Source organism: Bos indicus, chromosome 14 (genome assembly GCF_029378745.1).
Source record: "Bos indicus isolate NIAB-ARS_2022 breed Sahiwal x Tharparkar chromosome 14, NIAB-ARS_B.indTharparkar_mat_pri_1.0, whole genome shotgun sequence".
Lineage (NCBI taxonomy): Eukaryota > Metazoa > Chordata > Mammalia > Artiodactyla > Bovidae > Bos > Bos indicus.
Window position 1 is genome coordinate 37,795,370 of NC_091773.1, and position 288,358 is coordinate 38,083,727.

General features: G+C 41.6%; 2 protein-coding genes across 15 annotated transcripts; one reads left to right on the forward strand and one right to left on the reverse strand.

Moving 5' to 3' along the window:
* Positions 1–60,153: 60,153 nt before the first annotated feature.
* Positions 60,154–152,048, reverse strand: JPH1 (junctophilin 1). Of its 8 annotated transcripts, none has more exons than XM_070802717.1 (6): positions 151,434–152,023; positions 145,021–145,780; positions 80,032–80,150; positions 69,204–69,841; positions 62,599–62,694; positions 60,154–62,154 (listed from the first exon to the last, which is right to left on the reverse strand). In XM_070802717.1, exons 1-5 carry the CDS (start codon positions 151,810–151,812, stop codon positions 62,614–62,616), a joined length of 1,977 nt encoding a protein of 658 aa, XP_070658818.1. In that variant the 5' UTR covers positions 151,813–152,023; the 3' UTR covers positions 60,154–62,154; positions 62,599–62,613. The 8 variants fall into 8 exon arrangements, 6 of the variants coding, with proteins under 6 accessions (XP_070658818.1, XP_070658816.1, XP_070658817.1 ...); XM_070802715.1 differs by having other exon boundaries at positions 60,154–62,423; XM_070802716.1 differs by having other exon boundaries at positions 60,154–62,151; positions 151,434–152,022.
* A 63-nt stretch (positions 152,049–152,111) lies between these two features.
* GDAP1 (ganglioside induced differentiation associated protein 1) lies at positions 152,112–202,293 on the forward strand. 7 transcript variants are annotated; one of them, XM_070802723.1, is made up of 8 exons: positions 152,112–152,127; positions 152,853–153,070; positions 183,286–183,467; positions 184,142–184,334; positions 193,129–193,302; positions 194,520–194,614; positions 197,372–197,486; positions 199,114–202,293. In XM_070802723.1, exons 3-8 carry the CDS (start codon positions 183,351–183,353, stop codon positions 199,494–199,496), a joined length of 1,077 nt encoding a protein of 358 aa, XP_070658824.1. In that variant the 5' UTR covers positions 152,112–152,127; positions 152,853–153,070; positions 183,286–183,350; the 3' UTR covers positions 199,497–202,293. The 7 variants fall into 7 exon arrangements, with proteins under 7 accessions (XP_070658824.1, XP_070658825.1, XP_070658822.1 ...); XM_070802724.1 differs by lacking the exon at positions 152,112–152,127 and adding an exon at positions 152,258–152,507 and having other exon boundaries at positions 199,117–202,293; XM_070802721.1 differs by lacking the exon at positions 152,112–152,127 and adding an exon at positions 152,262–152,507.
* Positions 202,294–288,358: the final 86,065 nt, after the last annotated feature.

Genomic DNA, 288,358 nt, shown 5'->3' on the forward strand with positions numbered 1-288,358 from the left:
AGATAAAGGGAATTCAGAGAAAGTCTTTCCCAGCATTTGCTGGTTTTCAAGTGGTTTAGCTGGTTAAATCGCCTGTCAGGCTTCCCTCATCACTCAGGGGTAAAGAATCCACCTGGAGTGCAGGAGACTTGGGTTTGATCCCTGGGTCGGGAAGATCTCCTGGAGGAGTAAATGGCAACCCAGTCCAGTATTCTTGCCTGGAGTATTCCATGGACAGAAGAGCCTGGAGGGCTACAGTCCATGGTGTTGCAGAGTCAGAAATGACTGAGTGACTAAACAACAGTAATGATTGATTGAAAATCACTTAGTTGTGGCCGACTCTTTGCGACCCCATGAACTATACAGTCCACAGAATTCTCCAGGCCAGAATACTATAGAGGGTAACCTTTCCCTTCTCCAGGGGATCTTCTCAACCCAGCGATCGAACCCAGGTCTCCCGCATTGCAGATGGATTCTTTACCAACTGAGCCACAGGGAAGCTCAAACAACAGTAATAGCGCAAAATAATTCACATACAAAAGCGTGTGTGGGGGTGGCATGTGCTGAACTCCTACAGTCACTTTGGATGGCATTTTCTGCTGCCCTTCAGGTGCATCCCATCAGCATTGATGCCAGGCCAGCAGGCACAGCACAGAGGGGCTCCTCTCGTATCTGAGTGGGATGCATGCCTCAAAAGCAGAGGGCACCAGTGTTGCCTGAGCAGGGGATGGTGGGGGGCGGTGATGACTGTGAGCTGTTCTCCATCACTCCAAGACACAGAAGTTGTTACAGGGGAGAGGAAATTTGCAGGGAGCTGGAGTTTCCAAAATGCAGAGTGGGGTTAAGAGGGTCACATCTATAGGTAACAGTGATTGACAGTGGAGTTACCTGCACATAGGAAGAGAACAGATACTTACATATACATCTGTGCTTATAATTTATCAGGAGAAAAGGAAAGAGGATAAGATAGACAAACAGTTTCTGCAAGGAGAAGTCCTAGAGATTTATCACCCATAGAGGTTCCGGTAGGCAAGCAAGAAGTACAGTGACAATTAGTAGAAATTCAACACCCAAAACAGTATCTATGGTTATAGGAACTGCTCCTAGCTGAATCCATGGGCAACGTGTCAGTGAGGCTTGCTTTCTTTAGGCAGGAAATCCATAAACAAACCTCTTTTTCACCTGGCTTTGTGCATTTGGCTTGGTAAACATTAGCAACCAAAACAAAGCAACAAATTGAGAATTCATATCTTCTCTCTCGCTCGCTTTCTTTCTTTCTTTCTTTTTTTTTTTTTTAAACATTTTAGCTGCACTGTGCAGCATGTGAGATCTAGTTCCTAGACCAGGGATCAAATCTGTGCCTTCCTGCAGTGGAAGTGTGCAATCTTAACTACTGGGCTATCAGGAAAGCCACTCTTAACTGCTGTAGAGATACTGGCTGGCTCCTGGAGTTCTAAGCCTGGCGTTTCTATTGGCCCACAAAAAATAGGGTTGATCTGTGGTAAAGAAAGAAAGATCAAAAAGTACTGAAGACTAATAAACACCATCACATAGTATCTGAAAAATCTGGGAAGAATAACATGAGGCCAATGAAGAGGGAGAAGGCTCTCATCTACTTGGTGTGGGGAGTGAAAAACCCATATTTTTCAAGTAGCTTGGAAATCTGAGGGGAGGAATAGACACCTGGAGATGATGAAAACGCTCTTCCTAATTACATTTTCTTTGGAAACACTGGGAAAAGATGGTAGATGCTTTTAAAATAAAGCTTGAGCAGGGATAAATGGACTAAGAAGGAAGCCCTGGTTTCACACTGTTAATTGAAAAAATGCACAACTTAAAAGTTGAGAATTATGTTTTATTCCAAGGAGTACTGAGACCTGAGGAGTTAAGTTCTCCTAAGTACTGAGAACTTAAGCCTGGGAGATGGTCTCTCAGTTAGCTGTGTGGGACTGTTCCAAGTGGTGAGGGAGGAGCCAGGATATTCAGGATATTTTGCAACTTTCTTGGCTCACAGCGCTTTCCTGAAAACACATGGGAATTGTCTATTCAGTTGTCCATTCGGAATTCTCACAGCACTTGTTTTGCATCTCTCTTTTATGACATCGACCACATTTTAGCTTGTTTTATAATTTATCAGATGTGTTTTTTTTTATCTCCTCCTCTAGACAGTGTACTGTGTCTGTATACCTGTCTGTCATCTTTGTATACACCTCATTGATGTCTTGGCAGTGTAGCCTCTGAACAAATATTTTAAATGGATTAATTCTGCTGAGTTCAGCTGGGACTATTAGTCCACACTATAAAGAGGCAAAAAGATAGGAAACTGAAAGATGAAATCCTCAGGTTGGTAGGTGCCCAATGTGCTACTGGAGAACAGTGGAGAAATAACTCCAGAAATAATGAAGAGATGGAGCCAAAGTGAAAACAATACCCAGTTGTGGATGTGACTGGTGATGGAAGTAAAGTTTGATGCTATAAGGAACAATATTGCACAGGAACTTGGAATGTTAGGTCCATGAATTAAGGTAAATTGGAAGTGGTCAAACAGGAGATGGCAAGAGTGAACATCAACATTTTAGGAATCAGTGAACTAAAATGGACTGGAATGGGTGAATTTAACTCAGATGACCATTGTATCTACTACTGTGAGCAAGAATCCCTTAGAAGAAATGGAGTAACCCTCATAGTCAACAAAAGAGTCTGAAATGCAGTACTTGGATGCAATCTCAAAAACGACAGAATGATCTCTGTTCATTTCCAAGACAAACCATTCAATATTATGGTAATCCAAGTCTATGCCCCAATCAGTAATGCTAAAGAAGCTGAAATTGAATGGTTCTATGAAGGCCTACAGGGCCTTATGGGACTAACACCCCCAAAAATGTCCTTTTCATCACAGGGGACTGGAATGCGAAAGTAGGAAGTCAAGAGATACCTGGAGTAACAGACAAATTTGGCCCTGGAGTACCAAATGAAGCAGGGCAAAGTCTAATAGAGTTTTTCCAAGAGAATGTACTGGTCATAGCAAACAGCCTCTTCCAACAACATAAGAGAAGACTCTACACAGGGACATCACCAGATGGTCAATACTGAAATCAAGTTGATTATATTCTTTGCAGCCAAAGATGGAGAAGCTCTATACAGTCAGCAAAAACAAGACCAGGAGCTGACTGTGGCTCAGGTCATGAACTTGTTGTTGCAAAATTCAGATTTAAATTGGAGAAAGTAGGGAAAACCACTAGACCATTCAGGTATGACCTAAATCAAATCCCTTATGATTATACAATGGAAGTGACAGATTCAAGGGATTAGATCTGATAGAGTGTCTGAAGAACTATGGATGGGGGTTAGTATCATTATACAGGAGGCAGTGATCAAGACCACCCCCAAGAAAAAGAAATGCAAAAAGGCAAGACGGTTGTCTGAGGAGGCCTTACAAATAGCTGAGAAAAGAAGAGAAGCTAAAGGCAAGGAAAAAAGGAAAGATATACCCATTTGAATACAGAGTTCCAAATAGCAAGGAGAGATAAGAAAGCCTTCCTCAGTGATCAGTGTAAAGAAATAGAGGAAAACAATAGAATGGGAAAGACGAGAGATCTCAAGAAAATTAGAGATACCAAGGGAACATTTCATGCAAAGATGGGCACAATGAAGGACAGAAATGGTATGGACCTTATAGAAGAAGATATTAAGAAGAGGTGGCAAGAATACACAGAAGAACTGTACAAAAAAGATCTTCATGACCCAGATAACCACGATGGTGTGATCACTCACCTAGAGCCAGACATCCTGGAATGCAAAGTCCAGTGGGCCTTAGGAATCATCACTATGAACAAAGTTAGTGAAGGTGATGGAATTCCAGTTGAGCTATTTTAAATCCTAAAAGATGATGCTGTGAAAGTGCTGCACTCAATATGCCAGCAAACTTGGAAATCTCAGCAGTGGCCACAGGATGGGGAAAGGTCAGTTTTCATTTCAGTCACAAAGAAGGGCAACGCTAAAGAATGTTCAAACTACCGCACAATTGCACTCATTTCACATGCTAGCAAAGTAATACTCAAAATTCTCCAAGGAAGCCTTCAACAATATGTGAACTAAGAACTCTAGATGTTCAAATTGGATTTAGAAAAAGGCAGAGGAATCAGAGATTAAATTGCCAACATCTGTTGGATCATCGAAAAAGCAAGAGAGTTTAGAAGAACATCAATTTCTGCTTTATTGACTATGCTAAATTCTTTGACCGTGTGGATCACAACAAACTGTGGAAAATTCTTAAAAAGATGGGAATACCAGACCACCTTACCTGCCTCCTGAGCAATCTGTATGCAGGTCAAGAAGCAACAGTTAGAACTGGACATGGAACAACGGACTGGTTCCAAATTGGGAAAGGAGTACATGAAGGCTGTATATTGTCACCCTGCTTATTTAACTTTTATGCAGAGTACATCATGTGAAATGCTGGGTTGGATGAAGCACAAGCTAGAATCAAGATTGCCATGAGAAATATCAATAACCTCAGATATGCAGATGATACCACCCTTATGGCAGAAAGTGAAGAATTAAAAAGCTTCTTGATGAAAGTGAAAGAGGAGAGTGAAAAAGTTGGCTTAAAACTTGACATTCAAAAAGCGAAGATCATGGTATCTGGTCCCATCACTTCATGGCAAATAGATGGAGAAACAATGGAAACAGTGAGAGACTTTATTTTTTGGGGCTCCAAAATCACTGCAGATGGTGATTGCAGCCATGAAATTAAAAGACGCTTACTCCTTGGAAGAAAAGCTATGACCAACCTAGACAGCATATTAAAAAGCAGAGACATTACTTTGCCAACAAAGGTCCGTCTAATCAAAGCTATAGTTTTTCCAGTAGTCATGTATAGATGTGAGAGCTCAACCATAAAGAAAGCTGAGCACCAAAGAATTGATGCTGTTGAGCTGTGGTGTTGGAGAAGACTCTTGAGAGTCCCTTGGACTGCAAGGAGATCCAACCAGTCAATCCTAAAGGAAATCAGTCCTGAATATTTATTGGAAGGACTGATGCTGAAGCTGAAACTCCAATCCTTTGGCCACCTGATGCGAAGAACTGACTCAATGGAAAAGACCCTGATGCTGGGGAAGATTGAAGGCAGGAGAAGGGGACGACAGAGGATGAGATGGTTGGATGGCATCACCGACTCGATGGACGTGAGTTTGAGTAAATTCCAAAAGTTGGTGATGGACACGGAAGCCTGGTGTGCTGCAGTCTGTGGGGTTGCAAAGGGTTGGACAGGACTGAGCGACTGAACTGAACTGAGATTCACTGGTCTATCTGTGTATTGGAATTAAATCTAGGGTTGGTCTCAAACATAATTTGTTCTTCAGATCTTTTCTAAATCAGGCCAAATACAGGACCAGCCTTTTACCTTTTAAAACATTAGCCATTTTGCCCCTAATTCCAACGTGGTGATAAGGGGTAGGGAGGGTTCCCCATACATCTAAGCAAGCCTTTCATACCAGCTTGGGATCCTACAAGTCAACTCAATCCTGAAACTATATACTTGGAGACAGCATCAGATTCCACATGTTAAGAGCTCAGTCCTGAAATAGACCCCTCCCAACACCAGCTCCTTCAGAAAAAAATCATACGTCCAGTTTGTTACCTGTGCTTCTGACCTACTTGCTGCAGATTGGAGGTTTCTATGACCTCCTCCTTGGGTTCAGTTAATTTCCTAGAGCAAGTCACAGAAGTAAGAGAAACATCTTACTAGATTACTGGTCTATTACAAAGAAATGTAACTTAGGAACAGCAAGATGGAAGAGATGCACTGGGCAGGGCATGGGGAGAGGGTGTGGAGCTTCCATGCCCTCTCTGAGCCCACCTCTCTCCAGATCTTCACATGTTCACCAGGCCAGAAGAACCCCATCCTTTCAGATTTTTATGGCATGGTTGATTACATCACTGGCCATTAAGCCCAGTCTCTATCCTCTTTCCTCTCCCTGGAGGTCAGTGGGACGGGACTGGAAGTTCCAATCCTTGAATCATATGATTGGCTCACTGTCAATGCCCCCAGTCTTATGGGCTTTCTAAAAGTCACCTCGTTGACATCTCAAAAGACCATTTCCAAGGATTTCAGGAGTTCTGTGCCAGAAATGGGGATGAAGACCATGTTTATATTTCTTATTATGAACCACAATATCACAGACATCCTTGAAGGACTGGGATGAGGTTTTTCTTGTCCAAGCTCCAGTTAAGAAAGGAGCATCAGTGACTGGGGGGCTGTAGGTGGTGCCCCTTGGGACCTGGCCTGCCTTTTCTGAGTATTACGCCCATTGTGTGTGTGACAATCATATGTGTGTATTTCCTTTTTTTAAATAGGTAACATTAAAATTTTTTAATTTATTTATTTTTGACTATACTCAGTTGTCTTTGCTGCCTTCAGGCTTTCTCTAGTTGTCCCAAGTGGGGGCTACTCTAGTTGCAGTTTGTGGACTTCTCATTGCAGTGGTTTCTCTTATTGTGGAGCATGGGCCCAGTAGTTACAGCATGTTGTGTATTTCCTTTAGGTGACTTTTCCACCCTGTTAGTCTGGGAGTGAGGCAGAAGAGGCAGGAGGAAGGGTGAGCAGAACAAACAGTGGAGTGGCCAATCAGATATCTCAGATGAAATTAGATGGGGTGGGAGACGAAGCCCAAACAGCAAAGACCGAATCATTCTCTTCAAGTGAGGAGCAAGGGTCGCCCTCATTGGGGTGGCTGATGGCTTGTGACTGATGTGCTGGAAACCTCTGGGTGCTCTGCTCATGGCTTTGCTTACTTCTCCCATTGCTTGGCATCTCCTCCACATTTACAGGTTCTGCAAGTTCAATCAATGATTGATGTTTATTGAGCACACACTTAATTCAAGGTACTGGATCAGATATTTTATTTTTTATTAAAATTTTTTATTTTATATTGGAGTGTAGCTGATTAACAGGGAATCCCGGTGGCTCAGTGTTAAAGAATCTGCCTGCAATGCAGGAGAAATGGGTTCAATCCATGGGTCAGAAAGATCCCCTGGAGAAAGGGAATGGCAACCCACTCCAGAATTCTTGCCTGGAAAATTCCATGGACAGAAGAGTCTGGGAAGTTATAGTACATGGGGTGGCAAGGAGTCAGACATGACTGAACAGTGAACACACATACACACATAACTGATTAACAGTGTTGTGGTTGTTTCAGATGAACAGTGAAGGGACTCAGACATATATATTTATATATCCCTTCTCCCCCAAACTCCCCTCCCATCGAGGCTGCCATATGACATTGAGCAGAATTCCATGTGCTATACAGTAGGTATTTGTTGGTTAATCCATTTTCAATATAGCAGTGTGTACATTGAACCAGATATTTTAGAGAGATAAAAAGTTTAAGTTATAGGCTCTGCCTTTAGGAGTTTGTAATCTAACTGGGAGAGGAGGTGTGTTTCAGGTGGGTCTGGGAAATGCCAATAATATGAAATAATATCAAGCCCATAACATAATCACAAGGGGAACCTAGCTATAAAATATTGGTGGTTCAGAAGATTAAATTCACACACATGAAGAAACACTATAAACACCGATTTAAGCCACTTCTCTTCAAGACAAGATCTGATCCTCAGAAGTTTTTAAGTTTCTTCCACAGCATGATAACCAGCAAATCCTGCTGCTGCTAAGTCGCTTTAGTCATGTCTGACTGTGCTACCCCACAGACGGCAGCCCACCAGGCTCCTGTCCCTGGGATTCTCAAGGCAAGAACACTGGAGTGGGTTGCCATTTCCTTCTCCAATGCATGAAAGTGAAAAGTGAAAGTGAAGTTGCTCAGTCGTGTCCGACTCTAGCGACCCCACAGACTGCAGCCTACCAGGCTCCTCCGCCCATGGGATTTTCCAGGCAAGAGTACTGGAGTGGGTTGCCATTGCCTTCTCCAACCAGCAAATCCTATTGCAAGTCAAAACATACTTGATGTTAACTCATACTCTGATATCAATCTGTAGCCATCTGCCTTATTTAGGGCCTCTTCTCCAGATTCAAGAAAATTGTAATGAAACCTAAAGGCTAAGAAGGAGGGGGTCCCTGGAGTTACTCAAAATTGTCTTATTTGGGTGAAAATGCCAGAAATAAAATACAGAAAATACTTTCATTTCCAGATGAACAAGCACCCATCTCTGAGTATTGCGAATTAAACCTGAAATATTTACCTGCTTCTGTCCAGAGAAAGATCTACAAACAACTATTAATAGATGTCATAGTCTGATGTGAAGGCCATCCACTCATACTAATGCTCCAGCAAGAATGTCCAAGTCATCCAGTTGATGGCCGGAATTAGAAACCTTCTTTGAATTTAAAATGACTGGTACTTACAGAGGAGTCATAAAATCTATAAAAAGTGATCATTCATGTGTCTTCATCAGCAAACCAGGAACTAGCAGCCATGGCTTCAGTTCTAAACTTGGAAGCCCCAGGGGTTTGCAGTGTGACCTGGCCAGGCTGCCTTCTCAGTATCTCGCATCCCTCCCTCTCTTTGAAATAAGTGCATTCATATTATCCACCTCATAGAAACATCTAGAACCAAGAGATGAGACAAAGGAAAGGTTCTCATTATTAATGAACCAAATTCTGGTATATCTAAAGTGAAAGCGTTAGTTGCTCAGTTGTGTCCGACTCTTTGCAACCCCATGGATTGTAGCCCGACAGGCTCGTCTGTCCATGGGACTCTTTAGGCAAGAATACTGGACGGGTTGCCATGCTCTCCTCCAGGGGATCTTCCTGACCCAGGGATTAAATCCGGGCCTCCTGAATCACAGGTGGATTCTTTATCACAGTGCCACCTGACTAGCAGTATTCTCAAGGTATTCAGAGTTTTGTTTTTATGTTTTTTTTGTTTTTTATTTTTGCTTGAAATCAATTGATAAACTGGTAATGAGAAGTATGATGCAGATAACAGATCCTTAGATGGGAAAAACTGAAGCTGGGGGTAGGGCAGTGAAAATTCCATTTGTATTAGTCATGGGATTCTGACAACCCCTGGATCTGAAGTGGCAAATACTCTGAATTATTGTCCATTGTCACCTGTAATGAAGCACTCACTGAAGGCAATATTTGGGGAACTCCATTACTGTAGACACAGAACATTATGAAGTCATGAGAACTCGAGTAGTGGGAAGAATGCTTTTTTCTAACAGCACTAAAAAACCTAGAGAAAGATAATGAATAATAAGCCTCAGTATCCAAACCCTCAGCTGAAGATTGCACCCCCTTTACTTGATAGAACTTCAACTAAAAGTCTTAACCACCTGAAGCTAGATGGTTGAGGTCACCCAAAACAAAATTCATAGTTGGTGTAAGTTGCTGAATTACTTTAGTTGAAGCTACAGCTTTATCACATCTTTTGCACAAGTGGCTTTCTAATGTTTTTGGCCATAGCCCTTATAAGAAATATACTGTATATCATGATCCAACATACACACAGACACACACACACACCCACCCACCAACACCCACCCACACACCCATACCCACTCCTCTCAAAATGACTGAAACAAAGATATCACGAAGCAATATTTACTTTTATTATATGCAAAGTGTCTGCTGTTTTTGTTCTATTTAAAAAGTTCTGCTTGCCACCAACCAAATTGAACAACAGAGCGTTACAGGAAGAATTAGAAGGAAGAAGTGGAGGAGGACTGAAGGTCTGAGAGGGTAGCTGGAACCCAGGTATGCACTGAGCCTCCCTTGCCAGTCAAAGCAGCCCAGCACGTGTGCCGTGGGGGAAGGTGTCGTGGTCCATGCACAGGTTGGAAAAGAACGTCCAGACATGAGGTCAAATGAGGGGATTATAAAATTTATTAGAGTGGGATACGCTGTTAGAAGTAGCGGGGCAGCTCAAGGGAGAGCTGAACTCTTTCCCAGGCTAGTAGCCAATTTTCATAGCTACTAGACAGAGAAAATCGCTACTGGAAGGCTGGCATTAGGTGACTGGGTAGGATGCCACAGGGTGGGCAATAGGGTGTCTTCTTGTTGTTCAGCCGCTAAGTCCTGTCCGACTCTTTGCAACCCCATGAACTGCAGCACACCAGGCTTCCCTGTCCTTCACTATCTCCTTGAGTTTCCTCAAACTCATGTCTATTGAGTCAGTGAGACCATCCATCCATCTCATCCTCTGTCACCCCCTTCTCTTCCTGCCCTCAGTCTTTCCCAACATCATGTTTTTCTGGAATTCCCTTGCTTTCTCTATGATCAAATGGCTGTTGGCAATTTGTTAGCTTGATTAGTTGACCAAAAAAAAGCTGTTTTCAATAGCAGCTCCCATCAAATGAAACTGATCAGCTAAAAATCTTTTGTAAGCAGGTAGAGGAAAGAATTTAAAGAGCTAGGAAGCCTGGAGTGAATTTACCCTGTGTAATCTGCCAACCACTGGCTCATTAAGCTGTGTCTTCCCTCTCAGGGGGGCGCAGAGAGCCTTTCTTTTTGTGGTACCTGGAGAAAAAAACAGCTGATGTGGGGAGTGCTGAAGAATTGATGCTTTTGAACTGTGGTGTTGGAGAAGACTCTTGAAAGTCCTTTGGACTGCAAGGAGATCCAACCAGTCCATTCTAAAGGAGACCAGCCCTGGAATTTCTTTGGAAGGAATGATGCTGAAGCTGAAACTCCAGTACTTTGGCCACCTCATGCGAAGAGTTGACTCATTGGAAAAGACTGATGCTGGGAGGGATTAGGGGCAAGAGGAGAAGGGGACGACAGAGGATGAGATGGCTGGATGGCCTCACTGACTTGATGGACATGAGTTTGAGTGAACTCTGGGAGTTGGTGATGGACAGGGAGGCCTGGCATGCTGCAATTCATGGGGTCACAAAGAGTCGGACATGACTGAGCAACTGATCTGATCTGTGGGGAGCCTGGATCTTTGAAAACTTCTTTAGTGACTGTTCTCTAGAGATGTCATTGTAATGATATCACTGATTTCAGCAGCAAGATGAGGGGATTGAAGAGTCCCATCCATATGCAAACTGAGCATTTGGAGTTGCTATTAGCAACCCCATGGACTGTAGCCCTAGGGGTTCCTCTGTCCAAGGGATTTCTGAGGCAAGAAGACTGGAGTAGGTTTCCATTAAAATTTCTCCAGAGCATTTGGAGTTTATCTGCTAAGTGGATGGGGCAAGGAAGCAGAGTCCCTCCATAATGAAAGGTAAGCTGGTACCTTTGCACTCCATCATTAAACAGAGACAACAGCTGATATTAACTGAATATTTAGTGTGCCAATCATTGAATCCTCATAACACTATGAGGTAGGTACTCTTGTGTTCTCCATTATACAGGTGAGTGGAGGGAACTGCAGAGGTTAAAAACTTTGCCCAAGATCTTACAGCTATTAAGCTGTGAAGCTAGGATGCTCTCCTAGGGCAGTGTGGCTCCAGACTGTGGGAGTGTTTGATTATGGAGGCAACCCTTGCCTAGAGGTGGATTTGCTATAAAGCTATTGAAGCGTAAGCTTCAAGGACCCACTTCTGCTCCTCTGAGATCCTGGGAGGGCCCTAGGGGATGTACTTATGTGGTCATATGTTGTAAAATTTGCAAAAAATAAGGTATTTTAAGTGCAATTCATAATGATACTGTTTTTTTACTCTGGGTCTAAAGTCCCCCACAGTCATGTGACTTTGGAGGGGTTGTGTGCAGTATTGGGATCTGGCTAAGGGGAAGTTGAATTAGAGATTCGTGTTGATGAGTTTAGTTGATAGTATTTGTGTGGTTAATAGCTGCTCGGCTGACTTATCTATGTCAATTTTTATAGATCAGAGGTGGGGGAAAGTAAGGAAACAAAGTAAGAAGGCCACTAAACTTACAAATATTACCTAGAATGGCAAGCCTCAGGCATGGGGATGTGTTCGTTTCTGCCTTCCTGCCGTCTACAGGTGGACACGGTTCTGAACAAGGGCACCTTAGCTTACTGGGCAGAAGGGCAGGATTCTCTGAGGCAGGCCATTCTGCATGATTGATTATAATCACACAGGCAAGGGAAAGCGAGTCAAAGAAGCCATTCCACCGTGGAGTAAGGATTGGCTTTTCCTGCAACAAAGCGCTTCAGGGTTAGGTGTGAGGCAGATGTTTGAATAAGTTCTTTCAGGAGACCCAACTGAGGCAGAGAAATCCAGACAGAAAGCAAGCAATACACAACAACCGTGCCCTCAGTTAACTCATAGCAACAGAGGGAAGAAATAAGTGGACTCACGAGGTGTGATATGGACGCAAGGTGTCCCACACACCCACCTACAAACTTCAAAGATTATATAATACAGATCATTCCTGCAAAAGGAAATTGAAAGTCTGCCAAATCTCACCATGCAAATAAGAAACTTGATAAAGATTTTCCTAAATTTAACCACAGTCCTGAAAATGAAACCAAAATCTTTCCCCATAAATTATCATTAAAAAACTTTTGATCAACTATGCAAAAGAATGGTAATAAATTATTTCCATTCTTTTGCATAGAAAATATTAGTCACAGGAGAATGTGTAATCAAAACCTTGTGAAGAATGTTATTAGAGATGGGTTAGGCATTAATGAAAATATATCATTTTTTTGAATTTTCTGATATTTGTGGTATTTATTAGTTTTCTAAGAATTGCAACTTGCTTACTCTTTTTTTTTTGGAGATTATATCTTTATTTTAATCAATATAGAGAATTAATATCTTGGCTGTAATACATCATCTGGATTCAGTTATGCTCTGTTTTCTTTTTAGATGAAATACCTAATTTTCCTACAGTTCGTTATGTATGATATAATTTCTTCTCTTTTTAATTAAATTTGAATATATGTCAATTATAATTTTTCACATTAAGTACTATTCTTGACTCTAGTCAAGGTGTATAACCTTATCTTCTCATAATCATGTCAGTGCATGATAGCAGTACAATTTTTCATACTTCTAAAAATCCTTTTTTTTTCTTGGTAACAAGTCCTTTTTTTTATTTTTTTAAATTTATTTTAATTGGAGGCTAATTACAATATTGTGGTGGTTTTTGCCATACATTCATGTGAATCAGCCATGGGTGTACATGTGTTCCCCATCCTGACCCTTCCTCCCTCCTCCGTCCCCATCTTATCCCTCAGGGTCATCCCAGTGCACCAGCCCTGAGCACCCTGTCTCATGCATCAAACCTGGACTGGCGATCTGTTTCACATATGATAATATACATGTTTCAGTGGTATTCTCTCAAATCATCCCACCCTCGCCCTCTCCCACAGAGTCTAAAAGTCTGTTCTTTACATCTGTGTCTCTTTTGCTGTCTCGTATATAGTGTTATCGTTATCATCTTTCTAAATTTCATATATATGTGTTAATATACTGTATTGGTATTTTTCTTTCTGATTTACTTCACTCTGTATAATAGGCTTCAGTTTCATCCACCTCATTAGAACTGATTCAAATGCATTCTTTTTAATAGCTGAGTGATATTCCATTGTGTATATGTAGCACAGCTTCCTTATCCATTCGTCTGCCGATGGACATCTAGGTTGCTCCCATGTCCTGGCTATTATAAACAGTGCTGCGATTATCATTGGGATACACGTGTCTCTTTCATTTCTGGTTTCCTCGGTGTGTATGCCCAGCAGTGGGATTGCTGGGTCATAAGGCAGTTCTATTTCCAATTTTTTAAGGAATCTCCACACTGTTCTCCATAGTGGCTGTACTAGGTTGCATTCCTACCAGGACTGTACGAGGGTTCCCTTTTCTCCACACCCTCTCCAGCATTTATTTTTTGTAGACTTTTGAATAGCAGCCATTCTGACCATTGTGAGTGGTACCTCATTGTGGTTTTGATTTGCATTTCTCTGATAATGAGCGATGCAGCTTGCTTACTCTTGCTGAATGTTGTGGCCTGAGAGGCCCCTTCTAGGGCCTAAGAGTTCGCTCTTGTCTAACACTTGGAAATGAATTGTCTGAGGAGACACGTGTGCTGACAAAGCAAGAGGCTTTATTGGGAAAGGGCACCTAGGTGGAGAGGTGTAGGGCCAGGGAACCAAGGAGAACTGCTCTGCCTTGTGGCTTGCAGTCTCGGGTTTTATGGTGATGGGATTAGTTTCTGAGTTTTCTCTGGCCAGTCATTCTGACTCTGAATCCTTCCTGATGGTGCACACGCTGCTCAGGCCAAGATGCATGCCAGGGAGAAGGATTCTGGAGGTGGTAATGCGTGGCGTCTCCTTTTGACCTTTCCCAACTTTCCTGATTGGTGATGGCTTAGTAGTTCCATGTTCCTTACCAGGACCTCCTGTTATAAAATAACTCATGTAAATGGTTACTATGGTGCCTGGCCAGGGTGGGCGGTTTCAGTCAGTGTGCTTCCCCTAACATTCATGTTGTTCAGTCACTCAGTCATGTTGGACTCTTTACCATCCTATGGACTGCAGTGTGCCACCCTTCCCGGTCCTTCACCATCTCCCTGAGTTTGCTCAAACTTATGTCCATTGAGTCATTGATGCCATCCAACCATCTCGTCCTCAGTTGCCCCCTTCTCTTCTCGCTTTCACTCTGTCCCAGCATCAGGGTCTTTTCCAATGAGTCGGCTCTTTGCATCAGGAGGGCAAAGTATTAGAGCTTCAGCATCAGTCCTTCCAATGAATATCCAGGGTTGATTTACTTTAGGATTGACTGGTTTGATCTCTTTGCTGTCCAAGGGACTCTCAAGTGTCTTCTTCAGCAACACAGTTCGAAAGCATCAATTCTTCGGCACTTAGCCTTCTTAGTCCAACTCTCACATCCATACATGACTACTGGAAAAACATTCACACCAAATATTCATAATTTTTTTACTATTTTTCATAAAGAGGCTTCTTCCAAGGTTTCTAAGTGTAGGCGCCACAAAAGAAAAAAAAAAAACCCCAAACCAAAGACACATTTAGATTAAAATTTTAAATCTCAACTCCAAAGTCAAAATGTTTAACTGTTGAAAACTTTTGGACCTTAGGTTGATTAAAAATTAAAAAAAATTTTTTTAATTGAAGGATAATTGCTTTATAGAATTTTGTGGTTTTCTGTCATACATCAACAAGAATCAGGCATAGATACACCCATGTCCCCTCACTCCCCAACCTCCCTTCCCATCCCACCCTTCAGCCTGTCATAGAGCCTCTGTTTGGACCTTAGGTTGCTTTTTATTTGTGTTTTTGTTTCTCCATCAAGATTTTTGGGCAACATACTGATTTTGATATGTTATCACAACCTCTTCTGTCATCGATGTGTGTGATTTTTTAAAAAAATGTATGTTATATATTGATACTCATTTTATAGGATATGAAAGACTGTACTTTAGTTGCTTTCAAGCTCTTTGCTCTTAGGACTTTTTTAAATTCTTATAAATTATTGAGGACCCCAAGGAGCTTTTTGTTCATATATGGATATTTACTATATTACAAATTAAATCCAGGAAAATGTAAACATTTTATTATTTCATTAATTTTTCAAATTAAATTAAATTTCAAATTAAATTTTCATTAAAATTTCAAATATTTCAAATCATTTATTAATTCATTTAAAAATAAGAATAATAAACCCATTATCAGTTCAGTTCAGTCGCTCAGTCTGTCTGACTCTTAGTGACCCCGTGAATTGCAGCACTCCAGGCCTCCCTGTCCATCACCAACTCCCGGAGTTTACTCACACTCACGTCCATTGAGTTGGTGATGCCATCCAGTCATCTCATCCTCTGTCGTCCCCTTCTCCTCCTGCCCCCAATCCTTCCCAGCATCAGGGGCTTTTCCAGTGAGTCAACTCTTCGCATGAGGGGCCAAAGTATTGGAGTTTCAGCTTTAGCATCAGTCCTTCCAATGAACACCCAGGACTGATCTCCTTTAGAATGGACTGGTTGGATCTTCTTGCAATCCAAGTGATTCTCAAGAGTCTTTGCCAACACCACAGCTCAAAAGCATCAATTTTTCGGCACTCAGCTTTCTTCACAGTCCAACTCTGACATTTATACATGGCCACTGGAAAAACCATAGCCTTGACTAGACAGATCTTTGTTGGCAAAGTAATATCTCTGCTTTTCAATATCCTGTCTAGGTTTGTCATAACTTTCCTTCCAAGGAGTAAGCGTCTTATAATTTCATGGCTGCAATCACCATCTGCAGTGATTTTGGAGCCCCCCAAAATAGTCTGACACTGTTTCCACTGTTTCCCATTATTTGCCATGAAGTGATGGGACCAGATGCCATGATCTTGGTTTTCTGAATGTTGAGCTTTAAGCCAACTTTTTCACTCTCCTCTTTCACTTTCATCAAGAGGCTTTTGAGTTCCTCTTTACTTTCTGCCAGAAGGATGGTGTCAACTGCATATATGAGGTTATTGATATTTCTCCCAGCAATCTTGATTCCAGCTTGTGCTTCTTCCAGCTCAGCATTTCTCATGATGTACTCTGCATAGAAGTTAAATAAGCAGGATGACAATATACAGCCTTAACGTACTCCTTTTCCTATTTGGAACCAGTCTGTTATTTCATGTCCAGTTCTAACTGTTGCTTCCTGACCTGCATATAGGTTTCTCAAGAGGCAGGTCAGGTGGTCTGGTATTCCCATCTCTTTCAGAATTTTCCACAGTTTATTGTGATCCACACAGTCAAAGGCTTTGGCATAGTCAATAAAGCAGAAATAGATGTTTTTCTGGAACTCTCTTGCTTTTTCGAAGATCCAGTGGATATTGGCAATTTGATCTCTGGTTCCTCTGCCTTTTCTAAAACCAGCTTGAACATCTGGAGGTTTCTGGTTCACGTATTGCTGAAGCCTGGCTTGGAGAATTTGGGGCATTACTTTACTAGCGTGTGAGATGAGTGCAAGTATGAAGTAGTTTGAGCATTCTTTGCCTTTCTTTGGGATTGGAATGAAAACTGACCTTTTCCAGTTCTGTGGCCACTGCTGAGTTTTCCAAATTTGCTGGCATATTGAGTGCAGCACTTTCACAGCATCATCTTTCAGGATTTGAAATAGCTCAACTGGAATTCCATCACCTCCACTAGCTTTGTTCGTAGTGATGCTTTCTAAGGCCCACTGGACTTCACATTCCAGGATGTCTGGCTCTAGGTGAGGTATCACACCATTGTGATTATCTGGGTCGTGAAGATCTTTTTTGTACAGTTCTTCTGTGTATTCTTGCCACCTCTTCTTAATATCTTCTGCTTCTGTTAGGTCTATACCATTTCTGTCCTTTATCGAGCCCATCTTTGCATGAAATGTTGCCTTGGTATCTCTAATTTTCTTGAAGAGATCTCTTGTCTTTCCTATTCTGTTGTTTTCCTCTATTTATTTGCATTGATTGCTGAGGAAAGCTTTCTTATCCCTCCTTGATATTCTTTAGAATTCTGCATTCAAATGGGAATATCTTTCCTTTTCTCCTTTGCTTTTTGCTTCTTTTCTTTTCACAGCTATTTGTAAGGCCTCCTCAGACAGCCATTTTGCTTTTTGCATTTCTTTTCCATTGGGATGGTCTTGATCCCTGTCTCCTGTACAGTGTCACAAACCTCCATCCATATTTCATCAGGCACTCTGTCTATCAGATCTAGTCCCTTAAATCTATTTCTCATTTCCACTGTATAATCATAAGGGATTTGATTTAGGTCATACCTGAATGGTCTAGTGGTTTTCCCTACTTTCTTCAATTTAAGTCTGAATTTGGCAATGAGGAATTCATCATCTGAGCCACAGTCAGCTCCTGGTCTTGTTTTTGCTGACTGTATAGAGCTTCTCCATCTTTGCCTACAAAGAATATAATCAATCTGATATTGGTGTTGACCATCTGGTGAAGTCCATGTGTAGAGTCTTCTCTTGTGTTGTTAGAAGAGGGTGTTTGCTATGACCAGTGCATTCTCTTGGCAAAACTCTATTAGTCTTTGCCCTGCTTCATTCCATATTCCAAGGCCAAATTTGCTCGTTACCCCAGGTGTTTCTCGACTTCCTACTTTTGCATTCCAGTCCCCTATAATAAAAAAGACATCTTTTTTGGGTGTTAGTTCTAAAAGGTCTTGTTAGTTCTAAAAACCTATTATATATTAACATAAATAACATAATTTTAATGAAAATAAGTATATTTTTCAAAGCAAAACTAAAATTCAATGAGGAGTGGCATTGCTCCATGTTTACATATCCCCTAGATGTCTGGCTTGATAGAAGCCAGCTGGATTCTCATATCTGGACATAATCTGTTGAGATGTCACACATCGTATGGCATCTGGAAAACTTCATTGTGTACCTGTGAAAGGGTGAGAGTAAAAAAGGCAAATAATAACATTATTACAAAAATCAGGCTTCCTTGAGGGCTCAGATGGTAAAGAATCTGCCTGCAGTGCAGGAGACCCAGGTTCGATCCCTGGGTTGGGTAGATTCCCCTGGAGAAGGAATGGCAACCCACTCCAATATTTTGCCTGGGAAATCCCATGGACAGTGGAGCTTGGTGGGTTACAGTCTATGGGGTCACAGAGAGTCAGTAGTGACTGAGCAAATAACACTTTGATTTCACTTTCACTATCACTTTATTATAAAAATAGTTTTGACCTCATGAACCCCCTCAAAAGGTCAGAGGTACCTGCAGGGGTCCCCAGATCACAGTTTGAGAGCCTTTCCCTTATCATTGTTCAGTTGCTCAGTCAAGTCCAACTCTTTGTGGCCCCATGGACTGCAGCACACCACCCTTCCCTGTCCTTCACCATCTCCCTGAGTTTGCTCAAACTCATGTCCATTGAGTCAGTGATGCCATCCAACCATCTCATCCTCTATTGTCCTCTTCTCCTACCTTCAATCTTTCCCAGCCTCAGGGTCTTCTCCAGTGAGTCTGCTCTTATCATATTCCAGCCTCATCAGGCCATTGTGCTTGGGCAAGTCATTTCAGGTTTTTGGCTTGAATTTCCTCATCTTTAAAGTGGAGGGAATACCAGTAATTATCTCCCTGTGTTGCTGTGATGATCCAATTCATGTGATGTATTTAGAGCCAGGCCTGTATAGAGAAAACTTGAGAGTCACTAATAAGATTTTTATTTTATTTATTTTTAGAAATATTTATTCATTTGGCTGTGCTGGGTCTTAGTTGCATCATGTAGGATCTTTAGTTGTAGAATGAGGGATCTTTAGATTCAGCATGAGAACTCTAAGTTGCAGCATTTGGGACCTAGTCCCCTGACCCAGGGTTGAACCCTGGCCCCTTGCATCAGGAGTACAGTCTCTCAGCCTCTGGACCACAAGGGAAGTCCCAGCATGGTTTTTAAATACAGAAGTTGATTACAACTATTTTCGATCTGTGATATTCATATATAGCATTTAAGTTTATGTCACTTCCTCGGTCAGGAATGCACCTCCTACTTAAAATCTTGTTATGAAAAAATAAGACACTGGGTGAAAAGTATTAAACACACATACACGTCTGTTTTCTTTTTTTGAAAAAAAATTTCTCTTTTACTGTATTTTAAGTTCCATTATCTATATTTTCACATTGATAATCTCTTTGTGATCAGGACTGAGAAAACCATGTCTTCCCACTTCCCAAGATGAAGCATACTTGTATATGACAGTTCCCCAAGTATAGGTCTCATTTGCTGTTTGCTCTCATCATTGAACTGAATTCCTAAGAAGTCCAAGAAGAAAATTGCCTTCAACCACTGTAATAATTTCTAAGGGACCGTTGGACCTTCAATGCTGCTTTCATTTACATCCATTTTGCATGTTGATCTAAGTGTCATAAAAGTAGTGTAAATTAAAACTTCCAGTCAAGAACACGGAATGCTGACTTTTTTCTGTGTTCAAATTGCAATGATTCTCTCTTAATTCAGGATGTATGGCCTTCCTTTTCTGTTGTTGTATTTCCCCCATTCGGGTTAAAATAAAAAAGCTTCCAGTCACTTCAGCAACAGATGTACTATAAGTTGAGCAGTCCTGTAATAACTCTTAAATGCAAAAGAACTTCAAAGGACAGTAGTACTATGCTAATCCAAGAAGCATTAACAGTCTCCTCCTCACCCACCCTGAAAAGGGAAGCCTTTATGCAACTAATTAGTTTACCATAGTAAATAATCCACTGACATTTAAAAGAAGCATTCCTATTGGAGCCTGGAGTCAATATTATGTTGCATGTTAAACTATAAATAGGGTGAATAATGGTGCCAGGCCCAGTTTTAAAATGCTATGGAAAATAAGCGAGCTCCATCTGGGTAGAATGGGTGTTACCAGCCTTCTATACACAAGTGTCCGGTTGCCTGGCTCAGGTTCCCTATAGCTGCCGTGGAAACTTGATGATTCATCTCACTTTCCAGCATGACTCTACCAGGTAGCTAAAAAAGTGAGTGAATGTTTCTCTTGGGGGAGAAAAAAATGTAGACGACGAAAGGAAACAAAATTTGTAACTGACTCAGGTAGATTCTATGTCATTTTGAGTGAGTAGAAAAACCAGGGCTTTCTATATAAGAAAATTTTGCAGCCACTTAGAACTTAAATGATTTGAAGAGTTTTGATAAAATCATATCAGGCTCCAGATCACTGTATTACGGACGATCTTGGCCTTGGAGGTCTGTGCACTTAATGATGTTCTTCCAAACTGCACATCACGTGTAGCAAGCCTGAAGCCCAGAATAGAAAAGTGAATGATGACACAGAATCTCTATGTGGAGAAAACGTCTCAAGCCCACGGATTGGGGTAAGGCAGAAACCAGGGGCTCAATTTAAGGCCTCATTAAAGAGGGAGTGAGGAGAGGGATAGAAAAAGAGAACCAGTATTTTTAGGGCTCACCTAGGCGGAGCCAAAGAAGCAGCTGCCTTTCCAGAATATATGAGGGGCCCAGAGCTTCTCACTTGCCTCATTCCTGAAATTCCAAACTTAAGAACCACGTATTCAAATTAAGTCTCTCTATGGCTGGACCCCATTCCTGTGTGTGACACATATTCTTCCATTCAGTGCATTGATTCAATATCTCCATTTTTTAAAAATTTTTTAAAGTTTATTTATTTCTAATTGAAGGATAATTGCTTTACAGTATAGTTGGTTTCTGCCATGCATCCATATGAATCAGCCAGAGGTATACTTATTCCTCTCCCTCTTGAACTTCCCTCCCACCCCATCCGACCCCTCTAGGTTATCACAGAGCCCTGTTTGAGCTCCTTGAGTTATATGGCAAATTCCCCCTGGTCATCTGTTTTGCATATGGTAATATATGTTTCCATGCTGCTCTTTCTATTTGTCCCGCCTTCTCCTTCCTCCCCGCTCCCCCGTGTATCCACAAGTCTCTGCTCTGTTTCTGCATCTCCATTCTTACCCTGCAAATAGGTTCATCAGTACCATCTTTCTAGATCCCATAAATGTGCATTAGTATACGATATTTGTTTTTCTCTTTATAATTTCACTGTATAAATAGGCTCTAGGTTCATCCACCTCATTAGAACTGACTCAAAAACGTTCCTTTTTATGGCTGAGTAGTATTCCACAGACATGAGTTTGAGCAAACTCCAGGAGACAGTGAAGGACAGGGGAACCTGGCATGCTGCATGCAGTCCCTGGGGTTGCAAAGAGTGGGACAAAATTTAACGACCGAACAACAACAACAACATGCCCCTGGGCCGAGGCTGCCCCCAAGTCTGTTGTTTCCCTCACGTGAGACCTCCTGGTGTGTGAGAAGGCTGAGTGTGGTCGGCTTCAGGGCCTGGTGGCAGGATGCCCTTGGTCATCCCTGCACTGGGCAGAGCGTGTCTGCTGCACAGTGTGGTTACCCCCTTGCGTTAGGAGCTTTTGGGGGCAGGGATGGAGTTCACACACCCAGAGAACCCTCTGATCAGAGGATCAGGCTTTAATTCTCTGAAGGTATCTTGGGACGTAGCATCTCTCTGAGGTTGTTCATGGTGGTGGCTATTTAAGTAGTTCTATTTCTGTTTTGGTTCTTGTGGTCTAATTACATCTGCTTGGGAAAGGATTCTGGGTGACTGGGGTGGGGTGCTTCCCAAGTGATGCTCGTGGTAAAGAACCCATCTGTCAAGGCAGGAGACACGAGACTTGGGTTTGATCCCTGGGCTGGAAAGACCCCCTGGAGGAGGGCATGGCAACCCACTCCAGTATTCTTGCCTGGAGAATCCCATGCACAGAGGAGCCTGGTGGGCTACAGTCCATGGGGTCGCAAAGAGACGGACATGACTGAAGTGATTTAGCACGCATGCACAGGACAGAGTTCTGAGTGGCCAGGATGGGCTGAGATACAGACTTCCCCAGGGTTATTCTGCACGTGCTGGTTTGATGAATGCTGTACTCTACCAAGGCCAGTGGCCCTGATGATTGAGGCTGGGAAGGCCTCTTAGCATCCCACTCTGAATTTCCCTGGTCCTCCAGCCATTTTGCTCATCACGAGTGTGCTTCCAATCCAGGCCCTCTCCTGGCCACTCCAGTCAGGAAAGAGGTGAGGATGGGAGTGCCATTTTCTTGGGAACCCTGACCCAGTAACCCTTCCCTTAGGGATGGATGATGAAGGATAGCCCCTCTTGCTCCAGAGGGTTCCCAGCTCAGAATAAAGCCCAGATCTCTTGCTATGGTCTCCAGAGTCCTATGCACTGCGGCCCCTGTGAGTCTCACCTCTTTCACTTCCGTTGCTTACTCCAGGGCAGCCCAGCTGGCTCCTTTGTCAGCCGTGGATCCTGGATGGATATAGGAGTCATCCCGCCTTGAGGCATTTGTGTTTGCTGTTCCTTCTGCCTTGGGTCGTTGACAGGCCTTACTAATTCAAGGTCTTTATTCAACTATCTGCTCCAAGGTCTTATCAGAGGCCACCTTACCTGACAGACTACCTCCCTTCTCCGTGCCTTGCCTCTTACTCGGTACCCCTTCCTGACTATTTCCTCTCCTAGCTCTTCTTACTGTCTGACATGTGTTTTTGTTGTTTGTTTTTTCGCTGTGCTGGATCTTATTGTGGCATGCAGGCTCCTAGTTGCGGCATGTGGGATCTGGTTCCCTGGCCAGGGATGAGTCTGGGTCCCATGCATTGGGAGCGCAGAGTTTCAGCCAGTGGACCACAGGGAAATCCCTGTGTCGAGCATTTAATATAATAGCTAAGTGTCTCTCTCCCCTGATCACCCAAATACAAACTCCTTGAAAACAGTTACTTGGTATTCCCAGAGTCTAGAAGAGTATGTGGCACATTAGAAGGACTGTCGAATAATTTTGGAATGTTTGTCGAATGGTTGAGGGCAGTTTTCTCAAAAAAGAACTGTTGCTTCACTGTCTCTGTCTGTCTAACCCTGTTCACATCAGCTCACCACAGTGAAGCCACACCCTTGGCTGGATGATGACTTCTCACATTTATCCAGCTCTTTTCAGCCCTGTTTGACTTTTTGAAGCAGTTTGTACTATGAAAAGAGTATTATGGACTTTGGGGCCAGAGAGGTTTGGCATTGATTCCAATGCACCGCTTGGTAGCTATGTAATCCTGGGCAGGTCCTTTCACTTCTCTGGGCCACAATTTCCATCCTAGTTAAGCTAGGATACTAATACCTCACTTGTGGGATTTTTCCAGGAGGATTAAGTGAGAGAACATATGTGAGATTCCTGGTCCTGGCTGGGGACTCACCAGCGCTCCGTACATGTTGGCTCCATTGCTCTCTTCCCGTCCCTGTCACACTCTGTGACTCCACTCTCTTCCTCATCTGCTCATCTCCAGTCAAATCTTTGTGTCCCTTGCACGCTTATCTTCATCCTTCTCTCCACTCCTAGAACTGCTGTTGCTCCTCAAGGGTGTCCGCAGCCTTGTTCTCTTTTTCTGCTACTGTGTGTCCCCTGGATTATTTCGTCCACACATCTGATCCCAGCTGCCACCTGTATATTGACTTATTTATTTATTTAGCTGTGCCAGGTCTTAGTTTTGGCACTCAGGATCTTCATATGCATCTAAGAGTTGTGTCATGCGGGATTTAGCTCCCTGACCAGGGATTGAACCCAGGCCCCCAACACTTGGAGTGTAGAGTCTTAGCCACTGGACCACCAGGGAAGTCCCTATCAATGATTTAAAACCCTCAGGCCCTTCCCAGTCCTCCTTCCTGGGCTCCAAACTCCTTGTTTCCTGCTGCCTTCTGACCACTCCACTCAGATGGCCAGCTGGTATCTCCAGCTCAACATATTTTAGCCAAGCTAATGAACTTCTCTACTCCCCCAACAGCTCGTCCTCTGCCTTATAGAATAGTATTTTCTGCTAAGCTGCTCATTGGAAATTTGAGTCACTTTTCTCTCTCCTGTGTTCCAGATCATTAAGATGAATAATTGCTTTTTCTTCTTTGTTTATGTTTGATTGAAGTCCAGTCGATTTACAATGTTGTGTTAGTTTCTAATGTACAGCAAAGTGATTCAGTTATACATAGATATACATGTTTTTTTTTCATATTCTTTTCCATTCTGGTTTATTACAAGATACTGAGTATATTTCCCTGTGCTATACAGTAAGCCCTTATTTATCTCTTTTATATATAGTAGCATGGACCTACTAATCCCAAATTCCTAATTTTATCCCTCCCCCCAACTTGTTTCTCTTTTGTTAACCATAAGTTTGTTTTTGTGAGTCTGTTTTGGAAATAAGTTCATGTCTATCATTTATTATTTAGATTCCACATATAAGCAATATTATACATGTTGTCTTTCTTTGTCTGACTTACTTCACTTAGTATGATAATCTCTAGGTCCATTCATGTGACTGCAAATGGCATTATTTCATTCTTTTTTATGGCTGAGTAGTATTCCGTTGTATGAAAAACAGATATGTATACCACATCATCCTTATCCATTTATCTGTCGATGGACATTTAGGTTGCTTCCATGTCTTGGCTATTAAGAATAGTGGTGTTGTGAACTTTGGGGTACACATATATCTTCAAATTAAAGTTTTCTCCAGATATATGCCCAGGAGTAGGGTTGTTGGATCTGTAATTTCTAATTTCTAAATACCCCTTAAACATTTTTACTCTCCCTGATGCTCCCTTAATTCCAACTCTAATCATTTCTCACCTGCTTTTGTTTTCACCTGGCCTCCCTCTTCAGAGTACTCTTTTCTAAACAATCCTCCAGTGTGAACTTTCTAAAATGGGAATGCAATCATGTTACATCCAGTTTAAAGCAAAATCCTTGGACCATTACCTGTTATCTTCAGGTCAAAGTGCAAAACTCTTTGGCGCAATAGATGAATCTTCATGAATCAGCCATTCTCAGCTACACTTGCAGTTGTCCCAACCCACTGTGTTACGACAAGCCCGCCTGCCTTTGCCCAAACTCTTCCCTTTGCCTGGAACACTCTCATCTTCCCCTCGTCAATTTGACAAACTCCAATTAGCCTTGCAGTACCAGGTATGATAGTTACCTCCTCTTTGACGCTTTGTTGACCTTAGTCCTTCCCCTACCTGAGAATACCCTTCTTGTAAGACTTATCCATTCTCCACTATAACCCACTGATTTTTCTCATGCCTTCTTATATTCAGGAATGTTGCTGAGGTTTTCACCTCTGATTCCCCAGCATTTAGCAAATTGCCTGACCCTCAATAAATAATGATTGACTCTGTTCAATCCACCTGCAATGCAGGAGACCTGAGTTTGATCCCTGAGTTGGGAAGATCCCCTGGAAGAGAGCATGGCAACCCACTCCAGTATTCTTGCCTGGAGAATTCTGTGGACAGAGACTCTGCCTGGCAGACCTACAGTTCATGGGGTTGCAAAGAGTCAGACACAACTGAAGTGACTGAGCACATATGCTGTTATATGGCAGCCTGGATGGGAGGGGAGTTTGGAGGAGAATGGATGCATGTATATATATGGCTGAGTCCCTTTGCTGTCCACCTGAAACTATTACAACATTGTTGATTGGTTATATGCTAATACAAAATAAAAAGTTAAAAAATAAAGGTTGGGTTAGTGCAATACATTGGCCCATCCTTTATCTAAATATCTATCCACTTATCTATCTAAATTTATTTAGTTTTAAAATTGAAATATAGTCATTCTACAATGTTATGTTAGTTTCAGGTATGCTACATAAAGTTTTTTTTTTTTTTTTTGTACATAAAGGTTTGACATTTGCACACATTCACTTGTTCTTTAGGGTGCTGAAGTGGCTGATAAATTTGACTCTGCCTTTTTCCACCCCTGTCTCCCTACTATCTATTTTGTGTGAATTGACTCTAGACTTGCTTTGTGAAGTGAAGTGAAAGTCACTCAGTTGTGTCTGACTCTTTGCGATCCCATGGACTGTAGCTCACCAGGCTCCTCTGTCCATGAGATTCTCCAGGCAAGAATACTGAAGTGGGTTGCCATTCCCTTCTCCAGGGCATCTTCCCATCTCAGAGATCAAACCTGGATCTCCTCCATTGCAGGAGGATTCGTTACCATCTGAGCCAGCAGGTAGCTTCAGTTATTGCTTTCTTAAGAACTAGCTCAGTTTTTCTCCTGAATCACACTGGAGGGGTGTGTATTAGACTAGTTCATCTGTAAGTTCCTCTTGGATTCTGGTGTTACAATCATACAGCAGGAGCAGAAACTGGGAGCCCCAGAGTCTTGCCCCAACTCTGCCACCAGGCAGCTCGCATAAGTCACGTAGCCTTGAGCTTCAATCTTGTGTGAAATGAAGAATATCCTTCTACATATTTGTGAAGATTCACCACGTACTGAAAACTTCAAATGCAAGGCAGTTTCTTTAGGGTTGTTACACTGCATATTTCTGCATTTTATACCATCTTAAAATAACGATGGACACTTGTCGCATGGCTGCCTGGTCTTGCTATTTTGAATCCGGAGAGGCTGTATCAAAAATTGCGAGTGAAGTCGTGAGAAAATAATGCAGTGTCCTGAAATAACCCAGAGCGTTCAGAACATTCCAGAAGACTCTCTGAGAGGAGTGGTCTAAGAATCCCTCTTTTGAAACCTGGACAAGCTGAGATGGAATTTTCTGGGGTGGAGCCATAAAGACTGGGCTGCACTGGGTCTTCATGAACTCTGTGCTGGAACATTCTGCTAATGTCCTCTTCTGAGACCACTGACAGTCACAGATGAGGATGTCTCTGCTGAGATTTCAAAATCTTGGAAGCCCCCAAAGTATGCTCCAAACATAGGCTTCTAGGTGGCTCAGCGGTAAAGAATCCACCTGCCAATGCAGGAGACACAAGAGATGTGGGTTCGCTCCCTGGGTTAGGAAGATCCCCTGGAGGAGGGCATGGCAACCTACTCCATGCCATGGACATGAGAAATCCCATGGACCGAGGACCTAGTGGGCTGTAGTCTATGGGGTCACAGAGTCAGATATGACTAAAGCACGTAGAGCAGGCCCTGGAATCTGTCTGGTGTAACAGCCACAGGAATGAATGGGGTGGGGCAGGAGACCAGAGCAGGGATGGAGCCTGTCGGGATAAACCAGTCAGTTGGAAAAGACTTTGTGAGCAACTGCTATGTGTCAGGCCCTCTGTCGAGTTCTTGGGATGCAAAGATGACTAAGAAATGCTTGTGCTTGCAGTGGAAGAGGTACAGAAAGGGGTTTAGCATCAGCATGGTCTGTAGAAGAGGAGTGCCCCCAAGGAACTGTGGTCCTGTCCTTCGTGGCTGAACACCACTGAGCGCTGCAGGGGTCAGGGACAGAGGCTGCCTGGGTTTGCGTGTGCGAGGAAGCCTGGCCTGGTCCCCACTCCACTCGGTGAGTGTTAGTCGCTCAGTTGTGTCCAACTCTTTGCAACACCATGGACTGTAGCACACCAGGCTCCTCTGTCCATGGAATTCTCCAGGCAAGAATACTGGAGTGGTAGCCATTTCCTTCTCCAGAAGATCTTCCCGCCCCAGGGATCAAACCTAGGTCTTCTGCATTGCAAGCAGATTCTTTACCATCTGAGCCACTAGGGAAGCCTCTACTCCATGCAGCTCCTTCCCAATAGCTGCATGAGTGACAGGGCTTCTTCTCTCTTATTTCTACACGGTGGTGGCCTGACTGCTTCCCAGAGGCCGAGAAGCAGAACCACGGGTGGTTTGCAAGCCACCCAAGAAAATGGTGCTCACACATGTGGTTCTCTTTGATTGATGCCAAAGCCTCTCTCACTTCAAATAACTTCCCCAGAAGTTTAAAATCAGATACCTTAAGGGTCTTCTATCCCACCATCCTGCCCAATGCCATACATACGTTCCCTGATAGGTACCAACCCTCTCTCTACTTGTACATTCTCATTCATAGGAACTCACTGCTCCTCAGACCACTGTTCCTTTGTGAATGTTGTGAGGAAATAATGCAGAGTCCTTAAATAACCCAGAGCACTCAGAACATTCCAGAAGACCCTCTCAGAGGAGTGGTCTAAGAATTCCTCTGTTGAAACCTATTTATTGTGGCTGAATTAGTGAATGGAAATTTGCAGCTCTGTAACTTCTATTTCTACCCCTTGGAGTTAGATGGGATTTCTCTGTTCCTGAACCTGTCTCCCCATCATTTCATACCAAGTCCCCTCACTCTATGGGCTCTTGACCCACTAACTTTCTTTGAGGCAGTCACAAACATTCGGATTCAGGTGGCAAACCTGTCTGCTGCCACAGGTCGTTTGCTCTTGCCGTGTCCTCTGCCTGGAAGACTTCCACCTTTCTTCTAATCCATGTTGCTAAGTTTGACTCTTCCTTCTCTTTCAGCTCCGTCATTTTCTTAGGAAAGCCCTCCCTAGCCCCTCTGACTTGGTCAAATCTCCTAGTTACAGACTTTCAGAATATTGTTATCTTAGATGAGGTTCTCTAAAAGCAGAGCCTGAGGCAGGGATGTGTGGGGACTTGTGATTTATTGCGGGAAGGAAGGAGGCAAGACAGAGATGAAGAAGTTGTTGCACAGGAAGGTGGCATTGTGTTCTGGCTTCAGCCTGATCTAGAGAGGGGCTCTGAAGGGCGGACTGAACTGCAGAGTCTGTCCTGTCTGTTGGAAGATGTGGAAGGGGGCTCCTGTATTCCCTACTCCTGTACAACAATGATTGGTTGTGGGCTTCAGCGTGGGTGAACGTCCAAGCATTTCCTTCCAGAGATATCGATAGACAATACTCTTGAGAAGGTTGCATGCTGAGGCTTTAGGTGAAGACTTTAGGGATGGGCTCACCTAGCCCAACAAGTAAAGGCATCCCAGAGGTCTTGGTGGGGTACTAATCCTCCTCTTCATAGACCTTGCCCAAATAAACTTATACATGTGATTGTGTGATCACAACCTGTCTCTTCCATTGGAGCATAATCTCTTTTTAGGAAGGACCTGCATCTTTGTTTGCTTATAAGGTTTCTGTGTGCCAAGCACAGGGCTTGTAGATGGTCAGTATTCAGCGGGTACTAGTTGAGTAAATAAATTGATCAATGAAGAATGGATGAAGCCTACTTCCTCTTTTAGATTATAACTGTCTCTTTCACTTCCTTTTCTATTTATCAACCTTTGGACGCTTTCCATTCTGTCCTATGACATCTTTTCCTTTTTGGCTTCCTTGAATTCCATTGTCCATCCTAAGAATCCTACATCCTGGTGGTTAACAAGCCAGGGTTTATAGAGACATTCCTCAAGTGCTTGTTCTCAAGAGTGGGGACCAGCCTGCCTTTGTAACAATGTGTAATTGTCAAGAGCCTCAAGGAAAGAGAAAAACACAGCAGATGGAATTTAGAGCAAGGCTCCCTTAGTGTTGCTTTCTGGGTATCAGGGGAAACACCGGTGACATAAGTCTGTTTTTAAATTCTCTTAGAAAGTTCCCTGGCCAACTTCCCATTGACTTTTTGCTATATCTCAGTACCTTATACTACTTAGATGAACGAAGATTTTTAAAAATTCTTGTTTATTTAATTAACCGAATCCCACTTGTTGCTATGTAGATTGTTGAGGGCTCAGGGCCCAGAAGCGATGTGATGAGAGAAGGCTAACACTGGTGCAGAGAAAGTGTTTGGAGCCTAAGAGCTTTTAGAAAGTTGAAGGCACTGAGGTCTGGGCAGAGGATCTTTATCAAATGATAGGAAGTTCAAAGGCACAAGGAGTCTGTCTTAAATCTAGGGCTGACTCTCTATTGGACAAGGAAGTAGAGTTCAAATGAGAGCTCTGCTTTGTGGAAGGGGATCTTCCTTCTTGATCCAGGAAGGGGACCTTCCTGATCCATGAATCAAACGCAAGTCTCCTGCATTGCAGGCAGATTCTTTACTGTCTGAGCCAACAGGGAAGCCAAAATTATTGGCTGGGATCTACTAACTTTGAAACAGTCTTCTAGGCCCTTTGAATATAGCAGTGGATGACATGGTAAAGTTCCCCCTTAAGGAGCATGTCCGGGTGTATCTGTGTGTGTGTGCGTGCACACATGTCTGTGCACATATCCAACCCTGATATTTCAGCTCTCTAAATCTGCACCTGAAACATGCATTCTCGTCTGGATTTCTGCAACCTTACCTTCCATATGTGAGAACAGCATGGTGTTTGGGACAAGCACGAGGCCAGGCATGAGAAGAGCTGGTATCCATCCTGTGCTCTGTATGGCCCAGCTGGGTTACCTTGGGAACTATACTTCACCTCTCTGAGCCCCAGCTTCCTCTTTTATGAAACAGAAGGGTTGGAACAATGGCCTACAGCTGTAGAATTCTATGGATACATTTACTGTGGATCTGACTATGTGCAGATCTTCCCTGTAGCTCAGATGGTAAAGAATCTGCCTGCAATGCAGGAGACCTGGGTTCGATCCCTGGGTCAGGAAGATCCTCTGAAGAAGGGAATGGCAATCCATTCTCGTATTCTTGCCTGGAGAATCCCCATGGACAGAGGGCTACAGTTCGTGGGGTCTCGAAGAGTGGGACACGACAGAGCGACTAACACTGCTACTGCTGCTGACTATGTGCTGGGTGCCTTCGTGGTGTCTCATTGGAGTTCATTTTCTCGTTTATTTCTCTGCGACTCTGATGTCCTTGATTTATAGATGAGGAAACTGAAGCCAGAGAAGTGGAGTTACTTGCTTAAAGTCACTTAGCAAATTAGTGTCAGGGTCAGGATTAGACTGGACTCCACATTCAGTGCTCTTTGTCATCAGCACAGCTGACCCTGCTCCATCTTGCGGCCCTCGCCCCATCGTTAAATCTGTTTCTCATCCACCCCTGTGCCTGCAGTCATCAGTGACCGCAAGGTGGGTGGCACTGGAGGGAGCCAGAAGGTAGAAGTGGAGGGAAATCCCATCAGGATCAGCTACAAGACTCTTAGAGCCATCCTGTTTTCAATGCCTGTCCCTGAAGCTTATTCCATGCTTACCAGTGAGTCAGTGTCAAGGGGGAAGGAGAGCCCAGGTCGGAACTCTGAGCAAGTGGAAACAGGATTTCATGTAAGTGAATCTGACACTCAGTGACAGGCATAATAATTTGAACTGTGGTGCTGGTAACGACTCTTTTTTTTCCTTTCTTTTTTTAAATTTAATTTTTTAATTTTACAATATTGTATTGGTTTTGCCAAACATCAACATGAATCCACCACGGGTGTATGGTAAAGACTCTTGAGAGTCCCATGCACTGCAAAGAGATCAAACCAGTCAATCCCAAAGGAAATCAACCCTGAATATTCACTGGAAGGACTGAAGCTGAAGCACCAGTACTTTGGCCACTTGATGTGAAGAACTGACTCATTGGAAAAGACCTTGATGCTGGGAAAGATTGAAGGCAAAAGGAGAAGGGGCAACAGAGGATGAGATGGACATGAGTTTTGAGGAACTCCAGGAGAGAGTGAAAGACAGGGAAGCTGACGTGCTGCAGTCCATGGGGTCGCAAAGAATCAGACAAACTTGGTGACTGAACAACAACAACATAGCAATGAAGAACAAATAGTCAATTGTTACATAAGTATGATTCAGATTGGATTTTAAAGTTCAAGCTAAGCACTGGTCTTTTTAGACAAAGACTTGGCCACAATAGGGAATTTTTTTACACTCAGCTTCCTCTCTTAAGTTACTCTCATGCTAGCTCTCACCTTTCCTGACTGTGTGTTCTTGGGCAGTGATTCCTTCAGCCCACTGTCCTGCAGTTTCATTACCTCTAAAATGGGCACCATAAACAACTTCCTGGGGTTTTGGTCAAGATTAGATATTATTTATGTAAACACTTTGTAAACAAAAAAGTGCCAGACAAATGTTTGTTACCTTGATGGACATTATGCCATCCTAGTTGCGGGGAATATAAGAAAGAAGACTCATGCCTGGCCTGTAAATTGCTATTTTCTTGATGCCCTTGTGGTTGTGGCTGGGTGGATGACTTGAGTGTTTTAGGATCAGGGTCCCCAACCTTCAGGATCTAATGCCTGATGATCTGAAGTGCAGCTGATGTAATAATAATAGAAATAAAGTGAACAATACATGTAATATGCTTGAATCATCCTGAAACCATCCCCCCCCGCCCCAGTCCATGGAAAAATTGTCTTCCACAAATTGAATGCTAATGCCAAAGAAGGTTGGGGACCACCGTCTAGGTGCTGCAGGTCACCTGGTTTCCTGTTTCTCACCTCCCTTGTTTAATGTTACACAAAGAGCACACTGAGTTGACTTAAGGGACCATTCAAAACTCCAGCCTCCTAGTGAAGATTTTCCTAACAGCAGATTTGTCAGTAACTGAGGGCTCAGTAGAGAAGCACAACCTGAGTGGATGCTGGTGTGGGCTGCTGACTGGGAGATGCCCCCGGGGTGGCCTGGCTTGGGGCAGAATAGGAGCAGGGAACCTTAACTACCTCCACCCAGGCATAACGGGTGAGTGGGGCAGAGACGGGCCATTGGCCACTCATAGCAACCTCACTTCTTCCATTATTCTGAGAGTGCTTGGTCTGAGCTGAGCACATGACCGTCAAGCTCTTTTACACTTAGGTGACAGCTGTGCAGATGAGTTCTGTGATGTGAGCAAAGTGACGCTGGGTGCAGCTTTGGGGTTGTGCCCTTAAAGGGACAAGGTCTTTACTTAGTCTCCTCCCCTTTCTGTAGGCTGGAAGGTTGACGTCATAGCTGGAGTAACAGTGGGAACTTGGACTGTAAGACGGAAACGGCCTGCGGAGAATGGCAGAAGGTCAAAAGAGCCAGTGTTCCCAACACCATAGGGCCAATGTGACTAGTAATGAAGTACTTATCCAAACCCTGTCACATGAGGGAGAAATGTGTCCTAATTTATTTAAGCCTCTGTTATTTTAGCATTTGCTATAGTAGCTGTCTCTTAATCCAGTGAGAAAGGTTATTCTGTGCCCTGGTAAAGACAGACACCTCCATACACCATGGGAACCACTTGATGAGGTTGTTGTAATTTCATGGAATAAGCTCAGATGCTGACATTGAAAGGCGACTTTGGCATTGCCATGTGATAATTTTTCAGGATGTTGTAAGCCTCTGTACCTGTTTCATCAGTAAAAATAATAATAGACATAATGGTATCGGTTTCTCATGTTTTAAATTGAGCCCATAGCTTGGTTCAGGTGCTACACATTGTCTGGATTACATAAAGCTGAGAGGTCATAAGTAAACATAATACAGATTATACATCTATAAGCATTATTATTTGATTTTTCCTGCTCTAATTTCTTGTTTACTTTAGCTACTTATGGGCCTTGACCCTCCCTGAGGCTTTAAATCCCCCCAAACAGCAGTTCCCAACCTTTTTGGCACCACGAACTGGCTTTGTGGAAGATGATTTTTCCACGGACCAGGGTAGGGTGGGAGGTGGTTTTCAGATCAGATCAGTCGCTCAGTCGTGTCCGACTCTTTGTGACACCATGAATCGCAGCACGCCAGGCCTCCCTGTCCATCACCAACTCCCGGAGTTCACCCAGATTCACGTCCATCGAGTCAGTGATGCCATCCAGCCATCTCATCCTCTGTCGTTCCCTTCTCCTCCTGCCCCCAATCCCTCCCAGCATCAGAGTCTTTTCCAATGAGTCAACTCTTCGCATGAGGTGGCCAAAGTACTGGAGTTTCAGCTTTAGCATCATTCCTTCCAAAGAAATCCCAGGGCTGATCTCCTTCAGAATGGACTGGTTGGATCTCCTTGCAGTCCAAGGGACTCTCAAGAGTCTTCTCCAACATTGGGATGATTCAAATGCTTTAAATTTAGTGTGCACTTTACTTCTATTATTATTACCTTAGCTTCACCTCAAATTATTAGGCATTATATCCCGGAGGTTGGGGACCTAGTTCAAAACTGAGCACATAATAGGTACTTATGAATGTGTTGAAGACATAGCTTATCTTTAAGTGGGAATACTTTTATCCACAGAGTGACATTTTATCTTGATTTAAAGTTTTTTTACTGTTAATATACATGACAAAATTGACCATTTTTAAAAAGTCATTTTAAGTGTACAGTTCAGTGGCTTTAAATCCATTCATGCTGTGTAACCATCACCACTATCCATTTCCAGAATTTCTCCACCATTCCAAATAGAAACGAAATGCCCAGTAAACAATCACCCCTCATTTCTCCCCTCCTCCAAGCCCCTGGGGAACTACTCTGCTGTCTGTCTCTATGATGTTGCCTATTCTCGGTGCCCCATGGAGGAGGGGTCATGCAGCATTTGTCCTTTTGTGTCTGGTTTATTTCACTCAGCGTAGTTATCTCAAAGTTCATCAGTGATGTAGCACATATCAGAACCTCATTCCTTTTTAAAGCTGAGCAATATTCTATTGCATGTAGATGCTGCACTGTGTTTCTCCACTGATGTATGCTTTGGTTGCTTCCACACAAGTGGACCAGTTTGGCTGTTGTGAATAATACTGCTGTGAACATGGGTGTGCAAGTCTTAATTTGATTTTTTTTTCCCCCCGGCTGTGCTGGGTGTTCGTTGCTGCTTGTGGGCTTTAGTCATGGAAAGCAGGCTTCTCATTGTGCTGGCTCCTCTTGTTGGGGAGCTCAGGCTCTAGGTACGAGGGCGTCAGTGGCTGGTGCTGTGCAGGCATATGGCATCTTCCCAGCCCAGGGATTGAACTTGTGTCCCCTGTATTGGCACATGGATTCTTAACCACTGGACCACCAGGGAAGTCCCTTAATTTGATGTTAAAGCAACAACTTGGACTTCACATCTGGAGTGGACACCCATGTTTCTCTGGGGTGGGACAGCACTGGGACCGGCTCCAGTGTTTTTGTTGGAGGCTTGCTTAGGATATTGACAGAGTCTTGTGAATGCCTAGACACAACATCTCATCCCTGGTACAGCTGCGAGAATGTTCACAGTGTGTGGCCATCTCCTCACTTTGTATGGAGGGACTCTGAGGAATAGAGAAACCACAGGGAGGGTGACATTAGCGTGGATGGGCACAAAACGTGTTGGTCTAAGTGAATCTCTCCCTGTCCCTTCCAGGGTATGACATGTCCAAACTGATCTTGGTGGACTGGATGAAACGGGCAGGGGGCTCGATTTACTGAAGAGTCAGAGGTTGGTGTCCGAGCTTGAGGTCGGCCTTCCGTATCCTGGAACAGTGAGTGCTGCATGTGTTTGGTTGATAATCCTTTGGTGGTTGGCTCGCTGGTGCAGAAGCAGAAACTGATGACCCTGAAGCCGTGTGACAGCAGAAGAATGCCTGGGGAAGGCGGCCATTACTCTGGTTCCTGAGAAATGCCATCAGGAGGATTCTCACTTAGGTCACAGAGCTCCAAAGACACAGCTCCCCAGGCCTGCAGGTTTCATACCAGCTGCCAGTGAATTCTCTAATCCGTGTCAACAGAGAAAGCACTGCACAGCCCTGGAGTCTCTCGTGTTGATCCTGGTGTCTGTGAGATCAGATTCCGGGATGATGGGATTTTAAACGTCTCTGAGTCTTAGACAGAGTCAGCTAAGGACAGAACAAGCAGGTGTTCTTATATGACCTTGGTTTTGAGATCTGTCTCTTTGGGTTTCAGTCATTCAGTAAAAATTCAGATCCTTTTATGTGTCGTGGTTGTAAACTGTGTTTATTGCTTGTTAGACTGTGTAAAAGGCCTAATAAGATACACTAAAAAAATAAGGCTGTTGGCCTATTAGGAAAAAAAAAGGACTCAATTTTCATTTTTTTGGTTAACTGTAGAAATACAAGAGTTTATGGAACATTATAGCTCCAAACCCAGGGCCTGGGCTGCAGTTTTGTTTTGCTTGCTGGGTTTCTAAAAAATTAATTAGCTCTTTTTCTTTTTAAAATTATAGTTTATGTACAGTATTATGTAAGTTAACAGGAGTACAATATGTGATTCACAATTTTTAAAGGTTATACTCCATTTATAGTTATTATAAAATATTGGTTATATTCTCCATGTTGTACATATGTCCTTGTAGCTTATTTTGTACCTAATGGTTTGTACGCCTTAATCCCTTACTCCTACATTGCCCCCCCAATTGCCTGTCTCATATTTCTCTCTTTTTTAAAAAAATTATTTGGCCTTACTTGCAGCATGGGCTTCTCTCTAGTTGTGGCTGCAGGCTTAGTTGCCTTGTGGCGTATGGGATCTTAGTTCCCCAACCAGGGTTCAAACCCACATCCCCTGCATTGGAAAACAGATTCTTAAACACTGGACCACAAGGGAAGTCCCCACCCCACCCCACACCTCTTTTTTAGTTGCAAAAGAAATACGTGCATATTGCCTTAGCCTAGGAAACAAGAGCTTAAAGAAAAGTTTAAGTGCCTCTGGTTCGTTGGGAGGTACAATGCCAAGGTGGCCGGAATGAGGGAGTCGGATTGTGGAGCCTGGGAGGAATGGGGAGCAGATATAAGGCGGTCTGTTATGACTGATAGACACAGAAGGTGGCTACTGCTTCACAGACGAGTCTAGCCAGTTTCTCTGCCCCAAGTGGTAGCTCTGGATGAGATGTGCAGAAACATCACACCCTGGAGCAGTTCCTTGGGGGATGAATGAGGAATAAATGTATTTGTTGACTCTTTCCCTTTTCCTGTCCTTCCACAGGGTGAAGTTCACCTTCAGGACATTATTTCTCCTCATTCCCAGGTTGCTTCCCTCTGACCCCTTAGCAGTTGCAGAGAAGTGAGACCCCAGGGTGTGGTACTTCATCTGAAGTGGTGGGAGGAGCCAGCGATGCTGGCCCTTTACTTCACCTGGGGAACCAGTGTGTCACAAGGGCAGCAGGTGAGTGGGGCAAGCACCAGAGATCTGGGAGAGAGATGAAGCTGAAGGATTCCAGGCAGGCCCTACCGTGTGTCAGTACAGTACACGGTAAACGCCAAAGCGATACTAAAGAGGGGGCGAGAAATAAGTTTCCCTTCCATTGCAGACCTTCAAGTCACTATCTGTAGTTTGCCACAACATCCTGTGTATACAACCTTCATCTGTGTTGATGAGATTGTATCAGAATAAGATTTTGCTGCTTATAGCAAACCTTCCAAATACAGGGCTTAAGGGAGGTACAGGTTTATTGTTCTTTGTCTTATAAACTTCAGAGGAAGCTGAGAAGGTAGGAGGAAGGCAGACGAGCAGTGGCTTCCTAGTGAGCACTCTGTCCCATTGTGTTTAGCATGGCTTCTGTCCTCAGAGTTGCTTTACATTTTCAAAATAGTTACTGGAGCTCCAGCCGTTTCCAGGCCACAAGGAAAACAGAAAGAACAAAAAGATGTGCTTTCCTAGCAGAGTGAACCTCATTTAAGCAGTTTTCTCAGAGGCCCTGCCTTACAGTGCCCACTTATCTCATTGGCCATCCTTAGCTGCAGTGGAGGCTGAGAAATAAGGCCTTTTGGCGGGAACCCTGCAGCCCGGAATAAAATCCTATTTCATTTAGTAAGAATGAAGGAAAGAGTGAGTACTGGGTAGACATCTGGCAGCTTCATTTTACACAAATTCAACACCTTGCATGTAAAAATTTAATGCATCTTGTAAGCTTACTTCATTGATTTGAATACCTGTATTGTATTCTATTGTGCGGAAATACTAAAATTTATGTAACATGTCCTCCGTGGCTAGATATTTAAGTTACTTCCCATATTTTAGCTATTATAAACAGTGCTGCAGTTAACATTTGCATGTATACATATGTATTTACTCATTATTTGAATCTATGTCCCCAGGATAGATTTACAAATGAGCAATGGCTGAGTTAAAAGGGTAACTGTATTTTACATTTTACCATATATTGTCACATAGCTTTCTAAAGTGTTGGCATTAATTTACCTTCTACCCAACAGTGTGTGAGTGCCTATTGCCTTCAGATAAGCACTGTGAAAATAATACAGATAACACTGTGTATCATTAACCTTTATGATTTCCTCCAATTTGATGTAAAAATGGTATCAATTTAAATTTTATTCATTGTGACATTAACTTTTTAAGTGATAGTGTAAATGGTCATTTCTACCTACTTCCTGTCCTAAAGCAGTTTATATCATAAATACCATGAATGGGTATTTGTGTAACTCTTAAGATTCAGAAAGGAAGATTTACATTTTCAATTTGCAATCCATTCTAGTGGATTAAAAATTTTTTCATGTTAAAAAAAGAACAGCTTTATTGATATATAATTCATATACAACAAAATTCACTCCTTTAAAGTGTACAATTCAGTGGATTTTAGTATAGTCACAGAATTGTGCAACTACCTCTGATCTAATACCAGATTTTCTCCATCCCCAAAAGAAACCCTGGACCCTTATGGATACTAAGGGAGAAAGGGGACGTGGGATAAATTGGGAAATTGGGATTGGCATATACACACTATTGATACTATGTATAAAATAAATAACTCATGAGAACCTACTGTCTAGCACAAGGAACTCAGTGCTCTGTGGTGACCTAAATGGGAAGGAAATTCAAAAACGAGAGGATATGTATATACCTATAGCTGATTCACCTTGCTGTTCAGCAGAAACTAACACAACATTGTGAAGCAACTATACTCCAACAAAAACTAAAATAAAAAAAGGAACCCTGGACCCCTTAACAGTCACTCCTCACCACCCACAGTCATTCATCTATTTTCTGTTTCTGTAGATTGGTCTATTTGTCTATTCTGGGCACTTGGTATAAGTTGAATAATACAGTATGCGGGCTTTTGTGACTTGACTTTCACCAGGCATAAATGTTTTCAAAGTTCACCCATGATGGAGTATGCTTCATGCTTTATTTTTTGTAAAATATACATAATACTTATCATTTTCATCATTTGTACATGTACAGTTGTGGTATTAAATACACTCATAGCATATTTAGTGCGTTCACTACTATCTATACCCTAAACTTTTTCATCATCCCCAGTGTCAGTTCTGTAGCCAGTAAACAGTAACTCCTATTTTTTTTTTTTTTTACCTCTCCCAGCAGCTGGTAACCTCCGTTCTACTTTCTGTCTCTGTGAATTGCTTATTTTAGGTACCCCATATAAATAGAATCGTACTGTAGTTGACCTTTTCTGTCTGTTTCACTAGGCATGATTTTTCAAAGTTCATCCTTCTTTTTAAAATTTATTTTTAATTAAAAGTTAATTGCTTTACAGTATTGTGTTGGTTTCTGCCATACATCAATATGAATCAGCCATAGGTACACATATGTCCCCTCCTTCTTGCACCTCCCTCCCACCCTCCAAGTTCATCCTCGTGTGTATATAACACAGTTTGTTTGTCCATGAATCTGTTGTTCAACACTGAGATTGTTTGACCTTTTGGCTATTGTGAATAGTGCTGTTATGAACATTGGTTTAAGATGTCTGTCTGAGTTCCTGCTGTCGATCCTTTCAGATATATCCCTAGGAGTGGAGTTATAAGGTAGTCCTATGCCTTACTTTCTTAGACACCACAAACTGTTTTCCACAGTGGCCACACCATTTTATATTCCCATAAGCAGTTCACAAAGGTTTTAACCTCCTCACATTCTCACCAACGTTTGTTATTTTCCATTAAAAAATTACAGCCATTCTAGTAAGCAGAGGTGTGAATTGAGGTGTGTATTTTCCTAATGACTTAATGATTTGAGTATCTTTTCATGTGCTTACTGGTCACTTGTGTGTCTTCTTTGAAGAAGTGTTCAGATGTGTTGCCCATTTTTAAATTGGGTTATTTGTTTTTTAGCTGTTGAGTTGTAACTGTTCTTTACCTTTGTAGATAGAAGTCATTGGCAAGCTGTATGATTTGCAAATAGTTTCTTCCATTCTGTTTTTTTCTAACTTTCTCAATTGGTGTCCTTGAAGAATTAAAGTTTTAAATTTTGATGAAGGCCAAGTTATTTTTTCTTTTGTTGCTTGTGCTATCATATTTAAGAAACCATTGATTGCTTCATCTAAGATCATTAAAATTTATTATGTTTTATTCCAAAAATTTATAGTTTTTGGTCTTATATTAAGTCTGTAATTCATTTTGAGTAAATTTTTATATATGATGTGAGATTGGGGTAAAACATTAAAAAAACATTTTTATAAAACAAGAAATTTTTCATTACATGTAAATGGTATATATCCTCTTAGTTTTAGCTCATCTTCCTTCAATAGAGAGTTCTTTATTCACATTTTCAAGTAACATTTATTGAGCAACTGCTTTGTGTCAGGCTCCAGTATAGAAGAATGCAAAGAGGAATAAGGACTAGTCTCTATTTCCAATGAAGTAACAGTGGAGAAGGAACACAGACGAGGCAACCAACAGTTAGTGGATGCGATGGCAACAGAAGGGGCACTTACTTCATCTTGAGAAGGTTCAGGGGATGTTTCTTGAAGAAATAATGATTGACTTGAGCATTGAAGAATGAGGTCAAGTTTGTCAGGTGGACAACTGGTGAGGGAGAGAGATGACATTCCAGGTGGAATCAAAGCACATGCAAAGTAAGTCATGGTGCCCATGAGGAACTGTGGGATGTGTGTAGGCATGAACATGAGGTTGTTATTATGTGAAATACTATATTAGGGGTCTGTGTTACAATTCTGGCAGCAAAAAACCGAAGGTGAGTAGACCTTATTCCTGGAGACCTTTGCTATTATACGGTTATGAGCGGCTCAACTAAATCAGAGACAATGGATATGAAGCAAGAGGTAGATTCAAGGAATATGTCAGAATGTTAAATTAATGAGAGTTGATGGTGGATGAGGTTTGGCCAATCAATGAAAAGGAAAGAGAGGTCCAGGATTATAGCTTTGGGAAACCTGGGGGATGTACAGGGTGTAGTTAATTCACTGAAATGATGAATTTAGTTAGGGACCTAAATATGGTTTATAAACATCTACATTTTTGAGCTTCCCCGGAGGTGCTAGTGGTGAAGAATCTGCCTGCCAATGCAGGAGACCTATGAGATGTGGGTTCGGAAAGATCCCCTGGAGAAGGGAATGGCAACCCACTCCAATATTCTTGTTTGGAGAATCCAGTGGATAGAGGAGCCTAGCAGGCTACATTCCATAGGGCTGCAAAGAGTTGGACATGACTACAGCTACTTAACATGCATGTACTACATTTTGAAGTAAACTTGGATCAGGTTCAAAACTTTCAGAAGTCTTCAAAGAAGCTTATTGTTCAACTCTTCCTACAAAGCCCTATTCAATTTCTTCCATTTGAGCTCTTGAATAAGGAGTTTCTTATACTATTTCTTATGCTAACACGTTGCTGGATCACACTTGTGTGTGTTCTTTCCTTTCTTCCCTCCCTCCGTCTTTCCCTAATTCCCTTCAGTTTGTTGTTGTTCAGTCGCTAAGTCCTGTCTGACTCTTTACAACCCCATGGATTGCAACACACCAAGCTTCCCTGTTCTTCACTATCTTCTGGAGTTTGCTCAAACCCATGTCCATTGAGTCGATAATGCCATCCAACCATCTCATCTTCTGTTGTCCCCTTTTCCACCTGCCCTCAGTCTTTTCCAGCATCAGGGTCTTTTCCAGTTTGTCAGCTCTTTGCATTAGGTGGCCGAAGTGTTGGAGCTTCAGCATCAGTCCTTCCAATGAATATTCAGGGTTAATTTCCTTTAGGGTTGACTGGTTTGATCTCCTTGCAGTCCAAGGGACTCCCAAGAGTCTTCTCCAGCACCACACTTCGAAAGCATCAAATGTGTACTATTGCAATGGGGAAGGAAAGAAAAAAGGCAGAACTTCCCAGCACTGCTTTTTTGCTCCCTGAGTTGTGGTTCCTCTGTTTGTTGGCTAGCTCACCAGATCCCAGTGGATACAAAGGAATTTGCTTTCCTGCTGGTTCCCTTGGTTAGAGTGCCGCATGGAACAAGCAGATGCCTCATAAGGAGGAAAAGCTGTTGTTCGAATAGGAAATGTGGATAATTGGCATGCTTCCTTCATCTGCCAACGCTGCCCTGAAAACAAGCCTTCACAGAGCGCAGCTCTTCCGCAGTGCAGCTGTGGCTCCCAGCACGCAGAGTCTGTTCTTTGGGAACTAGAAACACATTGATCAGAGCTGTAAGAGCTAATGGCTAAAAACAGTCTAATTGCATATGTCATCTGACAATTCACTCAGTGGGGCTATCATGGTGATGATCGAGGTTTTTGCTGCTGTTTTTGCTTTCTGTGACCCCAGTTTTCAAAGGCAAGATTACAGGCCCCTGGGCTTCATCCTCAGCCCCAAGAAACCCAGGGGAGCAGGAGTCCGTGCATGTCAGTCTCATGCAAGCTGTTTGAGGCCAGGGGAGGGGAATTTAATTTTGTATTTTCCACAGCACTTAAGCAACATTCTGTCAGAAGAGGTAGTTCATGCCATTCACCCAAGTGTCTTCTGGGAGAGTAACTGACCCCCTCTTTTCCGGCTCCCCCTCAGGTGAGCTTGCAGGGCTTGGAACAGGCCGTTGGGTGACCACTTTCCCAGGAACTCTAGAGAGAATGGACACGGGCTGCCTTCTCCTTGGTGTCTAGGGAGGACCGAGGGACCAGCTGATGGGGGGAGAGCCTGCCTTACCTTTGGGCCTGGGACAAACACTGACATTGTAGAGTTGCCCAGGAGCCTGAGGGGCTTCCTAGGAGGCTCAGTGTAAAGAATCCGCCTGCCAGTGCAGGAGAGGCAGGTTCATCCCTGGGTTGGGACTATCCCCTGGAGGAGGAAATGGCAACCCACTCCAGATTCTTGCCTGGGAAATGCCATGGATGGAGGAGCCTGGTGGGCTACAGTTCATGAGGTTGCAAAGAGACACGACTAAGCAATAGAGCACGGCCTCTCGGTATAGGTCTGTTGCTTGAGCAAACAACCCCGGAGAGGCTTGGGTATTACAGAGCCAGGCTGCAGATAATGTCGTTGAGGCTGAAAGTAGCTTATCTAAACTAAGCCAGGCAGAATTCCAGCCTGGATTTGAGCCCAGAGCCCATATTGGTCACCTGGAACAGCTCTGCTCCATAGAGAGAAAGGCCAATGCAGCGGGTTTGTATAACCCAGCCTGTGTCGCTGCCTTCAAGGAGTTTACCATCTGGCTGCTTTAGCACGGGAAGTCGGCCTTTGGAGCACAAGCTGCCTCAGGGCTGTGGTGCTAGTAGGCCGGGGAGGAGCCAACCCTGAGGGAGGCTGTGGTGATGGGGGGCTTCTTAAAGGAAGCTGACCTCACTGTGGACTTGGCTGAAGAGAGGGAATTCCAGGGTGGTGGGTGCTGTGAGGTGATGCCTGGAACCCTTTTTAGGAATGAGGGACTTACTCTCTCAGTTGTCGGGTGTGCTATATGAAGATGGCCCTCAGTTGACGCCAGCTAGCGATTACCTCAGCTGAAGAGGACTGTATCACTCACCAACTCATGGGCCCATCTCCTTCCAGGGGAAGTCCAGGCCCAGTGATTGACCATGGCTGAGTGATAGGCCTGGTCGTTTTCCCCAACTTGGGACAACTCAGAAGGTTAGTTTAGCCCTCAAGTTCTCTGTAGGGTCGGCTGAGCTCCTTCTTGGGGCTACAGCAGAGCTCCGTCTTTCCCTCTCCTTCTCCCCTTCTCCTCGTTCTTCCCCAAGTGATTTGTCTCCATTGGTTTCTTAGAGAACCTCACCTGTGACATCTGGTTTCAGGTGATAACTCATATCTCTGACTGCAGCTGAGTCTACATGATTCTAGACCATTCCCTGGATGTTGTATGGTGAGAGGGCAGGGATCAGTGTGGAATGGGGATGGATTAGTTAGTAGCCCCTGGTGGTACTAGTAGTAAAGAACCTGTATGCTAATGTAAGAAATGTAAGAGACACAGGTTTGATCCCTGGGGTGGGAAGATTCCCTGGAGGAGAGCATGGCAACCCACCCCAATATTCCTGTCTGGAGAATCCCATGGACAGAGGAGCCTGATGGTTTACAGTCCATAGGGTTGCAAAGAGTTGGAAATGACTGAAGTGACTAAGCACACAGACAAAAGTCCACCAGTGTATGCTCCTACAGGACTTGGGTCTGTCCCCTGCCACTACCTCGTAACTACCCCCTTAAAATTCTTGTCTGGGAGGAACATGCTCTTTAATGCAGGTTGGGTCAGAGCTGAGTGTTTATGTGTACTTGTATGGGGGTGTGGTGGGGCAGTGGCTGGCAGTGGTGCCCCGAGGGGTGGAGGAAGCACCATCTTCTAAATGCCTTTGTGGCTGCCTGGAGAGAGGAGCAGAGCGTGGAGAGGCAAGTTGGGAGGGACTAGCTGAGAATGAGGTCCACCATTGAGTGGGAAGGGGAATTAAGTCTGGGAGGGACACTTAAGTAGTCTCAGTGTTTCTAACCTGCGCCCACTTTTGATGGATGTAGAGATACCTTGTTCAAAAGGATCACTTGTGTGTGTGTGCAGGACACAGGAGCCCAAAGCCTGCAAATCTCCAAGCAGGCGAGTTCCATTAGGATTGAGTTTCTGTAGTTAGGGTGATGAAAGCAGCTTTGTGCATACAAAATTATAATTTGTAAAGCTGAGACTCCCCACTGGAAGTGCTGTCTTAGCATTGAGCACAGTAGCCTGAGGCTGTGTCGATGCAAACCTAGAACATCTATTTGGCAGCTCCCATCATGCACACCAGTGACAGGAGGCTGCACACCTGACAAAATCTCTGGGCTACCTCATTTGCCTGTGACTGTATACACACACACGTACAGACACTGGCTTGTCTATAGCCGTACCCACACCCAGACACACACAGTCAGTCTCCAGTGAGTTTTCTGGGGGCTCTTCTAATTGAGTTCTCATGGAATTGTCCAGTTGGAAGATCAAGACCCAGAAGGGAACTGGCTCCCACCAGAGGGGCTGTACCCTCCTCTGACAATGCTTCTGACCCGAGAACCTTGAATCTGAAAGGGTCTGACCTGGCCCCATGAACGCACGAAGGCCTATTTCCCTGTTTCTTCTAGTCTTTAAGGCAGCAAAGGAGCTGGTGTACATTCTTCAAGGAGGTCACAGGCTCAGAGCTAAGTCTGAGAAAGCGTTGGCTTCGTGTCTCCGGCAAGTCCTAGCGGGGGCAATAGACAGGGCAGGCTGTGGGCAGAGACCGGTTTGGATACTCTGTGATCCATCTGACCAACCAGTGGTCACGAGGAGCCGAGCTGGTGGCTGTGGGACTGGGAAAGAGGGGATCATCTGAGACACACGGGAGGCAGGGTGTGTGGGCGGCAGTAGTGGGGCCAGCAGACAGAAGTCCGGGGTCAGCCCTGGAGGAAGGATGGCTGATAAAGCCACGAAAAGGAACTAGGAAATCAGTTCTCACAAACCTATGAGACAGGCTTCAAAAATAGATGTGGTTTCAAATTCTAGCTCTGTTGCTATAATACTAGCCGTGTGGGAGCCACTGCATAGACAAGTCACCTCGTGGAGACTGATTAGTTTTTTAGTAAAGGAATGGTTTCTTTCAAAAACATGTATTCACTTATTTAGCTAGCTAGCTAACTGTGCCAGGTCTTAGCACAGGTCTTAGCACATGGGATCTTTGATCTTCATTGTAGCATACTGGATCTTTAACTATGACATGTGGGATCTAGTTCTCTGACTGGGAATGGAACCTGGGCCCCTTGCATTGGGAGCTTGGAGTCCTGGCCACTGGACCACCAGGGAAGTCCCTGTTGTTGTTTTTTAATTGTAAAATCTAGGATAACAACAATAACTTCACAGAGTTGTTTTTTTTTTTGCAAAGAATACATTAAGTGAGAAAATATTAGGAAGCATTTATAGTAAGTCAGCACACATCACACTTGGATGGGACTGACTGGATACGGTCTGATTAGCACAATTGATGATGTTGTAGTGGGGAGACATCTTTCAGAGGACAGTTTTAGTTGAGCTGCTCAGGGAAGGGATGACTCAGGGAGGACTCAAGGGTTTACATTGGGGTTTCTTCAGGCCTTTGATGTTTACAAAGTTCAACTTTCCCAAGCACAGAGATGAACTGATTTAGGAAAGTCTTTTATTTTGAAGAGTCGATACAAATTACAAGCATGAATACTGTTGATAATCTCTTGCATACTTAGATGCATACTTAAATAGTTCAGTTCAATCACTCAGTTGTGTCCAACTCTTTGCGACCCCATGAACACACCAGGCCTCCTGGTCCATCACCAACTCCTGGAGTCCACCCAAACCCATGTCCATTGAGTTGGTGATGTCATCCAACCATCTCATCCTCTGTTGTCCCCTTCTCCTCTTGCTCTCAATCCTTCCCAGCATCAGGGTCTTTTCAAATGAGTCAGCTCTTTGTATCAGGTGGCCAAAGTATTGGAGTTTCAGCTTCAACATCAGTCCTACCAGTGAACACCCAGGATTGATTTCCTTTAGGATGGACTGGTTGGATCTTCTTGCAGTCCAAGGGACTCTCAAGAGTCTTCTCCAACACCACAGTTCAAAAGCATCAATGCTTCGGCACTCAGCTTTCTTTATAGTCCAACTCTCACATCCATACGTGACCACTGGAAAAACCATAGCCTTGACTAGACGGACCTTTGTTGACAAAGTAATGTCTCTGCTTTTTAATATGCTATCTAGGTTGGTCATAACTTTCCTTACTTACATAAGGTTGCAATTATTTTATTACCATTATAAGAACAGCTGAGATTTTCATTCAGCTATTTATTGAGGTATCATTGACACATAACGTTAGTTTCAGGTGTACAGTGTCATGATTTGATATTTATCTGAACTGTGGGATCGTCACCACAATGTGTCTAGTTAGCATTCATCACCGTTCACAGTTACCATCCTTTTTCCTTTTGAGAACTTTTAAGATTTACTCCTTACAACTTTCAAATATATGAAACAGTATTCTTAACTGTGTTCACCATGCTGTACATAATAGTCCCTGTGACTTACTTACTTTATAACTGGAAATTTGTGCTTTTTGACCCTCTTCACTCATTCTGCCCACTCTTCCCTCTGCCCCGCACATCTGGCAACCACCTATCTGATCTATTTCTATGAGGTTTTTGTTTTCGTCTTTAAGATTCCACATATTAAGTGAGAGCATTTGGTATTTGTCTTACTTCACTGAGCATAATGCCCTTAAGGTCTATCCATGTGGTTGCAAATAGTGAGATTTCATTCTTTTCTATGGATGAATAATATTCCACTGTGTGTATCTGTATAAAGATACCACATTTCTTTATCCATTCATCCACTGGTAGACACTTAATTTCCATATTTGGCTATTGTAAACAATGCGGCACTTAAGGATACATATATCTTCTTGAATTAGTGTTTTTGTTTTCTTTGAATGAATACCTAGAAGTGGATCATATGGTGGTTAAGATTTACTCCTCGCAACTTTCAAATATAGGAGACAGGATTTTTAACTATAGTCACCATGTTGTACATAATAGTCCCCATGACTTATTTACTTCATAACTAGAAATTTGTGCTTTTTGACCCCCTCCCCTCATTTTGCCCACTCTTCACTCCTCTGTTCTTTGGAAAAGTTTGAGAAAGATTGATATTCCTTGTGAAGCTGTCTGTTCCTAGACTTTTGTTTGTTGAAAAGTTTTCCATTACAGATTCAATCTCGTTACTAATAATCAGTGTAATCAAATTTTTGAACTGTACGTGATTCAGTCTTGGTAGGTTGTATTTTCCAGGAATTTATCCATTTCTTCTACAGTGTCAAATTTGTTGGTGTGTGATTTTCATAGTTGGCACATACATTTTATCCTTTGTATTTCTGTGGTATCAGTCAATCTCTTATTTCTGACTTTAAGTCCTCTTTCTTGGTGAGTCTAGCTAAAGCTTTGTCAAATTTATCTTCTCATGTATGTCAGGTTGAAATTATTTTTTGTTACCATTTAATACTGAGATTTTTTAATGGGAATTAAATGATAATGAAAACTTAATTGTTTACTTAACTAGAAAGTTCAACAATATTATTAAGGATCCAAGAAATTGTTGGGTTTTCTTGAATTTGTTGCTTCATGTTTATAATATGGTTGCCATTGCATAAAGCATCACATCTACTTTCAAGACTGAACAAAAGGGCAGGTTGCAGCACCACTGAGTTCTGTGCTTTGTATTTTTTTTTTTTTTAAATCAGGGAAGCAAGGATTTTCCAGAAAATTTGGAGTTTCATTGGCCAGAATTAGATCACATGGTCACCTCCAGGGATTAAAAAAGACCAAAAAAGCAAAAATTTGGTGAAGAGGAGCAAGGTTACCTGATAATCACTCCCTACACTAGTGGGGAGATTTTTAAGCAGCTGAGATTTTGGAATAAGATTTTTGGCAACTAAAAATTCTGGTTTATCCAGTGAGTTATCATTTAACTGTAGATCGGTAGATAGTCTCATGGTTAAGTAGGTAGTCCCCCTGTTTTCTAGGGCATAATAGAAATCAAAGATATTTTTTGCCTTTTTGGTTTCCTAGGGCCTACAGAAGCTTAAATTCCTTTTCTTTGCATTTTTTTTTTATTGCAATAAATAGTAGATCTGTCTCGGTAATGACTAAAAATGACTGGTGGACTTCAATGTTAGACTTTGTTGTTGCATTTTAAATTTATCTGAGTGCAACAGTGGGCTCAGTTGCATAGGAAGCTGGAACAACAGGAAAGAGGACAAAGAAGCCAATTCCACCTCGTGCAGGAAGGGGCTTGTGCGGTAGTGATTAGCAGCTGCCCCTTTACTGCCTTCGGGCCTGATGGCAAAGCCTAGGCTCCTCCTTGTAAAGAAAACCTTTCTTGATCCTTCATGGAAGACAAGAATTCAGAGATAGTTACAGTAGTTTTTCAAGTTCCTTGTTATAAAATGAATTTAAAAATTGTGCATTTGATGTGATATCCAGGGACCTCAGACTCAGTGATAAAACAAGTTATTAGAGTAATTTCAAACACCTCTGTATTTAAAAAAAAAAAAACACCAATTGGTGAAATGAATGACAAAATAGCGATTTTTTTGAAGAAAGGAAAATTTCACATATCTCAAAAAATCTTCTGAAGATGGATAGAGGGAATAGATGTACAGTGTGAATGTACTTAATGCAACTAAATTGTATACTTAAAATGGCTAAAATGGTACATTAATATACATATTTTGCTGCAATAAAAAAATCTCAATGTAGTTTTGTTAAGGGACCTGCTGTTATGAATAGGTAGAATAATTTGTAAGTGAGTGTATTAGTTACTCAGTCGTGTGCAACTCCTTGCGACCCCACGGACTGTAAGCCGCCAGGCTCTTCTGTCCATGAAATTTTCCAGGCAAGAATACTGGAGTGGGTAGCCATTCCCTTCTCCAGGGGATCTTCCTGACCCAGGAATCAAACCTGCATCTCTTGCATAGTGGGCAGATTGTTTACCGTCTGAGCCACCAGGGAAGCCCTGAATAATCTGTAAAGAGAAGAGCAAATAGTTGCATATCGGTGGGTGTCTTCTCTTTACACTCAGTGTGTAACTTGATTACAAAGTGTTCTCTTGCACTTTGGACCTGTATATCCAATGCCATCCTCTCCATTGGGCCTATCTTACCAACACCTCAGGTCTCAAACCGAATTCAGTGTCTTCAGTTCACCTGTGTACATCTGTTCCTCTTCCCACTTTCTCTGTTCTGGTTAAGGCCCCTAACAAGTACCCAGTTGCTCTATCTTGAAACCTGGGTGTCATTCTTGTTGTTTTTTTTTGTAGAAATTTGCTAAGGGAATATTTATTAAGAACATAATTCCACTTTTGTCCATTTCTATTCTATACCACTATTTTTTCTCAGTTTATCATTTTAATGTTTTTTAATTCACATATTTAAGGTACATTTGATGAGTTTGGACATTGGTGTATACTGGGGTTATTCCTGAATCCAACTTTTCCCTTACCCTCCACACCCAATCAAACACCACTTCCAGTTAATGCTGTCTCCTTGGTGTTGCTCTGATCTGTCCAGTTCTCTTCACCTCCACGGTTGCCACTCTAAGGTATATAAGCAATCAGGAACTCTTCTCTTCTAAGGAGCTCCTAGCATTCATTCTGCCATCACTTATTCTAAATGTCTGAAAAACATTCAATGTGTTAAGATACAAATTGTTTTGTTGTGGTAAGACCACTTAAGATCTTCCCTCTTAATAGACTTTAAGTGTAAAATAGAGTATTGTCATCTCCAGGCAAAATGTTGTACAGCAGGTTGTCTAGAACATCTTGTTTGTGTGTGTGATAGTATTGTATTTTTTAAAATAATAATTTATTTTTAATTTAAGGATAATTGCTTTACAATATTGTCTTGGTTTCTGCCATACATCAGCACACATCAGCCATAGGTACCCGCCCTCTCGAACCTGCCTCCCACCTCCCACTCTACTCCACCCCTCTAGATTGTCACAGAGTCGTGGTTTGGGTTTGCTGAGTCATCCAGCAAATTCCCACTGGCTATCCACTTTACATACGGGAGTGTGTGTGTTTCCACGCTACTCTCTCCATTTGTCCTACCCTCTGCTTCCTCTCCTGCATCCATTCGGACGCAGTCTATTCTCCACTGCTGCCCTGCCAATAGATTCATCGGTACCTAGGAGGTCTTGTTTTACTGAAACTTCATGCCTGTTGATTAGAAATCATTTTCTTAACCAAGATAGATGATCTATTGGCTTTCTTGGATCCATCATCAAATTGCTTGGCAATTTTTACAAAGGCATTCAGCTCTAATTTTTGGCAAATGAAAATGACTGTTATCTAAGCTTCTAAAACTATTGAAGACTTCTTACTCTTCCTCAAAATATTCACACCTCTACTTTAGCATAGTAATATTAACACTTACCAAAAAAAGTAAGACAAAAGAAATTGGGAGAGGTCATATCCTCATGGCGAGTTGTGGAAGATGGCTGCTGCTGCTGCTGCTGCTAAGTCGCTTCAGTCGTGTCTGACTCTGTGCGACCCCATAGATGGCAGCCCACCAGGCTCCCCCGTCCCTGGGATTCTCCAGGGAAGAACACTGGAGTGGGTTGCCATTTCCTTCTCCAATGCATGAAAGTGAAAAGTGAAAGTGAAGTAGCTCAGTCGTGTCCAACTCTTAGCGACGCCATGGACTGCAGCTTACCAAGCTCCTCTGTCCATGGGATTTTCTAGGCAAGAGTACTGGAGTGGGGTGCCATTGCCTTCTATGGCTACCTTATATTAATAACTAATTTGCCCAAGTGGGCAAGGTTATTTCAGTTTTATTAATTCACTCATTAATCTTACTGAACATATGTGTATACCAGGCTTTATTGGGGTAGAGACGTGGGACAAATACCCCACCAATGAGGAGCACACAGCCTTGTATTGGAGACAGATTTGAAAATCAGATGATTTAGGCAGTGAAGTGCTAAGAATCAAGCAAGGTGGTCTGGAGACATTGAGAAGGGACATTCTGGTAGAGTCTGGGAAGGCTTCCCAGAGCTGGAACGTAAAGAAGATCTGGATTTGAGATCCAGAGCTGCCTGCAAATCAAGCCCTTTTTCCATTTCAGCTAAGAATGTAATCAGTGTGGCAGGCACTGGATTTTCAAAAATCTCCTTACTTTAATTTGCATTTCCCTGGTTGTCAGTCAGGTTGAGCACCTTTTTACATTTATTGACGATGTATATTTTCTACTGTGTTATCTGTTTTTACCATTTGTGAGAAGTCTTAATGTTGAAAATAAACTCTGTGACAGATAGGGGACTTGTCTGATGCTGATTGTAGGATGGATTTTGTAAGTCCTACACTCATCTTCTGACAAAAATTAGGATCAGGATGTTTTCCTAACCATCCCCCTTGCCGCTTCCTGCCAGTATCTGCCTTCTCTCTGATAACTAGGTTTCCTCTTCTAGCCTGGTGGCTGCTGAAGAAGGTCAGCTGGACCTGATGGAATCTGTGTGCAGACACTGTCGTCTTTAACTGCACAGTTTCTGCTTCTGTCAAAATGAGGGGAGAAAGTCTACACAGATGGGCAGAGGGAGTTATGTGCAGGCTTGCAAATGTGAGCGCTGTCTGATAAAATCCAAGTTTTTGAGTGTGCAAGTCTTAGAAAATGAGGTCCAATTTTATTTCTGGTTTGTGAGAAATATCTGTAGATAAAATACTGTATGGATTTTTAGAATGCTGTCATTCATGTATTAGAAAGTGCACTGCCTTCAACCTCAGAAGTCAGTGATTCGTCCCAGTTAAGCCTGAGGACTCAGCCATCCTGTGGTCTTCTTGCCTGATGACAGCCAGAAGGACTGTGTCCAGTGCTCCCACCTCTTGATGGCCGGAGGGCAAAGCCGCTGACATGTAGGGGAAGGAATGTCCAGGACTTGGAGAGAGAGGCACTTGGGTGGGAGTCTTGGCTCTGCTCTTTATCAGCTGTGTTTTGTTAAACAATTCTCTCCAACCATCTGGACCTTGGTTTTCTTATGTGTAAAATGTGGAGAGTACGTTGTAGGTTGTAGAGGTAGTTTAAGGATCAAATAACATGATTGCTGGGGCTTCCCAGGTGGCTTAGTGGTAAAGAATCCACATGCCAGTGTAGGAGATGTGGGTTCAACCCCTGGATCAGGAAGATCCCCTGGAGAAGGGGATGGCAACCCACTCCAGTATTCTTGCCTGGAGAATCCCATGGACAGAGGAGCCATAGGGTCTCAAAGAGTCGGAAATGACTGAGTGAGTGAGCATGAGAAACATGATTGCATTACACGTTAAGTATGCAAGTGTTCTTTTTCACTCTTCTTTCCTCTCTTGAGGACACCATACACACAGCCAAGCGAAGGGCTTTGGCGGTGCTTGGTGCTTGATACTTGTGTACTGCTTGATTCCATACAGCAGTTGTTCTCAGAGTACAGTCCCCTGGCCAGCAACATCCTGCACTTGTTAGACATGCAAAACCCGGACCTACTCCATCAGAGACTGTTGTGGGCTCAGCAGTGTTTGACTAATGCTCGTTAAAATTTGAGAACCACTGAAAGTCTCCTGCCTGCCGTGGTCATTATAGTATGAGATTTGGGAAAAGGGAAAAAATAGTGTGTGTGTGTTAATAATATAAAAGCTATTTAAAGTCCCAGAAGGTGACTTTCATCCAGTGTCAGACTGTCTTTAAAATAGTGAATAAAATGTTACAAGCAGGAGCGCTGTTTCCTGTTACCCTTTGGAGGAAAGCACCCAGGTTTAGCTTAATGCAGGATTTGAGATAAGCTCTCTGGACTTGGATGATCACTTAACTGGAACAGATAACTTCTTGCCCTCTTTTCTGTTCTTTTTCTTATAAATATTAATGACAGAACTTGTAAACTAATGGTTGCTACACTAACTACTCAGCTCTGGGAGATGCAACCTGGTATTTTGCCATGCTATTATTTCTGATTAAATATATTTTAATTTAAAGGCACAGCCATTTGCCTGTGTTCATAACCACAATGATTAAACATAATAGGCACATTAACATACTTCTGGGCATCAGTGAAAATCTTGACACTCTACATGCAGCAGGAAGCTTGGTCCTACAACCAACAGTGTAATCATCGTGGCCAGCCTTTTTCAAGCTTGTTTCTCATACATCTTAATTGTACCTTTTCATTATACAATAGCAGACATTAATGAATAATTGTACCTACTGTATATAATGAGTGTTTCGTGTTATTAAATATTCCTAAGCTTCTTATGAGAAATGAGTCAGTACTCATCACTGTACCATCTGATGGTCATTAGGAGCTTTGATTTTTGAGTACCCTTTGCTTTTGGGAAGGAACTCATTTAATTGTGTAAAGTACAACTGATTCTATATGCCAAATATATTCCTTAGGTCAGGACCTGATACTTAAGGATCAAAGAATTTCAACACAGTTAAACATCAATGATCATTAAGAATAAAACAATCTAAGGGATAGAAACAAACTTCATTTTACACTTGACGAAGTAGATAGTTTCCTTTTCAGAGAACTGCAAAATGGGACAGAAGGCAGGAATCTTTTGTCAGATAAAGAACCAGGAACAGAAAAATAGAAAATAGCTAATTGGCTGGGGCCACAGAGTCACCCTTGTTTGGGGTGAGAAGACCCAGGTTGGCTTGATGGTTGGTGGACTGAGTGTGTATATTTATTTTTAATTTATTATCTTTTGCTGTGCTGGGTCTTTGCTGCTGTGCAGGCTTTTCTCTAGTTGCAGGGAGTGGAGGCTACTCTCTAGTTGCGATGTGCAGGCTTCTCATTGCAGAATGGGCTTCAGTCGTTGTGGCACAAGGGTAGTGTGGCTCCTGGGCTCTAGAGCACAGGCTCAATGGTTGTGGCACATGGGCTTCGTTGCTCTGCGGCATGTGGAATCTTCCCAAACTAGGGACCAAAGCTGTGTCCCCTGCATTGGCAGGCAGATTCTTATCCACTGAGCCAACCAAGGAAGTCCTGGGATGAGTATATATTGCATTTCTTGTCAAATGGAGCATTTGCAGGGACCAGAAGGTATCTGGTTTTGGTTTCCTGACTTGGTATTCCTGGCAGGAGGGGCTCCATCTTGGGCCAAGAAGTTTATCAATGGAGTAAGTGCAAATTGCTAACAAAGGTGAGACTATTAATATTACCTACCATACACTGAATCTAGTAGGTGCTAGGGAGCTGACCGAAATCACCTACTTTGATTTGTAGAAAAACACTATGAGGCAGATTTTATTGTTCCCATTTTACAGACACCAAAACTATCCTTGAGGGTCCCAAATGGACATATGATGTTTGGTGCTGGCATAGCCAAAGAATATAAGGATGAGTCAAAAGGAAGAGTGTGGCTGGTTTCATAAAACCACATCTGAGAAAGTGGTGGGCCTGATGTAAAGCCTTCATAAGTTTCTTCTGACTTCACATCCTCAGTTAGGCTGAGCTGTTTGTTACACCGCACTGGTGCACTGTGTGTGTCTAAGCTTGGCCCTGGTGTGGGGAGACGGATAGGAAACTCTGCTGCCATGAGGTAAAAAGGAGAGCTGGGATTTCCCAGTACACTGGGCAGTGTACTGAACGCACAGGCAGCAGGAAAACTCCTGAGAGCTTGGAGTAGAAGAGCAAATATTAATAGTTTTGAGTGCTTCCTTTATAATTTACTGAGGTAGTCTTTGGAAGTCAACACAAATATGTATAGATTAATAGTTTGAGTGAAGCAATGAAGACTTTAAAGTACCATCTTCTAGGATCTTTTCTGGTTAGTGCTACCCCTTTTGTGAAGGAAAAAAATAGACATGATTATTAGGGGAAAAAATGGTAAGATCTTAGAAATATTCAAAGCCATGGTGGCTGAGATGGTAAAGAATCTGCCTGCAATGCAGGAGACCTGGGTTCGATCCCTGGGTCAGGAAGATTCCCTGGAGAAGGGAATGGCTACCTACTCCAGTAGTATTCTTGCCTGGAGAACCCCATGAACAGAAGAGCTTGGTGGAATGTGGTCCACGGGGTCACAGAGTTGGACATGACTGAATGACTAACACTTTCACTTTCAATGGAAGAAAGTCAAACTGTACAAGTAAGGAAATATTAGGCTTCTATTTGCAATTTCTGGGTTAATCCTAGAGATCAGGTTCAAATAAACGCCCACACAAACTTCATTTACAATGTACCTCTTACTCCAAAATACCAAGCAACTTTGTATTTAAGAGCTAAACGTTTATTATTCAGTATTTTTTAAGATTCAGAAATAAATATGTAAATACCTCACTAAAAGTTATGAAACTTTTACATACATTTAACATTTAGGATTTTAAGTACATTTTCCAGAACTTTTTAAAACGTTGGGAGTATAGTTGCTTTACAATGTTGTATTAGTTTCTGCTGTACAGTGAAGGGAATCAGCTATATAGATACATGAATCCCCTCCCTCTTAAGATCTCTCTCCTAACCCCCATCCTCAGCCCTCTGGATCATCACACAGCACTGAACTGAGCTCCCTGAGCTAGCTATGTTTTACACAGGGTAGTCAATCCCAGTCTCCCAATTTGTCCCATCCTCCCCTTGCCCCATCTGTGTCCACAAGTCCATTCTCTGTATCTGCGTCTCTATTCCTGCCCTGGAAAAAGGTGCACCATTTTCTAGATTCCACATATATGCATTAATGTCTCTTTCTGACTTTTGTATGACAGACTCTAGGTCTATCCACATCTCTATAAATGACATTATTTCATTCCTTTTTATGGTTGAGTAATATTTCATCGCACACACATGCACACACACACACACACTCTCTCTCTCTCACACACACACACCCCACATCTTCTTTATCAATTCACCTGTTGTTGAACATTTATGTTGTTCCCACATCCTGGCTGCTTTAAGTAGTGCTACAAATGAACATTGAGGTCTATGTGTCCTTTTAAATTATGGTTTTCTCAGGGTATATATGGGATTTCTGGGTTATGTCGTAGTTCTATTTTTAGTTTTTTTAAGGAACTCCCATACTGTTTTCCCGGAGAAGGCCATGGCACCCCACTCCAGTACTCCTGCCTGAAAAATCCCATGGATGGAGGAGCCTGGAAGGCTGCAGTCCATGGGGTCGCTGAGAGTCGGACACGACTGTGCGACTTCACATTCACTTTTCACTTTCATGCACTGGAGAAGGAAATGGCAACCCACTCCAGTGTTCTTGCCTGGAGAATCCCAGGGACAGGGGAGCCTGGTGGGCTGCTGTCTATGGGGTCACACAGAGTCAGACACGACTAAAGTGACTTAGCATAGCATAGCATACTGTTTTCCACAGTGACTATATCAATTTACATTCCCACCAACAGTGCATAAGGGTTCCCTTTTCTCCACACCCTCTCCAGCATTTGTTTGTACATTTTTTGATGATCGTCATTCTGACTGGTAAGAGGTGACACCTCGTAGTTTTGATTTGCAATTTTCTAATAATTAGGGATGTTGAGCATCTTTTCATGTGCCTCTTGGCCATTTGTATGTCTTCTCTCGAGAGATATCTATTTAGGTCTTCTACCTGTTATTTCTTGAGTGGGTTGTTTTTTTGATATTGACCTGCATGAGCTGTTTATATATTTTGGAGGTTAATCCTTTGTCCATTGCTTTGTTTGCAAATATTTTCTCCTATTCTGAAGGTTGTCTTTTCATCTTATTTATGGTTTTCTTTGCTGTGGAAAAATCTTTTAATTAGATCCCACTTATGTTTTTATTCTCATCACCCTAGGAGGTGAGTTGAAAAAGATCTTGCTGTGGTTTATGTCAGTGTTTTTCCTATGTTTTCCTCTAAGAGTTTTATAGTGTCCAGTCTTACATTTAGGTCTTTAATCCATTTTGAGTGTATTTTGCATATACTGTGAGGTAGTGTTCTAATTTCATCCTTTTACATGTAGCTCTCCAGTTTCCCCAGCATCACTTATTGAAGAGGCTGTCTTTTCTCCGTTGTATATTCTTGCCTCCTTTGTCATAGGTGCGTGGGCTTATCTCTGGGCTTTCCATCCTGTACCATTGATCTATATTTGTTTTTGTGCCAGTTACACTATCTTGATTACTGTAGCTTTGTAGTATAGTTTGAAGTTGGGGTGCCCGATTTCCTCCAGTTCAGTTTTTCTTTCTCAAGATCCTTTTGGCTATTTGGCGTTTTTTGTGTTTCCATACAAATGGTAAAATTTTTTGTTCTAATTCTTATGAAGGATGCCATTGGTAATTTGATAGGAATTGCATTCAATCTGTAGACTGCTTTGGGTAGTGGAGTCTTTTCACAATATTGATTCTCCCAATTCAAGAATATGGTATAAATAAATAATATTTAGTATTTTTAAGGCTCAAAAATAAATATATGTAACTTTTAAATACATTTAACATTTAGGATTTTAAGTGCATTATTCAGAACTTGTGATAGGCTTCTGTAATTACATAAACTGAGTAGAACTCAGGAACTTATGGAAATGGGCTCATGGAACCCACACTGTTACCTTGAATTTCATCATATTGTCTGCCTTTTCATGGCTGGAAAGTACGACAGTGTGGAATAATGCTAGTCAATATACTGAAATGAAAAAGCATAGTCATACCTGGGACTCTGTTACAAATATTTACAACTTTTTGGCTACATAACCTTAGGCAAGTCTACCTGCAGGAAATCTTTCATAGGGACCTTAAAAGACTAATGAGATAAGGAAATTCTTTGTAAAGCAAATGTCACATTCTCTACCAAAAATCACATTTCAGTGTAGAGAAGGAGGTCTGTAAGTATGGTCTTTGATTTTCAGAGACAGGGAGACTCACAGATCACCACTGAAGAACAACCTCTGACCTACGGCATGATTAACCTTTATAAAGAGGCCTTTAGTGGGATCTTACTGTATTTTAAAAATTTGAGACACACGAATTAAATTCTTTCCCAGTTCCTCCCATTAGTAAAAGCTAACGTGGCCAAAGCAGTTTCTCTGCACTAGATTGTATCCTAAGCACTTAATGTAAATAAGTTCATTTCCTCCTCAGATCCACCCTGTGAGGTCAGTGCTATGGTTCTGCCCATTTTACAGGGAGCACGAATTAGTGAAGAATCCACAATCAATCACAATCACAGCCAAAATTTCATTCATACTACTGTTAATCAGTATTCACTGCATTCTATACATTTTGATATTTTCTCTTACTCCCATATATCAGACCCCTATCGAGAGAATGTTAGTACCTACTCCCATATATCAGACTCCTATGAGAGACTCCTAAGTACTTCTCCAGTATTTGGGGAAAGAAGGAAATGCTGGACACAGATAATTCGTAAACCTGGGATAATCAAACATAGCCTGATGAATTGTTACACTCTCCTGGCGGATATGCATGTCCACAGTGCTTGTGATATTGAAGACATGAGTCTACACGTTTTTCCAAAGTCTGGGGTGGCTGGGTAGGGGCTGTGCGTGTGAGCAGAAGCCCAGTGAGCTGCTCACGACTCTTGAAATAGTTATTGCATGAAAAGGGCAAATCGAATATTTTCCAGATTTCCCAACCACACAGTCTTCACCCTAGCTTTTGGCTTCAGCCACTGAAATCTGTGGTTTGGACATGAATCTGGAGTCGGTAATTGTTCTAGCACCCTGTGCTTCTCCTGACTGCTTCACAGTAGTTTGTTCTCTGTTCTGTTCCTGGAGGATTTGCTAGGAGAGGAATCATCTGAGTTGATAAATCTGTTAATACCTAGAGCCAATAACTCTGCGCGTTATGTTTGTGGGGATCTTTGATACCTTAGCTCGCAACAGGAGTGACCAATTTGGGATTTAAAGGTGCTGTGGCAGCTTCCTGGGAAGCTGTTCTAGAGAAGCCCTTTTTATTATTCCTCATAGGCTGCAAGTTCTATTTGCAGCAGGTTTGTTGAAGTATAAATTTATTCATGCTGCTTGTACCTAAGCAGCAGGGGCTAGAGTAACATATCGATTTCTCTGGCCCACAATAGACAAAAAACTAACTGCAAAGTGCCCGTGCAGGAGATTTACTTCAACTTGATGTTTTCCTTGAAAACAGGAATGGACTTAAAACCTAGGATAAGGCACTAATACAGTTAATGACTCTGGCTGGTGGCTCAGCTGATAGAATCCGCCTGCCAGTGCAGGAGATGCAAGAGACATGGGTTCGATCCCTGAGTTGGGAAGATCCCCTGGAGAAGGAAATGGCAACCCATTCCAGTATTCCTGCCTGGGAAATCCCATGGACAGAGGAGCCTGGCGGGCTACAGTCCATAGGGTTGCAAAGAGTTGGACACGACTGAGCACATACACAATGGAGGCAACGAGCAGAGCCAAGAATCTTATTTTGCAAAATTACTTGAAAGGCCCAAGGTGAAAGAAACATAGAAAAAAAAATGGTGCAGCACTGTGACTTTCTGCCAGGTGGATTCTTTGAGCACTTTGCTGTGCCCACCCCCCCATTTCTATTATTAATTTTTCAGCAGATCTTTCTTTCAACACCATCACCATCAAAAAATTCCACATAACTCAAGACAGTAATTTACTCTTAAAGGAAACACACCTGCAACTTTATTAATAACCAACTTTTTTTTTTTATTAGAGCAGATACAGTTGTGAAAACTGTACATTATACATTTTGGTTTCAAGGATTATAAATAACGGAACTCGCAGGTAGGGAGTTCTTTTTCACAGCAAGAAACTTTAAATAAACAAAGTCATGTTTTATTAAGTACATTGGCAGACTTCATGTGCTGTCCAAAATGTAGAGTACAGTATAACAACCCATTAGAAAGAGCCTTTCATGTAAAATACAGCTGTGCACATTTTAGAAAAATACCAACAATTTGAGCTTTGTTTTAAAAAAGCTTATAAATCATACATATATTTATAAATGGAACCAACATGCTCACTTTATAAACATATCCTTTATTATCTGTTACCCATTACTTCCAAAGCATTACACATTTGAAATAAACACTTAAGATTAAATATTTTATTTCGTTTTTTTTTAAAAAAAATCAGCTTTCCCAGCATCAAGAGCTATGGGGTTAGGAAGGAGCAGTGAGAGTATGGAGACCGACACAGGAACTGAAACGTTTCTTGGGTAAAAACGTACTTCCTAGATTTAAAAGTCAAAGGAAAATGTAAAAAATAAATATACAAGTTATAATTTTCATTTGCTCTCTTTCTGCTTTCTTCTTTATTCCATATTGGTCACACCCAGGAGTTTCAACATACTGAACTTCTGCAAAAAACACCACTGGGTCACTAGCCTGCAGGTGACATTCACTCCCATCTGTGCTAACATATGACTTCTCTCTTCTGTATTGAAACGGTAGCAAATAAGGTAAGAAGAATCTGATTAAACCATGCAGATCGTGAAAATACTTAGGAATAGCTCCCTCTCCTCAATGTTTTACCAAGATTGAATGGATAACTTTCCTCCCCTGATTTTCTTTTTAAATAATTATATAAAGCCCACAGTTTCTCTAAATAAGCATGCTTCTGAGTAATAAAGAATAAATTATAAAACAGCAAAAAAAATCAGTTTATGTCAGACTAACAAAGGACTGCAAAAGACAGATACTTGAAAATTGTCTACGCCTTTAAAGTGTGAAATAAAATTACAAAAGGACTTTGAAAAACACGAAAGGCATAAAATTGAGAAGCACTGATTGAACAAAGCTTTATGCTCTACCTGAATGTATTCAACAAAAATTTGTAAGTTGGGGAAAAAAAAAAAGAGAAGAGCAGTTATTAATAGCATCTTGCTTAACTTTCATGGGAATTAACATAGCCACTGACAAGATTTTATTTGGTTGGTAAAGTACGTCAGCAATGAAACTGAATCCTTTAAACACTGATTACTGCAACCCATGCAACATTTTGACTATACTTCTTAGAATTCTGTTGTCTTTCAGCTTTTAAAATTTAGCACCTCTGAAGTGCATAAATAAATTCATCTCAGTAGCTTTAAAAATGTTTAAGTGATTTCTTAGGTATAATGCCTTCAAATCGCTAAATTTTAAACAGCCTTTTACAGGTTTAGGAAGACTAAAAATGACATGAATGATGTATTGCTATCAAAATAAACACATTTTCTCTAGAATTCTGTTGTTTTCTTTTCCTCGAGATGTGACACGTGTGCTTCCTCCGGCCAGGACCGCACGCTGTAGGTGACCACACATCAGATTTAAGTAAACAGCAGAAATGAACAGAACCGTGCACAAGCCGACAAAACCTTCTCTCCCGGGACGTTCCAGGAGATGAGAAAGCAGCAGGTCGTGGCATAAGACTGGTGAGTGATGCTGCTGCCTACTTCCTCTACTGAGACAGGAGTGAATGTTGGAACCATGGCCGCAGCAACACAGTCCTCCGACCGCATTCCTAGGGCGGTCGTTTGTTTCCCCAGCTCCCTACTAGCAACGTCAGATGGTAAAATAGTAAGGCAGCTGTTGACTTCCATCAAAAAAAAAAAAAAAAAAGCAGCTCCATACATCTCCAGTTTAGTCACACTCTGCTAGGACAGATGGAGTAGCCAATGCCAAGAACTTCGCCGGATGGGGCTGCTTCAGCAGATGTTAAGAAAGAATGATTATTAAGTTTTGCTCTCCAACATGGTTGCCTGCTTCAGCTCCCAGAGGACCCCATAGCCACAACGCCTTCCCAGGGGGACTGGACAGGTCCTCCGGTTGAATTTTCCATCTTTCTCTCTCTCGTGAGCCCATCCTAATTCCAAGCCTCCTTCCCTGTGTCTGAGTCTGCCTGGAGTGTGCCATTTAAAGGGCTGATGACACCACTGCAGAGGACCGTGGGCTCACACCACTAGTTGTCATGACTTCACCGAAGGGTCAAAACAGTGATATCATTAAGTAACTATGTTGAATCATATTCAGGCGCAGCCAAAATTAAATTGAAGGACAATGCACGGTTGTTTAAAAAAATGTAAATCTGAATAGGGGAAAAGAATGTGACAGATTGTGATTTTATATAGAAATTAAGGCTATTCTTACCTTTCCTAATTCCAATCAAGTTAGAAAGTGAACAAAAAGAATGGCCAACCCGATATTCAACAGCATGACGAGGATGATCATGATTGAATTAGGGCCCTGGAAATCAAACAGAACAAAACAGAAAATTCTAAGTGTCACCTTCCCAAGTTAATAGCAATAGTTAAATTAGCTCACAAAACCAATTACCAAAAATACTTGAAAAGACACAACACAGTTGCAGGTCCATATGGTCAAAGCTACGGTTTTCCTAGTAGTCATGTACAGGTGTGAGTTGGACCATAAAGAAGGCTGAGTGCCTAAGAATTGATGCTTTCAAACTGTGGTGCTGGAGAAGACTCTTGAGAGTCCCTTGGACAGCAAGGAGATCAAACCAGTCAATCCTAAAGGAAATCAGCCCTGAATATTCATTGGAAGGACTGATGTTGAAGTTTCAATACTTTGGCCACCTGATGTGAAGAGCTGACTCATTAGAAAAGGCCCTCATGTTGGCAAAGATTGAGGGCAGGAGGAAAAGAGGCTGGGAGAGGATGAGATGGTTAGATAGCAGCACTAAATCAATGGACATGAGTCTGAGCAAACTCCAATGGACAGTGAAGGACAAGGAAGCCTGGCATGCTGTCATCCAAAGGGGTTGCAAAGAATTGGACATAGCTTAGTGTGTGAATAACAACAACACAGTTGCAGTAAATAAAGCATGAATAATGACAACAGTTCTAAAAGGTATAAACTAAAAATAGCTATGCTGTATTTAGATGGAGTCATCTCTGAACTTTCATACAAAAATGAATCTAATACTGATTAAACAGTATTTTAAAATACCTTAAAACACTAGGCAACAGTCTGGGTGAGACACAGCTCACCATAATGGGTTTAAAACTGATGGGAATTAGAGATGTATTTTTGTTAGGTAGGGTGTAATTTGGACTAGGAAGAAATCATTTCCTCATCAAGGCAGCTGGGAACAGGAGAGTGAAATCTGAAGGATGGTGAGGCTGCTCCGGGAAAGTTCAGGAAAAACTCAGGAGGAGGTTCTTTGACTCTTCTTTTTCCTGGTCTTCTTTTTGGATACCATCCTTTCCTTAAGGTAAAAACTACAAGTGGGAAATTGAACCCTTTCGTAAATTACTGTGCAAGATCTAATTTTTAATTTCTCTGCTTACAGCCACAGCATTTCAGAAACCAAGTTATATTTTAACAAATCACAGAATCGTATTTTGTAAGTACCACTATAATAAATACCACACAGTCTAAAGTGCCCCAAATTTACTTGCTTTTTTTAAAATACAAAACAAAACCGCTGTATGACCCATCTGTTTAGATCTGGTTGTGTTTTGCTATCTTTACTATAAAGAGGCATTCTTGGTGTTAACTATTAAAATAGTGTCTAATTCTTAAATAGCATTAAAAGTGCTCTAAAACTTGCCTTATAAGGGAGATGGGGTAGGTAGTTTTATTCTCATTTTACGGACGAGGAAACAGTTGTACTATAGTTGATTATCCTACGGTGAGACTGTGTCAGTCTTCAGATGCTGTAATGATGTGATTTGTTGGGGGGTGGTGAGTGATTAAGTGAGGCTGGAACTGCCATTGGTTAGTGCTCATCTCACGGGGTCCAGGGCTTTAGTCCCGTGTCCTTCGTGGAGGCCTCCTTTCTGGATAAGGCCACATCCTCCCTGGTAGAGGTCAGAGTGCCTCCTCTTTCTGTGTCCTAACACTTCACACTACTGTCCTTTCTTGTTAACTGCCATCTTTTCCCCTAGACTGAGTCCCACAGGGGTCCTCCTTGTTCACCACTGTGTACCCACACATAAGGGCTGTCCAGTTCATCCAGACAACCAGTCTTTAATGAGAACCCACCTTCCACTTTTCCAAGTCCTATACATGTGGTGGCTGAACAGATATATTCACTGTATTAAATGAAGAACAGGGTGATTCATAAAATCAGGGTGACAGGAGGAATAAAAATGGGTGTTATGGAGGGATTCTTAGAAGAAAAAGCCTAGTTCCTAAACTCCAAGTAAAGGGGAGGAAAATAATTCTTCACAGTGTAATCCAAAAAAGTAAGTATCTTGCCCAAGGTTACTCAGCCAGTTTGAATAAATTAGAACTGAGATTAAACAACTTTGGTTTGTTCACTTCAGAACTACATGTTCTTCATCTCTATTAAAGTCACAGGCCTTAGTTTAAAAATAATTTACCATCAACTTCTTTAAAATGGCATTTTCATCGGTATCCTATAGTATCAGAAAAACATCAGATAATGACCAATGCGTCTTTTAGAATAGTTGTGTTCTAAATTAACAGGAGAGTACTAACCTATGTAACTCCTCAATTATGGCTAACTTAGAACACATAAATAATGTAGGGAAACTCTTAGAACTCAGAAAATAATTGATGATCTTTCAACGTTATTAGTCAGGCCGGAGATTACGGAAATGCTATTAATATACATACTGAACAGACTTTGCTCACTGAATGTGTTTAGATTTTCTTAGGAATGTGTTAAGAATTCTGGGATTCTTTCAACTCTTTTGGATTAGTGGATTTCATTTCATAATTCCTCAAGACAGTGAGTGATAATGAAAGAAGACAAGGGAAAGTAACGTCAAACCAATATGATGCAAAGTCCAGTGACTTACAGGGGACCCTGAGAAAGCAGAATGATAGAGAAAGTACCTTCAGTAAAGGTGTTCCTGGACCTTTCACTCCCACTCTATGAGTCCTTAAAAGGTTCCATGAATTTATCTAACTTTTTGAATTGGTTAGTATTTTGGGTTTGTGTATATTTATACAGACATAATTTTTACTGAGTAAGTATTTCTCCCATATATATTCTAATATACACATACATTTATCCTACCAGTATAGATCTACTTATAAAGCTATTTTTAAAGATGACTCAGAGATAAGAGTAAACTGGCAATAGAAGGCTCAAACAGCCAGGTAAAAAAAATAAATTCTGGGACGTTATGTCTAACAGGTGGATATCAACACATGACCTCTGTGCTCATCAGACACCTGGGCTGGGTACAGAGTGGAAAGCTTTAAGGTGAAGTCTCATAAACATGACTGCAGTGGCCAGTTGTAGCTTAAAATAGCAAAAAGAAAAAGTCAGTCTTGCTTTTGAAGACTGACTGAGACAGGTGTAATACAAGAAGCTCTTGGGGCAGGGCAGAGTACAAGTCTTGATTAGAAGAAACTTTCAGGCAGTTAGAAACTAAAGTGCAGGAAGTCAAACTATGGAAAGAAATTCTAACTCAAGAATTTTTTTCTTCCAGAGACTATCACTCATTTAAAATTATGAAGAATTTTCTGAAGAGTTAGTACAATTTGCTAAACTTCAAGCTTTTCCAAAAACATGAAAAGAGCAAAAGTTAATTATATGTGTTTACTCGTGTGTGTGTGTGTGTATGATTCAGACCTGATTTGACATGGCTGCCTTAGGTTTTATAACAATTCAGAAGAAAGGTTGGGTAAATCTTAAACTTGGAAGCTGATCAGTGTAACTGCTAAGAGAAAAGTGTGGGTTCTCAGGAGTTGAGTCTCCTAACTAGAAGACCCCTCACTAGTCTCTTTGATCATAAGGTTCTCAAGATATCTCCTTACTGCCTTCTACCCAAGTTGCCATATTGCAAAAATCCTACAAAAATCTTGGCATCACATAGAATGTACTTTCCTGGGACATGAGTCCACATGCAACCACTGCCCACAGGAGTCACAGACTGGAGGAAGGTTGTTAAGTAATCCTTGCTGTGGCTTCCCTTCTCCCAAGTGTTAGCCTGTGTCCCTGAAGATTCTATTTCTAGGAATCAATACCCAGGGTGATCCTGAGGATGGATCAAAATCTACTGGAAAATATTTATGAACTGTTTATGCTCCAACTAGTATTGAGGTGAACTTAATAATAGTCAGTGCTTTCTGAATACCTACCCTATGCGAGGAACTAAGACCTTTACAAGTATCAACTCACAACCACTGATATTAATCTTCACAATGTTTGATATAGGTACAGATGAAGAAACTAAGTCACAGAGCAGGTTAAGAAACTTGCCTAAAAGTCAAAGAGCTGGTAAGTAACACAGCTGGGATTTGAACCTATGGTCTGGCATAAGAGGCCACACCCTTAGCTAGTAGCCTACACTCTCAGTAAGTTGGCTGACTACAATTCTGCAAATTGTTTGGTGATTCTGACTCAAAGTGGACCTCTCACACTGTTTCACAAAGAGGAACTCAGTCTGGTTTCCCCTCTAATGTCTGCTTTAGTGTGAATGTTTCTATGAGTTTCCAAGTTGTTATTTGTAAACTTCTAACTTAAAACACTGTCTTAATTTCAAAATTGTTATGTAGAGCTCTTTTGTTTTAAAGGTCATTCACTGACTACCTTTAGGATGATTCTGTCACTATCCTAACTCCTTGTGAAGAAAATAGTTATCAGCGGTGTGAAAGGCAGCTTTCTGTTATCAAGGAAGGGAAGGTTAATTGTTAAATCTCTTGTTAAATTGTTAAAACTCTTCAGAAAGCGAAAGTGAAAGTGAAGTCGTGTCCGACTCTTTGCGACCCATGGACTGTAGCCCACCAAGCTCCTCCGTCCATGGGATGCTCCAAGCAAGAATACTGGAGTGGGCTGCCATTTCCTTCTCCATACACAAGCAGGCGCCAATTCAGCCCTGACTTCCAGCTCCTAACAGAGGTACAGAGCTGCTGGCTGCCTCCTATCCTGGGGTGTCCAAGGGAACCCTAGAGACCAGCCTGCAGAGCTGCAAGATGCTTGGCTGACTCCTAGACTCCGAATGTTCTGCATATCCATGAAACAGATGCTGTTTCTAAACAAGAAGGCGCCAATTCACCAAACATACCAATCAGTTTATTACAGGTAAGAACTAGGTAACTCACCTAAGGGACACTGGGGCATGTACTTTCCCTTAGGGAGTTCTGAAAATCAACTGAACCCCACTAACGGGTACCCAAAAGGTATAAACGATATAGCCTTGTATTGTCTGAATTTTCCTCTTGTAAATCAAGCAAACTAATACCAATTTATATGGGAAGCTTGACTAACCCTATGGATAAATGCTGAAAGCCAAAAGAGAAGTTATCACATTTAACAAATTCAGTAGTGATAACATTAACACATATTTAGTATCAGGATACTGATATATCAATGTTAAAAAAATGCTTACTAAACAGTGAGTCTCAAAGTTACTGTTTTGAAAACCACGTATCTATATAAAAGCTTGACTCTTGGAAAGTTAATCATGTTAATTTGATTAATTTATATTTAGATAATTAAAAAGGTGAGAATTTAAAGAAGGTGGGAACCCATGTTAATAGATATTAGCAAAATAAACCCAAGAAATTTCAAATGTAAAAGTTAGTTGAAAAATGAATTTCAATGTTAACCCTATGAGCAGACTGACAGACAAAAGTAAACTGATGGTTATATTCCTATTGGCCAAAATATTAATCTACGCCTTTATGCAAATATGTCTCAGAAATTACTAGTCAATACTGGGTCAACTGTGGCTTTTTCCCTAAATTACAATCTTTTCCAAAGCCATATGACCAGGTGAACAATTTAACAGACTTTTAAATCTTACTGAATATCAATGAGAGCTTTCTGGTTGAATAATAAAAATGGTAAAGACTCATAATAAAACCAGCATCTACGAGAAAACTGAAATTTTAGGAAGATTTATACTCTGAGGAATTAGAAAACCAAAGTAACTTTCTTAACCAATTGAAAATTTTCACTTCTTATACGGGAAAGCAGTAGTTCTGAAAAGCCTGGCTATTAAATAAAATCCAAACTAAACATTTATGAGAATAATTCACAATAGTAGCCAGAAAAGATGTTTTGTCGAAAGATGCTGACTGTTGTGGGGGTGGAGTCTAAAGGCAAGTTAAGAACGTAGCAAACAGCAGTGGAACTCTCCTGGTTAGAGCACGACAGCCGGCCTCTGGGCCAAGGCCCGTGATTCCTTCCCAGCCCCAGCAGTCAGCTGTTGTTACAGGCTGCCCGTTTGTGTCCCCTGCCCCCAAATTCACACAATGAAGCCCTAAGCCCTGGAGGATGGACCTTTGGGAGGTGATCAGGTCATGAGGTTGGAGCCCTTTGACGGTATTAGTTTCCTCTTTCTTAGCCCTGTGAGGACTCAGGGAGAAGGTGGCCCGTGGTCCATGGACCAGGCAGTGGGTTCTCACCAGACCTCAGATCTGCTGGTGCCTTGATCTTGGGACCACTCAGCCTCCAGAACTGTGAGAAATAATCGTTTCCTTTTTAAACCACCCAGTTCAAGGTATAGTTTTTTGTTACCACAGCTGGAGCTAGTAAGACAGCTCCCATGAAGCTTACCACCACGTGCTGGTAAAGGCTTGTGAAAGTGGAGCTGGGACAAGGTGGTCACGTGAACCCACCTGTAGGAAGCCTGAGGAAGGTCGCGAATGCTGCCTGGAGAGCCCCTGGTGGCTAGGCTACTGGTGCTAATAAACGCTACCCTTCACAGCCCTGGGCTCCTTATTGTCATCAAGGCATCAATCTCCCCTGATGTCACCCAGAAGAACCCAGAGGAGCAGAGGGACAGGGAACCACATCTCGTACAACTTACTGAATTGGCTTCTTTTTCCAAAGCAGGGCGCGCATCGCTGCTCGCTGGGTTCTTTGGTATAGCAAGTTCAGACTTCTTAGCTTTTGGCTCAGCTTTGCTTTCTTTGGCAACTGGTTTTGTCACAGATTTAGGGGGACTCCACTTGTTGGGTGACGGCTTGTGCACCAGTGCCGAGGAAGACTGGCTCGACCCCTCCTCCTCTGTGTCCTCCGGAGGGTGCTGGGGGGCGTTCAGTTTCACGTAGTAGCCGTGGTACTGAGAGTGCAGCTCCCCGTTACTGGGGTTGGGGATGTGGTGGCGGCCAGAGTACTTGGAGGAGGGCACGACCGCCCCCACCTCCTTGGGGGGGGCCTTGGAGGTCAAGGGCTTGTTGACGGCGGCTGTCACCTTCTCCTCAGCCGCGCTGCGTCTGTCCTGGTTGAGTCTCGCCCCTGAACTGGGGTTCTGCTTCCTTGCGGGCTTTGGGGAGGGAGAGCGGCCTTGTCTGGGACTTGGCTCAGGAGACTCTGGGGGTGTGGTGCCTTTGCGGTAGAAGTGAGGCGATTCCTTTGGTGTGGGGGGCTTTTCCGGGACCTTGTCTTCGGGATTTTCTTTAGCATCTACACCTTCCTGAAATCTCTGTTTGATGTAATCTGGGCCTGGGGAGAAAGTGGACAACAGAAGGGGAGGTGATAAAAATAAGGCCTAAAGGCTTATTCCTCTCATGGCTACAAACATATAAATATTTGCTAAATCAACTTAGCCTTTCCTCTTTTTCTCTAAAATATATTTATAAGGCTTTGACTAAGCACAAGGATGTTTCATGCCCTGGGAGAAAGATTAAGGTGATTATGTACTTGCCTGGAGAATCCCATGGACAGAGGAGCCTGGCAGGCTATGGTCCAAAGGGCCGCACAGATTCGGACACTACTTAGCACGCACACGCACGTATGTACCATTAATTTACACTATTTTGATAGCCATAAAAGTGAAACAGTCCTGATTTCCCTTCCTCCTGCTGGCAGAACAGGGAGGCAGAATTCATATGGATGGAGCACTGCTGATAGCACCATAATTAATCTGCATGTTCAAATTACATGGTATAACTAAAATACAAAGTATATGCTCATATACAAAAATAAACTGACTTGTATGCTTAATATTTAATATATTAGAACACTTAAATATATTAAAAAGAATGTTTTAAAAAATCATCTACATTGGAGGAGAAGAACATGCAAATAACCTATTTTTTAATGACCCTTCATTAAAGGAGCATTTAAACCGCCCAGTTAGAAACAAACACTGCAGTGTAGGTTACACTTCACAGGATAACTTACTCAGAGGCCCTTCAGAGTCTGGCTTTGCATTGGCCGCGTTTCTGCAGGCATCAGAGTTAAGACAAGCCAGCTGTCCTTGGCTCTGCAGTCTCAAGACTTTTTTTCTGAGTACTTTAGAATTGTTTAACAATCACATGTTATTTTTATAAAAAAGAATCATGTTTTTAAAAAGGGACCCTGGTGCATTGTTATTTTATGGGCAGGTTTGGGGGAGAGTAGGGAGAACTTGTACTACAAGACTGTCCCACCAGCTCTGAGCACTTCAGGAGGCCAGCATCCAGAGAAGGAAGTCTCTGCAGACCTCAGATGTGCTCCAAGGCCCAGGCACTCTGCCCTTCCCCAGTAGCCTCCCCTGTACAGCCTTTGGCCACCACTTCACCCAGCCACCATTTCTCATCAAAGGAAATCAAATCAAGGTCACCCAGTCCAACTGGCCCTCTTCTCTGCAAATGGGAGGTAAATAACTGTATCATCTCTGGAGTATCCAAAGGAGAACTCACCCATCAACTTGCTTATAGGAACTGACTAGCTCTTGTCAATCCCAGAGCATTGCCTCTATCACTTTCCTTCCTGCCTCCATGCCCAGCCCTCACCCCAGGCGGGGCTGAAAGACAATTATCTGTGATTGCTAAAAATGCATACTACTTCCATCAACAGATGAATGGATAAAGAAGAGGTTTAGACACCCAAAACTGACAGACTAATGAAATTTTGCCATTTATGGCCACATGGATGGACTTGGAGGGCATGATGCTAAGTGGAATAAGTCAGAGAAAGACAAATACCATATGTTATCCCTTATATGTGGGAATAAAATAATTTGACATATAAGGGATAGCGTTTGTCTTTCTCTGACTTATTTCGCTTAGCATCATGAATATGTGAAACTAGCAGACTCACAGGTATAGAGAACAATCTTGTGGTTACCAGTGGGGAGGGAGGGACAGGCAGTGTATGGGTGGGGGAGTGGGAGATACAAGCTATATAAGTGGTAAGACAGGCTCAAGGATGTACTGTACAAGGAGAACACAGCTAATATCTTGGAATAACTGTAAATGGGAAATAACCTTTAAAATTGTATAAAAATAAAAAATTACCAACTAGTCACTGCTCTTCCTGGGACAATCTAATTATTTATTGTGAGATGGCCATTTATTATACAAGGTGTTTTCCAAAGTGTTAAGCCTTACCAAAATCCTAGCAAGTGGGCATTATCCTGATTTTACTGATACGGAAACAGCTGCAGTAGCTGAAAAACCCAAAGTCACACAGCTCCTGTGGATCCTTAAGATAAAATATCATGCAACATGTAATATATTAAGCCCAGAAGTGAGAATTCCCAAGGGCCCACATTTATAGGTTGCACTAAGGGACAAAAGCATAAGAGTTCTATCTCACAGTCCATCCTGCAGAAGATAAAGCCACCACTCAGAGGTCAAACTTCCCAAACAGGTCAAGATCATATGCCAACAATCGAGATTTCCTTTCTAAACTTAAGGTTAAACACCCTCTTTACAAGAATTGGCAATATTCTTTTAAATCCACTAAATATGGCAGCATGAATTCTTGGCACAGAGAAAGTTATCTTGCTTGGCTATCCTATCCCCTCTCCAGGTGACTCTTCCCGACCCAGGAATTGAACCAGGGTCTTCTGCACTGCAGACGGATTCTCTACCAGCTGAGCTATCAGAGAAGCCTGAAGAAAAAGAGGCAACTGCAATTATTCAAAAGGTGCCGTTTTTCTTTCCAGCTCCTTCCTTGGGGCTCTGACTAGACCATTACCACCAAGAGAAAGCAGCATTAGCAGCAGCCCTGGAAGGACAGGTTTTTCAACAGGTTCGCCCTGACTTTCAAAAACCCATGAAGAGAATTTATCCTGGTTTTTCACAGAGAAGTCCCTCATCTACTGCAGACTCATTTTTACACAACACCCCCTCCGCAGTATGCTGATGGCATATTTCCTCCCACCCTTCAATGCCACATTTCATCAGACTTTGGTTTCACCTGTGCTTCACTTCCATCCAATTTTAGAGCATGACTGAAATACCCACCTAGGCATGGTAGTAAGTGTTCCGTGCAAAGGCAATTAATAGGCAAGACTCTTAAAGCCAATGGATTTTCCCCTTAAAGTCACCTAACTCTGAAACACAAACTACAAAGTACTTTCAATGTCTTCAATCCAAGGGGTAAGTGCAAAAGTTATTTTTGCAGACCTTTCTATCTTAAGATTGAGGCATATGAAAAGCTAATGTCTGACTTAAATACACACACCAAAAAGAACAGGAACAAAATAGATTCTGGCAGACGTGGCTAGTTATACATTCTTAAAGTTGGAAGGAGAGAGTCACTGAACCACAGGAAATAAAGATGTCATAAAGCCCGCGTGCTTCAATTTGAAAATGTGAGACTGGAACTGCGATGCTTAAGAGTTTAGGGTTTATCTGGGTAACCACTGGTCTTACCTGTGTCTACTGCGGAAAGCAGATGAGAAGCTGAAATGGGAACTGCTTTGACAGGTCCCAGCAATGTGACAGCTGCCAGCAAAGGATGAGACTGCTGAAATGCTAACAGCGGCAAGAGGTGGTTTATTTGAGAGGAAACTCAGTCAATTCAGTGATAGTGGGTCCCAGAAAAAGAATTTTTTTAAAAAAAGTGATATGCTTTAGTTATCTGGAAAAAGAACAAAGACCTATAATACCTGAATACAAAGCCTAGTTTCAAATGCTCTTTGTAAAGAGTAAATAGATCTCCCCCTACCTCTTAATTTATGCCATTGTGAATAGGCCAAGCTGAGACTGATCTGGCCCCTGGAGGATTCTGTATTAATGGCCTTACAAAGCTATATTCTGGATTCCACTGAACATATTTACTATGTTTATTAACTCTTAAATACCAGTGTAGCCAACTCCTTTAGATCTGTAGGCCTCTCGTGCATTGCTTCTAATCTTAAATGTTTTCAGAAAGGCATTTTTCACTTGTGCCCATCTTCTCAGACATGGTTTTCAGGCGTATTCAGTTTTATCTACAGGGCTTCTGATGATACTCAGAATCTGTTGAGCTCAGAGAATTTACTAGCACCATCTTTCAGATTAAACACACACACACACACACACACACACACACACACACACAACCTCCCAGCTTTATTACCCATTAAAAATTGGCTGAATGAGGGAATAAACGTACTTCAAAGCAGTGTTCCCCATGAGCTGCCTAGCAGAGGCATGTGGGGTGCGATTCCCAGAGAATTTAGTAAGTATTAATTGAAGCCTAGAAATCTTGAGGTTTAATAAATGTTCCAGGTAACTCTAATGTATTCAGAGCTGGCATTTAAAAGCATGGCAAGTTTGGGATGGACATGTACACACTGCTATATTTAAAATAGATAACCAACAAGGAATTCCTGTAGAGCACAGGGAACTCTGCTCAATATTCTGTAATAACCTCCATGGAAAAAGAATCTGAAAAAGAATGCTGCTGCTGCTGCTAAGTCTCTTCAGTCGTGTCCAACTCTGTGCGACCCCATAGACGGCAGCCCACCAGGCTCCCCCATCCCTGGGATTCTCAAGGCAAGAACACTGGAGTGGGTTGCCATTTCCTTCTCCAATGCATGAAAGAGTGAAAGTGAAGTCGCTCAGTCGTGTCCGACTCTCAGCGACCCCATGGACTGCAGCCTACCAGGCTCCTGCGTCCATGGGATTTTCCAGGCAAGAGTACTAGACATATGTATATGTCTAACTGAATCACTTAGGTGTGCACTTGAAACTAATACATTGTTAATCAACTATAATATAAAATTAAAAATAAACGAGAAAAAAAGACACCAGGGTGAGAGACCTTGAAATAAAAGACTGATTTCACACACAAAAAAATAAATTTGAACAGTATGGCAAGAAGTATGCTGACCAGAGCCAACCTAACTCCAGCCTTCCTCACCTGCATCCAGCTGGAAATGGTTCCAACATGGCATAGTCAACTGGGGCGGGCCAGCTCAATGAGGATGTAGACTTAGATTTTCCAGAGTAAGATTAAGTGCTTTTAAAACAAAATATCTAACATACTGTGGAGGGCAGAAGTTTTTCCTGGACAGTTTTCTTGGGGGGCGCATGGTGTGCCTGTGCTTGTTCTGTGTGGTAACGTGCCCATGCCGCGATGCCAGCACCACAGAGCTGATCAGATGCAGCGGCTCACTACAAAGATGGGTCAGAATATCGCCAGGGAGGAAATGATGACAAGTGCTGAGAGTTGCCGCAGTCAGCATTTTGGTCTGTTTTTACAGACAGTATTTCTGAGTCCTTAAGGGATGTTTCTGGGAAGAAGTCAGGTCACCTGCTAACTGACGTGCCACACAACACAAAACAACAACACGTTGTTGAGCACATGTCAGGCCCCCACGCGGAGAGGTTATGAGTTACAGTTGGCATGAAGCCTCTGAACAGATACTGCAGATGGAAAACAGCGGGGCGTTCAGCTAGTTCTTCATAGGTGAGCCTCGGTGAAATGGTGGGGGGCACCACGAAGACCCCCCAGGGCAGTGCACACGCTTTGTAGCAACATCAGAAGTCATTACATGGAATTTTGGCATTTTTGATGGGGACTGTCAGTCACTAAAAGAAGACCAGATTGAAAGGTTTTAAAAAAATTATACAACTGATGGCAGATCACTATGTGGAAAGAATGACACTTTCCAAAGGACTTTAGGGTCCCATCCAGTACTGTCCTGCAACTTCTGAGAACAGAACCGCAGCACTCCGGTCTGCAAGTCGTAGGACACTCAGCCAGGGTTGTGCACATGGCAGGCTCTCAGTACACATGTGTGTCAAATGGGATACAGTGGGATACACAGGTGGTAATAATCTGAAGTCCCATGAATTACTAATTTCTCATCAACTAGTAGATTATTCCATTTCCCTTTCTCTATGAAAAAAAGTTATTCCAAAATTTGGGTCTGTAAAGTGAGTTTAGAAGTTATCTATTCCAGGAAACTTTTTTTTTTTTCTTAACAAAAAGTACTTATTAATAATGTGTGTTAGTGTGTCTGACTCTTTGTGACCCCATGGATCGTAGCCTGCTAGGCTCCTCTGTCCGTGGGATTCCACAGGCAAAAGAATATGGAATGGGTTACCATTTCCTATTCCAAAGCATAGACAATTCTTGGGACTTCTAATTCATACCAGAAGTGTGAGCTTAGTTGACACTGTCTCAAAATAACCTATACCAAAAGACTTCACTTGAAGTAATCAACACATTCTATGCACATGTGTATAACATACATGCTCTTGTACCTTGAACGCTTGTGTCTCCTTGCCCTCACAAATTCAGATGTTGAGGCCCTAACCCCCAGTGTGATGTTACTTGGTGGTGGGGCCTTGGGGAGATAGTTTAGCTTATGAGGGGAAACTCTCATGAGTCTCATGGGCTTAATGTTCTTATAAAAACTGGAAGAGACACCAGAGTTCTCATCCTCCAGGTTCATGGACTGTGGAAAGGCTGTCTGCCAGCTGGGAAGAATCACCTGAACCCAATCGTGTTAGCATCCAATCTTGCAATTACAGCTTCCAGAACTAAGAAAAATAAATGTCTGTTGTGTAAGCCACCATGTCCATGGTATTTTGTTGTAGCAGCCCAAGTCAACTAATAGACATGCTTAAACCCAGGAAGACGAAGCTTGTGAGGCTGTTGCTTGGGTCACCTCCCAAGAGGGCTCTACATAATATAGTCACCTATACTATGTATATATAATATACGCTATATAAGTATAGTCTACATAATGTAGTCACATTCGCTTTTTCCATCCATGACCAGTCACCCCCACAACTGATAAACATCACTTGAAATAAAAAACAAAATAAGGCATCTTGATGGAAAGGAAACTGAAACAGTGGGAGGAAAAGAGCCATACACAGAGTTTCCCAATTACCGTTCGCCATGTCCAGCTCCCCACCACCTCCTCCGTTGACCATCCCAAGTCCTGTCTCGGCTTTCCTGGCTCAGAAAGCCCATTTCATCAGCCCTTTGAAGCCGCGCCACCCCTCAGGGCCGACTCCCATCGCCGAAGCTCACAAGACTGACATGTGACACCAGAAGAGCGATTCATCAGTTCACAATGAGCGAGGTAAATGTCACAAAGGCTGGGACCAGCACTGATGCCACCAGGGCACGCTCTCCCCACTGGCAGACCTCCACGAGAAGCTTCACCAAAATTAGAAGGTTACTGGTGACGGCGGAATCGAGACAGAGGCATGAGATGAATCAAGTATCCAATGGCATCAGGCTGAGCGCGCCTGTTGCATCCATTTCCTCACTCGGATGATCTTGCCAATAAAGCCATACACGCTGGCTACCTCTCCCTGCGTCCTTCCCCATAACAAAACGTCCCTGCCAGTGCAACTACAATACTCCAAGGTTCTGGCTGCAGCTTCGCTCTCCTCTGGATAGTGTTCGAATGGACACTGCCTATTTTTGCCTCTGTGCCTCTTTTTTTTAATACTACTTTGGGTGACCAAGTCTTAGTAAGTTCTAATACACTAAATCAGGTCACAAGGAAATCTTGCTGAACTACAGACATACTACCTATCACGTATGATCATTTTATACATTCCTGTGCTGTCTCTTGGTCTTATTTTAACACTCAGTTGCTAAGTCGAGTCCGACTCTTTGCTACCCCATCGACAGCAGCACGCCAGGCCTCCCTGTCCCTCAACCACCTCCTGGAGTTCGCCCAAGTTCATGTCCATTTAATTCTCAGAGGGCAATCTTACTTCTAAGTTCTGGGGGTATGACTCACTGCGTCACTCTTACTCATGGCAATTTAGGTTTCTGTGTGTGAATGCAATTATCTACATACATGAATTCAACTACACACACGAATGCAATTACCTACATACACGGTCAGATACATCTATTCGAATGCCTTGTACTGTTCTAACCCTGCCCTTTGAATGATTAAGCTATCCCACATGGCCACCGTTTTTACTGTGCATTTATTTGCCTGTGCCTGGTCTTAGTTGCAGGATGTGGGATCTAGTTCCTTGACCAGGATTGAACCCAGGCCCCCTGCATTGGGAGCACAGAGTCTTAACCACTGGACCACCAGGGAAGTCCCTTTTCCGTCGTTTTTAATTGAACTGTAGAATAATACAGATTTGAGCTAAAAAGTATAAGATTGAATTAAGACTGGAAACTTCTGAAAATACTGCCGACTCCTGAAAAGAGGTAACTCATCATAAAAGTTCAAAATATTAGCTATGACAGATACCCTTTTTTCCAAGGGTTAACGACTTCTATGCACGACACATTCATTCCCAACAAAGGAAACATTTGTATCTGGGATATGTAAATGAAACGCGCAGTCTGACTCAGAAAAAGTACTTGAAAGCCCTTTCAGAAATGTCTATCTGATTTGATCACCCTGCGAAGAATACACAGTGGAAAGCATGAGTTATGCTCCCTTGAGAAGATCAATAATACTCAGTACAGAAAAGGCTTTCTATACAGTTGCTGAAGGTAGTGCTGGCTGTGGGTCAAAGGGGATCGCTGCCGTCCCCCCTTAGCTCCTGTCTCAAATAGACCCCTTGTCATCTCATGCTACTCTGATGTATTTATTACTGAGGGACAACTGGCTTGTGTGATGATGTTTTAGCTACGAAAGGGTGGAATGGCATTTTCCCACATTTTCCCCCCTCCTCAAATGCTTTCCCATCACAAAAGGCTTTAAAAAACCTTTTAGTCTGAAAAATTGAGATGACCTCCCCTATCATTTACCTCCTGTTAACACCAACTGGCAATCTCAGGGACCCCATCCCCAGCGGAGTGAACAACAGAACTGAGCAATTACCATCTGCAGACAATAGTGAGTTTGTTTGCTTCCACAGCAGCTCAAGGCTAGGGCTGCGTCATGAAGCTGCTTTGTCTCCCGACTGCCCAGCTGCTCCCAACAGCATCACTACTGCAAAGGGACAAGAGGGTCCCTCCTGGGTGGCTGAACCCCCTCTTCAGCTCTCACACCCTACAACAAGTAGTTCCCAAGGTCCTTAGGCCCAGGGATGTGGGAACTTCCAGAGAAGTGTTTATTCCTACCCCCAAAATGGAAAATTTCCCTTTCCTAATAAAACAAGTATGCATTAAAAGATTTCAGTTGACCCAGAGATGGGACACAAATAAAATAAAACACAACACAAAGGACGCATATGAAAGAAACATCCATTGCCACTGGTTTTCTCCCTTGAGCTATACAGAACTAGTCACTCTATAGTAACTCAATCACTCTGCACCCGAACCCAGCCCTGTCCCAAAGCGCTCTCATAAAAACTGAGTCTTGCTAACATGGCCTTTTATTGTCTTCACCCTTCACAGAAAAGAAAAATCCTGTCCTTTCTTTCTCATTCTCCCATGCCATGTTACAGTCAATTTTCTAGCTTTTACATGGAAGCTTGCTCTTCTGTACACCGTGACTTACCTTGTTCACGTAGTCACACGGATGCCCTGTGGGTTCCAGTATTTTATCACCCTCACTGGAACCAAACAGGTATTGGACACACGTGTTGTGCAGGGTGCTAGTTATCCAGCTTGATTAACAGAAACCAAAGGGGAAAAACTCTTCACCAAGAAAACATAAATTTCGATACTTAGAAATTAAGAACATTTCTTTTAGTCTCTTTGCCTGGAAACCTGTTGATCCCTTCAATCAACAGGAAGTTGTTTCTACAACAATGCAGAATCAATAAAATGGCAATTGCCACCTTTTCCTATAACACATATTAAACATAATCCTATAACATCCTGTATTAAAGAAAGGGATGGAAACAGTTTACTAGGAAAGCTCTAAGGAGTGAGTTAAATATTTAAACCTGCTGTAAATATCTGCTTACTGCTACGGTACAACGTTTGAGAGGCAGATGACCTGGGTTGATTTTGTGTGTGCGTGGTTGTCCCTTTCATTTTTCTATCATGACACACATTCTCCTCTTAGTCTGTGCAGAGGCAACTGTCTTTAAGTGGTGCGTTTCTTTACATCCCAACATTCCTTAGGTGTATTAAAAATGAGCCCAGGACTTCTAGTTTTCCTTTGCTAATGTGATTGTTACAGGTGCCTGATTTTGAGGCATTTGTTTTAGCACCTGTGATGGACCCCGACACATAACACCATTTCTTGGATGCTCCTTTTAGATTCTCATCTTGCTTATGCTATCAGTTGGAAGTTTGCTGCTCTGGGTGGGAGAGCAGAAGGCGAGGGAGACGCACTCGGGAAGAACAAGCCAGAACTCCAGCACGAACACTCCAGACTTCAGACATGTGTTACTCTAAGCTCCCAATTTTACTGTAGTCCTGCTGAAATTCAGGGGGCACAGATCTTCAGATTATAAAGGAGGCGAAAGGAAACCAGAGGCCACGTTCCTAGCCCCCCACCCCCTCCTATCTCAGCAGGTCCTACCTGCTCCTACTTGCCTCCCACCCATTGCAGGTCCTACCTGCTCCCATCCCCCGACCAACAGCATCGCAGGTCCCACCTGGCTGGTAGAAGTCCGGCGACAGCTCTCGGGCCACAGCTCTCGCGATGTCACACTCCTGGCGGGCGGCCAGCGCGGCCTGGTCTGCTGCGTCGGCTTTGGCTCTCGCGTGGGCGGTCCTGCGGAAGCACAGAGGGTTGGTCAGCAAGTGTGCTGCTGCTGCCGCCAAGTCGCTTCAGTCGTGTCCGACTCTCTGCGACCCCACAGACGGCAGCCCACCAGGCTCCCCTGTCCCTGGGATTCTCCAGGCAAGAACACTGGAGTGGGCTGCCATTTCCTTCTCCAAGGCATAAAAGTGAAAAGTGAAAGTGAAGTCGCTCAGTCGTGTCCGACTCTTAGCGACCCCATGGACTGCGGCCCACCAGGGTCCTCCATCCATGGGATTTTCCAGGCAAGAGTACTGGAGTGGGGTGCCATTGCCTTCTCCACAGCAAGGGTGGCGCCCTGGTAATTATACAGGACCTGCAAAAATGGTCTATGGGGCAGGCGGGGAGGGGAAGAAATGCTCAAAGTGACCCTGGCCCCACACCTGCCACAGGAAGTTCTGCACTCATTTCGCTGTGAGACGTCAATGATAAAAAAGGCGGATGAACACCTGTGAGTTGCCTTGATCTTTCTTGCAAGGTTGACGAATGTACATGGAAGTTATGCGCAGCTTAAAGCAAAGCTTACTGTTCAAAACGTACAGGATCAAATCCCCTATTGACTTTGGCTGGGGGTGCGGTTCTTCTTTTCTGTCCCCCAACCATGGAGAACAGAACTGGATCATGCAAATTAGTATAGAGCCCATATATTTCATTTCTCTGGTAGAGTCAATATAAGGATTTGAGTAAGAAAGATCTGCCCAGTGGTGTGCTAGTAAAGAAGCTCTCTGGGGAACAAAAAAAATAGTAAAACTCTGATCTGTAGCATCGACTGACTGCTTTAGAAATATTTTTTTGTTTTTTGGCCATGCTACACACCATGTGGGATCTTAGCTCCTAGACCTGAGATTAAACTTGAGCCCCCTGCACTGGAAGTGAGGAGTCTTAACCACAGGGAAGTGCCAGCACTGGCTGATTTCTGTCGTGTATTGAAGACATGCTCCCAGCACGGCCAGGTCATGCTACCAGTGTGATTTGCTGAATGTGTAGTTGGGAGCATACCAACACCGTGGGCTCCCCTCTGGGTCTGCTGGGAGAATGTGCCCAGGATGGTTCCAAGAAGTCCATTTAGTTGCTCTTTAAGCACGTTTCTTGTGTGAAACAAAAGAGGAGGAGAGAAGTGGAGCTGCAGAGGAGGAAAGGGGTCTCTTTCAGTCTACCACCTTCTCCCTGGCCCAATTCCTTACCCACTGAAACCTCTGCTCTTTCTAGAGGACTAGGGCTGGGAGGAAGGAAGCAGGAGTGAGAATGGGCCTCCCTATGGCAAGACTCACGGAGACTGACATCTGCCTGCCCAAGAAGAGGGGCTTGGAGGCTGAGACTGGGTCATCCACTTCCGAAGGAGAAAATCTTGTCCAATTGGTATTTAGATGACGACCCTGTGCACCTACTTCTTATAATTTTATAAACTTCCTATTTTCTTCTATTAGTGCTAGGCAGGGCTATGGTAACTAGTAGTAAAAGCTTAGGAAGAGTTTAAAACAGGTGACAGCACTTATTTCAGAGAGAGCAGGAGACGAGTGTTGGGAAATGGCACTGTGTCCTAGCCAGGGAGGACAGGGTTTGACCTGAGGATCTGGGGCTAAATGCCGGAGGCCCCATTCTCCAATGACCTTCTCTAACTCCCTGCTTGCACCCTGTGTTCTCAGGCAGGGGCCCCCTTCACTCCTACTTAGGACCTAGCTGAGCTTGGAGGCTTGCTGTACTATAATGTTAAGTGTCATGGAGATTTTTATTTTAGGGATTTTTTTTCTTAATTTTGGTCCTCTACTATATTCCCACCCCTTCATGGATCACAGCCTTGTCATGGGGAAGGGGCTTGCATAACTCAATGAAGCTATGAGCCATGCTGTGCAGAGCCACCCAAGATGGATGGGTCATAGTGAAGAGTTCTGACACCATGTGGTCTACTGGAGGAGGGAATGACAACCTACTCTAGTATTCTTGCCTGGAGAATGCCACGGACAGGAGGAAAATGCAAGAAGATAAGACACCAGATGATAAGCCTGCAGGTTGGAAAGTGTCCAATATGTTACAGGGGAAGAGTGGAGGGCAATTACTAATAGCTTCAGTAAGAATGAATCGGCTGGGCCAAAATGGAAATGACATTCAGCTGAGGATGTGTCTGGTGGTGAAAGTCAAGTCTGATGCTGTGAAGAGCAATATCGCATAGGAACCTGGAATGGTAGGTAGGTCCATGAATCAAGGAAAATTGGACATGGTCAAGCAGTAGATGGCAAAGATTGAACACTGACATCTTAGGAATCAGTGAACTAAAATGGACAGGAATGGGTGAATTTAGTTCAGATGACCATTATATCTACTTCTGTGATCAAGAATTCCTTAGAAGAAATGGCTTCGAGCTAGGCTTCAGCAGTGTTTGAACAGAGAACTTCCAAATTGTACAACCTGGTTTTCAAAGAGGCAGAGGAACCACAAAATCACACTGCCAACTTTCAGTGGATCATGGAGAAAGCAAAGGAGTTTCAGAAAAAATCTATTTCTGCTTCATTGACTACACTAAAGGCTTTGACTGTGTGGACCATAACAAACTGCAGAAAATTCTTTAAGAGATGTGAGTACATGACTTTATCTGTCTCCTGAGAAACTTGTAAGCAGGTCAAAAAGCAACAGTAAGAACCAGACATGGAACAATGGACTAGTTCAAAATTGGGAAAGGAGTATGACAAGGCTGTATACCATCATGTCACCCTCTTTATTTAACTTATATGCAGAGTATATCATACAAAATGCCAAGCTGGATGAATCACAAGCTGGAATCCAGACTGCCAGGAGAAATATCAACAACCTCAGATATGCAGATGATACCACTCTAATGGCAGAAAGTGAAGAGGAATTAAGAACCTCTTGATAAGGGTGAAAAAGGAAAGTGAAAAAGCTGGCCTGAAACTCACCATTAAAAGACCAAGATCCTGACATCAGGTCCCATCACTTCATGGCAAACAGGAGAAAAAGTGGAAGCAGTGACAGATTTTCTTTTCTTGGGCTCCAAAACCACTGTGGACTGTGACTGCAGCCATGGAATTAAAAGATGGTTGCTCCTTGGAAGGAAAGCTATGACAAACCTAGACAGTGTATTATAAGGCAGAGATATCACTTTGCTGACAGAGGTCTGTATAGTCAAAGCTATGGTTTTTCAGTAGTCGTGCACAGATGTGAGAGTTGGACCATAAAGAAAGTTGAGTGTCAAATTGATGCTTTAAACTGTGGTGCTGGAGAAGACTCTTAAGAGTCCTGTGGACTGTAAGGAGATCACACCAGTCAACCCTGAATATTCACTGGAAACATTATTGCTGAGGCTGAAGCACCAATATTTTGGCCAACTGATGGGAAGAGCCGGCTCATTGGAAAAGACCCTGATGCTGGGAAAGACTGAGGGCAAGAGAAGGGGGCAGCAGAGGATGAAGATGGTTGGGTAGCATCACCAATTCAATGGACATGAGTTTGAACAAACTCCAGGAGACAGTGGAGGACAGAGAGTCAGGCAGGACTTAAGGACTAAATAACAGCAACACTATATTCCCAAGGCACAGAACACTGCTTGACACATAGTATTTATTGAAGGATCATTTCATAAATAAAAGAATGAAGGATGTTAGGAACAGCTGGGCAGTCACTTAAAAATGAATGGACTGACCAAACTACAGATCAGCAGTTTCCAAGGGTTCACAGTGAAAGCAGGTAAGGGATGAACAAGTGGATCACAAGGAATATTTAGGGGCTGAAACTATTCTGGATAATCCACTAATGGGGGAGGGGGCACGACATCATGCTCTTGTCATAACCCACTGAACTGTACAAAGAGTGAACCATATAGTACGGACTTTTAGTTAATACTAACATATCCACATGGGTTCCTCAATTGTATCAAATGTACCCATTACTGCAAGATGTTAATAACAAGGGGAATTGGGTGTGGATGTGGGCAGAGGAGGTATACAGAAACTCTGTACTTCCTGCTCAATTTTTTCTGTATACTTAAAACTGCTCTAAAAAATAAAGTGTATGAATTAAAATCGAATAAATCAAATTCATCAGAATTATTATTTATGAATTACAGAGGGTATTATATATGATCCCTGTTGACAGGGTATGGAGACAAGATCAAGAGGGTTAGAACATATTCCTAAAACCCCCCGAGGAAGCCACCACTGATGAGGCTTTAGTTCCATGTGTTGGGCCTGAGACTCAGTGGATGCCCTCTCTTATGCTCTCTCAGTTTCTCAGAATCTCAACTCTTTTTTGTCCCCAGAATTATTTTCCATTTTATCTGCTATACTTAGCTCGAGCCTAATTATGTCTAGGTACCATAATTAATGAAGCCACAAGAGTATAGTTATCCTGCCCTATAATAAAATCTGCTAGCCTTTCAAAGATAAACTTGCAAAATTCAAGTACTATCTATTCTGACTCAATCACAACCCACCACCATAGAGTGAAATAAATGGCGCAAGTATTTCCACCACTTCTGACAGCAAGCTAAACTGGAAAACAGACAAACACAGCTTAACCCTTCTTCAAATATATTTTGGAAGCACTGCATCAGCGAAGCCTTAACCCTTTACTACTTGTTCTTTCCTGTAAGATCAGACAAAGGTGGCGGGGGCACTTTTCCACTGAGTGCCTCCCTGTGTCAGTGCTTCTGCATGACTGCCATGATGGTCAAAACCATAGTCAAGCCTGAAACCAGGTGTGTGCCCAGGAGCTTCTGGTAATCCTGGACCTGGTAACAAGAAATAGAAGAGAGGGACTTCCCTGGTGGTCCAGTGGTTAAGAATCCACCTGCCAATGCAGGGGACACAGATACAATCCCTGGTCTGGGAAGATCCTACACGCCGCGAGCAACTAAGCCCATGCATGACAACTGCTGTGTGCCTGGAGCCCGTGCTCTGCAACAGGAGAAGCCACCGCACACTGCACCGTAATGAAGAACAGCCCCCACCCCCACTGCAACTAGAGAAAGCCCACACACAGCAACAAATACCCAGCTTAGCCAAAAATAAATAAATAATTTTTAAAAAGTAGGAGAGAACAGGAAGCCATCTGAGTTTGCTGTCATCAAAAGTGCTGTGGGGTCGGGCCACTGATACATCTTGATTTTGTCCAGGGGAAAAATCTGGGCTTGACCCCAGTTCACGTGACTCATGTGTTCCAATCCCAGGCTCAGTTCTCGAGCAACGCACAATCCCTTTAGTCAGTAAGAGATGCCCAAATGCCATCGTTCGTGGGTCAGTGGTGGGGGTTTGGTGGTGGGAGAGAAGACAGGTGGAAACTACTCAAAGTGGATGCCCGGCTGCTTCCAGATGGCTGTTCACGTGAAACACATACAAAGAAGGAGCGCTCACACGTGCCCAAGAAGATTTTGTTTACTCCAAAGACTGCTGACACCCATCAATCTTCAGACCCTCAAAAATCTCCTAATACCATCATCATCACCTATACTTTCTCATATCAAATGCAGCAAAAAGTAAGGGGAAAACACCATCTCTCAGGCATCAGTGGCTGACTTTCTTTCAGGGTCCTACTTTTACCAATAAACCAGTTTTAACATGTAGAGAGTTACTATTTTGGGGTAAATAGCTACGGAGAGTTCTGGGTCACTGGCTAAGCTGGTATAGCAGGTTAAGTGACCCTCACCCAGACATAAGCCCTGCAAAGGTCACTTGCGAACAGCCCAAACAGCAACAGTGGAAGTTTTGAATGTCAGGCATCACTGCACTCAAACCTTCATTACAACTTGTTGCTTTCCAATCAGTAGTAATGTTAGTCGCTCAGTCATGTCCGACTCTTAGTGACCCCACGGATTACAGTCAACCACGCTCATGGAATTCTCCAGGCAATACTGGAGTGGGTTGCCATTTCCTTTTCCAGGGGATCTTTCAGGGATCGAACCTGAGTCTCCTGCACTCGCAGGTGGATTCTTTACCATCTCAGCCACGAGGGAATTTGATGAGAATTTTTTTTTTTCTTTAGAGACTAAAATACATGTTTCATGAACTCTCAGAAACACCTTACTCAGAACAAAACAATCTGGCTTTCTCAGTTTTTCTTAAACATTATGTTTTTACAAAAAAAGAAAAGCACATAATACATGGAACACGCTCAGCACATACCTACTACTAAGGTACACGCAGGTCCCTCAGACAACTGTTCCAACTTGTTTCCATATTTTATGCACCTATTCACTGACGTAGCAGATAAAGATTTTAATCTAGAATGAACCAGAATTTGACTAAAGGTAAAACTGTATACAATGTTTATAATTTTCTATTTCTACTGTTTATATTTTCTTCCCAACAAAAAACTGCTTTGAGAAAAACATGCTGATTTTGATGTGTCTTCAAATTTGTTATGTTCAAAGTGAAGGTGCCTGATCTGACTCTGAAAATTTGATGGCAGAGGCTGTCATTGATTGGTTCAGGAGCTACACATGTAATCTGCTTTGATTTCCATATACTTACAGGAAATTATTATCAACATTTAAAAACCACAGTAATCAAGGGACTTCTCTGGTGGCCCAGTGGTTAGGAGACACTGCCAGTGCAGGAGACAGGGGTTCAATCCCTGGTCTGGGAACTAAGATCCACATGCCATGGGGCAACTAAGTCTGTGCACTGCAACTTCTGAGCCCACACACCCTAGAGTTCAAGCTCTGTGACAAGAGGAGCCGCTGCAATGGGAAGCCTGCATGCCGCTACTAGAGAGCTGCCACTGCTCTCCACATCTAGAGAAAACCTCCAGCAATGAAGACTCTGTGCAGCTCAACAAAGACCCAGTACAGCCAAAAAATTTTTTTTATGTAAAAAAAAAAAAAAAAAAAAGCAATGGTGCATAAGACTCCAGCCCTTAGATAATGGCAACTCTATTTTCCAGCTGCTCAGGCCCAGACCCTGTCAATCATCCCTGTTGCCTCCCTTTCTCTCACAGGCCACATCCACGGTCAGCAAAGGCGGCTGGGAGGACCTTCAACACACGCCTGACCCCAGCACATCTCCTTCTGTCACTGCTCCTGACCGGGTCGCACCTCACTGGTTCCCGCAAAGGCAGAATTGATCGCCCTGCGTCTGTCCATGCAGTCCGCCACTGCACTTCCCTTCTGGCTCCCCTGAAACTGCCTGACAATAACCACCAGTCTTGCCTGGATTATGGTATCACGTTCAAGAAAATGCCAACAAATGACCTGTTAGCCTTCCTTTTGGGCTGTGACATTATTCACTTATGAAAGCTAGCCTTGCAAAATCCAGTTACTCTGTGTATACAATGGTAGTTCTAAAGAAATTAGTGTGTTAAGCAAGGAATACTTTTAACATGAACAAGAAATTGGTGTTTCTACAGCTCTCAGCTAAAAAGCAAACGCGTGATGTCTAAGTTCCTGTATCTGAAAGAAACTGCTTTCTCAGTATCGATGTGCTTCTCCACTCAGACCAACTCGATGGGATGCAGCATATACGCCTGGTAAGGCACAGGTGGGGCCCTGAGCTGCCCCTCCTGACTTCTAACTTCCAGTCTTTCACACACAGACCTATTCACTGGCATAGCTGCTGATGATTTTCATCTGTAACAGGCAGAGAGTCAGCAAAAGCGCCTCAGTAAATTTGGTTTGGAAAAACTACTTCTGACGAGTCCCATCTTTACACTCATTAGTTCCTCAATGTTAATGTTTTCTTCCGAAGTTGCTTTTTTCTTTTGTAAAAGGCAGGACCAGGAATAGTCACTTCAAAACTGTGTTCTTAGGTCCTGGTTTAGAACAAGTGACAGCATCAGCAAATAGCTGTCTCTTTTGCCAGGGTGGTTCATTGCTTCCTTTTCTAAAGGCATTATCAAGTTATACAGATATAAAATGTAGCTTAAGGGGTGTGCTATCCCCATTGAAATGTGGCTTTGATGTTTCAAGGGCCCAAAGTCTTGCAGAGGTATGATGACATGGGCTTTGAAAGCGTGGGTAGCCAGAGACCAGGCTGAGGCCAATCTAGTCACAGATGGTTCCTGTCCATGAGATCAGAAGTTTTAAACCACATTACATTAGTGGCCTTAGAGATGCCTCCACAGAAGCATAATTCATATCAAGCCTTGGCCTTTTATCCAGCGGAGATAGGAGGATGAACAAGAGAGTCTATGAACCAAGATTCATACGAAGAATGTGAAATGTTGTCCATTATGTGTATTTCTGTCACGTTCATAAACATCTAGGCAATATATTTCCTCTTAAATTTAGTGCCAGGAAAAATCTGGTCTGATGACATGCTGGTGTGCTTCCTTGCATCATACAATGAGAACCACATTATTTATTGTTTCTCTTTTTGTTACAGCTACTGGGAAACCTGGAATAAAATTATTGTCAATCTATGTGTATGGTTATCTCCTCTAACAACATGGCTTAACATTCCCTGGTGTCAGGAATGCTCTTATGTATGTGACTTATAGTGCCCTGCAAATCCTTTTTGGAGACTAGCCAGATATTGAAGAAAGATTACAGGATCAATAAGCTCTTATTATACTAAGTTTTCTGAACTCCAGTTCCTGACAGTGTGTGAATGCTTAAGGACATATGTGATTTACTTGGGGACAGAATAGCCAGCCATGCAGTTTACTTTATATATATATTTTTTATATCCAGAACATTTTCAAGCTTGGAAAATGAGTCTTCATTCTTAAGTACATTACAGGCTCTATTCCCTAACATTTTATCAAACTTAATAAGCTTAAAGGTTATATTCTCTGGACAGGCCAGGCCAAAAGCACATTTCTAATCCTCAGCTGGAATAAGCTAAATAATTGGCTATCTTCTACTTTATTCTGGGTTTTATAAAATTTATCTAAAATTTACCTTGCTGTGTAATTTACACATTAAGACAAATCTGGTATAAAAACAAATTTAAGGGATATTTTATTCTTGAAATAATGTTTAGAGAAAAGTCCTTTTAATGAGTGTTATTCTACAGTTCAAACACATTACACTAAATAAGACTAAAACTTCATTTTATGGGAGAAAATATTTGCTGATCATTTATCTGATACTTGGATAGTATCCAGGATATATAAAGAACTCTTACCACTTATATAATAAGAACAACAATTAAAAAATGGGCAAAGGACCTGAAGAGACATTTCTGCAAAGATACACAAATGGCCAGTAAGCACATGAACAGGTGTTCAACAACACTAATTATAAGGGAGATATAAATCAAAACCACAATGAGATACTACCTCATACCCACTAGGATGGCTACTATTGAAAAAAAACCACTCAAGGTAACAAGTATTGGCAGGGACGTAGAGAACTTATAAAGCTGGCGCACTGCTGGTGGGGATGCAAGATGGTGCAACTGCTGCAGAAACAGTATGGTGGGTCCCCCCCACAATGAAAAATGCAACTGCCATGTGATCCCCAATTCAACTTCTTGGTATATACCACCCCAGATTGAAAGCAAGGTCTCAGAGAGATATCTGTACACCCATATTCACAGGGGCATTATTCACAACAGCCAAAAGGTAGAAACCACCCAAGGGTGCCTCTATGAAAGAAGGGATAATTGAAACACAGCCCGATTGCACATGCAACGTAATGTGTGTGGGCTCAGTCACGTCCAGCTCTTTGTGAGCCCTGGACTGCAACCTGCCAGGATCCTCTGTCGATGGAATTTTCCAGCCAAGATCATTGGAGTGGGTTGCCACTTCCTACTCCAGGGCATCTTCCTAACCCAGGGATCAAACCCAAGTCTCCTGCACTGGTAGGTGGATTCTTTACCACTGAGCCACCTGCGAAGTTCACATGGAATGTTGCTTGTGTGTGTGAGTGTGTGTTGCCTATGTGTGTTAGTCACTCAGTCATGTCTGACTCTTTGCGACCTCATGGATTGTAGCCTGCCAGGCTCCTCTGTCCATGGGATACTCCTGGCAAGAATACTGGAGTGGGTTGTTAGAATGTCAACTTTAAAAAGGAAGGAATTTCTGATGTATGCTATATCATGGATGAACCTTCCATGGAACTTAATGCTAAATGAAATAAGCTAGTCAAAAGAGGACAAACTTTGTATGAGTCCATTCCCAGGAGGAACCTAGAACAGTCAACCTCCTAGAGTCACAAAGTAGAAGGGTGGTTGCCAGAGGCTGGAGGAGGGAGAACGGGGAGTTGTTATTTAATGGGTAGAGTTTAGTTCTGGAAAACCAAAAAGTTCTGGAGATTGGCTGCATAGCAATGTGAATGCACTTAACACAGCTGAACTGTACATGCAAAAATGGTTAAGATGATAAATTTTATGCTATGTGTATTTTACAATGAAAAAAAAATCTAAAAAAATCACCCATGAATAAGTATTTCCAGAACATTCTATGTATCCAGAGGAAGTGAGAAGAAAAGACCAAAGGTTGGGTCATCAGGCAAGATATTGCTTCACTAATACTGGCCAGGGCAAGCTGGGGAAGCTATGTCAAGTGAGGGGAATGGTGCTAAGAAAAGGAAGAGCCAAAGGATCTTTAAGGGAAGAAGTGTCAGAACTTTGAAACATGCAAGCAGCCTCCATATTGTTTTGCTAGCTCTTACCATAAAGCCTGGCACACCAGCTATCCTCAAATATTGGTGGAATAAATAAATAGGTAAAGGGACTTCCCTGGTGGTCTAGTGGATAAGAATCTATCTTGCAATGCAGACCGCAGGGGACTCGGGTTTGATCCCTGGGCTTCACTGGTGGCTCAGATGGTAAAGAATGTGCCTGCAATGTGGGAGACCTGGGTTTGATCCCTAGCTGGGAAGATCCCCTGGAGAAGGAAATGGCAACCCACTCTAGTATTTTTGCCTAGAGAATCCTATGGACATTCATGTCAATGTATGGTAAAACCACTACAATATTGTAAAGTAATTAGCCTCCAATTAAATTAAAAAAAAAAAAAAAGAATCCTATGGACAGAGGAGCCTAGAGGGCTACAGTCCGTAGTGTCACGAAGAGTCGGACACACTTACGACTAACACTTTCACTTTCACAGGGAACTAAGGTCCGACATGCCACAGAGCAACTAAGTCCACACACCAGAACTAGAGAGTCCATGGGCTGCAATGACAGATCCCACATGTTGCAACTAAGACCTGAGACAGCTAAATAAATACATAAATACTTTAAAAAATAAATAAAATAGGTAAGAAAGAGAGAAACCTAAAAGATAACCCCAAGGTTTCCAACTTGGTATGCAGATGAACAGCTTTGCTACACCGAGACGTTGTATAGGTGGGAAGGATGGACAGTTTGAAAGGGGATACATTCAAGCAGGATTTTACACGACCTAAGCATTTCAAGCTGGAAATGAAGGCTGCAATGCAAACTTAAGGGTCAAGGTGAGCAATGTGGGTCATGTGATCACAGATGGTGGAGGAGTCCATCAAATGAGTATGTCAAAAAAGCAAAGAACCAAAGATGGAGACAAAATGTCCCAGGGACCTAATGGAGGAAATGAAGTGAGAGGCAGTGGCGTACAGGTAGAAGGTGAACTTCCAATGGAACCTTTCAAATTTCCTGTTCTTGGGTAAGACCTGTGCTCCTCTTAGGAATGAAGTGGGCCACATCTGAATTTGTCTGAGGCAGCTGCACTGGCTGGCTGATTTGGAGGCAGCTGAAATGAGCCAGCATGGTTTAGAGTCTGAGAAAGGGGTCGTCTGTCAACCTTGCTCTGTGCTGGAGAAAGGTGACGGTAGGTTTGTTGAGAACCTCTGAGACGGCAGTTCCAACAGGAAGGTCAGGGGACATCCTGGGTGCCCCAGCAGTTAAGACTCTGAGCTTCCACTCCAAGTGGTGTAGGTTTGACCCTGGTCGGGGAACCAAGATCCCACCATGTGGTCAGAAAAAAAGTTTTAACAAGAAGACCACTGCAGAAACCAGTCCAAAGAGGGTCGGTGAGGAAGGAAGAGAGGGAGTAGAGGAAGCAGGTGTGAGCCACATGCTGGTGACTTCTGACCCAGAAAGGAAGAGGAAATTTGGATAGTAACCAGGGGGATTAGCTGGGCTAAAGGAAAAGGCACTTTACTTGTATCCATGACAGCAGATCCTGTTGGAAGGCGGGAAAGAAGATTCTCAGAGAACAGGAGAAAATGAAGAGGCTTTGAGAAGGTGACAACTGTTTAAGTCGGGTCTTAGATGAAGAAAAATAAAGAAACAGGAAAAAAAAAATGATGGGTTGATTCAATGTTTTAAAATTATTGAAAGGATCCTAAGCTTGCAACCTGATCCAGTATTCCTGCCTAGAAAACTCCATGGACAGAGGAGCCTGGCAGGGGAGTGTATGGAGTGGCAAAGAGTTGGACATGACTGAGCACAGCACACAGCACAGCAAATCTGAAAGGGACAGAGAGTGTGGACTCTGGAAACCAGACAGACCTGGGCTTAAACCCACTGATCACATCCTAGCTGCGTCACTTGTGCCTCACTTTTCTTACCTGTATAATGGCAATGATATTACCTTGTACAGTTGCTAGGGTCAGAACTGAGTTCTATGAAGTACTGAGGACTAATGCAGACAGGGTATTTAGTTGATAAATGGCCACTATTAGTCTCTGGCTGAAATGTAGGGCTGGTAGGGAAAATCTGGGTGCTTAAAGATTTGGAATCAGTGTTGTACTAAAGTTCTAAGCAAGGAAAACGAATTGCGACACAGGACTGGGAAGACCTGATTTTAGGCTGACATGGCTTTGCATCTCTCTGGCAGGGGTCTCTTTTCTAGGAGAAGCAGAGAAGGAAGAAGGGGGCCCTTGATGCAAAGCAGAGACCTGAGCAAGGAGGATGGAGATGAACCCACCTCAAAGCTCTGGGAAGAGGGGAATGGCGCACTGCCAGTGGGAGACTCTGAAATACAGAGGGTTAAGTTAGGAACCACTGACCAATGTGAAGGCAATCAGAAAACTGTAAAGTCATATAAATGCAGACTATTATGAAAGTTTTAGGTGCTTTTTAGTTGCTTAAAGTAAGGCTTCTTTCCTATGGCCAATTTCATAGAAATGGCCCTATTTTGATTAAATCTCACTAAAGTTATCAGGCCTTTAGTCACAAAAGGTGGGTCAAACTATTTCAAAATGGACGCATATTCAGTAAAATGAAATCAGATATAATTATGACCACATTTCTTTTTACTGTTGTAATAGAGACATCTGGGCGTGCCTAAAAAGAACTTCACAACCTTCAGGATCTGAGCAGACCCTGTGGGTAGTGATGAGAACTGTCAGGTCAAGGCTGTTTGTATTTCCACGTCAGTGCTGTTATGCTTTTTGTCCTTTACCAATGGTCACTGTGGTGACAGATTAAAAGTATGACTAAGAATCAGAGCAATGTAAGACTATCTAGTGGTCGAAACACATGCTGGCAGCTAGCAGTGTTCAGCCGAGTGACTAATGGAGCCCACTGCAGGGTCACGGGCAGACCTAATTTCCTCTTCACGGGGCAGACGCCCACTGGGTGTGCACTTGCTGGTGCTAACATGATCCCACTTCATAAAGACTTAATCACCAAAAAAAAAAAAAGCGAACATTATTCATGCCTTTAAAATGACACAAACTAGAACTCTTAGTTGAAACACAGTCTCTTAAGTAGTAAGATATTCATTTTGTAAATTACCTAAAATGGCTCTCTAAAGATCCCAAATCAACCAGTTACACTTTGATCTGTCTAGACCTTCAAAGATAGTGACCAGTAAAGGCATCGGCTCCTCTGTTGGGCATGGGACGCTGAATATGAACTTGCTTGGGACTGGCTCCGCAAGCCATTCTGCACCTGAAGTTCTATCATATTCAAAATATGGGTTTGGAAGTTGTTGGGTTTAGGACACCACTGCTTTTCAAGGAATGACAAATAGGAGTATAGTTATTCTCTCAGTAAACCATTTAACAAATATTCCTAGTAGGAATATTTCTTTTTTTAATTTTATTTTTAAACTTTACAATATTGTATTAGTTTTGCCAAATATCGAAATGAATCTGCCACAGGTATACCTGCGTTCCCCATCCTGAACCCTCCTCCCTCCTCCCTCCCCTACCCTCCCTCTGGGTCGTCCCAGTGCACCAGCCCCAAGCATCCAGTACCGTGCATCGAACCTGGACTGGCGACTCGTTTCATACATGATATTATACATGTTTCAATGCTATTCTCCCAAATCTCCCCACCCTCTCCCTCTTCCACAGAGTCCTTAAGACTGATCTATACATCGGTGTCTCTTTTGCTGTCTCGTACACAGGGTTATTGTTACCATCTTTCTAAATTCCATATATATGTGTTAGTATACTGTATTGGTGTTTTTCTTTCTGGCTTACTTCACTCTGTATAATAGGTCCCAGTTTTATCCATCTCATTAGAACTGATTCAAATGTATTCTTTTTAATGGCTGAGTAATACTCCATTGTGTATATGTACCACAGCTTTCTTATCCATTCATCTGCTGATGGGCATCTAGGTTGCTTCCATGTCCTGGCTATTATAAACAGTGCTGCGATGAACATTGGGGTACACGTGTCTCTTTCCCTTCTGGTTTCCTCAGTGTGTATGCCCAGCAGTGGGATTGCTGGATCATAAGGCAGTTCTATTTCGAGTTTTTTAAGAATTCTCCACACTGTTCTCCATAGTGGCTGTACTAGTTTGCATTCCCACCAACAGTGTAAGAGAGTTCCCTTTTCTCCACACCCTCTCCAGCATTTATTGCTTGTAGACTTTTGGATCGCAGCCATTCTGACTGGTGTGAAATGGTACCTCATAGTGGTTTTGATTTGCATTTCTCTGATAATGAGTGATGTTGAGCATCTTTTCATGTGTTTGTTAGCCATCCTTGTAGGAACGTTTGTAGGAACTGTAATTCAGTGACTCCACTGATTTCACACCTAATCTGTGACAAGGACACATTCCATAGTTCCATTTTTAAAAAGATACAAATGAATTATCTACAAAACAGAAACAGAGTTACAGATGTTGACAACAAGCGGAGGGTTAACCCAGTAAGGTGGGGAGAGGGGTAAACTGGAAGCTAGGATGCATATACACTACAGTGTACAGAACAGTAACCAATAAGCACTTGCTGTATGTAACAAATGTGTCTCAATCACTGCTGTGTCTCACTCTTTGTGACCCCATGCACTGTAGCTTGCCAGACTCCTCTGTTGGAGAAGGTTTCCATTTTCTCCTCTAGGGATCTTCCCAAACCAGGGACCAAACCCATGTCTCCTGCCTTGGCAGGTGGATTCTTTACCACTGAGCCACCCAGGAAGCCATGGGGAACTCTATATGATACCCTGTAATGGCCAATATGGGAAAAGAATCTCAAAAAGAGTGGGTATATGTGTAACTGATTCACTGTGCTGCACACACGAAACTAACACATTATAAATCAACTCTACTTCAATAAAAATTTTTTTAAAAAGAGAAACAAAGTCCTTGACTGCTTCCACTTCAAATTTTCAGTCTTTTGTTGCAACAGATATTGGGGACACTAATGTAATGAGCACAAAGGATTTACTTGACTTACATTAACCTTCTAGTTTTGAGGAGAGGACTCTTGACAGTTCTGCTTTGCCAGACAGATTAAAAACCACAATTAGAACTGGAAGGGCCTCGGAGAGCCCACGAAGTCTTTCCCCTGTGGTCAGATAATGACTCTCCCTTCTGTAGGAATTTAAAACTCAGAGAGACCAAGCAACAAACTCAAAGTCACACAGCAATCCAGTGGGATGACCAGGCAGATGCCAGGTCTCCAAATATTTAGGGCAAAGCTGGTAGCTATGCTGTGAAGAGAGACTTCTGTACTGCTGTCTACAGATCTTATTGTAGCAAATGTCCATGATCTATTTCGTCTTCAAGTTATAAACATCCCTTTCTGCTATAAATATTCCTTCATACCCACAGTTCTTATAGTCATGCTTTCTCTTTATTGAGTATACTGCCCTCATTTCTTTATTATCTTCAATATTAATAGATTTTTGACTTGTACTAAAAAATGCAGATGAGGTGCTTTCTTCTCTTACATATTTTTTAAACCAGTTTTGGCTGACTTTCAAGTAAAATGCAGCTTAGAAAACATCTTACTAAAGACTAGGGGAAAAAACTGGTTTTCATCAAGGTTATTCTTCAGCAGGAACATTTTAAGTGGTGTTAAAAATACTGCAGATTCATCTAACTCATAGTTGCCTTCCCCAAACCACCAAATTAGTAATTAACGCCTCCAAGTTTAAAAGGAAATATCAGAAGATCATCTAGCTCCTCCTGAATTCTTGAAAAGTTTTCTTTTTCTTTTTTTCCCCTCGTGGGAATCTTAAAAAAAAAATGTGATTTTACCTGTTTTTAAGTATTTGGCTGTGTTAAACCAAGAACAGGAAACTTTCATCCCAAACTCAATGGATAAGATAACAGCTTACTTACCCTAGGACACTGAGAAAAATGGTGGCTGGAACAAATATATAAACCAGGATGGTTGCTTTTTTGCTCAGTACCTTTAAATAACACTTGGTATAATTTGGACTGGGTTGGGGTGGGGTGGGGCAAAGGCGGTTTTGAAGAACACATGTATGTTGAGACAAAAAGAACTGTGTGCTTCTCCTTCATTAGAGATGGTGGTGGAAATGCAAGGCAGAATTCAAACAAATTAAGTAAAAGGCTCATGTTAAATTCTGGCTCAAATAATAGGAATCTTTTCCTTCATTCTTAATAGACTGTCAGTGAGCTGCCTCAATAAAATATCCTTGTGGGACTTATAATACTTGGATTATTCTTGACCAAGAGCTGCTGTTGGCTTGAGTTTCTGCTCTAGACACTTTCTGATGAACTCTTAACCTTTACTTTTCTTTATAATGGGATTAACGGACTGCGGGGCCTGGGAGGCAATGCCATGTAGGTTGGTGGGATGGATGAACCGCTGTCACTGGGGAATGTGGGGCTGCCTTCCTGGATCCATTCCTTAGTGACAGATGCACTGATCCCAACGGAAATACCCCTCATCAGTCCGAAATTCAGACTGAGTCTCCAGAATTCCAAGCACAGTGGGCACATTGCACATGCTAAGAATGAGGCAGAACATTTAGGCTCTGAGCTCTGTTTGGGGCTTCTCTGGTGGCTCAGATGGTAAAGAATCTGCCTGCAATGTGGGGGATCCAGGTTCGATCCCTGGGTTTAGGAAGATCTCCTGGAGAAGGGAAGGGCTACCTGCTCCAGTTATTCTTGCCTGGAGAATTCCATGGACAGAGGAGCCTGGTGGGCTACAGTTCATGGGGTCACAAAGAGTCAGATAAGACTGAGCAACTTTCACTTCACTTGGCACTTAGGAAGGGGTTTTCTCTGAGGCCCAAGAATTCAGTCTACTGGCACCATGTAAAGGAGAAAGCAGACTGAACTCGGGAGGGATAGGAAGAATTACCCACCAAACCCTGAAGTCTGCCTGCCCCCTGGCTGAGAGTGGCCCAGTGTCAGCATGAAGGTCCTGGGCCTTCCCTGCTGCTTCTCAGCTCTGACAGTTGCTGAAAGGCTCCAGGTTTACCTTCCAGAATGGGCTACACTTTCCAGGTCAGACTTCCTGAATGTGCTAAGTGTCAGGCAGTAGGAGGAGGACTGCAGACGGTTCTTTTTTTCCGGTATCAGTAGTTTTAGTAGAATCACAGAATTTACTTAGAATGACAACAGATTTGATGACCGAAGGATGTGCCCTTGTCTTACTGGTGCTAGGGAGTAGAAGCATGAGAAATCCACTTTTACTTGAGGCCGAGAACCTTGGAGCCTTGAGAGACTCTGGAGGACTCTGGTGGAAACCTGTAAAGTACGTTTATAATTCTGGACCCCAATGGACTGTAACGGACACAGTGGTGGAGGAGACTTCCCATTTTTCACTCTGCTCTGACATGAATGAGATGGGGCAGGAAATAGAAAAAGCCCTCTTTATAGCTTCATATGCAATCCCTTTGGGCTGACCAGTTACCCTGAAAATGTACAGGACATCAAGGAAAGGGGAGGCTAATTAGAGTCGGTCATCAAGTCTGGAGCAAGCCCATCCCGAAGAAGTCGCCATCCTTAGAAGGACATGGGGATGCCTCTGCACTCCAGTCTCTCCCAACGAAGAACGGGAATGTCTGCAAAGTGTCATCTGTTCCAGAGTAAGGAGGAGAGGTAAGGATTAGCCTCTTTCCATGCAAGACAAGGAAGCTTGAAGATGGTGAGTGACTTGCTGCTCCACGACTCTGTTTCTGGGAGCTTTTACTGACAACACTCATGTCCTGCTGTCCCATGTCTTTCTACTGACATGTCTCTGGGTTTCAGATCACATGTGAATTTGTGCTTTCTAAAATAACCGCTCTTGGCCCGTCTCCTTTCAAGACTGTCCACATTCTCATTTCATGATCAGCTCCTAATGTCTGCTAAGGCAAACAAAACCTCAGTGTACTCAATGATCTACAAATGTCCAGAAATGCCTTCAAATTATTTGCTATTCCAGGCAACACCCCCAAGTCTACTTAACTCTAAATTCATTTTTCTTCTCCTACTGATTATATTGTCCATGTCACCATCCTGCTCTGACCCTTCTGTAACTCCGGTGGTGAAATGAAAGCTTTTTTTCCCCCTTCAATTTCTCTCTGGCTGGTGATCACTGTTGGCAACAGTTAATTGTAAATAGGAAACTTCTCTGCAATGTTTTTCTTAGACATCACAACAGCAGCAGCATAAATGGGTGAGCCTGTACAGCCAGACAAAATAAAAAAGGTTCTCATGCTCAGAGAACAGACTCTGTATGATTTCAATACGTTTAGACCATCAAATTTTGGCAACTGGTCTTATGTCCCTGGATATGTTCCAGGGTCTCCTAGTTTATAGTCTAGGAGAACTTGAGTAGAATTTGTATTTTGCTCTTGTGTGAAATTGTATAAATCTTAATTATGCTGAGTTGGTTCACTGTGCTTTTCAGGTTTCTACTTCTACTTGTCTGTGTGTTCATTCTATTAGTTTTTGAGAGTTTGATATTGAAACTCCAAGTAAAAATCTTAATTTATCTACCTTAAAAAACTGTAATATTCTAAAGGAGATCAGCCCTGGGATTTCTTTGGAAGGAATGATGGTAAAGCTGAAACTCCAGTACTTTGGCTACCTCAGGTGAAGAGCTGACTCATTGGAAAAGACTCTAATGCTGGAAGGGATTGGGGGCAAGAGGAGAAGGGGACGACAGAAGATGAGATGGCTGGATGGCATCACTGACTTGATGGACGTGAGTCTCAGTGAACTCCGGGAGTTGGTGATGGACAGGGAGGCCTGGCATGCTGTGATTCATGGGGTTGCAAAGAGTCGGACACGACTGAGCGACTGATCTGATCTGATATATAGTTGAGCTATATATAACCTTGTTCTATATTTTCCAAGTCTCAGGTAAATGTGTTATCGTATTTTCATAATTAAAATAATAATAAATTTTTAAAAAGGTTCACATGCTCATCTGAGAGAGAAAGGTTTCTGTTACCCCCTGAACTCTGAGACACTACAGTAAGTCACCGCAGTCACACATTTTAATATGATAAAATAACTTCTTGCTGTTTAATTTTTAAAATATCTCTTCCATAGTGCTGGCATAATTTCAGAAACCAGCTTATCAACCATGGTTCTCAAGGTCTGAAATTTAGATGCTATCAGATGACGAATTCCTCATATCACTAAAAAAGTAGTATTAAACATCTGCTGGATAGGTTTAACGTGGCAGTTAATTTTGGGGGAAGAATAAAAAAATATATGCAAATATATAATATACATACATTTTAGTTATGTGTATCCTGATTGCTGCTGCTGCTGCTGCTGCTGCTAAGTCACTTCAGTCGTGTCCGACTCTGTTCGACCCTATAGACGGCAGCCCACCAGGCTCCCCTGTCCTTGGGATTCTTCAGGCAAGAACACTGGAGTGGGTTGCCATTTCCTTCTCCAATGCATGAAAGTGAAAAGTGAAAGTGAAGTCGCTCAGTCGTGTCCGACTCTAGCAACCCCATGAACTGTAGCCCACCAGGCTCCTCCGTCCATGGGATTTTCCAGGCAAAAGTACTGGAGTGGGGTGCCATTGCCTTCTCCGATACTGATTGCATGGGCTATCAAATGTCTATCTGCACCAGCAAACATTAACCACTGCTGAGCATCTTTTTTGGCTTGTTCTCAAAGCAAGTATCTATCTAACCGTACTTACTCTCCTACAATGAAATGTGTCTTTGGTGTTGTTCAATCTCAGGGTACATGACAGGTGGAATCAAGAAAGACTAAAAATCAACCAACCAAACAAAAAATTTCAGGAATGAATAACTGAACTGAAATATTTGCTGAAACTCTTGTACTGACCACTGTCACTGTTCTGATAAACCAGTAAAGGCAGGGCTGTTCATCATATTTTCAAGTTCTAATTTCATTATGTGCAGCACCAGGCTCAAATAAGACTTTATTATACAATTATTACGTAATTCAATTCATGGGCTAAAAACATCTACGCCTGGAAAACCTAGCTGCAATGGTATTGTCCTTGACTTTCGGTAAGATGTCACTATAGGGGGATTCAGGGACCAGATTTTAATTCTGAAATAATCACAGAGCACATTTGGAACAGCCTTCTGGGCTGCTGAGTGTCTTCATCGGCCCTTTCTTTTGGACTCTGCACATTTACGTTGACCTGAAATTGAAGTTTTGAAGTAGGATCCCAGGGTGTCCCGTCTGCTGTTGTTATCTGAGCCCTCACAATCCATCTCAAAAGCCCATTTTCCCGTCCCTTAGCCATCTCCTGGCAGAGAGCCCCGCGCCCTGCCATTTGCCACTTGTTCTGGTCTATTTTAATTCTGGACAAGCTGTGGTAGTAGGCTATATTTAAATTGGCCTGCTCTGTGCAGAAACATGGCAAATTCACGTGGCACCTTTTCCCTTCTCGACATAATCCAATTGTGCTTTGGCTCCGAACTAGCTGCCTGAGTCTGTGTCCTACACACTGGCCTCACGCCCGCGCCCAGCGTCCCAGGTATTTACCACCAGAAAGGTGCAGGTGAGCGGGGAACTTCTGCAGGAAGGGAGGAGAGTTGGCCACAGCCCAAGGAGCAGTCACCCAAAACTCTTAATTGAGACACACGAACAATAACGAAAGAAAAAGAAAAGAGGTCTCCAGCTCCTGCCTGCATGCTCCTGGAATATTTGCAGAATGACTTCTCAAAGGCCAAGCTTCCAATAGGAATTTTTATAAAACAAAATGGATCTACTCAAAGAGTCTTAAGAGAAACTGCGTGCCCATAAAAAGCCAGCTTTCTCAGGTTTCTGAGCTTTTAGGGAAGCCCAGTGGACATTCTAAGAAACACTTGGTTCTAACCTGTCCCTCCTGACTGGCCCCATTCCCATCCTCTGTCAACAGTCTATGCACTTCTGCGCTAGACAGAAGGCGTATGTCCTTACTGGAGCCAAGCTCTTGCTTCAGAGAAGAACAAGCCAGAAAAGCCCCTTAAAAACATTGAAAATTAAATAAAATGTAAAACCTTTCTAGAGAACTGCTCTTGAGGTTCTGTAAACTTTCACAGCTCAAAACTACCTGAAAGCCAGAATCTACTATGAAGACTCTGAAGACAGTTAACTTTTAAGGGAGTATTTTACAAGTCTACGGCGTCTGCCTTGAGACCTTAATGTACCAATGCTGTACGAACATACTCATTTTGCTGACAGTGGAATTAAAATCCAGATCAGTTAAAAGAGCCTCTTCATCTAGATAGTCTAGGGAGCTCAAGTACAGAAGCAGAATTTCTGCCTATTTACTTTTGAGATGTTTACTTTAACCACTTGGGCCATTAGACTTCACCTGTGGTCAGCTGAGATTCTACTTGATTTTTTGCTGAACAAACTTGACTATCCAAGCAGGTAGTAAATAACAGACTTGGCCTCTCTTTTCTGGAATAAGCAAGAAAAGCGTCTTAGAAATGTCATGTTAAAAAAGCATTCACCCACACAGACTTGTGAATTAATAGGAAACCATTTTTAAACCTCCCTAACAAAGGAGGGGCCCTCTGGTAGACTATTTGGTTACATATAGTCAGGGCTACAAGCTTTCAAATTTATCTACACAGTAAAACAGAGAAGAAGAAAATGGATCAAAACAAGAAATGCTTGTTTTTACTAGAAGGCACACAAGTGTTACTGAATACCATCATGCTCTTAATATCATGGAAACACAACTCAAAATAAATCCCATATTACCCTGAGTGCTCTAAGCTTCTGGAGAACTAGTTCCCAATTACAATAGACAAAATGCCATTTTCTTTCTCCAATGAATTCCCCCAGGCTCCCTGGTATTCTTTCAGGTAATAAAATAACCTAATATCTTCTTACTTTTTCTCTTTTCCTAAAATACTGTTCAAACTCAGTCTTAAAGGCAATACAACAATGAAAAAAAAATGTGAGGGACTCTTCACCACAACTACTCAGAATAAATCATGCATTTATGAGTCAGGATCAAGGACCTGGCATGGAAACGCTGCCAAGGGGAGTATAATTTTGGCTATATCACAAAAGATAATGGGAGCATTATGTCCCTAAAGGACCCTCAAAGCCTTTAATGTGATGGCTCTTACAGTCATTAGGACTTTCTTCACATAACCAGCTCTCCCTGCTCTGAGAACAGAGGGAAGCAAAAAAGCTCTTGATGAGATACCTTCTTAGGTCAGAATCGAGGCAGGAGAGACCAATCTGGCATTAAAGAAATAGTGTAAATGATTATTAGCACTTCTGAAGACCTCTTTTTAATAACTTTCTAAATATCAATTAGTTATTTTAATAACTTTTATTATATTGTGTGCTTCTCTGTGATTATTACCAACTAACACACACACATATTTATCTCATATACTCCAAGATCACAACAGTGGTGGTGGTTTAGTTGCTCAGTTGTGTCTGATTCTTTTGGGATCCCATGGACTATAGCCCTCCAGGCTCCTCTGTTCATGCTTCCCTGGTTGGCTCAGCAGTAAAGAATATGCCTATGATGCAGGAGGCCTGGTTCGATCTCTGGGCTGGGAAGATTAGAATATGGATACATTATTTCTAGGAATGAGAGAGTAAAGGGCAAGTTGAGGGGAATTCTACCACATTTCTTAAGGAGCCTGCGAAAGGAATGAACATCAGCAGACAGAACCACAGGTTTGTTAGCTGAAAAAAAGTGGGGGGCGCACAGGCCAATGTCTGGGTTTGGAGGAGAAGAAGCGGGTGAATGAATGGGACACGTCCCAGAAGCGTACACCAGCGATGGGCATGCTTCACACTGCCTGGGTGACGGGCTAAAACACTGAGGCCGGGAAGGTGTGAACAGGGTGGTGACCTGTGAACTCTGCCCTCTGTGGCCTGGAAGCCAGCCCCTGCCTTGGGTCATTACACAATTTGATAGGACAACAGACAAAGTGTAGGCTCCTCTTAGTTGATCCAATGACTCATAAGCTACACAATATGACCACTGGGAAAATATAACCATCTGGGAGATGTATACTGTATTAAGTTAGGCCAGCCTAACTTATAGGTTTCCCTGGTGGCTCAGATGGTAAAGAATTCACCCGCAGTGCAGGAGGCCTGGGTTCAATCTCCAGGTTGGGAAGATACTCTGGAGGAGGGCATGGCAACCCACTCCAGTATTCTTGCCTGGAGAATCCCATGGACAGAGGAGCCTGGTGGGCTACATGCAGTCTCAAAGAGTCAGACACGACTGAGCAACTTATGCTATGCTATGCTAAGTCACTTCAGTCGTGTCCGACTCTGTGCGACCCCATAGACGGCAGCCCACCAGGCTTCCCCGTCCCTGGGATTCTCCAGGCAAGAACACTGGAGTGGGTTGCCATTTCCTTCTCCAATGCATGAAAGTGAAAAGTGAAAGTGAAGTCGCTCAGTCGTGTCCAACCCTCAGCGACCCCATGGACTGCAGCCTTCCAGGCTCCTCCATCCATGGGATTTTCCAGGCAAGAGTACTGGAGTGGGGTGCCACTGCCTTCTCCGACTGAGCGACTTAGCCTACTAGCAAGTTACAAGTATCAATACGATGAGGGTGATGAGTACTGTTGACATTTACTGAGGGATTTTTTATACTTTAGGTTCAACCTGCATTATCTGTTCCAAGAACTTCCTGTGCAATAGCTCCTGCAACCCCCTGGGGATTACTAGCGAGTTAGTGTTGGGAAGCAATTTGCATCGAAGGCAAGAACTGTACACCCCCCTACCCCATCCCATCTTAATTAAGCTGTAGACTTTTCCTATGATGGTCTTTCTTTTCATTCTCTCTCTGAACACCAGGTTTTTTCTCATCATCTGAATTACTAAAAGATGAACGTTCTCTCTCAATTATGATTAAATTAATATACACATTTCTCATTTGCATGAGTGGATTCGTGTATATAATAACCTTTTAGTGATAAACAGCTCTTGGTTTAAATAAATGTAGAATTGACACTGTTAAGACACAAGTGATTATTAGCTGCACTAGCTTTCCCTGTGATTTTGCTCCAAGATAAGGGATTTTGTTTTCCAACAACATCTCCCTGGTAAGATGCTGAGGTGTTGCTGTCTTTCCCTGGGATTTCAGTGGGTAACACACCCCAACCCCTCAAAGTGGGCACCTCACCCCCACACTGGTGGCATATGAAGCTCTGTGCCTGCTGGGCCACCACAAGGCCACCTTGTCATCCATCCTGATCTCTGCTGTCTCCCTCCCCACCTACCACCCTCGACGCACCCTCAGGTATCTCAGTATTTGTGACAATCTGTTGGCACTTAAAGCCCGAGACCTCCATTGACAGCATACTGTTACAACCACAGCATAAACGTAATCCTTGGATTAAATAGCATAATGGAAACTGCACGGTCTCCCTGGACTTGCTCTATAAATGTAGATGTATTATTTAGGATTCACAGACTTCAAAAGTGCCAAACTAAAAATATCTCTTACATCACACTGGAACACCCTCAAAGTTGAGTTTCTTGCTGTTTGTCTAAGCCCTTCCTATAGTGGTTACAAGCCTGAGCTCTCCAATCAGACTGCCTGGATATGTATCAGCTGTCACTGCTTGCCAGCCTGGAATCCAGGGCAAGTTCCCTACACCCTTGGGACATCTTTGTTTCTTCTTACGTAAACCCAGAAGAGGGGTAGAACCAACCTTGCAGAGTTATTATGAGGACTACAGATGATACAGGTAAAGTGCTAAAAACAGAAGATGCAAATAAAGCTGGGCATAGAATATTCAACACCATTATAGATAATATCTATGCATTTAGTTAACTCAATAATTTAAAGAGATATTAAGTTTCCAAATAAGCAACATATTCAAATGGATCAATAAAATCTAATAAAACTAGGGAAGTCTCCCTCTTCTCTTGTTCCTTACTCACCCTGATATTAATCCAGCAGAGCTAACCAGTGTTAGTGTTTTTTAAAAAGATATTTCTGCAGTTATTTTTAAAGATATACAAGAAAATAGGAATACAAGTTTCTGTTTTCTCCTTTTCTATAAAACAGGAAGCAATATATATGACACTTTCACCTTCATGAAATGTAACCAGAAAGCTGTGACCAAAGCATTAGGTTTCATATTGTGCCAAATTACTGCATCTGTGACCTTCGTGAGGGTTGACAGCGACTGTAGCTACCCAGGTGAAGCAGCGGGGCTGGGGGTCCTGGTCCCACCTGTGCAATGCTGGGCAGCTTACTTAAAAGTCCTGGAGAAACGAAGTGGTTGTCAATGTTTGTTATGGGGCTATAATGAGGTATGAAAACTTAAGGACACACACACAGCATTATTTCCAGTTCGAAGCTACCAGAGCCCATAAAGCCACTCTTTCTACCCTGGAAACACCCGCAGGTGAATGTGCAGAGTATACATCCCTATTCCTGGTCCAGTATCGGCCGGCCCGATGACGTTTCTTGTCAAGGGTCACACAGGTCTACTTTTCCTTGAGGAATCAAGAGCTGGCATGGCCTGTGCTCTGTGTCATAGGTCTGCCTAGTCCAACTTTCCCAACATGGATTGGGTTTCTGGAGTTGCTCTAAACTGTCAACAACAGTTTCTAAGTTGTGTCCGACTCTTTTCGACACCATGGACTGTAACCCGCCAGGAATTCTCTGTCCATGGAATTCTCCAGACAAGAATACTGGGGTGGATTGCCATTTCCTTCTCTAGGGAATCTTCCCTATCCAGGGACTGAGCCCACGTCTCCTGTGTCTCCTGCATTGGCAGGCGGATTCTTTACCTTCTGAGCCACCAGTCCTCTCAGAGCAAGGCCAATGGTTTATAAATATGATCATAAAGCCCAAACATCTTCTAATTAAGCCTGGAATTATTAATCATGATATCAATATATTTCACAAAATCTGTCCCTTCTGTGCTCCTGACATGGTGGGCTGGAGCTTTGTTTTTTCATCTATAAAACAAAGGAGTTAGAATGAGAATTCTAATTCATTCTTGTATCAAAATTTGGCATACTTTTCCCCAACCATATGAAATCAGACAAAAGTGCCTATGTTCTGGCTTGCAAGGACCTATCTCCATCTCCTCAGCTTTTCCCTGCCTCCTACTGACAGCCCTTCCATAAAAGCCTGAGAACTCCCAGGTCTGAAACTATAAGCTGAAGACCCCTGGGAAAGTAGAGAGTTCTAAAGTTCCCTTCTACCTGAATATTCAGTAACTGTGGAAGCTATACTTTTGTTTCTAGAGAAATTCCCTTATTATATTTAAGTAAAATCTAGGCCTCTCTTTATTGCTTTTTAATTTTTCCTAAGAGTGATAACAGTCCTGCTACTAAACCTGCTGCTAAATTTTCTTTGGTAAAGAAAGTTAGAGGTATCAGATTTAAGTAAGACAGGTGAGTATACCTTCTAACTAAAACTTCCCTATAACTTGAACATAAATAAAAGCACCTTACGTAATGGCCTGTACACAGCAGTCAAATCATCTGTGCACAGTGACAAATGAAGTTCTATGTCTTTTACAATCACACAGATCAAAAAGCCTAACAAGAGAGGTTTATAAACATGATCATAAAGCCCAATCATCCTCCAGGATTGATGGCTGATTATTTTTGTAAGTGAATCTCTAACGCTAGACACAGTCTTCAAACATTCTGTAATCTAATTAATCTGGAATTATTAATCATGAGATCAACATATGTCACAAAATCTGGAAACTAAGAAAGAGCTCAGAGATCATCCAGTTCTAACCAAATGATCTGTGCCAATCAGAAAGCTTAGGCCTAGAGGAGTTAAGGTGACAAGACACTCACATGCGTGCACACACATGCACACACACACACCCCGAGATGTATACATTATATGATCCCAGCCTTCCCAGCACCAGCACCCATGGGTGCATGGCAGGGGCCATGAGAAAAAGAGCTACACAGGATGCAAAATACTAACATTCCTAAGTGGTTGGGGAAAAAATACCACTCCACCGGCCATTAGGTGGTGAAATCTGGGGGCCATGCCATTCTCCTAGGACTAAGAATGCATTGTGTGCTGGAGTGGCTATTTGAAATTTGATTGCCAAGAACTGGGCTATTCTTCAGTAGAATATTAGATGCTGCCTAAGTATTCGTTTTTAGTTAACTATACTCCTACTGCATTCATTTTCCTTGCATGCATACATGCTGTTGCTTCAGAATCATGTCTGGTTCTTTGTGACCCACTATAGGCCCTCAGGCTCCTCTGTCCATGGGATTCTCCAGGCAAGAATACTGCAGTGGATTGCCATGCCCTCCTCCAGGGGATCTTCCCAACCCAGGGATCGAACCCTCATCTCTTATGTCTCCTGCATTGGCAGGCGGGTTCTTTACCACTAACACCACCTGGGAAACCCATTCACTTTCCTTATTAATGATGAAATGGATGGGAGGAAGGGAGGAACGACAGCAACTGCCCAGAGAAAGGTAGATGGACAGGGAACGTGAGGAGGAAAGGGAAAGAATGGTGCTGGTGCCCTGGCTACTGTGGGTTCAACAAAGCAGAGGCTGACGAAGCAGGGAATATTCCAGAGCTATGCTTAGCACTGACAAACTAACCTAAGTGCCTAAGAGACATGTGAAAATTTTTAATATTTATAGATTACTATAATGTATGCATTGATGCACACACACACACACAAATGATAATAAATGTACACTGCTACCCTGAAACTACCAAACATCCATATTCTAGGAACTCTGTGAAACACTTTATGAACAAAATTACTAGAGTCTCCCTACAACCCTTCAAGGTTATTATTCTATTATGTACAAGGAGTCATGCTCTGAAAGGTGGTGGTCTGTCCAAGTAGACAGAACACAGCAGAATCAGAACTGGGTAAGTTTCATGAAAGAGCCTGTACTCTTTCTTCCACATCATGAAGGAAAATGTGTGTGTGGGGAATCTGCCAACTTGTGATAACTGTTTATTTATTATACTGGTTTTTGTATTTAAGTCACACATAACCCTGACAGAGTGAACTTTCACTAAGTTGACCATTCAGATAAAAAGATTGTCAGCAATTCTGCAACCTACGAACAAAAACCAGGGAATTAAACGGCATCTCCAACCCAATTCTGCTGCCACTGTCCTCCCAAGATCAGAACGTGACCAGCGGTCACTTGGGCATGTCAGGCTTGCCTTAATATAGTAGGAACAAAACCCCTTCCGAGCCGCCAGTGAGCCCATCTGGTGAAGAGAGCCGAAAATACTGAGTGGACACATGTGTTTACCCAATTATTTCAGGCAAACAGACCCAATCCAAGGGCCCAACACACTGAAATAGCCCCATTCTTCTCTGGAAGCAAGTGTTTGCGGACACGTTTCTCACTTAAGTTTGATAAGAACATTCTGTTTTCATGAGACTTTATCAAAGCTGTTCAGTGTTCTCTTGATCACCAGAATCCTAGTGCTCAGGCCCTGCTCCCCACGCCAGATCGGCTCCTGTCTATCCTGTGTGGCCAGTGGGATAGACCCCAAGGCTGACTTCACCCAGTCCACAATTATCCCCTCACATTCCTCCTTCGATGATCTTATGTTGTGGGATAAATCTCCTTAAATACAGCTGGACTCCCCCTCCTACACCCTGTCCTTTTCTCATAAGCCCTGGTGCTGCCCACTGCCAGCCTCCGCCCTCCCAGGGGTGCCCTGCAACTGCCATCCTTGATTTCAGGATGGGCTGGAAGACAGGGAGAGGTGACACAGAAATGACCACGCTGGCTCTCAGAAACCCTCAGAAACACACCTGGGTTGCTGTCTAACCCAGGTGGAGGTGAGGACACTTTCCTGATATTCCGGAGTTCCCACTTAACAGAACGCCCAAGACACGTCAGGTGTTACACAAATTCCATCTGTTAGCTCATTCAATCCTTCTGATGTTCCTCTGGGAGGGCTCCATAATTACTCCTATTTTTACTGATGATGAAAACAAGGCTGAGAGAGGTTAAATAACTTGCCCAAGGTGGAGTCAAGACTGCCTGACTCTAAAGCACGTGTTCTTCCCACCTGGCAGGACCTTCAATTACAGAGTGTGAGTAAGTTGTCTCTCTGGCCCATCTACCACCTTCCTTCAAGTTTTGCCTGCCAAAGTCCCAAACTATGATCAGGGAAAACATGTGAATATCTTATTCTCAAACAGAAAACCCAGTGGCTATCTGCCCAGCGCAGAACGCATTCCAATCAGAAAGTTTTGATTTCATCTGGGTCTTTATTAGGATAGAGATGTCAAAAAATACTCATGCTGTGGCAGTGCTCTAAACTGTAGAGAGACATTTTAAATGAAGAACTTTAGAAGGGATATGTCTGAATTTAAACAGGTACCACAAAATTTTACGAAAGGGATTTTACTGAACTGCATCTTGGCTTTTTAAAAGCTAGTTCAATGATAACACTGCTGTGATATGGGGTGTTTGAGGCAAGCTCAATGTCCATCACTAAGTAAGTCAACTGGTGAGTACACTGGGGTGCAGGCAGAGACTGGTATACCATGAAAGTCAAAGTGTTAGTTGCTCAGTCATGTCCGACTGTTTGTGACCCCACGGACTGTAGCTGCCAGGCTCCTCTGTCCCTGGGACTCTCCAGGCAAGAATACTGAGTGCGTTGCCATGCCCACATCCAGGGGATCTTCTCAACCAAGGGATTGAGCCTGGGTCTCCTGCATTGCAGGTAAACTCTTCACTCTCTGAGCCATCAGGGAAGCCCTGGAATACCATGCAACCCTGAAAACCAATAGCCCAGGGGTACATATGGCCAGTGGATAAATCTTAACACAGTATTCTCAAGGGGCAAAAATATAAACAAAACTAAAAGAGTTATATAGGAATGTTACTAATCTATTAAGCATAACTACAAATAAAATCCACCACCACCTACTTGGGCTTCCCTGGTGGCTCAGTTGGTAAAGAGTCCGCCTGCAACGCAGGAGACCCGGGTTTGATCCCTGAGTTGGGAAGATACCCTGGAGAAGGAAATGGCAACCCATTCTAGTATTCTTGCCTGGGAAATGCCATGGACAGAGGAGCCTGGTGGACTACAGTCCATGGGTTACAAACAGTCGGACACGACCAAGTGACTAAACCACCACAACAAACTGTGACTTGGTGCCATTCATATAAACTAAAAAAAAAAAAAAAAATTGAAGACGACAGTTTTCCCATTATACAGAATCAAGAGCATGTGATGAAAACATCTATTACTGAGAATTTCTGGAGGGGAAGGGATGGGCCTGGGTAAACAGACAAAGGGGAAGAGGGGAGAGAAGGGGGGCCCTGCATTCAGAAAGTCAGGACCTGAGAAGCGTGATTCCTTCAACCCTCTACACTAAGGGGTTCAGCAAAGAAGAGAGGAGGAGAGGGAGGGATGGGCAGAGGGGAAGGGGCAGGGCAGGAGGGACGACACAGAAGGACAGTCAGAGGGCGCTGACCCCAGCTCACAGCTTTGCCTCCACTCCATCACTGTAGTCTTGAAGTTCTATTTCCTGGTGGTGTAATAGCCCGTCAGTAGTTTGGGGACCCTCCAATGTGCTCACGTGTACAGAGTCACCCCTCAACTCTGTACAAGCAAGCCTGGATTAGACCCGGTTTGCAGGCTTGAATACTAACAGGAACTGAAAATGCCATTTGCTGGCGTTAGAAGTGGACCCTTGGACTGATTCCTATAAAAAATGCTCTGTTTTCTTTTCATAAATACACAGACTGGTAGAGTATAAACACTGCAGAACACAGAGACCAAAGAAATGAAAAGAAAGGTGAGCCCAAGATCAGATGTGATTGAAAAGTCCCTCCTTTCCCCTCCCCTTGCACCCACTGATTCCATGGGTGGCCGTGATGGTACCTCTCCTTTCCTGGAACCCCAGCCTTGAAGAGCCTGCCAGCCTCTCAACCTCAGGCCGGGTGGGGAGGCACTGGGGTGGTGGGGAAAAAGCTGCAGGGAGCCAGGGATAGTGAATGAACTCCTAAACAAACTCTCCACTGACACATCACTAAAAATAAGTATGCTTACATGCATAACACATTTTTGGAACAGTATCCTGAACTCTCTCTTTTCTCCTCTCCAGGGACTTAACATCTCATACTCAAGCTTTATAGGAAATCAAATGCAGGTACAACAACACTGGGCATGGCAGGTAGGAGCTTCTGATGTCTGGGATCGATGCTCATCTGCCAAGAAGCTAAGGAATTGCAGAGCATGGCCGGGCACCATGTATCAGCTGCTAGCCCGTATCCCGGTCAGACGCTGATAAGGCTCGCTGGGGCATTGCCTTATTTAGTCAGACTTCTGGGCCCAAACACCGGTGCACGGTGACAACTGCGCATGCTATTCTCAGTGCTCCTCCTCTCGGTCATTGGTGCTGACACACCAATTACAAAAAGTGTCGCCATTATTTAAACAGCCCCTTGCCTTTTCGGGCAGCAGCTTTCTACCCAGAACAATGGTAACGATATCACCGAGAAACCTGAACCTCTTCACTGGGCAAAGAATTCCCATAAGGAACACCGACAATTAAAATTCTAATTCTTAAGGCCTTCCACCACCATTGATCCCAATATTGAACCAATTATACATGAACACTCTTATTGGCTAAACTGTTTATTTGTTGTAGCAAGGCATATTATGATTCTACTTGGCTAAACTGCCTTTTCCCCCATAAACTAGTATTATTACTAGTTTTTACTAGTTATTACTAGTATTTCTAACTAGATAATTTTTTTAAAAGCAGCTTAAGTGTAGAGACTCATACTTAGAAGTCAATAATTTGATCTGGACCTTACTGTGCTTGGGCTTCCCTGATGGCTCAGTTGGTAAAGAATCTGTCTACAGCACGGGAAACCTGGGTTCGATCCCTGGGTTAGGAAGATCCCCTGGAGAAGGGAATAGCTACCCACTCCAGTATTCTGGCCTGGAGAATTCCATGGACTGTATAGTCCATGGGGTCGCAAAGAGTCGGACATGAGTGAGCAACTTTCACTTCACTTCACTTACTATACTCTTAATTGTACCAATAAATATGAATCTTGTTTCAGTAGCTCAGGTGTGTCTGACTCTTTGCAACCGACCCCATGGACTGTAGCATGCCAGGCTTCCTTGTTCATCAGCAACACTTGTTTATCTATATACAAACATGTGTATGTGCATAAATCACTATATGTGTTTAAACTGCTTTCTGCAAGAAATCTAGCACATGAGCAGTTTTAATTGTTTAGATGATGAGGAAGCTCTTTCTGTACTGAGAATTCCAATACATACTGTTAATTAAAAAAAACACAGGGTAGGGAATAGTGGGGATTCCAGTTATAATCCTATATCAGCTATTCCAAGACCTAAAAACCTCTAAAAATCATAATTTTGTAAGCTTAGTGTTCAAACATATCTGACAGTAACACCTGAATGCAACTGACATGAGGCTATTTATGGTTCTTATTTATCCCACTTTGGTGTGAATATTCAGTTTCCCTGGAGAATTAATTTATCGCTTAGTGCTGCACAGATCCCCTGGGGGTGTTATGTCATTTATACTCTATGGACCATATTGCTTTTCTAAAATCCAGTAAATTTTGAATTCTACAACCCATCTGCACCCAAAAGGTTTTGGAACGCAGTTATGGACTTGTGGTATGTAACCATCTGTGTCAAAGGGAATAAAATGTATATCTGTATGTATAAATTATCAAAAGCTTATGAAGTACTAATAACACTGGTTATCTTCAGGGAGGAGAAGTGCTTAGTGGGAGTTGAGTGTGTGAGGGAGTTTATCACTCAGTCTGTTCCATTTTGTAACTTGAAACATTTGAACTGTGAACATGTATCACATATTGAAAAAATAAATTAAAAAAATTTTAAATCACCCATTCTATGCATACTACAAGAACCTGATCTTTTTAAAATACATCCTATTAACAAGTCTGGTCGGCAATGTTTCACACCCACTGTCAGTGGGTCTCTTCGACCAAACTTCCTTAGTCACTGTGAACTCGAGTTTCTTTTTACTCTCGTCCTGAACATACTTCCCACTCTTCCTCAAAATACTGTTTGCAGTTTGTTTCTTAAATGAAGGCTTTGTCTCCCTAACCCAGCTGTGGTTACTTCGCTTATCTCTGTACATCTCTAAAATTCATGTAGCTGGCCAGATATGTTTGCTTATTTGTCCTTTTTTTTTCCTATTGTACTGGAATCTCATGAAAGTAGGGATAAAATATGTTGCTTTAAAAACTTTACTTGGCAGTTTTTCTTAAATGAATGGTTAATTATACTGTGTGTATATATAGGGTCTTCCTAATGAACCTTCAAGGGCCTGCCCAAATACTAATAAATATTAGCGAAACGGAATTAAGCCTAGAAAACAAAAATTACTTCACAAGAAAGCTTTATAATGAAAAGAAAACAGAAAACACAATCAAGGCCAGTTTCCGAAGGCTCAAATACCACCTGTAATGACAATTAGAGGTAGAGTTCTGGGATGACAGAGAACTACTCTGAATTTACAGTTTCCAAGAGCAGACACATGCCCGGATGGTAAAGAAAACCCAGTTACATTTTGGTGCTCTTGCGTGCAGAAGCAGGGACCTAATAATAAGTGCTCTGAGCTGGGACTTCCCTGGTGGTCCAATGGCTAAGACTCCCTGCTCCCAATGCTGGGGGCCTGAGTTCAACCCCTGGTCAGGGACCTAGATCCCACATGCCACAACGAAGAGTTTGAATGCTGCAATGAAGACGTGACACAGCCAAATAAATAAATATATTTTTAAAAAAGCTCTCAGTTAAAGAAACAAGTTATCTACTGATCATGGTAAGTCCTGAGGACCTAAACTAAGAGTCAAAACCTTTAAAAACCATAGGCTGCTAAATATAGAAATAACCCAAATCCTTATCTTACAATCCTTGAAATCACTTCAAAAGGATTTCTGAAAAGGTCACTAAACTGCATTCGTACACATACTCATTTTACCAATTAGTCCAGTTTAAGATGGAAAGCAGAGACTTTTGAAGAAGAGTAAATTCCATCCAGTGAAGCTAAATTTCCCCTTATGCATTCATCCAAGTCCATTGTTTTGCATTGGTAACAAACTGTTGCATTTGAAACCATTAAAAAAAAAAAACATCTTGAATAAAAACTATATACTCTCTCCTTTTTATCCTTGGAAATTAATCCTACTATAGAAATTCACTTTCTCTTTTCAGGACAATTTTTTAAAATTTATTTATTTTTAATGGGAGGATAATTGCTTCACAATACTGTGTTGGTTTCTGCCATACAGCAACATGAATCAGCCACAGGCATATATATGTGCCCTCCCTTTTTAACACAGTTTTCTTTTTTTGGCTGAGCTGTGCAGCTTGTAGGATCTTAGTTCCCTAACCAGGGACGGAACCCAGGCCCATGGCAGTGAAAGTGCTAAGTCCTGACCACTGGATTGTCAGGGAAGTCCCAAGAAATTTACTTTTAAGCCATATTTATGTAGTCACAAAATAAAGACAGAATGGCTAAATAGTTTTCAATACAAATATGTACTTGTTGTAACTGATAGCCACTGAATTTTTTTAAGCCAGAAAAACCTTGGTAAGAATTCTAAGTCACCATTTTCACCTTACAGTTGAAAAAAAAACAAGTCCAGAGAAATCAGTTTATTGGATGTGTTCGATCTGCCATGCACTGTCAGGTATGCAATTATTAAGAGCTAAAAAAGACACAAGTACACACCTAGGGCTTTCCAGGTGGCGCTGGTGGCAGAGAATCCACCTGCCAAAGGAGGAGACGTGAGAGACATGTGTTATGAGGAGCCTGGCAGGCCACAGCCCATGGGGTCCCAGAAGAGACGACTGAGTGACTGAGCATGCACACACACACAAACTTAGAGCCTACTAAGTATTGAAACAAGAGGTCTGCACCTAATGTCAAGGGTGGAGAGAGGAAGACTGAGGAAGCTAGAAAAGGCAGCCGGGAAGCAGGGAGAGGGAGAGAGACCAGGGCTTTGGCAGGGACAGGTTTCGCTGTTGTCCCCACCCCCGAGCCTCCTGTCACCCTCCTCGGCAGGATTTCAGCTGCACCTGCACTGGCTCCTGTAACCAGCTGTTTACTAGTCTGGTCACCCAAAGGCCAGGGCTGCCTCTGAAAACCCCTTTTGTGGCCATGTGTAAGGTTGGCGTGGAGCAGGCTCTTGGTCAGCATCCGTCAACTGGACTGGATGGACACACATAACTTTATGGTAAAAACAGGCCAATCTAGAAGGAGGGTGGATGCTGTCTCTGAGAGGAAAAGTAGGAGAAATGGGAAACAGGAGAAGGCAGATGTGAGCAGAAGGCAAGAAAAAGCAAGAGGCAGAAGGCAAGAGATAATTAAGGAACACACACGTGTTCAAGGAAATGCTTTATGAAGATGAAACAAAAAGAAAGTTAAGTTTGTGGACAATTCTCAACAGAGGTGAATGGGCGTGTTATTCTTAACCCACCCTAAATAAACAGATCAGGAAACGAGACACTCCTTAGTTATTCGAATAATCTTTTGTCCCTACATTTCCGGCAATGCCTAGTAAATATTATAACTGTGTAGAGCTGACTTGGCCTTAAAAAATGACTTTCAAACCAGGCACTTCTTTTGTGCATGGAGTAGGAATGCTCCCTAAGAGTCTGTTGTGTGGCCAACACGGAGTTGTTCAGCAAAGGGAGTGGATGAGATACCGGAAAGGAGGCTGCTGTGTAAATTATGAAAGACACCCACCAACCAACCCAAAGAAATCCATTTACTCTAAAACCACAGAACTATTAAACCAAGCGACCTTCAAGAAGGAGGAAATAGATTTTCTATAGAAATCTTATTTGAGAAGATGGTGCATTTGTTCAGTTAGATCTGATAGTCATTTCTTTCTGGGATTGAAAGGACAAAAAGGATCACCAGGGCCTCACATAACCTCAGTCACAGCCATAGGCATCTGTATCCATCACAGGCATGCCACCACCCACAGCATGGTCCTCTTCAGAGAAAGATACTAACACCCATCTGCTTAGCAAGAACAGTAAGATGGTATAGCAGATTTATAATGGTAACCAGAGCTTTGAGTTTTAAAGGTGATACCTCCAAAAGTACTTCATTGAAAGGTGCACAAGAGGGACTTTCCTGGTGGTCCAGTGGTTGAGAATCCACCTAGCGATGCAGGGGACAAGGGTTCAGGCCCTGGTTGGGGAAGATCCCGCATGCCACAGGACCACTAAGCCACAACTACTGAGGCCGCACACTCTAGAGCCCATGCTCCACAACAAGAGAAGCCCGAATGACACAGCCAAGACCCAGCACAGCGCCGCTCCTCCAAAAACAGTGCAAAACAATCCCCAGCCTTCAGCGGCATTCCAGGAAGCAGGTACGTTTTAAGATGCTCCCCACTGCCCTGCTGGTGCTCTCACACCTGCTTCCGCGCTCTGTTCTCACACACTTTGCTCTGCTTAGAACGCATCCCCCCATTTCTGCTGCCCAAATTGTTCTAGTGGTTCAAGAACCAATTCTAACCCTCTCCCCGTAAAGCCTTTCCTGACACTCCCCAAAGGATAATTCACTTTGCTCTTTAAAACGTTACGCAGAACTGGAAAGATTCAGAAAAACAACTGCTTATATCCAGGCACAGACTCCCCACCTTGGATCACGGTGACCTGTCACATTCTACCATGGGAGTGGAAGCAGCTGGAGATGCGGGGCTATCCCGGGCTTCCTTGTGAACTCCTGGCAGTACACGCTCATGGAAGCACTGACGGTGTTCACTGTGATAAATGTGTGGGGGGCGGGCGGGGGCAAGCTGGATCTTCCATGAATTTTCACAGTACACATGACACATGGGTCTGTACTGACTTCTCCCAATTTTTTATTTTTCTGATGTCATTTTCCAAATGACAAATGTACCCAACTTTATATGGATAGGAGAGACTGGTTTCAGTTGTCCCTCTAAAGCCTAAGCAGAAACACTCAGAGGAGGCTATAATGAAGAGGTTTTAATAACAGACGCTGCACACTTGTTTTTCTTTGATTAAACAGAGAAGTAGTACACAAAGAATTTTTCTATCTAACTTTAATGTTATTTTCTCATACTTTCGAGTCTGGCTGCTTTCTCCTAAAGCAATATGAGGCCGGAATGCAGAGATGCAAGGCAAGTAGGTGGGCAACTGTGCTGGAAAGAGAAGTTCAATCAAATCCTGTTTAGCAAGGCGAGACCGGGACAAAGACACAGGTGTTCTGCTCAAAGCTGTTTCAACTTCCCTGGCAGACAAAACACAAAGGAGAGTCAGGCTGGTCTCAAAACAGAAAACCTGCGTGACAAAAAACCTGTCTTTGTGGCTTCACAAAGTGGCTTCACACCGTCCATACACACCCTGGGGTGGCGGCCTTCAGGCACCTCACCCAGAGGCCTGGTCACATCCACCACAGGCTGGGGGCTTTCTTCACGTCTGTATGTGATGAATTAGGAGAAAATCCTTCATCCTCTTCTAGAACTGGGTGAACCTCTTTCTCAGAGACCTATGACTGCAATACCTTTCCACTAAACCCAATAACTGAACATGTCTATTACTTGATCAGATCAGATCAGATCAGTCGCTCAGTTGTGTCCGACTCTTTGCGACCCCATGAATCACAGCACGCTAGGCCTCCCGGTCCATCGCCAACTCCCGGAGTTCACTCAGACTCACGTCCATTGAGTCAGTGATGCCATCCAGCCATCTCATCCTCTGTTGTCCCCTTCTCCTCCTACCTCCAATCCCTCCCAGCATCAGAGTCTTTTCCAATGAGTCATGCGAAGGCATGAGGCGGCCAAAGTACTGGAGTTTCAGCTTTAGCATCATTACTTCCAAAGAAATCCCAAGGCTGATCTCCTTCAGAATGGACTGGTTGGATCTACTGCCTTATGCATACTAAGTTGCTTCAGTTGTGTCTGACTCTTTGCGACCCTCTGGACTGCAGCCTGCCAGGCTCCTCTGTCCATGGGATTCTCCAGGCAAGAATATTGGAGAGGGTTGCCGTGCCCTCCTCCAGGGGATCGTCCTGATCCAGGGATCGAACCTGCGTCTCCTACACTGCAGGCGGATTCTTTACCAATGAGCCACTGGGGAAGCCTGGCTAGTGTCTCAAAAGGCATCATATCCTCAGATACGCCCGACAAGGCAGCAAGAGAACAACTTTACCGAAAACCTTGTGCCCTGTGGTAAGAACAAAAGCACACACCTGCTTAGATTTGCTGGCACCAGGCACCCTTCCAAACACCACATTCCAACACATGGGAGTCCTCTCTCCAGCCCTGTGAGGAGGCACTATTAATCATCACACCCAGTCCACAGATGAGAAAACTGAGGCTAGGAGAGGTACAGTTGTTTGCCTGAGACCACTCGGCTGAAAAGTGACAGCCAAGACTTATTGTTGCTCCTACTATATAGGGTGCTGTACTACCATGCCATGTTACAGAAAGACCGCAGAAAAATTCTCTGGGTGAAAATCAGGCTGTCATGTTAAAAGACTCATGTGAATTGCTTCCCTCTTTCCTCCCTTCTGAAATTCTCCACAAGGCAACCAGCTCACCTTCACCTCTTGCTTCATCTTCCAGCAATGATACCTGAATTACAGTTGCCATGTGAACCTTCTATTCCCAGGCCCAGACTGACCCAAAGGAGGCAATGGCATTTTCACAGAGCTCAAACTGCAGTTCAGAGCCAGGCATACAACACAGCCCTTGCCTGAGATAATGCTGTCAGAAACAGGACAAAAGGGACCCAACTGTTGGAAGATACTGGTGGGGAGGGAGCAGCAGACACTCATTCCCTGTCACCCCACAAGTGACTGGCAGTCCCTGGAGAAACAGGGACTCTACAGAAGGCTGGTCCCCACTGCAGGCAGGGGTTGCACTTAACCTCTGCTCTCACATACCTGGTTTCCCAGGCCTGTCTGGTCTACCCTGGGGGAGCCATGGAGGCAGCAACCTGCCAATCTTTTTTTTTTGCCACACTGAGTGGCAGGTGGGATCTTAGTTCCCCAACCAGGGATCAAACTCGCGCCCCCTACAGTGGGAGGGCAGGCTCTTAACCACTGGGGAAGTCATGAAACCTGCAAATTTGAAAAAACTCCTCTGACCACGGGAGAAGGCTCAGTCACTGGAACTGACAGCAACAAAGCAGGTGGAGCCAAGTGGCTGGGAGGGAAATCCAGCAATAGGCTTGAGAGTCTCACCAGAAGCTGACTTGTCACCACCAGAGAGGAAGGCTCCAGCCCTGGCTCTCTCTGTGCCTCTCTCAGGCCGACCACAGATACCTACCTGACAGCTTCAGTTCCACCGGAAGCAGCTGAAGGCCATCAAGGTGGATGGGAGAGGAGCCGAGATGAAGTCGACCACAGGGAATGAAACGAGGCCAAGAGCAGCCTGGACGGACGCCCTAATTGCCACACCACTGAGCCACAGTGAGCCAAAGCGGGCAGCCAACGGAGACTCTTCAGCAATCTCTTCTTCCCAAGAATCCCTCATTTTTCGCGGAAAACCCTGCTGTCGGGGGATGCTCCCACACTCTGCTGCCACCTCCACGGAGCTCTTATTTCATTTCCAGCTGCATGGCTAGTTGCCAACATGTCCACCTCTGTCCCTGGTGATGAATGTCCGGGAAGATGGGGCCCTGTCATTCTCATTTGGATCTCTCCCAGGGCACCAAATCTCCCTTGCTCTACAGAGAGCGTGTCTTCGAGAGATAGTCAAAATGAAAACAGAACTGACACTAACATGAAACCGTTATCATCCACTTTCCATTTAAACTGATGATCCTCGTTCAACCCTGGAGACAATCTTGGGAGAAGCCATCACACGCCCATGTGCAGCTGGAGGGGCGTGAGGCCTGGAAAGGTCCAGTGGCTTGCCCACGACACACCATTGGCAGCGCCAGGACATGAACCTGGACTGCAGTTGCAGTGTCTGTTCTCGACCACTAATACCTTGAAAGTGAAAGCGTTACTCGCTCAGTCATGTCTGACTCTATGTGACCCCAAAGACTGCAGCCTGCCACACTCCTCTGTCCATGGGATTCTCTAGGCAAGAATATTGGAGTGGGTTGCCATGCCCTCCTCCAGGGGATCTTCCTGACCCAGGGATCCAACCCAGGTTTCCTTCATTGCAGGTGGACTCTTTACCGTCTAAGCCACCAGGGAGGCCCACTAATACCTCGGACTGCCTCTCTGTGCCCTGGAACCAGGCGAACATAAATGACAATAACATTTGAGCCGAGGAAACAAGAGAGACCGCTCCATCCGCCAGTCTTCACCCTGACCTTTGCCCTGTGGTTTCCTCGGCTCAAAAAGCCCATCATCCCCTTTCTGTTCCTGGAAAGGCCAACATGTCCTCTCCAATTTGCCCCTTGGTTCCCTGGGCTGTTAAGGACCCTCTGTTGGGCTCTTACACATTCTGTCCTTTGCTATATCACACCGAGTAATATCTGCTGGTTTTCTCTTCAACCTCCTGCCCTAGCATATGAGGCTTCTGAGAGCAAAGGCTGCCTTTTCACAAAATTTCACGTGGAAGTATTCAACAACTGTTGGCTTGGCTGTATTCGTTTTTCTAGCTGAGGCCTAGGAAAGCAGGGTCATGAACCATAAAGACCTTTTAGTAAATGAATGATCATTTCCATTAAACTGAACAATTTTTATACAGTTATCTTAGTATAGAGATTTTAAAAATACATGTATAAAGTATTGTGGAGAAGGTAATGGCAATTCACTCTAGTATTCTCATCTGCAAAATCCCATGCACAGAGGAGCCTGGCAGGCTACAGTCCATTGGGGTTACAAAGAGCTGGACATGACTGGCTACTGCTGCTGCTGCTAAGTTGCTTCAGTCGTGTCCGACTCTGTGCAACCCCATAGACGGCAGCCCACCAGGCTCCCCCGTCCCTGGGATTCTCCAGGCAAGAACACTCAAGTGGGTTGCCATTTCCTTCTCCAATGCATGAAAGTGAAAAGTGAAAGTGAAGTCGCTCAGTCGTGTCCGACTCTAGTGGACCCCATGGACTGCAGCCCACCAGGTTCCTCCGTCCATGGGATTTTCTAGGCAAAAGTACTGGAGTGGGGTGCATGACTGAGCACTCACACACAATACAGGAACTGTTAGATTGGATCTTAGTCTTGTACTGAGAATTCTAAGTCTCTAAGGAAGAATACCAACCTAAAGATGACAGAACAATCAAAACCAAGTATTTAGAGTGCCGACGTCTTGACACCTGTGCCAGGTTCCATACAAGATTTAAACACTGTATGGTTTTTATTAGCTAGATAGTATATATTGTGCTAAGTCGCTTCAGTTGTGTCTGACTCTGTATGACCCCATGGACTGTCACCCACCAGGCTTCCCTGTTCATGGGATTCTCCAGGCAAGAATACTGGAGTGGGTTGCCATCTCCTCCTCTGGGGAAATATTCCCGACCCAGGGATCAAACCCATGTCTCCTGTGTCTCCTGCACTGCAGGCTGATTCTTTACCAGCTGAGCCATGGGGGAAGCCCACTGTATATATTAATAAGCATCAAATAGTCCTCTAAAGTCTAAAAGGGACCTGCTCATGAAGATCATTTTCTTTCCACGTGTGTAGGATAAGTAAACATTTCATTCCAGGTACAACCCTCAGAGTTCTTACTGAAAATGGTTCTAGCTTGCTTTAGATTTGTGCTTAACTATGAGGAAAAGTAAGACTTTTACAGCTCATTGGTTCAGTGTTTATTGATTCAGACTTCTAAAGATTATTTAGAATTTAAATGAGAAGAATTCACACTAATCAGAGATGCAACATATGGGAGAAAGGAGGAACAGAAAAATTGGGAGGAAAAAACTCCTGAAAATGTCATGAGAAAATCTAGTTTTGCACAGACTACCTTAAATTCCTAAAGGTCCTTATACCTATTTAGTGCAGAAACCGTACACATCTCAATTTGCCTAAAATTTTCATTTTTTTTCCTACAAAGATATCCCTCCTTAATTCCTATGACTTGAAAAGTTTAAACTTTCACATCTCTGGCTAATTCAGAGTCCTCATAGAGACAAAAATTATAAAGCGTGATTCAATGTAACCCGTAATGTTGAAAGAATAAATTATCTTTGAAGAGTTTATGATATAAATAATCATTTTGTTTATAATTATATAAAAAATTATATAAAAAAACAATTTATATTTTGATTCACTTAAGAAATGATCATAGTTTAATTAAGAATATTTTTCTTTTCATATCATCCTGTTTTATGAGCATTAAGAAAAACCGCTGACACACTAGAAGCAGTAACTAGTTTCTTCTCAACGGAAAAACCAGACTGCTCCACAGTGACCCTTGCACCTCAGTAAGCACCTCCACACCTGCCTGCTTTCTAGCAGGAGCTGTGATTTCTCAGCTGGTGGGTCAGATTCAGCTGAAGAGAAGGCCCTTTCAAGCAGGGACTTGCTAAGGCTATGCAGGAAGCTTGGACTGGACCCCTGGACACCTCAGCTCTTGAAGACCAGGTGGATTTTCTATTACAAGTTAAGAGAGGCGATCAAACAAAACAAATCCACAATGAGTTAAGAGTGGGGGCCAGAGAAAGAAAAGATGTAGCTGTTATCACCGTGTGCTGTGCACATGCTTAGCTGTTTGCAACTCTTCTGCAACCCCATGGACTGAACACTGGAGTGGGCTGCCATTTCTTCCTCCAGGGGATCTTCCTGACCCAGGTATTGAACCCATGTCTCTTTTGTTACCTGAACTGGCAGGCATATTCTTTACCACTAGAGACAGCTGCGAAGCCCGAGGTGGTATCATGGAACACGATTAACACAAAACGAGCCTCTAGCACTCTCTGGGTTTGGATCCTCAGCTGAGCGAGAGTGCTCTGCTCGGGATTCCTCACTCACTCTCCGTTCTCTGTACTCCCTACTGCACACGGGGAACATGCCTACTGATGTCCTTCTACAGGTAAACCCTGGACGGTAAGGCTGGGGCCTGAAATTATACACTGCAGAGTTTCCACATTTTTAATTATTAAGACATGTATCTTCATGTAGGTCATGTGCTCCTTTTCCTTATTTTGTATACTTATTTTTTGTAACGCAGGTCACATTTTAAACTCAAAATGGATTAAAGATCTAAACGTAAGACCAGAAACTATAAAACTCCTAGAGGAGAACATAGGCAAAACACTCTCCGACATACATCACAGCAGGATCCTCTATGACCCACATCCCAGAATATTGGAAATAAAAGCAAAAATAAACAAATGGGACCTAATTAAACTTAAAAGCTTCTGCACAACAAAGGAAACTATAAGCAAGGTGAAAAGACAGCCTTCAGAATGGGAGAAAATAATAGCAAATGAAGCAACTGACAAACAACTAATCTCAAAAATATACAAGCAACTCCTACAGCTCAACTCCAGAAAAATAAATGACCCAATCAAAAAATGGGCCAAAGAACTAAATAGACATTTCTCCAAAGAAGACATACAGATGGCTAACAAACACATGAAAAGATGCTCATCATCACTCATTATCAGAGAAATGCAAATCAAAACCACTATGAGGTACCATTTCATGCCAGTCAGAATGGCTGTGATCCAAAAGTCTACAAGCAATAAATGCTGGAGAGGGTGTGGAGAAAAGGGAACCCTCTTACACTGTTGGTGGGAATGCAAACTAGTACAGCCACTATGGAGAACAGTGTGGAGATTCCTTAAAAAACTGGAAATAGAACTGCCTTATGATCTAGCAATCCCACTGCTGGGCATACACACTGAGGAAACCAGAAGGGAAAGAGACACGTGTACCCCAATGTTCATCGCAGCACTGTTTATAATAGCCAGGACATGGAAGCAACCTAGATGTCCATCAGCAGACGAATGGATAAGAAAGCTGTGGTACATATACACAATGGAGTATTACTCAGCCATTAAAAAGAATACATTTGAATCAGTTCTAATGAGGTGGATGAAACTGGAGCCTATTATACAGAGTGAAGTAAGCCAGAAAGAAAAACACCAATACAGTATACTAACTCATATATATGGAATTTAGAAAGATGGTAACAATAACCCTGTGTACGAGACAGCAAAAGAGACACTGATGTATAGAACAGTCTTTTGGACTCTGTGGGAGAGGGAGAGGGTGGGATGATTTGGGAGAATGGCATTGAAATATGTATAATATCATGTATGAAACGAGTCGCCAGTCCAGGTTCGATGCACGATACTGGATGCTTGGGGCTGGTGCACTGGGACGACCCAGAGGGATGGTATGGGGAGGGAGGAGGGAGGAGGGTTCAGGATGGGGAACACATGTATACCTGTGGCAGATTCATTTTGATATATGGCAAAACCAATACAATATTGTAAAGTTTAAAAAAAAAAACAAAAAAACTTCCAAATATAACCATAAATTTAATCAGGAAAAATACCTGAAACATGTATGTTAATTAGTTATTAGTGTGAGAAGGCAATGGCAACCCACTCCAGTACTCTTGCCTGGAAAATCCCATGGACGGAGGAGCCTGGTAGGCTGCAGTCCATGGGGTCGCTAAGAGTCGGACATGACTGAGTGACTTCACTTTCACTTTTCACTTTAATGCACTGGAGCAGGAAATAGCAACACACTCCAATGTTCTTTCCTGGAGAATCCCAGGGATGGGGGAGCCTGGTGGGCTGCCGTCTCTGGGGTCACACTGAAGCGACTTAGCAGCAGCAGTGTGAGTGCTCAGTCATGTCCAACTCTTTGCAATCCCACGGACTGTAGCCGACCAGGCTCCTCTGTCCATGGGATTTCCCAGGCAAGAATATTGGAGTGGCCTGCCATTTCCTTTTCCAGGGGATCTATCTGACAGGATTGAATCTGTGTCTCCCGCATTGGCAGGTGGATTCTTTACCACTGAGCCACCTGGGAAGCCTATAATTAGCCACCAGTACATTATTTAAAAGAACTTTTTCTTGAATCCTTGGTTTACTTCACTGGATTTATAAAGGTATAAGCAGAAGAGTGGCAAGAATACACAGAAGAACTGTACAAAAAAGATCTTCATGACCCAGATAATCATGATGGTGTGATCACTCACCTAGAGCCAGACATCCTGGAATGTGAAGTCAAGTGGGCCTTAGAAAGCATCACTATGAACAAAGCTAGTGGAGGTGATGGAACTCCAGTTGAGCTATTTCAAATCCTGAAAGATGATGCTGTGAAAGTGCTGCACTCAATATGCCAACAAATTTGGAAAACTTAGCAATGGCCACAGGACTGGAAAAGGTCCGTTTTCATTCCAATCCCAAAGAAAGGCAATGCCAAAGAACACTCAAACTACTGCATGATCGCACTCATCTCACACGCTAGTGAAGTAATGCTCAAAATTCTCCAAGCCAGGCTTCAGCAATACGTGAACTGTGAACTTCCTGATGTTCAAGCTGGTTTTAGAAAAGGCAGAGGAACCAGAGATCAAATTGCCAACATCCGCTGGGTCATTGAAAAAGCAAGAGAGTTCCAGAAAAACAACTATTACTGCTTTATTAACTATGCCAAAGCCTTTGACTGTGTGGATCACAATAAACTGTGGAGAATTCTGAAAGAGATGGGAATACCAGACCACCTGACCTGCCTCTTGAGAAACCTATATGCAGGTCAGGAAGCAACAGTTAGAACTGGACATGGAACAACAGACTGGTTCCAAATAGGAAAAGGAGTATGTCAAGGCCGTATATTGTCACCCTGCTTATTTAACTTCTATGCAGAGTACATCATGAGAAACGCTGGGCTGGAAGAAGCACAAGCTGGAATCAAGATTGCCTGGAGAAATATCAATAACCTCAGATATGCGGATGATACCACCCTTATGGCAGAAAGTGAAAAGGAGCTAAACAGCCTCTTGATGAAAGTCAAAGAGGAGAGTGAAAAAGTTGGCTTAAAGCTCAACATTCAGAAAACGAAGATCATGGCATCTGGTTCCATCACTTCATAGGAAGTAGATGGGGAAACAGTGGAAACAGTGTCAGACTTTATTTTTTGGGGGCTCCATAATCACTGCAGATGGTGATTGCAGCCATGAAGTTAAAAGACAGTTACTCTTTGGAAGGAAAGTTATGACCAACCTAGATAGCATATTCAAAAGCAGAGACATTACTTTGCCAACAAAGGTCTATCTAGTCAAGGCTATGGTTTTTCCAGTGGTCATGTATGGATTTGAGAGTTGGACTGTGAAGAAAGCTGAGTGCTGAAGAATTGATGCTCTTGAACTGTGGTGTTGGAGAAGACTTGAGAGTCCCCTGGACTGCAAGGAGATCCAACCAGTCCATTCTAAAGGAGATCAGTCCTGGGTGTTCTTTGGAAGGACTGATGCTGAAGCTGAAACTCCAATACTTTGGCCACCTCATGTGAAGAGTTGACTCATTGGAAAAGACCCTGATGCTGAGAGGAACTGGGGGCAGGAGGAGAAGGGGACAACAGAGGATGAGATGGCTGGATGGCATCACTGATTCAACGGACATGAGTTTGAGTGAACTCCGGGAGTTGGTGATGGACATGGAGGCCTGGCGTGCTGCGATTCATGGGGTTGCAAAGAGTCGGACACGACTGAGTAACTGAACTGAACTGAAGCAGATTTATTTTTCTGTTTGAGTATTTCATACTAAATGTAGTTTTCCCAGCTGATAATTATAAATAAATCCATAGACAAAAGTCATGTTTCAAATAGAGAAAAAATGAAAGATGCCTTTTTCTAAGCATCTGGCAAAGAAAATCACGGGTATTAATTTCATTCTGTGGACTTAAAGACACCAGGCAGCATGTAAAGTTAATGAGCTAATGAGATCTATGACTAGGGTATAGCTAATCATCTAGATATTTTGATGACTAGCCTCTTAATAGAATAAAAATATGAGTGAAGTCAGTCAGAGGAGAAATATCATACGAAATATCATATATGTAGAATCTAAGAAGAAATGATACAACTGAATGTATCTACAAAACAGAAAGAGAGTTACAGACAGAAAAATGAACTTATGGTTGCCAGGGGGAAGGTGTCGTTAGGGACCTTGGGAAGGTCATGTACACACTGCTATATTTAAAATGGATAACCAACAAAGACCTATTGTCTAGCACATGGAACTCTGCTCAATGCTACATGCCATCCCTGGATGGGAGAGGGGTTTGGGGGAGAATGGATACATGTCTATGTATGGCTGAGTCACTTCACTGTTCACCTGAAACTACCACAACATTGTTAACTGGCTATACCCCAGTACAAAATGTTTTTGGTGTTAAAGAAAATAAAAATTAAAATAAAAAACAAAACAGATTTGCTAATGTGATTTCTGACAGTGGAATTATGCAAATAGAGATGTTAGCTATAACCATAACCAAATCTTGTTCACTATCTTATCTTAGTAAAAAATAATTCCTTGCTTCCCAAACATGGGTCACTATTTCCGACACTTCCTAATAAATTTCTCAACCTCCGCTCTATTCATTTTCCTAATGACTTTGTTACAAATGACAACACAAATCTTTGATTCTCACGCTGTCGTTTCCTTGGAAGCTCTTAAATGCACAAGGCTTCAAAGTGCCATTCTTAAGAGAAATCATCTGTCTGTTTCGTTCCTCCTTGAATGTCCATAAATTGAAAGCTCCTCCCCAAAGTGTCTCCATCATCGTTTATGTTCTTCTTGTGCTCGCTGCTAACTCTGCTCAGATCCTCAGAGCCTGAACTCCCTTCTACACAACCACTTGTATACATGATGAGTTCTGCTCTATAAATTTCAAGGACCCCGTCCTTTATGCCTGAACTGACTTATTCACGTCCTGATGTTCCCGTCCCAACTTCTGCGGCTTGCAGTCCACGCTGTGCATGGCAGCTAAAATCACTCTCCTCACATGTTGTCTTGCTCATGTTACTAACTTCCTCAGAACTCTGAAACACTTTCCACTTGTGTGTTGCATAACACCTGATTAGTGCTTTCAGGCTCCTTTAACAGGCAGCACTCCCCCTTATCTAATTGCTTTCCTTTCTCTCCCACCATGACTCAGCTGTGCTCTACACCACTGCAAAGCAAAACACTTAGATCAAATATGTCACGGGGTAGTGCGAGATACAGAAGGGGCTTGAGTGCATTTTTTTGTACAAACATTTGTAAGATTTCTCAAAAGGAAATGAAGCTCTGGAGTCTGAATCTGATAGCAGGGACCTATCCAGCAGTTCCAGCCTCCTACTTTCCTAGTGTTTTTATTTTTTTCTACAAATCGGCAGCGTTAATTTTTGAGGAATTTCAGGGCAACTCCATGACTGCCCTCCCCAAATTTACTAACTTTCTGGATCATTGCTTCTCGTGGTAGGATGAGGGTGAAAGTGATGAGTCTGCCCATGAAAGAGCCTTGTTTCAGGTTTTATTGACAATGGAACTCATTAGGGGACATGAACACAGATCATTAGATGATTAAAAAAGCCATGAAAGATCACTCCAGCAAGCCACAGGGCAGAACTGCACACAGATAATGAACACTGGTGATTCTCACTGCCTTTAAGCAGTTCTTCTTTCTCTTCAGGCTGTGAATCATCAGATACGCTTTTCTTTCTCCAACTGGCAAAAATCTCTGTTTGCCTCTGAGACAAATCATGCCTTTGTGTCCGTTTAAAATGTTGCTCAGGGCTTCTCTGTGGTTCAGCGGTGAAGAATCTGCCTGCAGTGGAGGAGATGCGGGTTTGATCCCTGGGTCTGGAAGATCCCTGGAGAAAGGAATGGCAACCCACTCCAGTATTCTTGCCTGGAGAATCCCATGGACAGAGGAGACTGGTGGGCTACAGTCCATGGGGTCGCAGAAGAGTCGGATGTGACAGTGACTAAAGAGCAACAATGATATGTTGCTCAAGGCTCAAATCCCTTACAAATCACGCCAGACCAGTTCCATCTGGCACGAGGCATACCAGTTACACCAAGAATCCCTACCTCTTTATTCAAGCTGCCTAATTTCTCCCCCTTTTCTCCTTACTGGGCCTTCCTTTAGGGCCAGCATTCCTATACATATATGTTTACATAGACACTCTATGGGCTATATCTAAGACTTGTTTTCTTTATTTTGTTGGCTGATGCCTATACTTCCCTGGAAATACCTTTAAAGTCTTATTACTGGGCACTGAATACAGCAGCGGCCCTGTACGATTACAAATATAGCAACTTTAATTTAAAGAAAACTTCTAAACAATAAAGTTTAGTGACTGAACTTCCATGCCACAAAGTGAATGCATTACTGAAGATTCCAAAGCAAAAGAAAGGGAAAACCTTTAAACAAGCTCTTCTTCCCCTTGTTTTCATTTATAGAGCTAAACATTACTGACTGCTCACTTTAAAACCGCATTTTAATAATTCCAACAATGAGTTGAAGGTTATTCTAATTTGGTGAGGAGTAAGAAGAATGGCTTCCCTGGTGGCTCTGGTAGTAAAGAATCTACCTGCAATGAGGGCGCCCCGGGTTTGACCCTTGGGTCGGGGAGCTTCCCTGGAGAAGGGAATGGCTACCCACTCCAGTATTCTTGCCTGGAGAATCCCATGAACAGAGGAGACTGGTGGGCTACAGTCCATGGGGTCACAAAGAGTAGGACAGGACTGAGCGAATGTTTCAGTTTCAAGAATAGCATAATTTTAAAAAGTGCTTTCACTGTCAAATGTATACAGTAACATTAAACAAAAATACAACAAAATACTACTAAGATATGAGGCCAAGTAAAAAGTCTTTGCAACTGCTTTATGAACAGTCAATTTATTTCCTTTGATACCTGTAAGACTAACCATTTGGAGATTTTAATCTACTTCAAAACCTGTATGGAATGGAGGCAGAGTGCTAACAGCTGACTGAACGAATTACTCTGTGCTCTTATTTAACTACTTCCTATGAGTACAGGTTACCTCCCATCAACTCTACGCTTGTGCGTGTGGCAGGGGGAGGGAAGGGTTAGACTCACATTTCCTCTTCCCCTTCAGGGCTAAATGTGTGAGCACCTAACATACCTCTGTCATGACTGAGGCTCACTGGTATGTTAAGGGTGCTTCAAAACAGCTTCGATCTTGGTTAGACACTCCTCACTACAATTTTCTTTCTAACAATTTACACAGTTATGCATTTCCCCTTGCAATCCATCATCTTCTGATTGCGGATAAGTCTGGAGTTGGAAAAGTAAAATGTTACTGATGTTTCACTAGGTTTTTTTTTTACTCACGGACAGAGTTCTGTAAGAAGCACTGTTGGCAGAGTGGTGGGAAATCAAGGTTCAAAAACAGGCAAAGGAAACTTCCCTGGTGGTCCAGTGGTTAAGAATTTCCCTGAAAATGCAGGAGACATGGGTTCAATCCCTGGCCCGGGAAGACCCCACATGCTGAGGGGCCACTAAGCCCATGTGCCACAACAACTGAAGCCCCGGAACTCTAGAACCATGGAGCCGCAACAAGAGAAGGCACCGCAATGAGAAGCTTCTGCTTTCCATAACTAGAGAAAGCCCACACACAGCACCAAAGACCCAGAGCAGCGCCCCCCCTCCCACCAAAAAAAAGCTGCCCTATATTTAAAACAAAACAAAAAAAAATAGGCAAAGTAGGTGAATTCACTCAATGGTGGAGACCCAGACTGCGGCGTTCTGTGACGGTCTCGTCTCGTTTCCCACTTCCTCACTCCCATTGTATTGGTAAGAACGAGAGACCTGGAAAGATTGCTTGTTCACTATGTTTGAAATAAATCACCCATATTCTGGGAATGAATGAACCTTTCTGCTAATGTGATTCAGGGGCATCAGAGCATCAGACACACGTCTTAGGTCTGCATCTGCCTTTCAGCCCCCACTTCCAGTTCATCCACTTCTGCTCATTTTATCCCTTGCTTTACTACTACCCCCACCCTTGACTGAGTTTTTGTCATCTCCACAGACCACGCCTCCAGTCTTCACCCTACTTAAATCCATCTCAAAGGCAGATGGCTCCCTGCTCGAATTCCTTCAAAGACTCCCCAAGGCCAACAGTTGAAAACTCAGCTCCCAAACCTTTATGACCTTGTTCCTGTGACATCTCAATGTAGCACACGTGAGCAGGCTTGAGGATAACCCGGGAAGTCTGTGAAAGGCAGATCTCTGGGCTTCACCCAAAGGTGTGATAATTCAGTACCAGGTGCAGGACCCGGGGTTTTTTAGCAGCCCTTGGGGTCTGCCCTGTGATGGATGGAGCACACCTGGGGGAGCACTGCCCTTCCATCCCACTGCCTGGAGGAACCTACCCTGGGCACGTTCCCTACACTCTGTCTTCCCCAAGATGCTCCAGGCAAAAGGAGCTTGCCAGCACCTGCTTCCTGCCTCATCTCCACAGCTCACGCTCAGCCCCACTCCCTGAAGGCCCCACGTGCATTTGGTGATCTTCCTCTTCTTTCATGTTTCCAGGTTTTTCTCAGAATTTATGATGGTATACTGACATAATCTGTTTATTCTTGTCTCTGACACAAGATTTGTGGCTGCTGAATGAATAATATCTGTTAAATGAAACAGCGGCAAATGCAGTACATGTCTGTGTGTTAAGTCGCTAAGTAGTATCTGACTCTGTGACCCTCTGGTCTGTAGCCCGCCAGGTTCCTCTGTCCATCTCCAGGCAAGAATACTGGAGTGGGTTGCCATTTTCTTCTCCAGAGGTTCTTTCTGACCCAGGGATTGAACCTGCATCTCCTGCACTGGCAGGCAAGGTTCTTTATCACTGAGCCATCAGGGAAGACCAAAATGCAGTTCAGTTCAGTCGCTCAGTTGTGTCTGACTCTTTGCGACCCCATGGACTGCAGCACGCCAGGCCTCCCTGTCCATCACCAACTCCCGGAGCTTACTCAAACTCATGTCCATTGAGTCGGTGATGCCATCCAACAATCTCATCCTCTGTCATCCCCTTCTCCTCCCACCTTCAATCCTTCCCAGCATCAGGGTCTTTCAAATGAGTCAGTTCTTCACATCAGTGGCCAAAGTACTGGAGTTTCAGTTTCAGCTTCAGCATCAGTCCCTTCCAATGAATATTCAGGACTGATCTCTTTTAGAATGGACTGGTTGGATCTCCTTGCAGTCCAAGGGACTCTCAAGTCTTCTCCAACACCACAGTTCAAAAGCATCAATGCTTCGGCGCTCAGCTTTCTTTATAGTCCAACTCTCACATCCATACATGACTACTGGAAAAACCAAAGCTTTGAGTAGATGGATCTTTGTTGGCAAAGTAATGTCTCTTCTTTTTAATATGCTGTCTAGGTTGGTCATAGCTTTTCTTCCAAGGAGCAAGAGTCTTTTAATTTCATGGCTGCAGTCACCATCTGCAGTGATTTATATGACTTCACAGTTCTGCTTCCAGACAGATCTTCCTTTAAGAGCCTATAGAGAGAATGTGGGGTAAAGAAAAAATCCCAACCCAATTCGCAAAGTCCAGTGGAGGCTAAAGCCCTGGGTTCTGATGGTGACGCTGCCTGGGATCCTCCCTTGCTAGGCTGTCTACTGGCCTTGTGACCTTCTTATGCCTTGGTTTCCCACATGCTCAGTGTTGCTATGGGGATGAGAGGAGACGACTGATGACAAGGTCGCGGCACGGGTCCAGGCTCCAGGTAACTGGCCAAAAGGTAGCACCCCAACTGCTATCCTCACACCAAAAGGGGAAGGGCGTTTGCACTGATGTGTGATATATATGGGGGACCGTTAAGGAGTATCTACACTACTTCCATATCTGGAAACACTGCCAAAAAATTCACTAACTGCTCAACAGCTACCTTTGGTGTCTCTGAATCCATATGCTGCTCATGAGATTTCTGCTACTGTCAAAAATCATACCTTATAGACTCTAGGAAGAATTTTTAATTTAAATTAAAATGTGATTTAAATTAAATCCAGGCAAGAATACTAGAGTAGGTTGCCATTTTTTTTCTCTAGGGGATCTTCCCAACCCAGGGATCAAACTCGCATCTCCTGTATTGGCATGTGGGTTCTTTACCACTAGCACCACCTGGGAAGCCCCACTAAATATTTAAACATCCTGATATTTTTAAAAGAATGCGTATTCATCTTCCCTTCAGCACAATACAATTCTTATATACTCTAGCGTATATACTGCTGGCATTCCTACTGTCACATAAGATTACATGTTTGGAGACATTTGATCAACTTTTTCTAACTTAGTCCAGGCCTGCTACGGATCTTGAGGGTGATCACAGAAGACAAACAGGGGCTAGGCAAAGGAAAGGGGCCTGGGAGGGAAGGCATCCCAGGCGGACAAGAGTCGCCTGTGCAAATAGCACAGGAAATTGTCTACCATAAGTGGCCCAGGCTGGGTTAAGTGCTTCTGGTGGGGCCCTCCAAGTTGCAGCCCTGCCTTGCTCCCAGCTCTTGTCCTGGTGCAAGGAGCCTGCCAGTTTCCCCAATCTTCACGACACGTGTTATTTGTTACTCATCTCTCTATTCCTAGGGCCTAGTGCCATGCCTGGACAGAGCTGGCACCAAGTAAATGTTTGCCAAATGATGTTTCTGTAGCACAATAATTTCTGAGAATGATATTTTGTTCTCACGTGTTGCCAAGACAGAAACAGGCCAACAGATCTTGCTCACTGGGTAGGTCCCTTGAGCACAAATCATAGAAAGCATAATTTCACAAATTCAGGAACAGACATTCTGATACCTGCATTGCATTAAGGCAAAAGGCTCCCAAGCATTTAATGTGTGAATTGCTTTACCGCTACTTCTTAAAAAAAGAGCTGTGTCTAGTATCATGTACAAGGAATTCTTCCTTCGTGGCAGGCCTCATCAATGTCTTTGCTCTTCAGGGCTAGTGTCTTGAGTTCTCCACATACAGTACAAACCCTTTCTGAGTTCCAGGTCCATGTCCCCTTTTGTCTTCGGCGCTGGCAACTCAAAACTCAAGAAGTTAAAAACATCCCAATTCTTCCTCCTCTCTAAATCTGTACTTTCCTCCCTGGTCCCTATCTCCATAAACTGGACCGGCATCCATCCGGTTGGCCACACCAGAAACTTGAGTCATTGACTCGTCTTTTTCTGTTCTCTGCACCGTCAACCAAACATCAGGTGCTCCTGAGTCAGCCTGGGAGGCTTCTGCCCGTACATTCACCTCTTCCCATCTTCACTGCCATGGCTCAGCTCAGCCCATGGGTGCTCACCAGGATTACTAGTTAGCCGATTACTACTTAATCTGTCTCTAGTCTTATTTCCTGCCCCTTCCACCCTTCAATCTCTATACCACCTCCAAGCAGAGTGATCTTTCTAGAATTTGATCATGTAATTCTTTTGCCTGAAACTAACAATAGCTCTCTCCTGTCTTCAGGATAAGGTCCAAATTTCTCCTTAAAAGTCAGGGAGCCCTTGGTTACTTCTCCACCTCATCTCTCAACACCCTCTACCTAGTACCCTCTTTTCCAACCTTACCAAACATTTTACAGCACCCCCAATACACTGTGCCCATCGTCCTTTTGCACTATCCACCATGTTCTTCTGTAAAATGTCTACACAGCCTTTAGTTCCCAGCTGGATACCACCTGCAGAATCTCACCTCCAGCCCCAATCTATGATTAAGCTCCTCCTCAATGGACATGGGTTTGGGTGGACTCCGGGAGTTGGTGATGGACAGCGAGGCCTGGCATGCTGTGGTTCATGGGGTCACAAAGAGTCGGACACGACTGAGCGACTGAACTGAACTGAACTGAACTACTACCTGGACTTTCCTGGTGGTTCAGATGGTAAAGAATCTGCCTGCAATGCGGGAGACCTGGGTCCGATCCCTGGGTTGGGAAGATCCCCCGGAGGAGGGAATGGCAACCCATACCAGTATTCTTGCCTGGAGAACCCCATGGACAGAGAAGCCTGGCAGGCTACAGTCCATGAGGTCGCAGAAGAGTTGAACACAACTGAGTGACTCTCTCCCTCTCTCTCTGTCTCATACACACACACACACACTAACTAAACTCATAGCAAGGTGCGAATCATCCAACAGATAACTGCTTTTTAAAATCTGTACCAACCAGACACTATGACTGAATTAGGCCCTAATCATAATTTTATATTTACACAGTAAGAAATCAGTGAATATTACAAAGAACAATCAGAATTAGTATTTCACTGAGATAAGAAACTTATAAAATGGGCTGGTAACCAAGTATCTGGGCTTCCCAAGTGGCTCAGTGGTAAAGAATCTCCCTGCAATGTAGGAGACACAGGAGACATGGATTCAATCCCTGGGTTGGGAAAATCCACTGGAGGATGAAATGGCAACCCACTCCAGTATTCTTGGTGGGAAAGTCACATGGACAGAGGAGTCCAGTCCATGGGGTCTCAAAGAATTGGATGCAACTGAACATGCGCGCACACAGAGAACCAAGTATCTTTTCTGGGACTCTAGGCCAGACTGTTAACTAACGTGTTAACTGACAATGGATTGGGGTTAGAGGTACCACTCTTTCAGGGTTATTTGTATCTTTTACAAGGTAACTTGTCAGTCCATAGCTCAAATGACTCCGAAATCACTGGGATGAGCTGCAGGAGGTGGAAACTAGTGACCAGGGCTAGTGGAGGGTGGATGGAGCTCCATCGTCTGACATTCTGCCATCCTCACTCTTGAATCCTAAAACCAAGCTCCCATAGGATTTTTCATCATGTTTTGACTAGGAGGCTCCACCCCCATGAATCTCAAACCTTTCCCCTAACAGACGGAAGTAAACAGATGAAATCTTGAAATATTAATTCCAAAAAGCTTCCTCACCAATAATAAAAAAATGAAGCTGACAGAGATATCTAGACCAAGCAACTGAGATCAAAATTTGATTGACCTGATATCGTAGAGAGGCTTCCCAGTGGCACTAGCGCTAAAGAATCCATCTGCCAAGGCAGGAGTTGTAAGAGATGTGGGTTTGATCCCTGGGTTGGGAAGATCCTCTAGAGCAGAAGTGACAACCTGCTTCAGTATTCTTACTTGGAAAATTCCATGGGCAGAGAAGTCTGGTGGCCCCATACAGTCCATGGAGTCAAAAAGAGTTGGACACAAATGAACAAAATTGACAAAAATTTTACCTCATTTCCAGTTTTTAAAAAACAACAACAAAAAAATATAACAAATGATGTGTTATCTCTAGCATAATTGTTTTTAAAACACTAGAAAGTGGATTAATTGTATTTTACTTGGCTTGAATAAGTTTCTTTGGGTGCATAGGGAAATTCTAAGAAGATTTGACTTCAAAGAGCTGTACTACTTTCCAGGCAATCTTGATTCCTCACACCTTAATTAAATTTCTGATAAAGCAGCTTATTCTGAGTTGAGCATATTATACAAATAAATATGAAACGCCAACCAAAACAGAAGGGCAAAATTATTAAAAGCTGATTTGGTTGTAGTCTCAAGAGGCCATTGGACTAAAGCTGAGTGACTTACATAAATACCTTTGGCATTTGTTGGATCCTGTTCCTAAACACAATGTTCATATTTCATCTATAATAAGAAAAGCATCTCAAAGATTTGCAAGGCACTGGTCTTGCAAGCGTCCAGTTTGGTGTCTTGAGTAAAGTGAGATTGGCAGAGTCAGCTTAATCCATAATGGAAAGTTGTGAGCAGGGTGCTGGGGCCGCCTGGCAGCTGCGGCTCCCAGGCGTCTGCCGCTAGGTGAGCATGTGCACACAACTCTGCCACTGGCCCCCTAAAAAGAGCTTCTCCAGGGCAAAGCGCAGGTTCACACAGAGCCCATGGGCTGGAACTTGAATGCAATCACACCTCCAGCCTTACGATAAACAGTGTACTAGGGTGGTTTCCATTACAACCAAGTTGTACTAAAAAGTATCTGCTGCTTTCATTTTTCATATTGACTGAATCAGTCAAGTGTCGTATTTCACAGTTCACTGAGATGGAATCTGCTGAAATCTGGGCTGTCTGCAGCAAACTCAGATTTCAGCAGTTAAAACCAGGCCAACATGCGTCCCCAAAACCTAGCTTCTCATCACCCTGGATTGTTTTTTTCCCTCCGGTCCTCAGAGCCGGTTTTCACCAAATAGGTCTCTGCAGAACTGACTCACCTCAGGCCCGTCCACTCCACGCACAGCACCCTTCTCCTCACCCTCCCTGCTCAGTCACAGTGGGTAGCCATACCTGCACCATTCAGGGTTTCACAAGGAATGTTTTTAATGGCTCTAGAGTGTGGGTAACTGTGCGGTCATCCCAGCATGACAGCCCAAGACTGAGTTTCATTAAATCGGAATTACTTGGACATACCTGTTAATCATGAAAACTCAGGCTCACCTCAATGCCCCAGGGTTTCTGAATGGGCCTGGCACTGGTAGGGCTGGATGAAGAATTTTTTAAAGAAAGATCTTTAGAAACGAGATGACCTAAGAACACTTTACAAGGTGCGGGTAACAGTATGTTCCAATGTCACGTGTAATGACCTGTTAAGCCACCAAGTTAAGTAACGTCAGAGCTGAAGGAGAGGAGCGGGCGTGGGCCTGCTCTGGGTCCCTGAGTTTGGCCTCTAGATAAGCATTATAGCCAGGCTCAGCCCTCTGTCTGTGGGCACAACAGGGCTGACGCCGAGGTCATCTTCGTGGTTTCAGCTGTCTCTTGGCACGCTGCAGAATTCTCAGTGACTGCTTGGGCCCCTTAAGAAGTCCTGGGCCTTGTGATAGGAAGAAGAAGTGTGTCTTTCAACAGCCTGGAGACGAGCATGAGGAAATCAGAGCGGGCACCTCACTTGCTCCCACGGGAAATGGGCCATTTTTGGTAAAAAGGAGAAACAAGTATTTAAAACTTTTCAAATGGGCAATCCAGGGACTTCCCTGGTGGCCTCGTGGCTAAGACTTGGAGCTGCCAAGGCAGGGGACCGGGGTTCCCTCCCTGGCCAGGGAACTCGCTCCCACATGCCACAACTAAGTCCTAGTACAGCCAAGAAAAAAACTTAAAATAAAAATGAACACTTTTCTGTGCAATATGAAACCATAACACACATTAAGGGTAATGGTGATCTACATGAATATACCCGAACAGTATGAAGTCCTTGCCCTCTTGTCTTCCGGACAGGGCCCCGGTCTAGCCTGGCTTCAGAGAAACACATGTGCCATTTCTCTGTTCATCTTCTCTTCGGTCTCAAAAAGTCTAATCTCCTGTTGACGGTATGCTGACTCCAAATCAACTGAGGCTTCTGGGAAAGGGGTGGGGGTGTGGAGACAGACAGACACACACACACATGCAAACGTCTGCACACAGGTGGTCAAGCTTGGTAAACTTAATTCCTTCCCTTTTGCTTAGCCCTATTTCTGCTTCCCAAGCCTTCCTTCCCTTCCTCCTTCTTAGTCTGGCTTCTCAGTCTCCTATCAACCTTCCCTTTTGGGAATGGCACCCGAAAGGGCAACACACTTTCTAAAATGTTAACTAGATATAGTGATGTACAGGTTAAAGTCCCATGACACCCATTCTTTCATTTGACCCTTAAAATGACCCTCCCATACAGAAAAAGTCAAGCATCAATCCCCACTCGTGGTAATTTTTCTGCACCTCAGGGCCTGAGTGTTTTAATCAAGCCTCTGAAATTTGCTTGCAGGGGGCTGGTGAGAGCAGGTGGACGAAGCGTGACAGACAGCAAAAGCAGATATGGAAGAACACAAGAGACACAACTAAAGAAAATGCCAATTCTCTCCCCTGTTGTAAATTCCCATATTTTAGGTGACTTCCCCACAAATTACTTTTTTAACATACTTTTCATTAAAATGACTTATGAGGCATTATAAGAAATTCAGCTTCCTATGAAAAAAATCACTTTTTGCTAATAGTGGAAAATTAACCAGAGCCCCTGTAGAAGAAACAAAACAACTCATGGAAAAGGTAACCTAAAACTGTTTTTAAAGATATGATATGGCCACCAATATTACTGAAAATACATAAATACAGAAGATAAACTATAATAGTATCAATTTGCAAAAGAGAAAGAGAATCCTCTTATCCAACAGAATTTAAGAATCTCAAATTCCTTGCCCTTCACAATCACTTGGCAGAAATTGAGCTTTTCCCTATAATTGGTGGAGATAAGTTTAATCTGGATCCATAACACACACTGACTCATGGCTGACTTTGGGTTTTAATTACTAATAAGTGAAGTGTGAATCCAGTCGAGTAATCTTGTGAGAGACTGTTCCATTGATTTCGTATTCACTTATTCAAATGAATACGAAAAATGACTCCAAAATCACTGGACAAGAAAAACTTTCAAAAGGAAACAGCTGAATATTTAGCAAACTTAGATTTCTAAAAGACAATAATAAGCTCTTATGTTCTGCCCTATCACAAGTTTTGGCGATGTCAACTATGAAGGATGAGCCAACATTATTGCAGTTAGTAAAAGCTAACTTTCTGGAAATTTCTCATCTGTTTAGGTAAGTGCTCACAGGTCTTCCTGACCAGCTCATACCAATGAAAAAAGGAGTTAACAGTTCAGGTTAACCAGGAGCTCGTATTCCCTGGCTATGCTTTAGTTTTGACACTTTAATGATGTTGACCTAATTAGGGGAAAGGGCAGCTGTAACACACACCTTTGCATTTTTTGCACTTCCTTTATTGCCAGATTATACGATGATGAATTGTGAGAAGCAGGTTTCCTGCCTGAGAACAGCGGTTTCAAAACGTCCGGCAAAACGGAATTAGAAGCACTGGCAACGTTCAAACCCAAAGCAGTGAGGATTTAATTCACTCATTCATCAAATATTTACTAGAGCTCTTATAAAAGTGCCCTGATCTAAACTGCTGCTGCTAAGTCACTTCAGTGATCTAAACTAGCTGCTGGGAATTACAGATCTGCGCCCAGCCTCCCTCAGGGCCTGGCTCTCCAGTCCAGTTGGGAGAAAAATACAACACAAATATACTGAAACACAATGACAATGCAGACTGATTGCAGGTGCGGAGCGGGGATAGAGTCTGGTCTGTGGGGGATGCAGTGGGGTGGGAGGGGGCGGGAACAGGGAGACCCTCTGTGAAGAGGAGGTTTTAGGTCTAAACCAGAGTGGGGAGCACGCCGAGCAGCTGGCCAGGGGAGCTGGGCAGGGGTGCCAGGCATGGGGAGGGATAAGCGAAGACTTTCCTGAAGGAAAACTGTTGTAGCTGAGTCATCCTGGGCAATGAGGAAAGAGAGAATGGCATGAAATTGTAAGGTATCTTTTTTCTAAAAGCGAAGTATGGGAAACAGATTTTTCCTATAGGATTAAAACAAAAATACTATGTCATTTTAATATGGAAGTTCAAAACTGGCAAGTAGGGACTCTAATCTCTGGTTCTGCAAATGGACACAGCAGGCTCAACAGACCCCTTGATCCTGAGGTCGTCCGTGTGCTATCTGGCTGCTTCCACACACCCCCCAGAGTGACTCCTGTGACAAGCACAGAAAGACTGGGCAGGGGACATGGTCAAGGTGCTGCCATTACCACCGGAAGTGGCAGTGATGGTTGGGGAGAGGTTGAGAGCAGATGGTCCCACCCCACTAACTGGATTGTCCCGTCAGTGACACTTCAGAGCGGTCCTGGGGGCCTCCCAGCCCACCACCCAGCTAGCTGCAGTGAGACTGGCCACAGAGTCAGTGGGTTAGGGACACTCCCATTCAGCTCCATCCTCCCTTAGTTTTCTTTCTTCTGATCTGCCACAATCAGATTACATAAACACCTATGGTTCTCAATTGCTTTAGGCCTTTTCATCGCGGCTCTTCTACCCTTATAGCAGATAGCTACTGTAAGGGGCTTCCCTGATGGCTCCTTCCTCCTGAACGTTTCTTTAAAATCAAGGTTGAGACACTATCTTAATTCCATGTGATGATTTTTACCCTCAGGACCAAGACAAGAGGGGAGCAAAACATTCTGTTACATCTTATAAACATGGAATTAGAACAGAAAAGTTATAGGAGCCAGCGAATTATTAGCATCCCTTAAAGTTCTAACTCTAAATGCTAACCTGCAAGGCAACTCAGTATCTACAGACTGTTGCATCATTTCTATCACCTACTACCTCTTAGGTGATCCTCATATTCCCTGATCTAGAAGAAATAAACAGGGCTCCATAATAAGACTTCAGAAATAAGCTTCTTGTGTTTCCTAGGATGATGCACCACTGCCTACTCTAAGAAGTAAAGATCCAGAGATTTACCATGCTTTCCTGAATCTTTGTGCTGAAGTTGGTTGATACCATGTCTCCTGATTTTCCTGAGCTGCCATTGTTGGGGAGTACAATTGTTTTCCCTCAAAGGTTTTGCTTCAAGCTAAAATAAGGTGATGTACAAAGGTGGACCCATTTCCTTGGGATTTCAGAAACAAGCAACAATCTCTATAGCACAAGAAATAATAGCAATACAACAGTAATTAACACTACCAGTCAGGCAACCTGAAGTGGTCAGTAACTATTAATACATCATCTCCCTTTGCTGCTAATGGTGAACCAGTGATTTTCAACAGTGGCCGCTGCCAGGAGTCTTACTTTCTAGTTCTTATTCTGCCATCATTGGGGCAGAAAAAGGGGCAGGGAAAGGGGAAGTGTGTCTTTATGTTCTTAAACCTTTGATTATTTTTTAAAGACAAAAACACATTAAGTAAATAACAACTGCTAGAGGGGCCAGGAAGGACTGAGCAAGTTGCAAGTCTCTGTATCTGGAGAAGTCATTAAAGCAGAATCTGGAAAGAGACTAAAAACAGTCAAAGTAAAATATAAAAGGTTAACAGGGTAGTAAACTTTTTTTTTTTTTTTGGCCTATTGTGTCATTGAAATAGTATTTTTTTTATTGTAGTAAGAATACTTAACATGAAATCTACCCTATTAAACATTAAGCACCCAATACTTAGACTGTAAACAATCTCCCTGCAATGCAGGAGACCCGGATTCAATCACTGGGTTGGGAAGATCTGCTGGAGAAGGGAATGGTTACCCACTCCAGTATTCTTGCCTGGAGAATTCCATGGACAGAGGAGCCTGGTGGGCTACAGTCCATGGGGTCACAAAGAGTTGGGCACAACTTAGTGACGAACACTTTCACTTATTTTTTACAGTATTATCTCCAGGCACAATGCGGTATAAAGCTCTAGGACTTATTTCTGTTTAACATGAAACTTTATACCTTGGAACAGCACCTTGCAAATGCTCCTTCAGCCCCTGGCAACCACCATTTCATTGCTTCTACGTGCTGGACCATTACAGATCCTTTCTATAAGTAGAATTATGCAATATATTTGTTCTGTGATGGACTTATGTCACTTAGCAAAATGAACTGAGCATTTTTTAAAAAGCCAAGTGAAATCTTAAGAAGTAGTTAACTAGCTAAGTTAACTAGCTAGTTAGTACAAGGTCTTAAGATGTTTGTTGATTATAAACTATTACAACAGAATACTCGCAGACTATTTAACACCTTCCTCCCCCAAAGACTTTCGACAGAGAGATTGTGGCTAGCTAGGACTTGGATAAGAGTTTTATGAAACTGTTATAATCAGAGATCTTTGCATCACAACCTTTCATTATGTAGGTTCCTCCAATTTAAACTAATCATAAAAGTCAATCATTAAAGTAAGCATAAGAAAGTCATTTGCTAGAATGTCCCTCATAGGTTCATTTTTCACCTGCCAAGATTGAATTACCTCTTGTATATCACTAGGTGACAATAACAGGGAAGAAGCCAAGAGTGCATTTCAAATTAGAGGCTAAGAACTAACAGAGAGTATCTCACTAGCTCTAAAAGTTAGCTGAGGGCCACGAAGGCTAGCAGGGTTACATGGGCCAAGTACCCTATCTACAAGCAAAGTGAAAAACAAGTCAATGCAATGCTCGGTGATCACAGAAAACCATCATCTAAAATAAATGATGCTCAGCAGAGAAGACAGGAAAGACCCTTCCTCAAAGTCTGTGCCTATTAACAGGCAATATTAACTTTAAAACAGGGTCAGTTTGGGATAGAGATGTAAATCTTGAGTACTTTTATATCTAAAAATATTGCAAAACACAAGACGGCTTCCAGTTTCCAGTGTGTCAGACACATAAAAGTAAACAGTAGCCATAAAACAGGAGCATTTTTTAAAAAGAAATTTCAGACGTCTAGAAATATTAAGTTGCACAATATGAAACAGCCATTTTTGTATATTAAAAGTCTGAACATCAAAAATTACACATGATTCCACCAAAGAAAAGGCAGGGCTTATTAATTTAATGTTAAGAATTAAAGTTTGAAGACCTGCTACAAGTCTTTGGTTTCATAAGGAGGTTTACTTCAGTGGGAGAATATTACTAAAGTAAGAAAAGGATTTTCAATATTCTGTGCTAAATGTATATCTCAAATCACACAGAACTGGGGCCTATCAGTATTTGCTTAAATAAGCCTAAGAATAAAGTTTTCCATGTATAACCAGCCCTTTTTCATTTTTGTCTAACATATGACATTCATCCCTAATAACATTTTCTATTCCCAATCAATTTCTCCATTCTCCTGGGGGAATGCTTGAATCCAGCTATTAATGGTAAAACTTTAGGTGCATGGACCTTCTGTGCCCACATACACCCCACTTCTCAATCTATTATTCACTGCTTTCTCCTACTCACTCCAGCCCTTCTCTATTGCTCTTTCTTTCAAACTTGGCACACTGACAGTCCCATCTGTCCGTGTCAGGCTCTCCCCACCCCCCTTCTTTTAATACACCAGTGATCTAATCTTTCTTGCCTAGAATGGGGGGATTCTGCTTAGCCCCAATCCCTCTGCCTTTCCCATACAGGTGAGTTCTGTTGTTCAAAGAATGCTTGACGGATTTTGTCATATAACTCTCCATTTCTGCCTTATTTAGACCTTGATCATTTGCTCAAAACCAATTTCACCTAGAAGGCATCAATAAACAGAATGTGAATGTTATAAATGAGGATAATTTTCTAGGGAGGAGTTGTACACACCTGCAACTTTAATATTAGAACAAAAAGGTTCACCTACACTGGCTAGGTTTCCATGTGGATGGATATTTTCTTCCCAGTACACGATGTACTATGTTCTCTCTGGAAGTATTTCAGTGGTACTTTTTTTGTTTTGTCTTTTTTAAAAAAGGTTAACTTTCTGGACTCTGGGAAATGTACACAGGCACTGAGTGAACTCCATCACGTTTAGTATTAAGGAAGTAATTTTAAGAGGAAGGGGACCGCAATGCGCCTTCAACACTTTTTCAGGATGGAGAGTTTCAGAAGAGTTTCAGGTACATGTCTGCCTCATTCTATCCGGCTGAATCCTTTTTCACTTCTGGTTCTGGAACCCTATGCCGCCAAAGGACTGACACACACAGATTATCTGATGTTCTACCGTTTCCAAAGACCCGGGCAGTACCACCCTCCGGCGTTTACATACCTGGAGTTTGCTATTTCCACTTTGGTTCTTGCCATGGCGGCTGCCCGTTGTGCGCCTTCGATCGCTCTGTCCACCTTCTCCCTAGTTTTTGTATTTCTTATTGGTATCAGCTGCTTCCTTATTCCACGGACCAGGATATTATTTTTGTATTTTCCCTCTTCCTTGGAGCCATCGGGAAAGACAGTGCAGCCGTAGCCGTGCCTCTTGTTATTTGCCCACTCGCCTTCGTACTTCATACCGTTGGAGCGCTCGCTGATGCCGAAGCCGGTGCGCTTGTCGTTCTTCCACTCACCCATGTAGATCTCCGTGGTGGTGGCGTCCACGTGGTCTTCCACGGGGCAGAAGTCACAGTCGACGTCGCCAAAGCTGATGGTGGAGTTGGCGTCGCTGGAGCTGATCCGGCTCATGGCTGCGTCGCTGCGGACAGAGCTGCGCTTGCTGGAGATGGACGACTTGGACTCGGACTTGCGCAGTTTCATGCTTCCCAGGAGGGAGCCCCGGCGGAAGAGGCCGCCCTTCTTCTTGCCCGAGAGCTCGGCGTCGGCGTGAAAGTTGAGCACGAAGCCGCCGCGGGTGCCGGCCGGACTGTCGGCGGCGGCCGCGGCGTCGTGGAGCACGCTGCCGTTGCTCTGCTCGCTGCGCAGCGAGGCCAGCGACGTGCGCAGCGGCGAGCGGATCACCGTGGCCATGCCGTAGGGCACGCTCTGGCGCACGCCGTAGCCGTGCCGCATGCCGCCGGCCCACTGGCCCTGGTAGGTACCTTCGAGAGAGCGCAAGAGAGCACAGCATGAGTCCGGGGCCGCAGATAGGCCGATGGGGGCGTGGGTGCGCACATGGAGAGCCCTGCGCGGGCCCGGGGACTCATAGGCCGATGGGGGCGTGGGTGCGCACATGGAGAGCCCTGCGCGGGCCCGGGGACTCAAGGCCCAACCCCCCACACTGCCTAGTCAACTCTAAGCCATGCTTCGGAAATTCCCTTTGTGAATCCCCACCCTGAAGTGTTGTGTCTAGGCCGTTTCTGTAATTGTATATCAGCTTTGGGGATGTATCCCCCAAACGAGTGTGCTGCTTACCTTTGGTAAAATTGAGAGGAAGCCAGAGGAAAATTTCCACTCTTAACCCTATGAAATTCATCTCAGAGCAAAGGTGTGCCTGACAGTGCCCATTGAAACTTTGTTGACACCATTTTTTCAATGAATATTATGCCTTCTCACGAATAGGATAATCTCTAATCTAAATCTACATAGGATTTTCCGATAGGTGTTTGTTTGTTTGTTTGTTTTGCTTTTCACTGAAAACATTTTACAAAGCACTGACTTCTAATACAAGAGAGTGATCATTAGAAAACTTTTCTCCCCTTAAATTAACACATCAAAACCCCCTCTGAGGAAGGCAGTGCAATAGCAGACGAAGAAATGAGCTCTATTTGTGAGCTGTATTTTTACTAATCTAACTGAAAAATGAAAGACTTCAGGTCTGGCAGTTTGACATTCCAACAAGCTCAAAGACCTAAAATTATTAGTGATCTGAATGATTGGAACATGAGTTGTCAAACAAGTTTTCTTACATTTTCTTTCTACCACATTCATCATGTTCTTTTAGGGCAGGGAAAACTATTTAATATTCAGGATTATTATTTAGTTTTGGGTGAACCTTTTTAAGCTGAGACGGATTTGACAAATAGAATATATATTCTGAATAGAGTGAACCATTATGAAAAAACGGGCAATTTGTTTTAACATTTTGTACTTCCAAGTGAAAAGGTCAAGATCTGTCCCATATTTGCTAAATTTCTGCTTTCTTCTGGCCATTCTCCTCATGGTTTTCCTAGCTTCTGCCACTGTTCTATGAACCACATCATAAACCAGAAACATTCTGAGACCAGGCATTACTTCATAGGAGAACACAAAATGTCCACACTCCTAGCTGTGTGTCCTGTGGTATGTAGATGTTTGATGACTTTATAACAAACAGCTGTGGTGGCTAAAAAGCATGCACTATTTATTTACCTTTGGGAAAACTAAGATAAGGTCAGAGGGAAACTTCCATTCTTAACATTATGGAATTCATCTCAGAAGAAAGGTGTGTTTGACAGTGTACATTAAAACTTTGTCATCACCAGATCATTTTTTCAATGAATATTATGCCTTCTCAGGAATAGGATAATCTCTAATTTAAAGCATTTGTTTTCAGAAGTTTTTCTATTAAGTAAATTAGCAAAGACATTTAAAAATTAACCTGGAGCAACTTCCTAAATCATTTTAGGAGGAACTGGATGTTAAGATTAGGAGCTTAGAATTTTCTAAATTGAGTCCATTTCCTTTTAATTAAAGGCAAATTTTATATTAAACTAGCCCTCAAAGAAGTTACATGGAAATTTTAAGACATAATTACTACTGTATTCTTTCTAACTCACAAATATTATAGAAAGTAAATCATAACTGTCTTGACTTCTTTCAGTTTTTGGTTATATAGAGTTACTTTGCAGTATACTTTTCATTTCAGATTGCCATGAAAAAAGTTCCATTGCATGGCATACATTTACTTTTAAAATACTTAGAAGTGCTGCTTACTGATTATTTCATGCACTTAAAAGTTAAAGCCATAGTGGCTCCCAAGTCAAAAGTTTTGACTAATTGCAAGACTACCATCTCCCTCTGTTCGTTCTGACATATTTTTGGTATATAAATAGACAGTAGCAGGGTGACAATGACATATTGGGTTGGTCAAACAGTTCATTCGGGTTCTTCCCCTATATATCTGACAAAAAGCCCAAACGAACTTTTTGGCTAATCCAATACAAAGGGGGTCTGGTACTGTGAATGTCCTACTCTGGGTAGGTCTTAACATCTTAACCTGACATCTTAGAACTTTTGAGGAGGTGGGTGGGCCATGACTTTCCCAAAAGGATAAACCCCAGAGGATAAGACACTCAAATACAACATTTCAGATGAAGAAGCTTTCTACTCAGTATTAGCCATCTCCAAACACCACCACTGTAACCCAGAAGGAAACTGAAATTATTAGAAAATTGCAACTGATTTTCTCTTTGCCTAGATAAAAATTCAAGTTCTAAAAGTTATACAACCTGACTTACATGCACTAACACAAGCCACCTTATTTTAAAATTTTTTGTTTAAATAAACAAGGGACACTATAATCATTCTCCTCTAACTTTTCTACAAGTTAATTTTGCTAGAACAACTTCCAAACATACTGTTTGATATCAAGAAGTACTTACACTTTTAAAACACAACCACACTATCTTAGGAAATGTTTAACACTAAGCGGAAATGAACTACTAGTTTCCTTAATCTGCTGTCTCCAAAATAAGACTAGTATTTAGAATTTCCAAAGACACATTGCTTGAAAATCTAAGTGGTTTAAGGCAACAGCGATAACTAGAAAGTTTAGGTTGTTGCTTGACTGTAGTAGCAGAGAAGGCAGAACAATGGGATTGCCTATATTCCCATCTTACCCTGTTGAGAAACAGTACATGGAAGAATTCCTCCATAGAATTGCTAGAAACTAATTTACAGTCAAAGTGTTAGTGATTCATCTGAAATTTAAAGTAGGTTTAGTTTAGTCAGTGAACTTAAGTGGGGGAAAAGGGCCTCTTTTTCCTTACGAAGCAGGTGGGTTCCACCTGCTCCCTGCTGCTCAAAGTTCTAATTAGTTCCTCTCACTTTCTTACACATGGATGCATAGTTCATAAGTTTAAAAAATATTTTTACGGATGGTCTATGACTTTTCATCTGGGAGCTGATTTTCTAGATACAGCCATTTTCACTAAATAAGTTTGTAGTGGAAGACTTCCAATTCAGAGAGAATTCCAGTCAAATTTAGATTTAATGTGCCAAATTTAAATCTACATGCTATGAATGAAAATGTGCATGGACAGGAATGCATATAATTAACACAACAATGTGTCTTTCTAGATACATTCTAATAGTTTCATGACAGGTGAAAAAACGAACCACAGCAGGATCTGAATTTTTAGCGAATATTCTGGGCACCTAGACTTGGATTTTGGGAACACTGTACTAACTATTCTTCCTTAATGTTCAGGGGGTTCTATTTCAGCAACACTTCATACTCAGATCACTAGTAAAATAAACCAAGTGATAGTTGTCAATGGAATTACAACTTCCTTCCTCCTGAGTTAAACGTCACCACAAAATACATGCAATCAGATTTTCTTAAGTCTGACAGAGGCTAGGGGTGGACTTGTGGTGGTGCAGAGGCAAGAAGTAAAGCTTGTGGAAGTGATCTGTCTTATTGTGGCCAAAATCTTTGCAGGAAATAAGTTATAGCAATACACTTCCACTTAGAATCCCATTTTATGATTCAGGACTTTCTAATTAACTGATTGACATATGAAAGAAAGTAACAGTAAGAATTCAATAATGATTTTTAGGAGTTCCCCCCTTTCCTAATTGGTCGCATATTTGTTTGTTTTGGTAGAAAAAGAAAACCGCAGTCCTGTGGTAATGCCAAATTTTGAGGTTTTTAAAAAATTCTTTTAAAAGTTAGTTTTAAAACAGGAGGCCAATTATCCATAGTCACCCTAGACACTTATTCGAGCTTCTGCAACACATAAACAGAAGACCTCTACTGTGCTATATATATATTTATTGCTAGGTATAATGAATACCCTAAATCAAGAGATTTTGTTTAATGAGTAGTAACTTTAAAAGAAGACTCATTTATTTTTAGCCTTCCACATACTGAAGTAAAAGAACTATCCACCACCTTCTTGAAAGGTTGTAAACTAATGCACACGTTTGAAAGATAAGATTTGCATTCCACTTTTGAGCATGGAATCTAGTTATATTGTAGACCAGGGCCTCTGATAAAATCCAGTCACAAGCTAACACATTTATACGGGTGTCAACTAAGGTGCTCTGTGCCCATTGAGAACATTTAAGGGCCCTAATTTAACTACTGTGGAACTTGAAACTCATACAGCCCATACACAATTATTAGAGACAGTCCGCCCCCCCCCCACCCCCCCGCCTCCACTTTTAATCCATGAGAACTATATCCTTTATTTATACTGTAGGACGAAAAGATGTCCTTTTTAGCCAATCCTACCATGCTGCCGGTTTGTATTTGAAACATGGCCCAAGTGTTCTGAGTAAGTGAAGTGTACAAATTGTTTAAGCTTTTATATAAGCAGTTGCCTGACTGGGGTTGCACTGGGCTGGACAAACTTTTAATTGGACCCCTTTAATATCCTCCAACTCTGAGCTGCAGAATTCCGAAATGTGACAACCCTTTTCAATTATGATTATTATCAGAAAATGTGTTTTGCCAAAGCATACGCCATTTGCCCTTCTCAGTTTATTACACAAGCAAATTCATCAGGTTTTGACACCTGTATCAATAATATATACTTTTCCTGGTTGGGGAAAAAAGTGTAGGGGGGGGCTCTCCCCTATTGTATACAAAATTTCTTTTGCAAATATTAGTAAATATTAAAATTAGATGAATTTTGCTCACAGCCAGCATACGGTTTTCCATCACATACCTTAGGGCAAACCGGCGATTCCCTACTGCTATTCTCAGGAGTGAAGTAGCTGTTAATTTAGCTATTATAGGAATACACCTTTCAATTGTATTTTTTAAAACATAGACTTCACTGTTCGTTTCTAAAATGTTTTCCTAGTAATTTTAACAGATATCTCCAGATCAACAATGATTACCTTCTTTTAATAGAAAACCGATACTTTAAGAAAGCGAAGGAATACCAGAAAGAAAACCCCGCATTCTTTGAACCCCACCTGCATCAGGTGGCCTCTCCACTCCCATAACTACGATTACTTTCCAAATGCAGCTCCGATAAGGAACAATTCCCCAACATCCCAGTTCTGGGGTTCTGGCTTCTATCTTTAGGCCACTAGAGGACCAGAGGCGAAATACGACTCCACGTGAAACCAATCCCGGGAGCTGTGCGCCGCGACCGCCAGCCTCCAAGCCCAGCGCGCTCGCTCTCACTCCACGGGAGTGGCGATTTCAAACCCGGCCGGGAGAGGGAGGGATCAGGAACGTAATGTGACGGGCTCAAGTGACAGCGTCCTCTTCCCAGTCCAGCCCTCCCGGGCGCGCTCCCTCCCGGTGGCAGCGCGGCGCTGGCGCCGGCCAGGTGTCTTCACGCCTTGTTCCCCCGGGTGTGGACACACCGCCCGCCCCCAGAACCCGGTCAGATCCAACCCCCAGCGCACCCGCCGCGTCCTAACGCCCCCTCCCAGGGAGAGTGGCCGCGGGAGGAGGGTAGGAGGCTCCCCCAGGTGTTTTGGCGGGTTTCCGGACACGTGCGCCTCGCGTCCTCCCCGCGGCCCCGCAGTCAGGGGCAAAGCCCTCCCCCAGCGCCCAGCTCGCGGGGCAGCAGAGCCGCCAGCGACGCAGCTCACCTCCGTCCCCGTAGGTCTCCACGCCGTACCCGTCCTGCAGCCCGTTACTCCAGGTCCCCTCGTAGCGGGCGGGGGTGCACAGGCTCTGCCGGACCCCGTAGCGCCCCTTGAAGCCATGTGACCACTCCCCCCGGTACATCCACTTGCCCTTCGTCTCCACCCCCAGCCCGTGCCGCTTGCCCTGCGCCCAGTAGCCCTGGTAGGTGTTTCCGCTGGGCCAGGTGTAGCCTCCGACCACCTCGAAGCCATGAGACCAGGAGCCCGAGTACTCGCCCTGGCCCTTGGGCCCCGTGCAGATGCCATGCCCGTGCGCCTTGCCCTCCTCCCAGCCGCCGCAGTAAGTGCCGCCATCGTCGAAGTCGAACCTTCCGCCCGTCATTCGGGGGGCAGCCCCGGCGCGCTCCCCGCGGGGGCACGGACGCGGGCAGAGCTGGGCACGGCAGGGTGTAGCTCGGGGGTGGGGGCCCGGCGGGCGAGCTCACGACAGCGCCCCGGGCAGCTCGTGCCGCCGCTCGGCTCCAGTCCGACGCCGCCCCCGTCCTCCCCTCTTCTTTCGTCGCCGCCACCGCCGCCTTCCTCCTCCAACTCCTCCTCCTCCTCCTTCGCCGCCGCCGCCGCCGCCCGGGGCCAGCGCCGCGCGCGAGAGGACAGCCCGGGCTCCGGAGCGGACCTTCAGCTGCTCCTGCCCGCCCACGTGAGCCGGGCGCCGCCCCGTGCCCGCCCCTCTTCCCCTCCCCAGGCGCCGAGGCCCGGCCCCGCGGCGCTCCCCTCCCTTGCCAGCTCCCCCCCGCCCCCGGCCCTGCCCCCAGCCCGGGAGCCACCGCTTCCCCGGCGGGCGGGCAGGGGGACGTGGGGACCGCCCGGCGCGGCCGTGCGGCGTAGCGGGATGCGGGTGGGCGGCGAGTGTGCCCAGGGGCGCGCGAGTGCCCGCCTGCCTGGAGACCGAGGCGCGGGCGTGGAGGGCGGCGGAGGCTCCGGGGTGTGTGTGTGTGTGTGTGTGTGTGTGTGTGTGTGTGTGTGTGTGTGCGTTTGGGGTTTATCACCGTGCTGGAGCGCCTAGAAGTGCGGCCACGTGTGAGTGGAGGGAGAAAACTCCGAGGCGCGTTTGTCTGCAAGGGCTTTTCGTAGTTGCCTGTTTTCCGGCATTCCAACTTGTGTATCGTGGCGTTTGTCATGCTCAGCTGTCACCGTGAATTAACATCCCCCGGATAGATGGTTGCATGTGAAAGAAGTCTGCGACAGCCTAGATATAATTGTGCAGAATGTTCTTTTACACCTACCCGTCTTGAAACACATGTGTTTGCATTTCTTTAATGAAGATCGGGGGGAGGGCAGTGCAGTTTGAAAAAGCACAAAATACATGGGCTCGGTTTTTTGGTTTCTAATAATAAAGAGGATGTCTTTAATCTGTCTTTGTAGGGATTTAGGTATTCGCGTCCACCTCAGAGCCTGCTCCCTCTGAAGTCTTCTGTATTCTTCTAACAACCCTAGAAATTCTTCAACCCGGAGCTGTGTACTCAACAGGCAGACAGCTCAGCCTGTGTATGTTGTCTAAGTGTCTGGAATGTACACCTGGTTCCTCTCCACTGGCACCCACAATTTAAGAAAGTAAATAGACGCTTTCAAGGAGGAACATGGTAAGTAAAACACTGCTCTAAACTTACAAAGTCTGTGACCTACAAAACCGGGGACAGGTGTCAGCTGGTCTACTTTCCAGCTACAACACTGCTTGGTTGAATTCACTGTACACAACTCTTTTAAACCTCTATTTCATCATCATCCAAATGGGAATGTCAAGATTTACCTTTCACTTTCTAAGTAATAACTGAATTTATTGTGAGGGCAGTGTCAAGCCAAACGAGAGATTTGTTAATAGGCGAGTTGAAACGTCTGTATTGCCTCTGGGTAAAAGCAGGCACTGGTTTCAACCTCACCCTTAAAATCCCCATGGGAGATGTCTCTCTGTGGTGCATCAGTTCAGTTCAGTGTAGCCAGGGTCTTAGGTTGGCCTTTCAAGGACAGTATTTATGGTCTCCCTTAGACTTAGAGGCTTTTGCATGACAGAGTAAGCACCAGAAGCTGCCAAGGGTTCTCTCACTAGGTTCTGATAATCAGATAAAAATATAAGGACAGGTGTCAGAGAAGGCAGCAAGGAAAAAAGGAATCTAAACCGCACAGAAAAGGAACTGAAACTGACCATGATTGGCTCTAGCTCAGGACTGGAGCTGGCCTTTCCTGCTTATCTGGCTGAAATAGTGAAAGAAAAATCTCAGTTTACACAGAACCAAATCACCAAAGAGGATTAGAAACCCTCATCCATGGCGCTGCCTACAGAGTTGCCAGGAATAGTGCTTACCCTAGTGGCCTGAAATAATTACGCACCTTGCTCAGCATCTTGTCCCCAGACTGGGGATTGATTTAGGCCACTGGGAAAATGAGGGCCCAGGATTTCGCAGCTGAACCATAATTCCATTTTTCTGTTACAGGGCACACCAGGATCAGGAGCTACTGTAGACATTTCCGTCTATTTTGGGGTTCTGTTTGATATGAGAAACTGTTATTGCTCAGGTCAATATACTTTTTTTTTCCCCCTCATTTTTGAACTGGCTCTCTTTGTAGAGCAACCTTTGTTTCTTTCCTTTTTTGATTTTTTACCCACTCGTGTGTTAGGGTCTACATACATGAATATTTGAGGTTTACACTTTTGTTTGCAAGCAGGGTAGAATCATTTAATGCTGTGTGTGTGTTTGCATGTGTGCACTCAGTTGTGTCCGACTTTTTGCGACCCCATGGACTATAGCCCATCAGGCTCCTCTGTCCATGGGATTTCCCAGCAAGAATACTGGAGTGGGTTGCCATTTCCTTCTCCAGGGGATCTTCCTGACCCAGGGATCGAACCCGCACCTCTTGCGTGTCTGGCATTGGCAGGCAGATTCTTTACCACTGTGCCACCTACTCTTCCTAATTAGCTCTCAGGCAGATGATGGACTTTCTGAAATATACAGCACAGAGTGAGTTTCTGGCTAATAGACGTGAGTGAAGTCCATCTATGGTAGATGGACAAAGGGTGGTGGTATGGACACATCCTGGGAGAATATGGAGATTTGAGGATGACAAAAGATATGACCATTTAGCCCTTAATCTCTTCCTCTTGCTATCCCTAATAGATGTCTTCCTTGGAAAGACCCTTCATTAAAAGAAAGACTCCAGCACCAGATGTCTGCTATTTAATTTCAACTAATCAGTCCTAACTCGACTCTGCCACTGACTCTCTTCATGGGTGAAAATTAGTATCTAATTTTTGGTAGCTCACTGAGCAGTTTTTGGCAAAGTAACCATTCAAGCCATGCTTCCATTTGTCTGCTATTGTCCTGGTGGGATGTTTCTCCAGTCTCACTGATGTGTTCATTAATGTCAGTGTTCACGTTCAATGGTGGTGATTGGCGAAGACAGGGAACAAGAACCAGGAAGAAGAAGAGGCGCTGACAGTGATGGCCCCGCTCATAGGAGCAGTAGAATAATGCTGCAGTTTACTAGCTGGGGTTAGTAATGTCCTCATTTTCCCTCTCACTCTGAATCTTTGCCCTGGATAAGGGGGAGTTGAATTTAGCTTTAAGAAGGGATTAGTAAGAAGAGAATGTGAATGTTGGTTTGACAGGTGGGGTGGGGGAGGCCACTAAAGCCCAGGGGCCAACAGCCATGCTAGCACTTGCTTTTCCTCCATGTTCAAAACCCAGCACTAGTAGGTTTCCATTCTAAAAAAACATAACAAAAACTAAGCCATTTGAGTGTGAATGTTACTAACAACGTGGTGGTGAGGATATTTGGCTTAGAATTTTATCTTTTTTTTCAAGCTGAGGCTGTGTTTAAAATTTCATCGGTGATTTCCCTTTATTTACACATTAGAATTATTGAGAATTTTTAATAAAACTACAAATGACAGAAAGCTAACCTGAAGGTGTATGTTGTCTAAGGTGTGTTTATTGATTCAAAATGTAAGAGAGCAAATAGAATTAAAATTACTTGATTTATAAGTCAAAGCTAGTTTTACTACTGTAATATATAGGATGGATAAACAAGTTCCTACTGTATAGCACAGGGACCTATACTCAAGATCCTGTGATAAACCATAATGGAAAAGAATATGAAAAAGAATATATATATATATATGTATAATGGAATCTCTTTGCTGTACAGCAGAAATTAACACAACATTGTTATTTGTAAATCAACTATACTTCAATAAAATAGAGGACTGCATGCATGCTCAGTTGCTGGAAGTCGTCTCTTGACTCGAGACGTAATGGACTGTAGCCCACCAGACTCCTCTGCCCATGGGATTCTCCATGCAAGAATAGTGGAGTGGGTTGCCATGCCCTTCTCAAAATAGAGGATTACTAGCATATTTATAATAAAGCATTTGTGAAAATTTAAGAAATTTTCCCACAGTAAATGCAAAAGTTAAGAAATTTAGCCAGAAACTTTGTAGACAACATGAAGTCAGAAGAGGAAGCAAATTACAAAATTAATGATTTTTAAAACTTTGAAGGAAATTATATTATGCTACATTAGGTACTAAATTCTTTACATGCATTAATTAATTTAAATCTCATAATAACCCATTGGTTAGTACTAGTATTATTACCATTTTACAGAAGAAAATCTGGAGAAGTGAATGGCTTCCCACTCCAGTATTCTTGCCTGCAGAGTCCCATGAAGAGAGGAGCCTGGCAGGCTACGATCCATGGGATCGCAAAGAGCTGGACACGACCGAGCAACTAACATGACGACAGAAGAAAATAAAGTTTAAGGACAATTTTGTGTCCAGGATCATTCGAGGTAGAAATGGTTGAGCTGGAATTTAAATCTGTCTGACTCTATTACCAGTCTTTAATGGCATGTGGGTGAGAGCTTCCAAATGGGGGAGGAGGCAGGTAGGTGGAGACTGTAAGGGGTGGTAAAGATGACCTTTTTATTTTATAGAACAGCTACGTGGATAATAGTGATGTTGCTATCTAGAATTAAACAAATGGTGGAAGAAGAGTAAATTATAGAGGTTGGGAAGATAGGTTCATATCGGAACAGATGATCCAGAAATATATCTTAGAGATGTTCAGTAGGCAGTTGTTAATACAGGTCAAGAACTAAAAGTAAATTAGTCAATAAGTAAATATAGTTGTCCTCAGTATCTGTGGAATATTGGTTCCAGAACCACCCCTCTCAATAACAAAATCCACAGTGTTCAAGTCCCACATATAAAATGGCACCGTATTTGTATATAACCTATGCCTCTCCTCCCATATTCTTTAAATCCTATCTAGATTTACTTATAATCACCAATATAATTCAAATGCTATATAAATAGCGGCCAGCATGTAGCAGATTGAAACTTTACTTCATGAAACTTTCTGGAATTTTTATTTTCCCAAATATTTTTGATCTCTGATTGGTGGAATCTATGGATGTTGAGTTTCATACAGCATAAGGAGGGCCAACTATAATCTGTGAGCTCTTTTTCTGAAAGCTGTTTTTCAGTAGCCCCTCCTTTTGAGACTTGTACTGTTCATGTTAGCTCACTCTTTACGAAGCCAGAAATTTGCTCTGTGCTGTATATTTCAGAAAATCCATCTTCTCTAGATCAGTCTCCTTGTTCATCCAGGACCAGTGGCTTATCTGCTATTCCCCCACCTCCTGTCACTTCCATTGTCCCAGGCTACCTCAGCCTGGCCTCACTACCCATCGCCTTTTTCAGCATCATGGCCTTTATCTTAAAGCCCTTGCACACAGCCTGGGTTGTCCTCTGATTCAGACATAGGTCAGTGCTGAAGACTAGAACTTGACAATGTGACTCGTTGAAAACGCTCGCTGGTCTTTTCCATTCACTGAACAAGCATGGACTCTTAGTAAAGTCTTCACTCCTTTGATGCCCTTCATGCCTTCCTGGCCCTTCCCTGTCCTGCCTGAAGAACCCTACTGCATCTTTTCCACTGCATTTTCCTTTCCATAGTGACCTTCTGGTTCATCCGCCTGCCCAGTCCTCAAGCCTAAATCAGTTTCTCCTCCCTTGCTGATAGGAAGCCCCTTCTGGGAATAATCACAACATTTACCAGTTGCCATTGCAAATCATGGGTGGTAAACCTCAGACCAACCCCTCCACACTGCATGGCAGATCACTTCCTAGGAAACTTCTAGAAGCTCATTACTGTCTTCAAGCCCTTCTCAGCCCCAGTTCTTTCCTATTTGTCTTCTTCCTCCTAGAGAAAAAGTGGTAACCCATGGGAACACCTTTCTCTCTTAAACCTTCCACTGGTTCTCATTTTCTTCCTTTCACCACCACCTCATCCCAGAGGTGAAGATGTCCTTTTTCCTCTCCAAGTTTTGGGTCAATTCCTTCTCTTTTGAATATACTTTAATTTCTTTCCTTCCACCCAACAGAGGTACTCGTATGTCTACCATGTTAAGACAGCCCTTATTTCCCGGTTCTGCTTTCACCTCGACTCCTGTCCTCAAAACTGCACACCTCCTTGAATGAGTAGGTTACATTCAAGTCTTTCCTCCCCACCTCTCCTTACACCAGTTGATGTGGGTTTTATGCCCACCAGTCTAGGGCAGCTTGTTCAGCCATTAGTGAGTCACTCAATCATGTCTGACTCTGTGACCCCATGGACCATAACCCACCAGGCTCCTCTGTCTATAGAATTCTCCAGGCAAGAATCCTGGAGTAGGTTGCCATTATTTTATACAGGGGATCTTCCCAACCCAGGGATTGAACTCATTGCAGGTGAATTCTTTTCTGTCTGAGCCATTTAGGGACCTCCCAGTTGACAGCTATGATGGCACCTCTTCAATTCTTCTGCTAGGAGTGGCAGCTGCGAATTTGATACTGGTGAACACTTACCTCCCTCGGATTCTGTACAACCCACATCTCTTAGCTTATCTCTGTTCTCCCACCCCCTGTCCTCCCACTTCAGCTGTCTCATTCCCTGTGTGTTTTGCTTCTGATTCCTTTCTAGTCTCCTTAGGCTATCTTTTGTGTCCAAAACATTAGCTTCATGGTGTCCAAATTTTGTGTAATTACTGGATACTTGTTGGCTTATTTTATACAACTAGGCAATCCTGCCCTAGGGGCTAAGAGTCTAATTTAGAAGTAGTCTTATTCTGATATAAAAACATCAGCTGAGCCTTATTTAAGTCTCAAGGGCAGTTCTTCAGTTTTTCCTATGATTTGTCCCTTGTGGTCTCTGCCTGTTTTTCCTAGTGGGCAGAGGTCCACTGGACTTAGACAGCATATGTGTCCAATGACAAGGCTCACAGACGGTTCAAGAAAGGTCTAACAATGAAAAAGGTAATGACAAATTAAAGAGAGACTTAAAATGGATAGCAGGCTTCCCTGGTGGCTTAGAGGGTAAAGAATCTACCTGCAATGCAGGAGACCTGGGTTTGATCCCTGGATCTGAAAGATCCCCTGGAGAAGGAAACTGAAGGTGATTTAAAGCAATGGAAAGTTTTCCCATACTTTTGGATTGAAGAATTAATATTGTTAAAATGGCCACACTACCCAAAGCAGTCTACAGATTTAATGTGATCCCTATTAAATTACCCATGGTATTTTTCACAGAACCAGAACAAATAGTCATAAATTTTATATGAAATCACAAAAGACCAAAAGCAATCCTTGGTGGGGAGGGAAGCTGGAGGCATAACCCTCCCAGATTTCAGACAATACCTTAAAGCTACAGTAATCAAAGCGGCATGGAATTGGCACAGAAACAGACATCTGGGTCAGTGGAACAGAATAGAGAGCCCAGAAATAAACCCAGACACCTAGGTCAATCTTTGACAAAGGAGGCAAGAGTATATAGTGGAGAAAAGACAGTCTCTTTAGCAAGTGGTGTTGGAAAAGCTAGATAGTCACATGTAAATCAGTGAAGTTGAAACACTTCCTTACACAGTATACAAAAATAAACTCAAAATGGCTTAAAGACTTAAATATAAAAGAAGGACACCCTAAAACTCTTAGAACATAGGCAAAACATTCTCTGACGTTAAGTTGTAGCAATGTTTTCTTAGGTCAGTCTTCCATAGCAATAGAAATAAAGGCAAAAACAAACAGATGGAACTGAATCAAACTTAAAAGCATTTTCACACAAAGGAAACCATAAACAAAATGAAAAGACAACCTATGGATGAGGAGAAAATATTTGCAAATAATGCAATCGACAAGGGCTTACTTTCCAAAATATACAAATAGTTCATACAACTCAATAACAGAAACCCGAACAGCCCAATCAAAATGGTCAGAAGATCTAAATAGACATTTATTCAAGGAAGACGTACAGATGACTATTAGGCACATGAAAAGATGCCCACATCACTAATTATTAGAGAAATGCAATCAAAACCACAATGAGGTATCACCTTACAGTGGTCAGAATGGCCATCATTAAAAAGTCCGCAAACAATAAAAATGCTGGAGAGGGTGTGGAGAAAAGCCCTCATACACTGTTGGTGGGAATGTAAATTGGTGCAGTCACTATGGAGAAAGGAATGGAGTTTCTTTAGAAAACTAAAAATAGAGTTACTATATGATCCACCAGTCCCACTCCTAGGTATATATCTGAACAAAACCCTAATTTGAAAAGATACATGTACCTCAATGTTCATAGCAGCACTTTTTACAATAGTCAAGACATGGAAGCAACCTAAATGTCCATCAACAGATGAATGGGTAAAGATGCATTACGTATATACAATGGACTAATAGCCATAAAAGAGAATGAAATAATGCCATTTGCAGCAGCATGGATGGACCTAGGGATTATCATACTAAATGAAGTAAATCAGACATAAAAAGGCAAATATATCATTTGTATGTGGCATCTAAAATATGATACTAATGAACTTATTTACAAAACAGAAACCAGGCTTGCTGCTCCTGCTGCTAAGTCACTTCAGTCGTGTCCGACTCTGTGTGACCCCACAGACGGCAGCCCCCAGGCTCCCCCATCCCTGGGATTCTCCAGGCAAGAACAATGGAGTGGGTTGCCATTTCCTTCTCCAATGCATGAAAGTGTAAAGTGAAAGTGAAGTCGCTCAGTTGTGTCTGACTCTTCGTGACCCCATGGACTGCAGCCCACCAGGCTCCTCTGTCCATGGGATTTTCCAGGCAAAATATGATACTAATGAACTTATTTACAAAACAGAAACCAGGCTTACAGACATAGAAAACAAACCTCCCAAAGGGGGAGGGGTAAATTAGGAGTCTGGCATTGGCAGGTACAAACTGCTATACATAAAATAGATAAACAACAGGGTCCTACCATAAAGCACAGGGAACTATGTTCAATATCTGAAAATAACCTATAATGAAGAAGAATATGAGAAAGAATGTATATACGTATAACTGAATAACTCTGCTGTACGCCAGAATCTAACACAGCATTATACATCAACTACGCTGCAATTTAAAAAATTATTAACAAGGGAGGTGAACAGTGTTGCTGAAAGCACAACTAAGGAGTAAGTAGTTGCCAAGTGACTGCTCGTTGAAGGAGAGAAAAACACAAAATCCATTATTAGACAGGAAAGAGGTGTATAATATAATTGGGGAATGAATGGTTCCAAGAGATCTGAGATGGGATTTGAAACAATGGCCCATAATAGAAGAGGCAGCCCTCTGACTGAGTGCCACTGGGGAATGCCACATCCTTGCCAAGTGCTGCAGTCCAAGCCCACATACCACCTTGGCACGTACACCTCAGAGACCTGGTGGATTCTTCAGATACTGACTGCATTCCAGATAAAGCTTCAATTCCTCTTCCTTGCCTTAAACACATTCTAGAATGTTTGTCATCGCTTACATCTCACTTATTACTTTCATATGGCAAACACTTTTTAAAGCTTACTCAGAAGGAGGAACACTCCAGGGGGTGGCCTTGGGGGCGCACAGCTCAGATCTCCCTCCCAGAGAACCTGCAGCTCAGAGGGAACATGGCAGACAGCCTTCAGCTGCTGTGAGTTCAGATCTGCTGTGGTGTTCACACCAAGTCCATGCTCTGCCTGGGACATCCCCTTCAATGTAAAGGCAGGGCTTCCCTGGTGGTTCAGTGGTGAAGAATCCACTTGCCAGGGTGAGAGACACCAGTTCCATCCCTGATCTGGGAAGATCCCACGTGCTGCAGAGCAATTAAGCCGGTGTGCCACACCTACTGAGCCTGTGCTCTAGAGCCTGGGAACTGCAACTACTGAGTCCATGTGCTGCCTACTGAGCTGGTGCACGTAGAACCTGAGCTCTGCAACAAGGGAAGCCACCACAATGAAAAGCTGTCTACTGCAGCTGGGGAGTAGTCCCCATTCTCTGCAACTAGAGGAAAGCGTGCACGACAACAATGACCCAGCACAGCCAAAAATAAATAAATATATAAAAAGTAAAAGGCAAATGGCTGGATCTCATAAACTCTGATCTATAACTCCCCCCTGACCCCGGCCCACCCCCCCAAAAAAGACAGGAAAAAAATAAAGCAGAGCACCTGGTAGGCCTCTTGGATTCTGGGAGCAATACCACACGTAGAAACAGCTCCAGTCTACATGCTGAATGACATGGAATGAAGGCTGCCAGCTTTGAGAGGGCTCAGAGCAGGAAAGCGTTTTGCAGGAGGCCGGGGCTCTGGTACTAGCAGCCCTTCCTCTTGGGCCATATCATCAGGCAGATCCTTTGGTGTTAGTGTTTGGTGTAGGTGGTGAGAAAAGATGCAATGTGAAGACTGTGGTAAGGCCCAGTGGAGGGATCACAATGCAGGGCTCTGGAGTGCTGACACAAGGCCATAGAATCTGCAGAAGAGAATTATAGAATTTTTGAGAAACAGTTACTTGACTTTAGCAAAAAAAAAAAAAAAAAAGGAATGCTTGACCGTGGGATACCAAGTGACTATTACTTTAGAATTTCCCACTGTGAGCTGGGTCCTGCTAAGACAAAGTTGGATGAAACCATAGCACACATAAAGGGTAATGGTGACCTACACAAAAATACCCGAACAATATAATGATGGACAAATCCAGTTGCCATCTGTTGTAAGATGAACGTGGTATATCCAAGATCAAGATGAGCAGAACCAAAGGACACAAGAAAGCTGCAAGAACAGGTTGCCCAGAGCCCCATGTGGCCCTAGGATTGCACTAACATTCCTTACCCACCATCACCTATGGGAAAACTAGGGTTCCATTTGACCAGTTGAAGGAGGAAGAGAAGCCACACTTGGTTTATCAATGGACAGGCTATTATGTGGATAAAGCTGAAAATGAATGAAGGCTGCATTATAGCTCCACTCAGGAGGGGTCTTGAGAGTATTCAGAGAGGGAAAATCTTTGCAAGGGACAGAGCCGTGAGTGCTGAACCTGGTCATCTATTTTATGGGAAAGGAAAAGTGGCCTGAGGTGGGGAACATATGTAGATTTTAAGCAATGGCCAACAACCTGGCCATCTGGTCAGAGGTCTGTGAGGGAAAGGACTGGAAGGTGGTAGAGCAGACATGTGGATGAACATGTGGGAATGGGCCCTGAGTGTGAAGAATTTTGCGCTACATGTCAATGGCCTTCATGAAAGGGACACTGAGAACCCAGGACTCTCCAGCCGATAGCTGAGCACAGTGGGACTGCTTGAGCTGGACCATTCCTTCTCAACACAGGCCGCCTCTGCCAGGCTTATATTTTCTGTGCTCCCCACTGACCTGGCTGAAATGTTCCCCACTGACATTGACCTGGCCAAGCTACACAGCAGTCTGAATTCTCCCTACTAAATCCTGCTTTCTTCCCTCTTTCCTTTCATAGGTTTCAGACCTGTGTTGTGACCCAAAGACTCTGCCCACCTACTCCTGATTCCTTTGGTCTTATCCCTCACATGTGTTCACTTCAGTATATCTCTTGTGTGTCTAATTCCATCCTGACATCTGCTTGTTGAAGCATCTAAACTGATACACCCAGTGATCTTTCAAAAATAAGCACATACATAAACATGTTTATGTTTACAGGTGGGCGCCATGGTCAAAGAGAGATGAAAGTCTGCTGTATTATTTGAAAAGGTACATGCACCCCTATGTACCTTTAGTGCTATTCACAAGAGCCAAAATATTAAACAACCTAAATGTCCGTCAACAGATGCATTCATAAAGAAGATGTGGTACATATACACAATGGAATACTACTTAGTCATAAAAAGAATGAAATAATGCCATTTGCACCAACATAGATACAACTAGAGATTATTGTACTAAGTCAGAGAAAGCCAGATACCATATGATATCATGTATATGTGGAATCTAAAATATGTCTACCAAACAGAAACAGACTCATAGAGAATAGACTTATGGCTGTCAAGGGAAAGATGATGTAGGGGAGAGGATGGGTTGGGAATTTGGGATTGGTAGGAGCAAACTCAACAACAAGGTCCTAATGTATAGCATAGGGAAATATATTCAATATCCTGAGATAAACCATAATGGAAAAGAATATGAAAAAATAATGTATAGGTTTGTATAACTGACTCATTTTGTAGTTTAGAAGAGATTGGCACAACACTGTAAATCAACTATACTTCAATAAAAATAAAAATAAAAAAGTCTGCTTTGGAACTTAACAAAATTGAATTGAAAATCAGATTTTTATGGGTTCCTAAAAAAGAATGAAGAAGCTCTCTGTGTATTTATATGGAAAAATCCCCAAGATCTATTAAGTGGGTAAAAGCAATATACAGAATAATGTATGTAACCTGTTGAATTTTTCTGCACGTGTATCTGTGTAAAAAGCTGTAGGGGAGGATGGGCAGGGGGAGAACCCTCTAAAGATACAAATCAAACTAAAGGGGATGGGAATGGCCATGCTCATTAAAGAATATTTTCATTTGTTTTTTTTCTTGCACCTTGAAATTGTGCTACCTGTTAATAACTACACTGAAATGTCAGTCTTCAACATTTTTGCATGTTACTATTTTAAAAAATCAATCCTTTATATGTTATTGAACATAACTTCCCATTGGCATATGAAATAGTAACCTATATACAGCAGTGAGTGGACCTGATAAACCTAGAAAGAAGAAAGAAAGATAGTGCTAAGTTGTGTCTGACTCTTGGGATCCCATGAGCTGAAGCCTGCCAGGCTCCTCTACCCATGGGATTCTCCAGGCAAGAATACTGGAGTGGGTTGCCATTTCCTTCTCCAGGGGAACTTCCTGACCCAGAAATTGAACTCAGGTCTCCCACATTGCAGGCGGATTCTTTACCAGCTGAGTTACATGGGGACCTGATAAACTTACGGACTCTAAAACTTAGTCTCCCAGATGGTAAAAGACTGCGTGATCCAGATGGCTGGAGCAATTTCTGACTCGCCAACTGATGGAATGATTCATAGCTTCTCTGTGTGAGTGTGACAGAGTGGACATTTAGAGACTTCCAACTGTATGCTGTATTTCAACTGTATACTGAAAACTAAGATCATGGCATCCAGTCCCATCACTTTGTGGCAAATAGATGGGGAAACAATGGAAACTGTGAGAGATTTTATTCTGGGGGTGCTTCAAAATCACTGTGGATGGTGACTGCAGCCATGAAATTAAAAGACCCTTGCTCCTTAGAAGAAAAGCTATGACCACCCCAGAAAGCATATTAAAAAGCAGAGACTTTGCCAACAAACATCCGTCTAGTCAAAGCTGTGGTTTTTCCAGTAGTCATGTATGGATGTGAGAGTTGGACTATAAAGAAAGCTGAGCACCAAAGAATTGATGCTTTTGAACTGTGGTGTTGGAGAAGACTCTTCAGAGTCCTTTGGACAGCACAGAGATCCAACTAGTCCATCCTAAAGGAAATCAGTCCTGAATATTCATTGGAAGGACTGATGGTGAAGCTGAAGCTCTGATACTTTGGCCACCTGATGTGAAGAACTGACTCATTTGAAAAGACCCTGATGCTGGGAAAGATTGAAGGCAGGAGGAGAACGGGACAACAGAGGATGAGATGGTTGGATGGCATCATCGACTCGATGGACATGAGTTTGAATAAGCTCTGGGAGTTGGTGATGGACAGGGAAACCTGGCGTGCTGCAGTCCATGGGGTCACAAAGAATCAGACATGACTGAGCGACTGAACTGAACTGTATGCCGTTGTATTAGTCCCGGCATGGTTGCTGAGCTGAACGAGTTGCTACTTCTGTAAAGAAGTATGCACCACCATTTCCTTCCTGAATGTTACAGCCCACGCTAAATTATGCCTCATTTCCACCTCTGATCCATACTAAATATTCCTTCAGTACAGATACTTCATTAAAGTGCAGGTAAGAGTCCCTTGGCAAGCATTTTCATTGCTTGTCCAGACTCCACTTTTCCCTGGCAAAATCTCCTGAAGAGGCTTAGTCACATACATTCTGTGAGCATCCCCTGCATCCTAATGTATTTCTGATGAAGAATCATGTCTGTAGGACAATTTTCCAAACTCCCTTGATGTCAATCATCAGGGGGTACTTGTTAAATAAACATGCCCAGGTCTCTTCCTTGGTGAATTCTGCTTCAGTGGGTTTGAGCTCAAATCTGTGATTTTAGTAAATACTCTGAGTCTTCAGGGAAACATTACTGTAGGGTCATGTAGCCTCATGTAGGCTACCTTAGATTCCATAAACTGATAAAGTGAATTCAAAGTTTCCTGATACTAGTGATCCTAATATTGGTTTCTCATATGAATTCTTCCTCAAAGTGCTTTGATAATTGTAAACAATATCCTCTACATTGTTTAAAAGGCAAAATTTAAAAGTCCTATGTAAGTGAGTGGTTGCTAAGAGTAAGTGTACAATAGACAGTGAATAATTATCAGTAAAAGAAGTCATTAATGAGGTGACCTTGAAACCCAGAACTTAACAAAAATCTGATAATTCTAAACCAAATCAGTTGGTGGACTTGTGAAGTCTCCATTCCTTTCCCAGTGACTTTAGAGTATAATCCCTTATTGGTCATATCATTTGTAATTATTTTCTTCTATTCAGTAGGTTGTCTTTTTGTTTTAGCAATGATTTTCTTTGCTGTGCAGAAGCTTTTTAGTTTTATTAGCCCCCATTTGTTTATTTTTGCTTTTATTTACTTTAGGAGACAGGTCCAAAGAATTACTGCTGTGGTTTATATCAAAGAATGTTCTGCCTGTGTTTTCTTTAAGGAATTTTATAGTGTCTACTCTTATATTTAAGTCTTTAATCTTTTTTGAGTTTATTTTTGTATGTGGTATTAATGTTCTCATTTCATTCTTTTACATGTATCTGTTTCAGTTATCCCAACATCATTTGCTGAAGAGATTTTCTTTTCTTCATTGTATATTCCTTTCTCTTTTGCCATAGAATAATGGACCATACATGTGTGGGTTTATTTCTGGGCTGTCTGTTCTGTTGCATTGATCTATGTTTCTGGTTTTGTGCCAGTTCCATGCTGCTTTGATTACTGAATCTTTGTAGTATCGTCTGAAGTCAGGGAACATGATGCCTCCAGCTCTGTTCTTTTTTCTCAAGATTACTTTGGCAATTTGACATCTTTTGTGGTTCCATGTACATTTTGGGATTATTTACAGTAAAGTGACATGTTAGCTAGGCTCTGAAGGATGAGGAGGAGATGGCCTGGAAAGTAAGCAGGAGATCAGCTGGAGAAGAGGAAACAACTCTGAGGTAGAAAGAGCTTGGCACACTGAAGTAACTGAAGACAGGACAGTATGCTTGGACTCACTGAGCAAGGGAGAAAGAAGATCTTGGTAAGAGACGTTGGTGGAGAGGGAAGCAGCCACCAGGGCCTTGTTGTGGTCGAAGAGCTTTTAAGAAAGGATGACTGTCTAGGCATTTCCCCCATAGCTCGGGGTAGGGCAGAGAAAGGAAACGAGAAAGAAGGGTAGTATTGGAAAGAAAATATGAAAAAGGTATTAAAACCAGCCCCTCCTTTCTGATTCTGTGAAGCAAAATGTGACACCCCCCCCCTCCCCGCTACAGAACAGTGTTTTTCAAACTTAAGAAATGCATCAACAGTTTTTGAAGAAAAGCAAAAATTTATCCAGACCTCTTGCCCATGGTGGTTTCAATAATTTTGTACGTATTTATATATTCATTATATACATGTACTTAAATATATAAACCATCAGATAAGGTATACCTGCTTAGAATTTATTTAAAACATAAAACCAACATAAATTAAGAACAAGTAATTTTGAAATTAGCAACCTGAATTTAATGTGACAGATGATGTTTTGATGAAATAAGATTACTGCTTGCATTAAAAAAAATTTTTTTATAGCATTTCCCAAGGAGTCACAGTTTCTCCTGATTCAGTAAAGGCATCCTGCCAGATGCTGTTGAGGACTCGTCTATAGGATTTCTTAGGAAGTCTTTCTTTGTATAGAGTACTGGCACACCATTTGGCTATTAGTTGATGGATATATGTCATTTACATATTAGGTGTGCCTCTCTACTCATTGCTGCTGCTAAGTCGCTTCAGTCGTGTCTGACTCTTTGTGACCCCATAGACGGCAGCCCACCAGGCTCCACCATCCCTGGGATTCTCCAGGCAAGAACACTGGAGTGGGTTGCCATTTCCTTCTCCAATGCATGAAAGTGAAAAGTGAAAGTGAAGTCGCTCAGTCATGTCCAACTCTTTGTGACCCCATGGACTGCAGCCTACTAGGCTCCTCCGTCCATGGGATTTTCCAGGCAAGAGTACTGGAGTGGGGTGCCATTGCCTTTTCCGATCTACTCACTAGTCAGAAACAATTAAAGTAGAAAGACTCAATGGCAATGTCTGCCTGAACATAAACACAAGCTTAACCACCAAAACCAAGTGATAGTCCAAAGAGATGAAAAATCTAGAGAAAATTACCAGACCCCTTAGAATACATGGGTGAACTCCCATAGGTGTGTGGACTTTTGTTTGGAAAACAGTTTCAAATATGAGAGCCAATTATCCCCAGAGACTTCCTAGAGGAGGGGAAAATAAAAGGACACTATTCGTCCCCACATAGAGCCATGGAGACAGAATAAATTGTTCCTTCCAACTTTCTAAAAAGGGATCAGTGGAATCCAAGGTTTGGTAGGGTCAAGAGGGATCATTAAGATTTGAGTGTAAGGAGAGACCAACCTGGGTGTGGTCACAAGTCCCTGTGGTTCCTACTATGGTACTCAGGACAGACAAGATTAAAAAGAGGCGTCTGAGATGTCTCTGCCTCCTGGCCAGTTGGCTGAAAAAGGCTTACAGCATTAGCCTCCCAAGTCAGGTGCACAAACCTATCCAATGGGGTGTGGGAAGAAATTATTAAGAGCCCTGGGAGACCTAAGTCCCAATCTCTGAGCCTCTCTTTACCAAAATCTGTGTAAAATAAATCAGGTTTTTCTGTTGGAACTAGAGAAAGCAATCCAGCCTCCAGGAAATGAAAATATCCCAATGTTTAGGAAGGCAGACTTGGCTGAGATGCATCATTCTAGTTCTCATGGTCCATCACTGGGTTTCTGGATCTAGTGTGCAAACATTAATTACACCAAGTAGAAGAAAGGTTTCCTTGCCAAGCTGGTTCTTAGAACTCGAAACAACAGCTTCCACTTAGGCAACGCTGTTGTAGCACTAGAGTCCTTTGTGCAGAAGACAGTGAGAGGCGCAGCGTGTCAGAGAAAACACCGACGTGTTACTATCGCAGTGGAATCTGGGGAGAGTTAAGACTGGGTTTTTTTGTTTATTTTAAAAAAGTGTGTAAAAATATTCAAAGTTGAAAAATTGCATTTGAAGTTATGATCGTTTCATGTATTCATATAACCAAAACGATTGTACTGAAAGTGGTTTCTGTGTTATAAAGTTTTAATTTTACACAAGTCAGGTACTCAAAGTAAATTTTAACCCTTAAAAAAAAAAAGGTGGGTGCTCAGTTGCTTTAGTTGTGCTTGACTGTTTGCAACCCTATAAACTGTAGCCTGCCAGGCTCCTCTGTCCATGGGATTCTCCAGGTAAGAATACTGGAGTGGTTGCCATGCCCTCCTCCAGGGGATCTTCCCAACCCAGGGATCCAACCCATGTCTCCTGCATTGCAGGCAGATTTTTTACCCACTGAGCCACCTGGGAAGCCCCCCAAAGGTGGAAATGTATATAGTTATTAACAATGCCATGGAAATATTTCCCTTCTCTTAAGGAAAAGTAAATTTCTTATCAGAATATCTGGTTGACCCTGTAGTTAGATAAAATTTTGGAGAAACAGACCAAAAAAAAAAAAAAAGAGTAGCTCTAAAAGAAATCTGAGTAGGGGCTCTGTAAAGCTGAGAGCTCTCAACAATTTGTGTAATTTACCAAATGCAAAGAGTAACCAGTAAAAGAAATGTGTAGATAAGGTAGAAAATCATGTAGTGTATCACTGTAAGTTGATTAGGTTAATATATATGAAACTTCAACCAAAGTTTTACTGTTCCAGGGTGTTAAAGTCTTTCACCTATCAATAATATCCATTACTTCAGAGAGAGGGGTGGGCACGGTACAAAGAACTAAACTTGAAACTCAGCTTGAAATCAAATTTTAACTTTAAGAAAAAGATGCCAAGTCTAATATGTGTACTATTCAGGCTTTGCTGAGAAAAAGAAGTCATTTGTGGGATTCCCCAAAGTTATCCATTGGAGACTTGAACACAAGGTAACACAAGGTGTTTTCTGTTTTTTTTTAATCTAAAATGAGAGTTATTGCATTTCATGCAGTTTGAAGTCCATGCAGCAAAGGAGACTAGCACAATTTTTAATGCATTTAAAAATAAAATAAAGTTGAAAACAGGGGGAAGGGGAGTTATGCACAAAGTTTTAGTCTCCTTGGGTCCCTGGAAGAGAAGGGTTTGGGAATGAAACCATCCATGGTAAACTCATCTCCATGGCAAATGGGTCTTGTAAATGCAGGGAATGTTCCCACAGCCTCTGGAGGAAAATCCACAGAGCTCTGGGCAGGAGCAGGGCCCAGGGAGAAGAGCACTAGTGGAAAGGAAGCTACACACATCGCCTAATTTCACCTGAGGGTAGAAGAAGGTGGCGAATCCTGGGGCAGCGGCTGTTCTGAGAGTCGGGAGACTACACACACCCCTGGGGAGATCTGCTCCTAAAAGAAGTGGTGGTAAGAACCCAAAAAAGTAAAACAAAAGAAATATTTCTTAAGCTCAGTCTTTGAGAAAATGCCATAAATATGTTATTTAATATTTTCATTTCATAGCATTGGACACATAGCTCAACATATTGAAATATTGATTCCTTGGAGAAAAAAAAATGAGAAAAAAGGAAATAAAAAATATTGCATCTTTCTGTTGGAGGGAGGATATAGGCTATATCACCCTCCCTGGTGGCTCAGATGGTAAGGAATCTGCCTGCAGTTTAGGAGATCCAGGTTCGATCCCTGGGTTGGGAAGATGTCCTGCAGAAGGAAATGGCAACCCACTCCAGTATTCTTGCCTGGAGAATTCCATGGATAAAGGAGTTTGGCAGGCTACAGTTCATGGAGTCGCAAAGAGTTGGACATGACTAACACTTTCACTTTCAGGCCATGATACCAGAGCAGTTTGGAGAAGTCTGGGAGAGGATGAATGGGAATGAAAATTCCAAGACATATTCCCAGATATACAGAGACTCAGAGGCGGAAGGGTTGCATATTCTACTTCTTTCCTGGATGTCTGGGGAGAAGGGTGGCAGCACTTCATCAGAGAGTTGGAAGAAACGCTGGACAGGCATTTAGGACAGAGGCATGTTAGACATGATTGACACTGATGTGGGTCAGGTACTTGTTCCCCAGCTCTGTGAATCCTGGCAGCTGAAGCCTCACATCTGAGTCCTTCTCCAAGCATTGTTGTTATTGTTTAGTTGCTAAACTGTGTCTGCTCTTTTGTGACCCCATGAACTATAGCCCGCCAGGCTCCTCTGTCCCTGGGATTTCCAAGGCAAGAATACTGAAGTGGGTTGCCATTTCCTTCTCCAGGAGATCTTCCTGACCCAGGGTTCAAACCCACATCTCTTGCATTGGCAGGCATATTTACTACTACTGAGCCACCAGGGAAGCCTTCTTCACGCACTGCCCTTAGCCAAAGAAGGCCTCTTAGCCCAAGAAGGCCCCTTAGCCCAAGGTCAGGTGAACTCACTGAGCAGCACGTATCCAATGATTAGTCCACTGTGGGGGATGGTAAAGTTCTAGACCCCATGTCTCAATTGGAACAACTATTAGATTCCCTCCCAGCTCAGAGATGCCAGCAAAATCAGTTTCTTTGCAAGTCCCTGGCAATCCTCACTTCTCTCTCTGCTCAAGCCAGCTTCCCACACTCTCTTACAAGTGTTGTTCTGAAGAACATTTGCCAATAAACCTTCTCTAGGCAAATCTCAAAGTCTGTTTCCTGGAGAACCTTAACTACAACAGGTCTCTTAGGTCTCTCTAGCTCTGCTGCTTGGGGGTTGAAATATGGAGGAAGCCACAAATGAGTTCCCCTGACTCAATGCTGGTAAGAATTATGAGCAAGTGGACTGCTCGTGGGTTTCCTTGGTATGGTGAGAGGTAAGGTTTTAGGTGGATGTCACAAAGGCAGGGACTGGATGGAAGATATGGTTGAATTTGAGAAGATCAGTTAGAGGCAAGACAGAGTCAGCATTGTGAGGGAGGGCTGGGGTGGCCACACACTGCCCAGGCCTGACCATGCTGGAAGAACTGGCAAGTTATGAACCCTTCAGTACATGCAGCAAGGCCAGAGGTCAAGTCTCAAAGATCCAGCTGCACAAGACACCTTGTGAGAGACCAGTGAGGACCAGGGGATTGTTTTCAAACCGGATGTCCTTCTCTTGAGGTCAGGTGAACTGTACACCAGCTGAAAATTAGAGCCATTCCTCGCTCTCCCTACCACCACCAGAGGGAGGGGGAAGAGTGACTGAATATTTCTCCAGAGAGATCTGTATTCTATGCGAGGGACTGAGTTACACCAAAAGGAACAAAATTAAGAGTATTTTCCACTATTGGTGGTAATGAGTCTTCAGAGCTGTTAAATGGTCCTAGAGAAATAAAACAGTTCCATTTTTACATGTCTGAGGTGTGATGGTCCAGGAATATGCAACTAGAAAGAAGGAAGAAAGACCAAAATCATATTAGGGCAAAAAAGCCATAATTGTGATATGTGTATGTATATAAGTGAAAGTGAAAGTGTTAGTCGCTCAGTTGTCCGACTCTTCGCGATCCCGTAGACTGGTAGCCCGCCAAGCTCCTCTGTCCATGGAATTCTCCATATATATACATGTGTGTCTGTGTGTATGTGTGTGTTAGTCGCTTAGATCTGTGTCTGACTCTTTGTGACCCCATGGACTGTAGCCAGCCAAGCTCCTCTGTCCATGGAGTTTTCCAAAAAAGAATACTGGAGTGGGTGGCCATTTCCTTCTCCAGGGGATCTTCCTGATCCAGTGATGGAACCCAGGTCTCCAGCTTTGCATGCAGATTCTTTACCATCTGAGCTACAAGGAATGTACATGTCACTTTCTTAAGAAGAAGAACCAGGCCTTGTAAGGGCTTTTACTGAACTACTCCCATAATTTATGGACATTTCAGGTGAAAATTAGCTGAGCTGCCAGCTGATAGTGCACTTTAGATACTACCCTGGATGTTGGAAAGGCATTTCGCAGGGAGACAGCCAGAAACCTCCCAGTCTGGAGCACAATTGCATACTGTGATTTTGAGAGTGAACAGACCGTTTGAAGACCAGCTACAGTTGAGCCAAAGGAAACGTGCTAGAGAGAGGTTAAATTTCCCTGCCAGTAAATGACAGCACAGCTCCTGTCCTCGGGCTTTTAGTTTTTCTAACTGTGTTTACATATGTATTTTTCTCCTATTTAATTCTCACCACAGCTCTAGGAGGCGATTACTGCTATCATCCTAATTTTACAGAGGAAGTGGAGGCTTAACGAGGTCCCACAGCAGCCAGCCAGGGCTCAAACCCAGGCAGCTGGCTCCGGGGCCCACGCACCTACCTCTGCAACCCACTGCCTCCCCTAGAATGTTCTGCTGCCTTGTATGTGACAGAGTGGAATTGCAGCAGGGCACATGAATCCGAAGAGTCATTTTAGCAAAGCCAGAGATAGAACTGTTGCCAAGGGCAGACGATGGATCAGCCAGGTGAGCCCAAACAGAGTGGTCACGAGTTACAGTGGAAGATTTGACCCATCGGTAATGAATAGGGGTCAGTGGTAAAGACAGACTCCCTCTCATTTGGTGCAGCGTGCAACACATGCGGTAATTAGTTATTTATGTACCTAAGTTCTTCATTTAGAAAGTCTGTATATAGTTACTTTCTAGGAGCCCTGTCACCTGTGCCCTGCACCATTGTATCCTTAATAGGAGTTTCTGTGGCTTGTCAATTAGTCCCTTTCACGTCACAAAAGAGGAGTGGCTTAGTAAGGAAGAGTCTGAGGCAAGCAGAAAGCTTCAAGTGTTCTGGTAACATGTGGACACTCCCAAGACTCAACAGTGGAAAATTCAACATTTGCCAAATCTCCAAGCCATGTTTATCAGCCAGATCATTTCCCCACCACCTTTATTCATGTTTTCTTTCCTTAGCAAAGTTACCATCAGTAGCAGCTTATGGTAACAATGGGATGCTAATAGTACCCGTTTAAAATACAGAACGGCAGAACTTATAACTTTTCATGCTGTAAAGCAAATAGGTTCGGAATACTTCAGAACTTCTCGTTTTAACTTTCCTCCTGATAGAATCTATTTGTATCCATGCTTTTAGCCTCGCAGACTTGGAGGGAGTGGTGAAAGATGAACGGGCTCAGCCACAAGGGGAGAAGAACGTCACCCAGCCCCTAGAATAGCAACAGCAATAAATATGGTCATGTCGCTCTTCTGCTGAGGCCAAAACGACAGACGGGATCACATTTGCGGCACCCAGCGCCTGCTGGCTCTGTGGAGCTGGCTCAGGGCTTTGGAGGAAACATGCGCAGAAGCTGATGCTGACCAAGCGGCTTGATTTTGGAGCTGTGACTTAGCGTACAAAGAAGAGGGGTGGGTGGTGGGGTGTACAGAGCCCACCGCAGAGCTAGGGGGCTCAGCACCCTTCTGGTCACAGGGAGGTTTGTTCTAAATCGGCTTTCCGGACAGCTGGCTCAGGGCTCTGGAGAACTGAGCCCAGAACTTCCCCGCATGTCTGCCTGAGAACTCGCTGTTATCTGCAGCTGCCGTGGCCGTCAAGGCACATGCGTAACGAGGAAGGTGAATAAGAGGGCTCTCGTTGGTCATCAGTTATTTAAAGCGCGCCCATCGGATTTCAGCCACTTCATTGTACAGAATCAGCACCTTTGCCCCAGCAGGTCTTGGAGGAAGCAGCATATCCTTGCCTTCAAACCTTCCTGGTCTCCCTTTGCAGACTGAGCACTGGTTTTTCACCATTTTTTGCAACTCCAAGTGCTAGATCTTCCTTTGTCCCTTTTCATGTGTACTTCAGTTTCATATAATATATGGCCACGTCCCTGGGTGGTTACGGTTTTTCCATCTTTACATTCTTTGGCCACGTGGATTTGGTCAAATTGGGCTTTTTCCATTTTTGTAACTTGCGTACAGCAATAGTTTTTTTTAGGCTGAAAACAGTTTAAGCTAATATATGGTCCTGACTTTTTTCTATGTGTTTTAAAAACTAAACCATCACCTGAATTTGTTGAGTTTTCCTTTTTCCCTTAAACTTTCTTGCTCTAAAAGGATTTCATTTCTTATATAAAGCCCAGCTCCTTCTCTCTGGATCTTTCATTTGGTCTCTCCAACCAGTCCCAAATGTCATGCAATAAGTCATTGGAAACAGGTTCACGGTGGTCATGTGTCGCCTGTCTCCCTCGTGTAGCTTTTTCTTTTAATGTTTAATTTTAATTTATTTATTTGGCTGTTCAGGTCTTAGCTGTGGCATGCAGGATCTTCAGTTGCAGCCTTCGAACTCTTAGTTGCAGCGTGTGGGATCTAGTTCCGTGCGTGCTCAGCCACTCAGTTATGTCTCGCTCTTTTCAAGTCCACGGACTGTAGCCTGCCAGGCTCCTCTGTCCATGGGATTTTTCCAGGCCAAAATACTGGAGTGGCTTGCCATTTCCTCCTCCAGGGGATCTTCCCAACCCAGGGACTGAACCTGAGTCTCATGCATTTCCTGCATGGGAAGGCGGATTCTTTACCACTGAGCCATCAAACCTGGGCCCCCAGCATTGGGAGCACAGAGTCTTAGCCACTGGACCACCAGGGAAGTCCCTCTTCATGTCACTTCGTGAACACAGATTCGGTTCCCTGCTTTCATCTGTTTCAGTTACTGTACATGCTTAGGATTTAAATGAATCTTTCTCCATGGATCACAATATTGCTTTTATTCAGAAAATGCAGTATGTAAAAAATGAAAGGAAATATTGCTTTAGACTTTGGTATTGGAATGTAAACTTCAGCACTCTTTTATTGTCACTATTATCTCCTGCTTCTTTAGGATCTTACTAAGACTAAAGAGATAAATGAAGTAGCTTTTATAGCACTAGCAGTCATGTTTGTTCTCTCAACGTCCCTGGTGACGTTGGGTGGTTAAGAAAAAAGAACCACGCTAGTGTGTTGAAGTCGGTGCCAAAGGAACAGAGATGACAATTTGGTGCCTGGGATCTGCTGCTGCCCAGAACCTTATCTGGTCCTATTTATACATTCACAAAGCAAAATCCGACTTAGAGCAATCCTTGTAACATTAGCTTTTCTTTCTTTAAAGCTCATGTCTCTGAGCTTTAATGCCATTTTTCTCATGTGGCCAGGGACCATGCGGGCATAAATTAACTTCTCTGCTTATTATTTAGTGACTAAAAGAACACAAAAGCAAGGACACTGGAAAAAGAAATTCCAATGTATTATTAAATATTCTAATTTGAATTACCAGGATAAATGCCAAATGATCATAAATGCCTGGAAAGAGTCCTGTAAACATACAAAGAAAGTGACAGAAGAAGGTGTCCTGGAAGACGACTTGAATCATTTATTGAGAAACAGGAAGAAAAGTATCTTCCACTGTGTGTGTGCTTAGTTGCTTAGTCGTGTCTGACTTTGTCACCCCATGGACTGTAGCCTGACAGTCTCCTCTGTCCATGGGATTCTCCAGGCAAGAATACTGGAGTGGGTTGCCATGCCCTCCTCCATGGGATCTTCCCAACCCAGGGATCGAACCCAGATCTCCTGCACTGCAGGCAGATTCTTTACCATCTGATCCACAAGGGATGCCTGTCTTCCATTGAGAGGAAGGCAATTGGTTAGGATGAAAGGATGATCAATATCTAAGCATACTGTCAATTAGTAAGAAAACATTAACTTCAGGAAACATAACTAATCAAAATGTAATTTCATACATAAGCAGTAAGTATCCTCTATGGAATATGCTTATTTTTTCACATCTAAATATCCTTGAGGCTTTCATCACTGCAAACATTTATGAATAGATCTCTCTATTATTGTAACATTAATGAAAGAAATGTTGGTGATACTATTCAAATACCAGTAGAGCAAGCTGCTAAGTGACTCCTTTTTTTTTTTCTCTTTGATTTCTTTACCCTCATAAGTGATATTCACTAATACTAACATAATCACCAAAGTACTTTTTTAGTGACATGCTCCAGTGAGCACAATGTGAAGTCCAGAAATGAACATGGCAGGGTGGGGAGGCTAAGTTGCAGTTTTGGCGCTTACTTATTTGTATGAGTTTGAAAAATTTCCTGACTTCTCTGTGCCTCAATATCCTCATTTAAAACACAGGGAGGATATCTCCCCTGCTCTAGGGGAGTTTGCAAGTGTTACAATAGAGTCCACATACAAAGTCTTCAACATAGGTCCTGATGCTGCTGCTGCTGCTGCTAAGTCGCATCAGTCGTGTCTGACTCTGTGCAACCCCATAGACAGCAGCCCGCCAGGCTCCCCTGTCCCTGGGATTCTCCAGGCAAGAACACTAGAGTGGGTTGCTATTTCCTTCTCCAATGCATGAAAGTGAAAAGTGAAAGGGACGTCGCTCAGTGGTGGGTCCTGGTGCACAATAAACATGTCAAAAAATACTAGCAACCATATAGTGCAAATGCATCTTTGTTTTAACTGTATGTGTGCGTGCTCAGTTGCTTCATTCGACTCCAACTCCTTGGGACCCTATGGACTGTAGCCCACCAGGCTCCTCTGTCTGTGGGGATTCTCTAGGCAAGAATATTGGAGTGGGTTACTGTGCCCTCCTCCAGGGGATCTTTCTGACGCAGGGATCGAACCATCATCTCTTGTGTCTCCTGCATTGGCAGACAGGTTCTTTACCATCTGGGAAGCCCTTTAACTGTATACTGGTCCATGTTCATGTACATTTATTCTGAAATGTACAGCATTCATCACAATAGAGATGGGTGAGATAGGGTGGACCGATCTGTCAAATCCTTTCCATGAGAATTATGGCTCAAAACAAATTTTCTACTAAAAAATAAAGAATTTAATGCATTGTTAACATTAGTAGTGTTTCTTTGAGAAACTAGGAAACTAATGAAATATAAATTTACAGTAGCCTCATGGTGAGATCCTCTTGAATTAGTAAGTTGCACTTGGTATTAATTATGACTCTTTGCTACTGGGATGCAAAGAGAGCCAGAGGAAGCACTTTGGAGTTTCAGAAGATGGTCTGGTCTATTCTAAGTTCATTGAGGCATTCGTCTAGAAGCCCACAGCGGGTAATCTACATTTCTGGAGGGGAAAGCAAAGGAGTCTTGATATCTTGCACTTGTAAACTCTAACTGGTGGCTTGGATTCCTGGGATTTTACCAGGCTGTTTTGTAGGAGTGGTTCCAAATTATTTTTTTCTTCCAGAAACCATAAGACAGCCTTTGACATACAGGCACTATTCAGCTCTACAAATTTTACCAATGGGGCAAATTGGAGGTTGAGAACTAAGATGGCTCATCAGTTAAACATTAAACTGGTAGTTTTCAGACTTAACGTGCATCAGAAAAGCCTGGAGGGCCTTTAAAAACATTCTGGGTTCCACCTTCAGAGTAGAAAGTGCAGTTCTAACAAGTTTCCAGTTGATACTGATCTGCTTGTCAAGGGACCACACTTTAAGAAGCACAGTAAGTATAGGAGCTGATTAGAGCTTCGTCGGTAAACTAGTTGGAACCATTGCAATTATATGATAAAATCAGTGTATTTTTGAGGAGCCCATCTTTTATCTCATTCAATTAGATAATTAGTTTTGTAGATACTTGAGAATATCAGTTAACAGGAATTGTACACATTTGAGATAAAAATTCTTGAAAATAATTTCTAAATAAGGACCTCTACCCCTTTTTCTTATTGTAATATATCAATTACAAATCCTATGCTATTCACATGGGTCAGAAAACTGGCAGGGGTCAGACAGGGCAGGCATAATAGATTGTGGGTGCTTAGTAGCTATTATCAGGAGAAAGTGGAGATATTCTATTTTTTACATATGTATAAAAGATTTTTTCCCCTAATTTTGGAAAATTTCATTTTGAATTAGATAGCTTAATTAGTCATATATATTCTCTGAAGAATATCGCCATTTCAGTTTTCTTATTTGTCAAGGAAAAAAAAAAATGGCAAGGGATTGATTATTCTTAAAAAGATAGAGACCTCTTGTGGTCATTCATAAAAGTACTTTCAAAAACAAACCTGGAGTATTTCAGTTTGTCAGAAGGTTTCAAGATCTCTGGCTTAGTTGACATACATTAAAAAATGTTTACAAATATGTATGAATTACCTAATACCTGTCAAAATAGGTAATGTCAGTAATAGAACTTTACATAATGACAACTGCATAAATATATATACATCATTCAGCTATAATAGTTCTATATGATAATTTTAAAATTGACTGAAGCATAAGACATAATGCAAAGTGCACAAACCATTAATTGTTTAGCTCAAGGAATTTTTCCAAACTGAATAGATCTGTGTATCCAGCATATCTGGTAGATTTTCATCATAATTATAGGTAAGGTGACTCAGGTTCAGAGAGAGCATGTGATCTGTTATTTCATAGTACCAATCAAATCCATTTTAACTTCAATCACTCAGAAATATTTAAATGAATAACAAATTTCAATAAATATTAACAGAGGACTTCCCTGGTATTCCAGTGGTTAAGAATCTGCCAGCCAATGCAGGGTATATGGTTCGATACCTGGTCTGGGAAGATTCCACACGCTGAGGGCGAACTAAGCCCGTGCGCCGCAACAACTGAGCCCATGCACTGCGATTCCTGAAGCCCTTGCGCCTGGAGCCTGTGCCTCACAGCGAGAGAAGCCGCCGCAGTGAGAAGCCCTCACACTGCGACGAAGAGCAGCTCCTGCTTGTTGCAACTAGAGAAGGCTCTCATGCAGCAATGAAGACCCTGTGTAGCCAAGAATAAATCAGTAAAGTTTTAAAAGTTAACATAAAAAAGAGTCAATTTACTGAGCCATGATCCACAGTCCAGATTTGTAAGTACTGAATTTTGTTGAATGAAATTACCTTTACGCAGAATTTTTAGAGCAGTAGATAGGCTATACTTTACTATTGTTGTTGTCTGTCATTGTTTACGGCTGCTATCGGTGATGGTGGTTAGCTACTCTTTTTCTCAATTAATAAGCAGTTTGGGAGCATCTTTTATGTACAAAGCACTATTTTGGATTCTTGGGGATACTAAAATGAATAATACTGAGTCTTTGACCTTCTGAGGCTCAAAGTCTAATGCACAAGAAAGACATGTGAGCAGTAGTTTGATATGGTAGTTTGTGTTCTAATAGACTTGAATATCTATATATCTATGTGGACTACTTTTCAAGAAAGTGGCTATATTTTCCCTAATGTCTACTCCAGCTGTGTAAAGCTTGAAAGTCTACAACTTTCTTTATTTGGTGTAAAGCTAGCATGGTGTTGTAGAAAGCAGTACTTGACTAGTAGTCAAAAAGTCATGTTTGAATTGTAGCTCTTTCACTTACTAGTGAAAACATTTTGAGGCCTAAAGAGAGAAGAGCAAGTGTGATGTCTTCTTAACATCATGAAGGGGCTTTTCCACAAATTCTTTTTGCAGCAACTGCTGTTTTGCAGGCAACATGCTAAGTGCTTTTGAAATGGAGCAGGATCCTGTGGTCTGTGCCCCCCATGTCCTCTGCCTGCCTTTTGTCTGTGGAATAATTTGAGCCAAAGAATAAGTTTAATCAGAGAAGTGAGAACATGTAGAAACAAAGGAAAACAGTCAAAGGAAACCAAATAATAATAATAGTTTAGCCATTAAGCATAGTCAAGGACCTTTAGTTCTTGCTCAAGGGCTATGGATAATATTCTGAGCCATATCCTGGGAGCTGTCTTATACATACTGAAACCCCTACCAGGTGGAAGGAGTTAACTACATGATAACCAGACTATAACCATGACATAAGCTGCTACAACTCTGAGAACTGGTCAAGGAAATGGGAACAAACTGACCCTGAAACTGAAGATTAACTGTACTTAAAACAGTCAAGATGATGTTGGTCAGACCACTGCATGACCAATTTCAAGATGACTATCAGAGATGACTGTGCATGTAGCCACCCCTCCCCACCCCTGCCCTTCTGTCTATAAAAGCTCTTCCCCCTAAAAGGTCTTGCCCCTTGATAGTCCGGGGTGGGAGGTGGGGAGGAAGTTGGCCTTTGGACAGGTGGGCCCCCGTTTCCCACTCCCCCAACTGTTGCAAGCATCCAGAATAAAACTAACTTTCCTTCCCACCAACCTGGCCTCTTTATTGGCTTTTGAAAGGCAAGCAGCTGGACCCCACTTTTGGTTACTCTTTATACACAGTCTCTCAGCGAATGCCATGGCACTCACATATTTTTAGATGCTCATATTTTGCACATGATGAAGTGAAGGCTCAGGAGAGTTCAGGGTAAGAGTGGAGCCGGAGTTTAAACCCCACTCTGACTGATGTCACAATTTTGCTTTTTCTTCTGCTCTGAAGTGTGAATGGATAAAGAACAAATTTGGTAAGGATCACTTTTGCTGTAGCAGTTGAATTCACGTAAGGGTATAAAGGGACTTCCCTGGTGGCTCAGATGGTAAAGAATCTGCCTGCAGTGTGGGAGACCTGGGTTCAATCCCTGGGTTGGGAAGATCCCCTGGAGAAGAGAACAGCTATCCACTACAGTATTCTGGCCTGGAGAATTCCATGGACAGAGGAGCCTGGCAGGCTACAGAGTGACTTTCACTATAAAAAGGGGCTTCCTAGGTGGCGCTAGTGGTAAAGAACCTGCCTGCCAACAAGAGATATGAGAGACTTGAGTTGGATCCTGGGTTGGGGATCCCCCTGGAGGAAGAAATGGCAACCCATTCCAGTATTCTTGCCTGGAGAATCCCCATGGATAGAGGAGCCTGGCAGACTACAGTCCATAGGGTCCCAAAGAGTTGGACATGACTGAAGCAACTTAGCATGCATGCAAGGGTATAAAGAGATACTATAAAAATCTTTAAACAATAATTACAAAGAACAACAAATAAAGTGTTATAAAGGAGAGGAAGGACCTCGTGAGATTTCTGTCTCTTCTAGGGGCCTTTTTTAGACCTTTCATTTCTCTTAGTACTTGTGTTTTCTCTTAAACTGATAGTTCTCATCTCCACTGTGGTCATCTATTTTGTTGTCCCTGCCACCAGACTTATATCTTGGGTGCCATGTATGAAGAGTTATACATCTTTGTATTTCCAGTGCCCAGTACAATGCTTGGAACACAGTAGATACTCAATAAATATTTGCTGGATGAATTATAACAAGCATTCATTTCACGGTCATATTAATACATATTCACTAAAAGAGAAATTCTGCTGATTTACTATTGTGCTGAATTTTGAGAAGTGTATAATAATGACTAGATTATCATAAAATCATGATTTTGACCATGTTTATAAAGAGAATGTTTATAAGGCAACTGAAATTGTACATAATATTTGGTGTCTACAACATGCTAGCCTGTTTTGGGTGTTTAACATTGTATTTAATTCTCACAAAAACCTTATGGGGAAAATAAAATTATCTCTACTTCAAAAATTGGGAAAATTGAAAAACTAGGAAACAAACCCAAGTAATTCTGCTCTAAAAATTCTGTGTTAATTAACAGGTGCAAACTATTGTATATAGAAGGGGTAGACAGCAAGATCCTATTGCATCGCACAGGGAACTATATTTGATCCTGTAATAAACCATAATGGAAAGAAATATGAACAAGAATACACACACACACACACGACTGAATCACTTTGCTGTGCAGCAGAAACACACACAACATTGTAAACCAACAATACTTAAATAAAATGAATTAAATTTTTAAATGGATAAAAAATTTCTGTATTTAACAACTAGACTTTTAATTCGCATTGTTAAGGAGATTTATTGTTGTTGTTACATGACCTCATAGTAGCATCTTCTAATGAAAACTGATAAATGTTTTGTCTATCAACCTTTCACCAAAGGCACAGCCTCTCCATGAGGAATCCTAAGTATCTTGGGAAACTGATGCTTTTGTACCTGAGCCATCTCTACTCCATCTACAAAACCCATGAGTAATTTGCAATTAACATGTTTCATTACTCATCTTAAATAATCAGGAACTCATATTTTAGATCATTTCCTCTACAAAACGTCCAGTTGCACCTCCCAAGTGACTTCCGTGCGCAGAGACCCCGCCCCGAGTCTTTGCGGACTCGCCCCGCAGCTTTCTCGCCGGCGAAACTACACTTCCCAGTGATCTGTTCGTCCATCCGCCCGCACGCAACTTTCCCGGCTCCGGGTGGCACCCGGAAAAGCTAAACGGCTCTTTGCAGGGCAGTGTGGCTGGAGGAAGTAAAGGACGGACCGGCGAGGCCCTCCCGCTCTCGCGCACCCCGAAATGGCTCGGAGGCAGGACGAGCAGAGAGGGGGAGCGCCCTTGATTGCGGAAGGCAAGTCGGACGCAGAGGTTAAGCTCATTCTGTACCACTGGACGCATTCCTTCAGCTCTCAAAAGGTAAAGGCCTTGGCCGGGCGGGCGGCGCAGATCGGGTTTCAGCACCTGGACAGCTCCCGCTGGGTGCCGCCCGGGGAAGCCCGCCCACCGAGACCTCCAACTCAACCCCTGCGGGCGGCGCGCCCTGTGGGGCAGGGGTGCGCTTTATATGGAGGAGCAGGGAAAATCAGTCTGAGATGGGAAGGCCGTGACTCAGGCACCGCCACTCATGAAATGCGACAGAAAACATCACTTTCGGCGTTGGGGCGGGAGGCCTCGTCTCCGGGGCCTTTGGAGAGTGAGGCAGAGGGAAGCGCCTTCCGGCAACCATCCCATCCAGGGTTCCTTCTTTTACTCTTGGTTGATTGACTTTTCAACAGGCCTAGTGTATCTGTTTCAGGTTCTTACTATGGGGACGCATCATAAGGTTTAGGACACAAAGAAAAGTAGTAGTGATGAAGAGGGTGACCGTGGACTGAATATTGCCAGAATCATTCTCATTACGTATCTTTTCTAACTTACAAGATTGAGGTGCGAGAATATGTCTCACTTGTTAATTCCAGGAATAGAGTTGAAAGGGGTGTTGAAAATATTAATAACTCAGGGAAGCACAAAAAGGCTGCTGGCTGGTATCCAGGGATGTCATTTAATTAAAAGCCTACCTGCGTTGTGGTAACCAATGTGAACTCTTCCAGGTGCGCTTGGTAATTGCTGAAAAGGCATTGAAGTGCGAGGAACATGATGTAAGTCTGCCCCTGAGTGAGCACAATGAGCCTTGGTTTATGCGTTTGAACTCAACTGGAGAAGTGCCCGTCCTTATCCACGGGGAAAACATTATTTGTGAGGCCACTCAGATCATTGATTATCTTGAACAGACTTTCCTGGATGGTAATGTTAAGGCTATTTGTGATTTCTTGGATTTACTTTCAACACAAATATATGTCTTCCCTCCTTCCTCCCTTCCATCCCTCCTCCCCTCCTTTTCTTCTTCCCTGCTTCCTATTTCCTCCCTTCCTCCCCTCCTTCTCCCTTCCTTTTGGTTTCATGATGTTGGTTTAGTGCTAACAACCTTTTCCATTTCCATAAGCACACAAATAAAAATGGGTCAATAGCATAATTTGTATAAGCCATTGTGATTCCATTGAAACGATTTCATGTAAACTACCAATTTAAATGTTGAAATTTCCCTTTTAAATTCATTGCAAGAAACCCTGCAGGTGTATGATTTGTGGTGGTAATTTATTAGCCTTGAAGTCAGATTCATATTATTGACAGCCTATTCTATGTCCGACATTTTGTAATTTCTGTTCTAGTCAGTCTTCAAAAAAAAAAAAACAAAAAAAAACAAAAAAACCTGAGATAAGCATGGTAGATTAATTATTCCTATTTTGTACACGAGGAAAGAGAAAAAGGTTGCCTAAGGTAACATAGATGTTTTATAGCAGAATGGGCTGGAATGTAAGCCTTTCAAATCCAAACCTTCCTATCACATGGACTGTCGCTCATAGTCATTGGCACTTACACATTGTCCTTGCTCCTTCCCTAATAACAAGCCTTTCAGGTAAACTGTAGCTTTAATATTTGCCCAAGATTATACAGCTGATCAACGGCAGAACTGAGAACAGAACAGAGGGCTCTAAGCTTTCAGGCTAACAACTCGTCTGAAAAAGGAACTGCATGATAAGATCCAATTACTCTTCATCTGCTACCAGTTATGCGAATGTTAATTAGGCAGGATAAAACCAGACTATAACCTCAAATTACTGGAAGCTGAGAAAGGAAATTTTAAGGCAGAAAAAAAAAAAGTCTGAGGTACTTAGAAGAAAGATAAGTATAGGACCTAAATAGGGGTGGGGTTTGCCACAGGCAATTAGATTAGCAATGGCCTACCCTTATTCTTAATCTAAGTGTTTAGTTCCCTAGGATTTTGATTGGAGTTGGCCATCTATCTAAACCAAGGAGTTTAACTTGGTGTAATGAACTTCTTTTCCATCCATCATTATTTGCTAGCCCTTAAGTCTAAATTAAGTCTAAATTCTGGGGACTGTACAGAAAATGGGGGCTAATTGATTTAAGATACATTTTCTCAATCTTGAGCTTTTTGGAAATGGAGAAGTCTGTTAAATAATAATTTGTATTTCTTGGGAGAAGTGATTATAGTAATGTGAATAAGACAAAATAATTGCATAAGAATTCTACTATAAGTCATCAAAAACTTTAAAAAGATACAGCAAATGAAAATCATATTTAAATATTTTGTTTAGCATCCCTTGAACTACTATCACTAGCCTTTTCCCGCCTCCTCTTCCTTACATTGTTTCTACTCTCAATTGTTCAGTAATGTACAATGATACTTCACAATATAGTCATGTTAATGATGATTAGGCTTTATTAAATTTTTCTTTAGGCTTTTTCTTTTTCTTTGACTATTTCATAGCAAAACTGGAATGCATTCTGAGTCCTGCTCAAGGTGAATACTAAGTTCTTACTATAATTTCTCGAATCAGAGGAGAAAGCATTGTGGGCTAAACATTAAGATGAAAATATGGAAACTAAGAACTTAATTCTGGTTGTACTGATAGAGTAAACAGACAGTGAAGAATCCTAGCTCTTAGTCTGAAACTTGAATTTTCTTTTTGTTCTCTTGGGAACTAGGTGTCATAGTTTTATCAGTTGCAGAGATAAAGCAATCCAAACAACTCTTATTTCACTCTTTGCTGTTTCCCAAGGAGAAGAGTCATTCAGTTGGAAAGGGTTAAATAAAGATTAAGATTAAGGGAACTAAAACCTATAGTAGATATGAAGGCAGTAAGAAAACAATTACTTTATATAAATGAAGGCTACTCTAGTTTCTAGATGAAGTTTATCTAAAATAAACATGTAAGCATTATCACAATGATCATTAACATAATGTATATTTATTATTAAGAATTCATGGAGGTTAGGAAAAGTGCCAGACAAGAGAGAGAAAATGTTATTCATTGATAACATGTTATTTAACATGTATTCCATTGACCAGCTTCCCTGGTGGCTCAGAGGGTAAAGCGTCTGCCTGCAATGCAAGAGACCCGGGTTACATCCCTGGGTAGGGAAAATCCCCTGGAGAAGGAGATGGCAACCCACTCCAGTATCCTTGCCTGGAGAATCCCATGGACAGAGGAGCCTGGTGGGCTACAGTCCACGGGGTTGCAAAGAGTTGGACACAACTGAGCAACTTCACTTTCACTTTCTTTCTTTCCATTGACCAGCAGCATTGGTATCACCTCGGAGAAGGCAGTGGCACCCCACTCCAGTACTCTTGCCTGGAAAATCCCATGGACGGAGGAGCCTGGTAGGCTGCAGTCCATGGGGTCGCTGAGTCGGGCACGACTGAGCGACTTCACTTTCACTTTTCACTTTCATGCATTGGAGAAGGAAATGGCAACCCACTCCAGTATTCTTGCCTGGAGAATCCCAAGGACGGAGGTGCCTGGTGGGCTGCCGTCTATGGGGTCGCACAGAGTCGGACACTACTGAAGCGACTTGGCAGCAGCAGCAGCAGGAGTCTATTAGAAAGGCAGAAATCTAGACCCTACTGCAAGTCTATTGAATCAGAATCTATATTTTAATAAGATTCCAAAGTGACTCATACATACATAGAAGTTTGAGAAGCAGTACTACAAATTATTTTGCATTAAGTAATTGCTTAAGCTTTAAGCAGTGCTGTAAAACACTTCTTTATGTATGGCAGAGTTCTAGAATGTGTTGTCAAAAATTAAAAACAGTATTTTTGAGTATCTTGATTAAAAGGATCCAGCATAAGTTTTACATTACTGGAGAATGTCTCTAACACTTTAAAAAGTGTGTGCTGGGCATAGTTCTTGGTATAGTGTTTCTTGATTTAAGTAGAGCATTTGAGATTGTGTCATATGATAGCCCTTTGGAATGAAGGAGCACGTATGGCTAGATAAGAATAATGCATATATTCTGATGAATAAACCACCATTCTGAAGAATATTCATTTATAAATTTCTTATACTATGTTGCTTATTTAGCTATATTCTCTCATTTCACTTATCCTATGATAATTCTATCACACCTTAATTATTTCATTTACTGGCAGACCCTGTATGCACTGTGAAGTCAGAGACAGTGTCTGTTTCACTAACAACTATATTTCCAGTGCCTCATATGGTGAATGTTCTCTAATGGGAGCTTAATAAATATTTTTGAATGATTAAAATGAATGAAATATTGAAAATAGATATCAACTTGGACAGGGATCTCTGCTGGTGTTCTTTTAGGCTTCTGTTCTCTGATTTGAGTCTAACAATTCCATAAATGATTTGAATAAAGGCATGGAAGAAATACTGTTACACTTGTGGATGTGTAAACTGCAGTCGTTAAAATGATGAGTAGCTTATGAAATGCTTTGCATGGAACAATAACTAAGATAAAGTTTTACAAGACTAAAAGTAGTATATGAATTTTGTTTGGAAAAATCAGCTTTGTTAATGAAGGATGGGAGCCCTGGCTTGCTAATAAGTTACCAACAACAGCCAACAATGAAATAAAAGACAAGTGTGATCTTGAGTTGTTTCAGAAGTGTAGGTTCTATCCAGAGCATGGCTAATTGTGAGCTGCTACATTTGAACTCGATAGAACATGCAGCATTTTGGTCAATTATGGATGGAACTTTGAGGAAAGTTGACAAATTAGAATGAATAACACTTGAATGAATTTCATGAGGTGTGTAGTTGCCCGTGGTTCAAATGAGAGGCTTTAAGTGTATCCATTCATCTCCAGAACAGAGTGTAGTCGTCAGCAGGCATCACTTTTGCTGTTATTTGTTGGTATCTTTCATTAGTCTACCAAATGAGACTGTACTAAAAATGATGGCTTGCTGGCCTGTACACTTTTCTCAACCTTTCTGTGTAATCAGTATTTACATATTTACATCTTATGCTTTTGGTATATTGTAATCTCTTTTAATGAACTTTAACATGGCCACTAGATAATTAAAAAAAAAAAAAAGGTGAGCATTAAATAACTACAAAATACTAGAATATATACTATTTATTATTGTCAAATAACTCATTGGTAACATGGAATCAAGGGTGTTGTATGGTAAATATTGAATTTTGGTAACTTAATATGTTATGTAACAGTTCTCTGAAGATTATGTCCCATGTCTTATGTCCATATATGTCATTTTGAATATTCTTAGGAAAAGAATTTGGTTTGGAAAGAATCCCAGTATCCTGGTAGATTAAAGGATCACATATTAAGTCCAATTAGGACATGTAAATTTATTTTATAAATACAGTTTTATCAATAGAAAATTAATTCAGATTTTAAAAATAATATTAATTCTGAAATTACTGTTACTTTAAATAATATATTTATTTATGTAAAGGAATTTCCAATTATTGTTAAGGTCATAGAATAAATAATTTTATGTCTGTTAATAAAAGGCTCTCATATATAATTGAGTAACATTACATACTTGTTAGCACATCTACTGAAATTGCAAATTAGCTCAAAGTGTGTAACTGAATGCAGAGAAAATATGGTATATGGTAAGGAAAAGAAACGGAGTCTTTAAAACTCCTGATTATGCCAATAAAAGTGGTTTTAAAAAGTAATTAAAACAACTTTCTGTGATTTGTTCAATTTTAGTGGATGCTAGGCCCCTCTGTCCATGGGATTCTCCAGGCAAGAATACTGGAGTGGGTTCCATGCTCTCCTACAGGGGACCTTCCCCACCCAGGGATCAAACTTGCATCGCCTATGTACGTCTCCTGCATTGGCAGGCAGGTTCTTTACCACTAGTGCCACCTGGGAAGCTAAACTCTTTTTATTGTTTGCTCTTGGAGAAACAATGTAATTTTTAAAAAAAATTGCTCAGGGCCATTCTTAGTCTACTTAGCAACACAGGGACTTGAGGATATATGGAGCTGATGTCCCCATTAAATGGATTGCAATATGATTTTATCCTTTCTTTCTGATTTCAAATTTTGTGCTTTTGTTTTCTCTCCTTGTTTATCGCCTCTTTCTGCTTTGTGTCTATCCGCTTGTTTCTGATCTGCTGCCTAAATTTAGTCTTGCCTTTGTCCCTACTCAGTGTTTCTACAAAGTCAGTTCTTATGCCAATGTATTTGTTTGTTCTTCCAGCTTAGTCACTAATCCTGGCTTCCACTACGGCAATGCTCCTCCCCAGTGCTGGAAACTTCTTTTATTGCTTTTTCTTTAAAATCCTCTGACTGTCTCTCCTGCCCCTGTAACCCTTCTGTTGTTTTCTCACTCCTGACCAAGATAGACCCAGAAAAGATTTTCTAAGTATCATAACAAAAGTGCTTTATGAAAGGACTGGAAAGTAAAAGAAGATGAGAATGAGAGGGAAGATTTTCTGTGTCACTCAAAGGAAATTCCCAATTGTGTTTTGAAAAAACTCTTTTTCCAGAGGCAGCTGTCTGTTGCTAATCTGTTGCTGGTGTCAGGAAGATGCTGGTAGTACATCGTCATGTGGACAGGGTGTCCTTGAAGAGAGAAAGTGAGCTTGGAAAAGAACATGGGTTCAGCGGGTATCTGAGCCTCTGTCTGACAGAGTTGTCTTAGGAGATAGTTATATAGTTCATGGCGCACTGAGTAGAAGATTATTTTCAGGCGTTCAAACATTTGGATGCAGGCTTGGCCATATGGACCTTTCCCAGAAAGCAATTAGACATTATTTTTCCTGCTCTCATTCTCTTTCCAGGAAGGAAGTGGTATGCTCTTCTGAAGTCAAGACCCCAGCCTGGCCCCACAAAGCAGCCAGAGCCAGTAGCCATAAATTTAACAACCTGGGAAGCATTTTAAAATGCTGCATCATTTATGGTTATTAACCTGTGGTTCTTGAACCCTCCAGAGCAGTGGTTCTTAAACTTCTAGGTTTCAAGGCCCCTTTGTTTTAGAAGTTAATGAGGACACTTGAGAGAGCTTTTGTTTATATGGGCTATCTATCAATACTTATCAAATTAGAAATTAAAATTGAGAAAAGTTTAAAATACAAGAACATACAAGCCTCATATCCCGTTAACTGTCAGAGCGATGGAGTTTTTACACATTGTGTAACCTCTGGAAAATACCACTGTACACTCAAGAGAGGTTAAGAATGAAAAAGCAATGAACATCTTAATATTCCTATAAAAACAGCTTTGATTTGTAGACCCTCTGAGGGTGTCTTCAGGAAGCCCAGGGATTTTCCGACCATACTTTGTGAACTGTTACCCCTAGTGGTCTGTGAACAAAATCCAGGAGATTTACTATCTTAGAGGGGAAAAAAATTACATCTTTGTTTTTCACTAATTTCCAAAAGAAATGGATCAGTTCCTTCATTTCCAGTGTAGGCAGAATTCAAAGCAGTATCAGAAGCGCCTATGACTTTGTTCATATGTTCACATGATGGTGATGTGTTAATAGCATTATTGTTATTGCAGATGTCTTAAATATCACTTATGCCCCTCACTACATTGAAATTATTGTAGTTATTAGATCTGCTGTTAGATCTTGTTAATGTGTTAATAAAAGACACCCATATTACTATTTTATCATTTAAATTTACTCTGATAACATACTTTAATATAATCAATTTTCTTTGCAATGCTATGTATTTTATGCATTTAAGAACATTATTTTGGAGGTCAGTGGCAAACAAAAAGTTAAGAACTCCTCAGAATTTCAAGCACCTTAGAAAGCTGCCAGTCTGTTATTCTCATGGGAATGTCTACTGTGCATTATTGGGGGTACTGGTGACATTCTGAGATCCTGAAAGGTCCGTAAGGAAGTGTGATCTAGTTGGGCAAACCCACAGTTGATGAGCAGTTTGCAGCTGACATGTGAGCCTTGATCATTCTAATGCAGACTTCAGAATTAGGGTCGCTAGCAGGGAATTAGACACTTGCCCACTGACGAGTAATCCATCTTCTGTTTTTCTTAGAGAGTCAGAAATGGCCTATTCACTTAAAAGTTTGTTCTTAGTCTGGCATGATGAGATCTTGCCTGAAATGCTCTGCAACCAATTGTGAATTGTCAGTGCTTATGAATGAGTGAGTGTAGGATGCTCAAAAGGATTCTAAATTAAATAAATAACCCAAACTAAATAAGTGAATAAGCAAAAAGAAATGTATAGAGTAGAGGCTGTTCTTTTTAACCGTTGGATTAATAAGCTTTTTGGCACTTTTTTAGAGGCAGTTTGAGAGTTAAAAGTGGGAATTGGTTCTACAGGAACTTATTCCTGGCCTCTGGATCATATGGTTTATCTTTATTTTTCTTGGATAGTCTCTGAAAAGTATACCCTTCGAAGATGTTATGATGATGTAATACAACAGAGCACTGCATTAGGAGTTCATGACTTTGGTTCTTGTTCTGCCTCTACTTAGCTGTGGGCTCTTAGGAGAATGTCTCAGCCTCTATATGTCAGTGTCATCATTAACTGCTCCAGAGCTTCTCCAGCTCAAATGTTCCTATAGCTAGCGATTTGGGGACATATTCATTTATTAATTGAAATTTATTGAACACCTGCTATCAGCCAAACATTATATTAGGCAACTGAGGATTCAACAAACAATAGTACATGATCCCTACCTTTAGGAGTCTATAGTCTAGAGTTTAACCAACAAAAGAATATTTATGTGAAACCAGTTTCCAGAGATAAAATACCAGAATTTCCTGGTGAATTCCATGAAGACTAGCCATTCACATTCACATAGCATCAACAGGATCACTCTTTTTTTTTTAAATATATTTTTAATTGGAGGATAATTGCTTTACACTATTGTGTTGGTTTCTGCCATATTCATCAACAGGATCACTCTTGGTATGTACTGGAACCTTGGAAGGTGTGGTCCCTGATCATCTTTCCATAATGAGCCTTGATTCACTTAACCAACATTTACCAATGGCCTAAAATGAGACCTCAGTTCAAATCCTGGGTTGGGAAGTTCCTCTGGAGAAGGGATAGCCTACCCACTGCAGTATTCTTGGGCTTCCCTGGTGGCTCAGACAGTAAAGAATCTACCTGCAATGCAGAAAACCTGGGTTTGATCCCTGGGTTGGGAAGATTCCCTGGAGAAGGAAATGGCTACCCACTCCAGTATTCTAGCCTGGAAAATCCTCATGGACAGAGTAGCCTGGCGGGTACAGTCCATGGGGTTGCAAAGAGTTGGACAGGACTGAGCGACTAAGCACACATGAAGTGTATGAGACACGATGCTGGACTCTGGATCATATGTTCTCTGCCCTGAAGGAGTTCATAGGGCAAAAAGATACAATAACTAATTAAGGTGAAAAGGGTTATAAAGGAATTTGTACCAAGTATTTTTTGTGTACAGAGGAAGGCACACTTGATCTAGTCAGATGTTGGTAGTTGTGGCAGGTTGGAGAAGATTTCACAGAGGAGTTGGCATGAAAATCTGGACCTTGAGAATAGTGATTTGTGAGTTGGAGAAGTCTGATCATGGTTTGGAATCTGGTCTAGGACATCAGTTCAATTCAAGTTTTGAATGTTGAGGCTGGGAAAACGTCATCCTTTACCTCCCTTCATATAATATTGTAAATGTTAATGATGAGGGGGCTGGTATTTTTCTTTTTTGCTTTTAGTTGTAACGTCTCATTTGTAACTTTTTCTTCAATGTTTGTGTATGTGTTTGTATGTATATTTTAGAAAAAACACCCAGATTAATGCCTGATAAAGGAAGCATGTATTACCCACGGGTCCAGCATTATCGAGAACTACTTGACTCTTTGCCCATGGATGCCTATACACACGGCTGCATTTTACATCCTGAGCTAACCGTGGACTCCATGATCCCAGCTTATGCAACAACAAGGATTCGCAGTATGTAGAGGTCTTAAAGACCTGCACTTCTGCCTCACATTTCTTTTCACTCATTTTTGACACCCAGCACATCTCAGGAAGACCTGAGGGCGGGATTGTTGAGTTTGCTTCGGGGACATACACGTTACACATCGATCCATGTACCAGGCAGATGAATCTGTGCTTCATCTGTTTGGCTGGACATTTGTTGTCTTTAGGATCTGATTTTCCAGCTCTTGGCCTTGAGGACCAAGCATAGATAAAACTCAGAAGAGTGGCCTGTGGAAGAGTAAAGAACGTAGCATGTTTACAGGGACAGACAGACTAGGAATCAGAACAGCTGGGGTCTGCAGGCAGTTGTGGGCGATGGAGTTCACGTTTCTGGTCCTTTAGTTTTGTTTCATTATGTGAAGGCTGTCTCCTCATTACTCTGCCTCTAGGTTCAGTGAGTGGTGATCCACTGAGGTTGAGCTGTGACCGCTAGCTCTCTCCTTCCTCCTGTCCTGAGCATAGGGATGGGTCAGTGTATGGGATGAGGAGCAGGAGGTGTGCTTCATGGCCCAGCGGTGGGAAGGGAAGGGGCTGTGGTCAGACTGAGGAGTGACCAGGAACACTCGCACTCAGATCTCCAATTCCGCCAAGCATGTTCTTCCCATGACATCATGCCTCGTTTTTAGGGTTCTCTTACTTGCACTGTTTTCTTTTCTTTCTGATGCCCTCCTGCTCAGTCCTCTCCCGTTCCCCGCTCTCCCTCACTCCATCTTCCTCGTCTCTCTCCTGGCCTCTCACCTTCCTCGTGTTCCTCCTCCTCCTCCTCATAAATACCCATCATATGGTTTGAAGCAAGTATTCTGACCATAGTTCTATCATCCAGAATAAATATTTCTCTAAATAATGCTTTTTCCTTCCCTTCACAAAAAAAGTTTATTACAGAAGACTTGAAAGGGACTGAAAGGTAGGACAACTGTTCTGCACTTAGCACTCACGGTGTGCTGGACTTTGCTCTAAGCACTTTCCAAGGGGCCTCTTATTTCATCCTCAACCTGCGTGGCAGATAGTCTCATAGCTGCAATTTAAAGGTGAGGAAACCGAGGCACAGAGAGGGGGGAGTCTGGGGCAGAGAGAGGGCGTGACCCCCCAGCGCGTATGTTCTTACCATCAAGTTTCCCTACTTCTCCTTGTTTCTTATATGGAAGGGAGGAAATAATTTTCTGTTTCAAAACTGATTTCATCATCAGGCCAAATTGGTAACACGGAGTCTGAACTGAAAAAACTTGCCGAAGAAAACCCAGATTTACAAGAGGCGTACATTGCAAAACAGAAGCGACTTAAAGTAAGTAAACCAGGCTGTCCTCAGTTGACATCTGCTATTTGTGTTAAATGGTCCACTTTTTGTAAAAGTATTGCTATTTCTTAGAATATCTTCTATTAAATATCACAAATCATCAGTGCACATGTTACCTTTGGCTCATGCTCTGCTTTTAGAAAGAATTTTTCTTTATTAGATTTGATATTCAGACCTAACGACAATTTCTTGAAGAGCAGATATTGCTCATGCTGGTTGCCAAGGCAAGTTATAAAATGTAAAAGCAGGTTAATAAAATATCATAGGAATCTGTCATTTCAGGTATTTTGCACTTTGAGTCAGCTGGACCTCTGTTTATGACCTTTTTATACCAATAAAGCAATCAGCGGATTTTTTTTTTAATAGTGTATATCTTCCCCTCACACCTTTCATTTTTTGCCTTTTTACATTTTGATCACCTTCACCCATTTCTCCTACCTCTTACCCCCTGCCTCTGGCAACCACTGGTCTATTCTCTGCATCTATGAGCTTAGTTCCCTAGTGTCTCAGAGGTTAAAGCGTCTGCCTGGAATGCAGGAGACCTGGGTTTGATCCCTGGGTCGGGAAGATCCCCTGGAGAAGGAAATGGCAACCCACTCCAGAACTCTTGCCTGGAGAATCCCACGGAGGGAGGAGCCTAGTAGGTTACAGTCCATGGGGTCACAAAGAGTTGGACACGACTGAGCGACTTCCCTTTCACTTTCAGAAGCTTAGTTATTTGTTTGTTTTTTAGATTCCACAAATAAGAGAGATCATATGGTATTTGACTTTTTCTGTCTGATTTATTTAACTTAGCATAATTCTCTCAAGGTTTAACTACATTGTTGTAAATGGCAAAGTTTTTATTCTTTTTTTGTAGCTGGAAAATATTCCATTCTATATATACACATCACAATTTTTTAAAATCCATTAATCTGTTGATGAACACTTAAGTTGTTTTGCCTATTGTAAATAATACTGCAAGGAACATAGGATTGCAGGTATCTTTCAGATTAATTTAAAAAATTGTTTTTAACTGGAGGATAAGCTTTACAATGTTGTGTTGGTTTCTGCCGTACAACAGCGTGAATCAACCATAAGTATACACATATCCCCTCCATCCTGAACCTTCCTCCCACCCCCTACCCCATTCCACCATCTAGGTTGTTACAGAGCAGTGGGTTGAGCTCCCTGTGTTATGCAGCAGCTTCCCATTAGCTGTCTGTTTTACATATGATAATGTATATGTTTCAATGCTATTCTCTCAGTTCATCCACCCTCTCGTCACCTGCTGTGTCCACAAGCCTGTACTCTGTGTCTGTATCTTGATTCCTGCCCTGGAAATAGGTTCATCAGTACCATTTTCTAGAACCCAGATATATGCGTTATTAAGAATTTATGTTTTTGTTTTTGTTTGGCTAAATACCCAGAAGTAGAATTGCTGGATTGTGTATTAGTTCTATTTTTAATTTTTTGAGGAACCTCTACACTATTTTCTATCATGGCTGTACCAGTTTACATTCCCACCAATAGAACACAAAGATTCCCTTTTTTCCACATCCTTGTCAACACTTACAGTTTTTGTCTTTTTGATAATAGCCTTTCTAACAGATGAGGTAGTATCTTACTGTGGTTTTGAATTGTTTTCCCTGATGATCAAAAATGTTGAGCATCTTTTCATGTACCTATTGGCCTTTGCATATCTTTGGGAAAATGTCTATCTAGATCTTATGCCCATTTTTAAATTGAATTGTTTACTTGCTATTGAGTTATGTGTGTGTGCGTGCATGCTCAGTCATGGCCAGCTCTTTGCAACCCCATGGATTGTAACCCACCAGGCTTCTCTGTCTGTGGGATTTCCCAGGCAAGGATAAGGGAGTGGGTTGCCATTTCCTACTCCAGGGGATCTTCCCATCCCAGGGATCAAACCTGGGTCTCCTGCATTGTAGGCAGATTCTTTACCAACTGAGCCACCAGGGAAGTCACACATCTCTGACCCCTCAGTTATTCATTCATTGAAGACTGCTGAATTTCCATTCTTAAACTTCCTTTGTGGTCCAGTGGTTGACTCTGTGCTCCCAATGTAGGGGACATGGGTTCAATCCCTGGTCGGGGAAGATCCCACGTGCCACATGACATGGCCAACGAAGCAAAACAAAATCAACACAACCATCTTCAGGACTTCTCTGGCTCTCCAGTGACTGAGACTCTGCACTGCCAATGTAGAGGTTAGGAGCTCCATCCCTGGCTGGGGAACTAAGATCCCACATGCTGCTAGGTGTGGCCAAAAGATTAAAAAAAAAAAAAAAAAAAACTAAACTAAAAAATTGCATTCTTGAGTTGGGCATGAAAGGAATCTCTCTTTTTTTAAACTTTTTATTTTGTATTGGGGTTAAGCTGATTAACAAACAGTGTCGTGATAGTTTCGGGTGAACAGCAGAGGGACTCAGCCATACACATATGCACGCATCAGTTCTCCCCCAAACTCCTTTCCCAGTGACAGGAGTCTCTTTATGCCCTCATATTCTTTGTCCTCTCTGATCCTTCAGTCCCACAGGAGTTGCCAGTGGACAGTGAGTCTGGCCCCTGGGATAATTTCACAGCCAGGGCATTTCCGCTCAGGTTTGCTTTTGCTTTGGTTATTCTGTTTCTTCTCATTGTCTAGAATAAACAGACTCCCACTGTATAAAAATTTATATCTTCTCTGCTCTACACTGATTATTTTTACAGGCATAAATAACCTACTTAGTTATTTTTGTTAATTAGTCAAAGCTCCTTGACCATGACAATGTCAAATATTTGAAGAAAATTCTTGATGAATTGGAGAAAGTCTTGGATCAGGTTGAAACTGAGTTGCAAAGAAGAAATGAAGAAACCCCAGGTAGGTTCTCATTTGTGTTCTTTTTGTCTTTTTCTGTATACCAGGGGTATTTATGGGAACATTCTTAGATTTCACCCAAAACATTCTGTAAACTATCTTAAACTGTTAGTACTCACGGACAGTTTGACTTTATGATAGCAACAATAATACTGAATTCAACAAAACCCAGGTGTCTAGTTGTAACTCTGCATTTATATGAAATATAGCCAGTGAAGAATTTTTTTTTGCACAACTTAAGTTATGGTTGGTAGCTTCCTACCTGGCCTGTTTCACAAGTTTTAATTACAGTGGTTAGTTTGGGAGTGTTCTACTTGCTAGAACATTCCCTCTAGTTTTTTCCTTAGGTGGGAGAAAAATTGCAAATTGAAGTAAAGTATAACATGGGTGGGCTTCCCAGGTGGCGCTAGTGGTAAAGAACCCACTTGCCAATACTGAACACATGAGACATGGGTTCAATCCCTGGGTCAGGAAGATCCCTTGGGGGAGGAAATGGCAACCCACTCCAGTATTGTTGCATGGAGAATCCCATGGACAGAGGAGCCTGGGGCAGGGAGAGGTGGGGGCTACACTCCACAGAGTTGCAAAGAGTCAGAAACAACTGAAGGAACTTAGCATAACATGGGAGTCAGCCTGTGTGTATGGGCAGGCTGGCTGGTGAGCACCCCTCTTCTGTACCTGTGAAAATGAGTGAATGATGAAGCCCAAGTGCAGACACATGGACTGTTTGCACTATTCTGACTGACCACAAAGTTGAAGACCATGTTACCTGCAACTTGCTTCACAATAGGGATTTTCTTCTGTTTTAAATAAGTAGCAATTAACAAAAGCAGCAACTACTGAGTGACGTTTAAATCCTCAAGTACATGTGTCATTTTTTTAACCCACGAGGAAATATCTGTTAACTCTGTTGGCTTGGAGGCATGATAGACAGGCTTTGAGCTTAAGTAGCTCTAGTGACACCTAGGGACCCAGGTGCCTGTCAGGTGTCAACCAAGTGTCCCTTAGCTTTGGGATGGATTATTTTGATGTGGACCATTTTTAAAGTCTTTATTGAATTTGTTACAATATTGCTTCTGGTTTATGTTGTGATTTTTTTTTTTTTTTTTTGCTGAGAGGCATGTAGGATCATATATTCCCCACCAGAGATTGAACCTGCACTCCCTGCATTGGAAGGTGAAGTCCCGTAGCTTGGGATACATTTGCATGCTGCCCTCCTTTTTTTTAAGCATAGAATTACTCACTGAGTGTGATTGTCAAGAAAATGTACCATAGCCTTCATCTTTTGCTATAGTCACCCTTGCCCTCAACACTAAGAGCAGAGATGCCAACCAGAGTCTGTCTGTACAATGCGTGCACGTGTGCTCAGTAACTCAGTCATGTCTGACTCTGTGTGACCCCATGGACTGTAGCTCACCAGGCTCCTTGTCCATGGGATTCTCCAGGCAAGAATACTGGACTGGGTTGCCATGCCCTCCTCCAGGGGATCTTCCCAACCTAGGGACTGAACCCGTGTCTCTTATGTCTCCTGCGTGGGGAGGCGGGTTCTTTCCCACTAGCACCACCTGGAAAGCCCTGTCTGTCGGTACAGGGCTTGCCCTTAACCCACCGTGTCCCTTTCTCCAATTAGAAGAAGGCCGCCAGCCGTGGCTCTGTGGGGAATCCTTCACCCTGGCGGACGTATCACTTGCTGTTACACTGCATCGACTGAAGTTCCTGGGGTTTGCGAGGAGAAACTGGGGAAATGGAAAGCGACCCAACTTGGAAACCTATTACGAGCGTGTCTTGAAGAGGAAAACATTTAACAAGGTTTTGGGACATGTCAACAATATATTAATCTCTGCAGTGCTGCCAACTGCATTCCGAGTGGCCAAGAAAAGGGCCCCAAAGGTTCTTGGCACCACCCTTGTGGTTGGTTTGCTTGCTGGAATGGGATATTTTGCTTTTATGCTTTTCAGAAAGAGACTTGGCAGCATGATATTAGCGCTTAGACCCAGACCAAATTACTTCTAGGTGGGTGGGATCTAGTGGTGGCCATTCATCCAGCCATTCAGCTAGACCCTTCTCCACTCTTCCAGGTCCAGGGAAGAATGGCCCTGGGCGACTAGTAAAAAGCATAATTGACTTTACTCTTTGGCTAGCTTATGTGAGAAAAGGAGGTAATAAAGATGTTTTTGTGCGCTGGTAACTCTGACAGGACTTATTTGCAAACCTCTTCTAATTCATACTTAAAACATGCACAAAGTCAAGATAGGTGAATACCGGCAGGTAGAAGAGAGACCTTTAACTCAAAATTCCAGTTCAAGTTCTGGGTTATTTGGGGGAGAACATTATTATTATGAGCAGACAGTAATGATAACCTATGATTGCCCATAACTCTTCATCTGAGACTATCTGGGTGTGTTGAGTGGTGAATAGTTTGCAGTATTTTCTCCTAGAATTCAGAAATCATCTTTGTTACTCAACCCAGGTGTTCAGACTGCAGAAGGGCGCAGCAGTGCTTCATACTCTCACTGTTAGCTTTAGGCTGAAATAAGGGAGGCAAAGGGACAAAGGAGGGGGGAAAGGGAGGATGAAGCTACGTAATGAAGGCAATGGAAAGCAACCTCCATGTGCCTCCAGTGCCATTCACGGCTGCTGTCCCCTTAGTAAACGTTACATTTGACTGCTTGTGGCTATAGCCCATGCATCCTCGTGTAACTGAGGACCTTGGAAAAAGAGGACTGGAGAGTCACTGGGGGGAGTTGGCTGGAGAAAACTCTGGGCTTTAAACTTACAGCACCTCACTTTAGTGTTAATTTTAAAAGGACATAAATCACAGTCATTACTTTAATAAAATTAACTGCTTGTCTGTTTGGGCAAGAGATACCTACTGGAACATGTCTTGATTAACATTTACATGAAAATCTTAAATGACACTAAAATTTCTTCTTGGTTCCGCAATTTGAAGGTACCTATGAGATGTCACTCCCATAGACTGTTGCAAACAGTCACTGGAAGCCTTGGCCTCTCCAGCCCTTTTGTGCACACAAGTAGCATTTAGGTGAATGTCCCAGGTAGTCACTGACATGGCATGTGGCTGGGGAGGGAATAGTTTGGTGATCTGGGAGTGATAAGTAGGCTCATTCTTCATTTGGAGAGGCTGGTGGTATGTTAACACAAAAACTGTTGTCTAAGCCTTGCATCTATTTGTTGTCTTCAACAGAGCCTTAAAAGGTTACAGGGAGGGAGAAAGTCTAGTTTTGGTCCTTGGCAATGAAATACAGGGAGATGAAATAAGTCAATAGATAGTGATTCCACCTACATTCATTCATGTATGTCTTGGCACTGTGGGGGGCACCTCAGTCCATCTGGAAGGGATAATTCCAGTATGTCCCGTCAACAACAATGGGGTTTGTGCTCAGGAAAAATCTTCCCTGGTGACGGGAAGGTGCAGTTTCTCTGGAGTTGGCCAGAAAGACATGGGGAGCAGTGTTGGGTCTGATGGGAAGTATGCGTAGTGAACAGAGCTAAGGTTCCAGCAAACAGCAAAAGCTTGCTTGGACCGCTTCAGATTGACTGTGCAAATGGCTAAAGAATGTACCGATTTTTTCACTAATAGGAAACAGTCCTACTTACTAAACAATGACTTTGATGGTAAAGTGATTCTATAATTCATGAATCATTTGTTTTAGAAAATCTTGATGAACTTGATATTCCCTATTGACAAGAAATTAATAAAATGTCCAGTGTAAACTCCATCCAACAATAATTAACAGACTGGCAGCTTTTATAATGTCTTGATTTTGAGCCTTAGTTCACTGTTGTATAGAGTGTTTAATTTTGTTGCTGGGACATTCCAATCCATGTATTCATAAAAGAGCCACAAAGCCGGTCATTCAGTGGTTCAGAGTGTTCCAGAGTTCTTTATGTCATCCTACAATAAGCAAGAACTCAGACATGAAGAAATCAAAACTGGATTTTTATAAAAATCTACAAAGGCAAAGGGTTGTTGATTAAACATTTTAAGGTCAATGCTGGCTTTTCCTTACAATTTATATTATTACTGATCAATAGAAAAGATAATGAAAGTATTTGTGATTTTCAGATTCAGTTTCATTGGAAATAGGCTTCTGCCACATTTAAGGGGGATGCATTTGTGGTGATTTCTTCATGGATACCCTTGTTTATCCTTTTAAGATATTTGTTTAGGAGTATAATGACCACTAGGTGTCGCTGTTCCTCCAGTAGTTTGCGATTGGGCTTTCTCTAGGTTCAGCAAGCCTTCTGAATGTTTCAAGGGAAGGTAAACATTTATGACCTTAGTTTCTGAGATGAGGGCATCTTCATCAGATCATTCATCTGTAAAAGAGCTTGAGGCACATGTAGTATTGATCTGTAATGCTTGGAAGGGATAACTGTACCACACAATGTCAAGCTAAAGAGCTGAACATATCCTATTAGCAAAATAGGCACTTTTACATATTTTGTCTTTCATGATCATTAGTAGACTGGCCAGTGTGCTCAATTTAATTTCCAAAATTTGTGTAAATACCACAATTAGAAAAATGCCTGAGGTACTACATTTACGTTGGCTATTTATGTCTTAACACAAATACTATTTTATTGTTATTGCTGTTATATGCCTTTTGGATCTGCTTTCCTTAATTGCAGATAGTTGGAAATTGCTTGCTCGATTTTTAGTAATTATTGATATTGACACCAGAGCTGTAGATTTTTTGGTGTTGTTGAATGTAATAGAGATCAAGATACTACTCTGCCTGTAAGATCAATAAAATTAATTGGAAAATAAACATGTATACTGAAAGTACTAATTTTGTAATCTTTTTAAGAAGTCGGATTGTGTTTTTCATTTAATGTCAAAGCATAATGTCATAATTAAAGTAAGAAAAGTAAGCAAAAGTCAGTTATTCAAAATATTTAGCTATAGGATGTTATATTTTATTTGTAACATAAAAATTACTGACTTGATTTACTTAAATATAGATAATTTTCTGGTTAAAATGAATGGTGGCTTAAAGAATAACATATTTGGTACTGATTATTAAAGGAATTTTTGCAGACAGCCACCTGACATGATATGAAGCATGAAAATGAAAAACGCAATATTTTTTTTTTCAAAACAGTTTTGTTACATGTTTGTGTGCTTGTCCAGTCGCTTAGTCATGTCCTATTCTTCCCTACCCTATGGACTGCAGCCCACCAGGCTCCTCTGTCCATGGAATTTTCCAGGCAAGAATACTGGAATGGGTTGCCATTTCCTTTTCTAGGGAGTCTTCCTGACCCATGGATCAAACCCACATCTCTTGTGTCTCCTGCATTGGCAGGTGAAGTCTTTATACCTGGGAAGCTTCACATGTTTACTGTCTTTCAAATATAACTCCTTTCATGATATTTACGTATTCCTTTTATTGAATCATGGATTATGAATAATTCAAATTACTATCCATATTTCTAATCTTGTTGAGCTTAGCCATTATTCTAATCATTAAATAGAAGTTGAGTGCTACTTTTGTTTTACATTGAACAAAACCAACTGAATAAGAATCAAATTGACCTCATTTTCCCCAAGTTTGCAAACAAAAGGCAACAATCTTGAATGTCATGGAATGTCAGATGCATATACCACTCTATAGTCTGCTCAGAAAAGAAAAAAACACTATAAGGACAGAAAAATCAAATTAATACAATGAATAAATTAGTATTTAGACATAATCTTCATCTTGTTTGTGCCAAATATTTGGCCTGTTTATACTATTGTTTTCTACTTAGTCCTACCAGAATCTCTTGATTTTCTAATTTTCCAGAATACTAGCGATTTGCTCAGTAGGGTGCATGGGTGCATATCTGCATGCTAAGTCACTTCAGTCATGTCCAACTCTTTGCGACCCTGTGGAGTATAACCCACCAGGCTCCTCTGTCAATAGGATTCTTCAGGCAAGAATACTGTAGTGGGTTGCTAGGTAGGATCAGTTCAGTTCAGTCAGTCATGTCTGACTCTTTGCGACCCCATGAATCGCAGCACGCCAGGCCTCCCTGAGTTCACCAACTCCCGGAGTTCACTCAGACTCACGTCCGTCGAGTCGGGATGCCATCCAGCCATCTCATCCTGTCGTCCCCTTCTCCTCCTGCCCCCAATCCCTCCCAGCATCAGAGTCTTTTCCAATGAGTCAGCTCTTCGCATGAGGTGGCCAAAGTACTGGAGTTTCAGCTTTAGCATCATTCCTTCCAAAGAAATCCCAGGGCTGATCTCCTTCAGAATGGACTGGTTGGATCTCCTTGCAGTCCAAGGGACTCTCAAGAGTCTTCTCCAACACCACAGTTCAAAAGCATCAATTCTTCGGCGCTCAGCCTTCTTCACAGTCCAACTCTCATATCCATACATGACCACTGGAAAAACCATAGCCTTGACTAGATGGACCTTTGTTGGCAAAGTAATGTCTCTGCTTTTGAATATGCTATCTAGGTTGGTCATAACTTTCCTTCCAAGGAGTAAGCGTCTTTTAATTTCATGGCTGCAGTCACCATCTGCAGTGATTTTGTAGATTCCAAATCAAGTGATGAAGTATAATTTCTAAGAGGGGATAATAGTTTTGTTTTAAATCATGTATTACATTATGAAAATGAAGAGAGGGAGAGAGGAGAACTCATGTTACGGGTTAGGAAGGCAGTACACTGGTGAAAACAGTGTACTGTATTACTTGTGTCTGAGTTGGGCCCTCAATTTTGTTTTGGAAGATTGGCATATGTGTCAGGAGGCCATGGGGTACAGCAGGCTATGAGCTACAAGACAACACTACCATGTAGAGTTTGAGACATCTCATGCCCACCATGGACCTTAATATACTCTGATTCAAGTAAGGTGGCATATCTCATCCATGGTACCTTGTCATAAAACTCCTTTGGGAAGGATTGACATTTTTTTGTCTTAAGCCTTTACTTTGAAAAGTGAAAGTGAAAGTACCTCAGTCCTGTCTGACTCTTTGCCACCCAGTGGACTATGCAGTCCATGGAATTCTCCAGGCCAGAATGCTGGAGTGGGTAGCCTTTTCCTTCTCCAGGGTATCTTCCCAATGCAGGGATCGAACCCAGGTCTCCTGCATTGCAGGTGGATTCTTCACCAGCTGAGCCACAAGGGAAGCCCAAGAATACTGGAGTGGGTAACCTATCCTTTCTCCAGTGGATCTTCCCAACCCAGGACTCGAACCAGGGTCTCCTGCATTGCAGGCAGATTCTTTACCAACTGAGCTATCAGGGAAGCCCAAAGCCTTTACTTTATTCATTATTTATATATTGGCTACTTAATTACAAAGTACTGTCTTTGAACTCCCTTACTAAGAGAAACCAGTAATATGGGTAAAAATATGGAGATGTTAATGCAATGTAGTTCAAAGGGTCAGATAATTTTTCAAGCATATGAGCAGCATGTGTAAGTCTTTGTATTATGAGATTAAGCTGTCCTTTGAATATAAGTTTCTGATATTCAATAAAGTCACACAAACACATCATCAAATATGCATCCTATTAAAAATATAATGAAGATACAATTTCAGAAAATCTGTATTTATTAAGTTCAATGCTCAAAAGAAAGTAAAGGTTTGCATTTAGAAAATTAAATGAACTAAAATTTATTAGCACTAAGAGCAGAGGTAGCTATGCTGTAGAAATAGTCACAAATTCTTCTCATTTCTCCACTCATTTCCTTTCAGTCTTCCCCTCAAAAATAGCATCTGCAGAGCATGACTATTAACATAGCTTACCAGAGAGTAACCTACCAGAGATATTAGATGTCAAGTAGTGAATAAAGTCACTGGAGGTCCATTCCAGGCAGAGTGGAAGGTCTCCTGAACACCTCGTTACCAGGCAGACCATGCCCTAGTGAAAGCCCTGAGGTAGACCTGGGCTGTTCAGTCTTGGCACTATTGATGTTGCAGGATGGATCATTCTTGTGTAGACCTGTTTCACGTGTTGTAGGCTGTTTAGCACTATCCCTGACCTCCATCCACTAAATGCCGGTAACTCCCCTTTGCTCCCTTGCTGTGTCAACCAAAACTGTCTTCAGATATTTCCGTGTTTCATCTGGGGGGAAAGTCACCTCCTGACAAAGGCCGCTGCTCTATACCCACCCTGTGTGTGTGTGTGCTAAATCACTTCAGTCACATCTCTGCAACCCTGTGGTCCGTAGCCCCCTAGGTTCCTCTGGAGTCCATGGGATTCTCCAAGCAAGACTACTGGAGTGGGATTCCCTGCCCTCCTCCAGGGGATCTTTTTGACGCAGGGATCAAACCCGAGTCTCCTGCGGCTCCTGCATTGCAGGCAGATTCTTTTCCGCTGAGCCACTGGGGAAGCCCCACACCCACCCTGACAAAGTCCAAAACCAAGCCTTGATAAGACCTGCAGGGAAGACAGATTTTGGAGGTTGAGTCCTGTGAAGTTAGAGGTGCTTGGGGAACATCATGGGTTTCCACTTATCCACTATAACAGGTTCCCAACCCCCTGGGCCGTGGGTGGACTGGTACTGGTCTGTGGCCTGTTATCAACTGGGCTGCAAAGCGGGAGATGAGTGGCTGGTGAGCAAGCCAAGTGAAGCTTCCTCTCTATAAAGCTGCTCCCTCTCGCTTGCATTACTGCCTGAGCCCCGCCTCTTGGCAGATCAGCGGCGGGATTAGATTCTCATAGGAGCACAAACCCTACTGTGAACTGCACATGTGAGGGATCCAGGTTATGTGCTCCTTATGAGAATCATCCTAAAACCATCCACACCCTCCTACCAGCGCCCTGTCCATGGAAAAGTTGTCTTCATGAAACTGGATCCTGGTGCCTTAAAAGGCTGGGGACTGCTGCCCTATAACAAAGCATAAAAACTGGGCCTATACAACATAAAGGTTATTAGCCAGTAAATGAACTGCCTACTAGAACAAGTCAAAGTCCTTTAAAGGAAACATAACAGAAAAGCTCCAGAGTCTATACTGTATCACTAACAATGTCCAGTGCACAGAAAAAAAAAAAAAAATTACCAGACATGCAAAAATCAGGAAAATAAGGCCTATATAGTCAACCAAAAAAAAGGCAATTGTAAATAGAAACAGAATGTGATGTGACTCAAATGTTAGATTTTGCAAAGATTTTAAAGCAGCTAAAGACCAATAAATGTTTAATTATTTTAATGGAATTAAAGGAGAATGATGGCTCAGTGGTAAAGAATCTGCCTGTAATGCAGGAGATGCAAGTTTGATCCCTGAATTGGGAAGATCCCCTGGAGGATGGCATGGCAACCCACTCCAGGATTCTTGCCTGGAGAATCCCATGGAATGAGGATTTTGGTGGGCTATAGTCCATAGGGTCTCAAACAATTGGACATGACTGAAGTGACTGAGCAGACATGTACATAGTCTGTTTGAGTCAATAGATAAGGAATCATAGTAGAGAAATAAAAAACATAAAAAGTACCAAATGGAAATTCTAAAATAGAAAAGTGCTGTAACTTAAGTGAAAAAATTCATTGGATAAGCTTCACAAGCAAATAGGAGATTGTAAAGGAAAGACAAAGGAACAGAATTTCAGGGACAGATGGATAATATCAGCTGGTCTAATATGTGTGTTATTCAAGTACTAGAAAGAGAAGAAGGTAAGGATGAGGCAGGAAAAAGATATAATTAAAATAAAATAAATAAATAAATAAATAAAATAAAATAATGCTAAATTTCCCCAAATGTAATGGAAAACATCAAATGACAAATCTAAGTAAACAGAACGCTATGGAAGATAAATACCAAGAAACCTGTACCTAGACACATCATAGTGGACTGCTGAAAACTAAACATAAAAATAAAATCTTGAAAGCAGTCAGAGGGGAAAAAGGACATATAATATACAAGTGAACAACAATAAGAATGTCTGCCTAGTTTTTATCAGAAACTCTGGAAGTCAGAAGAGAGTAGAAATGTCCTTAACGTGCAAATAGGGAGAAAAACTTCAGAATTCTATACCCACAGAAAACATCTTTAAAAAATTGAGTGAAATAAAGACACTTTCAGATAAATGGAAGCTGAGGGAATTGGATCTAGTAGGCATGCAAAACGAAGATTTTAAAGGAATTCTTGAGACTGATGAGGGAATGACATCAGAATGAAAATCTAAATCTACACAAAGGAGGAAAAATATGTGCCAGAAACAGCGATATATGGGTGATATAAAAGATCATTTTTATCACTTCCTAATTTCCTTAAGAGGTAACATCCAAAAATGACAACATCCTAAGGTGGATTTTACAGTATCAGTTCAGTTCAGTTCAGTGGCTCAGTTGTGTACAACTCTTTGCGACCCCATGAATCGCAGCACACCAGGCCTTCCTGTCCATCACCAACTCCCAGAGTTCAGCCAAACTCATGTCCATTCAGTTGGTGATGCCATCCAGCCATCTCATCCTCTGTCGTCCCCTTCTCCTCCTGCCCCCAATCCCTCCCAGCATCAGAGTCTTTTCCAATGAGTCAACTCTTCACATGAGGTGGCCGAAGTACTGGAGTTTCAGCTTTAGCATCAGTCCATCCAATGAACACCCAGGACTGATCTCCTTTAGGATGGACTGATTGGACCTCCTTGCAGTCCAAGGGACTCACAAGAGTCTTCTCCAACACAACAGTTCAGAAGTATCAATTCTTCGGCGCTCAGCTTTCTTCACAGTCCATCTCTCACATCCATTCATGACCACTGGAAAAACCATAGCCTTGACTAGATGGATGTTTTTTGGCAAAGTGCTTTTGAATATGCTATCTAGGTTGGTCATAACTTTCCTTCCAAGGAGTAAGCGTCTTTTAATTTCATGGCTGCAATTACCATCTGCAGTGATTTTGGAGCCCCCCAAAATAAAGTCTGACACTGTTTCCACTGTTTCCCCATCTATTTGCCATGAAGTGATGGGACCAGATGCCATGTTCTTCGTTTTCTGAATGTTGAGCTTTAAGCCAACTTTTTCACTCTCCACTTTCACTTTCATCAAGAGGCTTTTTAGTTCCTCTTCACTTTCTGCCATAAGGATGGTGTCATCTGCATATCTGAGGTTATTGATATTTCTCCCGGCAATCTTGATTCCAGCTTGTGCGTCTTCCAGCCCAGTGTTTCTCATGATGTACTCTGCATATAAGTTAAAGAAACAGGGTGACAATATACAGCCTTGACGCATTCCTTTTCCTATTTGGAAACAGTCTGTTGTTCCATGTCCAGTTCTAACTGTTGCTTCCTGACCTGCATATAGGTTTCTCAAGAGGCAGGTCAGGTGGTCTGGTATTCCCATCTCTTTCAGAATTTTCCAATTTATTGTGCTCCACACAGTCCAAGGCTTTGGCCTAGTCAATAAAGCAGAAATAGATGTTTTTCTGGAACTCTCTTGCTTTTTCTATGCTCCAGCGGATGTTGGCAATTTGATCTCTTTCCTCTGCCTTTTCTAAAAGCAGCTTGAACATCTGGAGGTTCACAGTTCACATATTGCTGAAGCCTGTCTTGGAGAATTTTGAGCATTACTTTACTAGCATGTGAGATGAGTGCAATTGTGTGGTAGTTTGAGCATTCTTTGGCATTGCCTTTCTTTGGGATTGCAATGAAAACTGACCTTTTCCAGTCCTGTGGCCACTGCTGAGTTTTCCAAATTTGCTGGCATATTGAGTGCAGCACTTTCACAGCATCATTTTCCAGGATTTGAAATAGCTCAACTGGAGTCCATCACCTCCACTAGCTTTGTTTGTAGTGATGCTTTCTAAGGCCCACTTGACTTCACATTCCAGAATGTCTGGCTCTAGGTGAGTGATCACACCATCATGATTATCTGGGTTGTGATTAACTGTATTTTGTACAGTTCTTCTGTGTATTCTTGCCACCTCTTCTTAATATCTTCTGCTTCTGTTAGGTCCATACCATTTCTGTCCTTTATTGAGCCCATCTTTGCATGAAATGTTCCCTTGGTATCTCTAATTTTCTTGAAGAGATCTCTAGTCTTTCCCATTCTATTGTTTTCCTCTATTTCTTTGCATTGATCACTGAGGAAGGCTTTCTTATCTCTCCTTGCTATTCTTTGGAACTCTGCATTCAGATGGGTATATGTTTCCTTTTCTCCTTTGCTTTTCATTTCTCTTCTTTTCACAGCTATTTGTAAGGCCTCCCCAGAGAGCCATTTTGCTTTTTTGCATTTCTTTTCCATGGGGATGGTCTTGATCCCTGTCTCTTGTACAATGTCATGAACTTCCGTCCATAGTTCATCAGGTGCTCTGTCTATCAGATCTAGTCCCTTAAATCTATTTCACACTTCCACTGTACAATCATAAGGGATTTGATTTATATCATACTGGAATGGTCTAGTGGTTTCCCCCACTTTCTTCAATTTCAGTCTGAATTTGGCAATAAGGATTTCATGATTTGAGCCACAGTCAGCTCCAGGTCTTGTTTTTGCTGATTGTATAGAGCTTCTCCATCTTTGGCTGCAAAGAATATAATCAATATGATTTCGGTGTTGACCATCTGGTGATGTCCATATGTAGAGTCTTCTCTTGTGTTGTTGGAAGAGGGTGTTTGCTATGACCAGTGCGTTCTCTTGGCAAAACTCTATTAGCTCCTTCATTCCGTACTCCAAGGCCAAATTTGCCTGTTACTCCAGGTGTTTCTTGACTTCCTACTTTTGCATTCCAGTCCCCTATAATGAAAAGGACATCTTTTTTGGGTGTTAGTTCTAAAAGGTCTTGTAGTTCTTCATAGAACCATTCAGCTTCTTCAGCGTTACTGGTTGGGGCATAGGCTTGGATTACTGTGATATTGAATGGTTTGCCTTGGAAATGAAGAGATGATTCTGTCGTTTTCCATGATGGAAAGGTCTGACAGAATGTGGTCCACTGGAGAAGGGAATGGCAAACCACTTCAGTATTCTTGCCTTGAGAACCCCATGAACAGTATGAAAAGGCAAAATGATAGGATACTGAAAGAGGAACTCCCCAGGTCAGTAGGTGCCCAATATGCTACTGGAGATCAGGGGAGAAATAACTCCCAAAAGAATGAAGGGATGGAGCCAAAGCAAAAACAATACACAGTTGTGGATGTGACTGGTGATAGAAACAAGATCCGATGCTGTAAAGATCAATATTTCATAGGAATCTGGAATGTTAGGTCCATGAATCAAGGCAAATTGGAAGTGGTCAAACAGGAGATGGCAAGAGTGAACGTCGACATTCTAGGAATCAGTGAACTAAAATGGACTGGACTCTCCGATATACATCACAGCAGGATCCTCTATGACCCACCTCCCAGAATATTGGAAATAAAAGCAAAAATAAACAAATGGGACCTAATTAAACTTAAAGCTTCTGCACAACAAAAGAAACTATAAGCAAGGTGAAAAGATAGCCTTCAGAAGGGAGAAAATAATAGCAAATGAAGCAACTGACAAACAACTAATCTCAAAAATATACAAGCAACTCCTGCAGCTCAATTCCAGAAAAATAAATGACCCAATCAAAAAATGGGCCAAAGAACTAAATAGACATTTCTCCAAAGAAGACATACAGATGGCTAACAAACACATGAAAAGATGCTCAACATCACTCATTATCAGAGAAATGCAAATCAAAACCACTATGAGGTACCATTTCACACCAGTCAGAATGGCTGCGATCCAAAAGTCTACAAGTAATAAATGCTGGAGAGGGTGTGGAGAAAAGGGAACCCTCTTACACTGTTGGTGGGAATGCAAACTAGTACAGCCACTATGGAGAACAGTGTGGAGATTCCTTAAAAAACTGGAAATAGAACTGCCTTATGATCCAGCAATCCCACTGCTGGGCATACACACTGAGGAAACCAGAAGGGAAAGAGACACGTGTACCCCAGTGTTCATCGCAGCACTGTTTATAATAGCCAGGATATGGAAGCAACCTAGATGCCCATCAGCAGATGAATGGATAAGCAAGCTGTGGTACATATACACAATGGAGTATTACTCAGCCATTAAAAATAATACATTTGAATCAGTTCTAATGAGATGGATGAAGCTGGAGCCTATTATACAGAGTGAAGTAAGCCAGAAAGAAAAACACCAATACAGTATACTAACGCATATATATGAAATTTAGAAAGATGGTAACAATAACCCTGTATACGAGACAGCAAAAGAGATACTGATGTATAGAACAGTCTTTTGGACTCTGTGGGAGAGGGAGAGGGTGGGATGATTTGGGAGAATGGCATTGAAATATGTATAATATCATATATGAAATGAGTCGCCAGTCCAGGTTCGATGCACAATACTGGATGCTTAGGGCTGGTGCACTGGGATGACCCAGAGGGATGGTATGGGGAGGGAGGAGGGTGGGGGGTTCAGGATGGGGAACACGTGTATGCCCATGGCGGATTCATTTCGATATATGGCAGAACCAATACAATATTGTAAAGTTTAAAAATAAAATAAAATTAAAAAAAAATAAAATGGACTGGAATGGGTGAATTTAACTCAGATGACCATTATATCTACTACTGTGGGCAGGAATCCCTTAGAAGAAATGGAGTGGCCATCATGGTCAACAAAAGAGTCTGAAATGCAGTACTTTACAGTATAGGTAGAAGCAAATATATGACAAAAAAGCAAAAAATGTTGGAGTGATGGATAAATGGAATTATATCATTATAAGACTATTAGATTTGTGGAGTGTGAAGTATGAATTGTGAAAAGGGATGTTTCAAGTGTCAAGGAACAAGTGAGAAGTGTGAGGAAGGAAGTGCTGTCAAGTGTAATGGGTGAAATTATACAATTTTGACTCTAACTAGACTCTATTAGAATGCATTGTTAGCCCTGAAAGAATACTAAAAATTAGTAAGAAGGGCTAAGAAACCAATAGAAACAAAATATCAATGAAATGAGAAACAAAATGAAAAAACAAAAGAGAGAAATAGAAAATAAATAACAAGGTGTAGACTTAAACACTGGAGCAGGAAATGGCATCTCACTCCTTTATTCTTGCCTGGGAAATCCTATGGACAGAGGATCGTGGTGGGCTACAGTCCATAGGGTCACAATAGAATCAGACAGAACTGAGTGACTGAGCACAGCACAGCACAAACTTAAATGTACTGTAGCAATAATTATATTAAATGTATATGTAGTGTTGCTGCTGCTGCTGCTGCTAAGTCGCTTCAATCGTGTCCAACTCTGTGCGACCCTATAGACGGCAGCCCACCAGGCTCCACCGTCCCTGGGATTCTCCAGACAAGAACACTGGAGCGGGTTGCCATTTCCTTCTCCAATGCATGAAAGTAAAAAGTCAAAGTGAAGTCATTCAGTCGTGTCCGACTCTTAGTGACCCCATGGACTGCAGCCTACCAGGCTCCTCCGTCCATGGGATTTTCCAGGCAAGAGTACTGGAGTGGGGTGACATTGCCTTCTCCATACAAGGACTGCTGCTGCTGCTAAGTCACTTCAGTCGTGTCCCACTCTGTGTGACCCCATAGACGGCAGCCCATCAGGCTCCCCCGTCCCTGGGATTCTCCAGGCAAGAACACTGGAGTGGGTTGCCATTTCCTTCTCCAATTCATGAAAGTGAAAAGTGAAAGTGAAGTCGCTCAGTTGTGTCCGACAAATGTAATTTCCACTGAAGGTCAAAGACTGTCAGATTAGATAAGAATGAAAGACACAAGTATATGCATCTATTAAATATACATTTTGCATTTAAAGATATATATATAACTTGAACATAAAAACACAAAAAGCAATATGCCAACCAAATGGCATAAGAAAGGTGGTACAGCTATGTTAATTTTAGAAAGAGTAGACTTTAAGACAAAGTCTTTTACAAGAGATAAAAGAGACATTCACAAATCAAAAGAGGACCAATTCATTCAGAAGACATAATCATAAATGTATACATCTATTTAAAAAGCTTCAAAATTCATGAAGCAAAAATTTGACAGAACAAATGGAAAATCATGGGAATGTGGAACACCACTTTCTCAGTGATTAGTAAACAAGTAGACAAAAATTAGTTAGATATAGAAGATTTGAGCACACTATCTTGAGCAAATTGACATTTACAAAACATTTTACTGAGCTGTGGAATAAACATTCAAGTGCATGTGGATCGTTCATCAAAGTAGACATATACCAGATCATAAAAGAAATCTCAATACACTTCCAAAGATTTGTGTATTACAGATTGTATTCTGTGATCATAATAGAATTGTATCATAAATCAATAATTAAACTATTTAGAAAATGTCCAAACATATGGTCATTAAATAGTACATGTCTAAATAACCCGTGTCTCAAAGATGAAATCACATGAGAGTAATAAAATATTTTGAGTTGAATGATAGTAAAAATAAAATATCAAAATTTGTGGGATACAGGGTAGGTAGTGCTTTAGAGGGAAATAGCTTTATAGCTTTTATATTTATAAAATTTATATTTTTATAAATTTTTTAATTTTATAAATATATATACAATTTTATATTAATAAAATTTATATTTATAAAATATTTATATTTATAAAATTCCCTTTATATTCAGAGGGAAATATCTTTATAGCTTTAAAAATTTATAATGGAAGAGAGGAAAAAATTTTAAAAATTGACATAAGTTTCCATTTTAAAGAGTAAAGAAAAAGTAGATTAAACCTAAAATAAGTAGAAGTAAAAAATAATCGAGTCAGTACAGAACTCAATGATTTAGAAACAGAAAAATTTATATAGCTCAAATTTCATTTTTTGGAAGAGTAATACAATCAGTAAGCCCCAACAGGACAAACCAAGAATTACCAATATTACAAATAAAAGAAGAAATACTATTACAAACCTTAATGATTTTGATAGGAAAATAAAAGATTAGGAACAAATGGTGCCAACAGATTTGGCAAGTAGATGAAATAAATAAGTTTTTTGAAAAGCAAATCTTTTCAAAAATGACTCAAAAAGAAGTGGACAACTGGAATAGCCATATAACTATTCAATACATTGAATTTATAATAGTAATCAAAGAACTTTTCACAAAACTCAAGGCCAGATAGTTTCACTGTTAAATTACATAATGTACAAAGTAAGAAATAATAACAATAATGTATAAACTCTCCTTCAGAATGTAGAGAGAGGAATGCTTCCCAAGTCATTTTACATGATCAGTATAATCCTGATACTACGATCGGACAAAGGTTTATAAGAGAAGAAACCAGAGACTGTAATGGATAGACTGTCCTTCTCCATTCCCTGTTCAGATTCATATGTTGAAGCATTATACCCCTGATGTGACGGTACTAGAAGGTGGCCTTTGGGAGGTAATTAGGAGGAAAGGGGTCAGAGTTTGCATAATGTCTGCTTTCCACCACATGAGGATACAATGAGTAGTTGGCACTCTGCAAATGTAAGAGGGCTCTTGCCAGAACACAGCCATCTGTCATCTTGACCTTGAACTTTCAGCCTCCAGAACTGTGAGAAGTAAATTTCTGTTGTATACAAGCCACTAGTCTATGGTCTGTTACAGCACCCTGAATTGAATAAGAGACAAGTATCCTTCATGGAAAAAGATTAAAAAATCCTCAGCCAAGTATTAGCAAATAAACCCAGTTCAGTTCAGTCGCTCAGTTGTGTCTGATTCTTTGCAACGCCATGAACCTCAGTATGCCAGGCCTCCCTGTCCATCACCAACTCCCAGAGTCCACCCAAATCCATGTCCATTGTGTCGGTGATGCCATCCCACCATCTAATCCTCTGTCATCCCCTTCTCCTCCTGCCCTCAATCTTTCCCAGCATCAGGGTCTTTTCAAATAAGTCAGCTCTCTGCATCAGGTGGCCAAAGTATTGGAGTTTCAGCTTCAGCATCAGTCCTTCCAATGAACACCCAGGACTGATCTCCTTTAGGATGGATTGGTTGGATCTCCTTGCAGTCCAAGGGACTCTCAAGAGTTCTCCAACACCACAGTTCAAAAGCATAAATAAACCCATTATATACACAAAGGATACATCTACATTATGGCCAAGTAGGGTTTCAGGAATGCAAGCTTGTTTTAATGTTTGAAAATCACCCAACATAGTTAATTGCATTAACTGAATAAAGATGAAACATTATATGGTCATCTCAGCAAATACGGAAAAAGATTTTGGTAAAATTCAATACATATTCAAGATAAAAACATTCAGCCTAGTAGAAAGAGAAGGAAACTATCAACCTGAAAAAGGCATCTACAAAAAATCCAAGTTAACACCATTTAGTGGTGAAAAATTGATATTTTCTCTCTTAGATCAGAAATAGAAATAAAGTAAAGATGTCACTGCCATCATTTCTATTCATTATCCTACTGGAATAATAGCCAGTGCAATAAGGCAACTTCTAAATGAAATAAAAGGGATAAAATTGGAAGGGAAGGAAAAAAAAACTTGCTTCTGTTTGTAATGGATATGATTGTCTATATAGAAATTCCTAAGGAATTGTCTAAAATAAAAATATTAAGTGACATTATCAAGGTCACAGAATGCAAGATTAATATGAAAAACTCAGTTTTATTCATATGTACTATACATTTGAAAATGGAATAAAAATTCTTGTTATAATATGTCTAAAAGATAAAATACTTAGGTTTAACAGAAGATGTGCAAACAGCTACACTGAAAGCCTCAAATATTTGATAAGAGAAGTTATGAAGCTGTCATTCAATATTGTTAAGAAGTCCATTCTTCCTAGATTTGTCTATAGGTTCAATGGAGTACCAGCTGACATCCCAGTAACCTTTCTCCCCTGTTAAAAAGGAATTGATAATCTTACTCTAAAATTTGTACAAAAATGTAAAGGACCCATAAGAACCAAAACAATTTTGAGATAGAACAAAGTTGGAGGGAGAACTTACATGATCTTTTTCACAAATAATGAGAAAAGTACAGCTTCAACTTAGTGTGGTGTTGGCATAAAGGTAGAAATACAGATCAGTGACACAGTGTAGAGAATCCAGAAGATACTTTCATGTATGGCCAACTTTTTTTTTTTTTTTTTAAAGCATAGGAGCCAACACTTTTCAATGGAGGAAAACAGTCTCTTCAAAAATGATGCTGGAATATCTAGATAAATATATAAAATATATACCTCAACACTAATCTCAAGCAGTACACAAAAATTACTTTGCAATGTATCACAGACCTAAATATAGAAGCTACAAACTATGAATCTTCTAGATAAAGATACAAGAGAAAACTTTTGCTACTTTGGGATGGGCAAAGACTCATGAGAGAGAGAGAGAGAGAGAGAGGACACAGAACACTCATCATAAGAAGTGATACATTAGACTTCATCAAAGCTAAAACTGCCTGCTTCCAAAAGATACTGTTAACAAAAAAAAAAAGGCAAACTACAAAATGGAAGAAAATATTCACAATATTTGTATCTAAGAAAAGACTTAAAGCAAGAATATATGAAGAATTCTTACAATGCAATAGCAGCAAATAGTTCAATTTGAAAATAATTGAAAAAATACTTCATAAAAAATACATGAATGGTCAATAAGCACATGAAAAGATGCTCAACATAACTTCATCAAATCCAATGAGAGAGTTGGATTCAATTGGAAATAAAATAAGCCAATTATTATACCAATTATGCCATTATACTAATATATAGAAACTATTAACATTTTACAATCTAAGCCAAATCCAAATTAAAATTACAAGGAGGTACTACTTCATATCCCCTAGAAGGACCAAAATTAAGAAGACTGATGATACTGATTCTTGGCAAGGATATGGAACAACTTTTATAAATTATAATTTGGAGGTAAATTTTACATCCACTTTGGAAAACAGTTTCATAGTATCTTATATATTAAACATGCACTTTACATACCTAACAATTTCTTTCTTAGGTATTTATCCCAATGAAATGACAACCAATATCCACATTTATGTAGGGGATCTCAGGTGGCTCAGTGGTAAAGAATCTACCTGCCAATGCAGGAGATGCGAGTTTGATCCATGAGTTGGGAAGATCTCTTGGAGGAGGAAATAGCAACCCACTTCAGTATTCTTGCCTGAGAATCCCATGGACAGAGGAGCCTGGTGGGCCACAGTCCATAGGGTCACAAAGAGTCAGACATGACTGAAGCCACTAAGCATGCACACATGCACACATCCAGATTTATGGACAAGACCTACACACAAATGTTTATAGCGGCTTTGATAATCCTAGCCAATTATGGGAAACCATTGAAATAGATGTCATAGATGGATAAACTGTGCTATATTCACACACTAGAATATAATTCATTAATAAAAAGAATGAACTGATACATACACTAACATAGATGATCTCAAAATCACATTATGTGAAAGAAGGCATGGGCTCACACTTGTGACTTAACCAAAGAGTAACCATCACTGGCCAAGAGCCCTGAACTTGTCCTGCGTCTGACGTGAGTGAGGTCACCTCAAGTCAGTGTGTCAATACTATTCTGGTGACCCGACCTCAAGTGATCCTGTGGAAGAAGAACTGTACTGGTCAGTGGGGATCACTGGCCTTGTAGGCCCCTCTCCTAGAACTGGGATCGGACCTGGAAAGTCTCATAGGTCTGGACTATGGGGCTTCTCAGGGCATCTAGTTGTCCTACATGTAGAGTAGGTGGTTGGAGAGTGTCTCGAAACAGGAGAAAGAGGGATATAAGTCCAGCTCCAAGCGGGAGGTTCTCCACCTGTATGAAACTACTGGCCATGGCCAGCTACATGCACTTGAGGAGAACTCAGAAAAATCTGAAGAAACCCGTCTAAAGTGCAGGCTGTCCCAGGGCTGTACCCTGGAGGTACCCAGACTGCTTGCTTGTGTTTAAGGGCAATGCTGATAAGATGTTTGAGAATTTCAGGAATGGCTATCCTTGACTGATCAGGCTTTACAGTATTTTAAAGATACTGCCATCAAACTACCACAGTGTCCTCAAATTAGTATCAATTCCAAAGGATTCTGAACTAACAGAGGCTCAGTTCAGTTCAGTTCAGTCGCTCAGTCATGTCCGACTCTTTGCGACCCCATGAATCGCAGCACACCAGGCCTCCCTGTCCATCACCAACTCCCAGAGTTCACTCAGACTCACGTCCATCGAGCCAGTGATCCCATCCAGCCATCTCATCCTCTATTGTCGCCTTTTCCTCCTGCCCCCAATCCCTCTGAGCATGAGTCTTTTCCAATGAGTCAACTCTTCACATGAGGTGGCCAAAGTACTGGAGTTTCAGCTTTAGCATCATTCCTTCCAAAGAAATCCCAGGGCTGATCTCCTTCAGATTGGACTGGTTGGATCTCCTTGCAGTCCAAGGGACTCTCAAGAGTCTTTTCCAACACCACAGTTCAAAAGCATCAATTCTTCAGCGCTCAGCCTTCTTCACAGTCCAACTCTCGCATCCATACATGACCACTGGAAAAACCATAGCCTTGACTAGACAGACCTTTGTTGGTAGCATTTAACCAGTGGAGGAAAAGGCATACATAATTACCAAAATGGGGAGCAATTTGGAATCACAGCTGTTGACCCACAAGGATCTGTTGTGTAGCAAATAGACCATGTGTTCCCAGAGGATACTCTAAGGGAAGCCCACTAGGGGGTCACTTTGCTTGCATAACTAGAAAAAATTGAGAGCTGGTGAAAGTCTAACAGCTATTGTAGTGGAAAATCATGGCCTTTCACTTAGATTCCATAGCTAAAGAAATTCTCAGAACCAGAGTTTGTATCTGAAGGAGATGCTATGGTCCTTTAAGAAAGAAATTTGCAGTTTCACCTTAAGAGTACATGATAAATATTTTGGGACCTGTGGCCAGGCCTACTTCTTTCCTTACAAAAATGGTACAGAAATATAGGTGGTGCTAGTGGTAAAGAGGCGATGGCACCCCACCCCAGTACTCTTGCCTGGAAAATCCCATGGACGGGGGAGCCTGGTGGGCTGCAGTCCATGGGGTCGCTAGAAGTCGAAAGCGACTGAGCGACTTCACTTTCACTTTTCACTTTCCTGCACTGGAGAAGGAAAAGGCAACCCACTCCAGTGTTCTTGCCTGGAGAATCCCAGGGACGGGGGAGCCTGGTGGGCTGCCGTCTATGGGGTCGCACAGAGTCGGACAGGACTGAAGCGACTTAGCAGCAGTGGTAAAGAATTCGCCTAGCAATGAAGAAGACATGAGAGGGGCGGGTTTGATCTCTGGTTTGGGAAGATCCCCTGCAGGAGAGCATGGCAACCCACTTCAGTATTCTTGCCTAGAGAATCCCATGGACAGAGGTGGGCTACAGTCTGTAGGGTGGCAAAGAGTTGGACACGGCTGGACCAACTTAGCACACTCACACACAAATAGTATAGAGCAAGTATGCAAATGGTAGCTGTTGGGTCACGGTCCATCCTTCTTAAAAAGTGTTTAAATAATTCAATTTATTACAGTTTGCTTCCTTTTTTTGGTATTCAAAGCTTAAAGTCATTTGACATTGTTCGAAAGATAAAATAAGAACAAGAACCTACTATATAGCACAGGGAACTCTGCTCAATATTCTGTAATAACCTAAATGGGAAAAGAATTTGAAAAAGCATACTTGTATATGTATAACTGAATCATTTTGCTATACAGCTGAAACTAACACAACATTGTGAATCACTATGCCCCAGTATAAAATAAAAATTAAAAAAGTAAGGTCTTGATTTATGATTTCATATAATCAAGATAAAATACATAGCACAATTTTTCTATTCTAAGTATTGTATTTGTTTCCTAAATTTGAATGTCTTTTTCTTCTTAAGGTTTTCTCTTAACAGGTGCTACAGACTAATTGTCTGTATCCCTCCCTAAGTTCATATTGAAATCCTAACCCCAGTGTGGTGGTATTAGGAGGCGGGGCATTGAGGAGGTGATTTGGTCATGAGGGCAGAGTCCTCATGAGTGGGATTAGTGCTCTTATAAAAAGGCCTGAGCAAGCTTCCTTGTCCCTTCTACCTTGTGAGGCTACAATGAGAAGATAGTCTTCAGTGAAGAAATGGACTCTCATTAGTCATTGAGTATGTTAGTGCCTTGATCTTGGACTTCCCAGCCCCCCAAACTATAAGAAATAAATTTCTGTTGTTCACAAGCCACCCAAGCTACAATGTTTTGTTATAGCAGCCTGAATGGATTAAGGCAGAAGCTGGTGCTGAGAAGTTGAGGTGTTGCTGTAACAAATACCTAAAAATGTGGAAGAGGCTTTGAACCTGGATAATGGATAGAGGTTGGAAGAGTTTTGAGGTACATAGTAGGAAAAGCCTTTATTGCTGTGAACAGACTGTAGAGGGCAATTTTAGTGAGAGCCCAGAAATAGAAGAGGAAGCCTGTAGACAGTCTTAGAGAATACCTAAGTAATCTTAACAGGCTTTTTTGTAGGCATATGGACAGTAAAGACCACTGCAATGAGGTCCAGGTGGAAATGTGCTAAGGTGCTAAGTCACTTTAGTCATGTCCGACTCTTTGCGACTCCATGGACTGTAGCCTGCCAGACTCCTCTGCCCATGGGATTCTCCAGGCAAGAACATTAGAGTGGGTTGACATTTCTTTCTCCAAGGTGGAAATGAGGGGTGCCTTATTGGACAGTGGAGGAAAGGCTATCCTCATTATAAAGCAGCCAAGAACCCGGCTGGATTATGCTTGGGTTCTCATAGTTTTTAGAAGGGGGAACTTGTGAGCAATGAAGTTGGTTATTTGCATGAGGAAATTTCTAGGCCCAGTGTTGAAGGTGTGTCTTGGCTTCTCTTGACTGCCTACAGTAAAGTGAGAGAAGAGAGAAAGGACCTAAAGATATAATTGTTAATCAGAAAGGAAACAGACTTTAAACACTTGGGAAATTCTCAGTCTGTTCATAATGAAAGGAATGAAAAAGACTGGGAGAGAACTCAGAGAATGTGTGCAAAAATCTATCTGAGACAGTGGGTTTATGTCAACCACACCTGATGTAATTACTTTAAATAATTGCCAAGTAGAATCTCTTAATTTTCCACCATTTTTCTCAGCAAATGCATCACAGACTTGAGAATGCAACACGACATTTCCTTACCCACAAACATATGTAGCCAGTTGATTTTTGACAAACATTCAGAAGTAATTCAGTGGCAATGTAGTCTTTCAACAAGTGATGCTGGAATAGTGGATATCTATGTGCAAAAAAAGCACTTTGCTCCAAACCTCATACATATAAAAAAATCAGCTCAAAATAGTTTATAGTCCTGAACATACAAGCTAAAACTATACAACTGCTAGAAGAAAACACAACAGAAAATCCTTGTGACATTGTATTTGGCAAAGAATTCTTAGTATTAATAACTATCCAAAGCACAATCTGTAACAGAAAAGTTGATAAATTAGACTTCATCCAAATCAAGAACTGCTTTTAAAAAAATACTTTTAGAGACTTCCCTGGTGGTCCATTGGCTAAGATGCTGCACTCCCAATTTAGGTTCTATCCCTGGTCAAGGAACTAGATTCCACATGCAACAACTAAGAGTTCATAAGTGAAGTCGCTCAGTCGTGCCCGACTCTTTGTGACCCCATGGACAGTAGCCTGAACCAAGCTCCTCCATCCATGGGATTTTCTAGGCAAGAGTACTGGCGTGGGTTGCCATTTCCTTCTCCAGGGAATCTTCCTGACCCAGGGATCGAACCCAGGTCTCCCGCATTGTAGACAGACACTTTACCGTCTGAGCCACCAGGGAATCTCATACTGCAATGAAGATGGAAGATCTCAAATGCTGCAGCTAAGACCCAGTGCAGTCAAATACATACATATTTTAAAATGTTTAAAATTTTTAAAATATTTATATCAGAATGGAAAAATAGGACCCAAACTGGGAAAATATTTGCGACTCTCATATCTTGTAAAGGATTTCTATCCTAAATATTCAAAGTTTTAAATGAGAAAACAGTCCAACAAAAATAAAAAAAAGATTTTAACTGACATTTTATCAAAGAAGATATATGGATGATAAATAACTACACAAAAAGGTGTTCAATGTCATTAGTCTTTAAGGAAATGCAAAGTAAAGCCACAATAAGACAGTTTTACGCAACTCCTGGAATGTCTAAAATTAAAAAGACTGATAATACCAAATGGTGGTGAGGGTGTGGAGCAACTGGAATTTCATATACTCCTGGTGAAAATATAGAGTAAACGCTGTTTGACAGTTTCTTAAAACATATGGTAGGTATGTATCAACTGTTTGATTCCTACGTATTTAACCAGAAGAAATTAAAGTATATTCTTTACAGTTTTCATGTACAAAGACTTGTACATGAATGTTTATAGCAGCTTTATATGTAATAATAGCCCCAAACCAGAAAAGATCTAAGTGTTCAACAGTAGATGAATGGATAAACAAATTGTGTTGTGTGGATACAATACAATGCTACTCAGCAATACAAAGGAACAAATTATCAATGCATACAGCAACATGGATGCATATAAAATATTTAAGCTGAGTAAAAGCCACCAAAGAAAAAGTTTGCTTCTTTTATGATTCCATTTATATAAAATTCTAGAAAACTCAGACTAATCTATAGCATGACCAAGATGGCCTTAATGTTTCCTCTCAGTATGATGAAACTTTTAGATTTCTTCCTGACAATAGGCTCCTGACCTTCCTTTTTCTGGAGAAGATAATGAAGGACAGGGAAGCCTGGCGTGCTGCAGTCGATGGGGTTGCAGAGAGCTGGACACAACTGAGTAACTGAACAACATACTGTAGAAACTTGTAATTAAAAAAAATTTTCCCCCCTTTGGGATATAAATCTTCTCCTAGCCTCTCATCACTTTTACAATCCAGGACTATCTCTCAAAGACCTGTGTGCCACCTCTTTGAAATATAATCATCAAGAAAGACAGGACTGAGGGGTGTCTTTTAATCTTGTTTATGGTTTCCTTTACTGTGCAAAAGCTTTTAAGTTTAATTAGGTCCCATTTGTTTTTGTTTTTATTTAAGAGGTGAGTCCAAGAGGATCTTGTGATTTATGTCAAAGAATGTACTGCCTATGTTTTCCTCTAAGAGCTTTATAGTTTCTGGCCTTACACTTAAGTCTTTAATCCATTTTATTTTTGTGTATGGAGTTAGGAAGTATTTTAGTTTCATTCTTTTATATATAGCTGTCCAGTTTTCCCAGCACCACTTATTGAAGAGGTTGTCTTTTCTCCATTGTATATCTTGGCCTCGTTTGTCAACGATAAGATGCCCATAGACACACTGGTTTGATAATTGCAAATGAAACAACTGCCAAAGGATTAGGCTTCAAAATGTATAAGCAGAGCATATAGCTCAATATCAGAAAAACAAACAGCCCAATCAAAAAATGGGCAGAAAATGTAGACAGACATTTCTCCAAAGAATACATACAGATGGCCAAGAGGCACATGAAAAGACGTTCAACATCATTAATTATTAGAGAAATGCAAATTAAAACTACAATGAAGTATCACTTCATACCAGTCAGAATGGCCATCATCAAAAAATCTACAGACATAAATGCTGTAGAGAATGTGGAGAAAAGGGAACCCTCCTGCACTGTTGGTGGGAATATAATCTGATAACAGCCATTACAGGAAACAGTATGGAGATTCCTTAAAAAACTGTGAGTTAAACTACCATATGACCCAGCAATCCCATTACTGGGCATATACCCTGAGAAAACCACAATTCTAAAAGACACATGTACCCCAATGTTTACTATAGCAGTATTTATGATAGCTAGCATATGGAAGCTATTTACAACAGCCATTTACAGATAAATGGATAAAGAAGATGTAGTATATACATACAATGAAATATTAGCCATAAAAGGAACAAATTTGAGTCAGTGGTAGTGAGGTGAATGAAGCTAGAGCTTGTTATACAGAGTGAAGTAAGTTGGAGAAAAACAAATATTGTATATTAACACATATATATGGAATTTAGAGAAATGGTATTGATGTACCTATTTGCAGGGAAGGAATGGAGACTCAGATGTAGAGAATGGACTTGTGGACCCAGTGGAGGAAGAAGAGGGTGGGATGAATGGAAAAGTAACATTGACACATACACACGATCATGAAAAGGGGTGGGACTGCTGGAGTGGAGGGAGGCTTAAGAGGGAGGAGATATATATATATACATACATTTATGCTGATTCACATTGTTGTGTGGTAGAAACCAACACAACATTGTAAAACAATCTTCCAGTTAAAAAAAAAAAAAAGACAGGGCTTTATCTCTCAGTCCTTTTAGGAGGGTAGAAGCCTGGATTGGGTAAGCACCACTTAAACACAGACAGACTAATCATATTAACCAGCCTCCCCTGATCTTCCTTTAGTATTTTTCTACAACTTACACCAATGCTTAAAAAAAATCCTGCCTTTTTCAGTGGGATTGTGTTTAATCTCTTTTCACTACTGAAATAATTCTTACCCCTATTGCAATACCCTTGAATAAACCCTTCCTAGCTTGTTTAACTCAGTCTGATGCAATTTCATTTGACAAGTGACAGAAAGCAGATAGTGACTGCTTGGGGACTGGGGAAGGCATGAAAGAAAGGGATTACCAAGGGGCATGAGAAACATGGTGGTGATGGATATGTTTTGCATGTGTTTGTGGGTATTGATGACTTCATAAGGGTATTCTTATGTCAAAAATTATTAAACTGTATATTTATTTATATTAATTATATCCAAAAAAGGCTATTAAAAGGCTATTGCAGGTAGCATCTAACCCAATTATTTGACTTTTAAGAGTCCATTTTATTAAAACAATTGAATATGAATACAGATATGTATGAATAAGGGTTTGCATCATAGCAGAGTTTGATGTCTTTAAACAGTCTTTAAAAGGACTGAAAACAATCTTGATTATCAATAAGAGAATTAGTAAACAAATTATGGCACATCTGTAATAGTATGAGTGGAAGAATATTCAAGAGTAAACTGAAGATAAGTATATGTATATTACCATGTGTGATTCCATTTATGTACAGAAGTATGTAAGCACATATGAAAAAATTTATACTAAAGCTCTTAATAGTGATTGAATCTGCAGAGGTAATTGGAATTGTGAAAGGGTATGTGAGGGAGATGAAGAAGGAAATGGCAAATCACTCCAGTATCCTTGCCTGGAAAATCCCATGGACCAAGGAGCCTGGTGGGCTGCAGTCCATGGCGTCGCAAAGAGTCGGGCATGACTGAGAGACTAACAGACAGATGTGAGGGAGAGGACTTAAACTTTTTACTTTACCTTCTGTATTTTATATCAGTAGCTTGCTTATCTTTGAGATCTCTATTCTCTGCTTGTCCCTTCATGTCCTAATATTGGCTACCATGCTGGAGTGCACATTAACAACTAAAAGCTTGGTTCTCAATTATTTTCCAGTTTTCAAAATAGTGGATTTGTTTCCTAGTATTCTCCAAAGATGAACAATGAAGGATTTGGGTAATATTATGTAGGTGTTTAAACATATTACCTGCATTTTAATTCATTGCCTTTATTATCTTACTAATGCTCATATTGTTCTGTTATTGGCCACTGTAAACCTATTCAAGTTGGCTTCTAAGTTCTTATGTATATAGTATAATTTGATAGTTCCCTTGATTTGTGACATGATAAAATGCTTCAAGTATATATTTTATATTTCCTGCCACAGATATGGAATCAGCCTTATTTTTTTTTTAAAGAGCCATAGATCCTGTTAATAAGAAATTTATGTGAGAGTTGGTTATTGCCATTCGATTGATATTTTTTTTCTAGATCCTTTCAGTGGACAGAACTTGATATGTTCTAGGTATGAAGTCCAGTTAGGATCTGGTATCTTGCTAACACCTTGTTAGATATCTCGAGTACTTCAAAAATGTCCTCAGTAAGCTTAACAGTTTAATAGGAGTTTACTTATTATGCCTAAGAATTAAAAAATAACATGCTTTTTATTAATCCCAATTCCAGGTGAGCTATTTCAAATCCTGAAAGATGATGCTGCAAAAGTGCTGCACTCAATATGCCACCAATTTGGAAAACTCAGCAGTGGCCACAGGACTGGAAAAGGTCAGTTTTCATTGCAATCCCAAAGAAAGGCAATGCCCAAGAAAGCTCAAACTACCGCACAATTGCACTCATCTCACACGCTAGCAAAGTAATACTCAAAATTCTCCAAGCCAGGCTTCAGCAATATGTGAACTGTGAACTTCCTGATGTTCAAGCTGGTTTTAGAAAAGGCAGAGGAACCAGAGATCAAATTGCCAACATCTGCTGGATCATAGAAAAAGCAAGAGAGTTCCAGAAAAACATCTATTTCTGCTTTATTGACTATGCCAAAGCCTTTGACTGTGTGGATCACAATAAACTGAAGAAAATTCTGAAAGAGATGGGAATACCAGACCACCTGATCTGCCTCTTGAGAAATTTGTATGCAGGTCAGGAAGCAACAGTTAGAACTGGACATGGAACAACAGACTGGTTCTAAATAGGAAAAGGAGTTCGTCAAGGCTGTATATTGTCACCCTGTTTATTTAACTTCTATGCAGAGTACATCATGAGAAACGCTGGACTGGAAGACGCACAAGCTGGAATCAAGATTGCCGGGAGAAATATCAGTAACCTCAGATATGCAGATGACACCACCCTTATGGCAGAAAGTGAAGAGGAACTAAAAAGCCTCTTGATGAAAGTGAAAGAGGAGAGTGAAAAGTTGGCTTAAAGCTCAACATTCAGAAAACGAAGATCATGGCATCCAGTCCCATCACTTCCTGGGAAATAGATGGGGAAACAGTGGAAACAGTGTCAGACTTTATTTTTCTGGGTTCCAAAATCACAGCAGATGGTGATTGCAGCCATGAAATTAAAAGACGCTTACTCCTTGGAAGGAACGTTATGACCAACCTAGATAGCATATTCAAAAGCAGAGACATTACTTTGCCAACAAAGGTCTGTCTAGTCAAGGCTATGGTTTTTCCAGTGGTCATGTATGGATGTGAGAGTTGGACTATAAAGAAAGCTGAGTGCTGAAGAATTGATGCTTTTGAACTGTGGTGTTGGAGAAGACAGAGAATCCCTTGGACTGCAAGGAGATCCAACCAGTCCATCCTAAAGGAGATCAGTCCTGGGTGTTCATTGGAAGGACTGATGCTGAAGCTGAAACTCCAATACATTGCCCACCTCATGTGAAGAGTTGACTCATTGGAAAAGACTCTGATGCTGGGAGGGATTTGAGGCAGGAGGAGAAGGGGACGCCAGAGGATGAGATGGCTGGATGGCATCACTGACTCAATGCACATGAGTTTAAGTGAACTCTGGGAGTTGGTGATGGACAAGGAGGCCTGGCACGCTGAGATTCATGGGGTTGCAAAGAATCAGACATGACTGAGCGACTGAACTGAACTGACTGATCCTTTTTTTTATAGATGAATATAGCTTTTGAGTTTTCTGTATCAGTGTTGGGTTCAGATAGTTATAATAATGATTTAGTTAGAAAAATAATTAATGAGGGGAAAATGACAAGTTGGATTTTTGTTATCAATAATCTAGATAAATTGTAACAAATATTTTCTGTTTCAGTTCAGTTTAGTTCAGTCACTCAGTTGTGTCCAACTCTGCAACCCCATAAATTGCAGCATGCCAGGCCTCCCTGTCCATCACCAACTCCCGGAGTTCACCCAAACCCACGTCCATCGAGTCGGTGATGCCATCCAGCCATGTCATCCTCTGTCATCCCCTTCTCCTCCTGCCCCCAATCCCTCCCAGCATCAGAGTCTTTTCCAATGAGTCAACTCTTCACATGAGGTGGCCGAAGTACTGGAGTTTCAGCTTTAGCATCATTCCTTCCAAAGAAAACCCAGGACTGATCTCCTTTAGAATGTTCCGTTTAGAATTTTATTCTTTTCTTCTGTGTATGTATCTGCTTGGGAATTGAATTATCAAAATGGAGAATTTTTAAATTATTAATTCGGCTCACTTTTTATTTGAATTATTCTCTATTTGTAATCTCTTCTTTCCAGCAGTTCTAAGCTTTTCACTCCCAGTTACTGAATTAACAACTTGGAATTTATGGAATCTGACTTACATTTAAACTAAAAAACAAAACAAAAATAGGCTTCTTCCTCAATTTACTTAAAAATCAATCAGCTCACAAAATGTAAAACCTGCCTTTTACAAACCTGGATTAAGCCTGGGTCTTTTCAGGATATGGCTTTCAAATAAAGCAAAGTTTCACAAAACGGGAGAGTTTGTTTCCCTGGGTATTTGCATACAAACTTATTCAAACAAACCCAAATCCACAAAAAGCATTTAATACTTCAGCTGGTCCCTCCAAAACTGGGTCAGGGGAAATCTTAAAAAATCAACTCAAATTAGCTTATTTTGTTAAATTTCACCTGTTTGCAGGTTTCTGATGGCTTTCATCCCTGCCTTTAACCCAGTCCAGCTTTATTTGAAAGCCAAATGCACTACCTTTAGAACTGACCTGAGCTTGTTCCAAATGGCTGTCACTTAAATTGCAGCCCAGATCAGATCAGTCGCTCAGTTGTGTCTGACTCTTTGTGACCCCATGAATTGCAGCACGCCAGGCCTCCCTGTCCATCACCAACTCCCAGAGTTCACTCAGACTCAAGTCCATCGAGTCAGTGATGCCATCCAGCCATCTCATCCTCTGGCGTCCCCTTCTCCTCCTGCCCCCAATCCCTCCCAGCATCAGAGTCTTTTCCAATGAGTCAATTCTTCTCATGAGGTGGCCAAAGTACTGGAGTTTCAGCTTTAGCATCATTCCTTCCAAAGAAATCTAGGCTGATCTCCTTCAGAATGGACTGGTTGGATCTCCTTGCAGTCCAAGGGACTCTCAAGAGTCTTCTCCAACACCACAGTTCAAAAGCATCAATTCTTTGGCGCTCAGCCTTCCTCACAGTCCAACTCTCACATCCATACATGACCACTGGAAAAACCATAGCCTTGACTAGACGAACCTTTGTTGGCAAAGTAATGTCTCTGCTTTTGAATATGCTATCTAGGTTGGTCATAACTTTCCTTCCAAGGAGTAAGCATCTTTTAATTTCATGGCTGCAGTCACCATCTGCAGTGATTTTGGAGCCCAGAAAAATAAAGTCTGACACTGTTTCCACTGTTTCCCCATCTATTTCCCATGAAGTGATGGGACCGGATGCCATGATCTTCGTTTTCTGAATGTTGAGCTTTAAGCCAACTTTTTCACTCTCCACTTTCTCTTTCATCAAGAGGCTTTTGAGTTCCTCTTCACTTTCTGCCATAGGGTGGTGTCATCTGCATATCTGAGGTTATTGATATTTCTCCCGGCAATCTTGATTCCAGCTTGTGTTTCTTCCAGTCCAGCGTTTCTCATGATGTACTCTGCATAGAAGTTAAATAAACAGGGTGACAATATACAGCCTTGACGAACTCCTTTTCCTATTTAGAACCAGTCTGTTGTTCCATGTCCAGTTCTAACTGTTGCTTCCTGACCTGCATACAAATTTCTCAAGAGGCAGATCAGGTGGTCTGGTATTCCCATCTCTTTCAGAATTTTCTTCAGTTTATTGTGATCCACACAGTCAAAGGCTTTGGCATAGTCAATAAAGCAGAAATAGATGTTTTTCTGGAACTCTCTTGCTTTTTCTATGATCCAGCAGATGTTGGCAATTTGATCTCTGGTTCCTCTGCCTTTTCTAAAACCAGCTTGAACATCAGGAAGTTCACAGTTCACATATTGCTGAAGCCTGGCTTGGAGAATTTTGAGCATTACTTTACTAGCGTGTGAGATGAGTGCAATTGTGCAGTAGTTTGAGCATTCTTTGGCATTGCCTTTCTTTGGGATTGGAATGAAAACTGTGGAATGTGGAAAGAATATTGCAGCCCAGGTAAGTCCAAAATGTATCTCTAGAAATCTCTCTCTCTTTTTTTTTCCTCTTGGGAGACAAGAATCTGAATGTATCTGGAGGAGTAGAATTGATTTCAGAAATTTTAGATTTAATAGCCCATTTTTCAATTTTTGGAGTTTCCCTCATAGCTCATTCGGTAGAAAATCTGCCTGCAATGCAGGAGACTGGGGTTCACTTTCTGGGTTGGGAAGAACCCCTGGAGAAGGAGATGGCAACCCACTCCAGTATTCTTGCCTGGAGAATCCCATGGACAGAGAAGCCTTTTTAACAGCTATTTCCATTCTTAATTTAAAAATCTGTTTTGCTGGCAAAAGTCAACTCAGAACACAGTAGTGTATAAGCCACAACCGAAGTCTTCTAATTTCTAAGTCTGTCCCTTCTCTTCCCCAGGCGGGGGAGGTTAATCAACCCTTTAACTATATCCTCTGACATTCATGATCCGTACCTCATTTCCACACTCTCTGCATATAATTGGAAGAAGTTATTTTTTTTCTCTTAGTTTTCCAGTTTACCAGTTTTTTTTCAGCTATACCTCTTAAAAATTCACTTCTTCCATGCAGCTTTCCAATCAAAATCTATAAAAAGCCAAAAGAAAAAGCATAAGCTCACAAATGTAAGTTTTCTTCAACCATGTGAATCAACCCAGATCGTGGTAGTAGTTGTTGTCTGAGCAAGAAGGTTGTAAGGTTCATATTATCACATAGCATACGCAAATTCAACCCTTAACACAAAGTAGCAGATTTCCTGTCTTTGAAAGGATGAGAATAATTATTTCATTTATTTACCTCCCAGGAATTTATTATTTGGAATACAACCAGCTGAATTCAGACAATGCACTGATAACTGTTTGCTTTTCAAAACATTCTGCTTATTTTAAAAGCAACTTGTTAAATTTTGTCTATTAATATATGACTTATATTAACATTTTCTTGCTCAAGATTATGTGCATCAACACCTCTTATAGCTTCTGGGAATTCATTTCAGTAGTGAGCATAACAACCAGTGGTAACATACTGTATTACACAATTTCTTTAAATTCCTTTCAAGCAACCTCTTTTCAACCATGATGTTTTGTTCCAGAGCCCATGCATGAACAGTTTTTATATTTTCCAAAGTAAAAGTTGTTTTCTCCAGGTCTTTCCGCTAGGAAGTCATGATTTCCCTGTGAATGGATGGAACTTAAAGCCCAATTGTTCAATTCAAAATTCAAAAGCCACAGAATTTGGCCTAAAGTAAACAAAGCACATTTATTCTCTTGTTCCTAATTGCTTGAAATTTTATCCAGGTTTTCTAAAAGTTGATTGAGTCTTACCAACATTTTCTATGAACCACACATGGATTTGGAGTTTATAGAAAACCCCAAAACTTTAGAAACCAAACCCCACATCAAGAAAATTTCATTTGGTTTCAAGTTTCAGTACAAAAATCTAATATAACTGTATTAAAAAAAGCACTAAGCAATACTAGATGAAGTGATCTGTTTCCAGCAAAATGCCATGCTTACATATCATTGCATACTGGTACTAATTTATGTCTTTAAGTCTTGAATGAAGTCCTCTCTATGTTTTGAAGTAAATGCAACTATGCCCATTTTATTTGTAGATAAAATTCAAATATTGACTTTACATCTTGAAATTACACAAAACAGAGTACTAAAGAACAGCATTATATGGATGTGGATCTATTCTAAACCATAGTTGAATGATTAGATCTAGAAAGACAAGGGATACAGATGGTGATTTTTGTTGTTTAGTTGCTCAGTCATGTCTGAAGTCGGCCAGGCTCCTCTGTCTATGGGATTTTTCAGGCAAGAATACTACAGTGAGTTGCTGTTTCCTTCTCCAAGGGATCTTCCTGATCCAGGGATCAAACATGTTTTCTGCATTGCAGGTGGATTCTTTACCACCGAGCCACTTGGGAAACCCATGGGTGCTAACTAGCTAAATGTTAATCTATCAACTTTCAAAAGACCTAGAACCACAGAAGTAAAAGGGATTGTTTGGTTTTTACCATGGTACTTCTTCTGCAGGTAGGTTATATATTACCAAACACAAGTGATTTACGCCACAAAGAGACTTGGCCTTCACAAATCTTCCTTGATCCTTCCCACGTACTTTCTCCTCTTACTGGAACAGACACAGATGTTAAGCTGAGAGAATGGCAGAGTCAAAAGACAGGAGAAGATGCACAGGCTGGAGGAAATTTGCTGCTGATCAGGACACCCACACTGAACTTATTAGCAAGAAAAATCTACAGGGTTAAGACATGAACATTTGGGTGTTTCTTTATTGCAGAGGCTTTCCTGGTGGCTTAGAGGGTAAAGCATCTGCCCACAATGCAGGAGACCCGGGTTCAATCCCTGAGTTGGGAAGATCCCCTGGAGAAGGCAATGGCAATGCACTTTAGTACTCTTGCCTGGAAAATCCCATGGATGGAGGAGCCTGGGAGGCTGCAGTCCATCGGGTCTCAAAGAGTCAGACGTGACTGAGAGACTTCTTTTCGCTTTTGTTGCAGATGTTAGCCTTATTTTTATGAATACAGGAGGTATTTTGACACTGTCTTTATGTGAGTTATTTTTAGCATACCAAAAATATTAAGGCATTAAACAGAACTTTAAATTTATAGGGAGAAAGTTTAATATAATCAGAAGTATCTTAGAATTGCATCATCTAAGGTAGTATTTTTAACAACCATGAGAATTATAGTGCCTAGACCATCTTTAGATATCCTAGTTCATCTTTAGATATCCTAGTTGGAGCTGTATAATTTAAGCAATTTAAGTAATGGCTGCTTTCTAGTAAAGAGCCTGACAAAAACATGAAAGAAAAACTACAACTTACTGTCTTAGACAAAAAGTGAGAGAAAACCTATTTTTTACCCCTTCTCTCCACTTTCTCCACAACTTGCTTTAAAAACTTGCCTTACGGTTTCCCTCTTTTTTGCTGTGTGAGCTGAGTAAGTTTGGGACAAGCGATAATGGGCATACGGGATGAATAAAAGGCCTCAGGAAATTGTAAACGAAAAACTTTGGCCCCCAATTTTTGTTTAATGCGTATAAACTATGTAAAATATTCTGGATTAAAATGTCCTGAACAGCCTAAGAAATATGGTTAGGACTATTTTAGGTCTTTTTATTGGTACCAAAGAAAGAAAAAAATATGGGGCTGAAATAAAAAACAAATTTCCATGTATTTTGACTGTTCAAGTATCTGTTGATCTAGGAAATAACAAAATGTATTTTGATTTAAAAAGTAAACTCCTGTCAACAAAAAATAGATCATTAAATATTGCCATCACCAATTATTTAAAAATTATTATAACCTTCTCAATTAACACAAGTGCAATTAAATGGGGGCTAAAGTCATTCAACAAGATGCATGTATCTGTGAATCCTTTCATGTGTGAAATAACTCTCTAGCTACTTAGAGATGTACCCGAAGAAAGTAGAACCATCAAGTGGTGATCACACTATTGGATATTTCTTGAAGTCTGTTTTTCTCCTCCTTGCATTCCCCCTTCTCCCTCACTCTTCTATGACTGTGCCTTTTCCAAAGCACATTCTGATATAATCGTCATGTGAATGTTCACCTTGAATGATGTGAATCATCTAGTCTAGATAGAATCTTCTTGTCTTTGTTCTGCAGTGTGTCTTCTTACAGGTCCTCTTTTCCTCAGCCTCATTGTTCAGGTTAAGTGCACTCTTTGACTTTCCCAGGCAGAGTTAATCATTCCTTCCTCTGTTTCTATAGTGTTTGATTCTTTTCTTTTTTTAAAAAAATGTATATATTTACTTGGCTGCACCAGGTCTTAGTCGTGGCATGTAGGATCTAGTTCTCTGACCAGGGCTCGAACCCAGGCCCCCTGCATTGGGAGTGAGGAATCTCAACCATTGGACCACTAGGGAAGTCCCTAAAACATTTGATTCTTGCCTCTATTATCCACACACTCCCACATATATGTTGATGTTGACTGGAGCATTGGTTACAAATGAGGTGATGACTCAGAGAGAACACTAAGAGGTCGGTAGAGTTGAACTGAGCTGGGGACCAGAACTGATACTGCTGGCGAAGAGCCAGAAGACAGAAGAGCCCAGTTCCATCTGGAAATAGGGATTCAAAGAATGTGCAAACCTGGAGAAGCTGTCATGATAACAGGGTCAGGTCAGGAAGTAAAATCGTGAAACCCAGAATGGAACAATCCCCGAAGTTCTATCAATTGCAGAGAAAACGCATGCATGGAGTCCAGATATTGCTTAATCAGGCTTTGCTTCCTGGTTCATCCCTGTTGGGTGTCCTTTGATCACATGTCTTTTCTGCTAGCCTGTGAACTTCTACTGCATCTTCTGTTCACAGTGCTTATTTTACAGGTGATACACCTAGAGGTTGATCAAAGCTTTTAAGCATGTTAGTGAGTATGGACATGGCTTCAGTGATACTTTAGTTAGAATGTGATGCAACTTTGTGACTTCCAATCTTACTTTTAAGTACAGGGATCTAATTTTGCCTTATAAGTACTGTATCTAAGGGGGGACAGAGGATGAGATGGTTTGATGGCATCACTGACACAATGGACATAAGTCTGAGCAAACTCCAGGAGATGGTGAAGGACAGGGAAGCCTGGCCTGCTGCAGTCCATGGGGTTGCAAAAAGTCAGACACGACTGAGCGACTGAATGACAATGTTTATGTCAAGGCACCAGTATTTGTCAGTGAAGCATCCAAAGTCAGAGGCAGATTAAATGCAGAGAAGACAGGAATCTTAATTTGATGTCCTCCCTTCTTTCACAAAGCAATGACTGAAATGGGTGAGGAGAAAAAATTAATCTCTTTTGTACACAAGAGTTTCACTGTGCAGCAAGTCCTAAGACCGTGTTGTTGAGAGTGTAGATGACACTTACGGTCACATAATCCTGTTTTCCAATGAATGATACTGGTACATTGCCTTTGGTAATTTCCTGATGCCATATTGCATGTGGTCATAAGACTCCAATGCTTTGACCACAGCAGTGGGTTTAATTGCATCTTCAGTCAAGCCTAAATAAAGCAATTTTGTTTTTTTTTTACCATGCCTGTACTTGTATCTCTAGTCATTCAGTCTTAGGCTTATTGAAAGTTTGTTTAAAAAACTATATATGCACACATGAACATAGCATCTATATATGTACCACACTGTTTTAGATTTTATAGTGATAGAGAAATAGCTTAAAAGAACTAAAAGACATAGTTCAGGTGTAAGGCAGCATTTTCAAGCCAGTGGTAACAACCCAGTACTGAATAGTGAAAGTTATTAATTCCCTAGAATGTGATTGGCATTAAAAAAGAAAGGAAACAGTATAGAATAAAACAGAAGAATAAACAGAGAGCCTCCCATGTCATAAGGAGAAATGTTGTTTTCTGGAGTATTTTTTCCATATATGCATGCCTGTGTGCACTGGGTCATAATGTAAGATTCTTCAGTGTATATCATAATCAAAAGAGTTTAGGAGTCACTGCTTAAGGAGTTCTGCTATAGAAACCCTAGAATTTACAATACATGACAATAGTTTGGGTACTAAAGACTCTCTATCCAGGTATTTATTGTTGAAATTCCTAAGAAGATTTTTATAATGTCAAATTGAAACAAAATCCACGCAATTATTGTTTTTCACAATTTCAATGTAAAATTCTCTCATAGAATAAAAAAAAGATTTCCATTTTTGTGCTAAAAGCAAAAATAATTTTTCCTCAAAAATATAAATGAGTTCTGCAATGAAATGTCTTCAAATTAATCTTTAAAACTTTTAATTTAATATAAATCAATCTGCCATGAAATTGTCTATCAAAACATATCTGAAAGGATACATTGTCCTTTCCTCATTCTTTTTTTTTTTTTTGATTGAGCTTGGTTTAAGTAAAGAAAGTTTTGGCCTTAATGTACAGATTCTTCAAAAGCTCATGGAAAAAAGAGTCAGTAAATATGTAGAAATTTATATGAATAGAGAAACCTCTATAATATAGTGATAGACATTTTCATTACAAATATTAATACATATATGACCATACTGGCAAAGAATGTATTAAAATATAAGACATTTTATTCCTTGAAATTGTGGGAGAGAGTCATTTACTGAGTATCTGTTGTTTATCAAAAACATTTGAATATTTTAAATTTGGTTGCATTTAGGTATTTTTTAATGATACATATGCATGCTTAGTTACTCAGTCTTGTCCAGCTCTTGAGACCCCACAGATTATCTGCCAGGTTCCTCTGTTCATGGAATTTTCTTTGCAAGAATACTGGAGTGGGTTGTCATTTCCTCCTCAAAGGAATCTTCCCAACTCGGGGATCAAACCTGTGTCTCCCATGTCTCCTGTATTGCAGGCAGATTGTTTACTGCCAAGCCACACAGGAAGCCCAATGATACATATGGTTTAGCTTAATAGTTTCAGTTTTATTAGTGTTTGATTCTGCATCTATTTTTGTGATAGTATGGAAAACATTTTATTGCTTCATTTGAATAAAATTTAAAAGGAAGATATATCGGAAGGAAACGTTACAAATAGATTTAAAAGTTTAATTCTTAATTTTTTCCCATCCAGTCAGGAAAAAGCACAATGCATGTTTACATGTTTTGTTTGGGTGACTCTCTTGATCTACCATTCTACTTGGGAGAGGGTTAAAGCTGCAAACCAACCCAGAGAATGGAATTTCCCTTCTAAACAAGGCTGCCAAATATTTATGTTTTACATGATTACATTTTAGCCTTTGCTGATGAAGCATATCCACTGAATTTCACCAGAACTTCCAGTAAAAGTACATGGATTATGGTTAGCAGGATTTGGGTAAGACATTTGGGCACGTTTCTCAGGTTGCAGCTCTCTGTTGTGTGTGCTTGAGTAACTCTTAGAGACTACCTGATAGAAGAGGCAGGATGAACTGACTGGTACAGCCTATGTTTAAATATCAACCTTGATGGAGCTGCTTTTTAATTCAAATTCAACTGAGATTTAACAACTCAACACCTTAACTAACGAGGTGCTGTGTATAAGGTTTTAAGACCTATGATACCTGGAAAATTTTGATTTTTAGTCTCTTTATTAAACATTTACAATGAGCAATCTTTAAATATGAACCATTTAAAAGAAAAAAGACAGGGAGTGTTTGGAGTTTATACAGTATAAATTGCTAAGAATGTAAGAAATCTTTATGAAGATTAGGAGACAGTGAGATATTAATTTGTGATCGATAAACATGACAATGGCCGTTTCTTTTTTTAATTGACATATAGTTGACTTATAATATGTGTTAGTTTCATGTATATAGCAAAATAGCTCAGTTTCATATATTTGTATATATGAATATATGTACATGTGTAATTGAATCACTTTGCTGTACACCTGAAACTAACATTGTAAATCAATTCTATCCCAATAAAATTAAAGTGAAAAAAAGGAATTTTATTTTAAAAAGTTTACTATTGCCCATGTTGGCCTTGGGGCCCTTTTTAAATGCTTTTTTATGTCTTTAATATCTGCATTTACCAGTGTTGGCTGTTGTGGTATGTGGACTTCATTTCTTTGAATTTTCAAATGATATTCTTTTAAAGTAAGTAGTCACATTATTTTAAAAATTGCTACACCAGTCTTGATTGATAGAGCAAAGCTGAAATATTTTAGTAAATCCTGACATTGAGAAGGGAAGAGATTGAAGGACTAATACATGAGTGAGCTTCTTAATGGCAAAAATCTACCCAAAGGAATATAACTTTAATATTTCAGCACTGGAGGCCAGTCATGAATATGACATGGGGAACATTAGAAGGAGCTGTTGGGGTACAAGATGGTGTGTTCTGGCAAAGAATAGATGTCTGAGGAGGAATTCCAAATTGTGAAAATTTACACATGGGATACTTTCCAAGGAGCCAAAAATATATTGGAATCAATAAATGTCAATTGCTTACACAGGCTTTTAAACCATTTTTTAAAACCATTTTAGTGTAGGAATACAAAGCCCTTGGCATAAACAAAGCTGATTGCTTAGTGGTTACATATGCCTTGTATCATCCAAGACACTCACCTGACCTTGTCTCAGTTGAAATCCTGTTTTTAATCACCACTGAGTTGCAATTCTTAGATGCTGAAAGGCAGATGAGGTAAAAATGTGCAGAGCACATGTCTTTACAGCAACATGGCAATACATTGAGAATATTTGTGGCTCAAATTAAAGTTTAGGACAGTCAGTGCCATTTAATGGATTTTCTGTTAGTAATGATACGTAAACAGTGACTCAGTAACAATGTTTATTTTCTATGCTTGAGACTTTGTTTTGGAGTGGGTGAAAGGTTGTTGAATCACGCGAAGACACCAGGATTCTTGGCCCCCGGAGGAGAAGAATTCAATCCGGGGCCAGAGACGAGGCTTGATCACTCAGAGCTTTTGTGTAATAAAGTTTTATTAAAGTATAAAGGAGATAGAGAAAGCTTCTAACATAGGCATCAGAAGGGGGCAGAAAGAGTATCCGCTTGCTAGTGTTAACAATGAGGTTATATAATCCAAAAAAATGACATTACAAATGAGGTTGTAATGTCATCAGACATCAGAATGTCATCAGACCTACTCCCATAATTTACATTTTAAGATAACACTGTCCTCAGGCAAGATACATCCTTGTAAAGACCAGGTCTACTCCCATAATTAACATTTTAAGATAACAGAAGGTTTAATCCAAAGACTGTCCTTAGGCAGGATACATTATTGTTATATTATCCTAAGGAATGTGGAGAAAGAAAAAAAGTTTGTCTTTTCTTCCACCTTGAGAATTCCAGACCCCTCTCTCTTTGGGAACCCCTAGACTCCCTATCAACCTGCCTAGGAAATGACTCTCTCATTCCCCCCTTTTCTTTTAGGAGAATTATGTTGCCTAGGGAAAAGGGGCATCGTTCTCGTTCCATAACTGCTTCCCAGCTGACAAGAGGTGTTGTCCCTAAATTGGTGAGGCAACATATTCTCCTAATCCTCATATTGAGGATATCTGATCCAGGGGCCCAAATAGTAGTTGGAGGAAGCTACAGCAGTAGCAGGAGTTTGAACAATCATTTGTAACTTAAAAGCTTTCATGCGGCTAGAAACAAATCCAGTTATACAGTTACAGATGCAGGCAACATAGTCATTAAAACAAGTTAAAATCGAAATTAAAAGTCACATTACGTACATAGTTAAAGTGCAAAGTGTTGCACCAGTCCATTTTAGGGTTGGTAGATGTCATCAGATGAAGAAGAGGCATAGCATGTGATTGTTGTCAAAGGTATTCACAGACTTGGAGAAAGTTCTTCTTTTCCTCGAAGTGGGGATGTCCACCATGGGAAGCCTTCCACTGATGAAGAGGGGAGTGCTCCACAGACCCAGCAGTTAGACCGATTGTGGAATGCAGCATAGGAGTGAGCCCAGGACAAGAAGGCATTGTCTTGAGGCTCAAACAGCAGACTCAGGATTTTTGGAGTCAGCAGAAGTAGACTCACATAGATTATCAGGCCCATCCGCTGCCTTTTGCTTAATTCTAGAGCTCGGGTCAGAGCCACAAGCTCCGCTAACTGAGCACTGGTTCCCTGGGGGAGAGATTTTGCTTCCAAAACCTGTTCAGCAGTCACCACAGCATAACCTGCTTTACGCTTTCCATCCTGAACAAAAGAACTGCCATCTGTAAATATTTCCATGTCAGGATTGTCTAATGGGGTATCCTTTAGATCCTCCCGAGCTGCATAAAGTTAGGAATTGAGAACAATCGTGATCAGGTGTTTCATTTTTCCTTTTCAGGAAGGAAAGTGGCAGGATTTAGATTTCCACAAACTTTAAGCTTAGTTACTGGTCCTTCTAACAACAATGACTGATACTTAAGAAGCCTACTGTCTGTCATCCAAATATTAACCTTAGAATTTAACATTCCACTCACATCATGAGAAGTCAATACAGTAAGGTTCCGTCCATTAATTATTTTTAAAGCTTCAGGTGCTAATAAAGCCGCTGCCCCAATTACTCTTAGGCAGTGGGGCCACCCACGTGAAATTACATCTAATTCTCTGCTTAGATAAGCAATAGGTTGCTGGTGAGGCCCTCGGGGTTGTGTCAAAACTCCCAATGCCACACCTGTTCTTTCAAATTAAATTCTGACCCTGTGGGCAAGCTCAGAGCTGGAGCTTGCAGGAGAGCAGTCTGAAGAACCTTAAAAGCCTTTTGAGTTTCTGGAGACCAAACCAGTTTGTCGGTTTGGGCCTGCTGAGTTTCAGCTATAAGTTTATATAAAGGCCGGGCAAGTTCCCCGTAACCTGGAATTCAAATGCGACAGTAACCTGTGATTCCCAAAAATCCTCTCAATTGTCTTAAAGTCATAGGTAGGGGATGATTTAGTATAGGTTTAATTCTCTCAGGGCCTATGGCCCTAGTCCCTTCTGATATGATTAGGCCCAGATATCTAACCGATTGTTGACAAAGCTGAGCCTTTTCTCTTGATGCCTTGTAACCACAGCCTGCCAGAAAGTTTAAGAAATCTTCTGAGGCTAGCGAACAAGCTTCCTGTCTCAGCACAGAGCAAAATATCATCTACATATTGTAACACCACTGCTTCAGAGCTATTAAAGTTTTGTAGATCCCGTGACAAACTTTGTCAGAATAAGTGAGGACTGTCACGAAATCCCTGGGGCAAAACTGTCCAGGTTAACTGAGAAGCTGGCTGCGTAGGGTTTTCAAAGGCAAATAGAAATTAACTTTCTTCCACCAAAGGCACTGAAAAGAAGGCATCCTTAAAATCAATTACTGATAAATATTTGGCCTGTTCAGGAATTTCAGACAATAGAGTATAAGGATTAGGCACCACGGGGTGTAAAGGAACTACAGCCTCATTTATTATGCGTAAACTAGTCTCCATTTACCATTTGATTTCTTTATACCCAAAATAGGAGTGTTGCAAGGACTGTTACAAGGAATTAATAGTCCCTGCTCCTTTAAATTTTCGATGATGGGTTTTAACCCTTCCTTAACTTCAGGTTTCAGTGGATACTGCTTCTTATGTGGAAATACGTGTGGGTCTTTGAGCTTAACAACTACAGGAATAGCATTTTGTGCTCGACCCACAGATTTTCCATCAGCCCATACTCTAGGATTTACATTTTGTTCAACTAAAGGGAGAGAAAGGAAGGGCTCCATATTCATGAAAACAGAGGCATGGACCTTGCTCAGTATATCCCTTCCCAAAAGGGGTGAGGGAGATTCTGGCACGATCAGAAACTCGTGTGAAAACAACACAGAATCCCAGTTGCAAGATAAAGAATAACTGAAATAATACCTTTTGGCTCGTCCAGACAGTCCCATTACGGAAGCGGATCGGGAAGAAAGTGGGCCAGGGGCTTCAGTAAGCACAGAATAAGTTGCCCCAGTATCTAAAAGGAAATCGACGGATTGGCCCCCCACAGTTATTAATACCCGGGGTTTCTCAGGTGTAATTAGGACGGGAGCTTGTGTGGGGGACCCCCTGGCATCTTCAGTCCTGATTGTCTAGAGAGTCCAACCCTGGAGACCTATGCCTCTGGGGGCAGTCTCTCAGTGTGGTCTTTTGCAGACCGGACATGGAGCCGGGGGCGGCTTAGATGCGTGAGGGCAATTCCGCTTGAGTTGCCCCTCGTTTCCACAGTAATAGCAAGCCCATCCCTTTTCACCTGGGCCCCTCTGGGCATTTTTCTCAGGCTGTTTAAGAATGTTTTTCATAGCCATGGCGAAGGCTTCCGCCTTTTCCTTTGTCTTTTTTTGCCTTTCTTTCTTTTCCTCATATTTCCTACCATCATAGACTGTCTGAGCCAGTTGTAACGGAGTATCTAAAGACTGATTTGGTCCATACGCCCATTTTAATAGCTTACGGTGGATATCTGGAGCAGACTGAGTGAGAAATCTATCCTTTAAGATCACTTTTCCCTCTTCACTTTCATGGTCAATCTCAGTGAATCTGCGAAGGCCTTCTCTCAGTCTATCTAGGAATTTACCAGGAGCTTCCTTCTCCTCCTGTTCTATGTCTGCCAATTTGCCATAGTTTAAAGGCTTAGAACGCGCCTGCCTAAGTCCTCCAAGAACACATCTAACAAAATGACTCTGATCCCATCTTCCTTTAGCTGTGTTGTAGTCCCAATCTGGATCTATAGTTGGGACCACCTGATTCCCAGTGGGGAGGGCCGCTATCTCGTTCTCCCTCTTCCCTACTGATTCATTACCAAGCCATTCATCTCCATAAGCAACCACTTTTCCCAAAACTTGAGTCTTTGACTCGGGAGTCAGCGTTTGTCCCAAGATATACATCACATCCTTCCAAGTGAGGTCATAAAGCAGAGTAACACCTTTAAAAGCTCTAATATAGGAGGAGCCAAGATGGCGGAGGAGTAGGACGGGGAGAACACTTTCTCCCCCACAAATTCATTAAAAGAGCATTTAAACATCGAGTAAATTCCACAAAACAACTTCTGAATGCCAGCAGAGGACATCAGGCACCCAGAAAAGCAACCCAACTCTTCAAAAGGAGGTAGGAAAAAATATTAAAGGAAAAAAAAAAGAGACAAAAGAGGGAGGGACGGAGTTCCATCCCGGGAAGGGAATCTTAAAAAGAGAGAAGTTTCCAAACACCAGGAAACCTTCTCACTGCTGAATCTGTGCCAAGCTTTGGAAGCACAGAGGGCAACATAACAAGGAGAAAAAATAAATAAACAATTAAAACTCGCAGATTGCGAGCCCTACGGTAACTCCCCCAGCGGAGAAGCAGCGCAGACGCCTGCATCCGCCATTAGCAAGCGGGGGCTGGGCAGGGAGGCGCGGCGTGGGCTGCATCACTGAGAGTAAAAATCTGGCCTGAATACCCTGAGCGCTATCTGAGCGAAATAATTTGGGCTAGCAAACCAGACTGTGGGATATCTACCACGCGAAAAGCCAGCCCTAACCTAAGACCGCCAGGCCCGCGCACGGAACAAAGGACTGAACAGAGATAGCCGGCTGCAGACCTTCCCCCTCCGGTGACAGGCAGCCAGAGCCGGAGAGGGGCAATCGCAACCCCAGAGAGACATTATCTATAAAACTGTAAGCAGGCTTCTTTGCTAACTAAAACTTCTTGGGGGTCTGGACGGTCAACATCTGCCTGAGAAGGTGCGCCGGTTTTACACCCAGATAACCGAGTGGCGGGGAGGCGATAAGTCACAGCATTGGCGCTCGCCAAACACCTCATCACCTGAGTTGCTCAGACCTGGGAAGAGCACAAAACGCAGGCCCAACTGAGTCTGCACCTCTGAGGACTACCCGAGTGCCTGAACCTGAGCGGCTTGGACCTGGGAGGTGCATGCAGCCCAGGGCCGGCCTCGGATTGTTCCCGGCGGAATAACCTAGAGTCCGAGCAGTGTGGACAGGGAGGCTATACGTGCCGTGAGCAGGGGCAGACCCAGGGTGGCTGAGGCACTGCGAGCCCACGCCAGTGTTATTTGTTTGCAGCATCCCTCCCTCCCTCCCCACAGCGCGACTGAATAAGTAAGCCTAAAAAAAAAAAAAAAAAAAAAAAAAAGTGCCCTCCACCGTGCCCTTTGTGTCAGGGCGGAAACCAGATACTGAAGAGACTAGCAAACAGAAGAAGATATAACAGAGGGAAACACCTTGGAAGCTACAGGCAATAGATCAAAACCCTGTGGTTACTACGGACTACATAGGAAGGGGCCTATAGATCTTGAGAAATATAAGTCTGACCAAGGAACTAGCCAAAAATGAACTGAACCCACAACACCCACAAAAAAACCAAGAAAGTCCTAGATATATTTTTATTATTTTTACGATCATTCTTTCTTTTTTAATTAAAAAAAAATTTTAAGTCCTCTATTGTTCCTTTAATTTTCACTTTTATAACCTATTACTTTGCAAAAAAAAAAGACCCTATTTTTTTCTTCTTCAGCAAACTTCATATATACATATTTTATAATTTTTTGACCTTGTTTTTTTTTGTTGTTTTTTTTTTTTTGTTTGTTTTTTTCTTCTTTTCTTTAACATTGTATTTTTGAAATTCCAAACTCTACTCTAGATTTTTAATTTTTGCTTTTTGGTATTAGTTATCAATTTTGTACCTGTACTTTCTTTATAATTTTCGCGACCTTGTTTGTTTTTGTTTGTTCTTGTTTGTTCGTTTTTTTCTCTCTTTCTTTTTCTTCTTCTTTTCTTTAACATCGTATTTTTGAAATTCCAAACTCTACTCTAGATTTTTAATTTTTCCTTTTATGTATTTGTTACCAATTTTGTACCTTTAAGGACCCAATCTTCAGGACCCATTTTTCACTAGGGAGCGAGATTACTGGCTTGACTGCTCTCTCTCCCTTTGGACTCTCCTTTTTCTCCACCAGGTCGCCTATGTCTCCTCCCTAACCCCTCTCTACTCTACCTAACTCTGTGAATTTCTGTGTGTTCCAGACGGTGGAGAACACTTAGGGAACTGATTACTGGCTGGATCTGTCTCCCTCCTTTTCATTCCCCCCTTTTATCCTTCTGGCCACCTCTGTCACCTTTCTCCTTCTTCTCTTCTCTGTATAACTCCGTGAACATCTCTGAGTGGTCCAGTTTTGGAGTGCACATAAAGAAGTGACTACTGGCTAGCCCACTCTCTCCACTATTGATTCACCTCATCTCATTTGGGTCACCTCTAACTCCCTCCTCCCTCTTCTCTTCTCCATGTAACCCTGTGAACCTCTCTGAGTGACCCTCACCGTAGAGAAACTTTTCATCTTTAATGTAGATGTTTTATCAATGGTGCTGTATAGAAGGAGAAGTTTTGAAACTACTGTAAAAATAAGACCGATAACCGGAAGCTGGATACTTAAGTCCAAACCCTGACTCCAGGGAACTCCTGACTCCAAGGAACATTAATTGACAGGAGCTCATCAAATGCCTCCATACCGACACTGAAACCAAGCACCACACAAGGGCCAATAAGTTCCAGGGCAAGACATACCAAGCAAATTCTCCAGCAACAAAGGAACACAGCCCTGAGCTTCAAGATACAGGCTGCCCAAAGTCACCCCAAAACTATAGACATCTCATAACTCATTACTGGACATTTCATTGCCCTCCAGAGAGAAGAAATACAGCTCCACCCACCAGAACACCAACACAAACTTCCCTAACCAGGAAACCTTGACAAGCCACCTGTACAAACCCACACACAGTGAGGAAACGCCACAATAAAGAGAACTCCACAAACTGCCAGAATAGAGAAAGGACACCCCAAACTCAGCAATTTAAACAAGATGAAGAGATAGAGGAATACTCAGCAGATAAAGGAACAGGATAAATGCCCACCAAACCAAACCAAAGAGGAAGAGATAGGGAATCTACCTGATAAAGAATTCCGAATAATGATAGTGAAATTGATCCAAAATCTTGAAACTAAAATGGAATCACAGATAAATAGCCTGGAGACAAGGATTGAGAAGATGCAAGAAAGGTTTAACAAGGACCTAGAAGAAATAAAAAAGAGTCAATATATAATGAATAATGCAATAAATGAAATTAAAAACACTCTGGAGGCAACAAATAGTAGAATAACAGAGGCAGAAGATAGGATTAGTGAATTAGAAGATAGAATGATAGAAATAAATGAATCAGAGAGGATAAAAGAAAAACGAATTAAAAGAAATGAGGACAATCTCAGAGACCTCCAGGACAATATTAAAGGCTACAACATTCGAATCATAGGGGTTCCAGAAGAAGAAGACAAAAAGAAAGACCATGAGAAAATACTTGAGGAGATAATAGTGGAAAACTTCCCTAAACTGGGGAAGGAAATAATCACCCAAGTCCAAGAAACCCAGAGAGTCCCAAACAGGATAAACCCAAGGAGAAACACCCCAAGACACATATTAATCAAATTAACAAAGATCAAACACAAAGAACAAATATTAAAAGCAGCAAGGGAAAAACAACAAATAACACACAAGGGAATTCCCATAAGGATAACAGCTGATATTTCAATAGAAACTCTTCAAGCCAGGAGGGAATGGCAAGACATACTTAAAATGATGAAAGAAAATAACCTACAGCCCAGATTATTGTACCCAGCAAGGATCTCATTCAAGTATGAAGGAGAAATCAAAAGCTTTTCAGACAAGCAAAAGCTGAGAGAATTCTGCACCACCAAACCAGCTCTCCAACAAATACTAAAGGATATTCTCTAGACAGGAAACACAAAAACGGTGTATAAACTCGAACCCAAAACAATAAAGTAAATGGCAACGGGATCATACTTATCAGTAATTACCTTAAATGTAAATGGGTTGAATGCCCCAACCAAAAGACAAAGACTGGCTGAATGGATACAAAAACAAGACCCCTACATATGTTGTCTACAAGAGACCCACCTCAAAACAGGGGACACATACAGACTGAAAGTGAAGGGCTGGAAAAAGATTTTCCATGCAAATAGGGACCAAAAGAAAGCAGGAGTAGCAATACTCATATCAGATAAAATAGACTTTAAAACAAAGGCTGTGAAAAGAGACAAAGAAGGTCACTACATAATGATCAAAGGATCAATCCAAGAAGAAGATATAACAATTATAAATATATATGCACCCAACACGGGAGCACCACAGTACGTAAGACAAATGCTAACAAGTATGAAAGGAGAAATTAACAATAACACAATAATAGTGGGAGACTTTAATACCCCACTTACACCTATGGATAGATCAACTAAATAGAAAATTAACAAGGAAACACAAACTTTAAACGATACAATAGACCAGTTAGACCTAATTGATATCTATACGACATTTCATTCCAAAACAATGAATTTCACCTTTTTCTCAAGTGCACATGGAACCTTCTCCAGGATAGATCACATCCTGGGCCATAAAGCTAGCCTTGGTAAATTCAAAAAAATAGAAATCATTCCAAGCATTTTTTCTGACCACAATGCAGTAAGATTAGATCTCAATTACAGGAGAAAAACTATTAAAAATTCCAACATATGGAGGCTGAACAACACGCTGCTGAATAACCAACAAATCACAGAAGAAATCAAAAAAGAAATCAAAATTTGCATAGAAACGAATGAAAATGAAAACACAGCAACCCAAAACCTGTGGGACACGATAAAAGCAGTCCTAAGGGGAAAGTTCATAGCAATACAGGCACACCTCAAGAAACAAGAAAAAAGTCAAATAAATAACCTAACTCTACACCTAAAGCAACTAGAAAAGGAAGAAATGAAGAACCCCAGGGTTAGTAGAAGGAAAGAAATATTAAAAATTAGAGCAGAAATAAATGCAAAAGAAACAAAAGAGACCATAGCAAAAATCAAAAAAACCAAAAGCTGGTTCTTTGAAAGGATAAATAAAATTGACAAACCATTAGCCAGACTCATCAAGAAACAAAGGGAGAAAAATCAAATCAACAAAATTAGAAACGAAAATGGAGAGATCACAACAGACAACACAGAAATACAAAGGATCATAAGAGACTACTATCAACAATTATATGCCAATAAAATGGACAACGTGGAAGAAATGGACAAATTCTTAGAAAAGTACAACTTTCCAAAACTGGACCAGGAAGAAATAGAAAATCTTAACAGACCCATCACAAGCACGGAAATTGAAACTGTAATCAAAAATCTTCCAGCAAACAAAAGCCCCGGTCCAGACGGCTTCACAGCTGAATTCTACCAAAAATTTAGAGAAGAGCTAACACCTATCCTGCTCAAACTCTTCCAGAAAATTGCAGAGGAAGGTAAACTTCCAAACTCATTCTATGAGGCCACCATCACCCTAATACCAAAACCTGACAAAGATCCCACAAAAAAAGAAAACTACAGGCCAATATCACTGATGAACATAGATGCAAAAATCCTTAACAAAATTCTAGCAATCAGAATCCAACAACACATTAAAAAGATCATACACCATGGTCAAGTGGGCTTTATCCCAGGGATGCAAGGATTCTTCATTATCCGCAAATCAATCAATGTAATACACCACATTAACAAATTGAAAAATAAAAACCATATGATTATCTCAATAGATGCAGAGAAAGCCTTTGACAAAATTCAACATCCATTTATGATAAAAACTCTCCAGAAAGCAGGAATAGAAGGAACATACCTCAACATAATAAAAGCTATATATGACAAACCCACAGCAAACATTATCCTCAATGGTGAAAAATTGAAAGCATTTCCTCTAAAGTCAGGAACAAGACAAGGGTGTCGACTTTCACCATTACTATTCAACATAGTTTTGGAAGTTTTGGCCACAGCAATCAGAGCAGAAAAAGAAATAAAAGGAATCCAAATTGGAAAAGAAGAAGTAAAACTCTCACTATTTGCAGATGACATGATCCTCTACATAGAAAACCCTAAAGATTCCACCAGAAAATTACTAGAAATAATCAATGACTATAGTAAAGTTGCAGGATATAAAATCAACACACAGAAATCCCTTGCATTCCTATACACTAATAATGAGAAAACAGAAAGAGAAATTAAGGAAACAATTCCATTCACCATTGCAACGGAAAGAATAAAATACTTAGGAATATATCTACCTAAAGAAACTAAAGACCTATATATAGAAAACTATAAAACACTGATGAAAGAAATCAAAGAGGACACTAACAGATGGAGAAATATACCATGTTCATGGATTGGAAGAATCAATATAGTGAAAATGAGTATACTACCCAAAGCAATTTATAGATTCAACACAATCCCTATCAAGCTACCAACAGTATTCTTCACAGAGCTAGAACAAATAATTTCACAATTTGTATGGAAATACAAAAAACCTCGAATAGCCAAAGCGATCTTGAGAAAGAAGAATGGAACTGGAGGAATCAACCTACCTGACTTCAGGCTCTACTACAAAGCCACAGTTATCAAGACAGTATGGTACTGGCACAAAGACAGAAATACAGATCAATGGAATAAAATAGAAAGCCCAGAGATAAATCCATGCACATATGGACACCTTATCTTTGACAAAGGAGGCAAGAATATACAATGGATTAAAGACAATCTCTTTAACAAGTGGTGCTGGGAAATCTGGTCAACCACTTGTAAAAGAATGAAACTAGACCACTTTCTAACATCATACACAAAAATAAACTCAAAATGGATTAAAGATCTGAACGTAAGACCAGAAACTATAAAACTCCTAGAGGAGAACATAGGCAAAACACTCTCCGACATACATCACAGCAGGATCCTCTATGACCCACCTCCCAGAATATTGGAAATAAAAGCAAAAATAAACAAATGGGACCTAATTAAACTTAAAAGCTTCTGCACATCAAAGGAAACTATTAGCAAGGTGAAAAGACAGCCTTCAGAATGGGAGAAAATAATAGCAAATGAAGCAACCGACAAACAACTAATCTCAAAAATATACAAGCAACTCCTACGGCTCAACTCCAGAAAAATAAACGACCCAATCCAAAAATGGGCCAAAGAACTAAATAGACATTTCTCCAAAGAAGACATACAGATGGCTAACAAACACATGAAAAGATGCTCAACATCACTCATTATCAGAGAAATGCAAATCAAAACCACTATGAGGTACCATTTCACACCAGTCAGAATGGCTGCGATCCAAAAGTCTACAAATAATAAATGCTGGAGAGGGTGTGGAGAAAAGGGAATCCTCTTACATTGTTGGTGGGAATGCAAACTAGTACAGCCACTATGGAGAACAGTGTGGAGATTCCTTAAAAAACTGGAAATAGAATTGCCTTATGATCCAGCAATCCCACTGCTGGGCATACACACTGAGGAAACTGGAATTGAAAGAGACACGTGTACCCCAATGTTCATCGCAGCACTGTTTATAATAGCCAGGACATGGAAGCAACCTAGATGTCCATCAGCAGATGAATGGATAAGAAAGCAGTGGTACATATACACAATGGAGTATTACTCAGCCATTAAAAAGAATACATTTGAATCAGTTCTAATGAGGTGGATGAAACTGGAGCCTATTATACAGAGTGAAGTAAGCCAGAAGGAAAAACATAAATACAGTATACTAACGCATATATATGGGATTTAGAAAGATGGTAACAATAACCCTGTGTACGAGACAGCAAAAGAGACACTGATGTAAAGAACAGTCTTATGGACTCTGTGGGAGAGGGAGAGGGTGGGAAGATTTGGGAGAATGGCATTGAAACATGTAAAATATCATGTAAGAAACGAGTTGCCAGTCCAGGTTCGATGCACGATACTGGATGCTTGGGGCTAGTGCACTGGGACGACCCAGAGGGATGGTATGGGGAGGGAGGAGGGAGGAGGGTTCAGGATGGGGAACACATGTATACCTGTGGTGGATTCATTTTGATATTTGGCAAAACTAATACAATTATGTAAAGTTTAAAAATAAAATAAAATTAGAAAAAAAAAAAAAAAAGCTCTAATATATTTTTCTGGGTCCTCTAAATAGTCTCCCAGATCCTCCTTGATTCTTTGTATTTCTTGATAAGAGAAAGGCTTATTAACTCTCACAGTCTGATTATTTCTCTTGGTGGGTGTTTCATAAAGAGGCAACAGCTTGTGTGGCTGTTCTTCAGTCTCTGGCTGCTCCGCGCATATGATCCCAGGGATAGATTGGAGAAACCTGTTTTTCCTCTTCTCTTTGTCTCCTGTCCTCCATCTCATTTCTTACTTTGATGGTCTGAGTTTCCACTGAAACCAGAGTAGTCTGAGGTCGTACTGAGACAGGAGTTGTTTGGACCTCCACGTGGGCAGTTTGAATCTCAGTTTGGATTTCCAGGTATGGGAGCAAAGTAAGAGGACAGGAGGGAGCTGAAGGTTTCACGCCCAAATCTATACCCTTAGGATATAAGTCGGGCATATTTTGCAGAGAGACAAAGGGCAACACATATGCTACCTCTACCCATTTCCCTTGTTCCTTACAGAACCAGTCTAATTGTAGAACAGTATTATACTTAAGAGACCCTCCAACTGGCCACCGTTCGCCATCCTCCAATGGATACCGTGGCCATGCAGTATCACATAGGAAGACCAGGTGTGTCTTCTTTAAGCCCTGGGGATCAAATCTATCCCAGTTTTTCAGGATAAAGTTCAAAGGAGTGAGGCTGGAATTGTTAGCTCCCATCTGTAAGAGAGAAAAAAAGCGACCAGCACCATTTTTTCTACTGGAGGCGTCCCTCCCTGCTCTAGATGGGGGTGTAGACAGACGTTACGCCAAAAGCTTTTCCTTCCTGGTCGGACTTAGTCTGTCCCTTACCAACGCAGGCACAGTCCGCATACCTCCCGGTTCTACCACCAAGATGGGGTGAAGATGTACCAGGGGTAGACCTGATAGCATCCCTACTTGATGTCCAGCTCTTCACCCTTAACCTTGCTTGCCTCTGAAGCCACCCGGGGTGCAATCAGAGTAACCTTCCGGAATGCCTCCCAAGCTAAGACTGCTGGGGAAAAACATTTGTCACCTGAGTGCCTGTGCACGACCCTGAGTATTTCCTGACCACAATAAGACTGACACGAACATAAAACTGAGATGTTCTTTCCAAGCATCACCACAGCAGTATGACAGCCTCCTCTGATCCACTAAGAGCCGGCGTTACCAAAGAAAAAACCCATTGCAGTCCCAATCTGAGTAACCTTTAACCTCAGAGATGTTCTTGGAGCTAGAGTTCCATCTAGCTTCCTAACTTCTGATTCCTAGCGAGGCTAGGCGCTTTCTTGACTACCAATCCAAATTTGGGACCTAAGCCACAGTACACAGTAACAGTATAGATCACAAGTCCCTTGAAAGTCTATGATCTGATAGATTAGGTTAGTACTTCTAATTCCCAAGGAGTTCTGAAATGGTCAAAGAGACCGAAAAGTTTGACCGAGAAAGGAGAGTTCGGTCCACACGCTTTGCCCATTTCTGGTCGGTTCCTGAAGGAGACATTGGGTGCCTCTTGGCATTGGCAGGTCGGTATAACCCCCGACAGGTTTCTGCCATAAGCCGTATGAGATCACCGTGGAACTGCAGAGCCGGGCTCCTTACTTGCTTCATGCAGGGCATGCCATTCATTCACACAAGCACATGGTAGAGTTAGTAAAGCACAGCAGAAAATGTGTTCGCTAAGAGAACAAAGAACTAAAGCTCCAAGCATCCTTACCTCGTCCTGAAGGATCCTGGACGAGCCCCCAAGATGAAAGGTTGTTGTTGAATCATGCGAAAACACCAGGATTCTTGGCCCCCGGAGGAGAAGAATTCAATCTGAGGCCAGAGACGAGGCTTGATTGCTCAGAGCTTTTGTGTAATAAAGTTTTATTAAAGTATAAAGGAGATAGAGAAAGCTTCTGACATAGGCATCAGAAGGGGGTAGAAAGAGTACCCGCTTGCTAGTGTTAACAATGAGGTTATATAATCCAAAGACTGTCTGGAGGTTGTAAAGACCTCATCAGACCTATTCCCATAATTTACATTTTAAGATAACACTGTCCTCAGGCAAGATGCATCCTTGTAAAGACCAGGTCTACTCCCATAATTAACATTTTAAGATAACAGAAGGTTTAATCCAAAGACTGTCCTTAGGCAGGATACATTATTGTTATATAATCCTAAGGAATGTGGAGAAAGAAAAAAAGTTTGTCCTTTCTTCCTCCTTGAGAATTCCATACCCCTCTCTCCTTGGGGACCCCTAGACTCCCTATCAACCTGCCTAGGAAATGACTCTCTCATGGGTCCTATAAACAGACATGCACTTCTCACAGGACCGGCATTAGCATAATATTCTGTGATACCAAGAAAGACTGGTTTGAAACATCAGCCCTTCCTTAGATGAACAGCTCCCTTCACTTCTTATTATAAGAAACCATGGGAAATTATCCTTACAGCAGCAGCCTGATTTCAAGAGTTTCTATATTAGGTATACCTTTAGATTGCTTAATAACTTCTACAACTATATCTCAGATGGAAGATAGAATGCGTTGTCCATCTCCTAATTACTTTTAAACTTGGTGAAGGTTATAAATGGTGGAGAACTTTTCACGATAATTCAATACTGCTTCACCCTTTTTTAGATCTACCTCTGATTCTCATAACGAACTGTGACTTTGACCAATAATTGTCCAAACTGGTACTCATGAAGTCAAGAAGTTAACTCACTATGAGATAATTCATGTTTCAAAGCTATAGCAGGGTTTTCATAAAGTACCAGTTGGTAACTGTGTGCAATTCATTTATAAGGAAAGTTTTGATTAGAATCATGATTGTTGATCAGGTCCACCAGGTGTCTTGGCTGCTTATTTATAAAGTCATAATTGAGAGAAAACTTATGTATCAGTTCCTCTTGTGTCATGACATTTTAAGGCTTTGATCAATAGAAAATACCTAGGAAAAGTGCCTATATTCCATTCAATCAGAGAAATTGTAGCTCTTAGAAATATCTTTCTAGAACAACTGCAATGGTGACACCTGGACCAATGGAGTCTTTATCCCCAGGAACAACTTCTGCCTTTCTTCCCTGTTCCTTTATTTTGCTGGCAAATTGGTGGATACAATAAGAAAAGTACTTCTCTCTTTATCTCTTTCCTTAAAATTAGAACTGATTGCTTAAAAGCTTCTATTGTTCCTCTGGATTTGAGCCTTAGCAACTTTCTCAGCTTTCCAGAATCAAATGGACTTTCCCAAGTCCATTCAGACACATCCTACGAAAACCACTGCAGATATTTTATCAATCCCAAAGAAAGGTAATGCCAAAGAATGATCAAACTACCACACAATTGCACTCATCTCACACACTAATAAAGTAATGCTCAAAATTCTCCAAGCCAGGCTTCAGCAATATGTGAACCATGAACTTCCAGATATTCAAGCTGGTTTTAGAAAAGGCAGAGGAACCAGAGATCAAATTGCCAACATCCGCTGGATCATGGAAAAAGCAAGAGCGTTCCAGAAAAACATCTATTTCTCCTTTATTGACTATCCCAAAGCCTTTGACTGTGTGGATCACAATAAACTGAAGAAAATTCTGAAAGAGATGGGAATACCAGACCACCTGACCTGCCTCTTAAGAAATCTGTATACAGGTCGGGAAGCAACAGTTAGAACTGGACATGGAACAACAGACTGGTTCCAAATAGAAAAAGGAATACATCAAGGCTGTATATTGTCACCCTGTTTATTTAACTTCTATGCAGAGTACATCATGAGAAATGCTGGGCTGGAGGAAGCACAAGCTGGAATTAAGATTGCCGGGAGAAATATCAATAACCTCAGATATGCAGATGACACCACCATTATGGCAGAAAGTGAAGAGGAACTAAAAAGCCTTTTGGTGAAAGTGAAAGAGGAGAGTGAAAAAGTTGGCTTAAAGCTCAACATTCAGAAAACTAAGATCATGGCATCTGGTCCCATCACTTCATGGCAAATAGATGGGGAAACAGTGTCAGACTATTTTTCTGGGCTCCAAAATCACTGCAGATGGTGACTGCAGCAATGAAATTAAAAGACATTTGCTCCTTGGAAGGAAAGTTATGACCAACCTAGACAGGATATTGAAAAGCAGAGACATTACTTTGTCAACAAAGGTCCGTCTAGTCAAGGCTATGGTTTTTCCAGTGGTCATGTATGGATGTGAGAGTTGGACTATAAAGAAAGTTGAACGCAGAAGAATTGATACTTTTGAACTGTGGTGTTGGAGAAGACTCTTGAGAGTCCCTTGGACTGCAAGGAGATCCAGCCAGTCCATTCTAAAGGAGATCAGTCCTGGGTGTTCATTGGTAGGACTGATGTTGAAGCTGAAACTCCAGTACTTTGGCCACTTCATGCGAAGAGCTGACTCATTGGAAAAGACCATGATGCTGGGAAAGATTGAGGGCAGGAGGAGAAGGGGACGACGGAGGATGAGATGGTTGGATGGCATCACCGACTTAATGGACATGGGTTTGAGTGAACTCCAGGAGTTGGTGATGGACAGGGAGGCCTGGTTCATGGGGTTGCAAAGAGTTGGACATGACTGAGCGACTGAACTGAACTGAACTACTAAGTATCCTTCCTATTTTGAATCATTTTACAAGTCTGAGCAACTCAAATCACTCACAGTCTAGACCTGTGATGCTTCAGAATAAGACAAGATAGGAAGAGAGGGGAATATATCTGCTTCTTTATTTATTTTTTTACATTGAAGTATAGTTAATTTACAATATTATATTACTTTCAGGAGTACAAGAGTGATTTAGTATTTTTACAGATTATGCTCCGTATAAAGTTAAGTATAAAGTATTAGCTGAATTCCCTGTGCTCTATATTACATGCTTGTATCTTATTTATTTTATATCTAGCAGTTTATCCCTCTTATCCCATACTCCTCTTTTGCCCCTCACCCCTTCCATCTCCCCACTGGTGACGAATATTTTGTCCTTTGTATCTGTGAACCTGTTTCTGTTTTATTATATACATTTGTTTTGTTTTTTAGATTTCATATATAAGTGAAAACATACAGTATTTGTCTTTCTCTATCTGGCCAGTTTCACTAAGCATAAGTGTGTGTAAGTAAAAGTTGCTCAGTCGTGTCTGACTCTTTGTGACCCCATAGACTATACAGTCTGTGGAATTCTCCAGGCCAGAATACTGGAGTGGGTAGCCTTTCCTCTCTTCAGGGGATCTTCCCAATCCAGGGACTGAACCCAGGTCTCCCGCATTGCAGATGAATTCTTTACAAGCTGAGCCAAAGTGGAAGCCCTTCACTAAGCATAATACCCTCCAGTTCCATCCATTTGATCGCAAATGGCAAAATTTCATTCATTCTTTTTTATGGCTGAGTAATATCGCTTTGTGTGTGTATATATATGCAATATATACACATAAATACACAGTTTATGTACACATAATATGTATATATAATTATATTTAGTGTATATATATAAATTGTATATGTATATAGTGTGTGTGTGTATACCACACATACCACATCTTCTTTATCTATTCATCTGTTGATGGACACTTAGGTTATTTTTATATCTTGGGTATTATAACTAACATTGCTATGGACACTGGGGTTCAAGTATGTTTTTGAATGTTTTGTTTTCTCTGGATATATGCCCAGAAGTGGGATTGCTGGACCATATAGTAAGTAACTCTTCTTTTACTTTTTTGAGGATCCTCCATACTGTTTTTTCATAGTCGATGCACCAGGTTACACTCCCACAAAAATGTACTAGGGTTCTTTTTTCTCGATATCCTTGCCAACCTTTGTTATTTTTTGTCTTTGCTTCTTTCTCTTCTTGGAAGATAGACTTAAAAAAAATCTTTATTACATCTGGACAATGTTGGTTTGCATTCCGATGGTGGTTTGTAATGCCCTCTCCACTGAATATTATTTAATTCTCTCAGGGTATCTCCTAGTGGAGGTGGGCAAAGGTTAGAATCATTCTCTCAGTTCTGTTCCCTGCCTTTATTTCAGGACTTGTTTGTTAGTGTCATCTCTAACAAAAGGGCCAGCATGGAACCCCAATTCCTGACTCCTTCTAAGGTGGCCATGGGTGACCCCAGTAGGATCATGAAGGATACACAGTACAGGCACTAAGCAAATGCATCCTTTATTACTGGCTATAAATTTGGGCTTCCCTGGTGGCTCAGATGATAAAGAGTCTGCCTGCAAAGTTGGAGACCCAGGTTTGATCCCTGATTGGGAAGTTCCCCTGGAGAAGTAAATGGCAACCCATTCCAGTATTCTTACCTGGAGAATCCCATGGACAGAGGAGCCTGGCAGACTATAGCCCATGGGGTCGCAAAGAGTTGGATACGACTTAGTGACTTCACTTGCTTACTCATAAACTTGGTCTTTAATCCCTATCCGATGCTCTTATCAGGTGAATTGAGAGGGTTCCCTTGTAGAGCTTCAAGAACAATGTTTGGACCCAGGTTCCCTGCATCAGAGTCATTTGGGGAACCTGTAAATGTGAGGATTTCTGGACTTCATCCTAGAGTTACTTTATCTCCAGCACTGGAGCTTAGAAAATGTATGGTAAAAAAAAAAAAAAGTCTCACAGGCAATTCTGATGTGCAACAAGAATTCTGAACCTTGTGCAGGAGCCAAAATTAGAAGCAGATATGACTAGCTAGTTCAGTTCAGGGTTCCATCTCCCTTTGCTCTTCTAATATTTGATTCATCTACTAAAGTAAATATATCCCCAACTTTGTGTATTTGTATCCACATTACTACAGAGACGTGAATAAGGAAAGATATAAGAGAAAACTGTCAGTGAAAGAGTATGACACATGGTAGATCTACCTGTTTCTTGAATTGGTTATGCACAGTCACCAGTGGGACATTCTGGTATTAATTCTGTTGTCAACTTAGCCACCAGGACCTCAATCTGTAGCCAAGAAATTATGAAGCCTGGTGAAAAAGCTGTGGGGGTAAGAGAGCAAAGAGATTAAGGGAAAATTCTGAATTGATTGAGTTTGTCCATATTTGTGACCAAAAGTAATTGGGATACCTTGATGAGTTTGAGTAAACTCCAGGAGTTGGCGATGGACAGGGAGGCCTGGCATGCTGCAGTCCATGGGGTCACAAAGAGTTGGACACTACTGAGTGACTGAAATGAACTGAACTGAATTGAACTGGCAAAGTTCGATTCCCTTACTGTCAGCAGAAATGGAGACTTGGGTGCTAAGTCAGATTTAAAGACAGAGTTCAGAGTCCACAATCATGAAATATTAGACCAGATAAAATTTAAAACAGATATCTATAGTTCTATATTAGTGTTTCCATGTGGAAATTCCTTCCCAAAGTTTCTTGGGATAGTTAAATGATCTGTGTGTTTTTTTTTTTTAAATCCTGAGAAAACTCAGTAGAGAAATGGGGAAAATAGGGGGCAATGTATTGTAATTCACTGCAAGAATTAAAGTTTAACAGGCAAAAGAGCAACAATACTGGTTCAAAGAAATTCACTGATGTTACGTCAAAAGCAAGAGTAGAACATATAGACATGCAGAGCCCAGAGTTAAGGTGGACAAGGGCGGGAACCTGGGCGGGAGCAAGCACGTAGGGGAGGAGCAGTTAGGTGGTCAGGACTGAATAAGACTTGCTTCTAGCTGGTGCTGTGTTATAAGTGCGTGCTTTGGGCCTTGAGTGCTGGTAATGGTGAGCCATTCCTGTAAATAAAGTAAATATTAATACATTTTTATACATAGTATATTTTATAAAACTCCTATGAATGGTGTTCTAAGAAATCACAAATTGGGAAGCAAAATAAGTTCTCATATTGGAAATTTTGACTCATGATTCTGTGTAATCTTGCTAACTCGATTAGGAGATCCAAATGTTATATTATAAAAACACTGTTCAATAACATTTGCTATAGGCTACAGTTCCTTGTAAAATTGTTATTAAAACAGTTTTAATATAGCCACAAAGCAAATGAAGAGCATGAAAATGTTAAAAGTATTTTAAGACTATTTATGATTTTGAGAATTTAAGTGTTTCATTCCTGAATCTGAAACATTAATATCTGTCAGGAATTTGGAAACACTAGGAGAGTGCCTTTTTTTAAAAGGCATTAAAAATTGAGATTAAAATTCAGGGTATTTTCTTTATCATTCAGGATTCCTACAAGTAAAACTTCATCGGTGAGTTCACAGTCTGCAGTTATACAATGCAACAATAAGTGTCAGAGTCATATGCATTGAATAGATTGAAAAGCAGATTATAGTTAGCTAAAGGGAAAATTATTAATGGAAAATATATCTGAATAATTCTGTAAAAGTAACACAAAGATACATAGAAATGTGAAATATTAAAGAGGTATGAAATATGGAGTGAAGAAGTCTATCATATAAAAATCAGTTTGAAGTTCTAGTAGCACTAGAGAGGAGTGGGGAAGGGGCAATATTGGAAAAGATAATACCTTTGAATGTCCAGAAAACACTAAAGATACTTTCTCAGACTCAGGAAGCACAGCAAGTCTCAATCAAAGACAGAATAAAATTTTAAGAGCCAAAATAGAGAAAAGCATGTCATTCAAAAGGGAAAAATTAAACTGATAGCAGGTATGTCAACAAAAGGAAATAGAAGATGATGGTAAAATAATAGCTTCAAACACAGAGAAATTATTGTCAATCATGAATTATAAAACAAATTTTAATTCTAACAAAAACTAAGAGCAAAGGAATGGCAAGGTAGTATAACAAGATGAAATAAACACTGGTAAACATTATATAAGACGGGAGGGGTGATCAAAGATCAAGATTTTTGAAGCTCTTGTATACATTAACCATATTGTTCATTGTTCAGTTGCTAAGTCATGTCTGATTCTTTGCAACGCTATGGATGGACAGCAGCATGCCAGGCTTCTCTGTCCTTCACTATTTCCTGGAATTTTCTCAAGCTCATGTCCATTGAGTCCGTGATGCCATCCAGTCGTCTCCTCCTCTGTCGTCCCCGTCTCCTCCTGCCTTCAATCTTTACCAGCGCCAGGGTCTTTTCCATTGAGTCAGTTCTTTGCATCAGGTGGCCAAAGTATTGGAGCTTCAGCTTCAGCATCAGTCCTTCCAGTGAATATTCAGGACTGATTTCCTTTAGGATTGACTGGTTTGATCTCCTTGCTGTCCAATGGGCCATCAGTTCAGTTCAGTCCCTCAGTCGTGTCTGACTCTTTGTGACCCCATGGACCATAGCATGCCAGGCCTCCCTGTCCATCACCAACTCCCGGAGTTTACCCAAACTCATGTCTGTCAAGTTGGTGATGCCATCAAACCATCTTATCCTCTGTCGTACCCTTCTCTACCTGCCCTCAGTCTTTCCCAGCATCAGGGTCTTTTCAAATGAGTCAGCTCTTTGCATCAGGTGGCCAAAGTACTGGCATTTCATCTTCAACATCAGTCCTTCCAATGAACACTCAGGACTGATCTCCTTTAGGATGGACTGGTTGGATCTCCTTGCAGTCCAAGGGACTCTCAAGAGTCTTCTCCAACACCACAGTTCTAAAGCATCAATTCTTTGGCACTCAGCTTTCTTTATAGTCCAACTCTCACATCCATACATGACCACTGGAAAAACCATAGCCTTGACTAGATGGACCTTTGTTGGCAAAGTAATGTCTCTGCTTTTTAATATGCCGTCTAGATTGGTTATAACTTTGCTTCTAAGGAGTATGCGTCTTTTAATTTCATGGCTGCAGTCACCATCTGCAGTGATCTTGGAGGCCCCCAAAATAAAATCAGCCACTGTTTCCACTGTTTCCACATCTATTTGCCATGATGGGATTGGATGCCATGATCTTAGTTTTATGAATGTTGAGCTTTAAGCCAACTTTTTCACTCTCTTCTTTCACTTTCATCAAGAGGCTCTTTAGTTTTTCTTCACTTTCTGCCGTAAGAGTGGTATCATCTGCATATCTGAGGTTACTGATATTTCTCCTGGCAGTCTTGATTCCAGCTTGTGCTTTCTCCAGCCCAGCATTTCTCATGATGTACTCTGTATATAAATTAAATAACCAGGGTGACAATATACAACCTTCACATACTCCTTTCCCGATTTGGAACCAGTCTGTTGTTCCATGTCCAGTTCTAACTGTTGCTTCCTGACCTGCATATAGGTTTCTCAAGAGGCAGGTCAGGTGGTCTGGTATTCCCATCTCTTTCAGAATTCTCCACAGTTATTGTGATCCACACAGCCAAAGGCTTTGGCATAGTCAAGAAAGCAGAAATAGATGTTTTTCTGGAAGTCTCTTGCTTTTTTGATGATCCAGCGGATGTTGGTTGGAGAAGGCAATGGCAACCCACTCCAGTAAGTACTCTTGCCTGGAAAATCCCTTGGATGGAGGAGCCTGGCAGGCTGCAGTCCATGGGGTGCTAAGAGTTGGACACGACTGAGCGACTTCGCTTTCACTTTTCACTTTCATGCATTGGAGAAGGAAATGGTAACCCACTCGAGTGTTCTGGCCTTGAGAATCCCAGGGACAGGGGAGCCTGGTGGGCTGCCATCTATGGGGTCACACAGAGTTGAACACAACTGAAGTGACTTAGCAGCAGCAGCAGCAGCAGCAGCGGAAGTTGGCAATTTGATCTCTGGTTCCTCTGCCTTTTTTAAAACCAGCTTGAACATTGGAAGTTCACAGTTCACTATTGTTGAAGCCTGGCTTGGAGAATTTTGAGGATTACTTTACTAGCATGTGAGATGAGTGCAATTGTGTGGTAGTTTGAGCGTTCTTTGGCATTGCCTTTCTTTGAGATTGGAATGAAAACTGACCTTTTCCAGTCCTATGGCCACTGCTGAGTTTTCCAAATTTGCTGGCTTATTGAGTGCAGCACTTTCACAGCATCATCTTCCAGGATTTGAAATAGCTCAACTGGAATTCCATCACCTCCACTACCTTTGTTCGTAGTGATGCTTCCTAAGGCCCACTTGACTTCACATTCCAGGATGTCTGGCTCTGGGTGAGTGATCACACCATCGTGATTATCTGGGTTGTGAAGCTCTTTTTTTGTACAGTTCTTCTGTGTATTCTTGCCACCTCTTCTTAATATCTTCTGCTTCTGTTAGATCCATACCATTTCTGTCCTTTATTGAGCCCATCTTTGCATGAAATATTCCCTTGGTATCTCTAATTTTCTTGAAGAGATCTCTTGTCTTTCCCATTCTATTATTTTCCTCTATTTCTTTTCACTGATCACCGAGGAAGACTTTCTTATCTCTCCTTGCTATTCTTTGGAACTGTGCATTCAAATGGGTATATCTTTTCTTCTCACCTTTGCTTTTCACTTTTCTTCTTTTCTCAGCTATTTGTAAGGCCTCCTCAGACAGCCATTTTCATTTTTGCATTTCTTTTTCTTGGGGATGGTCTTGATCCCTGTCTCCTGTACAATGTCATGAACCTCTGTCCATGTTCATCAGGCACTCTGTCTATCAGATCTAGTCCCTTAAATATATTTGTCACTTCTACTATATAATTGTAAGGGATTTGATTTAGGTCATACCTGAATGGTCTAGTGGTTTCCCCCACTTTCTTCAATTTAAGTCTGAATTTGGCAGTAAGTAGTTCATGATCTGGGCCATAGTCCACTCCAGTCTTGTTTTTGCTGACTGTGTAGAGATTCTCCATCTTTGGCTGCAAATAATATAATTAATCTCTTTTTGGTGTTGGCCATCTGGTGATGTCCATGTGTAGAGTCTTCTCTTGTGTTGTTCGAAGAGGGTGTTTGTTATGACCAGTGTGTTCTCTTGGCAAAACTACAGGGATTTTCAATTCAGGTGTGTGTACTAAAAATAGTCGATAAGATAAAATAGGCCACTCCCACTTCCCTCCATTTCTTATAATGAATGCAGCTATAAAACCTGGACAGAATGCTCAGGGCAGTTATTTGAGGACTTTTGAAAAGTAATGAGTAGCAGGCAGATTTGGGAAGAAGGCAAGTATTTGAAGTGTCTCTGGACTGGTGGTGGATTTACCAATCTGCCTCCTGGCTCCTGTATTCTGCTACCCTGGATTCATTGCAGCCTGAATCCGAAAATGGGACTGCTAGGGAAAAGGGGCACAAGAAAGAGGCAGAGAGAAAGAGACAAACAGACACAGAGGTGGGGAGAGACAAGGGGTCCTTCAGTGTTTTCTGTTAGTTCTGACTGGAGATGTAGGGAGGACAACTCCTAGTACTTAGAGAGAGTGTAGAAATCACCCATTTTGCTTCTCTGTTCTCTCACACCACATCCCCCAAGCATTCCCATAATGGCTGTGGCAGCCAAAGCAACAAGAGGCCAGTTAAAATCTAAAGCCCCGAGCAGGGAACCCTTTATCCCTGATTAGAGATTGGAGAAGTGGTAATTCCCAGATGGTTGGATGAACACTTGTTGCTTTTTCTCCTCTTCCTGTTCCCCCACCATTTAGCCCCAAAGCAGGTGCATCATGGGAAGTACACAGCAGACTAGGGTAAATAAAGTCCTAGCTTTCTGGCCAGAAGACCAGGAGAGACCAGAACAGCACCGCTAGGGAAAGGCTTTGGAAACTGAACTGGCACTTCAGCCACTGAATGTTTGAATCCAATTAGTGGACTGAATCCAATTAGGCAATTTCAGGCTTAAAGAAAAATTTCAGTACTATCCCATAAGATTCAAATAAGGCCCAGCGACTTTTAGTTCAGTTCAGTTCAGTTCAGTTGCTCAGTCATGTCCGACTCTTTGTGACCCCATGAATCGCAGCACGCCAGGCCTCCCTGTCCATCACCAACTCCCGGAGTTCACTCAGACTCACGTCCATCGAGTCAGTGATGCCGTCCATCGAGTCAGTGATGCCATCCAGCCATCTCATACTCTGTCGTCCCCTTCTCCTCCTGCCCCCAATCCCTCCCAGCATCAGAGTCTTTTCCAATGAGTCAACTCTTCACATGAGGTGGCCAAAGTACTGGAGTTTCAGCTTTAGCATCATTCCTCCCAAAGAAATCCCAGGGCTTATCTCCTTCAGAATGGACTGGTTGGATCTCCTTGCAGTGACTTTTAAGGAAATATTAAAAATGTCTGGGATACAAAGTTCATGTACCTAATAGCCATTTCAATGTCTTGTTTTGAAAAATGTCTATGCAATTCCTCTGCCCTTTTAAAATGGAATTGCTTATATTTTTGCTATTCAGATGGTAAAGAAATCTGCCTGCAATATGGTAGACCTGGGTTTGATCCCTGGGTTGGAAAGATTCCCTGAAGAAGGGAATGACAACACACTCCAGTATTTTTGCCTGGAGAATTCCCTGGACAGAGGAGCCTGGCAAGCTACAGTCCATGGGGTTGCAAGGAGTCAGACATGACTGAGCGACTAACACACACACATTGAGTTGCGCTTGTTCCTTTTTTCTTGACCACACCATGCAGTTTGCGGGATTTTACTTCTTCAACCAGGGATTGAATCCAGGCCCTCAGCAGTAAGAGTGTGGAGTTCTAACCACTGGACTATCAGGGAATTCCTGAGTTGTATATCTTTATTCAGTATTACCCCTTACCAGATATACAATTTATAAATGTTTTCTCCGCTTCCACAGGTTGCCATTTCATGTTGTTGATGGCTTTCTTTTTTACGTAGAAAATTTTAAGTTTGATGTAGTTGAATTTGTTGTTGTTGTTTTTTTTTTTTTTTTTGGTACTTTCACTTTTGGTGTCAAATCTGAAAAATTATTGTCAAGACTGATGTCCAGGAGCTTATTGCCTGTGTTTTCTTCAAGGCATTTTATGGTTTCAGGTCTTACGTTCATGTCTTTAATCCATTCAGAGTTGACCTCTGTATGGTGTAAGATAGAGACCCAGTTTTATTGTTTTGCATATGGCTGTCTAGTTTTCCCAACATCTTTTATTGAAGAGACTATCATATATTCTTGGCTCCTTTGTTGTATCAATCCAAAATTGTACGTCTAGCAAATATATTCTTCAGGAATGAAGGAAATAGTTTTAGATGAAGAAAAACTAAGGCTATTTGTTGAAAGCAGATTGGTTTTAAAAGAATTGCTTAAAAAAGTTGGTCATATATAGAGGGGAAATTGTACCAGAAAGAAACCTGAAATAATGCAAATGATGAAAAAGCAGCAGTAAAATATATATATCTGGGTAAATATATCATGCTATTCTTTACCTATTGAGTTCTTTAAGAAGTGTTTGAAAATTAAAAATAAAAAGTTTCACAATACTTAAAAACTATTTCTTCCTGGCGGAGGTGGCTAAAATGGCAGAGTAAAAAGGCCCTGAACTTAGGAGAAGTCCAAGGACACACCAAAATTAAACCGTGTACAGAAATGATCTCTGAGAACAAGAAGGAAAGATTTTCCACACTACAGAAATGAAAAACGAGATGAGTAGGAGGGGTGGAGACTCAATAGAATCAGAACCCACACACCCAGGTCAGTGGCCCAGGAAAGGGAGAAATATCACAACTGTAGAGCTCATCCTCAAGCAGTGAGACGCTGGACCCCATATCGGGCTCCCTAGTGCGGGATACTGCACTGGGAAGATATCATCCCCACCTACCCCCCAACACCCACCAAGCCCCAGAATATCTGGCTTAGAAAACCAGAGAGACTTATGTTTGGGAGAGCTGAAGAGCTGGAGGAAACAGAGATTTCACTCTTGAAGGTCATGTACAAAATCTCACAAACTCTGAGTCCCAGAACAGAGGGAGGAGTTTGAAAGAAGCCCGAGTAAGACCTGCTTGTTGATCCTACAGAGCCTTTTAGAAAGGCAGGAGGCGACTGTGACTTCTCCTGAGGATGGAGACACTGGCCATTTGGGGGAGTGTATCCTATAGTGGAAACATTAGCAACTGCTAAATGCCACTTTAGAATCCTCCCTCTAGCCTATTAGTGCCAGGACCTGGTCCTGCCCATTAGTGGGCCAGCACCATTCCTAGCCTTCCTGGCCCTTGCAGCCAGCCATACAGCAAATATTAATTAATGGAAAAATATATCCCTGACTACCAATCTGGGCAGATTTTTGCTCTCACCCTATTATTCTCTATTTAATTTTAAAAGCAATTGGTACTATTTCTCTTTTAGGTATCTGCTGTGTTATAAAAACTGTTTATTTACTTATTTATTTCTTACTTCTCATTTCCTGGGCTCACTCAACTTGTAATAGTCACAAAAGACAGGGATAAGGTTGTTTTACTCAGGAATATATACCTCACTTAATAGTGTTTACATGTATGGGGTCACAAAGAGTCAGACACGACTGAGCGACTGAACTGAAATTGAACTGACGTATTATATATTCAATAAATGCTTGATAACTGAATTGATGATGCTATCATTGGTGTTGACTCATTCCTGACTCTGCATTTTTCTAACCTCTCTGATTTTTATCAACCTAATACAAACTTGATAAGTTTTGATTTTGATCTATATTTATTTATATATTCTTGGATGTAAAATGAAGTTTCTTCATTAAGACAGACTTACTATTGTTTCTTAATGCAACAGTTCCATTTTTCATCCATGCTTTAATTGTTCCCCCTTCTGGGGTAAATTGATGAGTGCCAGAGAAACCCTTTCTGTGGGCAAAAGGGACTTCAAAAACCATAGAAGAGGAATCCCTAAATTATAAGTGCAGGTGCTTATATACTCATTGTCTCCTCTCCTCCTTTAACTTCTCTAATGCAGACAAAGTCTCCTTGGGAAGACTGGGGAAGGTCCCTGGGTTCTTATCATTTGGAATACTATTTGTATTCTCAGAAGGAAGATGAAATAGATCTCTCTGGGTACAATCCCTGAAATGTTTTCATGATTCTAGATTTTAGCGCTCTTTGAAATGTAAACACATATCTCTGAGAAGATAAATTACTTCCCCGAGGTTCCCCACTGTTTATTCAGTCATCATTTAGCTTCCAAGGTTTATCCTTTAATCTAGGTTCCAGTAAAGGTTGCTCAGAAAACCCTAACCGTGCAGAAAACACGAATATATTCATTTCCTGACAAGTAGCTGTAGATATTTAACTTCATTTATGCTCTTCATTAAGGTATTACTAACCCCATTTTACATGGGGCTAAAAGAGGTTAAAAGATCTTGTTATTTAAAGCATCAGTAAAAGAGTGTAGGCGTTGCATACATTACTGCATCACATTTGTTTATATTTTGATAACTGTATTGTAATAAAACTAGTTGACTTTGTAACTAAATGTGTTCCATTTTATGCAGAGTATTCTGAGAAAATGTTTGTAGATTCCACCAGATTGCCAGAGGTGGCCATGGGAAAAAAAATTGTTAAGAGTCTGGTCTAGGTATTAGAAATTGTGGATTATACCGATAAATGTCTACTTGACATATCCTGGACAATGCCACACACTAACACATCCTGAGTTTGCAGTTCCACAGGTTTCCATTGTGCATTCAAAATCTTTAAACTTAAAAAAAAATCTTTAAACTTTTCTGTTATATTGTCTTATACTAAGAATTCTTTACCCTGAATGATGAGAATGAGCCTCTGGATCCTCGACTGGCTTCTTGGATCCTTCTCTTTTTAAAGGAAAACTGCATTCTGTTCAAACTAGCTGAAATATCCTCTGCAGGTCAAATGGTGTATTCCGTGCAGGAATACAAATTTGGTTTGGGTCCTCAGGAGGATGCTCTGTGTATGATCCTGACAAAGTCTCATATTAACTCCCAGAGCAAACTGCACAGCACATTGCAGATTCTTTCCCTGAGTTTGCCTTGGCCTCAGGGCATTGAGGCCTCTGAAGGTGCTGTGGATTAGTACCATTTATAATACATATCTCATTCCTCTTTTATTTGCTTCAGAAAACACTTGCAATTAGCCTTAATTTTCTTCAGATCAGAATGTGAAGATTGATAGTGGTGACTGTGTCTTGCTTTGTGCAGTTGGGGTTCAACAGAGATATTCTATAGCAACTTGTAACAACTTATCAGATACATTTAAAAAGAACCAGATGATAAAAGGGTGATTATAGTTGGATGGGACAAACTGGAGGGATACAGAAAGTAGAAGTGGATAAAACCACAGGAATAAAGCAATTGGTCTGGAAACATAGCTGATGCAAACCCTGGAAGATGCAACTAACGGTATACAATGGAAGAGAAAACTGTTAAATGGAAAAGAGTTATTTAAAAAGGGAGGGAGGGACATAAAGAGAACAAAGACAGGAGGTAGACTTTTTGAATATGTCTTGTAATCTTAACCTTTGAACTGTGTAAATATTTTATTTTAATTATTAAACAAAAAATATAAAAAGCAATCCCTAAATAACCTGCATATTTGATTGGGGGCATAACTTACCCTGGAGGGCTACAGTCCATGGGTTGCAAAGAGTTGGACATGATTGAATGACTAACACTTTCATTTATAACTTCACAGAGAAGAACCAGTCCAAATGCCTTTAACATACTGTAATATTACTGTTCATCACTGGTGCACAACAAGGAATTTTAAAGCATTTTCAGAACTTAGGGTCCATAAAAGTTTCCACACATTGCCTGTTTGACAAGTCTTTCAAGCCTCTAACAATCTATATTTTCTCCTCCATTTCTTTTTCTCCTTTAAATTTAAAAAGTTTTCCTCTTATCGAACACTGGTTATCTTGCAGTTTTCCTCAGAGTCTAGATTTTGCTGTTGCAGCCCCATAATGTAAAAATAAAGATTTATGACATTTATGAACCCACTGGGAAAGCAAATATGGACTGGTTATTTGATGAAATTAAGAAATTATTGCTTATTTTTTAGGGTAATTAAGAAATTATTGCTTATTTTTTAGGGTAATAGTGTAGGGTGGTCTTGTTAAGAAATATATGCTGAAGTATATAAAGAGCAAATGCAAATGATATAATGTCTGAAATGTGCTTTAAAATAATATGGGGGGCAGTTGACCTGTGGATTACCTGGGGGAGCTCAGTCAAGAATAGGTATAAATCTAACGACACTAGTTTGACTTATTCTGAATATGTTCAAATTTCTTTATGATAAATAATTACATTGAGAGTTCTATCTCTAGAGTCTTCACCCGGGTTTGAATTCTGGCCCCAACACTTAGTAAATAAGTTGTTGTGGGTAAATCATGCCAACTTTCTCTTTCATAATCTGAAAATTGGAGCTGATAGTATTATTACTTTATAGGATTTTTGAGCTGATTAAATGAGATAGTATCAATACATGTAAAGTGATTGGGACATATTCTGGCACATGGTAAGTGTGCGATAAGTTTTAGTAATCATCATAACTATTATTATTTTCTCTAAGATTTAATATTTGAAAACTGGGAGAGAGAGAGAGACAGAGTCTCTCCTTCTGAGATCATTGCTTTGAGAGTAACATAAACCTGGAGCTGCTGGCAGACATTTTTCCACTGGAGGGAGCCACAGTTCAGAGGGAGACAGAGGCACTGGGTGGGCAGAGCCACTTCAGCATACTTGGAGCACCTGGGTTTAGCCATTCCTGAAGCTGGAATACCCCTGGATTTACCACTTACTGGGGCAATAATTTGGAGAAGGCAATGGCACCCCACTCCAGTACTCTTGCCTGGAATATCCCATGGACGGAGGAGCCTGGTTGGCTGCAGTCCATGGGGTCGCTAAGAATTGGACAAGACTCAGCGACTTCACTTTCACTTTTCACTTTCCTGCATTGGAGAAGGAAATGGCAACCCACTCCAGTGTTCTTGCCTGGAGAATCCCAGGGATGGGGGAGCCTCCTGGGCTGCCGTCTATGGGGTCGCACAGAGTCAGACACGACTGAAGCGACTTAGCAGTAGCAGCAGGGGCAATAATTAAGTTACTTCGAGTTGGGTTTCTGACACTAGCAAATAAAATTGTTCTGGTCATTTCCATACATCCTAACATGTCTTACACAGTGTTCCACCCTTCACCTAAAGCACACTCTATTTATAGAAACTGCCGCTCCAAAAAAAAAAAAAAAAAAAACTTCCCCATTTTTTAATAAGTAAAACCCAACCGTTCAGCCTGATACTGAACATCATTTTTCAGTCAGTTCAGTTCTCAGTCGTGTCCAACTCTCTGCGACCCCATGGACTGCAGCACGCCAGGCTTCCCTGTTCATCACCAACTCCCGGAGCCTACTCAAACTCATGTCCACCACGTTGGTGATGCCATCCAACCATCTCATCCTTTGTCATCCCTCTGTTCCAACCTTCAATCTTTCCCAGCATCAGGGTCTTTTCCATCCTTTTTGACTTAGTCCATCCTTTTCTTTGGACTTAGTCCAAATCTACTTTCCCAGCTTTATGTTTTACTCTCCCAGACTTTTCATCTTTCTGATGGGCTGAATGGCTTCTTTCTTTACCAGGTTCTTAAATATACTATTTCTGTGCCTCTAAGCTTGGCTGCCTCTCACCTGAAATAGAACACCTTGCCTGTCCATTTAATAAGTGACTTCTTATCTTTCAAGCTCTTTTGCAAATGTTACTCTTCCCTGAAAACGTGCTTTATTAGGAACTGGAAGGACTGTCCTACCTTTTATAGGTCTTTGTTTTCTCCTTCTACAGCATGCATCACTCTTATTTTGGTATTAATATTATTGTTAGTTTAAAAATTGGGATGCTAAAAAAATTCATATGATATCATGTGTGCATGCTAAGTTGCTTCAGTTATGTCTGACTTTGATCCCATGGACTATAGCCTGACAGGCTCCTCTGTCCATGGGGTTCTTCAGAGAAGAATACTGGAGTGGGTTGCCATTTCCTCCTTCAGGGGATCTTGCCGACCCAGGGATCAAACTGGAGTCTCTTGTGTCTCTTACATTGGCAGGTGGGCTCTTACCGCCAGTGCCACCTGGGAAACCTGTATGCTATCATGGATCCCCTTACATATGGAATAACAGCCTGTCACTTTTGTGTACAAAGCCTCACATGATGTGGCTCTTTTCCAGCTTCTCTGATGTCATAGAGATGATTGTCTCCCCTCAGTATGCCCCAGCCTAATAGCCCTTACTTACATTCTTCAGAAAACCCAGCTTTTCCTGCTATCTATCAGCCATTGCCATTTGCCTATGAGACTCTGCTTCCATATCTTCCTATGGTTGATCTCTGCTCATCATTTATTTACATGATTTATCTAAGGTCCTTTCTCAAAGACCTGCCCTGATAGTTCAGTTGGTAAATCCCTGGGTCAGGAAGACCCACAGGAGAAGGGATAGGCTACCTACACCAGTATTCTTGGGCTTCTCTTGTGGCTCAGCTGGTAAAGAATTGGCCTGCGATGCGGGAGACCTGTGTTTGATCCCTGGGTTAGGAAGATCCCCTGGAGAAGGGAAAGGCTACCCACTCCAGTATTCTGGCCTGGAGAATTCCATGGACCACATAGTCGCAAAGAGTCGGACATGATTGAGCGACTTTCACTTTTTCTCAAAGAGGCCTTTAAGGTCATCCTACCTAAATTAGCCCCTACCCTCACCCTGGAACCCCTATCATATTATACTATGTTATTTTCTCTGTAGAATTTTCAAGTGTCTTGCATTACTATGTTTATTTGTTTCTGCTTGGATGTCTTTTCTGCCCCTTCTCCTAACTGTACTAGGTAAATAGTTCTATGATGGGCAGGATCATTTTCATCTTGTTTAATACTGTATTTACATCATGTAGAACAGAGGCTGGCCTTCTCTGGTGGCTCAGAGGCTAAAGAATCTGCCAGCAATGCAGGAGACCTGGTTTGATCCCTGGGTCAGGAAGATCCCTTAGAGAAGGGAATGGCTACCCACTCCAGTATTCTTGCTTGGAAAATCCCATGGACAGAGGAACCTGGTGGGCTATAGTCCACAGGGTTGCAAAGAGTAGGATACAACTGAGTGACTAAGTATGCATGCATCCACTGTTCTAATTTCAAATTCACATTTTACTAGAGTTCAAGCCAACCAGTCTGCATTTTCTGAGAAGTCTGGGAATTGAGCTCAACAGGTACAGTACTTGATACAAGGAAACTGCTGTGATGTACTAAAAATAGTGAAATAATGCAAGACTTAGGCCACTTGTCTTTGGGACATGTGCCTTTTGTTTATTTTTATTTTGCTATGAAAGTGGCAGATTTATGAATATATAGTTTTATGGCTTTATAGGTCTATCTTGAGTTTCATTTAATAAGGGTGTATCATGGATATACAAGGAAGCCTGAGATGCTGCGGTCCAGGGGGCCTCAAAGAGTCAGACAGAACTGAATGACTGAACTGAACTGAACTGATGGATATCAAGCTGTTGATGAAGAGCATATGCATTTAGCAGCTAATAAACCGGCTGGCTCACTTTTGGTTTCCTTTTGTTCTAATCTTTGAACTGCTGGGGCATAAAACAAAAAGACTGAATGAGAGAGCTATGTGAACTTTATGGCCATGTGCTATGAATGGAAGTAACTTGAAAAGATTAATGAGATGGGGCTCATTATAAAAACAAAATTGGTACAGACTTTGTAATAGTTCTTACTCTAAATGTTTCCCATTGAAACATCACAATTTCTCCATTTTGTTATTCTAACTCCAAGTTGGAATTATCCTTATCATAGTTTTTCAGGTCAGTTCAGTTCAGTCGCTCAGTCGTGTCTGACTCTTTGCGACCCCATGAATCGCAGCACGCCAGGCCTCCCTGTCAATCACCAACTCCTGGAGTTCACTCAGACTCACGTCCATTGAGTCAGTGATGCCATCCAGCCATCTCATCCTCTGTCATCCCCTTCTCCTCCTGCCCCCAATCCCTCCCAGCATCAGAGTCTTTTCCAATGAGTCAACTCTTCGCATGAGGTGGCCAAAGTACTGGAGTTTCAGCTTTAGCATCATTCCTTCCAAAGAAATCCCAAGGCTGATCTCCTTCAGGATGGACTGGTTGGATCTCCTTGCAGTCCAAGGGACTCTCAAGAGTCTTCTCCAACACCACAGTTCAAAAGCATCATAGTTTTTAGGGATTCATAATTTAAATTTTAATACAAGAATTGAAGCTAAAGTTATGTTCTAAAGTAGGATTTCTGTTGATGGGGAATTATCCATCTTCCCAAACTATTTAAGGCTTGCTATGAGAATTTTACTCACTGTGAAAAATATCTCTTTTTAACAATCTTTCAGTTGTGCTACCTTCATTCATAGATGTAACTGCTATTGAAACTCATACACTCTCACACCCACCCCCCATATCTTGATTTATCAGGTTGAAGTATGAAGTGGTAGAAGTATACTTTCCTATTTAAAATTTCAGAGTTCTTACTTTTTGTTCAAGTTCCTTCATCATGTCCTGTAATTTCATGCTACCATTTTAAAACTTATGTCAAAGATTAAAAAAAAAAAAAATACAGAGCAAGCTAAGTTAAAGGATCATTTTCATAATAATGTGTTACCTCTGGCTAGGATGGCTGCATTTCAAAATACAAATGGTGATGTCCACAGTAATCACAAAGGATGAGTCTGAATGGGGGAAGTCAGGCACTTTTGAAGGGATGTGGGCCATTCTGTGGCTATTCAAAGCCTTAGTTCTACTCTTAGCCACATGCTACGCCCAGGTTTCCCTTTCCAGTCTTATACTATGGTGCCTTCCTCTCCTTCTACATTTACTCTCCTGAGGAGTCAATGACATGCAGAGCTTCCTCTTTAGAGTTTTCTCTCACTTCTTTACTCCAATGAGTAGTCTGGTATTGAACTTCAGCATTTTTACTGCTCAGTTTGCTTAATGTTTGACTTGTCAATTCCATTCCTGAGGCCAACTTGATTGAGGACCCAAACTTTTCACTAATTGATTTCTTAAATGTGAAATGGAATATCTTCTGCCTTCTCAATAAATAAGGATGTAACAGCCATCAGTGATTTGGGGTCTCCAAGTGTAAATGAGGGCTCCCCAAAGGGAAAATAATACCTGGGATCCAGCAGATACTGGCACCATCCCCCTCTCTCCCCGCCCCAGTGATTGCTGGGGGTGGGGAGAGGATGTGAGAAATAAAAACAAACAAACAAACAAAAAACCAGGATGCTGGCCACAGATAGCTGAGATGCATATGAAAGGAATGATTTCAATAATCCAGACTCTTTCATATTCCCATACATATGCATAGAAGAGCACTAAATTCCTTAACTTGAGCTATCTGGTTTTCCTTAGTTAGTGTTAGTCCTTCGGTCCTGTTTGACTCTTTGCGACCCCATGGACTATAGCCCGCCAGGATCCTCTATCCATGGGATCCTCCAGGCAAGAAGAGTGGGTTGCCATGCCCTCCTTCAGGGGATCTTCCTGACTGAGGAATAGAACCTGGGTCTCCCGCCTTGCAGGCAGATTCTTTACCGTCTGAGCCACCCCAACTAATTAGCAGTAATCTCTTCTGTTGAAACTGTCCCCCTTTGTTACAAATGTCCATACACTTGACTCCTTCCCTCGGAGTAGTTTCTTAGGGCTACCTGAGATACTGCCTCCCGGGTTTGAAGTCCTAAACATTCCCACTGAATTAAACACTCTTTACTTTCAGGTTGTGACTTTTTTTTCAGTCAACAGAAACTAAGCATAATTAGTCTCCAGTGTATCTCTACACAATTTCAATATGTGGAGTCCAAGCAGAACCCACTGCCCCAAACCTTTGGGTATGATTATTTATTTAGAGAATAAACTGAGAGAGACTTCTTAAAACAGTGAGTTCTCTGATGATTATAACTGAAATATTCGAGGTTGGGAAAAGAGCAGACATGAGCACAGGAGAGGCAATGTAAAGGTAAAATAAAGGAAGAAGAGCCTAAAGCCATTGGGGGAGCAGTAGCAAAGGAAGTGAAGTGAAGTCGTTCAGTCGTGTCCAACTCTTTGTGACCCAATGGACTGTAGCCTACCAGGCTCCTCTGTCCATGGGATTTTCCAGGCAAGAATACTGGAGTGGGTTGCCATTTCCTTCTCCAGGGGATCTTTCCGACCTAGGGATTGAACCTGGGTCTCCCACATTGGAGGCAGATGCTTTAACCTCTGAGCCACCAGCAAAGGAAGGTTGTATGCAAACATGCAGAGTCAAAAGTTCAAAATGTGTACATTTTTCAGATTGTCCAAGCACTAATGTGGCAAGTGGTGTATAGGGTTGCAATTAGCATGTAGTCATCAAAACTCTAGGATTCTACCTGTTCGGTCATCCTTTCATTGTCCATTCATCCACTGAAGCAAACAGAACACCACATTTGAACTGGATCTCTGCCAGACATTAAAAAAAAAAAGAGGCATTTTTCCTCTTCAAGGGCTTAGAGGCCAGTTTATAAACATGAAAGCAGGGATTGATTTATTAAAGAGAAACTGGGTGATTTCCTATGTAGACTGGGGGACCAGGGAGAGGTTTAGTGATATAGGAAGAAGAAAAGATCTCAGTGAGCCTGGAATCTTTGCCTGCCAAGTCAAGAACAATCTTAGAATAATGAGTGGATTATTGAAGGCTGGGTTTTTAAGTGTTGGATTTGGGCAAAGGGCAGATTGTAATGAACTTTTTGTTAGACTAATGCAGTGAGAGCTTCAATACAGCGAACTATGTCAATTTAAGGAACTGTCTTTCCACCCCCACTCCTCCATTGGTAATAGGTCTGTCTCTTCTACTTTTTAAAAGACAATGGTGATAGGTAGTTTAAAAAAGATTTTTGAGAAGAGTAGTATCATCAAAATGGTGATATAGGAGACCTAGTCTCTGTCCCCTGATGAAAATCAACAATTAGCTATCCACAAATAAAAACAGCTCTGGGAGAACTGGAGAGAAATTTTAGCAACACAGAGAAATAAAAAACCCTGAGAATAACTGCATAAGAAAAAAAAAAGACAACTCCATTTTGCAACTTCATCAACTTCATCACCCCATCCTCAAAATCAGAATTGCTCAGCAGAAGGAAGGAATTTCCCAGCTAGAATGACTTTCCCTCACCAGGAAAGTAAGAAAGAAGTACTGCACAAAGGTCTCATTTTGGTTCACCCCACCAGACCAGCAAAGTTGAGATATAGAGAGTTAGGAAGAAGAAAAGCAGGGGCTACCAAAAGCACTTGTACAGCGGGAGGGATCACGGTTCACAGTGACTTGCTCTGCAGACAACCCTAGCAGATTTCACCAGCTCAGGCTGATTTTTGGTTATGCTGGGCTTTCACTGTTGCTCAGGTGGGCTTTTCTCTAGTTGTGGCACGTATGGCTACTCTCTAGTTGCTGTGTGTGGGCTTCTCATTGCAATGGCTTCTCTTGCTATGGAGCATAGGCTGTAGGTGCATGGGCTTCGGCAGTTGTGGCTCGTGGGCTCAGGAGTTGCATTTCTCGGGCTCTGGAGCACAGGCTCAATAGTTGTGGTGCATGGACTTAGTTGCTCCGCAGCATGTTGGATCCTCCTACATTAGGTATGAAACCCATGGGTCCTGCTTTGGAAGGCGGATTCTTCATCACTGAGCCACCAGGGAAGCTCCACTTCTTGCATTCTTGAGTTTATAGCCAAGATTTTTATCAAACATACACACACACACTTAAGCATATCGATACCCTTTCCCTCTCTGCTGACACAAGGTTATTTTCACCTTTAATTGAAGATATATTAAGCATAGATACAGCATGTGGCATTTAGCACAGTCTGGTCTTTGAATAAAACTGCCAGAAAATCTCTTGAGATGAGGGATGAAATCTACACGAGAACTCGGGGTTGGCAGTACTCATTGAACTTCTCCTTTGAGTTCTAGGGTATTACAAGTCCAGAAGAAGTTTCTAGTAAGCCAATACTAACAGCTGTGATCAGTTAATGGGTAAAAATTGAAAAGAAGAATAGAGAATGGTGATTATACAACTAAATAACTTCAGACTTGAATTTTGGTCACATTTATTTCAATTAAAGATCTGTATAATTTCCAGCTCTACACAGTGTGAGAAAAACTCAGCCAAAACTGAAGGGAAAAAAACCCCAAGAAACAAAACATATGTTGGGTTATGATTTTGCATGAACTATTTTGAAGTTAAAAGTGCTAAATGATATATTTTAGATGAGTGGCATTTCTTCTTTAAGACTTGAAGTAGAAAAATACTTAAATTAGATTGCAAATTAAATTAGTGTTAAGGATTAGAAATATTTGAGAATATCCTTAAGGGATAAATGCATATTCCATTTCCCCCCCCTTTTTTTTTTTTAATTTTATTTTATTTTTAAACTTTACATAATTGTATTAATTTTGCCAAATATCAAAATGAATCCGCCACAGGCATACATGTGTTCCCCATCCTGAACCCTCCTCCCTCCTCCCTCCCCACACCATCCCTCTGGGTCGTCCCAGTGCACCAGCCCCAAGCATCCAGTATCGCGCATCGAACCTGGACTGGCAACTCGTTTCTTACATGATATTCTACATGTTTCAATGTCACTCTCCCAAATCTTCCCACCCTCTCCCTCTCCCACAGAGTCCATAAGACTGAAGGCTTCTACTGATTACTCTTATCAGAAAGCATAATTTGCCATTTCTAGTCAAGGAATAATAAAATGATTAGTTTGCTTCTGTGGTTCTAGATTTCCAGAGAACTGACATATTTTGACAAATTTCTCTATTGTGTCATAAGAAAATTTATCTCCCTTGTTTTCCTTTGTGTATTTTGGGATATCAAGTTCAATGCATTTTGGGGTGTCAAAGTCAATACACACGTCTTTTGGGGATCTACATTAAGTTGCAATGAATCATAGAATCATAAGGTTGAAAGGGTATCTAAAGGTAATTTGATCCTATCCTTAACTTCCAGGCAAGATTTAAGAATCATGCTTTACACTGTTTATAAAATCTGAAAGAAGAAAATAAAATAATCTAGAATAGATGATTTTGAAATATTTACCATAAATTGTTATTGTTGAATCTCTTATAACCTTTTTTTTATAATCAATATTAATAAATAAAAAATAGGTGAGGTTGTTTGACTTCTTTTGCGAACTAAGTCTTTAAGAGTTAACATATTAGCTTGGGTACTTCTTAGCAGTCCATTTAGCAAGACAATCTCCTAGTGTCTTCTGCTAAAGCCAGTACTAACTGCCTAGAAACTATATTATCATTGCTGTAGTTGAATAGTCCACATTCTTATCTCTATATAGTCAGTTTTCCTTTAGATAGTTTATAATTTCTCCTAGGTACTGATCCTATACAAACATGCTAATTTACACTATTTTAAAAAAAGACTAACAAAACTTTCTCCATCATTCCAGTTACCTCTTTAATATTTTCATTTTCTCTAAAAGAGAAATTGATTGAGAAGAGTAACTAAGGACATATACCATTTGCTATAACCCACAGAAACTGCACATTATACAAGTAGATCTATATAGACTACAAGATACTTTATAGTCACTACAGTTTAAGATACCAAATCAGATACTATTCTGAATCAAAGACAGTCTTGAGTGTCAGTCTTTTCAGTGTGACATTTCAACATGAGTACCACATTCAGTTATGTTGAATGAAACAGAGGTATTAAGAACAATTTTAAAAGCAACTTTTATTCATTACCCTTTAGAGGAAAGATGCTGGTCTTTAGATTCAAAAGAACTTTAAATTTCTAATCAATTTGTTCCCCAAAAATGTCAAAAACCCATCTGACTTGAATGACTGAAATAAGCCCCCTGCCGGTCCGACCCTGGATATGTCCATTACTGTAAGAAGACTGTGACCCAAGTTGTGGATTAAGACAGATGATTGCAACACCAATGTACTGGAGACTTTCAGAGAAGTAATTTCTTCTTCTTTTTTTTTAATGCTTTGATATGTAAATAACATGAAAAATAGCCCTCACTTTTTTTCTAGGGTACTTCCTAGGGTAACAGAGAAATAATAAGACAATGGAAAAAAAAACAATCAATTTTTCCCCTCTATTGTGATGCATTTCTTGGCAGCTGGTAGAGTCCAGGGATCTGGAATTTGTAATGTAGAAATGCTGAACTATCTGTAATGGGTGCTTCATGCCAGAGAGCATGAAGTATCTACTTTTTCAGACCCCAAAGCATCATTTGATAGAATTTATTCTGAGGAAACGTCTCTTAGAAAGAGTTTAGCTTGTCATATAAAATCTCCTGAAAATTGACATTAGAGTACCTGCTTTATAGATCAAAGTTATAGCCTCATTAAAAACTTATCTACATCTGGAATAATTCTCACTGAAAACTAACAGAAGACTGGCAGAAATCCTTCCTACAACCAAGGCTGTAGGAAGGATTCACATGGAATCAGGTAGGAAGGGAAGAGAAACAATCAGTTCAGGACCTATGCCCCTAGGAGGGGACTCAGGCAAAAAGGGACATTACATGGACAGAGATCCTCCTTGGGGACTGAGCAGTTCAAGTCACATATGGGGTGCCCCAGCCCTGGAGTCCTACATAGGGAATATAGGCCCTTTTGACTGATTGGAGGGCGTGTGGGACTAACAGGAGGGCTGTGGAAAGCCTGACCTCTGCTTGTGAGGCACACATGCATGCTTGCTTGCACCTGAAGCAGGGCGAGAAGGTGGATTGAAAACCATAGGAGTGGCTGGTTGGCTTTTTTGTGTCTGCTCCAGTGCCTGCCCCAAGCTGAACCAAGCAAATTCTTCAGCCCCACTTGAGAGCTTGTCTGTGAGACACAGAGGCATCTCAGACCTGAAATGTCATCCAAGCAGGGTGGGGACTGCCATCACTGGCACTTACACAGGCAGTACATCAGAAGCAGATCTCTGTCCACAGCTGGAAAACCACAGCCTAGGCCCCAACACATGCCTAGTGCTCACACCAGCCCCTTTTATTCCAGCACTGCTCTCCTCTGGGGCAAGGATGCTGGTCTGGGACAGGGAGAGCACACATTTAAAGGGAAGCCCCAGCTCACACCTGGCTGCAGCCCCAGACTCTCCATTTTTAGCACCATCTCCTACCAAGGTGATAGTTGCCAGTACACCCTGAGAAAGACCTGACTTGTGTTTATATCATATCCAGGTCTCCCACCAAAGCCACTGGACATCTGTAGACTGTATAGAGACACTCCCACATAAGGACATCCCTTTAAGACCACAAGAGGTAATTGCTTACCATAGAGATAGTGAAAGTTAAGCAAAATGAAGACAGAAGGATTTGTCTCAATTGAAAGAGCAAGAGGAAAAACCTTAAAAAATAAATAATGAAACAGAAACCATTTATCAGACAAAGACATTACAGGAAAGAAGCTTATAGGCAAATGTCTCTGATGAATATAAATGCAAAAATCCTTAACAAAATATTAGCAAGCCAAATTCAACAATGTATAAAAAGAATCATACATGATGATCAAGTGGGATTTATTCCAAGTATGCAAGGATTTTTCAATATCCAGAAATCAATCAATATATATGCCACATTAACAAAAGCAATAGTAAAAACTATATAATCTTGATAGAAAAGACATAGTTTTTATTCATTCAGGATGAAAGCTATCATGATAATTGATATTAGAGGGAACATACCTCAATGAAACAAAGGCCATTTATGATACAGCTAACATCATATTCAATGGTGAAAACCTGAATGTCTTTCCTCTAAAATTAAGGAAAAGGCAAGGCAGCTGACTTTCACCATTTCTATTTAACATCATATTAGAAGTCCTAATCAGCAATCAAGAAGAAAAGGAGCAAAAGGCATTCTTTTGGAAGGGAAGATTGTAAGGCAAGAAGTAAAACTGTTACTATTTGCAGATGATGTGATATTCTATATAGAAAATCCTAAAGCCTGCACCAAAAAACTATTGGAATAGATAAATTCAGTTAAGATGCAGGATATAATATTAATATACAGAAATCTGTTGCATTTCTATTCCTTAATAACAAACTATCGGAAAGAGAAACAAGAAGACAATCATGTTTAAAATTGTATCAAAAAGAAGAAAATACCTAGGAATAAAATTAAGGAGGTGAAAAACTGGCTGAAATCTATAAAAGATTAATGAAGAAATTTTAAAATGATACAAAGAAATGAAACAATATTCTGTGTTCTTGGACTGGGAGAATTTTGTTAAAATGTCCATACTACTCAAAGCAATTCAGAAATTCAATGCAATCCCTATCAAAATACCCATGACATTTTTCACAAAACTAGAACTCATAATAGTAAACTTAACATGGAACCACAAAAGATGCCAAATTGCCAAAATGATCCTGAGAAAAAAGAACAAAGCTGGAGGTATCATATTCCCTGAATTTAGACTATACCACAAAGCTACAGTAATCAAAACAGCACAGTACTGGCACAAAAAAGACACATAGCCCAGAGGGACTGATTAGGAAGCCCAGAAGTAAACCCGTATCCTTATGGTCAATTAATTCACAGAGGAGTCAAGAATATACAATGGAGAAAAGACAGTCCCATCAATCCGTTGTACTGGGAAACTGGATAGCTACATGTAAAGAATGAAATTAGAATATTTCCTCACATCATATATTAAAGACCTAAATGTAAAACCTGAAACCATAAAACTTCTAGAGGAGAACACAGGCAAAATACTCTATGAAACAGATCATAGCAGTACTTTTTTTGGGATCTGTTTCTTAAGGCAAAATAAATAAAAGCAAAAATGAAAAGGCAACCTAGTGAATGGGAGAAAATATTTGCAATAATGTGACCAAAAATAGGCAGATATGAATAAACATTTCTCCAAAGAAGACATACAGATGGTGAATAGGTACAATAAAATATGTTCAACATCAGTAATCATCAAAGAAATGCAAATCAAAATCATAATGAGATATCACCTGACACCTGTCAGAATGGTTATTGTCAAAAAGATCACAAATAACAAATGTTGGCAAAGATGTAAGAAAATGGAATCCTCATACACTGTTGGTACAAATTATAGCCACTATGGAAGACTGCAAGGAGGTTCTTTGAAAAACTAAAAATAGGACTACCATCAGTTCATTTCAGTTCAGTTTAGTTCAGTCACTCAGTCGTGTCTGACTCTTTGTGAACCCATGGACTGCAGAATGCCAGGCTTCCCTGTCCATCACCAACTCCCGGAGTTTACCCAAACTAATGTCCATTGAGTTGGTGATGCCATCCAGCCATCTCATCCTCTGTCGTCCCTTTTTCCTCCTGACTTCAATCTTTCTCAGCATCAGAGTCTTTTCAAATGAGTCAGTTCTTTGCATCAGGTGGCCAAAGTATTGGAGTTTCAGCTTCAGCATCAGTCCTTCCAATGACTATTCAGGACTGATTTCCTTTAGGATTGACCAGTAGGATGTCCTTGCGATCCAAGGGACTCTCAAGAGTCTTCTTTAATACCACAGTTCAAAAGCATCAATTCTTTGGCACTCAGCTCTCTTAATAGTCCAACTCTCACATCCATACATGACCACTGGAAAAACCATAGCCTTGACTAGAGGGACCTTTGTTGGCAAAGTAATGTCTCTGCTTTTTAATATGCTGTCTAGTTTGGTCATAACTTTCCTTCCAAGGAGCAAGCGTCTTTTAATTTTATGGCTGCAGTCACCATCTGCAGTGATTTTGGAGCCCCCCAAAATAAAGTCTGACACTGTTTCCCCATCTATTTGCCATGAAGTGTTGGAACCAGATGCCGTGATCTTAGTTTTCTGAATGTTGAGCTTTAAGCCAACTTTTTCACCCTCCGCTTTCACTTTCATCAAGAGGCTCTTTAGTTCTTCTTCGCTTTCTGCCATAAGGGTGGTGTCATCTGCATATCTGAGGTTATTGATATTTCTCCCAGGAATCTTGATTCCAGTTTGTGCTTCATCCAATCCAACATTTTTTATGATGTAATCTGCATAAAAGTTAAATAAGCAGGGTGACAATATACAGCCTTGATGTACTCCTTTCCCAATTTGGAACCAGTCTGTTGTTCCATGTCCAGTTCTAACTGCTGCTTCTTGACCTGCATGCAGATTTCTCAGGAGGCAGGTCAGGCAGTCTGGTATTCCCATCTCTTTAAGAATTTTCCACTAAGGACTACCATATGATCTAGTAATCCCACTCTGGGTATATATCCAAAGAACATGAAAACACTAATTTGAAAAGATACATGTATTCCATTGCTCACTGAAGTATTATTTAAAATAGCCAAGATATGGAAACAATCTAAGTGCCCATCAACAGATGAAGGGATAAAAAATGTATGTATACATATACACACAATATATATTGTTATTATTCAGTTACTAAGTCATGTCTGACTCTCTTGTGATCCCATAGACTGTAGCCCACCAGGCTCCTCTGTCTTGGATTTCCCAGGCAAGAATACTGGAGTGGGTTGCCATTTCCTTCTCATGGGGCTCTTCTTGACCCAGGGCTGGAACTTGAGTCTCCTGCATTGGCAGGCAGATTCTTTACCACTGAGCCACCAGGGAAGCCCACAATGCACAAAAAGAATTAAATTCTGTCATTTGCAACAATATGGATGGACCTAGAGAGTATTAACCTTAGAGAAATGACAAAGATAAATATTTTGTGTTATAACTTTTAAGTGGAATCTAAAAAATAAAACAAATGAGTGTACATAACAGCAAAACTCAGAATCACAGATACAGAGAGCAAACTAGTGATTACTAGTGGAGAGAGGGAAGGAGCAAGAGGTAAGACTGGGGTATGGGCTTAAGAGATACAAACTACTATGTATAAGATGGATAAGCAACAAGGATATGTTGTACAGCACAGGGAAATATAGTCTTTATTTGTAATGACTTTAAATGGAATATAATCTATAAAAATATTGGATCACTATGTTGTACACTTGAAACTAATTTAACATTGTAAATTAATTATACTTCAATTAAAAAGATCAAAGTAAAATCCTGTATTTTCTAAGTTACAATTTTAGAAAAGCTTTAAAATTTCTCTTTTGGTTAAAAAATGAAGAAGAAAGGTAATGTAAACTGAGCAACTATTCTGTGTCAGGCTCACATAAATAAAATGTAGTATATTTGTATAATGGAACATTATTCATTCATAAAATGGAATGAAGTACTATATATACTATAACATGGATTATGCTTGAAAGCATTATGTTAAGTGAAAGAAACCAGACACAAAAGACCACGTATTAAATGATTCCATTTGTATGAAATGCCAAGAATAGGCAAATTCATAGATACAGAAAGTAGGTTAGTAATAGTAAGAAGCTGGGGGGAGGGGGAGTAGGGAGTGACGACTAATGAGTACTGGGATTTGGGGGAAATAATAGAAATTTTCTGCAATTAGTGGTGATGACAGTGTAAACTTGCGAACATACTAACAACCACTGAATTCTACACTTATAAATGTGAATACAACTTTTCTACGTGGGTCTTCTTTCACACTACTAAATAAATTAGCTGGAATGGAAAAAGATTGGGCCAGAAAGGAGCTATGTCTTTAAGAATTTAAATATCCCTTATAGATGATTAAGGAATAAATTAATAATTTAAATACATGCTAGACTAAGATAGTTATCATGAGGGTAAAACACACCAACATTTTATAAAACCATTTTTGCCTTGTGTCTTCCAGTTATAGTCTTCAAATTATGTAATAATTTTGTTACAAGTGCCAGTATGTCTTTCTCATTAACAAAGTTATTTCATGAAATTGGCATAAAGTTCATAACAATTCAAGTTGAGAAATGGGTAAATGGAGTCCCTTTCCTATTGCTTGTACTTTCATGTTTACGTGAAAATTTCTGTAGAAATAAAGGTATTACCTATTTGGGAAAAGTGTTATTTTCCTAAGGTGGAGTATATTTTACTTTCCTGAATTTTTTTATAATAAAGGTAAGATTTATATCAGGGAAATGCACAGATCTTAAAACTACTTCCTTCACCTTAGAAATTTCCCAGCCAATCATTCTCTCTCCTAAGCAGCCACTGTTCTGATTTGTCACTGTAGATTTGTTTTTCCTGGTTTTGAATTTTGTGTAGATGGATTTACAATATGTTCTTTTTTAGTCTGGCTTATTTTGTTCCACATAATATTTTTGAGGTTTTCCCCAGTTGTTCTATGTGTCAGTAGTTCATTTTTTTTTTTATTACTAAGAAGTATTTGATTAAATGAACATGTCATAATTTGCTAATCTGTTCTCCTATTGATGGACATTTGGACAAGTTTTAACAATTTTGCAAAGAAGTATTGTATTTCAGTACAAGTCTTTTTGTGAATATATGTTTTCATTTCTTTTGGTATTTATGATAAGGCTATTAATGATTCTGCAAAGTGTTATATGAACTTACAGTCTTACCAGCATAGTGACTGAGCGTTCTAGTTATTTCATATCCTCACTAATACTTTTGTTTTGTTGGTCTTATTTATTCTAGCCAAACTAGTGGGTATGAAATGATACTCAATTATGGTTTTACTTTTCATTTTCCTGATGACTAATGATTTTTAATATCTCTTTTTAAATTTTTAGTATCTTTTAATGTACTTATTAGCCACTTTAATATCTTTTAATGTACTTACTAGCCACATGAAGTGGCTTTTCATGTCTTTTGCTCAGTTTAACAATCTGTCTTTTGTTATTTATTTTTAGAAGTTCTTCATATATTCTAGATCAATTTCTTTTATATATAATAAATGTCTTCTTCAACATGTAGCTTGCCTTTTCATATTTTTAATTCTATCTTTTGATGAGTAAAAACTTTAATTTTTATTAAGTCCAAATTAGCAATGAAAAAATGTTCAGTGCTAAATAATCTTTGACTATCTGATGGTGGCAAAGATTTTCTTGTTTTATTTTCTTCTAGAAGCTTTATAGTTTTAGCTTTTCAATGGAGTCTAGGCCATTTCAAGTCATTTGTGTAATGTATTTACTTTCCTCCATCCAGCTAAATTGAAGTCAAGAGACGTTTTAGTTCCAGGCTTATCACTTTCTTCTTTCCTCAGTATATTTTGTGACAAGCCATTTCCTCTTTTCATTTCTGTTTCTCATTTTTAAACTGAGAGCATTATAATAGGTGAATACAGCCTGATTATTTTCTAAAAGTTGAAGTAGTCCCACATATAGAAACAGTTTTAGCCCTGTGCTCCTACCAAGATGTTAATGGAGAAGTTAGATTTTAAGGATTGCAGTGAGTGTAGACAGTCCTTGTTATCTTACTATCTACTCATATGAAGAAAATACATGTGTAAGGAACTATTCTAAAATCTCAGGGAAAAATGCCTTCTAGAGCCAAACTTGGAAACCAAGATATTTATTAAGTGCAGTATGTGAGTAAGAATTAATGGAGTTAATCAGCTAACTCTGTTTTTGTCCTGTGATTTAACAAATATTTACTTGGCATTTGGGCCTGTGGTTAAACTGTTTGTTGTTGTTGTTTTTTTAAAGAGTTGGACTAGGGGAAAGGTTTGCCAAATATGAACTACAGAATTGTATCTTAACACTTTCCAAATGTGCTCACCTGGGATAGGAGTTCAGAGTAGTGAAAAAGGAAGTAGGATTAGGGGCAGGAGAATCAGAAATGGAAGTATACTTTGTGGATCAGAAGTGTGCATAACTGGGGTTTGGCTTCCATTGTTTGCGGAAGAGAGGGGCCAGGTTGAAGAGAAGGAGCCAAAGTGTGAGGATTTAAAGCCAGAAGCAAGCTAAGTTTAGACTGTAGACATTAGAGATGGAAAAGATCCACAGGATAATATTACCAAACTCATTCCTGGCCAACTCAGGATACATTTAAACAGAAAGATCAGATACAAAAGTGACCACACAAAGGCCAGTGCTCGGCCATTGCTCTGGGCCTTAAAATAGTGATGTGACTGAAGTTTAGTTTAAGTGGATACTATTCAGATCCAATCTAACACATCTGCCTTCTTAAAAGAAGCTGGGGTAGAAGGTTTTTTGATGCTTGAAATCAAGAAAAAAGTATTCTGCAAATGTCTCTACATTCTCTAGATAATATAATTGCCATGTTTTTGCTTCTAATGTCTATTAGGAACAGGGGTGTGAATGAGTGTGAATGTTTGTGCAACAATATCCTGGAAAAGTGATTCCAAAATTGTGGATCATAGATTGATACAAATCCACAAAGGGGGGGGAAATAAGGACAATGTGTATTTTCCATAGTTAATTTTACTAAAAGTAAAGGATTAACCTTAATTCTAAGATTAAGATCTCTCTATATATTCACTTTTAGACTATCCTTTTGGAAAAAGAAGAGATAGTATTGCTATGTGTACTTTAAATCACCTTTCTTGGCAAAATGAAAATTGATAAATAACACTATATAAATCCCTTCATTTAAAAAAAATGAGTCTATGATATTTAAATTCAAGCCGCAGCTTCTTCAGAACAGTCTGAGTGCATCTAAAAAATGAAACAGGAAAGTCATCATGAAACTAGGTCTCTATTGATGTAAGACAACCTATTGTTTTAGCTATGACTAGCCTAGAAAACATATCAAGTAATTATTCATGCCATCAATAATAAGGTACATCCTAATATCAGAATTTTTAATATATGAAAACATATGGATATGACCCTAAGTATCTGTGAAATACAGTGTATCATTTGCATAAAGACAATTGATTCATTTAACACATAATTAACAATTATTGGTATTCTTCCTGAATACTTATTCATTGTACAAAGTACCCGAGTCCAGGCTTTGAAGAGTTTCTGAGTGATCCATAAAATTGTATCCCATATTCTTCATTCATTTCCTAATGCAAAATTTTCTTCAAATTTTGAAGGTATTTCTCATTCGATACCTATATGTTTGGCTTTGCTAATTTCTGTAGCTATGCAAACCATTCTAGAGTTTCAACCATTCACAGCTCCATGTACAAATAGCCAAATGAAAACCCACTGTAACATGTGATATGCCTCTTAATGTTTGGCAAGGGGGACCTAGTGCTGCTTGATGCAGTCACAAGTATAGTGTTCTTTCTGATAAGCTAAAGTGTAACCGGGGATATGCTTAGGGATCATAAATAGGAAAGATAAATTCAAATTTCTGTTCACCCTAAATATCCCCTTACATAGTTCTCAAAAAGAGTTGCTGAAATTCTTTAGAAATTTCTGTCACATTCTTTAGAAAGCAAGGCAATCTTTTCTTTAAGCTCAATCCTTAACATTTCTCATCACTATTTCACTTTGGTATTTCACCCTAGTGACAGGTATTTTATTGGTCTTATGTTGATTTTCAAATTCCTTAGTACGATTACAATTTTTGGCATTGCAAAATACAAGGAAATCAACTTGAAGTTTATAAAAATTCTATCACTGGGGGAATAGGTGGTTGATAAAGAGGTAGTTTTGGAATTCTTTGTAATTTCCCTTGTACTTGAAAAGCCCATGTGCTAGTAGACTGTTATAGTGAGGTTTCACTGAACTAAGAACATTTCTCTACCAGAAACATAAAATAGCTCTTCATCAATACTTAGATTTCCCCACTGCTTAGTATCCATTGTACAAGTACAAAGAAGCAGTGCATTTTAGGTTAAATGAAATTAAGATCTGGATTGAGAAAACTGGGTAATGACCCACACTAGAAAAATTCACTTTGGCCCCTTCTCTGTTTTTTTTTGTTTGTTTGTTTGTTTTTGGCCCCTTCAATTTTAAATGTCTTCTTTGGATGGTGTTAATACCTCATCAGAGATAGTAGAGAATCACTTATAATGTTTTATGAAC

Coding starts and splice junctions, on each gene's coding strand:
- JPH1 (XM_070802717.1), bottom strand. CDS start 151,812: ATGACGGGCGGAAGGTTCGACTTCGACGATGGCGGCACTTACTGCGGC. Junction 80,151..145,020: donor GTGGAAATAGCAAACTCCAG/GTATGTAAACGC, acceptor GTGCTTCCGCAG/GACCGCCCACGCGAGAGCCA. Junction 62,695..69,203: donor TGGAAAAAGAAGCCAATTCA/GTAAGTTGTACG, acceptor TTTGATTTCCAG/GGCCCTAATTCAATCATGAT.
- GDAP1 (XM_070802723.1), top strand. CDS start 183,351: ATGGCTCGGAGGCAGGACGAGCAGAGAGGGGGAGCGCCCTTGATTGCG. Junction 194,615..197,371: donor CAAAACAGAAGCGACTTAAA/GTAAGTAAACCA, acceptor TTTGTTAATTAG/TCAAAGCTCCTTGACCATGA. Junction 197,487..199,113: donor AAGAAATGAAGAAACCCCAG/GTAGGTTCTCAT, acceptor TTCTCCAATTAG/AAGAAGGCCGCCAGCCGTGG.